This window comes from Macrotis lagotis, chromosome 1, assembly GCF_037893015.1.
Source record: "Macrotis lagotis isolate mMagLag1 chromosome 1, bilby.v1.9.chrom.fasta, whole genome shotgun sequence".
NCBI classification, from domain to species: Eukaryota; Metazoa; Chordata; class Mammalia; order Peramelemorphia; family Peramelidae; genus Macrotis; species Macrotis lagotis.
The window spans coordinates 319,914,592-320,181,052 of NC_133658.1; the positions used below are offsets into that span (position 1 = coordinate 319,914,592).

The 266,461-nt window shown below is 40.5% G+C and overlaps 1 protein-coding gene and 1 pseudogene across 1 annotated transcript; both read left to right on the forward strand.

Annotated features, from left to right (window-relative positions):
• The first annotated feature begins 18,449 nt into the window (after positions 1 to 18,449).
• Positions 18,450 to 236,192, forward strand: CHST8 (carbohydrate sulfotransferase 8). Its single transcript, XM_074211494.1, has 4 exons — positions 18,450 to 18,521; positions 83,119 to 83,344; positions 223,073 to 223,104; positions 225,474 to 236,192. The coding sequence occupies exons 2-4, from the start codon at positions 83,236 to 83,238 to the stop codon at positions 226,611 to 226,613; spliced, it is 1,281 nt and encodes a 426-aa protein (XP_074067595.1). The 5' UTR covers positions 18,450 to 18,521; positions 83,119 to 83,235; the 3' UTR covers positions 226,614 to 236,192.
• On the forward strand, positions 122,905 to 124,331 carry LOC141505570 (galactose-1-phosphate uridylyltransferase pseudogene; annotated as a pseudogene).
• Positions 236,193 to 266,461: the final 30,269 nt, after the last annotated feature.

Consider the following 266,461-nt stretch of genomic DNA (forward strand, 5'->3'; position numbering starts at 1 on the left):
CACTTAACATCAGTAGACCTTGATTTCTTTATCTATAAAATGAATGGAATGAATTAGATGGGCACTAGAGTCCCTTTCTAGACTTAGCTCCAAGGAAAGTCAAAAGTTTACTTGGCATAAATCAAAGGGTAGTGGGAATTTTTTTGGGATTCATAGCCCAACCCCACTTATTCTCTGTGACACTCTAATCAAGTCACTTCACCACAATGAGCCTCAGTTTCCTCACTATAAAATGAAATCAATGCAATTCAACAAACATTTATTAAGCACCTGCAAACTAATCTAGCTAGGGAGACAAAGACCAAAAAGAAATAGTCCTTTCTCTCAATTGATTTATATTGTACTGTTTTTTTTTTTTGGGGGGGGGAGATATATATTCAAAAAGATAAATATAAAGTATGTGCAAAGTAATGTAAATCAATTTTTGGAAGTTAAAAATGCTAACAATTGGAGGAATGAATAAAGGTCTCATGTGGACATCTGAACTTTGCCCTAAAGGAAGCTGCCAGGCAGAGTTGATGAGAAAATAAATCCCAGACTTGGGGCTACCTCTCATGTAAATAGAGGATGTGAAATGGAATATCATGGGAACACAGGCTATTCAAATGGACCGCCACCTGGCAGGAGTTGGCTTGCCACCCTGAGAGATAAGGTACACTGAAGTCCTTGGGAGCTGGATATTCAGCCCCACAGACCAAGGGCACTAGACATAGCTGTGTTTTACCACCTCCTCCCTAACATACCCCCTTATCCTGTAACGAAAGACGCTGCATGTATACCCCACTTGTTCACCCCCCCCAATTCTCTCAATTATTCTTTGTTCTACCCCAGATGACCTAACAGTATATATGTAATATCTAAGCAGTAATAAAATTGAGCTGGAGGCATAAGGCAGTGGTGCCTTGACTCCTTATTCTCAGCTCCCCTCCAGGAGGGAGGTTGTTGCTGTGGGCCCCAAGGTGAAGCAAGCCACAACAGAATATCTGGTAAGAGAAAAAGCTAACAGGACAGGTAGATGGGAGCAGAGGGAAATGTAAGTAGGAGTCAGTCTTCAGAGGACCTTAAATATTGAATCAAAGATTTTATCTTTTATTCTTAATGCATTAGGGGCTATGGAAAGATTTTTTTGTGGGGGAAGAAAAATTGTAGGAACACAGATCTAGAGTTTAAAGGGACCTTATACATCTAATCTAATCCAATCCAATCTAATCTTATCTAATCTAATCTAATCTAATCTTATTGTTTGACAGATGAGAAAAGGAAGGTTTGCAGGGACTGAGTTACTTGCCCAAAGTCACAGAGATAGCAAGTAAGGCTAAGTTATAAATACCAGAATCTTTCCACTATCATGAGATTTCTTTTTCTTTTTTTTTTAGGTTTTTGCAAGGGAATGGGGTTAAGTGACTTGCCCAAGACCACACAGCTAGGTAATTATTAAGTGTCTGAGACCGGATTTGAAACCAAGTACTCCTGACTCCAGGGCCGGTGCTTTATCCACTGCGCCACCTAGCCACCCATACCATGAGATTTCTTACACTAGTTCCGTGCTGTTTTTCACATGAAACACTTCACATTCAGACCCTGAGAGTTTTGATTGGTTGTTCTTTATGCCTGGGACTCCCTCCCTCATCATCTCCACTTCCTAGCTTCCCTGGCTTTTTTTCAAGTCTCAGCTTCTGTTCCACTTCTTTTTTTTTGGTGATTTAGAATTTAATACTTTATTTTTCCCCAATTACATCTAAAAATAATTTGACATTTTTTCAAATTTTGAGTTCCCAAGTTCACTCCCGCACTCCCCTCTCCCTCTATTGAGAAGACAAGCAATTTGATATAGATTATACATGTGTACTCATGCAAAACACATTTCCAAGTAGGTCATGATGTGAAAGAAAACAGTGTGTCTCACCTGTTCTAGTCTTCTTCCTTAATCATAATGCCTTCCCCTCTGAGATCACCCCAAGTTATCCTGTGTGCATCTTATCTGTACATAGCTGTTTGAACGTTGTGTTCCCCATGAGACAGAGATCCTTGAGAACAGGGACTTTCTTTTTCTTTTCTTAGGATCCCTGAGGTTCTTTATCTTACAAAAATAGCTAAAGTGAAGTTTCTAAGACACTTGCCTGATAAGAATAGGTGCCTAATAAATGCCTCTTGTCCATCTCTGAATAACTTCTTTTGAGCATTCTTTGGAGCTAATGCTAGAGAAGGATCTTAGAGTCCATCTAGATCAATTCTCTTCATTTAACAAGACCTAAAAAGGCTAAATGAGTTGCAAATATCATGCAAATAATAGGTGAGTGGGATAAGGCCTGAAATTTCTTCAGTAGAATATTATAGATTAGAAATAGTTGAACTGTGTGTTATATCTCTTCTGCCTCTCCTCCCCTCACAAGCAACTTCTGGGGTATCATGACTGAAATGTAAAAGTCTGGATATCCACACATTCCTGGGGTAATCCTGTCTCTGTTTGAATAATATGCTTTTTTTTTAGGTTTTTTTACAAGGCAAATGGGGTTAAGTGGCTTGCCCAAGGCCACATGGCTAGGTAATTATTAAGTGTCTGAGGTCGGATTTGAACCCAGGTACTCCTGACTTCAGGGCCAGTGCTTTATCCACTGTGCCACCTAGCCGCCCTATATGCTTTTTTCTTTAGATTAATTTATGCATTTAGATTGTGAAGACCACACTCCTCACTAATGAGGTTGGGTCAGTGGGGGTGGGTGGGCATTAGTATATATGACTCTTAGGGTCTTTTGTCTCTTTGCCTCATTCTCCATCTTTAAGGCTGAGTGGGGTCCACTTCTGGAGAATCGAATAAAGCTTTTCCTCTTCATACCTTGAGAAATCTTTGAAATTTATTTAAAGGGGTTACATTCATCCCACTCAAATCTATGTGCAGGGCTCTTTGCATGGCATCACAATAAGGGGTGGAGTAAGAATTTCATGACCCAAAGATCATCACTTGTTCTACTCCATCAGTACCTTCTTTACTTAGGGTTTAACAAGGGTGCAGTTAGGTGGTTCAGTGGTTAGAATGTTAAGCTTGGAGTCCTAAAGACTCTTCTTCCTGAATTCAAATGTGGCCTCAGACACTTACTAGCTCAGGTTCCTCATCTGTAAAATAAGCTGGAAAAAGAAATGGAAAACCACTCCAATATTTCTGTCAAAAAACCCCCACCTAGCTGTCCCATCCACATCCAGAGAAAGAATTATGGATTCTGAATACAGACCAGAGCATACTATTTTCATTTTTAAAATTTGATTTATGCTTTATATTTTTTCCTCTTTCTTGGATTTTTCCCTTTTGTTCTGATTCTTCTTTCATAACATGACTAATATGGAAATCTATTTGACATAGTTATAATGTGTAACCTAAATCAGATTACTTGCTGTTAAGAAGGGGGGGAGGGGCAGCTAGGTGGCACAGTGGATAGAGCACCAGCCCTGGAGTCAGGAGTACCTGAGTTCAAATCCAGCCTCAGATACTTCATAATTACCTAGCCGTGTGGCCTTGGGCAAGCCACTCAACTCCATTTGCCTTGCAAAAAAAAAACCTAAAGAAAAGAAGAGAGGGGAGGGAAGGAAGAGAGGAAGAAAAATGTGGAATTCAAAATCTTACAAAAAATGAATGTTGAAAATTATCCTTGCATGTAGTTGGAAAAATAAATATATAAATTTATATTTAAAAAAAACAAATGGAGTCATGAAGAGCTGGAAATGACTTAACAACAGCAAAAAGCATTGTCCCATCTACTTCAAGAATATCAATTTGGTGACTGGAGGATGGATTAGAGTAGGAAAAACATGAAAGCAAGGGACCCCAATTAAGAAATTATTGCAATAACTTAGACAGGAGTGATAAGGAAACAACTTAGGTTAGAGAATTTATGAAAGAAGAGAAGGGGATAGTACTAAAGTCAATGTATAGGAAGTATCTATGACACTTGGAAACTGATTGAATGAAGAAGATGAGTGTCAGGATAAGATGAGAAGATAAGGGTCAAGAATGTCTCCAAGTTTTCAAACCTGGGTGCCTTGATGGATAATTGTATACTTCACAGAAATAAGAAAATTAGAACTGGAGTATACCTGCAGGAAAATTTTTGTTTTGGACATGTTAAATTTAAGATGTTGGCAGGATTTTGGGTGTCCAGTAAGTGGGCAGTTTGGTGATATGGAAATGAAGTTCAGGAGAAAGATTTGGGCTAGAAATATAGATCTAGAAGTCTGTATGGGAAGAATAATTAAACCTGTAGAGGTTTCTAAGGTTAACAGGAGATAAAGGATAGATAAAGATAAGAAAGGGATCCCAAAAAGAGCCTTAGGACTCTCAAACATAATGGGAGGGAGAATTATCATGATCCAACTAAGGAGACTGAGAAAGAATAGCTGGACAATTAGGTGGAGAATGAGAGCAGGATTCTGGAAGCCTAGAGATTAGCCAAGTGTTTTGTGTTACCTATCCCATAAGATTACAGTGAATATCAAATGAGATGTATGATTACAAAGGTCTTTGTAGGTAAGTATTTTATAAAATCTGTACACATGTAAGGTATTTTTTTTTATATGATAAACTGATCATTTCCCTATAATCCCCTTCACTCCATCAATTTCCTTGGCAATGCTCTTTCTCATCACCAGGCCAAAGGTCAACTAGCCAAATCTTCTGGGAATGGCAATTCAATTCGGTTCATCATACTTTTTATTTAATAAATTTATCAATTGCCTACTATGTGCCAGTCATTGCACTAGTGCTAGATGATGACTTATGAATGAATTGACTATAAATAAGACTTTTTATACAGAAAAAATTCCCAGAAGTGTGCTTTCATCTTTTTCTTTCTCCCCCCAGCTATATGAAAGACACAGTCCCCCCCCCCAACCAAGGAAAGGATAACTAGGAAGGGTCTGATTGTTAGCCTTGGTTTGTCACACTCCACAGCCATTTGATTTCATGGTCCCTCCTCATCATTTCCTAAAAGTCAGTCAGTCAGGACGCATTCAATTCTGTTGAATCCAAGAAGCATTATTAAGTGTCTTGCTAGCCAAGTTCAATTCTAAAGCTGGGGGATGATACTCCCACTGGAGCTCACAGTCTACATGAGTGTTTACCATGTGACTAGAACCGTCCTGCTTTTGTTTAGGATTTTATTATTATTCTTTTTACCAAAAATGAATTCAGTTTCATTTTTTCCTGAGAATTCTTAGAATTCTGTTCCCACATTGTGATATTTAGAAACACTCTCTGAGGAATTGAGGTGGCCTAGTGGATAAAAATTTAAAGAGTCAGAAAATCCTCAGTTCAAATCCATTTTCAGACATTATTTGTGTGACCCTGGGCAAGTCACAACCTCTGTCTGCCTCAGTTTCTTCATCTCTAAGGTTGGTTTTGTTTGGATTTGATGTTCTCCAAAATTTCTTCTGATTCTAAACTTATGATCCTACAGCTTTGCAAGGATAAAGGCTCAGAATACTGAATCTGTTATTGACTAGTGAGTGAGCTTTAGAGGTGCAATAAATTGGAAAACAGCTTTTTGCTGACCCTCCACTGTATAAATGGCCTTTGCCAAAGGTGTCAACATAGGTCAGATCTCCACTTGCTTTAAAATCATAATTCTCTATTGCTGGTATTAGATCCTAGGGAAAAGCAGAATAGGACTCATGAAATGTGACAACAAGAGAGGGGAAACCCTGAATCCTGGACACAAAGATGGAAGGGGAAGGGCAACAGTAACAATACTTTGACTCTTGAGTATATGCTTTGGCATTCTAGAAAGAACCATGGCTGTCTTTTAGAAAGTTTCTCTGCTTAGTGTGGATCCAGATATAGGGTCATATTTGAAAGTTTGGGTCAAGGGTGAGGGTAAAAGTGACCCACTAGGCTGAGAGACCTGGATTCTAGTCCTCAGTTGTCAACTTGTTCTGGAACTGTGGGTAAGTTTCAGCTTCATTGTTCTTCAGTTTACTTCTCTGATGGACTAAATGATCTCTAAGGCCCTCTATAGCCATGATAATCCATGATCCATGATATTTCACAGATTCTAATATATATGATCCATTTTGTCAAACAATCAACCATTCAGCAAACATTTGAAAACCCCATAATATGAGCCACTACTCTGTACGCTAGGGATGCAGAGATAGAAATGAAAAAGTCTTTCTTTCAAGGAACAGGGGAGACCATATGGGCTTATATACAATCATAACTATTGAGCATGTATAGAGCACTAAGGGTTGGCAGATTATTTCATACATATTATTATCTCATTTGATCTTCAAAACATCCCTCTAAGGTAGGTGCTATTTCTTATATTTATTTTTCCAGATGGGAAAAACAAGTATGAGAGAGGTTAGACAATGCTCCCAGGATCACATAATTAGTAAATGTTTGAGGCAGGATTTCAACTTCTGAGTCTTAGCATTTTGTTCACCATCCATATGAGGCAATTTTAGGGAACATACTGGCAACTGGAGGGATCAGAAGAGGAGATCAAAGAGGTGGTAGAGATGATCTTTGATGAAATAGGGATTCTAAGAGGTTGATGTGATGAGTGAATGCCTTCTAGGAAAAGGAAGCAATTTGTACAAAAACATAGAGATGGGAATTGGAGTATGGGATGTGAGAAACAGTAAGAAGGCCAATTTGGCTACACCAGGAAGGAGAAAAGACATAATGTCTGATAAGGCTGTTAAGGCAAGTTGGTGACAGGTTATAAAGACCAATGTCCAATAGAAGAAGTCTTTGAATCCAGAGGTAATAAAGAGCTGTTACCTTCCTTGAGCACACAAGTTATATAGTCACAACTGTGTTTTAGGAAAATTCATTTGTTAGCAGTGCAAAGGAGGGATTGGAATAGGGAAAAATCTGAAGTAGAGACTAATTAGAAGGCTATTTCAATAGTCTGAGCTAGAAATGGTAAGGATGTCAACCCTGTGAGTAGATTAGGGAAAGTAACAGGAATGAGAAAAATTAAAGTGTAGAATAGATAAGAGCTAGCAACTGATAGGAAATGTTGGAGTGAGGGAGAACAAAGATTCAAGGATGACTCCAAGTCAATGTAGACTTTTGTCTTTTATTTTCTCTTGTCCCTTTTCAGGACTGCTCCCTCCTGGTCTCTCTCCTCTGTCTTGATTCTTTGATTCCTTGTCCAAACAAATTTGTAATACAGCATTAGTGAATGATGTTGGTTTCCCTCTGTTTACCCCTCCCTGGGGTAGGATTTCAGGCACTACACCAAGACGAAGCACACCCCAGCAAAGAGACTTGGCCTTGCTGCTATGAATTGAAATCAGAGTGAATTCCCAAAGGGAGATGCTGCAGCATTTGTTAGCAAATAGAGATTCTATTTGCTAACACTGACTTGCTCCCCAGTGGAATGGGTGACTGACTGCAAGAAGTACTCAAAGGTATCCTGGAGGAAGTAAACAAGATACCGGTTGCCCACAGGGACAAGAGAAACTCCTCTTCAGCCTCTATGAAGTTAAGGTTTGCTTACCTCCAGCTTCCTCTCAGAGCAAGAGTCCCAACAGAGAACTCCAGATTGGAACTAAAGGACACAGTGATTTATGCCCAGTCTTGGAAATATGCACAAGCTTGCTCGCCCATGCCAGGAACCATTTATCCTTAACAGATGAGGAAAGAAACTTCATCTTTTAGTCACTTAATCTCTGCAAAGGAGGGCACCCATTTAAAAATGCCTTTGGGATCTAGTCAGTGGACTTTTAGGAACCTGGGAACCACTTTCCCAAACCTTCAGAGAGATTTCTACTGCAAAGAGTTTTATCAACTGATCTTTCACCTTGAAAATAGAAGGACCTCAGTGTGAGTTAGAACCAGCACTACCTCCAGAGAGACCAGAGAGGCTCAGGAAGACTCATAGACCTTCTGACATCAGTTTCCCCCTTCTCCAGGCCACAGTGCCATTTTTTCATTACTAAGGGCAGATCTTCTATAAGACTTACTGAGGAAACTTCACCAGTCTGGAGAAAAGCAATTGGCTTTATTTGTACTTTGCTTCCTGGTTACAGAAAGGCAATGTTTCCTAGTAGAAGTCCTACATTTAGGTTTCACCTCTGGCAGGCAGGAGCTATGTGTTCCTTTTAATGCTCCAGACCACTCTCTAGAGACAAAGCAAGTTACAAAGCAAGGTGCTCATCTAAATCGGTAGGTGTTTCCTCATTAAGATTTTCTCTGTGCCAGTGAAATCATAAATCTCACTCCTATCTCTTCCTAGTTAAATAACACTTTTCCTATCTATTGTCTCCTTTGATTATCACTATTTCTCTCTGTGAGACAGGAAGGCAGATATTATTGCCCCCCATTTTGCACATGAAGAGTAAGGAGCCCAGAGAAGGCAAGTAACTTGCTTAATGTCACAAAGTTGATAAATGGCAGATTCAAGACTCCTGGTCTAGCACTCTTTCCATTGTAACACTGACCTCCACAGAAAATATGGAGAGAAGAAGGGGAGTCCTGCCCAATTACTGGAAATTGAAAGTAGGGTACTTTGAAAATAAATACAGTTTTATTGCTTTCATATATTGAAATTAATATAAGCTTAGATACAAAGGACTATCATCATGAAATTGCTTAAAGGGAAAGGCCCCCTTTCTACTAGACCAATTACATATGGATGTAAGGTAGCTTATTCTAACATGTTTCCCTTTTCTTCTTTTAAAAAGAATATATCTTGTTACCTGTTGTTATTGCTTCACAGAGGCTGATGGGAGGACAATCTTTCCTGTCCCCCCCCCCCCCATACTCCAGATTGATCTTTACATTGTTCTCCCTTCTTCTTCTAACTCTACCCTTCTGAAAGTTTTCACCTGTTCTGCACTATCCTAGGGATTCTGATGACAGTAATTTCAAAAAGGTTCCCCAGTACTTAAGTCTTCCCCAATCACATCTTCATCCATTTGATGCTACCCTTACTTCAATGACTCAAGAGCTAGGGATGAACCCAAGTGTGGTGGATTTATTCCATAGGCTTCAACTAGTGGAGAATAACCCAGATCTTTAAGCAGCCCACCCTGCACCCCCTTTCCTCCCCCAAGATCACTGCAGTTAGTACTGTAATCTCCCCTACTCTCCCTTCTGACTATCAAAAAATGCTGCCTGTACAAGGAGCAATTTTGACCTTTCCAGATAGATCTCTGTCCCAATAGGTCTCATGTACTTTGGCCACAATGAGAGAAGGTGATTGGCTTCTAGTTCTGGGACTGTGACTGGAGCACAGGTGGAACTGTTCCATTTCAGGGAAATTCAATTTACAAATTTACAGAGCAGAAAAAATTCGATGAGTGAGATATATATCATTTTACCAAGGAAAGAAAAAAGAAAAGACATCTCCCTATGGTTCCTTTAAAATAGCTATCTTCTCCCTTAATGCTCTTAAAACAAAGCTCAATTTTCAAAATTTTGATCTTTGTGTAACTTTCTGGGCTAAGAGAATGAAATGTTATGTAGCCTTACAGAAAATCAGAGCCATCTCTTAAGATGAAAAGTTCATGAGGTCAGGGTCTGCATCTTCTCCTTATTCCCATAACATCTTCAAGGAATTTCCATGATCCAGATATCCAAGAACCAAAGTTACACTCTGGTGAAGAGAAAGGCAGGCATCTTTACAATGGTATTAACTCCTTTGTACCACTGTTTTTTTGACCTACTAAAAGAAGTTCTACCTCAGTGTGTTAAATGACACAGAATTTACCAGCCAAAGAGAATTGGTCAATTGGTCAGTAAGTACTGAGCTAGGTGCAGGGAAGAAAAGACAATAATGAAACAGTCCCTGCCATCAAGGAAATTTCTGTAAAATTTCCTCACATTTATAGAACATTTTAAGGCTTCCAAAGTACTTGCTTGCATCACATCATTCACTTTTCATAACAGCTCTTGGAGGCAGGCATTATTATTATTGTCATCCCCATTTTGCAGAAGAGGGCAAGTTCAGTCCTCTATTTGCCACCCTAGGAGTTTCTAAAATACAACAAAGAAGGAACAGAACTCTAAGAGAATGCTCAGAGGAAAATGATTTTTTTCCCAAAACAATACTCTCCCTGCATCCTACTTTGCTAAGGCTAAATGGTTACTTGCATGGGTAAGCAACACTGAGCTTATTTCCAAGGTTGGCTATTTCTTTTAATTGGGCAATTGGAGAGACACAGATACTGTATATGAGTTTCAGTTGCAATAGAAGGGAATGGGGCCAGTTATTAGAAAGTATATCTCATCCATAAAGAGTACCAAGCTCACAATTATCTGTGGAGGTAGTAGAATCACCTAAATTGGAGACCTTAAAAAAACAGGCCAATATAGTGGATATAGAAAGTGAAGAGACCTGATATATTGCCACATTCTCATTTCTGCTCCCATATCAGATGCTAATTGGCCTAGTAACTTAAAATTTTTAACATTAATTTTTAAAAATTTTAAGTACCAAATTCTCTCCCTCTAGTCCCTTCTTTAGTCCTTAAGGAGGCAAACAATATAATGTAAATTATACATGCGAAGTCATATAAAACATATTTCCATATTAACTGTTTGCCAAAAAAGTAAGAAAAATTTAAAAATGAAAAGTTTGTTTCACAATCACAGTTCATCAGTTCTCTCTAGAGGTGCATAGCATTTTCCATTGCAAGTCCTTTATAATTGCTTGCATCATTGTATTGATTAAAGTGGCTAAGTTTAATAATTTTTATAATATTGCTGTTATTTTATAGGATGGTCTTCTGGTTCTCCTCACTTCACTTTGCATCATATAAGTCTTCCCAATTTTTCTGAAACCATTCATATAAGTCATTTATTATAGCACAATGATTTATCATCATAATCATGTACTGGATGTATGATTTTAAACAGTCATTTAACTATTTTTTCTGGCTCAGTTTCACAATCTTTCAAATGGAGATCATTGGTCCCTACCCAGCCTTTTTCATGATGATCGAGACAAATTTAATAATGATTTGCCAAATACTTAAATAAATAATATCTACTAGATAGATACAAAGATATTATGTTGATTGCAAATCATGCCATCATTCATTATACATCCTAGTCTTTTTTTGATTACAAAGAATAATCACAACAAGCAACAGATACAAGCCACTGTGCTAAACTCTAGAGATACAAAGACATCTGCCCTCAAGTTGCTTACTTTCTACCAGGAAGATACTGAAATGAACCTTGGTTAAAGATTCTCAAAGGTGATGATAAGAAGGGAGCAAGTTCTAGGGATGGAAAGTGTACAAATTCAGAGACTAGAGATAGAATGTTGAGTTTAGACCTTCAAGACTTAGATTACTGCAGTGGCCTTCTAATTGGTCTACTTGCATCTAGACCCTCCCATCTTCAATCTTTTTTTTAACAGATAAACTGGTTTTCCTAAAGCACCAGTCTGACAATGTGGTGATGTTTGTTTTCAAAGACCACAGTGCCAAGATAAGCAAATGAATTGGGTTTGAGTGAAGGAGTGCTACATAAAGTCACCAGCCTCACTTTCTCTCTAGAGCCATATGGGTCCAGTGACCACATATGAATTAGATTGTTTGGAGATGGCCCTGGATTTAAGGCAATCAAGATTAAGTGACTTGCCCAAGGTCACATAGCTGGTGAGTATCAGTTCTCCTGATTCTAGGGTTGATGCTCTATTCACTTCACTACCTGCTCTGACAATATCACTTCCTAAATGAAGAAGCTTCAATGGCTCCCAATTGCCTCTAAGATAAAATAGAGACTCCTCTATTTGACCTTTAGAGTCCATTATGGTCTGAGTTCAACTTGTCTTTCTGGTTCATATTGATAGTATCCTCCTTCAATTAGTCTAGACAAACTAGTCTACTTGCTGTTCCCTGAATATACTACTCAGTCTTCCAACTCTATGGCTTTTCATTGCCCAGAACTCACACCTTCTTCACTTAAGCCACTTACAATCCCTAGTTTCCTTCAATCCTCAGTTCAAACAGTGCTTTCTACATCAATCCTTTCCCTTCATTTTGCCCTGAGTCTGATTTTATCTTTCTTGACTAGAATGTAAACTCCTTAAGGGTGAAAACTATTTCACTTGTGTTTGTTTCCTTTATGCTTGGCACATAGAAGGTACTTAATAGGTGTCTATTGATTAATGATATTACATTCTCCTCTTCCATATCTTTGCACAGATTGTCTGCCATGACTAGAATGCATTCTGTCCTTACTCCTGTTCTTGAAATATTAACCTCTTGCATCTTAACTTTAGTGTTTTTTTCTTTTCTTTTTTAGATTTATTTATTTTGAGTTTTACAATTCCCCCCCCATTTTTGCTTCCCTCCCCTACCCCACAGAAGGCATTCTGTTAGTCTTTACATTGGTTCCATGTTATACATTGATTTCAGTTGAATGTGATGAGAGAGAAATCATATCCTTAAGGAAGAAAAATAAAATATGAGGTAGTAAAATTACATAATAATATAACAGGATTATTTTTTTTTAATTTGGAGGTAATAGTCTTTGGTCTTTGTTCCAAGTCCATAATTCTTTCTCTGGATACAGATGGCATTCTCCATTGTAGATAGCCCAAAATTGTCCCTGGTTGTTGCACTGATGGGATGAGCAAGTCCATCAAGGCTGATCATCACCCCCATGTTTCTGTTAGGGGGTACAATATTTTTCTGGTTCTGCTCATCTTGCTCAGCATCAGGCTCAATTTAAGTGTTTTTTTCTATACAAGGTAAAGGAGACATTCTCCAAATTGCTAATGTACTCCTTTACCCTTAGAAATTAGTCTCTATTTACTTTGAATATATTATGGAAGTTTGAAGGATTGGATGGATTTAGGGGAAAGATAATGAGTTCCATATTAGATTTGTTAAGCTTGAGGTTCGAATAGGGTATTCAAGAGGGGTCAAGCAATCAATGGACAATACAGGACTGGAATTCTGTAAGACATCTGCTTGGTAATTATAATTGAACAAATTGTTGTCATTAGAAATCATCAAGTGGAGAGAGAAGATTAATAGAAGACCCAAGACAGAGCCTTGGAGGACACCATGCTTAGGTGGTAAAGGATTCTTGATAGTCCAGCAAAGCAGACCAAGGAGAAGCAGACAGGAAAGAGGAAAATATGGAGGAAAAATGTGGAGGGAAAGGGCATGGAAGCCAAGGGAGGGAGTGCCCAATGGAAGGGGTGGTGGTGGTGAACAATGTCCTAAAATGTTCAATAGTCAAAGAGGGGAATTAAGAAAAGGCCATTCAATTTTGCAGTTAAGAGATAATCAGTGAGTAGTTTCAAGAGTAATAGGATCAGAAGCCAGATTACAAGAGGTTGAGGAGTGAGTGAGAAAGACTATGAGGAGATAGACTCTAGGAATCTAGCAATGGACTGGAAGTGGACCCCAGGGATAAATGCTTTACCTGGATATTATCTTAGATAGGTTTTTTTTTATTAAGATGAGGAAGACAAGAATGTTTGTGAGCATCAGGAAAAGATTCAATAGTTTGGGAGAGATTGAAGATGAGATAAAGAGAGAATGATCTATGGGAAGGTTGGAGTAAACAGGAGAGGGTAATAACATGGGTACAAGTAGAGAAGTTAGTCTTAGGAAGGGAAAGGGTCCCCTCTTCCTCAGATACCAAGGTAAAGGAGAGGATGAATTGATAATGCAGAGAGGTTCTGAAGTAGAGAATCAAGAAGACAAAGAAGTTCTGGATATATAGCTTCAATTTTCTCAGGGTAATAGGGGGCTAGGTCATGTGCTGAAAGATTTGGGGTAGTGATGGGGCTTGAGGAGATGGTTTAGAAAAGCTGCTTCAGGGAGTTTTCTTAAGTAAGGAAAGAATAAAAAGGATAATTCTGTAGCACTAAGGACCCAGTTGAGATTAAATGTCATAAATTTATAATGTACCAAGTCAGCATAGTTGCATGATTTCCTCAGTGGCATTCGGCATTTCAGAGTAGAAATGGAGAAAGCAGATGGCTGGGGTGGCTCAGGGTTGAGGAATGACAGGGCAGAGAAGGTAGAAGGACAAAGAAGCAAGAAAGTTAAAAACTAGAAGATAATGCATAGTTGAACTAATTAACTATAGGGTCAATATTGTGAAAAGAGTAAACTGAATTTGTTATATGGGTTGTGAACCCCTGAGAGAACTGGGAGTAAGAGAGGTACTGAAGGTCATGGCAAGAATGAAGAATAGAAATAGGAATGAGGCAAAGGGAAAGCTTGAAGGACAGATTACAAATCCACAGAGATATTGCCAGTTCAGTTTCAGAACACCACAATAAAGTGTACATTGCATGAAATTTTTGGTTTCCCAATGCATGTATGTTACTTTTATACAATACTATTGTCTATTAAATGTGCAATAGAATTATGTCTAAAAATGTTCAAGCCTTAATTAAAAATATTTGATTGCTAAAAAATGCTAACCATCATCTAAGCCTTCAGCTTTTTGCCCATAGAGGGTCTTGCCTTGATGCTGATGAAATGGAGAGAGACTGGTAGCAAAGAGACCAATCAACAGGTTACCAATATAATCTAGATAAAAGGTAATGAAGACTTGGACAAAGATGGTGGCAAGTGTCAGAGGAAAGAAGGAGACATATATAAGAGATGTCATCAAGGTGGAAATGACAGGACTTGATTAATGATTCGATATAGGGGTGGGGAGGAAAGAGAAGTCAAGGATGATACCTAATTTATGAGTCTGGGTGATGGTATCCTTAAAAGTGATAAGGAAGTTGGGCAGCTAGGTGGCACAGTGGATAGAGCACTGGCCTTGGAATCAGGAGTTCCTGGGTTCAAATCCAGCCTCAGACACCTAATAATTACCTAGCTGTGTGGCCTTGGGCAAGCCACTTAACTCCATTGCCTGGTAAAAAAAAAAAAGTGATAAGGAAGTTATGAAGAGAAGGATGGAAGAATAGAGAACAAGTTCAGTTTTGGACACAATGAATTTAAAACATCCATAGGACATCCAATTTGAGATGTCTACTAGGAAGTTGGAGGTTTAAACCTGAGATTATGACTATACAAATAGATTTGAGTCATTTTCAGAGATAATTGAAACTATAGCAGCTGATGAGATCACCAAATGAAATAGCATAGAAGCTAAAGAGAAGAGGACCCAGGAAAGAGCCTTGAGGGATCTCCACTTTTATTAGGTTAAGATGGATAAAGATACAGCAAAGGAAACACAGGAGGAGTGACCATATGAGAAGAGTCAAAAGAGTATTGTCACAAAAAGGTGATGAATAGTGTCAAAGCCTTTAGAAGACTGAATTTTAGAAAAGATAATTAATTAGAATTAGTTTTGTAAATTAAGAGATCATTAATACTTTTTGAAAAGTAGTTTCTGTTGAATGACAAGATTGTAAGCCAATCTGCAAAGAGTTAAGAGAGTAGGAAGAGAAATTGATCCAGGTTCAGAAGAAAGTTCAGGAAAAGGTAGCAAGAGAAAGGCTGCAATTGGCAATTCAGACATTTGGGGAGTAAGAATAGGAGAAGTACTAGTTGATTGGAGAGTACTGGAAGTCCAAGGCAATGGTAGTTGGAGAGTGAAGGATGTCATATATTCTGGTAACTCTGGAAGGGGGTGATGGCCACTTGGCTTTTTTCCTCTCCATTGCAATCATCCTGAAGGTAAAGAGGGTAGATACTACTACTACTACTACTACTACTACTACTACTACTACTACTACTACTACTAGCTAGCTAGCATTTATATAGGTTTTAAGATTTGCAAAATATTTTATATCTATTAACTCATCTGATCCTCACAACAATTCTGGGAAGGAAGTGTTATTATCTCCATTTTCTACATGAGGAAACTGAGGTTAAGAGATCAAGCAATTTGCCCAGGGTCATACAGGGAGTAGAAGATTTGGAACTTGGTTCTTCCCAACTTTAAGTTCAGTACTCTATCCTCTATGCCCCTAGCTGCAAAGAGAGTACTGTGAGGTTACTAGAGAGTGTAGTGAAGTGTGGTCCCAGGCTGCAACTAGATCAGCTTCTCTTCTTCTCTCAAACCCAAAATGTCATCACTCTGAAAAGTACAATGCAACAAACAGGATTATTATTACTGAGCTGTAGCTTATAAGGCAGGCAAATTCTGGGCTGGTGAGGGACTGTTTCCCCAAAGGGAAAATTTTAAACATTTCCTAATTAACCTCTTCTACTCCTCACAGTCACAGGGACTTTCTCATCCTATGGTCCTGGGTATGGATGTACATGTGTATGTATATGTATGTGCGTATATTTACACACATATATTCAACTACATGCAAAAATAGTTTTCAATTCTCTTTTTTTGGATAAGATATTGAGTTTGATGCTTTTCTTCCTCCCTCTTCCCTTGGCAACAAATAATCTGATATGGGTTATATATGTTATTGTTACAAACACATTTCCATATTAGTCATGTTGTTAAAAAAGAATCAGAACAAAAGGGGAAAAAAACCATGAGAACACAAAGCATATAACAAATTTTAAAAATAGAAAATAGTATGCTTTGATCTGCATTCATACTCCATCGTTCTTTCACTAGATTGTGATATTTTCCATCATAAATTCCCCTTTAGAATTGTCTTTGATTATTATACTGCTGAGGAGAGCAAAGTCTATCATAGCTGGTCATCACACAATATTGCTGTTAGTGAGAACAATGTTCATTTCACTCAGCATCAGTTCATGAAGTTTTTTCCAGGCTTTTCTGAAGTCTGTACATGATTTTTTTTAAGGATTTTTGCAAGGCAAATGGGGTTAAGTGGCTTGCCCAAGGCCACACAGCTAGGTAATTATTAAGTGTCTGAGGTCGGATTTGAACTCAGGTATTCCTGACTCCAGGGCCGGTGCTCTATCCACTGCGCCACCTAGCCGCCCCTGTATATGATTTTTTTTACAGAACAATAGTCCTCCCTTTATATAACACAATTTTTTCACCCATCCCCCTCAATTTCCAGTTCTTTGCATCACAAACAGAGCTGCTATAAATACCTTTGTACTTAAGGATCTCTTCCCCTTTTTTATGATCTCTTGGGATACAGACCTATTAGTGGTATTGCTAGGTTATGTCCTTGGTCCATACAGTCTCCAATGTCTCAGACAGGCCTTGAGCCCTGGGGATTGACACTGAGAGGCAGGACTGTTTTGATTCACTTGGAACCCTTCCCATCCTTTGGTGCTGGGAGCAGGCAGTTTAGGGGACTGTTGACAGATGCTCTCTATCTCCAATTAAGACCTGAGCTGAGCGTGCTCCTTGACTGGCAATGAACCTAAGTCCCCAGGCTATCCTGAAGCACAGTGACTAAAATTAGAGCTTCCCAGTATGGATAAGGGTAGTTTAGGAGAAGACACTTTTCCGGACCAGGAGGGCACAGATCAGGACCCTGGGTAACCTCTTTCAGCCTGTGCCTTCAGGAGCCTGTAGTCTGAGCCAGGTCTATAGGGGCTGCTCTCCTCGAACAAGAGCCTGAAAGTTGAAACCTCAGGGGAGAGTTGGGTCAAGGAGAGAATGTTTTGCTTTCAGGATCGGGAGACTTCGGCAACAGACCTTGATGCCGGATAGTACCACTCCCTTACTTCCTCCCTTTCTGCTTTGCCTCACCCCCCAAACCCACCTAACTCCATTCCTCCGCCCTTCGCTCTGCCTCAGACCCTAACCCAGCTCTGTGGTCCACTTGGGATCCGTCCCTAGTAGGAACGCAGGCGCTGACCCCCGCGCTGCGCGGGGCCTGGAAGCCCGCACCTTTGCGCCCCGCGCAGCGCACCTAGGCACACCCTGGAGCTGCGGCCAGAAGCGAGGCCCCGGCCTCCCCAGAGGCAGAGGCAGAGGCAGAGGCAGAGGCTGGGGGACCCAGGCCGCCCCGCAGCCCTTCCCTCCTCTCCTTAGCCCGGTTTTTCGGAGGGAGGGGGGGAGGGAGAGAGGGAGGGAGCCAGCAGCAGACCGGAGCTGGGCGGAGTGTCCCTGGGCCCCCTCCTCCCAGGGATGGGCGGGGGCGCTATTCCCAGCCGCTCCTCGAGGCAACAGCATCACTTTGCTGGGAGTCTTCCCTGCTAGGGAGCCGGGCCGGCGGCTGTGGGGAAGGAGAGAGAGAACACAGGAGTGGAGGAAAAAAAGGTGGGTGGGAAGAAGAGGGAGAAAAAAAAAGGAGAGAGAGGAAGGACGAGAGAGGAATAGCGGGGAGCAGCAGCCTCTTCCCCGGATTGCTGTCCCACTTTGCTCCTCCCCGGCCGAGTTTGTCCCCGTTGGTCAGAAGCCGGGAGCCGGGAGCCGGGCGCAGGGCTGAGCCGCCGGAGCCCGAAGCGGAATCCTCGCAGAGCCGGGCCCGGGGAGCTGGGCTTGGCTGCGCTCGCTCGGATCGGCTGCACCAGCTGGGCTGGGCAGGGCCGGGCTGGGCCGGGCTGGGCTCCCCGGCTGCCCCGAGAGGAGCGTGCCGGGCGGGGGCAGGAGCGGAGGACAGCTCCTTGAGTCCCCGGGGCTGGAGGCTCCGGCTGCCCTGGGACCTCGCCGCCGCCTCCCCTGCTGCCGCTCGCTAGCACGGCTCGGTCAGGTGAGTGAGTGGCTGCGCGCCCCAGCCCCGCGCGGCTCTCCCTGCGCCCCCTGCCCTCCCCTCACGCCTGGGCGAGGGCCGCGGCGCCCTGGGCAGCCGGGGGAGGAGGCAGGCGGCGGGCCGGGATGCGCGAGCTGCTCTCCTATCCGCCCGCCCAGCCGCTTTACCGCCCTCTCCCCGCTCCTGAGGGGCCCGCTGAGGCTGGCGCTGACGTGAGCCCGGCACTTTGGGGAAAGAAGGGGCGCCCGGACTGCGGGAACTTTAAATAAAATGGAAACTCATTAAAGTGCAGATAGGTGGAGGAGCGCTGCCTTCCTCAGGGCTGATCCAGCGACCCCAGAACACGCTCGCCTCTCTCAGCCGGAGCTGGGGTCGGGGTGGGAGAGAGGAAGAAAGGGGGAAGAAGAAGGTGTAGAGCGAGCAGGGCTGGGGGAGAGGGGGATGTGCCGTGCCGAGACCCAAACCGGGTGGGTTTTCCTCTCCTCTAAGGTACCAGAGTTAGAAGGGAAGAGGGGAGACTGGGTCTCTCATGTCCTAGGATTTATCATCCTAGAGGAAACCGCTTCTGGCACCGAAAGCTCCGGACGTATTCGCAAGTCAGGTGTTTGGCGAGGTTTTGATTTGTTTTATGGTGGGCTTTTTCTTTCAGGGAATGTGTGGTGTGGTTGGCGATATCTTTTTAATACCAGAATTTTATTTAGAGGTGGTTGGAGAGAATCTCAATAAGAAGAAAACTACTGGGATTATTTTCACTCCATATTTTTTTCTGTACTTAGCATTTTGAGCTCTACTTAAAAAAATATAGATGCCTTCCTCACCCCTAAAGATTTGCTTCCCCCCCCCCCCCGGGGTCTTCAGGCTAGTTTGATGCACATTTATATCTAACTGAATTTGGTTTGAATTCAGGAGGGAGTTCCCCTTGCTCCCCCTCTTGGTTGGGTGGGGAAAGCTTAGTGAAGTTGGACCTCGGTGGTCTAGAAAGAGGCACAACCTCCTAGGCATGTCCCTCCCCCCTCCCCCCCGGAGAGACTCTAGTGCTCTCTGGGAATTCCTAGCTCTTAATCTCGGGACCTAAAGAATAGGGAAATGAGCTGTTCAGTTTATATATATACCTCTGGTCCCTGGCGGTGGCGAGCCTCAGACTCAGGCGGGGTCTGGAGTCTTCTGCTCTACCAAGCAGAGCTACGGGGTCGATCGTTATTATGTAGCAAGGGGGAAGTTCAAGATTAGAGGGCTTGAAGCAGTACTTTTTTTTAATCACTCATTTTGGGGCATACTTTTACTTTCCCCAGAAATACTCGCTTTCTTATTGAAGCATTTTTTCCCCCTCTGGGTGCTTTTCCTCACCAGACCCCCTCCTTTAACTAGGTGCCCCTGAAGTATCTGTTGTTTCCAAAATTCAAACAAGAGCCTTCGATGAGAGAGGCTCCCTCTCTCGTCTTCCAGCTCACTTATTCCTACCAGAGAAGCAAGACTTCTCTCACTCAGATCCTTGTCATTTGAAATCTGAGCTGGGGTGAAACTTTCAGGCTGCAAAGGGGATGGGGGGGGAAGGTCAAAACTTGCTCTATGAAGTACAATAAAGTGCCTTGCTGGAAGTCTACGGATTCATCTCCACCATAAACAGTGTGATATATTGAAAGGAATACAGGTTTGGCAGTTAGGGAACCCCAATTGTTTTTATTAATATTAACTCACTATGTAATGATGCCCTGAAGAGAAAAGAATTTACAAATCCTTTCTTCCTGGGGGCCTCATTTGATAGTTCCTTAGGTCTCTTTCCAGGTCTGATAGTCAGCGATAGAGAATTGGTGCCCTAGCTTCGAAGTTGTTGCAGTGGAGGGACTAATAGCTGATGTTGTCTGACCCCTCCTCCCAATTGTACGTTTTCTTGGCTGCTCCAACTTGAATGGAAGGCCTATTTAAATTTTCCCAGATGTTATGGTTTCTTCAAATAGCAATGGTTAGTGCAGCTAGAGAACAAAGAGAGAGAGCTGCTCTTTGATGTTTGGACTGTCTGGTCCCTCTGGGGGTTGTGCTTTTACAGAGAGCCTCCTAGACCTTACTGCCTCTTCCAGATTCCACTCTAAGTAGCAGCAACACGGTGCAATAGGGGAGAGGAGAACAAGGTAGTTAGAAGGAAGTTCTGGATTTGAGTCAGAGAACCTAGATTTAAAAGCCTATCTATGCCAGTTACCATCTTGGTGACCTTGATCAAGTCACTAAACCTCAGTTAAATGAGGGAGTAAGACTACATGATCTCTAAGCTCTATCTCCTCTATCTCTGAATCTAAGATTCAGATGATCATTGAGGTCCCTTAGCGGGCCCAAGGTTCTATGATTTCTGGTTCCCAGGGTGGAAGGCTTGGAGGCACCTAGAAACAGAATAACTACTTTCCCTGCTCTGGGTGATACTCTAGAAGCAAAGTGTCCTTTGCTTCACCTTGGACTAATACTAGTGGGGAAGGGGGAGGGTGGGAAGAAGATACCTTTTCATAATTCTCTGTTCTGCCTTCCTGGTAGCAGCTTTGTGAGGGAGGGAGGATAAACACCCAGCTCCTCTTTTGAATTCATGAGCTTCTAAATTAAACTTTTGCCAACACCTGCTCCCTCCACCCAGCCAAAGAGAATGGAAGAGATTCTGGTTGCCTGGAGTTCTCAAAATGAGAAAAGTATATTTGTAGAATGACTGAGGAATGAAAGGTGAATGAAAGTCGAAGCTTTAGCTAGGAGCCTACTCTGTCATTCAAAGTGATATCTGGAGCTCCCATTTAAATCTGATGCCAGAAAATAACCAAAATCCAGCCCCTGAGAAATGGATAATCAATAATTGATTAACATGAATCACTTACTGGGTGAAGAATGTTCCTCCTTTCCTATCACCCAGATCATACCCCCTTGGGTGTGCCATGTTGTATAATGACTTACACTCCAAACCCAAACCCCTCTGCCTTGATGCTTCGACAAGATATTTATTTACCCAGGACCCAGACTGTGTGAGAGTGAATTATGTTTCCTCAGCATTGATTTTTTTAAAAGACCCCAAATTAAAAAGTCAAGGCTTTCTTAGAGTAAGGTCAAGGATTAATTATTTACATGGAGACATCAATCAGCAAGTGTGGATGACTTATTTATAAATCACCCAGGCTGCAGAAGGCAAGGCTCCTTCTGATTTCCTGTCATTGCCAAAACATAGAAGATCCAAGCTGGGCCTGTGTGACCTTTGGGTTTGGGAAAGTTTCCTGTCTACTGGCATCTGGAGGAAGATGCTTTGTAACTTGAGTTGCTTTCTGATGTGCCTTTTTAATCTTGTAAGCAGAATGTCACTTGGGAAATTTCATGCATATTTGCTGTGTTTCAGTAATGAACATTTACTGATTACAGGGCATCCAGGGAATTTAGCTTTTTAAACATTTATTCAAATCTCTGTTTATGTAAGCTAATAAGTCTGGTAAAGTTCAGGAACTCACTTTTTTGGGCCACATTGTTATTTAAAAAGCATTTTGGGGGCTCACCTCAGTCTTTGTCTCCAATTCATTTTTTTGAGAATGGTTTCCTTGAGATGGTCCTGCATGAAAACTTTGAGAAGATGCATCATATTGCTCTCACTCACAATTAATGCCAGAAATCAATTGCCTTCCATGCTTTTTATGACTTAGCTGATCACAGACAGGATGGCACTGTAAAAGCTTTTATTGCTATGTGTTGATTACTTCTGTGGTAGAAAGGAGACAGCTGAGGAAGTTTGCTGGGAGATGTTGGTGCTTGAGAATCAAATCACAAAAAGAGCACTTGTAGGGGCAGGAATTTTCTCAGAGCTTCTTTGTGGTCTCACCATAGTGCCTGTTCTAATGCAGACTCTGTCTGGTCTATTGGCTGGACACCAGAGGTACTATCTATCTCTACATGCTGCATGCATCTGTTTCTAGTTTGGAAAAACATAGAGCCCAACCTCTATCTCCTCAGCTCCTTCTCTGGTTTCTCTGTTGCAGAAATCTTAAAATTTCCCATCAAGAGGACATGGTAACATAACTTGGACACAAATGTGGGTAAAAGAATTCACTTTCTGAATGAATAATGAATGCTATTAGAATCAGTAAATATTGTTGAGGAGAATTAGCCCAACCATTAGTACATAACAAGTTACAAACTCAAGGTTAATGGAGTGGTTTAAGAAGGCAACGGCTTTGTCTTTGGGGTCTCTGCCCTATAATGATCATTTAAAAACTATGGGCCAGAACACACCATGACTTCTTTGCTTATAAATGGAAATTCTTTCTGCTCGAGTGTCAGAATGCCTAAGTGCTGGGGAAGTCTGTGTTGAGAGAGCAAACTATACTCTGAGTCCCATTACATGAGATGGAGCAGGCTGTTGTTATTGTTCAGTTATTCAGTCATGTCTGACTATTTGTGATTCTGTGGTCTTTCTTCCAATGTCATATCTTATAACATTTTGATATTGTCCATAGGGTTTTCTTGGCAAAGATCCTGGAGCAGTTTGCCATTTCCTTCTCCAGTGGATCACTTTCTGTCAGAATCCTCCACAATGATCTGTTAGTCTTGAATAACCCTACAAGGCATAGCTCATAGTTTAATTGCCCCCTTCATGACAAGGCAATGATCCAGGAAGAACAGGCTATAGAAAGACTATTTTGTATCAAATCTCACAGAGCAGGACAAATGAAACACATGGGTACCAACAAATGTAAAATTAAAAGGGCTAAAAGTAATATTCTCTTCAGCTTCCATACTTTTCAAATTTCTTGTCATAGACTTGTCACAGACACAACATTGGCCTTGAGATTGATCTTGAGCTGGAAGGAACCTTCAAGGTCATCTAGTCTACTCAAAATAAATGAGACATAAGGCTCCTATAGGTCACATATTGACTTAGTTTTAAAAAGTAATGTTGGGGTGGCTAGGTGGCACAATGGATAGAGCACTGGCGCAGTGGATAGAGCACCGGCCCTGGAGTTGTCAGGATTACCTGAGTTCAAATCCAGCCTCAGACATTTAATAATTACCTAGCTGTGTAGCCTTGGGCAAGCCGCTTCACCCCATTGCCTTGCAAAAACCTAAAAAAAAAGTAAGGTTATTTATATTTTATTAGATTTTAAAATTTATATTGTTAAATATTTCATAATTACATTTTTGAGACAGGGCTCTTTGATACCTGATAGTCCACTTCCTTCATTCTATACAGGAGAAATCTGAGGCACAAAAAGGTAGCTAGAAGGCTTCTTGGATACAGTACTGGACTTGAAGTCAGAAAGACTTGAATTCAAATCATTCATCAGACACTTAATAGCTATGTGACCCTAGATTAGTCACTCAACTTCTTTGTTTCTTCATTTGTAAAATGATGGATAATAATATCTACCTCACAGAATTGTTTGAATCAAATGAGACAATATGATATGACTCAACTTAGTGAGGTTTTATGCTATTAATAATGGTTTAAAATTGCAGTAAGACTTGGAACCAGATTTGTAAAGCACTTTTCAGACCTTAAATTAAAACCTTTGCAAATCTGTCATTTGTCACTATAAAAACTCTGCTATTATTATTATTATCATGATCATTACCATTATTAAAGGTCACACAGATGGAGAGTGGCAGAGCCCAGATTTGAGCCTGAATTGTTTGACCCTGAGCACTATTAGTAGAAAAAATATGAATTGTTTGTATCAGGAAACAGGGAAAGAGCCTGTGGGAGGCCTTGCTGGTTAACAATGTTCTTAGGTTAGTTAAAAATTCAACTTTAGTCCCAGGCTTGGGCAGGAGAGGGGAATGCCTATGTTCACATCAGTTGACAAGAAGAAACAATATTGATTCTCTCTCAAAAGCAACCTTTTGGAAAGTCACGGTTTGTACAAACACATTCCTGGGGGTCTGGGCTCTGCACGTGTGAGATCATACCAAGGCAGTTTCCTGGTTTTCATTCTCTCCTTATCTCTGTCACCTGATTTCCCTGGTTTTCTTCAGCTAAAATTCCACCTTCTGCAAGAAATCTTTCCCAATCCCCCTTAATACTAATGAGGAGTTAGTGTCTTCCCTCTGAGATTAACTCTAATTTATCTTGAGTGTAGTTTATTATTATGTGGATGTTTGCATGTTGTTTCCCCCTTTAGACTGTGAGCTCCCTGAAAACAGCAACTATTTTTCTGTCTTTTCCAACACTAAGCATATTGTCTAAGTGCATAGTAGGAGCTTAAAAAATGTGTCTTGACTTGGGTGTAAGTCTAATCTTACAAATATTTATTAAATGCCTACTGTGTTGAAAACACTGTCCCTAGGATATAATGGGAGGTGGAGCAAGGGTGGGAAATGAACATGAAAGTTGATGAAAGTCATGCTGGAGTAGAGTGGATTACAAGATTGCCAATAAGAGTCATAACTAAATCCTCAGATGATTCTCTAACTGTCCAGTGCTGAGCAGAGGACTGGAATGTCTTTTCTCTCTGGATCTGGGAAGGTCGGTGATGTGATAGAATAGGTGTATGAAAAGTAGTACACTGTCTGACAACATCTTTCTCCATCCCACTCCTGTTCTTTTAGGTAATTATCACCTTTTATATTTCTCAATTGTGTTGCTCCTAGGAGAAAGGGAAGGTGCCAGGCATTGTATTAAGGTATTTACAAATATTATCTCATTTGATCATCATAACAACCCTTTATTATTAGTGTTATAATTGTAGATGTTATTATTATCTGCATTTCACAAATGAAGAAACAAAGCACTCAGAAGTTAAATGACTTGCCTGGGATTACATAGGTAGTAAGTATCTAAAGCTAGATTTGAACTTGGGTCTTTCCTGATTCTAACCCTAACTCCCAGACCTTGGCACCATTCAGCTGGCACTCTTTGAGTGGTGTCTCAAGTGTCTTTATATTGAATTAGACTAGACTGAGATCGGGCACATTCTTCTGTGGAGATGAGATAAATATTTATAATGATGAATGAGATATTTATAAAATGTTTTGCAAACCTTAAAGTATTATATACGTTAGCTCTGTGGTGATAGGGGTGGTGGTGGTAGTGATGATGATGGTGATGATGATGGTGCAACCTGATGTCCTACCCCCCTTCTCAAAACTCCCACACTCAAAAGAATAGTGTCTTATCCTGGCCTCCTCACTCATTCCTAGTTAAGTCTTTGTATTTAAAGGCACAGAGATCTGTGCCTTGCTAGAAGACTGGATATGGAGTCAGGAAGGCCTGAGTTTCAGTCTTGGTTCAGATACTTTCTAGCTTTGTGATCCTGTGCTAATAGGTCTCAACCTCAACTTCATCTGTAACATGAGGATTGCAATTGTACCTAACTCACTAGGTGGATGTAAGGCTTAAATTATATAGGATGTGTAAAGCACTTAACTGAACTTAGACTGCTGTACGAATATTTCTCAGAATTATTATTTGTTGTGATCTGCAACCTGTGCTGGTTGGGAACTTGCTTTCATGAGGGAAATTGGCAGAATGTAATGGTAAATGTTTAACCATCAGCTCTCCTTTGTTTGAGTCACATCTAGCACATATCACCAGTAATAGGGGATCAAATGCAATCAATGCTGGAAAGGCAATATCCTATTCCTGATAGAAGTTATTGTTTCCCTAGAGATCCCTCAAATCCAGCAGCTCTCCAAGGTGCTGATTCTGATCTCTAACATCTCATCCCACCCAATATAAAGCTCCTTCTGTTTGTGCATGTAGATATTCTTGGTGTTGACTGGTTACATGGACTTCATCCTTGTCAAAAGTAGCAGAGTGGTGTTATTGAAAGGACACTGGATATGGAGTCAGAAAACCTGGATTTGATTAAGCTAACTAGCTGTATGACCTCAGGCAGATCAGTTTCTCTTTCTCTGGGCCTCAGTTATGCCACCTATAAAATGAGGAAGTTAGATTAGATAAAATGAAAGTACCTTTTAACTCTGAAGCCTATAATCCTGTGAACAGTTCCTGCCCTTGGTATCCTCATTCTCTTGATATTCTGTTAGATTTTCTGGCTTTTGTGACTCCCCATGTTTCATGCATTTCATATTTTTACTCCTTCATCCTGACTCTCTGATTTGTAGTACAAGATTCTGACACGAACTGGTGGTCTTTCTTTGCTTTTCCCTTGATATACTCCTTCTCATTTTTTCCTCCTCTCCCCTCCATTTCCTTTCCCCCATGTATTCGTACAGATTGAGAAAGGTGATAGTGCTACCCTTCTCTGCCCTCTTCAGATCACGTCTGGAGGATTGTTTAGTTATAGATGTCATATCTTAGGATAGAGATACCTTTTCTTTTTCTTTTCTTTCTTTCTCCCTTCCTTTTGCCCTTTCTTCTTCCTTCCTTTTTTCTTCCTCCTTCTTTTCTCCTTCTCCTTTTCTCTTTCTCACTCTTTTTGAGTCAGGGTCTCTGGTTATTGCTTTGGCTATATCACTCACAGGATGATCCCACTACTGATCCACATTGGAGTTTTTGCTCTGCTGTATTTTGGACCTGAATTGATTCCTACTTCCTAAAAACAAATAGCACAATGGATAGAAGACTGGATATGGAGTCAGGAAGGCCTGAGTTTTAATCTTGCCTCAGACACTTTCTAGCTTTGTGATCCTATGCTAGTAAGTCTCAACTTAGTTGGGCATAGTGGCCCACACCTGATATTCAGGGAAGTTGAGAGCTGGTGCATTGATAAAATGAGATATTTATAAAATGTTTTGCAAACCTTAAAGCACTATACACATATTAGTTATGTGGTGGTAGTGGTGGTGGTGGTGGTGGTCATGATGGTGGTCATGATGATGATGCTGCTGCTGTTGCTACGGCTGCAGTTGATGCAACCTGATGTTCTGTCCCCCTTCTCAAAACTCCCACAGTCAGCAATGCACCAGCTCTCAACCTCCCGGAATATCAGGTGTGGGCCACCACGCCCAACTAGGTGAGTTCTTCTTAAATTGGAGTGTGTCTAAAGAAGGGTAAACAAGATGATAAGAAGACTGGAAATCCAACCTACAAGAATCAGTTAAAGGAACTAGGATTGATTAGCCTGGAGAAGAAAGATTAGTAGAAGAGCAAGGAACCTGATTGTTATCTTCTTGTCTTTGAAAGATTTGAAGGGCTATTGTGTAGAGAAGGGAATAAATAGACTATTCCACTTGGTCCTAGAAAGGAGATCTAGAAATAAGGGATAGACAACAAAGAAAACTAACATTTTTAGCTACCTAACATTTTAGAACTGTTCTGAAATAGAATGAATTGGTTAAAAGGTAGTCATTTTAAATCAACAGAGGTCTTCAAGCAAAGGCTAGGGAACCACTTATCAGGGATTCTATAGAGGGGATTTTTGAGTTTGCTTCCAAAATATAATCTGTGATTTCTTTTCTTCCTTTCCTTTTCCTCTTTTCCCTTGCTTGGATCCTAATCCCACCTATTACCCTATGAACCATTCTATGCCTTCTTCTACCTTCCTCCCATTCTCCCTCTCACATTCTGATATCTCTTATGGCTAAAGAGTTTACTTGTGAATTCATTAAATTTCCTTTCACTTCTGTTCCTTTTTTCAGAAACATTTACTTCTTCCTAACCCAGCTCACGTTTTGGTTCACCTTCTGCTCTGGTCCCTGGGTTCTTGGGCAGACAGAGTGATGAGTCACACTGCCCTATTCCCACCACAGCCCTATTCCTGATTTTGTGTTCTGAGAAGAGGAGGCTCAGAGAGACAGTGAGAGTATCTGTCACATGGTCCAGGTCACAATGACCTTGTCCTATCACTCACCACAGTTCTGGGCAGGTTCCATGGTCATGATGAATGCAGGCCTAGCCATTCCTCCTCCTCAAATCAGGGCTGGAAGACATGTGGGGCTACTTTGTAACTGAAAGGGAGAAGTGAACCAGGATGGGCTGAGTTGATGGACTGAGAATTGTTCAGCATCTTTCAGCTTTTTGGGTAACCCTGGTCCTCATAGGCTCATAAACCTAGAAATGGAAGGGATTTAAGAGGTCATCTTGATCCAGTTGCCTCATTTTACAGGTGAGAAAACTGAGATTCAGAGAAGTGAAGTGAGTGATTTGCTCAATTCATTTAGAGAGTATTAGAGGTGAGATTTAAGGTCCTTTGATGCCAGTCATTGCCTTTTTTTTCACTATAGTGTTTCTGTGTCCTGGGAGTTTGGTCTAAACTAGGCTTTCCTTTAGTTTGAATAGACCCTTGCTCCTTTGACAATCCTGGTGTGACTATGTGTTGTATGTGGGGATGGGGCCAGGGTTTAATAACTTAGTCTGGACTAGAAGTTACTCTGTTTTGGGGTAGCTGTAGTCTATTGTTTTCTTCTTATCCCTAAGATGTAAGGATATTTTCAATATCTCCAACAATACATTGTTTAAAACAAAAACTTCCTGTCAGATTATCTTTTAAGCTGAAAAGCACCATATTAGGCACCCCAGAGAGCTTTCTTCAATTTAGTAGGAGTATTATCAAGGAAATAAAGCAAACAGAATAGCTCAAACCACCACAAATAATTTATCAGAAGGGTTGAAACCCCAAATACAAACTGACACTCTAAATCAGGGTCATATTTGAGGCATGACCTCAAATAGAAAACATTCGTATGGAAAAAACCTCCATTATTTTGGTAGAGTTAATATTATATGGACAGCTTACTCTAATTGAATTCTCTGACCATTCTCATTGTAGCTTTTTCAGTCTCTTTCATGCCTTTGTGTTTTTATACATACTTCATTCCCTTTCCCTTGGGGTACTTGTATGGGGTTCTCCCATACTTGTGCCCATTCAAATTCAATTTATTCTCCAAGTCCCAGAATAAGTCCTGCCCTACCTCCTCATCTTCTGGCAACCTCCTATTATTGCTGAAGCTATCACTGAGCTTTCCCTTTCCTGACAAGTCTAACCCTTTGCATTTATGATTTATTCCATATTTTTTAGCAGATACCAAAAAAAATCTCATTTTTTTCATCTATAGAACCAAACTCAGGACACAAGTGGATCTTAGTAAGGTCAAATACAAACTCCTTTAATTAAGCTCCTTCACAACCTGATTCCAACCTTTCCAGCTTCATCACACCCCCCCCCCCCCTTTCTTAATTTTGACTAAACTGGCTTTCTGGCTATTTCTCATGTCATTTCTTGTTCTCCCTCCATTTATCCCCCTTGTCTGGAATATATCTTCTCTTCAATTTTGTCTTAAAGAATCCCTAGGTTTCTTCAAAGTTTAGCTTCTATTTCCTTCTGCATGAATCCTTTTTTGATTCCATCTTCCACATACATACTCATGTCTCCCCCCCCCAATAATTTTTCTTCTATTTAATTTTTATATGTTTATAAAATACATTTAATTGCTTTTGTTTTGCCTCACCTCCATTTCCTGTTATATTTTTCTTTCAACCTGCTTCCAAAGAATCTTCACTTATAACAAATAAATTTTTTAAGATGGAAGAGTACAGTAAAACCAACTACATAGTAGAAAAGCCTGATGTTATATATAGTGTTCTACATCCATAGGTCCCTAGTCCTGTATTGCAAAGAAGTGATTAAGGGGATACTTTTTCATATCTCTTCTTTGAGAGAAGCTTGGTCAATATAATTTTGTGGCATTTAGTTTCAACTATTTTACTTTGTGATTCTTTTCATTTATATCATCATATTCATTGTATATATTATATCTGGCTGTGTTTATTTTTTATTATTATAAAACTTTATTATTATTATAAGGTTTCCTATGTTTTTATGAATCCTTCATATTTGTCATTTCTTATGGCACAGTAATATTCCTTTAATTTCATGTGCCATATGTGGTTAGCTATTCACCAATCAGTGCCATCTACTTTTTTCAGTTTTTTTTGCTACCACAAAAAATGCTGCTATATATGTAGTCCATAATATACACAAATTTAGTTTCACTGTTAGAATAGGAGGGAAATGTTTCTTTTTTTCCTCTTTATATCTCTAACCTCTAGCCCCAAGTAATAGATGCAGTATAGTAGCCCATGGCATGCAGTAGGTACTCAATAAATATCTGATTGATTGACTTGAATACAGTAATCCATTTCACTTGTACATGTAGATATTCCATTCAGCTGATATTCAGTGACTGGACAACTGTCTGTACCCCCAAATGCATCTCTGAACATTACTATTCTCTTGTGCTCTACAAAAATCCTTTGAGCTCAGATTATTTCCAAAGTAGGTGTGAATTTGTATTTCTCTGGGGCAAGTCTCATTTTGCTATTTCCTGCCTGCAGTTCTGGCCTCTTTGCTTGTATTGACATTAATCTTCCTTCTGCCATTATCAACACTGTCACTATTCCCACATTTTGGGTCCTATCTATTCTAGCAATAGCAGACTCTACAAAGGTGATTCAACTTCTTATGACTTCTTCAGACTCTAAATGAGAACCTTAAACTCATCCTTAATTCCAGGCTCTCTGCCTCACCACAGCCACCATAGTTCTTCTACCTCTGATTTCCCCATCAACCCTCACCAGGCATGATGGTGCCCTTCAAGCTTGACCCAAACTTACTATCACCTTTCATAAGAGTGAAAAGTGGACCCAGAAGAACAATATGTACAATATCTGCAACTGTTCACATAAAGACAGGTTTTGATGATAATCAAATCCAGATAAAAATGATAGACAACTTTCGTGCTAACTAAAGTTAAGGTACACATATTTTCTATTAACAAATGGTAAAGTTGCATATTCTTTTATGCTGAAGTTGCTGTCTATTTAGAGGATATAATTGTATTTTTCAGGGTTTTTAATGATGTGTTAAAATAAAATTGATCAATTCAAAAATAACAAGTCTCATTGTACCTACACAGAGTTTTAGCAGTTACAAAACATATTTATATCCATAAGACCATAGATATAGATTTCTAAGTAGGGCTGTGTTGGGGCCAACTCTTAACAAGTCCAATTTAAAATTTTTAGCATCTGTATCTCAGAAACTGGCAAATGCTACAAATCAGGGCCATGATTTAATTGTTTTTTTGGATTATCTAGACTTATGAAGCAATGGAGAAAATAGGAATAATGCAGATAAAATGTTAAAGTGGGTAATGCTTACATTCCCACCCCACCTCCCCTTCCCTAGTAGAGCTAGTTGTCAACTATTTAGTAGCAGAGTACTGACCAAAATGACCAGAGGTCATCTAGTTCAAATTTTCATTTTACAGAAAAAGAAATAGAGACCCAGGAAAGTTAAGTGACTTGTGCAAGGTCACAAGAAAAGATCTATCCTTTGACTTCAGGGCCAGTGTTCTTGTCATTATATTTATCTCATTTAGTCTTTACAACATTCCTATTAGTACAACAAGGATTATTATCTCAGTTTTACAATTAAGGAAAGGGAGTCAGAGAGGGGAGGAGATATGAATCTATATCCCATTGTTCTCAGGACCCATTAGATCTTGAGCTAACTCAGGAACTACCCTGAAACAAGGACTTTTATCCTGGATTTCTGGAAATATTTCTCTTTTCACTTTTCTACTGTAAGACATTTTAAGCCTATGTTTGGAGGCAAAATGTACCACTCAGAAAACAAAATGCCCACTTTAGTTACTACCACACTGACACTTGGACTTTTAGTATTTAAAATATGAATTGGAAATCTCACTGTAATACTGATGTTTTTTGTTTTTGTTTTTCCTTGAAAACTGAAGGCTATAAAATTCAAGGAGCCTTGTTAGTCAGAATCCCAATCATTGACATTTTACTGAATCTGACTGCATCTTTTTTGTCTCTTCCTAGACTTGATATTCCCCTTTTCTCATGTACTCTCTCTCCACTGCTCCAGAAAGGAGGGAGCCAAGAAAATACACAGTACTGTTCCTCATGCAGTGACCTTCCTGCTGATTATAATTCCCTGGACCGTCTGGGGCTGGTTAACTCCAGCTGGTAAAGTGAAGGAATGCCGAGGTCATGGGCATATTTCTGTGTGGGTCAGGTAGATTTGTTAAGCTTTAGTAAGAATGGGAATAAATGAGGGCAACTTCTCTCCACTAGGGAAAAAATAATTCACATTACATGTCCTAGGAATTGTGGGTCATCTGTGTTTATATATAAAAAGTGAGATTTTTGTGTAGCAGGAGGGAGGGATAGCTGCTGACTGATCCACAAGTGTTGCAATGGAATGGATATATGACAAATTAAAGGGTCTAAGGCCTACAGAACAGTATGTATGTATGTATGTATTGTAGGAAGGGAGGGAGGGAAGAAAGGAAGGAGGGAGGGGAAAAGATGACATGCCAAATTCTAGGAATAGTAAGTAAGCAAAAAATGTGAAATAAATCTGAAAAGGTACTCTAGAATTAGTATGAAAGGTTTTAAATGCTAGGTTTTGAAATTTGTGTTTTATTCTAGGGACAATAGGGAAATATTGATATTTCTTGCACAGGTGAACAAAATAATCAGATCATGCATGTATTAAGAACATTATTTGGGCAGCTGTGTGAAGGATGAATTACAGTGACTGGCAAATAGTACAGGCAAGAGAGAATTGCCTAGAATAGGGTAGTGACCTTGAGGATAGTGAATCTGGATCACTCATGAGAGATGTTCCAGGAGTGAAAAGTGACAAGATTTGACAACTGCTTTGTGTATGGGAGTGAGAAAGAATGAAGAGTCCAAAATGATTCTTCCTGAGTTTGCTCACTGGAGTGAGTGATTGATGCCTTGACTCAAGTAGGGATGTTTGGAAGAGGATGTTTAGGGGAAAAGATAAGGAGTGCTGTTGGACCATGTTGAATTTGAAATGTCTGTGGGACATCCAAGAGGTGTCTAACAGGTAGTTGGTAATATGAGACCAATTCAGGAGAGAGAGAGAGAGATTAGGATTGACTATATTGATTTGGGAATCATTTATATAAAGGTGATAACTGAATCCAAAGGTGCTGATGAGTTCACCAATGGAGAGAGAGTAGTAAAAAAAATGACAGAGATCAGAGCCTTGGGAGATAACCAGGTTGAGGAAGTAGGGAATGAATTATGATTCAACAGATGAGGTTCATTAGTTTTACTGTCTTAGCTTCTGTTTATCTTGTCCCTCTCTAGTTGAGAAACTCATCTCACCTCATGTACTCTCCCCTCATAATTAGAGGAGGAGTACTTTCTCTATTACTCCTAAGAAGCAATAGTCAGACTGGGTAGGGAGAGAATCAAAGGAGAGCAATGTCATGGCAGTCAAGGGAGAAGAGAGTATCTATAAGGAAGGGGTGTCAGTATCCAAAGCTTACAGAGAGATGAAAAAAAAAGAATTTTACTTACTCAAAATACTTGAAATAAAGGTCTGTTCAAAGTCATGTGTTAGCAATCCAAGAAGACTTTATGGAAAAGGTGAATTGTGAGCTAGTATTCCAAATCAAACATGAAAAGGAATTTGAACTGATTTGAAAAACCCTTGAAAGGTGGGTGTGGATGGGGAGGGGTACTGGATGTGCCTAGAATACCAATACTTTCAAATAAGGCCCCCAAGTAAGAACCATGATGTGTATGAGAAGATGGAGAAGCTAAAGAGAGTTTGGAAAAAAAGCAGTACTGTCTTTTTATTTTGTTTTGAAGACAGATTAGGAAGATATGAATTCTTTTTGAGATAACTAATATGAAAGGCTTATCAAAGTTTTTTTTTAAGCTCTCAATGCTTTCTGAAGAATTGATTTGAAGACTTGGCAGATTTAAGGAATCATTCAGCAATGTTTTTATGGATCGATGCTAATTTGATGCAACAGACCTGAGCACAGTGCCAATTGACTGTCAAACCAATATTAACTGCATGCTTCTCTCCCAGTCTTTGCGGATGGACAGCTCATAAAGATGCAAACTTGACAATTATTAGGCTTCTCCTTGGCGACTTCATATGAAATGTTTATCAAAAACTACATAAATATCCCTATGCTTTGAATCATCAAGAATCTCTGGGAACACTTGAGTGAGGCCTGGCTTCTGGCATTTAATGTCTCTTTGAGCAGCACTTTAATGTCTCTCTCTCTCTCTCTCTCTCTCACACACACACACACACACACACACACACACACACACACACACACACACACACGGTGTTGCAGGGAACATCTAACTTTGGTGATTAGAATCCAAAGTCATCAATAAAAGGTAGGCATGTATAGTCCTGAAGGATTGGGAGCCACCTAGGAGGGTAGTTCTCCACCCTGGAGAGGAGCCTTCTCCTAGGCGGCTCCCAATCCTTCAGGACTATACATGCCTACCTTTTATTGATGACTTTGGATTCTAATCATCAAAGTTACATGTTTCCTGCACAGCACTGTGTGTGTGTGTGTGTGTGTGTGTGTGTGTGTGTGTGTGTATGAGAGAGAGAGAGAGAGAGAGAGAGAGAGAGAGAGAGAGAGAGAGAATGAGAGTGTTTATTCGAGAAGAGAAGCCATGCTGTGGAACTCTGGGGCTCGAATTTCTCTGGAGTCACGGGATGCACTTAAGGAAAGATAACAAGCTATGGCATAATAGACTAAATTGTCAATAGAGCCCTGGCCAGTTAGCTAGATGCTCCTCTCCTCCCACAAATTTGGTATGCTAGTAATCTGATTTTTTTTTTTTTGCCTTTCTAAACTCTAATGGTTACCTTTGTTTACTTTAAGAAAACAAAGAGTCTGGATAAAAGAAATTTTTATGATCTAAGGGAGGAAGGGAAATCATTAAAAAAAAGAAACCTCTTGACCCTTCCTCCCTTTTTTCTATCTAGTCTCTGGATTTGATTATTAAATTTTTGCTAGAGGACAGTAAAATGTTCTCTTTTTTGAAGGAGATGAAGTAGATTTAGATCACTTCTTGTACATTATCATCATCTGTCATCCCAGCTAGGGGGCTCATCTGGTTCATTCCAAGTTGGATGGAATAGGACAGAGTTCATCCTTGGGTTAGATTTAACACAGAGGCATCCAGGTCTTCTGGGTGATGAAAGGGGGGGTCAATTACCTTTTTCTGATCAAAGAGGTGTTCTGGTATCCCAAGTGATGTGTAGTAAAAAAATGTTCCCACAAGACCACCTTCAACTTGCACACAACAAGATTCCTGGAATATGGAAATCTCTGTTCTCCAGGGTCCCCAGAGTATATTGAATGATTATCCCTGACTGATAAATAATAATCTATCTCTGGTTGTAAGGGTCTGATATAAAGTCAATAGGGTTGAACTCTTTCACAATAAAATGCATATCTTCCCACCCAGTTTCTCCATGTGGCATCTCTGATGGTTTCTTCATTTCACATAAATACCCAGAGGGACCAAGTACCCTCCTGTGTGGCTCCAGATCCTGGAGAGGAGCCTTCTCCTAGTCACTTTTGGTATTCTTCCCTCATCACTGTTCTTTTGACCTGAGTACTCAGTAATGGTACTGGAACTTCCAAAGTGGGAGCAAGAGAAGAGGAGAGGAATGAATCAGAAGAATGTGTCTTTCTTATGAAGAACTTATGGTACACAATGACTCTTCACCTTGGAGAAAATCTTTTCTCCATCCAAATATGGTCAGTGTTCTTCAGTTGAGAAGTTAGAGGGATTTGTAGAAGGGTATTTAAAAATAAAAATGTCAAAGCCCATAATTTCTCCTGTCAGTGAAACCTGGTGATGCTTCTCAATAGGAAGAAGTAAGCTAGTGGAATATTATTTTATATACCACTTTAATTCCTTAGCTTTCATGATCGCAATATTAATTACTAGCATTTAAATGAAAAATATGGGAGAAGGAAGAAAAAAGTATACCACTCTCTTTAAACACAAAGCTTTGTGGAGCATTTTTCTTTCTTTTTTTTTCCAGAGAGAAATTTGATCTTGGGCATATGTCAGGGCATTTTTTGAAGTCTGTGTTACAATATCAGCTCGTTGCAAGCTCAGAGCTTCATCTGGATTTCATAAATATTGTATGGGCTCCATCACCATCACCTTCTTCATCACCATCTCCAGCTAACTCAAGAGCCATCCTTTCCTCTACTCCTCCTTCTAACCCCCACCAGCATGTGCATACACACACGTGTGCACACACACACACACACAATTGAAATCCACTGCAGAGTTGTCACGAAAAGCCAATTGGTGATATTTCAATCAGAATGTTCTTATAACAAATTCCATTCAAATTCTCTCTGAAAGGGAGTTAAGGTTTCATCCTGCTGCTTAGAGAGTGATATGCTAAATCCCGCTCCCTGGGACCTGGCAGCCATCCAGAGCTTTGTAATTTATAGTTCTCCTTCCTGATGCTGACGGTGACCTTGGAACCTTACTACCAGGGAGATTTCTTAAGTTCACAACACCATCTTCTGTTCTCCCTTGTGAAATCCTTGCCTATCCCTGAGTGCCCCTCCCCAAATCCAACTGGTTACAGTACACATTAAGAAAAAAGAGGATATAAACAGAGGCTGATTAATACATCGGGGGCTGTGTGAAGAGCTCAGTGGCAGGTAATTGGGAGATTGTTTGTTGCTGGTGACCTTTCCTCTAAAATTTATGTTAGCAAGTAAACAGTCAAAAATTGTGTTCAAAGGTGGTTTATATCTGACAGAAACTATTAGTTGGCTCTGGAGCACTCCATATCACAAGTATTCCCTAAAGGAAGGGAGGCAAGCCCTCCACTACAGTTCATAGCTATTTCTAGATGAGGAATAAACATAATAGCTAAAATTTCTAGTTTTGCAGATTCCCATCAATAGCTGCACTGTTGTACATGTAAAGGGGGTAAACTTGCACAATTATAATCTGTATGAGTCTTTTTGACAGGGTGATGGGGCTCTCCAGAGGAGGACACTGTAGATATGTAATTAAGAGAAGTTATAGTGTCTAGATGGGTGATGTAAACATGAGTCTGAGATGGGGAGCTGTCTTTGGAGTCAAAACATCAGAGATAAGCCAGTTAGAGGAGAGCAGAGCATCATGTCCTACTTCCTCATTGCCAGTTTGTCAGCCAAACCTGAGGGGTATTTGGAAACCACAGAAGAGAGCTTATTTGATAGGTTTCTGAGACCAGAGTTCATCTTTGTAGTTTTTATATTTCTTCATTCTGTGGGAAGAATTGATTGGTTATTGAGAGGCTTATCTTAGGAGGCAACAAGGTACACTGATTTGAAAAGTGGGACACGGTGGTCTCTTGAGGTCCCCTCCTGGTCTACATCTATGATTCTGGTTTTCTATGATTTCTAAGAATGGAGGATCTTTTTAGGGAAATAGAATGGGAAGAGAAAATACTGCCCTGAAATTTCTCCCTGCCCTGCTTTAGTTATGGGGATGAGACCCCCTGAGATGGGATGATAAATTCTGTACTTCCTTTGGATACAGTAAAAAGTCTGCCTGCTTTGTCAGCTTTCCTAAGAATATGGTATATTGCATGGAAATTGGATGCTAACAAGATCTGCATGGATAAATTAGACTCTTAACTTTTTATGTTATTACAAAATTGGAATGGACTCTAATGACAGTAAAAATTAATGTTCTGTTTCAGATAAATGGCACCGACATTGTTGAATTCTCCTGATTAGCCAAAAAAAATAAAGCTGTGGCACATCCTAGAGGCTCTCACACCTCCATCTCGATGTAAGCAGCTTTGTCTTAAATATGTGAACAGTTTAGAAAAAGAGTGTGTCTGTCTTGAAAGCCATATCATTAAAATGACAAGGGGTAGCGTGTCGCTTCTGAACAGTAGGGAGCCAGCATCCTTAGATGAATTCTCTGCCATGCCTTCCTGGCAATCAGGACCAGAACTAGACCTACCATCTTTAGAAAGACTTTCCTGACTGCTCTAGCTCAGAGTGAGTTCTCTCTTTTCTGAACACCTAAAACTGTTCTAGTTAACACAGTACAATGTAAAATATACTTGCAAAGATTTTTGCTCTTTGTCATCTAGCACAATGTCTGGCACATGAAAGATACTTAAATGCTCCATCTCACACCTGTCTTTCCATCTATGAGTTAAGTGCTGACTCCTAACCAGACTGTAAGCTCCTCAAGAAACTGAATTTTGTTTTTACTGCTTGACCATCTAAAGGATTGGGTTTTGGGTGGATAGAACAAAGAAAATGGTTGGTTAATTGATTGTTGTTGGTCTCTGATCCTTACCCAAAACATCTAATCTGAGACTCGGGTTGTTCCAGTGGGGATCTAGTCAGTAGCAATTCATTTCAAGAAACATTATTAAGCTTACTTACTACATGCTTGGCAATATACTTGGTTCTAGGGATACTTAGGCAAAGACAAAATTATTGTTCTTACCTTTAGGGAGATTGCATTCAGGGTAGTGTAACAAACCAATCCCCAGGGTCTTAATCTTCTTCCCAGAGACACACATCACATTGATCTCCCTTATAGAGCACAAATTTGGGTCCCCTCTCTTATTTGAATTGAGTGTCTAGCCCAAGCTCCCTTTAAAGAACCCATTTTTGTTCAATTATGTAATGTTTGGAGATCTGGTCAATGATATCTCTGACCTTGAATAAGTGAGCCAGTCTCTGAGAGACTTGCCTTTGAAGTAATCGTTTCATTCCTAAATATCCCTTAGACTATCTGGAGGATTGGGTAAGATGTGTAAGGGAATAGTGGTAGAGTCTATATACAGTGGTATCCCTTGGAGATGTTAGCCTCTCCCCTAGGGAGAAACCTTTAAAGGTCTCTGGGGGGAAAATTGGGAGCCAGAGGCATCCTACAGTGAACCCCAACAGTGGGATTTCCATCAGATTTCCAGGAATGGATCAGGCTGTTTTATCCCCAAGAGTAATTTGCATTCATTTCCTGAGGCTCCTCTTTAACTGATGTAGATCTAACAAACCACCAAAATGATTTCTTTTGACCCCTCCAGAGCCTGTTGATTTTTCAATTGAAAAGTTTCTTCCTAAATATTTCCCAAAGGAGCTCCAGTCACTTGTCCCATACCTTGACTGAGAAACTCAGGACTGTTTCTTCCTCTCCAACCTGTTCCAAGGTGTAGTAGCTTTAGGGTGTTAAATTCAAATCTTGCCTTTGGCATTTAGTTGTCTTTAGAGTCCTGGGCTAATGACTTTGTCTCTTTGACACTCTATTTCCTCATCTGTAAAATAAGGAAGTTGACTAAAATGATCTGTAAGTCCTCTTGCAGTTCTTTTATTTCTCCTTCCACTTGTTTCCCAGAAGGAACTGCTGATGCCAGGTACCATGAGATTTCTCCATTCAAATGAGTCATCTCTTTCAGACCATACCTGCTAAACTCATATAAGACCAGTTGAAGCAGATTTTTATGAGAGCCCTGGGAAGTACCTGGCCAAAGATAGGCTGCACATGAGGCTTAGACATGTGTAAATCTCAGGGGTGTGTAGGTGGAAATCTCAAGATTCTTTGAGAGATCTTAGAATGTTTTCTATCCTTACAAGAAGGCACACAAAATCCTCATTTTTCTGGACTGTGTTTTCTAAATGGCATATTTTGACATCTCCATAAGTGAGGCTCAGGTACAAAATGGTCCTTTTTAGACTGGGAGCTTTAAAAGCCTTTTGTGTTTGTGTCATGGACCCCTTTGGCAGTCTAATGAAGCCTATGGACCCCCCCCCTACACAGAATAATGAATTTAAATGTATAAAATAAAATATATTCAGTAAGATGACAAAGGAAAACAATTGTGTTGAAAGTTATCCAGGTATTTAAACAATAACAACAGCAACAAAAACAAGTTCTCAAATCCAAGCTAAGAGCCCCATTTTAGACTAACAGATTTCATTTTGATCCTCTCTCTCTCTCCTAGTTGTTAAGAAAGACTTGGAAAGCCCTTTGCACAAGGCACTGGCTAAATCTTGAGGAAGAGGAGTGGACACCTATGCCCTAAAGGACTAACGCTCTTTTTCTGCATAGCTTTTTTACTCAGGAAGCTATGGGGAGAATAAACAGCTAGTGCAGACACTGCTCCTCTTTAGACCACACACAACACTTTCTCCCTCCCTCCCTTTCTTTCTCTCCCCCCACCCTGTCTGTCTGCTCTCTCTCTCTCTCTCTCTCTCTCTCTCTCTCTCTCTCTCTCTCTCTCTCTCTCTCTCTCTCCCTCCCCCCCTCTCCCTCTCCCCTCCCCTCCCCCTCTCCCCCTTCAATCACAGGGCTAGAGACTGAATTCCTGTTTCCAGGTCCATTGGTTGCCATTGCCTCCCCTCACCACAATCCAGCACATCAATTGTAGGCTGAGTCAGACTGAGAATCAATCAGTTTCCCTCCTTACAGTACAAGGGCTAAGCAGCTCTATCGAGGATTCACATGATGCCTCTCCCCAGAAAAGATTCATTAGGACTCCTTCCAGTCCTTTCCAAGAAATCAAACAAGGGGTTTATTTTAAAAGCAAATTTGTTGTCAATTCTCTCCTCCTGCCCCCCTTCCCCTACCCAGTTCTAAGGCAAGATATTTTTGGATTTTCTCCCGGGCTTTCCACAGACTCCACAGCTCTCTATCCTGGGCTACATTTTTGTTTTTCATTGCTTTCAATCCTTATGAATTTGTCAAGGAGGCAGCCTGGACTAGTAAAATAGAATGCTGGGCTTGAACTTAGAAAACTTTGGGTTCAATTGTTGTCTCTCACACTTATTAGGTGGCTGACCCTGGGAAAGTCACATTACTTCCATGTGTTTCAGGCAACTCCCTAAGGATAGGATATATCTATTCAGTCATTAAACAGATAAGGACTTGGTATCCCCATGCCAGGAACTCCCCCTTTCCATCCAAAGGATGAAATCCCAGCTCCAGTGCAGACTCATGCTTCTATTTCTCAATATCTTTGTAGCATATTATCCCTACTGGTGTTAGTGAGATGCCCTTATGGATCAGGGATAGGAGTAAAGACCTCTTCCTATCCCAAGATGCTAAGTCATCCCTTGAATGACAGGTATTCCTATGGTCTAGTCTTGTACAGGTCAGTGGCATAGCTGGGCATGAGCTCACTTTGTGTGTGTCTCTCTCTCTTGATACCTCCTAGAAGGTCAACATCATTTCTAGAATGACCGCGCAGATTCTTCTACTTAATAGCTACAGGATTTTCAGCAAGTCCATTACCATTTCTGGGTCTCAATTCCCCCATGAGAGGGGGTGGTGGACAAAATGATCTCTAAGATCTCTTCTAGCTCTAATTCTATGATCCTAGAATTCATACATCAATTTTAGACAGGCCAGTATCACAGCTAGGTGTACCCTGCCTTCCCCTCAGTTTGATATTTTTCACCCTAAACACTAATACCAGACCTGTCCCTACTGCCCCTGGAGATCCATTTATGTGTGATGTTCTTGGTCAGCCTTGGGCAGCTTCTGAAATGAAGGATGTGGAAGGAAGGGAATCAGGTGACTCCACAGAGACCAGACTCATTCAAGGAAGGAGAACCATGAGTGGCTGGTCTGGGCCAGGGGAATAATATTCACCGAATGAATAGGGAGGGGAAGCAAAAAGACATAAATTCAGTTGAGAGGGATTGGTCTGATGAGAGACACAAGGGACCACATAGCCTGCCCTGAGTGGAGGAAGTTTGAGTATCTGGGACATAGAGGAGACATGATGATCAGGATTGAAAGGCCTGGGGGTTTGGGGAAAAGAATGGAGCATGGAATTTGATTATGGAAAAACAAAGTGGGGGTGAAGATAGAGACTTGCAAAGAGGCAGGAGACAGTCATGGGCCTTGAAGAATATCCATCATCTTGGACTGACTAGGGTTGGGGCTATTACTGTGGCAGGGGCAGAATCTACTATAGATTCTGTTAAACTGGTATTTGGTCACTACAGTTTTTATTCCTAAAAAAAGGAGGTTGAAAGAGACTACTTTCAGAAATAGGGAGAGTAAAGTATAGGCATAATGGAGATTAAAAAGTATATCTGGGGAAAAAAAGAAGTCAGGGTAGGAAGGGGAGAGAGGAGAGATGTCATGGAGGGATTAGAAGAAAGTCTTAGGGGGAGGTTGGGGAGTGGAGGAAGAGGGAAGCTATTGGTTGAGAAGATGCAAGATGGGGGATGAGGGAGAAGGGAATTTATGAAGGGGAAACATTGCAGTGATGAGAAGTGGGTTTAAGGTAAAGGGAGAGGGAAGGGGAGTGCTTGGGAGAATTTGAACAGGGAGAAAGAAGTAGTGTCAGGGAGGTATTAGGAAGAGAGCTTCAGTGAGGGTGGGGTTTGGAAGGGATGGAGCCCAGAGATTCTGGTGAAATAAAACATGATTGAAGGAGGCAGATCAGAGGTGTCTGGGCTGAAAAGAGTGAGGTGACTCAGGCTCTGAATGATATAGAGGGGAGAAGGCCCACCTTCCTTCCTTTTTCCCCTTCCTCTTTTCCTCTCTCTCTCTCTCTCTCTCTCTCTCTCCCTCTACCCCTCCCTTTGTTTTTTTTTAATTTGGTGGGGAGGGGACCTGTTAGAGAATTCATTTTCTGACTTTTGAATTAGAAGCTGGAAGAAAGCAAAGGGAAGACTTGCTCTGAGATGCAGGAGAATGGGGTCTATGTTCTACGGGATGCCTCTGCAGTGAATTCAGGGCCTGCAGAGAGGGAGTCACATAGAAAATCTCTGAGGATGCCACAAATCAGAGATGAGGGAGATGGAAGAGGACTTGGATCTGAAAGAGACATTAACATAGCTTCCAGGAAGAAAGTCACAAACTCCATCATCACATGTCAAAGCTTCCTATCTGGCTCTTTCTTTCCCTCCTTAAAAATCATCATCGAGCTAGATACAGAACAATATTCTGGGTAGTGGGAGTCATACAAAGAAAAATCTTATAGTTCTTGCCCTCAAAGATTTCCCAGTCCTAGGGGGTAGATAAAGAAGTAGCTACAATATACATTAGAATATTTGTATGGTACACTCAAGATGTCACAAAGTTCATATGAGAGCTTCTAGGTGCTCTTCTAGGTGCAGCTAGCAATTTATCCATCCTAAACAGAAAAGGGTCTTTGCATGTGTATATTCACATGTGTGTGTATATGTGTGTATGTGTGTGTGGTAGAGGAAAGTAGGGTGTGTAGATTCTTTATAACTGGGATTTTTTTCCTCAAATTATTAGTAGGGGCCTGGGAGAGGAGGAATTGTAGCCTGCAAAATTTATTCTCTTAAATTGAGCCTTGCTTTGCAATGGGAATTGCCTGGGTACACCCTTAGTCCTGACTAGTGTGTATGTAAACTTCAAGCCTGGTTAACCATGTCCAGAATTTGACTCATTAATTCAAACGACCTTGAAGGCTGGTCCTGGAAAGTCATATTGACATCTCCCAAAAGCTTAGTTCACTGTTCCCTTTTGGTTTCTGCCTCAGTTACATTTTAAAGAAATGTTCTTTCTTCTTAGAAAGGAATTGTGCTAAGTTCTTAGAATCCTTGCTCATTTCTGTAAATTAAGGCACACATGGGGCTGAATTGCCCTCCATCTCTCTTCTTCTGTGAGGATGTTTGTGATAGAGCTTATTTGCTCTTTCTCTATCCATTGCGTGCTTTAAAGCAAAATTAAACCATTACACACAACACAAATGACTAGGCCCCTCTCATAATCACAAACTCTTAATTGGCATCAAAGGGCCAGATCTCTCTAATATATGCTGGAAAATGTCCCTGATTTTTTTTTATATTTAAAGGTCAATGAGAATATTTTACTTTAATTTGACAGGCACACAAGGAATAATGCAAGACTCCTTTATATCCAGATAATGTACCAAAAAAATCTATAAATCAAACTAAGGGGAATATTAGATCATGCTCATATCTGAACCCATGGGACTTAGTTCACAAAGGGATCAATAGGAGTGAGAGGGCTCAGAAGCAGTGGTGATTTATGCCTCAGCATCCAAGGAGAGAAACATTTGTACTTTTTAAAATCACTTCATCTTATCCTAAAACAATAGGGTCTAAAGGCAGTTGGTCCTCACCTCATATACTTTAAACCAGAAATCTGAAGATTGGTTTTTGATTTTTAGTGCTGGAGAAAGGATGATTGATTCCCAAGTCCCGTTCGTCTCCATGACTCTGCATTTCCAGATATTGTGTCTGGGGTTTTTTAGGCTGCCAGGAGTGCAGAGGTGTTGTGCAATAGAATTAACCTAAATTGCAGCTGAGTGATTGTTGCCAAGGGATGGAAACTCAGAGATCTTGGGCATTGGTTCTCCATGCCCTTCACAGCCATTAAAATCCTGTCTTCCTCACAAAAGCCTCATCTTGTTGAAATCTCCAGGGTAGAAGAATGTACCATCCATCTTTTAATCCCACTTGAAGTCAGATCCACGCTTTGGGCTTTGGGTGGCTCTCTGAACATCTGGGATTGGCTGGAGGGTTTTTATGACCAGAGAGTCACCTAAACTCCTGGATAGAAAGCAGAAAATTGCATTTGATGAGTTCTGAATGTATCAGAGATAGAGCAAAGGGAGAAGCCTCACAGATAGAGCTTGATGGGACAGTGAGACAAATGCAACTTATACAGAAATCTATGACTCTCCTGGCATCTTGATTTTAGAAGAATACAAACTCTATGAACTATGATCAGTACAGGAAGTTAGGACTTCATTTGGTTTCCTGGGATTTGACTTTGAGAACACACTTAGAGCTCAAGTTGCCTCCTCCAGACAGCTGCTACAGAGTCATGCATATGAGATCAATACCCTCCTTGTTGCATGTGGCTTAAATGCTTTCTTCAGAGGGCCATTGATCCAGCTGATGAAAAAGGGGGCCAGAATATAAACAAATGGGCTCTGATTGGGAATAAATGTGAATATTCACTTGGAAAGGATCAATAAGTAAATTAAAATTATCCACTTGTTTACTTGCCTCGGTTTCATCAATAATCTAGACTATGCTGTACCCAATGTTATTCTTTCCTCTACCCCAGTCTTAAAAAGAACTTGGTTGCTAATTTAGCAGAACCATGCCTGGGCACCTGGCTATCCTGGTTCTGTTCTGTCTCAACCTGAAGGCTAGAGAGCTTTCTTCTGACTCAAATTCATTCTAGTGTTAAGACATTCATTTTGAAGGCCCTCATAATGTTTTCTTTGGTGTTACACTTGACATGCATGGTCTAAATTCTTTTTAACAGACCTATCAATTCTGCTTTCTGTTCACACGTGCCATAGCTCTCTCTGCTATGGTGCAGCTCTGTATGACACATGAAATGGTTCAGAGCTGCTAATAAGGACCACAGCCATGAGGGAAGTTCCTGAGGAGGAAGTTGTTGGAGTGAACGTGAGAGACAAGGCTGGCGTGACTTGTAGAAGGAGAATATAGCAGAGTGGAAAGGGACCTCAGGTACCACCCCTATCACACTGGTCCCAATTAAGAATCCTTTCTATTATATTGCTGACAACTGTTCAACTGGTGGCTGCTCTCTGGCCTTTTAAGAGAAATGCTCAACTTCTTGAAGCAGCCCCTTCCGCTTTGGGAACATCAGGAAGTAATCTCTTCACATCCCTCTTAGGCAGCATCCCTTCAACCTCTTCCTATTTTTTTTTTTTGGTTCTGCCTACTGAGATTTTACAGAAGAGGTCTTTCACATGACAACCTTTCATATACTTGAAGACAGATCTCATGTACCCCTCTAAATATTCTCTTCCCCAGGGTAAGCAGACTCAGTTCCTTCAGTCAGTACTCATATGGTATGATTTCAGTCACCTACCATCCATATCACTCTTTCTGGATACATTTTGACTTGTGAGGCTCAGAACTAAGCAGGATGCTCTAGATTTGGCCTGATGAGGATAATCTGGAATGCACTTTATCTGGGTCTAATTATTTGAACTCACTGAGGGAAGCTAAGAGCTCTCATCATTTTCTCACTTATCTTGACAATTTGAGAGTCATGATGTGCAGGGCCAGCTATGTCACAGCATCAAAACATTACCAGAAGTAAATCTGGCAAAGACATGCTCTAGTAATGTTGAGTAATTATTAGAGATTCATCCCCCCAGCTTCCTCTATGACTCATGTCTCAGACTACAGCTCAAGTTCAAAGATTCAGGGATCTGAGTTCATCTAATCCAACCTTTCATTTTTATATGAATAAGAAACTGAGATCAAAGATATTTGCTGACTTGTCTAAGGTCATACAGAGATGGGTCCTCTGGCTCAGAGCCGGTACTGTCTCCAGTCCACCAGGCTATGTCTCCCTGGACCAAGTTTCTTTTCATTAACTAGTTATATTTCTTGCACTTCTTCATCTTTGTCAGCCCTGCCTTGGCTATCCAATTTTTCCTTAGGTTGATCTCCTAGTTCAATTGATACAGAATTAATAGAGAGGAATTAGATGTGGAAAGAGAGCTGATATCTACATTCATCAGGAATAGGTTATAGAAGTAACAATATGGATATATATATATATATATATATATATATACACACACACACACACACACACACACAAATATATATGGCTATAAAAGTCTTCTAAACTCAGAAAGAAATGAAAGAAGGGGGATAGGGAAGGTAATGAGTTAGAGGGTAAGGGAATAGAATAAGAAGGTGTATAGATTAATGGGAAAATTAATAGAAGAGAGGGATTCTTTGATGGGTAGTTGATTAAGGAATAGGAGAGCAAGGGAATAAGTAGAAGACAAAAGTGAGAGATATAAATCAAATGTTTGTGGGTATATATGTAAATATATATATATAAATATTTACATATATCTGGGTATATATGTGTATGTGAGTATGTATATAAGTATTGTATTATATGTATATATGTCTGCATATACACATCTAAACATACACACATAAATATATATCCATGCTTGAGTTTAGCCATCCTGGGGGGAGGTGAAAAGAAAAAAATGAACAGGGCACAGCAAAAGACACAAGAAAACATATAAGGAAGCAAAAAAATGGAAAATTTTGAACACAGGATTTAATACTTATTATATAGGCTTTCTTGAAATGAAAATTTTTTTATATTATGAAACCTCTCATATTTTGCTGTGCGTATGACAGTGTGGCAAACAATAACACCCCCCCCCCCCCAAATACTGACCTCCTGGGTAACATCTTAGTTCCATCCCAGAGCATTCAACAAAAGCCTACCTGATGCTCCCCAATCATGGCCACCACAAAATCACAGGCCCTCAACAGTTATATGAATTGTCATTCCTTCTATATTATCCATCACAAGTAGTCATCTGACCTTCACTTGAAGCAACTAAATGACTATCTCTGGATGTATTGCATTCCCCTTTTGGACAGTCTAATTCTTGAGAAGTTTTTTTCATTCATTGAATCAAAATCTGCCTCTAACTATCACTAGTTACTACTAATTCTCTTTGGGTTCTCTCAAGAAGGATAGCTCTAATGTCTTTCACATGGAAGTCCTTAAGATACTTGAAGATAATTATTGTATTGTTCCTAAAATATCTCTTCTGTGGGCTAAACATCTCTGCTCATCTTAGAGGTCCATAGGATCATAGATTAGTAGAGCTGGAACAGTTCTCTTTCCATTTGCTTTAGTAGATCCTTCTATGGGATTCTCTCCATGTCTTTGCCATGATATGTGCTCTAGTTTGTCTTTTCTAAGGTATGGTTTCCGAGACTGAATGTAGTACCTCAGCTAACTCACCCTGTTCTTGGATGGTTCAGACAATGCAAGGAAATAGCAACTTCTTTTTTATTCCATCTAAATTATTGATGTGTTCTGTTTTGTTACAAAGGACACTTGCCAACAAACACACAAACAAACCCACCTACAAAGTACATTCTGCTAAAATAATGAGTTTATTGCTTGCTAATGGAAAGGAGGAAATGTGTCCTTTAGCTTTGGCAGTGTGTTGACTCTCCACGTTGATTTTATTTACATTACTGCCGTAACTATATACAATGTCTTTTGGCTCTGCCTTCTTCATTCTGTACCACTTCATAAAAGTATTTCTGTGTCTCTTTGGATTTTTTTCTATAGATCATTCTGTGTGACATAGTAGTATTCCATTTTATTCATACATCACAGTTGATTCAGTCTTTCCCCAGTAGTTGTATACATATTTTGTGTCTAATTTTTTGTTATCTCAAATAATCCTGCTATGAACATTTTCATACATCTGGATCTTTTTTCTGGCTGTCAGTAATTTTGTTGGTTGTGCGGAGGGATGGTATTATTGAAGGGATCTCTGGTTCTAGAGGTTTGAGAAGTCTGGTAACTTTTCATGTATAATTCCCGTATTGATTTCCAAATAGTTGGACCAATTCACAGCTCTGTCAAAAGTGAATTAGCCAGCCTGTGGAAGTCTGAGCTGCTTACCCATTCTTCCAGCCTCCCATGGGCAACCATAGGCAGGCAGGCGGAAAGGCTTTCCAGAAAGCTGTTCACAATCTCTGGGTTGTTCGTAGTGCAATGAACACCAACTCATAGTAGAACTGATGAGCAGAACTCATCCAGAGTCATGTGGGACAGCACTAGACAGAGGATGAAAAACAAAAAGAGGCATGTTTGTTTTTCTTCCTTTCTGGGAACAGATGGGGAATCCCCAAAGTGAATTCTGCATATACTGTCAATCACCTGTCATTCTTGCCCAGCTCTGAGAAACAATCTGTCTCTCGAGTCTGCTGGTAACAATAATAGTGGTCAGGTGCTTGATGCTTTTCCAGTATAGTTGTGTCTGCCCTATCCCTGGGTAAGTCCCAGACTGGGTTTGGGGGGGGGCAAGCAAATCCCATGGGTTCTGATTGACTTTCCCCCCTACTTGGAAGACAAAACTAGAACATATGGGGGGGGGGTCAGAAATGAAGTACACTGAGCCAATATCAGTAATTAGGCAGACAGATCATAGATTTAGCATAAATCAGTAAACTGAGGCTTAGAGAGGTTAAGTGATTTGAACAAAATCCCACTAACAGTCAGTTAGTGACAGAGTTGGGATTTGTAACCAAATCTTCTGGCTACAAATCCAGGGCTCCGTCCACTGTACATGTCAACCTGGCAAAGAAGTGTTTAATTCATATGTCAGATTATAATGCTAAGTATTGAAGATATGAATCCAAAAGCAAAAAAAAAGTGCCTGCCCTCAAAGAGTTTACATTTTAATGAAGAAGATAACATGATCATAATATATAGGTTTATACAAAACACATGTGTAACACTAGATTCAATAGCATCTCTCACAGAGACTGTAAATATTTCTCCTGTATTTTTGGAAGGGAATGTCATCTTGGAATGACAATTAAAATGTCATTTCATGAAGAGTATATAAAGAAACTGAAAGTTTAACTGTAGTTCTGGAGGGACTGTTAAATATGCTAGCTAGAGATAGGAGAGAGAAAATTTATCAAAAGAACTCTGTTTAACCCTTATTTTGCAAAGAAACAAGAATAAGATTTTTGAGAAATTAGTATCCTGAGAAGAATGAATGACAGGACTGTTTCCAGAAATGAGGAGAAGTCAGTGGTTTTAGTGATTGTTAAAGGAGACTTTGGATGTCATCTTTCCCACAGGTTTTATATTATATTTTATTTATATTATATTTTATGGTTTTTCTAGAGATGGAATCAGAGATACAGGCCAAAGTAGTAAATCAGTAAATGGGAGGGAAAATAGGATGCAGACAAAAAGAAAGTTGAGCAGGAAAAAATCTCAAAACAATTTGCTGCACTCAGTTAGGGATGCCTGTGGACTTTTAAATCAGGTATCTAGGGCTAGCTCCATCCACTTGAACTCCCTGTTGGAATGACTTGTCTCCTGAGATACCACAAAGGAGTTTACTATGTCCAGACTGGTAGTAGATGCAGAATTTATGGGGCATATTCTATGCATCCAATTCTAAATCCAGGCCAGAAAATATGCTCTCCCAGTTCCTCTAGCCTAGAGGAAGCATCACTTATTGCCTCCATAGTGTAGACCCCAAAGGGAAACATTGGTCCCCCAAAGGGCTCTAGAAAGATGTGCTAGGGAAGTATAAAGGGCAAGCAATAGAGAAAACATTTGTAGCCTAGTGGTGAGGACAGCTCCACCTGCTCAGCAACACCAGTGGTTCGCTCCTTCAGAATCAAGCCTAATGTTCTTTGGCCTTGAAAGCTTTTTTCAACTTCACTCCTTCCTACCTTTCCAGGTTATTGACATTCTACTGCTCTCACCCACTCCACAGGTCTACTTACTCTTCCACTTATGGACATCATCATGCCTTTACCTGACTGTCCTTTGGCCAAGGGAGCAGACCTCCTTACCTCTACCAGTTTCCTTCAAGACACAGTTCAAGCACTTCCTTATGTCTCTCTTGGTATCCTCAGAATTTAGCTCAGGATCTAGCATATGGGAGTACATTCTTGATGATGAAAGGATTGTTTTAACTGAGCTTAGAGCAGAGATGGACTAGCATAATGCTTGCAATGAATCTTCATTCCTATCCCTTTTGTCTACATTGCTTCCCTTTGAGGCAGTGTCCACTGTCCCACATCACCACTCTGCCTACCATGGCTGGGCAACTTGCCTCCTTCATGACCCGAAGTCAGCAATGTATCAGGTTTCACTTTTTGAAATCTTCTGTTATAAAGTCCTCATTGAGACCATGGGAGTAGAAATTTACAATTGCAATGACTTTTAGCATTCATCCAACCCAAATCCATCATTTTACAAATAATGAAACTGAGATCTAGGGACTGATGAAATGACTTGCTCAAGGTAGTACCTTGTGACTCTGTATGAATCATGTGACTTTGTATGAATACGTGACTCTGTTTGAATAATGATAAAAAGCATCACTGATGAAGCATTGAAGTAATTTGTAAACCATAATCTCATTTGATTCTAGACCTGGGGACATACGTGGTGTAAATATCACCATAGGGATTTTATCATTCAGGAAACTGAGTCAGAGAAAAACCAACAAACTCACACTGTCAGTAAAGGATGAGAGTTGAGATGTGAAGAAGGTACTTTTGAATCTCTGGTTCAATGGCTTCAGACTTGTCAGTTCTGATCTTGCAATGGCCATACAATTACACAAATAAAACCAAGGGTACTTCCAATTGTTACTCAGCTCAAGGGAGGCAAGGCAAGATCAGTTTTGTGTAGCTGGTAACAAGATAAAATGAGAAAGATGTGCTTTCTCCCACCAATCTGGCCTTTGCAAAGGCATAGGGAGAAGGTGAGCAGATGAGCTGCATTTAACTTGCTCAGACACTGTATGTTGTAGGACCCCACCCCATCCCATCCCATTTGCACTGTCCCTACATGTTAGAATGTCTTCAGTGAGTGGGTTCAGGACATGGAAGCTGAAATGACCCCAGGCAAGTCAGCTCCTCCTGTCACTAGGGATTGACTGAGGATCCCTGTCCGGGAAAAGAGTCTTATCCTCAGTTTGCAGCAATGGAACACAGGGGCCCTTTCCTCCTGGGCCACAATTAACCATCTGTGCAGTATGGGGGAGGGGCCCTTGCCAACTTCTCCCTTGGCTCAGACACAGCTTCCCTTAATGAGGAGGTTTTGTGGAAGTTTTAATTATTGCTCCATGCCTCAGTTAATTATTTGCATATGGCTTTTACCAGTGAGAGGAGGATGTGAGCGTGTTCCCCTTCTCCTCATTCCCATGTTTGACTCTAATGAAAGGCAGCACAAAGATATTTCCATCACTAATGATGGTGGAAAATTAGTTTCAAATTCCCAAAGGACTCTAGAAAGATGTGCCAGGGAGGTATAAAGGGCAGACAATAGAGAAAACATTTGTAGCCTAGGCAGGCCCACCTCTTCACTTCAGAAGCCTCCTAGGATCTTAGATCCAAAACTACAAGTGGTCACAGGAGCCAATTCGTTTTTTCATATGAGGAAACTGAGGCCAAGAAAGATTAAAGGACTTGTCCAATGTCAAACAAGTAGCTATGGTCAGAGGCAAAATTTGAACCCATTTCTTCTATGCCTAGAACTGGTCATCTTTCCACTTCCAGACTAAATATCTCTTTGTTTTCACCTGCATTCCTCTTATGCTGAGGTGGCAAATAATGTTCCCTACATAAATGGTTAAAAAAAGCCTCTAGGAAGTAGACAATTATCTCTGTCCTCAGCTTGATCTGTCACCATTTTTTAGGAATGACTTGTATGAATATATATGGATTTATCCAATTTGCAGATAACACAAAGCTGGGAAGATGAGCAAACAGAATAAGGAACCTGAAAAGTTCTTGCAGGTGTAAACAAGATGAAACTAAATAGGTATAACTGTAAATTATCATATTTGAGTTTTTAAAAATCAACTGTACAGGTTAAGAGGTGAGAAAGACAAGAGACATACCAATTCATGTCAAAAAACCCTGGAAGTTTTCATGAATTGCAATGTCCCTATGAGTCAACAACAACAACAAAAGCTAATGATTTAAAACTTTTTTTTTTTTTTTTGCAAGGCAAATGGGGTTAAGTGGCTTGGCAGAAGGCCACATGGCTAGGTAATTATTAAGTGTCTGAGGCCAGATTTGAACCCAGGTACCCCTGACTTCAGGGCTGGTGCTCTATCCACTGCACCACCTAGCCTCCCCGATTTAAAACTTTTAATAGAGATATCTGCATCTAGAACCAGAGAGGAGGTAGTTCTGTACTCTGACCTGGTCAGATTGATTTTGGAGGCCAGGTCATCTTGCCACCTTAGTGAAACAGTTCAATTCTTTTTTTCCAGGTCTTTAAACTCTTTATCCTATCTCCCAACTTATCCTGATAAACCAAAGCACTGGTTGACCTTAACTCAAAGTTACACAATGTTGAATAAAGTTAGAATAAATCACAAAATTATGCTTATTATGTCTACTCCAAATTTATGTTATGCAGCCTCAACTGGGTCCTCTCTGTGGCAAGGCAATCCATTTTAAACCTCCATAAATTGACTCACTATCACACTTGAAAAACCAACTTTTACAAAACACTTTATTCCCTTTCAGACCTTCCACTGACCCCCCCCCACTCTGCCCCCCTCGTCAGTTAAGATCTTTGTCTCATAATTATTTTTAATTTTTTGTCTCATAATTATTATTATTATTTTAGATTTTTCAAGGCAATGGGGTTAAGTTACCCAAGGCTACACGGCTAGGTAATTATTAAGCATTTGAGGTCAGATTTGAACCCAGGTATTCCTGACTCCAAGGCCAGTACTCTGTCCACTGCGCCACCTAGCTGCCCCTTCTCATAATTATTTTGCTGAAAAACTTGAAGCTATATACCAAAATCCTTCTCTTCTCCCTTTCTCATCTCACATCACTCAGATGGGGAGCCTTTTCTCTCTATCTCCTTCTTGACCCATCTTATATAAAGAAGTGGCCCTTTTCCTTGTGGAGGCAAACCCCTCTTCATGCACAAGTGATAACATCTCATCTCATCTTCTCCAGTAGATTACCCCTCTATTATCTCCACTTGTTCACTTATCTTTAGTCTCTCCCTTTAACTCCTTCCCTACTACTTACAAGTATGCCCATGTCTTCCCAATTCTTAAAAAATTCTCATTTGAGCTATTTTTCCCTGCTAGCTACTGTCCCAGAGAGCCTTCCTTTTGTGGCCAAACTCCTTGAGAAGGCATCTATAATTGATAGCTCCTTCCTTTCCTCTCACTCTCTTCTTAACTCTCTATAATCTGGCTTCTGAACTCATCATTCAAATGACTCTTCTCTCTAAGATTAACAATAATTTCCTAATTGCCAAATCTAATGGCTTTTTCTCAAATCACATCATACTTGGACCTCTCAGTAGCCTCTGACAACATCAATCACCTTCTTTTCCTTGATACTTTCATCTCTTTAGGTTTTAATGACATTATAGTATTCTTATCTGGTTCTTCTCCAACTTGAATGAATGCTCCTTCTCAGTCTCTTTTTCTGGATTATCACCCAGGGCACACCAATTAATATTGGTAGTTCTCAGGGTTCTGTCAAAGTCTTTTACTCTTTTTCCTCTATACTGTTTCACTTGGTCATCTCTTTAACTCCCATAGATTCAACTACCATCTTATTTAAATAGTTCTTAGATCCCAATTCCTCTCTTCTTTTCCAGATTCACATCTTCAACTATTTATAAGAACATCCCGAAATGGATGTCTCATAGGTATCTTAAACTTGACAGGTCCAAAATTGAATTCATTACCTTTCCTCCTTCTGAGATTTCCTATAATTGTAAAAAGTTCAGTCACCCAGGCTCACAAGTTAGGGATGACCTTTGATTACTCACTCTCTGTCTCTCCTCATATCTAATTTGTAGCCAACATCCTTCATAATGCACAGCCAAACTATTTCAACAGATGGGCTAAACCAGATTGAGAGTAACTGACAATCTTCAAACCTATTGGTGAGTTAGGAGGCTGTCCACTTCAAACAGGTGAAAACTTTCCCTGGCCGCATGAGAATAATTTGTTCCAAAAGCCACAATGGTAACTGAAGCAGGTGCTATGGAACACTCAGAGCTTGGTCAGACATTGAAGATGTCAAGGTCATCCATTGAATCCTGGGGCCACTGCCAATCACCAGGACTTCTGTCCTGCTAAAGGACTTTGATGACACTAGAAAAGAATGAGCTGATGACTGCCTCATTTAAATCCAATTCACTACCAAGTCATCACCCTCTGATGTCAAGACATTATCCCTTGATGTCATTGGTCCTCTTTGAAAATGAAAGACAAACAACAATAGTACATATGCCCTCTTTACTCCTCTGACACCACTACCACCCTACCATTATCACCTCAGGTCTGGACTAGTACAATGGCTGTCTGATTGATCTCTCTGCCTCATGTTCCTACCTACTCTGATCCATCCATTCAGCTGTCAAAGTGATCTTCCCAAAGTGCAAGTCTGACTATATTATCCCAACTCCCTACTCAATAAGCTCCACTGGCTCCCTGTCACTTTCAGGATCAAATATAAAACCCTCTGTTTGGTGTTCAGAACCTTTAGCAATTTGGTAGACTTTCTCCTACTTTTCTAATCTTAGACCTTACTTCTTGAGACATATTCTGTGATCCAATGACACTGACCTCATTGCTGTTCCTCAAAAATGACCTTTCATTTCCTGACTTTGGGCAGCTTCACTGTCTCCTATGTCTAGAATTCTCTCTCCCCTCATCTCTGCTCCTTAACTTTCCTGGTTTCCTTCAAGTTCCAACTTAAATTGCATCTTTTAACAAGAAGCTTTTCCTGACCCGTTCCCTCCCCCCCAACCCAAACACACTGGATCTTCTGTAAAGTCCTTTCCATCTCAAGATCAATAAACCTATGGTCCTAGGCCAGGTCTAGCAATATGTAAAAAAAAATCTATGAACTTGAGTTCTCCCAACAGTAAAAATTCTTTCACCTCAGTGGGAATTAGCATGCAGTAGACTAGTGGTGGTAAAACAGGGACATTGTCTTAGAAGGCAAAGGAGAGATCAACTCTAAGTCCAGTTGTGTGGGAAAGGAAGTGGTTCATCTCTGAGAGATAAAATTTGTATTTAAAACTTGAATTGAGGATGGCTGATGGATGCTTCCTTAAGGAACCCTAGAATGATGAGACCTTGGAGGTAAGGCCCAGGTAATTAGAGGAGAGGTATCACTGAATTTCTTGCTAGACAATTTTGGGATGAGACTGAAGCTTAGAAAGTGAACAGGCAGCAATAGAGGACCAGGAAGTATCAGGGGAATGGTTTCTAAAAGATATTTTGGTTATGATTTTAGGACTATCCAGCAGAAAAAATACAGAAGGTGGAAAGGAAAGAACACTGGATTTGGAGTCAGGACACTAAGGTTCAAATGTCTTCTCTTTCTACCTGTGTGATCTTGGGCAAATTACCTAAGTTTCTAGACCTCAATTTCCTGAACTATAAAAATGAGAAGACTAACCTAGAAGTCTTCAAGACTCTATGATCCTATTTTCCTATAATTTCTCCTGGAGAGGATATTGGTACCCTGTTAAGCTTATCTTAGTTATGACTGTACCCCAGGGGTGTCAAACATAATATAGACCCCAACACTCCTCAGTGCTGCCTAAACCAGATTAAATTATAATTGGTAAATGTTTAACAAAATAAATCAAAATATAATAGGTCACAGATAATATTAATATGCAAGCTGTAGACATTTGTATGTAGGGTTTATTGGTCACATTTCAATTTGAGTTTGATACCACTGCTATGGACCACCTTCTTGGTGTAGGGAGCTTACTGGGAATGTTCAAACAGAGGATGGGTAACCACTTCAAAGATATAAAAAGGAGATTATTGCCTAGGAGAGGGCTTGAACTAGGTGACTGTCCATCTCTGAAAGGTTATGATTTTAACACTAATTCATAAATATGATGAATTCAAGATAAGTTCAACCAATGAAACTTTGGAGAAAATGTTGGGTCAGGATGGCAAAAGATTCTTATAATCAAGAGTCTTTCAGGACTGGAGCAGGTAGCATTGCACATAGGAAACTAGTTCTCACTCTAATCAAATTCCCCCAAGTTCCAGATAGCTCAAAACTTAACTTCAATATGAGAATGCTGATTTCCTTAGCTTTCTTTCCTGAGCTTATTCACCATGAATTTCAAGTAGTGTGAATGGGATCCAGGGACTTAGATCTTTAATTTTTCTTCTTCATACTGGTTATTACTAATTACTCCACTACCACATTCTACATATGCTTGTAATCTAAATCCTCAGAGCCACTGAGAATTGCTGTGGTATAGTGGATTTGGTTTTAGCGGACCTGGGTTTGAGTCCTAACTGCAACTTAAACCCTGTGTGACCTTAAACAAGTGGCTTTTTCCTCCCTCAGTCTGTTTCCTCTTCTGTAAAATGAGAAGCATTAGATCTCTCCACTCACATAGACATCATACTAGTTCATTTTCTCACCATCTTCTGCCTGGACCATTTGCAATAACCTTTTGGGGGCAGGGGGGCATTAACCTCTAAATTGGTTTCTTTGCCTCAAGTCTCTCCCTATTCTAGTCCATCCTTCAAATAGCTGCCCTCTTCCTTAAAGCATGGATATGGTCATGCCATTCCCATACTCAACAAATTCCAGTAGTTCCCTATTACCTATAAAGATCAAATATAAATTTTGAATCTAAAACCATTTACAATTTGATGCCAAATTCCCTTTCCAATAATATTATTTATTTCCCTGCTCTCATGTTTTGGTTCAGCCAAACTGACCTTAATATCCTCTGTATAACACTCTACGCCCTTTTCATTGCTTATCCCCCATAGCTATAAAGCATTCCCTCCTCTTAGAATTCCTATTCTCTTTCTAGCCCCAACATTAATACCACCTGCTTGAAGCCTTTCTTGATGCTCACAGCCTCTGTCTATTCTAGGGTAAACCCCTACTTTGCTCCCCACCTCAGATTAGCCACTATTTATTTTGTAGATATCTAATTTGTTTTTGTTATCTCCCCAATTGAATGTAAGTTCTTTGAGGACAGGAACTATTTCTACTTCCAATACTATTGCTAGAATATAATATTATTAGTGCTTATTGATTGATTGAATGAGTAAGTGGATTATTTAATTCTTGATCTAAGCCTAAGGATATGGTTGCTTTAGGAAGACTTGAAAAACATTCACCTCAGTCACCCCTTTGTTTCAGTATTGAAGTGCTCATAATTTTCACATGCTTGGGGTGATCTTGGGAACACCTTCCTTACTCAACTTGGTAGCCTGTCAGTTACCCTCAACCTGGTTTAGTCCAGTTGTTGAAACAGTTTTACTAGGTGTGACCACTGCCAACACTACAGATGAAAGTTGGGTTGATTGGTAGGTATCCAGAGTGGACAGGGGTGGTTAGGTGGTACAGTGGATAGAGCACTGGCCCTGGAGTCAGGAGTACATGAGTTCAAATCAGCCTCAGCACTTCAACAAAATGTGAAGATGAGAATAATTTATTCCAATAGTCATGAAGACTGCTCAAGCAGGTGCTGTGGAGCACTTAGAGCTTGGTTACCCATTGAAGTTGCCAGGCTTATCCACTGCATCCTGGGCCATTACCGATTGTCTTGACTTTTATCTTGCCACTGGACTTTGATTCAGGAAGAATGAAGCTAATGACTTTGTACAACCTTTGCCTCATTTAAATCCAATTCATGTTCAAGTCAAGACATTGATCTCCCCATCATCTACTATTTTACCCCAACATCAAAATGTCATTGGTCCTTTTCAAAAATGGAGAATGAACAACAAACAGTGCTGATTTGTACTATGATTTTGACTTATGTGAAAAAATCAAGGTGTACTGTGGTGTGAACCATAAACATATTCACATAATTTAGTACCATAAGAACCTGTGCCATCCATACCCCAGCAGGGACATGTACTACCTATGATGTTTCTGCATCTTGTTACTGGTTTGTGTAAAAACATATTCTCTAGCCATTTTTGAACAAAGCAAAGACTTGATCTCATGCATATCTCTATAAAGCCAGGAGACCTAAAATCAAGCTACTAGTGCCCAGTTAGATGGGAGACATTCTTTGTGTGTGTGTGTGTGTGTGTGTGTTAGAATGCATATGTTTATATTTCCTTATAGTATGTTTGGTTATATATTTATGGGCATGGTGTATGTCTGAGGAAATATAGAGATGACAGAGGTATAGTTATATATCTATTTTTATCTGTATTGATCATACATATATACATATTTCTTAAGAATACTGATCATCCTCCAGTCTAATTCTCCTCTCCATTTATACATACTTAACACACTAGACTGTAATCTCCTTGAGGAAAGGGACTGTGTTATCTAGAATTTGGTTCTTCCCTAGCACCTAACACAAAATACTGCCTACTGTGGGAGAGCCATGTTTTTGGATGGTATTATATTTAGAAAATAAGCCCTAGTAGAACCTTAATTCCCCTTGTCAAAGTGCTCATGGGGTACTTATCAAATTTGTTAAAAATAGAAACATTCCCCTGAGGACAATTGTCAGCTATGGGATCTGTGGGGTGAGATTCATCATTATCCTACATGACTTTGACCTTTTCCTACTCATGACTTACAAGTTATTTCTCAATCTACAACCACCTTTACAACTTGATTTTGGAATAGAATGCTATGTTTCTGTCAGGTTAATCATACCAGCCATGGTTTTTTTTTAATAGAAGGTTAATCAGAAGTCATAGATCATTTTGTCTGGTCAGTCTGACCTTTCCTAAACTCAGACAGCCCTTTTGATTAACAGCCAGAATGGGAGGCATCTGCTCCTCCTGCAGACTCCTTCAGTCCAGTGACTTGTCTTTGCAGGTCCTCTTGGGCTACAGAATCCACACTCTAGTTGACCCTGTGTTATTAGAACCATGCAGAGGTATCTTGAGTAATTGAAGTGATTTTCTGATGTAAGCATTCACCTAAGGACTTTCTGGCAGATCTTTATTGTCCAACACAGAAATGTATGTGACTGAGTCTCTCTGTGCTGGTAACCTTAAAAACTGAAGTTAAAATTATTTTAGAAACCACAGTCAATTCAATCCCAGATTGATATGTGTCATAGAAAGTCTGATTCCAACATTTCTCTTTCTTTTGCTCACCCTATCTTTGGCCTCAGACTGTACCTTCTATAGAAGAAAAGCTCAATGTAAGGAGCTGCCCCAGGGAGAATGGCCCATGGCCATTTCAGAAGGACTTCATAAGGACTTATAATAGTTCCCTGTTGCCTCTGGATAAAATATAAATCCTAGTGTTTACCTACATTCATTATCTTTTTCTCTTTCCAATATTACTTCCTTCTGTGACTTACCCAATCAGGACTTCTAACTGCTCCTCAGAATCAACCACTGTTCCTTCCTCCATTCATTCAGGCTTTTCCCCATCTCTGGGGTGCACTCTCTCTTCATCTCTGCCTGTCAAAATCCTTCTCATCTTTCAAGGCTCAAGTTCATGCCATATGAGGATTAGAGAAGACTTAGGGGGAAAATGATAGCTGTCTTCCAGTATCTGAAAGAATGTCACCTGCACAAGGGATTTGATTTATTCTTCATAGTCCCAGAGAAAAGAACTAGGGGCAATGGGTAGAAATTACCAAGAATCAGTTTTTAGACAAACTTCAATTGATCAATCAACAAGGATTTATTAAGTGCATATTATGAACTAGGCACAATACTAGGGACTGAACATACAAATAAAATGAAACTTGTTTGCTGAGTTTACATTATTTTTTTGAGTTTATATTCTAATGGAAGAGACAAGTCTATACACAGAATAAATATATGCATATACTCTTATGTTAAATATTGTTAGATTAAATAAAAATAATACTGTTATTAAATACAAGGGAGGGAGGAAGAACGGACAGATACAGTTGGGGGGCTCAGGAAAGACTTCACATGGAAAGTTGTGCTTGAGCTGTGTTTTGAAGGAAGAAAAGGACTGTATGAGATAGAAGTAAGGAGGGGGTATATCCAGGTCTGGGGGACAGCCAGTGCTGTCATAGAGATAGGAGATGGAAGGTTATATATGAATAACAGAGAGAAGACCCATTTGACAGGATCCCAATTTATGGGATAAAAATTAGTGTTTTAGTATGCCTGGAAAGATAGCTTGGGATCAGATTGGGAAGGGCTTTAAAGACTAAACAGCAACCTTCATTTTATCTTAAAGGCAATAGGGAGCCATTAGAGTTCTTTAGAGTGAAATGTGAAAACCTAGGGAGTGCCTAAGGAAAATCCCATTGGCAGCTGTATAGGGGAGTGAACTAAGTGGGAAGGGATGAGAAGCTGGCAGATCTATTAGGAGGCTGCTGCAGTCCACAAGAGAGGTCAAGGGCCTGAACCAAGGTATTAGATAGCATTTTGAGTGGAGCTAGAGTTATTTATGGGGAAGATCATCTGCCTTACAGTGATCCTGTAAGTCTTCAAGCAAAAGCTGAATGACCACTTGTCAAGTGGCATGTAGGGAAGATTCTTGGGCAGGTAACAATTGGACAGGATGACCTTGGAGATCGCATTATCTATTCTATGGAGATTCTATGATCCAGTAACCTTCTCCTTTCCTCCCTCCCCCAACTAAAAAGGGGCTCTCCCTCCTCAAACTTCCTAGGGCAAGTTGTCTAGATCATTCCTTTGCCCTGGTTTTATCTTAGTTTACATTAGACTTATCTGTGTACATGTTTTTACCACATTACTATGGCCAATGGAATTGCAAACTCTTTGAGGGAAAGAACTGGTTTAGCCCCGTGATTTTTATTTTATTTTTAATTTATAGAATAAAACAAACATTTCCATTATATAGTACAATAAAAATGATTGCACATGAAACTGCAAATCTACTATGTACCACTTGCTATTCCTTTCCAAATATACAACATGCCCCATGATTTTTTTTTAACTAACTATAGGGAAATCACAGTGTGAAAACTCACTTCACCAATGTAGATTGTAAAATTTCTTCTCAATAACTTGGACTTAAAGGATTTCCTGGGGGGCACTGAGAGGGCACTAGCTCAAAATATATGTCTAAGGCCCATTTATTTAAAACAGGAAGGGATCTTAAAGTCCCATCTCTTTATTTTACAGATGAGGAAATTATGACCTAGGAACCAAGGTCTCTCAGCTGGTAAATGTCCAAAGCAGAATTTGAACCCCAGGATTTCTTGACTCCACACTCAACCCTCTTAAACTTCTTTCTTTCAATTATACTATTTGAAATTAGGTCTTCTTAATTCTAAAATTGACCCTCTATCCAGAAAGTTAGATTGCATCTCATCTTGTACATAAGAGAAAAGAAAGAGGTCTGATATGTGATTTCACTGGTATAGGGAACTTCCTGGTGAAGAAATTCCATCTATCAAAACATACCAACATCATCTCTGAAATTTAGAGACTTAGAGCATCGAGAGGATCTGTGACTTCCCCAGAGTCCCACAGATAGTTCAGAGGTGAGAATTAATCTCAAGTTTTCCTGGCTGAGTCCAGTTCTCCACCCACTATTTGTATATGGGGGTTCAGAGAGGATTAGCACCTCTAGTCTGAGAGTACTTTTCAGGGATGCTCATCCACCTTTCACCCAACTTTCACCTGTGGCTCCAAGAAACTGGAACACTTGTAGTAACCAAATTGAGGTAAAACTGTCTTGGTAGTGGGTAACTGACAGGCCTCAACCCCACCCCCCTCCCCCATTAGGAAGATGTCTACCCCTAGCATATTAAGACTTCCCCCAGTAAAATGAGCAGATGAAAATCTACCATCCATGAAGGCAGATGAAAGCTGATGTTGTGAAACACTTAGAGCTTGGTCTAAGGCATCAGAAAAACCAAGGTCATCCATTGCATCTAGGCCATTGTCTTGACTTTTGTCTTGCCACTGGACTTTAATGACTTAGGAAGAGAGAGTGAGACTGTGCATCTCTGCCTCACTTAAATTAAACTCACACACGATTCAAGACACCGCCCTCATGATATCATTGGTCCTCTTTGAAAACAAAGAATGAACAAGAATTCTCTCATTTCACTTCTTCCCCACCATCAGCCTTGCCAGGCTGTGCAAGTATTAAGATACCTCTTTGACAGATAAGGAAATGTTGGTTCCAAGAATTAAAGGACTTACTTAAGAATTGCTGCTGATCAGTTGACTATATCAAGGATACTTGATCAATACTGACTGAATGATGAATCTTGGCAGAACTAGAATCCAGGCCTTCTAACTCCTAGTCTGTCTCTCTGTTCTTGTCCTCATCTGCCTCTTCTGTCATTCTTTGGTAACTAAAAACCCCTTCAGAGGCTAGCTACAGAGTGAAGAGATGATGCCAGTCTCAATAATCAGAAAAGTTTGTTTGGCTCCAAATGATGTTTAAAGACCTCAGAACTAAATGCTGAATGAAATCAGAGGAGTTCATTCTTGAACCTGGCCTCTGGCCATTGGGATGGGCTCATTAATGATTTATCCAACAAAAATCTATTATCTCTCCTTTCCATTGGGAAAAAAAAACCAAAAACCAGAACCCCCTTCTAACAAATATGCATAGTCAAGCAAAACAATTTCCTACATTGGCCAGGTAGGATGGTCACATTGATTGATGCCCATGAAAGAGAAGCATAGGATATATTCACACAGGTAGGATCACTTACCACCCCATTTTGTATGTGCAAACAGACAGCCAAAATCCATGAGTGTTTCTAAAGCATCTCTTCCTGAGAGATACTGGTGGGCTAAATGTTTCTGAGGAGAAGATTTCATCAAAATACAATGGTTCCTATCTTCTCTTTTCCTGGATACTTGGAGTTTCCAAATTTTCTTATTTCAAAAGTAAAAGGGTGGAAATGATGCAACTTTTTCTTCTCTGCCCCAGAAAGCATAAGGAGGGAGGGAGCGATAAATAGGTAAAAGTTTTAGAGAAATAGTTTGGCTTAATATAGGGAATGAGCTATTGTGGGACTTAGGGAGTTTTCTGTTGATGAAGGTCTCCAAGAAGAAGTTGCCTTATCACTAGTCAGAGATGATGTAGATTGCTTTTTTAGGCACAGATTGAACTTGAAAAGTCCCTGAAATTCTGGGGCTATTTTGATTCTAGACCTCAGTGCATTACACACATCAGACCATTCCATACCTCTCTAATTAAAGGCATGCTTGCTGTTTTGTGGACCACATCTGGTAGAGATGCTTACTACAGCAACCTCTAGAATTAGTCTGGACATATGCACAGCAGAGGAAACACAAGTGGGAGACCCAAGTGTTATACATATTGAATGCAAAGCTGATTCATTATGTCTGGGAAATTTTGAGATAGTCTTCTTGTCCCTCCACCACTCATTATCTGTTGTGAACACATCTAACCCTCTTCAAGGTTTCTCACTGCAAAGAAATTGAGCGTACAAATACTCTTTTATCATAATCACCCTGGCTCCACAGGGTAATTCATAAAAGAGCTAAAAAATATATTGAAATTCAATATTGTTTTAGTCCAAATCAATATTAATAATTGTTTGCATTTTTAAAGTGCAATTTGCAATTGAAAAATGTACAAAGATCAACCAGTAGTTGCTAGCGCATCAAATTTCCCTATTAAAGGCGCAATTCTTTAACTTAAAAATGTTTCTGTACAAACATGAGATGGCATTGATCCACACAATGGCCATCTATTATTTACGTGGACAACTTTAGAACTTACCTTAATTATGCATGAGCTGAAAGGTCAGTAACTTTCATTTTTAAGTTCTTGATTGTTCCAAGGAAAAGGTGTCTATAAATACACCAGAGTCCTGTAGGAAGGCCCCATGTCGACCAGTTCTCCTCAAGTTGTTTTTCCCAGCTGTGTATTGACATGGAGAGGGATCAAAGAGGGCATTTCTAAAACCACTGACTGCCCAAAGGTCCAAAGCCTGTCTCTCTGAGGTAGGCTGAACTTCTTTGTGTGAGAAGGCTAAGACCAGATGTGCCCGATGGTAATTGCAGCTAGGGAAGACTAGCTCACCTGGCAGATCTCTCTTTGCATCCAGGCACTCCAGTTGGGTGTGATTTCTCCTTGGTCAGAGATTATCAGACAAAATAATTTCCTGCCTGGCACTCCAACTGAGTGAATTCTGAACAGAGAAAGAGATAGACAGAGCTGTTTCAAGAAAGTATTTAGAAAGCTGAACTTGACCTCAGTGTCCAAATGGTCCCAGTGAGCAGCAGACTCAGAAACAGATCAATCCAAGGACCATTCAATAAAAATAAATTACAACCATTATTTGTTTTGTTTTCTTTGAAATTTTTTTTTTACTTTAAACTTAAATACAAAGTAAGAAAAAAAAATAGCCATGTACACAGAACATGAGAGGACTCAATAGAAAGCAATAAATTTCCATTTCATGAAAACTATAGATTGTGTTTAGAACTGTCCATCTTTTCTTTGTTTCCTTGTAGACTTTCTTTTTTTTTCTCTGTTGTGCACATTTTACTTTATTTTTCTCCCTTTCTCTTCCTTCTCCCCCAAAGGACTGCAATTAAGCATATATATATATATGTGTATATATATATATATATATATATATATATATACACATGCACACACACATATGTATATATAACCATACATATATGTATAATTTGTGATAAATTAGGGAGCAGAGTAGCTTGCATGGCGTGGTCCTCTTATTTCTGGAACTCCTGTCTCCATAAATTCAAGTAACTTGCACTTACTAAGGACTTAATTTAAAAAAATTTTTTTTAGTTTTTTTAGTAATTATTGTCTGAGGCCAAATTTGAATTCAGGTCCTCCTGACTCCAGGGCTGGTGATCTATCCACTGTGCCACCTAGCTGCCCCCAACTTAATAAGCTTCTGTTAAATTGAATATGTTATGTTAAATATGAACCACATATTAAAATTGTTTGATTCATTAGGAGGCTAAATGCTTAACCACTGAGCATGCCTTTAAAATTACCAGAGAAAAAAAGATGAATAAAGTCCATTAGACTCTTCCAGACTGCACAAGAAATTTGACATTCCCAGTGTCGTGGTCAGACAAGTAACTCAGAACTGAGTATTGTGACTAGGATTGGAAAGGTAGTATGGTATAGTGGATAGAACTCTAAATTAGAGTCAGGAGAATTCTGTGGGAGACTCTCAATAGTTATGTCACTCTGAATAAGTTACTTAAGCACTGTGTACATCAGATTCCTCATCTATAAAATGAGAGGGTTGGAGTACATGGCTTCAAAGGCTTCTTCCAGCTCAAACTATGATCCTATGAATTCTTGCTCACAAGGCAAATTTTCTTTGCAGGGAAGGGGAACAGGGAAGTAGAAAGCAGTGTAATCTTGGGTATAACTGGAGTGAGGGCAGACTCTCACCCATATAAGTCCAGTCTTAGATGAGAAGAGGACTATATCAATGGGAGGGTGAGAATTGGCACCATGGATCAGCAGAGAATCACAGGGACAATGGTCCATAAAGGGGCAGACTCATCACCGCACAAGGAATGGAGCTGAATTACACTTTCAGCACTCTCCTTAACAGAGCACCCAGTCCCTAAAATAGCTCTTCAGTTATTGTTTGTTCAGTCAAATGATCACCTTCTGCAACTCCTCATTCCTGGGCCACACAGATAGCATCAGGAAGCAACATGTAACCAGGAGTCTAGGGATTTGGGATTCATTCCATCAAGGTTTGGCTTTAATTAGCTCTGAGACCTTGGAGAAGTTATTTTGCCTTGATAGAATTGTGGATCTAAGAATTGGAAAGGACCCTCTAGTCCACCTTGTCTCATCCCCACTGAGAAGCCTTTTTACAACCCTCCCAACAAGTATTCATCCAGCCTCTGCATGAAAACTTCAAAGGAGAGGAGTTCACTTCCTCCTGAGGCAACCAGGTCCACTTTCAGACCCATCTAATTGGTAGGAAGTTTTTCCTTCCTCCAAGTTGAATTCCCTATAGCTTTCACCTAAGTACTGCCTTCTGGATCCTAATGGAACAAATCAAAACTTCTCTTCCACATAAAGGTCTTCAAATTTTTGACGATTTTTCATGTTGCCCCTGCTCCAAGTTTCATCTCCCAAGCTAAATAGCCCAAGGTCCTCCAACCATCAACTAATCAACAGCATTTATTATGCCAGGAACTATTTAAGTTGTTGAGGATACAAATAGGAAAAAAAAATGGTCCCTTCTCTTAAAAAGCTTATATTTTATTAATTCCCAGAGACTTCAACTAATCCTCTTTAAACTTCCATTTCTATTGCTATAAAATAATGCCAGTTCTTGTCCCTCCTACCTAGTTTGAGATTGTGAGGATCCAAATAAAAGGGTTGAGAGGATTATGCAAAAGTGTGGGACTGGTAAAACTTTAGCAATTCTCTGAGGATTTCTTTAACCTGCCAAACATTCTCACCTCCACCCCCTCTTTCCCTGGAGGCCTTGAGATGTTTATCATCCTCCCGGTCTTAATGTTCACTGTAGCTCTGAGATTCAGAACCTGGGGACTCACCAGGTTTCTGAATTCTCCCATGGAGGAGCAGGAACTAAATGTGGCTCAGGAGCTAAGCAGACTAGGTGGGTGATTCACAGAATGTAAATTCTAGATCCTTCAGGAGTGCAACCATTCTGTCCCAAGATCTCAGTGAGTGTAAGACCACTCTGGCAGATGGCAGCAATGATTATGATTGGTCTCTGGTCCGTGAGGTAGAGAGAGGCTGCTGAAATAAAAATCCCCAACTGTAGTTAAAAGAGACTGGTGTAATCCCATATTGCAGTGAAGAGGAACCAAATTTGATGTTAGAAAAACCTGGGTTCGAATGCTACCTCAGACACCTGTGGCTGGTTGACTCTGGGTGACTTAAGTCGTTCTCTGGGCCTGAGTTTCTTTATCTGTAAATGAGGGGGTTAGAGTAATGTTGTCCAAAGTCCTTTCCAACACTAAATCTATGATCCCTATGGTAACGTAAAATCTGGGAAGTAAATTCTCGCTTCTAGAAAAGGAGCAGATTGTTTGCAAAGGCAAATTTAAAAATTAAAACATAGATCATCATAGCTGAAGCGATTTATGAATTCATTGAGTCCCCACCACCCCACCCTCTTTACACGGAGGAAACGAAGCCCAGGAGAAGTGATTTGCTCAGGATCATCTGAACCCAGGTCTCTTGGCTCCCAGCTCCTCCTCCTCCCAACTCCATTGATTTTCTATCATTTGCAGCATACCTAGGTAACCAAGTAACTATTTTTATGCAGGTCTAAAATCTGTAGGAATCTTTGCAGATTTAATGTTACCTTTAGTGCTTTGTGTTAATTGGCTGCAGAATTTTAATGAGCTAAAATTGAGAACAACAAGGAGAGAGCCCCGACACAGGAATAAGTGGGAGCTGCGAGTCAGAATCTCCCTAAGCAAACAGATGGAGGTGGAGCTCTCTGGGGGAGGATGTTTGTACTGTTTCTGGGAGAAACAAATTAGCTGAGATGGCTGTGGCAGGGAAGCCGAGGAGGGCCGGGGTGAGGTGAAGCAGCCAGATGTGCGCAGCTGTAGGGAACCAGGCCGACGAGAGTAGCCTCCCAGCCCACTTGTGGGCACCTTGTGCCCATGTCGAGCTTAGGGCAGCTACGGCTTTCTTTCTCTTGTAGAAGTTGCCATAGCAGCCTCACACTCACTCTTTGTGTGGGGGGAGGGAAGGAGCACCAAGTCCCAGGTGACAGACAGGATTGTCTACAGAACTTTGCCAGGGCAGAAGTGGTCTGCAGAGGGGGTGGCAGGGTGCTTCACCCTAACTGGGGCGGGCGGGTGGGAAGCCGGTTGCCTCTGACCCGGAGCCTGGAAGTGGTGGGTGGAGGTGGCGCTGGAGGGAGCCGGGGAGGGATGCTGTCTTGGTAACCAGAGCTGCCCCGCCTCCCTCAGGTATCCCTGCCCTCGGAGTCTGCCCGTCTGCTCCTGCAGGGGCTGATCTCTCAGCTGCAGGTTTCATTTATGGGTTGCTTTGGACCCTGATGGGACTTTTCCACAAAGGGTTGAATTGAAATGTCCAACGAAGGAGGAAATAAAATGAAGACACATCTCATACCTATGGCACCAGGCATAAGGTTAAAAAGTTAATTGGATTTCTGTTTGCTAGGTCATGTTTTTTATTTGTGCTTCTGTGGGAGGAGGAGGTATTTTGTTTTTACAAAAATCAGTGATGTCAACAGGGCTCCTGGGAATGATTAGAGAAGGCAATCTGGATTTTTGACAACTGAGCTTTGTTGTCCAGGTCCCTCCCCCCCTTTCCAATAATCCAGTTGTTTTCAAATAGGTCTCCTGTCTCTTTGCCCCGTCTAACACAATACCTACTATATAGCAGGCTCCTCATTTAATTAAATTAAATTGAATGAAGGTTTGGGGAAACATTTCTCTGCCTTTAGGAAACTGCCCCCTTCTCTATGATAGTACCCATTAAGCCAGAGCTGGCTTCCTTCCCACTATATTAGACATCCCCACTTTTGAAATCAGAAAGCAATTCTACTGTTCTTTGTCATATGCTGGCTGTTCAGAAGGGGTTTTAAATGGGGTGCATGTGTCTTCAGACTTAAAGTATGCAATGCTTACTTGCACAGTGTCGTAGGTTGTGCATACATATTTGTTCACATATGAGCTATGTTCTGCAGATGCATATCTGTATCATGCATATGTATACGTGTGTGTGCCATTTGTGTGAATATTTGTGTCTATTGTTTGGGTGACTAGATTATTTGTGTGTCTGCACATTCATAATCATGTCTGAATTATGCATATTTGGGTGCCTGTTTAGAAGACATGTGGCTACTCTGTCCTCTTGCCCTCACCTCCCTGAGTTTTCTTTTTGGGAACTAAGTGATGCTTTTCCAGTAACACAAATCAAACCACCATCCATGTTTTCTCACCAAGGCTACTACTTTTGCATGGAAAGAATGATGGGTGGGAAGCCAAGCAAGGTGGGTTCTCTCCCTTGCTGTGGGGAAGATACGTACCTGTTGCAGCTTTTGTTTGTTCAGCTTTCCTCCTCAGCCCCTGTAGGGAGGGAACCTCCTTAGAGACTGAAATCCAAGGCAACTGCGGCACGCCGAGGATGGGTCTGACCCTTGGTGGCTCAGGAACAATGGGACACAATGTGGACTGCATTTAAGAGCAGGGAGCCATCTGGCACCATTGCCTCACTGGGCTGAGGCTGACTGCGATGTATACAGACAAGTGGCATGGATTTCTGTGTTTAACAGAGGCAGGGAGTGCTGCCTCCCCACCCTGGGCTCCTGGAGGAAGCAGGAAGCTCACAGTTTATTCCCATTAGTACCAGAAAAATGGGCTATTTGGAAGATGGGAGGAGAGGAGTGTTCAAGCTTTGCTTTCCAGCTACACTTGTTCAGGAGTCAGGCACCCTTCTCTGTAGGAGCTGCTCTGAGGGGAAGGGGATTCCTTGGCTTCTCAGTCTAGGGAAGCAGCCAGGGGAGAAGGCCAGAGCAATCTTTCTAGGAAAAATTCCCTGGGGAAGATTCCAGGCCAACTGTGCTAATACCCAAACTCAATTTCAGTCTATCCAGGAAGAGAATCCCTTCCTGCTTTTTTAAAAGCTCATGCCTCCTGGACCTTAAAAGCTCCAGGGTAGAGGGAAATACAGGCTGGGCATGCGTAGGGGGGGAAAAAAAAACCTTTCACATTTGCTGAGCTCACAGGCCTAGGGCAGGTTAATTAAAGTCAACTGAGTGAAAAAAACAATTACATGGAAGTGAAGACAGGAGAAGCCTGAACCTGTAATTTAGAACTACTTAAGGTCTGTGCCAGTCTTGCCAGTCTTGAACCTTCAGCATATTCCCTTTTGTAGTATTTGAGGGGGGTGCAGGATGGAGAGGGTAGGGTGAAAAGGGGGAAAATGTCTCTACCTTCTTGAACCATGTGGCCCCTGGCAACCTGGATTTTAATTGCCTTCTGTTGAACTAGAAGGAGTTTGTGGGCTTTCATCTTTCCCTCCCCCCCATACCAGAACCTTGGGAGGTCCCCTTATATTCCTGATGCACTCTCTTCTCAGTGACTCCAACCAGGCCACCACAGCCAGTGATACATTGTCTGTCAGACAGTTGCACTTGCAGTTATCTTGCCAAGAATGTTATGAATTGTAAAGCCTCATTACTATGTTTGTGTGAATGCACAGACTTGGGGGGAGGCAGGAAAGCTTCCTGTTATAGAGTAACACCTGGGGCAGCTAGGTGGCTCAGTGGATAGAGCACCGGCCCTGGAGTCAGGAGTACCTGGGTTCAAATCCGACCTGAGACACTTAATTACCTAGCTGTGTGGCCTTGGGCAAGCCACTTAACCCCATTGCCTTGCAAAAATCTAAAAATCAATCAATCAATAAATAAATAAAGTAATACCTGCCCTTAGCCCCTTCCCAAAAGCTAACTAAAAAATAGTTTATACCATTAAAACAGAAGTCCGTGTTTCCATCATGGTCTTTCTCCATATTTCCACAGTCAGTAAGTATCCCACTGTTCTACATAAGCCATGGGATGATCCAAAATGGAGAAGAATACAAGAAAAGGTAGACAATGAAGAAACCGGAACTGATTTAGCAGTGTATGCTGACTGAGGGCTAGAAACAAAGAAGACCTAGCCGGTATAGTGCTGGGAATTAACTGTACTTAGAAACAGTGGTCTTGTAGAGGAGGGCTACAGGTCTATCCATTCATTGCTAAACAACAGGACTCAAGGCAGGTTCAGCCTTTCTCCATGTCCCTGGGCCTGGCTAGAGCCACTGCCCACCAGTGTGAGTCATCCCTCCATCATTCTAATTTGTGCCATTCTGATGGTGTGGAATGTATTATCAGCTACCTCCTGTCTGATTTCTTCTAGTTCCCTATGACATGCTGGGATGGATAGTGCTCCAAAACAGTTCTCTGCCCTTCCTCCATCTCGGGGTATTCTGGAAGCAGTGAGGGGAGCAGAGGGGAATGGTGGCATTGACAGAGGGGTATTTCATGTTAACTGTCCACTGTATCAGCATCAACTTTCCATCAATAAAAACTTCCAAGGTTTATTAACATGCTACCTTGGTGCTTGCGAGTGGCAGCTTGGCTACATGATGGACAGTCTCCACTCAGAGGGAGCCCATTAGAGATTCCATCCTGCCAGGCCCTGTCAGCTCTGATGCCTGCAACTCCCAGGAGGGAAGAAAGGACAAACTATGTTCCTGGCAAAATCTTCAACTCCCACACACAGCCTCATTTGATTGAACATGTGACCAAATTCTGTTCTAAGCCAGATATGTGATGACCAATAACATTTAGCAAATTTGTAACAGTGTCCACCTGGCATCTTCTACCCCAATCTCACTTTTCTATCTGTGAAATGGGTATACTCAGCACCAAGACACAAAGAAGTTGAGATTTCTGCTTCCTGAGGGAAATTGCTGAAGAACATTCCAAAGTTCTCATTATTTTTCTGATAACTTGGAATTTCTTCATATATACACACACTGCAGTTGGTGCCAAGGTTTCAACCAACTTCAGAGCCAATTTAGGCATCATTAAGATGCCAAGGAGTCAGTGCACAACAGTGGGGGAAAAAGTCCAGGACTGAGATTCAACAACTAATTTTCCTCCTTTAGGTCTCAGTTTCCTTATCTGGAAAATAAGGGATCTGAGCTTCCTAATCTGGCACTCAAAAGAGTTCCAGACTGGGAGTGTGAGACAGGAGTTCATGAGACCCTCTCTTGAACCATAAAGTCACAGATCAGAAGGAAATAGGATAAAGAGTTGCATGTTCCCTCACAGTGGATTTTCTTCTTGTCCTGGAGAGTCAAAGAATTAGACCTGGTAGACGTGGAGGCTGAGAGAGACCCACTGATTTTCTCATGGTGTAATGTAATACTAGATTCTTAACTCTAACTCTTTTGAAGTTATTGGGAACATTGTAACAGGAGTCCTAAATTCTGCTATTTAGACCACTTCAAGGACTAGAGGTACTCTCAGCATCTGTCTTTACCTGACCTTGATGATTGTTTTCAAGAATGAAGGGAAAATACAGATGCTGTCAGAGCTGTAGTTATCATGTGACAAACAGTGCTTTGCCCTCAAATGTCAACACACAAAGGGCACCATTCCTTTATCAAAGGTATTCTTCCATTATTTCTATCAAAAGCAATCACTCTCTTCTGTTCTCATTCCTCACTGTTCATGTATCTATGCAAAGACTTAGGGTGCAACTTATCTGTGGAATGGGTTTTTCCTGCATGCATGGTGGGACTGCATCCTTGGTGGAATTGTCCTTGGGACTGCCATCCTCCTCACACTATTGAACTATCTCTCATCTTTTATGCAGCCACATAACACTTTTTCATCCCTACAGTCTATAAGACTGTACTCTGCGCTACCTCTACCCCCTACCTTTTACTCTTGAATTCTCAGTCTAAAGGTCCACTGTTTTGGACACCATGTGCTCCCACCCATCTTGAACTATTCTCCCCAGATGCAATTTTAGCCAGCTTATGATTGGAGGTATTGCTTTGAAGAAACAATAAAGTCATTTACTAGTGCAAGTAAGAAATGATCTACCTTACTATCATACCGTAAGGATAACATATTAGTTATCATATTGTAACAATGATTAACATATAATAATGATAATGCCTACCATTGGACCATAATCAGTTCACTCACTCTCAGAACTTGGGCAGCTTGTTGTTGTTCAGTCATTTCAATTGTGTCTGATTCTTCATGACCTCCTTTGGCAGATACTGGAGGGATTTACCATTTTCTTCTCCGGCTCATTTTACATATGAGGAAACTAAGGCAAACAGTTAAGTTACTTGCTCAGGGTCACACAGCTAGTAAATGTCTGAGATCAGACTTAACATAGGATGAGGAGCTTCCTAACCCCAGACCTGGTTTTTTATTTACCATACTGCCCAGTTACCCCCCAGTAGCACCCTCTCCACAATACCAAAAGCAGCAGGACCTCTATAATACCATATATAGTGTGCCTGAGATTGTACTATATGCAAGTCACTCCTTGTCCTACTGCAGTGGTACCCCTGAAGTCATTCTGTAAATAGCATGTCTGCTATCACACTAATAATAGTATACCCACTCTGGTGGCATAAACAGTGTACCCACCATTTTCCTGTAAACAGCGTATCCATCTGTGAGCAATAAGCAGTGTACCCACTGTTACACAGTCAACAGCATACCCATCATCATTATGTAAGCAGTGTGTCCACTGGCATGCTGGCAATGGTGTATTCATCTTTGTACCATTAACAGAACACCTAGTGTCCTCTATATATCCTCATAATGACAGGAGACCATCCAGTCTACTGACCCTCCTTGTTTTTTGGATTCTGCCTTGAGCACTATTGATCTGCTCCCATTTCTCTCAGTTTCTTCATCTGTAGAATATGACCATTCCAGGTATTACTGCTCAAAGAAATGACTTGGGAAAATATACCTAATTAGTGGATAGATCATTGGATAGAGTTAGGAAGAGTTTAGCTCAAGTCCAGTCTCATTTACTGGCTGTGTAGGCAAGTCTCTTCACCTCAGTCTTCTCATCTGTGAAATGGGATAATTACAATATTATCTCCTAGGGTTCTTTTGAGAATTAAAATGATAATATTTGTAAAGTGCTTCATTAACTTTGAAGTATTACATAAATGCTAGGTATTATTATTTTTTAGAGAAGTGGTAAACTGTTGGGGGCAGATGGTTCATATACAGTCAGTTTTAGTCATTTTGTTGGTTGGGTTTACTTAGGTATTTTTTTGAGCTAAGAAAATATTTGGAGAGACCAGTATTGTTAAGTGGCAATTGTACAAAAACAAATACCTTAGAAGTTTGTTTGTTTAAAGAATATAGACCTTTCAAAAATCTGAGGGAAGAGTTGATGTTTTTGCATATGGGTCAGAAATATATTTTCTGAATGTCTACAAATGTTCTGTTCTGATATATCATGGAGGTCTGGAAGTCACCTCAGGTTTTTGAAGGCTGTTCTGACAGCACACAAACTGTAACAGGTTCCACAAAGCTAGAAAAGCTTTGCAAATGGCCCTGATAAAAAGATGAGACTTTCTGTTGTAGGATCAGAGTAACCAAGTGCAGAGAAGTACATCACTGGCTGTCTGACCTCAAGGTGATCGATTCTTTGGCTATGGGAATCCATGCAGCAAGGAAAAAGACAAGCTTGCTTGTAGTTCTACACGAACCATTCTTGCTTCCCCAGAGATTACTGAGGAGTAGCACAAAAGGTTCAAAGAGTGCAAAAAATCACTTCGGTCTTAGACCCTCTACAAATGTCAGTTTAACGGATGGTTCTCCAAATATAAGGTCTCTTTCCAGATCCAGACTTTCATATACTACTGGAGGAACTGAGCCATATCCATAGTGTCTTTGAATGACATCAGAATACTTCTTTTTAAATTGTTAGTAAATGGAAAGATAGCCTAAAGATTTTCTCTGGGGAAGAAAATAGTTTGGCAGAGTTGGCTAAATTGGTATCCAAAGGGAATGAGAAACATCATTTCATGGGATGCATTTTGCAGGGTACATGATGAATAGGCAAAAGATAATTATTAAGATACTTCCACTTATTTTCCAACACCTGCAAAGTATAAAGTAAAGAAATGCTATGAAGAACTTTATAAGATTCTCTGAAACTAATATATATATATACATATATATATATATTAATTCTTGGTGATTTTAATGCCAAGATGAGCAGAGTAGTATAGAGGAAAAATATAGTTCAATAGCAAAAATGCAAGAGTATCAGTACTTGACAGTTTACTCAGAAGTTTCACCCATATTCAGGAATATTTATTCTTTTTTCAAGAAAAGAGTCAGAAAATACTGAACCTGGTGAACAACGAGCAACATCATAATAGGAAATTACTTTTTACTGATATGGAATTCAGAAATTGCTAATTATGGAAATGGGGCAGTAAGTGGCACAGACTCATCTACCTGAATTCAAATCTGGCTTCAGACACTTACAAGCTTTCTGACCCTGGGCAAGTCACTTAACCCTGTTTGCCTCAGTTTCCTCATCTGTAAAATGGAGAAGGAAATAGCAAATCCCCTCAGTACCATTGCCAAGAAAACCCCAAGGGGGTCATGAAGAGTCAGACAAGACTGAAGGGGATGAACAACAACAACAATTAATGGAAATAATTTCCAAATAAAATTATTTTTGCAGACTATCAATGTCAAATTAGAAGAAAGAATAAAGATGAAAGGACATTGTATGCAATTATTACAACTCTAACCTAATCTATTTAAACTAACTATTGATGATAAAAAATAAGAATTGGATAATATTAACTATGATTATCACATCTTAGAAAAAATTTAACCAATTTAAAATAATTACTACAACACAGAGGTTCAAAAAAAAAAGCCAAGAAACAGCTTCAGTTTGAAAATATTTAGTCTCCTTGCCAAGTTAGAAGGAATGGCAGTTAAGAACCACACTGATTTCAAGTATAAGCTCATTTACAGAACACCATGTAATGGAAGATAAAGATCACCTCACAAAATGAAAAGATGTGAAGGGGAAAACAAGCCTAAGAAAACCTTGGCATGAGACCTATCCCAAGAACATAGAGATGAAACTAGAAGGCCAACAAATAGATGCAAAATGGAGCAGATTTGCTAGCATTACTAAAAAGATCTATTTTTATCATTCCAAAATGGAACTCAGTCCTTATCTGTCATCAGATTTTTTTATATTGGAATCATACTCTATGTATGTAATGAGTGTAGAAAAAATTTTGGGTGGAGCTCAGAGCTTCTTAAGCATCAGAGAGAATGGAGAGAGAAATGTTATAAATGTAGTGAATACGGGAAAGCCTTATATCAAAGCTCAGACCTTATTCAGCTTCAGAGAATTTACCATGGAAAGGAACCCTATAAATGTAGTGAATGTGGAAAAGAAATCAAGAGGAACTCAGATCTTAATCTCCATCAAAGAATTCATAGTGGAGAGAAAGGCTATGAATTCTGAAAACCTTTCAGGTGGTACTCAGACTTTCTTAAGCACAAGGGAATTCATAATCAAGAGAAAACCTATAAGAATAATGAATGCGACATAGCTTCTGGCATAGCCCAGAAGCCGTTTAGACTCAGAGAAATCATATCAAAGATTAACATTGCAAGTAATATAAATATGGAAAATACTTCAGTCAGACTTAGCCATAGGCTCTTAGAATGGGAAGGGACCTTTAGGGATCATCTAGTCTAGTCAAATTTCCTGATTCTCTGACCTGTATTCTTTCCTTTTTTTTTTTTAGGTTGGTTTTTTTTTTTTTTTTTTTTTACAATATAATGGGGTTAAGCAGCTTGCCCAAGGCCACACAGCTACGGAATTATTAAGTGTCTGAGGCTAGATTTGAACTCAGGTCCTCCTGACTCCAAGGCCGGTGCTCTGGGGTGCTCTATCCACTGTGCCACCTAGCCGTCCCACCTGTATTCTTTCCATTACACTTTGGTAAGATTGCAGAGGAGAAGCATGGGATCTGGGTTCAAAATTCACCCCTGGTGCTTAGTGTCTGTGAGACTTTGAGCAAAGACCCTTAATCTTTCTGGGTCTCAGTTCCCGTTTCTATAAAATGAGAGGATTGGGCTGCATGATCTCTAAGGTCCCTTCTAACTTTAAGCTCTGTGACAAGCCATGAATCGTCCATATTTTAGTGGTTCTAAAGCCTCACCTGTATAAGCAATTGAAAATGACTCAGGAAAAGATAGAAGGGGAAAGGGCAGCTAGATCTGGACCAAGTATACACAGAAAAAAGAAAAAAAATGCCAGAGGTGACATAGTTTTGAAATCACTTAGGAATGGTATCTCAGAGTGAAATATACCAAAATAATTTGGATTAATAATGAAAATAATTTTAAAAAAGTAAAAAAGGATTGTGGATGATATTCCTCCCTCTCACCTCACTGAGTGTGACCTCAGAGCCCATATAGACCAAGCCTTTCATTTTACAGATAAGGAAACTGAGGCCCTAGATGATTAAATGAGTTTTAAGCAGCTAAATGGTACAGTGGATAGAGTGCTAGGCCTGCATTTAGGAAAACCCAAGTTCAAATCTAGCCTCAGACACTTAATAATTGTGTGGGCAAGTCACTTTGAGTCTCATTCTCAGTTTCTACATCTATAAAACGGCAATAATAATCACACTGTATATGTTGCTGTGAAGATGAAGTAAGATATTTGTAAAGCTCTTTGCAAACCTTAAAGTATTATGTAAATACTAGCTATTGTTATTGTCTAAGATTACAAGTTAGGGTGGGTAGTAGGCAAGGAAGGTGAGTTTTGATTTGGGTCCTCTGACTTCAGGGACAGACTCTTTCCACCACCTCTACCCCCAAACTAAGAAAACATAAGCAAATACCAATTCACCTAACTACTTTCCTCATCTTTATAAGATTTTGATAAGAATGATATTGTGGAAGATTGGAGTCAGGGATTATTCCTTGATGAGGAAATAAGAGAATGACCAGGCTTTCACAGTTAATTTCCAAAGCATACTATATCTTCATTGTCATATATGGGAGATTTTCAAAGCAGCAAGATCAGATTATGATTATTGTTTCTTGAGGAAAATAAAGTTTTTGACTCCATAGACAACCTTTAAGTCTCCCTTAAAACAATTAGTTTTTAATAATTTAATGATCGTGATGTTCCTCATATATAAAGTATACTGTTCTAGGCACTGGTGAAACAAACCAAAAAAGAAGTAACCCTTGTTTTCAAAGAACACTTATGTTATATGTCCGTGTTAAGATTATACAAGACACCTTGATAGATACCACTTCAGAAATACTCATATTAGTCACCCTCCTCCAGGTAGGTTCCATTTTGTCCATAGCCTTCCTATAGATGGTTCACACAGTTGAACATAATACTCAAGATATAGTTTAACCAGGGCAGAATTATCACCTACCATGTTCTGGACATGATTTCCTTTAAGGCAGTCTATGATCCCATTAAACTTTTTTTGAACACTATCTCATTTTTGACTTTTATTATATATTTAGTCAACTAAACTTATATTTCTTTCACATAATTGGATACACACTCACCCTGTCATTCTACTGAAACCTAATGATGATTTTTTTAATCCAAATAATGCTTTTATATTTATCCTGATTTAATTTTGTCTTATTGATTTGGCTTATCTTCTAGATCAGAAATTCTTAACTGCTTAAAAAAGCATTTTGATAACTGTATTTCTTGTATTCCTTTGTGATCCCCTATGTATTTTGTTTTATGCACTTAAAAAAAATCTAAGAAGGGTTTGTGAGCTTCACCAGATTTCCTAAGGGACCATATCACAAAAGGATCCCTGCTCTAGACTATCAAGATATTGACAGATCTGAATGCACTCAAATATACCATCTCCTAGCCTACTTTATCATGTCCACAAGGCTGGCACCTTAAAATCTGGGTATATGAGATCTATAGCTTTTCCTTCATCTACTGGCCCAGGAAAACGGATGTCTGATGTGATCTATTCTAGATGAAACCATTCTAAGTCTTACTGATTCATATTTCCCCTTTTAAATGTTCATATACCATTCTATATATACCCAGACACTCATAGCTACACTTTCTGCAGTAGCAAAGAATTGGAAACAAAGCAGATTCCCCTCTTTTGGGGAATAGCGAAACAAATTATGAATAATGAAATATTGAGCTGTGAGAAATGACAGATATGAAGAATTCTGATAAGTTGTAGGAAGATGTATGTGAATGGATACAGTAAAGTACACAGAACCAAGAAAACAATATATACAATGACCACAAAATTTTAGCAGAATGTAAAATACAAATCACAGTAAATGCTGGGTGATTATAATGACAAAATCTGACCCCTAGAAGAATTGAAAAAAAAACCCCATATTTCCTTCTCTTCAGTGCAGTGGTGTGAGGATGGGTATGGAATATTGAAAGTTGTCAAATATAGTTGTTATGGTTGGTTAACTTAGGAGAACTTTTTTCTCTTTTAAAAATATTTGTCCCCTCTCTATAGCCTCTCTCACCTTATCTTTGAAGTCCTTATTAATCATTTTGGATCTATAATTCTTCATCTGAACTTCATAGGGGCAAAATAAGATTTGGCTAGTTGGATTTTCTCTCCATCTTCTCTGATCATTTCCAACTACCCAGAAAGCAGTCGTAGCCCAACTTTGGTCTTCTTCCCTTTGACATGAATTTAAAAAGACATTTTTGTTCCCAGAATTCATCATCCACCTCATCTCTCTCTGAAGGTTAGAACCCCTAATACTATTTTTATAGGACCATGTCACTCTTCTGGGACTCCCAAAATATACCTAATATCCCATATATGTTATGACCAGGGCAGAATACAGTGCGATGATAACCTCTTGCATTCTGGATGTGACTCTTAGGAGGCTTCTTGGTGGCACCATGAATAGAACATTGGATCTGGAATCAGGAAGACTTGAGTTGAATCCAGCCTTAGATACCTATTAGCTCTGTACCCTAGGCAGGTCACTTAATCCCAGTTTACTTCAGTTTCCTCATCATGATAATAGCTCCAACCTCCCCAGGATGGTTGCTAAGATAAAGCTTTGCAAACTGAAAGCACAGAAGAATGATAGCTATTATTATTATTAATTCAGCCTAAGACCTCATTAGCTTTTGGATGGTCATCTCACACTAATGATTCCTATAAAGCTAGCAGTTGGTGCGTACTAAGTTTGTCTTCTTTTGGGTTCATGATTTTTGCATGCCATTCTAGAATCGAAGTGGGCGATTGAGTCTCTGGGTAAAAACATCTGTCATATGAGCCAGATCCCTTTGTTCTCATAAGAATGCTTTCAACTTGAGACTTTACAGTCTCACTCTTGTGAGCTTCCTCTCCCTCCTTTTCAGGAGGACTTTACCCAGGTGGTCAAGTTCAGAGGATCAGGACTCAAGTCTTGGTTCTGTCAGTAAATTACCCTCCTTGAGCCTCAGTTTTCCCATTTGTAGAATGGGCATTTTTCTCAAGTGGCTATATTGTGGAGATTAATTAAAGGAGATAATGTACATAAAGAATTTTGTAGTTATAAATTTCCCTCCATGTCTATGATTACTGCTATTTTTAAGGCAACTCTCAGTAAAGCAATCTTCAGTGACTGCAGGCTGGCTGGGAAGCTAGAGAGAGCAATGGGACTGGAGTCAGGAAGTCCTGAGTTCAAATCTAGATTCAAATACTAACTAGCCTTGTGATTATGAACATTTAAACTCAGATTTCTACTGTAACATGGATAATACCAGCATCTAGTTCCCACATGTTGTGAGGATTAAATGTGGGGATAGCTGTAAAGTGTTTGATACATGGTAATCACTATTGCAATGTTAGCTATTATTATTAGTGTTCTCAAAAGCAATCAATCAATCAACATCAGTCTACAATCATTTATTTACAGGGGTATGCTGGAGCCAGCTCCTTCAGGTTCAAGGACTGGTTGCTAAATTTTTTGGTAGGAAATCAGAGTTTGATTTGTTGCTTTGTTGATTGTGTAGACTGAAGAAAATGATGGAGAAAATATTAATAGTGCAGATTTAACTTAAAAGAATATTACATACACACACACACACTCATATACTCATACACACATGAAATCTGGTTGATAAAAATTTCAGGTTCATTCTGAAAAACATCTACCAAATACTAGATATTAGATATATAAAAACAAAAAAAGATTTATCCTGGACCTCAGGGAGGTTACATTTTATGAGGTAGACAACATATACATACACATATGTCCATATGTACAGTAAAATATATACAAAATAAATACAAGGTATATTTTTGTAAAATATATACAAAATAAATACAAGGTATATTTTTGTAAAATATATACAAAATAAATACAAGGTAAGAAGGAGAAATTTATCCTTGCTCTCCCCTGGGGAGAGACAAAGAGGCATCATTATATAGGAAAGAAGTATTTATTAGACACCTTCTATTTTCCATGCCTTACAATTATGATCTCATTTGCTCTGCACAATAGCCCTGTGATGTAGTTGCTGTTATCTTTATTTTACAGATGAGGAAACTAAGGCCCACAATGATTGAATGTCTTAAGATCATACAGATAATGTCTGAGACTAGACTAAGATCTTCCTGACTTCAGGAACAATATTCTAGCCACTGTATTGCCTCTATAATGAGGAAAGTACTAGATTTGGAGTAAAAAAGCTTAGTTTCAAATTCCTCCTCTGTCACTGACTGTGTGATCCTGGGCAAGACTACTCTGGGTCTCAGTTCTCCCATTTATAAAATGAAGGGTGTAGAGGGTCTCTAACATTACTTTGACTCTAAATCTCTAATCTTTGACATGGAGGAATATAGCTCTGGGTTCTTTATTTTAAAGTATAGATTTTTCCTGAAGGATGTTTATGAGGGTGTGTGTGTATGTGTGTGTTTCATTGTTGTTGAGTCATTTAATCATGTCTGACTCTTCATGACCCCATTTGGAGTTTTCTTGGCAAAAGACACTTGAGTGGTTTGCCATTTCCTTCTCCTGCTCATGTCACAAATAAGGAAACTAAAGTAAATATTGTTAAATGATTTGCCCAGAGTCACACAGTTAGTAAATGTCTGAGATAGATTTGAACTCAGGTCTTCTTGACTCCAGGTCACTGTACCATCTGTTTGCCCAGATAGATAAATGTATTTACTCTGTGCCTGTCTATCTCTACCTGCCTATTAATCTATCTATTTATCTATCTTTGCAAGTATAATAGGGAAACCAGAATCTGTCAAAAGAGAAAAACCAGAGACAGTCTCTTGAGGGTTCCTCTTTCATATCCTGGACCATCCTGGTAGCCATGAAGTATGCAATTAATTCCCACATATTCCTCTGAACATATTGATTTTTCCCTAGGGAATGTATGTCAGTTTTGGAGTTTTTAGACTGAGTGGACTTGATGACACAAAGCATTGAGTTTAACCAGTTGCTTAGGTTTTGAAAAACTCTGTCAGAGGGTTTAGGTCATAGGGCATCTCATCTCTTGTTAAGGGTGGGAAACAAAAGCAGGATATAGAAGCTATCTTCCCATATTCCTCTCTATGGGACACATAGAGAGGGTCGATGCCCTCTCTATGGTGCCCCCTTATTGAACACCAATTAGAAGTGACATGTGTGTGTGTGTCTCTCCCCAGCTCCCTTAGACCTGAAATGACCCAGGATTGGCCATTAGCTCAGTTTGGGTTACACAGTAAAGTAAGCAGGGTCCTTCCATCTCCTGCAGAATATTGGCTCAGGTCTTCTAGAACTTTAGAGAGTGACTTGGTGTTGATGGTCTGTATCCATTTAACCTTACAGGTGATGCCAGGATGAATTTGCAGCCAGGACGATGAGGGAAGAGTGGACGACGTGCTCAGGAGAGACTTTCTCCAAGTGAGACTGGACACCTTCCAGACTGACTCTAGGGTGGGAATTATGAGGCTGGTATTAATGTTCGCCTGTGTTGTGCTGTTTGGGACAGCCGGTCTTGTGGTCTTCATGCACCTGCAAGATCCTGTGGAAATCATCCCTCAGCAGACACCAGGTTAGTGATCTTTGCTTCCCTAATTAGTCTCTTCCTGATCAGGGAAAGGCGTTTTCCTTCACAAGGTTGATACACCTGAGAATCATCAAAAAAAACCCCTTGATGCTTTCCCTGGGAGTACAGCATCTTAGCTCAGTGGAGAGCTGTGGGCTGGGGCAAGATGGACTGTGGCCAATAAGGGATAATAACTACATTTTATTTGAAGAGAAGTTCTTCCTTCCCCCCATTGCTCCCCCCACCCACCCGCCATTGCCCCATTGCAAACAGCCCAAAATTGTCCCTGATTGTTGCACTGATGGAATGAGCAAGTCCATCCAGGTTGAACATCACCCCCATGTTGCTGTTAGGGTATACAGTGTTTTTCTGGTTCTGCTCATCTCGCTCAGCATCAGTTCATGCAAATCCCTCCAGGCTTCCCTGAATTCCAATCCCTCCTGGTTTCTAATAGAACAATAGTGTTCCATGACATACATATACCACAGTTTGCTAAGCCATTCCCCAACTGAAGGACATCTACTTGATTTCCAATTCTTTGCCACCACAAACAGAGCTGCTATGAATATTTTTGTACAAGTGATGTTTTTACCCTTTTTCATCATTTCTTCAGGGTACAGACCCAGTAGTGGTATTGCTTGATCAAAGGGTATGTACATTTTTGTTACCCTTTGGGCAGAGTTCCAAATTTCTCTCCAGAAAAGTTGGATGAGTTCACAGCTCCACCAGATTCCCAGATTTTCCACAACCCTTCCAACAATGATCATTATCCTTTCTGGTCATATTGGCCAGTCTGAGAGGTGTGAGGTGGTACCTCAGAGAAGCTTTAATTTGTGTTTCTCTAATAATTAATGATTTAGAGCAATTTTTCATATGACTATGGATTGCTTTGATCTCCTCATCTATAAATTGCCTTTGCATAGCCTTTGACCTTTTGTCAACTGGGGAATGGCTTTTTTTTAAAATATGACTCAGTTCTCTGTATATTTTAGAAATGAGTCCTTTGTCAGAATCATTAGTTGTAAAGATTGTTTCCCAGTTTACTACATTTCTATTGATCTTGGTTACAGTGGTTTTATCTGTGCAAAAGCTTTTTAATTTAATTGAAATCAAAATCATCTGGTTTGTTTTTGGTGATGTTCTCCATCTCTTCCTTAGTCATAAACTGCTCCCCTTTCCATAGATCTGATAGGTAAACTAGTCCTTGATTTTCTAATTTGTTTATAGTATTGTTTTTTATGTCTAAATCCTATATCCATTTGGATTTTATCTTGGTAAATGGTGTGAGGTATGAGGTCTAATCTAAGTTTCTTCCATACTAACTTCCAATTTTCCCAGCAGATTTTATCAAAGAGAGAGTTTTTTTCCCAATAGCTGGACTCTTTGGGTAAAACCAGCTCATTTCAATCTTTTGATATCCTGAGAAAAGCCAGCCCAAGAGACATTATTTGTCAAACAAAGGTACCTCCTAAACTAGGAGCCCATTAGTTTAGGCTGCATGGAGACAGATCTATCAGTATTATTTATAGTTCCCGGGCCTCTTTTAGTTTAGAAAGATACTGTGTGATAAATGGGGGCACCCCATTCTCCCCCCCCTCTGAAATTGTATTTTGGGGGACTACCCGTTTTCTCAGATATTGGAAGGGAAGAAATAGAATTATGGACTGGATCTGACTCAGATCCTGGAAAGAAAATTCTGCCTTTGATCCAGAGGCAGCTAGGAAGCATGTTTGTATAGTAGAAAGAAGTCAGGAGATTTACCTACATTCAAATCATCTTACTACCTGAGTGACCTTGGGCAAGTTAGCACCTCCCTAACTGTATTTCCTAATCTGTAAAATGAAGAGATTGGTCGAAATGACCTCTTAACTACCTTCAGCTCTAAAAGGATGACTATATGAACCAAAAATAAGAGATTCCACATCCTGGTTAATGATCCAGATGTGCTGTTGAGGTGTAGGACCATTGGACAGAGGGTAATACATACTTTTATTTTTTTTCCTTTTTTTTAGTTGCTTTTTTATTTAATATTTATTCTCATTTTGTACAATTAATGTTATTTTTACATTAGTAAAATATTCTTGTTTAAGAGTAAACGAGATACCCCCTCCCCCCCATATAGACTTACTTCAGCGATAAAGTAAAGGGGAGAGAAAAAAATTAAAATTAAAAAAAAATAATAGTAATAATTGTAGGTATGGCCAGGTGGCGCAATGGACGGAGCACCAGCCCTGGAGCCATGAGCACCCGAGCCCACATCCGGCCCCGTACACCCAACAATCACCCAGCCGTGTAATATGCAAGCCACCCAAACCCCACTGCCCTGCAGAAACCAAAAAAAAAAAAAGAAAAAAAAAGACCCAAAATAAAATAAAATAGTAATAATAGTAGGGGTGGCTGGGTGGTAGACAGAGCATTGGCCCTTGAGCCAGGAGCACCCAGATCCCAATCCAGCCTCAGACACCCAAGGATCACCCTGGTATGCGGCCCCAGGCAGGCCACCCAGCCCCATTTGCCCTGCACCCCCCCCCCAAAAAATAATAATAATATTAAAAAAAGTGCTTCAGTCTTTGTTCTAACACCAACAACTCTGTCATGCATGGATCACATTCTTTATGATTAGTCCATGGCAAAAGTTACTTCCATATTTTTTCCAACATTGCCATTGCTGATTGCAACTCTCTCCTTTGGTATTTCTCCACTACCATGTACTATATTTTCTCTCTCCTTTCACTCTGACTCTGCTGTAGGGTAGCTGAGTGGCACAGCAGACAGATCCCTGGCCCTGGGGCCAAGAAGCCCAGAGTCCCCATACCACCCCTTAGGCCCAGGATCCACCTGGCCCCGTGGTCCTGGACAGGCCATCCAATCCCAGCCCCTTGCAATAAGTAAAGAAAGAAAATGTGTTATATCTGACCACTCTCCCCCCATGGTCCATCTTCTCCTCCATCACTCCCATCCACCCCCTTCCCCCTGTCGCCCCCTCTCCTTACTCCAAATGCCTATACCCCATAGAGTATATATGCTGTTTTCTCTTCTAGCCACCTTTGATGAGAGTGAAGTTTCCCTCATTCCCCCTTGCCTTCCCCCCTTCCGTATCATTACAATAGCTCATTATAATAAAGAAAAGTCTTATTATATGAAATATCTTGGCCTATTCCCCCTCTCCTTTTTCTTTCTCCCATTACATTTCCTTTTTTTTCTATTAACTCCATTTTTACACCATATTTTATCTTCAAATTCAGCTTTCTCCTGTGCTTCAACTATAAAAGCTCCCTCTACCTGCTCTATCAACTGAGAAGGTTCATATGAGTATTATCAGTGTCATTTTTCTATACAGGAATACATGCAGTTCATCATCATTAAGTCCCTCATATTTTCCCCTTCTCCTCCAATCTCTATGCTTCACCTGAGTCCTGTATCTGAAGATCAAACCTTCTGTTCAGCTCTGGCCATTCCAACAGGAACATTTGAAATTTCCCTGGTTCATTGAAAGTCCATCTTTTTCCCTGGAAGAGGACATTCAGCCTTGCTGGGTAGTTGATTCTCAGCTGCATTCCAAGCTCTTTTGCCTTCTGGTATATTATATTCCAAGCCCTACGAGCTTCCAAAGTAGTTGCTGCTAAGTCCTGTGTGATCCTGACTGCAGCTCCACAGTATTTGAATTGTGTCCTTCTGGCTGCTTGTAATATTTTCTCCTTGACTTGGGAGTTCTGGAACTTGGCTATAATATTCCTAGGGGTTGGTTTTTTGGGAGCTCTTTCTCGGGAGGATCGGTGGATTCTCTCCATTTCTATTTTGCCCTCTGCTTCTAAGATATCAGGGCATTTTTCCTGTAGTAATTCTTAGAAAATGATGTCAAGGCTTTTTTCCTGATCATGACTTTCAGGTATTCCAATAATTTTTAAATTATCTTTCCTAAGTCTGTTCTCCATATCAGTTGTTTTTTCAATGAGATATTTCACATTTTCTTCTAATTTTTCATTTTTTTGGTTTTTGAAGTATTGATTCCTGATTTCTGGTAAATTCATCAATCTCCCTGAATTCTATTCTTTGTCTGAAGGATTTGTTCTCCTCAGAGAGTTTTCTTATCTCTTTTTCCATCTGGCCCATTCTGCTTTTTAAAGCATTCTTCTCCTCCATAACTTTTTTGAACTGTTTTATCCATTTGACCTAAGCTGGTTTTTAGCATGCTATTTTCTTCAGAATTTTTTTTTTTTTATTTCCTTGACTAGGCTGCTGACTTCATTTTCATGTTTTTCCTGCATCTCTCTCATTTCTTTTACCAGTTTTTCTTCTAACTCCCTCATTTGAATTTCAAAGTCTTTTTTAATCTCTGTCATAGCCTGAGCCCAATTTCTGTTTTTCTTGGAGTCTTTAGATGCAGGAGCTTGTGCTTCCTCATCTTCAGACTGAGTGTTTTGATCCTTCTTGGGCTCACAGGCAAAATATTTCTCAATGGTGTTCCTCTTTTTTCTCTGCTTGCTCATTTTCCTAGCCTGAGCCTGGTTTTGGGGTGCTTCCTGATCTTTTGGGACACTCCCACAAGGGTCTCAGTGTGTGAGGCTCTGTCCTCCTCCCTGGTCTGTGAATGACCATATGTGCCCCCCTCTGCCACGGGGCTGAGGTGGGGGGGGGGCCTAGACTGCAATCAGGATCTGAATGTGGTCAGAGCCCCAGAGTCCTGTTCCTGGGGCTGAGGACAGAGCTCTGCAATCTCTCTCTTTTCACTCCTCTCCCTCAGCTCAATGGGCTCATGCCCTGGGAGCTCTTGCTTACAGGCTCCACCTGCTTCTGTTCCTGGATCAGGGCTGCAGAAAGACCAAGGTGCTTGCTGTGTGCCCTGAAGGCTGGGCTCCACATGCTCACTCTGGCAGAGGTCCCCCTCTGTTCCCCCACTTTATGCCTGGTGCTCCCCAGGGTGTAGATCAGGAGACTCCCCCGCTGCTGTGAGCCGGGGCTCTCAGCGCCCTGGGGCTGCCTCTGGGAGACTGAGGTTCTTTCACTCCGTTGGGCCACCCCTCTGGCGGGCCACCCCTTCAACCCTGGGAAGCAGAGCCTTTCTGCTCTTTTCCAGGTTACCTTGAGTAGGAGAACTGCCTCATTGAGTCCCTCTGTGGCTTCTGTCTCTGGAAAGTTTAGTTAGAGTCCTTAGCTTATGAGCTTTATCAGAGAGCGCCTAAGACTCGATCCTTTATTGTCGCCATCTTGGCTCCATCCCCCAATATATACTTTTATTACAGAAGAAACATCATTTCTCTGGTCAGCTAGATGACTCAGTGAATAGAGTTCAATGGTTTAGAGACTGAAAGATTTATCTTCCTGTGTTAAAATCTGGCCGCAGCACTTAGTAGCTGTGTGACTGAGCAAGTTACTTAACCCTGTTTGCCTCAGTTTTCTCATTTATAAAATGAGTTGGAACAGGAAATGGCAAACCACCCTAGTATCTCTGCTAAGAAAGTCTCAAATAGGGTACAAAGAGTGCACCTGAAAAAATACCTGAACACCAATCTTCTCTCTGAAGATTCATGTGGTAGATTACTGCTGCCAAAATATATGTTTACCACAACATAGAAATTATGGAGGTAAAGATCTAGGTTTATTATTACCCTCAAGCATAGGTTTAGACCTCAGAGACAACCTGAACAATCATCAGAATTCTAACAAGGTTTCCTTCAGGAAAAGATATGTCAGAGTGACACTGAAATAATTCGTTTACATATTGCAATCTTGTAGATTCCTTCTAGGCCATATAAGTATAAGAAAAGATAGGTCTACAATATCACTTTATTCAATGTCATAAAAGGTGAATAATTTTAGTTAAACTGAGTCATAATCTCATACATTCCCTAAGGAAACAAACTTTGTAGTGAAACATTAGGTAAATTAAATTGGATTATAATTAAACTACATTTAGAGAATTCACTATTGGCTAATTACTAGGACACTGGGATGGTTGAGATTTTTTCCTCTGCCTTTTTATCTAAGGAAATTTTCACATTCCATAGAACAGATATTGGTTAGGTAAGGTTAATGTTAGCCAAAATTTGCAGGAGGAGTGGCTCTGATTCTCAAATAATTTAAAAAATCAAGAATTCCAATGGCATCTTCCTTTAAGGTATGGGTTTCACCAGAATGATTAGTTTTCTCCCCTGGGATTAGTTTCTTTAAGGTCTCTATTTTAGCCTTCTCTAGCTGTTCCCCATCACCTCCTCCACTCCCATTTGTACTGGGTGAGTTGGGGAGAGCTCAGCAGGCCCATTTTTTTTCCCAGACTAGAACTTTCTGTGTTTCTTTCAAGGCCATAGCACCTAAGGGGAAGCAAGAAGAAAAGATAGATGCTTTAGAAGAAAAAGACTTTTTTTTAATCCAATTCTCCCCCTTCCATTCCCCATTTAACTAAGTAAATAGGATTGCCCCAAACTTGAAAACTTATAAAGGAGGAGGGAGAAGAAAGAAGGATTAGGCAGATTTAGGATGACAGTATAAATTTTGAGTTACAGAGAAACTAAATCGATATCACTTTATTATTTTCAAGCATATACAATATTCTCAATAAGGTAAACCCAAGAGATATCCAAAGTAGAGGCCTATTGAGATCTACTTTAATATGTAAACAAAAATCGATCTGATTAGCATATCGATTGTATGCAAATAGCACTTCTAAAATACTTGGAGACTGCTAATTTAAAAAAAAAATCCCTCAACATCAGTCTTTATATTGATATTGCAAAAAGTAAACTTCAGCCCAGATTCTGTCTAAATTATCACAAATTTCAAATTAGTAGAGCCCAAATTGAAGTTCTATGTAAATATTAATAACTAAATTAAATAATATTGCTAGGAGACATCACATACCAGCAAATTAGCCCAGAAGGTGAAAGAAATTAGGCTGGAGACACATTGGCATTTGGGTCCCCAGTAGAGAGAATGGTGCAACTGAGGAATTTTAGAGTACTGGAGATTTCCCTGGGAGAGGAGAGTCTGCATGCCCCACATGCTGATGGGCAGTAGGGGCAACAGTGCCAGATTGGTCAGGGCTTCCTCCCCTCCCTTGCCAGGCAGGACTTGGGCTCCTAGGAAATCATCCTTCGAGGAGTTGTGCTCATCACTAGGATCAGCAATGCGCTGGCCAGTCAAGTTCGCCAGGGAAAACCACGGCCATAACGCTTTAAGTAATGCTTACATTCCTTTCCCTGAGCAAAGCACTCCTGACAGTGGCTGTTTGTGTTGATTTGTTACTATTCATTTATTTTTGCCTGTGCTTCACACTGCACCCTAATTGTGATGCTGCTCCGAGAAAGCAATATCAAAGTAATTTTCCACAACATTAGTTACAATTTTCTTCTGATCTTTCAAGTGAAACAATCCCATCCTGTTGGCTTCTGTGAGCATATAAGCCTTGATTACATTTATCTGTTGGGAACCAATGCTTACAAAGTCTAGGTGTCCTATATCGGGTCTGTGTGGCCAGATCTTCCTTCCACCCGCTCACTGATAAACGGTAGCTCCCTAGGTTTATATCGATGTGGAGCAAGATACCTCGTCAGGGATACCGGTCTGTTGGCCAGACATCCGGAGTGGACCACAAAGAGATCATGCCCAACTGGTAGATTAAAGGTAGTAAGGATTTCCCTGATGCTTTGGAAACTCTTTTATGTGGTTGCTGGGTGAAAGAATAAGGCCTTGGTTGTTGGGGCCAGCCAGGAATGGTACACAAGAATTAGGGAGAAAGTACCCATTAACTTTTTTGTTGATTAAAAAGATAGTGAGGACAATATTATTAATATGGAAATATGTTTAACATAGTTATACATATATAACCTATATTAGATTGCTCTCTGTCAGGGGGGAGGGAGAAAAATGGGAAACTCAAAACTTTACAAAAATACAGTATTGAAAACCATCTTTACCTGTAGTTGGAAAAACAAATAAATAAATTTATTTTTAAAAAAAGAATAAAAAGATTGGGATGGATGAGGAAGCTTAGTATTTTATACAAAGAATCTCAGAGACAAAATCAAGTGTCCAGTTTGATAGAAAGCCCCATGCCATGGTTTTCCATTAACCCAAACTGCATTAGCCCACAGTGCATTGATGGGAAAAATAGTCTGAGTAATTCGCATGCAAGTTTATTTCACTTGACTCATTTGAGGTGTGTTCGATACAATTTTGCTAATCAGATTAAATTATGATGGAAAACTCACTAATAACATTTTTTTGGTAAAGACTTCTTTTGGAAAGAAAAATAAACAAATTCTCTGCCAAAAAATCAGTAATTCCTAACTTATCTGCATTCTAAATTCAGCTATTTCTGAATCAATCCATTTATGAAGTTGTCTACTAAGGCAGGGAAGGGTTGCAATCTTAGATGAGAGGGAGTTCCTTGTACTAATGAAATCACATATCCTTGGAAATATTAAATCATCTAATCAGCAGCTTTTTTTTTTTTTGAGTATCTTACATTTCTGTGTTTTAGCTATGCTCTGGAGGAGACACAGGCCTTGCTCTTGAGGTGTCCGTAATCTAGATGAGGAGACATGTACCACTCACTAAGGAAATAGCCTCAGATAGTGTATAATTAATGAAATGTTCATGGTCTGAGAAGAAAGGCTGTAGGAGTTCAGGGAAGGGAGAGAGTGAATTGCGTTGTCTAAATTAAATTTTTGTAAATTGAATCCTATTTTAAATGCATTAGAGAGGCAACTATCCAAAGGAACTCTGTGGAAGCTTTGTATGATGTGAATACGTTCAAACTAATATAGCTTTCATATAGGATCCTAGATTGAGAGCTCAAAGGGACCCGAGCAGGCATCTAGTACAACTGCTTCATTTTACAGATGAGGAAATCAAGACCCTGAAAAGTTAATTGACTTGTCCATGATCACACAAGTGGTAAATGCAAGACACCTAAGGTGTCTGATGCCAACTCCAATGCCCTTCACCTCCTGTGTGGTGGATTTTCCTGAAGCTGGGCTCATCCTTTTTTTCAGTTTACAAAAATGGCTTGCCTTTCTGATTCCCAGAGCTTTTCTCCTCTTCTATGACAGAAGGAAGCTAGGAAAGGTCAAAAGTTGTGTCTGGAGGCTGAGGCGCTTAAATAAAGGCTCTCAGCAGTAGGAACTTGATACAATTGGTGGACAATGAAGAAGGGAGCTAGAAAAATTTTAAAGCTTGCCAAGACCTAGGATCTTTTGGCATAGCACTATATCCTTGGGGTTCTGTCTGTTCATTCCTCTCCCCACCCCCAGCTCTCAATGCCATCATTGATAGCGGGCCTGACATGGCCTAATACAAAACCATCCAATTCCCCCTCCTCCTCCTTGCATCTTCCGTAGGAGCAGGTGCCATGTGCCATAAGTCAGAGGGGCCTGATTACTCAGGAATGTGGGGCTCATAGGGTGCTCTTTGATTGAAGGCAGCTGCCCTGGGTGGGGGGGCATGTTATAGTGATGAACCATTCTCCCTTTGACTTTCCCTTTTCTTAATTACTCATTTAACATATACACAGGTAGACACACTTGTCACCCTAGTGACCAGGAACAGGCTTGACTTTGGTTGCGCAATTAGAAGAAAGGGCAACTGCCCCCTAGTCCTCTGTGACTGTGGTCCCTTTTATAGCTCTTATGAGCAGACATGGTATCACAAGCCTTGGTGTGGAAACTGATCCTTAGAACTGGAAAGAAAGTCATTTGGCCAATTTGTCCACCTGCCTCTTAGCCCACTGAGGTTTGTTCAGGGCTATGTAAAAAGATAGTAGTGTGTTCTATTTCCAGCTTGGCACCCTGATAAAACCTTCCACCCCAGCCAGGAGAGACTCCTTTGGTGACACCTCAAGAAATGTCATTAATCTTTCCAGGGCCAAACATTGGCCCTTCCTCAGCTCCTTGAAGAGTTAGCATAACTTTTAAGAGCATTTACTTTGCTTCCAGGCAATTGTTTTTGGACTAAAAAGAACCATCTTTCATTCATTTAACAAGCATTTACTGAATTTTCCTGAACCCCAACTTTGGATTCTTCATGGGTCACTGTAAGCACCTCTTACAATATTAACCAACAAAATGATACCTCACTTTTTCTATGTAGCTTCATGGCTTACAGATTGCTGTAAGGTAAGAATAAATATGAATCCTAGATCTAGAATTGATCCCTATTCCAGGGGGTCATTTAATCCCATCCCCTCACTTTACAGATGAGGAAACTGAGACCCAGAGACTTAGCCAAGGTCTCATAGACAGCGTCAGAGAGTGTCTGTCCTGAGGGAATGTAGTATAGTTCAAAGCAGCCTTGGCTTCTTCAAAGGCACCATGGTCACATCTTTTTTTTTTTTTTAGGTTTTTACAAGGCAATGGGGTTAAGTGGCTTGCCCAAAGCCACATAGCTAGGTAAATATTAAGTGTCTGAGGTCAGATTTGAACTCAGGTACTCCTGACTCCAGGGCCGGTGCTCTATCCACTGAGCCACCTAGCTGCCCCTTATGGTCACATCTTAAATCTACCATTTGCCACTTGGTTAACCTCAGTCAAATCCTGTTCTCTTGGCTCTAGATCCTTATCTGTAAAATGAGGGGATTAGACTAGATGACCCCTAAGACTCCTTCTAGCCCTAGCTTTGTGATAACCTCTCATTTTTAGTCTAGTAAAGGAGAGGTGATAAGGACCGAAATAGCCATGTTACAAAATGGGGCAGCTAGGTAGAGAAGTGAATAGAACTCTTGAGAGTCAGGAAGACCTGAGTTCAAATGTGGCTTCAGATATTTCCTAGCTGTATGACCTGGGGCAAGTCACTCAACCCTGTTTGTTTCAATTTCTTAGCTATAAAATGATCTAGAGAAGGAAATTACAAACTACTCTAGTGTCTCTGCCAAGAAAATTGGGGCTACAAAAAACTGAAATGATTGAAGAACAACAATTCAAAGTGATGAGCAACAAGTGAATGAAAAATATTTAAGGTACTTTGGGGTTCAAAGAAGGGAATGTTACCTGTAGCACACTAATACGTATCGAAGTCCTACTGTTTCTTAAGAGTTAGGAATTGTGATGAATTGAGAATGGTCAGTCCCTTTTCTGACAGTTTCTTCAGGAAAACTTTACTTGGGGAGACCTTGAACTCTCACCAATCACAAAGAACTCAAAACTTGAAATATGTCAACGACCCAAGACACATTCTGTCATGTCCCCTCAAACTGCGAGAAATTGACGACTTCTGTGGGCATACCTAGTAACTATCTAATCTATAGATCTCTACAGCCATCACAACTTCAGGACTGCAACCCTATTTTCCATGGGGAAGCTGGGGATATTAGTAGGAGGAAATGCCCAGTGAAGGGAGTCGAGGGAATAGCTACTATGTCCTTGATTATAATTATCCTTCAAGGAGCTCACTATCTGCCTACAAATGACCCATGAGAGACAATTAGAGAGCCTTACCATATACTTTATAATTGAAAAACAAGAGTACATGGTACACTCTCAGACTGAAGAGAAGAGTCCAAGGAAGATTTCATGGAGGAAATGGGTTGAGCATGACCTTCAAGCATATACATAGTGAGGGTGCAGCAAGGTGGTTGAGGAATATCCACCAATAAGTTGACCTGAGATGAATACTTCTAGTACAAACTTAGTGTGTGTTGAATAACAAGAGATCTGCCTATCTACCAGTCTCCTTTTGTGTTATTTTTGAGTTGATTCAGTCACATCTGATTCTTTGTGATCCTTTTTGGATTTTCTTGGCAAAGATATAGAGTAGTTTGTTATTTCCTTCTGTAGCTCTTTTTGTAGATGAGGAACTAAATGGCTTAAAATGGCTTGCCGAGGGTCACACAACTAGTAAGTGTCTGGGGCTTGGAACTCAGGAAGAGTCCTCCTGATTCCAGGTCTAGTACTCTATCCTCTGTACTACCTAGCTGCCCAGGTAACTTCTCTACTTCTTTTCTCAGAGGTGGCCCCATTGTTACTGATTTGTGAAATCCATGAGTTATAAGGAGGGTTTTGTGACTTTTGCTGAATCTCTAGGTCTCAGTCTCCTTATCTGTAAAATAAGAGGTTGGGCTAAGTGACCTCTTAGGTAACTATACAAGGAAGGGGAGGACTCTGGCCCCCAAAGAAAATTCTAGTACTTTGGGTGATGTTCTCTCCTTCGGTATGTAGTTTTGCTGCAGCCAAAACAGCAGATTCAGAAACAGAGATTCAAAACAGAGCAAAACAGAATGGATTCAAAAGAGGCCTTAGTTGATTTATCTCTTATATCTTGGATTTCACTATAGCCATTCTGGCTCTCCATAGTTCTTCTGTTTTCTTAGCTACTGGTTCTCTTTCTTAGTCACTTAGTCTTTTTTCTAACTGGATCTTATCCCCTTCTATCTGTCTGCCTGATTCTCAGGTCTTTCTGTTTTCTAGCTCTCTGCTCCTTCTTTTTGAATTGAGAATGATTCATCAGTACCTTGTCTGAAGGAGTTCCTTCTGCTGCTGCACCCTCACTATGCCTGGGGAGACCCTGAACTCTCAGCAGTCACAGAAAACTCAGTACTTGAAATCTAACAAAGATCTAAGACATGTTCTGTCTTGTCCCCCAAAACAGTGAGAAATTGTCTTGACCCATGTAGGACATTAACCATCTCAGTCTTAGACCTCTGCAGCCAGCACAACTTCAAGGCTACAATCCAGAAATGTCCAGGGAAAGGGGGGTCAAGGGAATAGATAGCTGCCATCAGACCCCTCTGTCTGGCTGCTGGCTCTCACCTACTTCTGACTGACTCCCTCTTTTGTCTACCTGGTTAGCTCTGAGACCCTCTTTGTCATTTGTCCTTTAGTGGTCTTGCTACCTGACTCTGTCCAATTCTGTCTATACCACCTTTGGTCTTCATCTTGCCCTCCTTTTTCTGCCTCCCATCATTACTGTCACCATCTCACAACCCATCCTCTCCCTGAATTCTGAAATCTTGGTACTTTCTGGGGGGAGGGGGGAGCTGAGATTATCATTTATATCCTCCCTCATGCCATCTCAGTGCAAGCTAGATTGGGAACACATGGGGTCTCTGACTTCTGATAGGTCTGAAGTTGTCTCCCAAGTCTAGTACTGAAATTCTGGGGATGGGTATTACTGTGTGTTCTTCCAATTCATCCTTCTGTTGTTTGCTGGGGATCAGGTGCTCTCTATGTTCTTGTAGCTTTGGGGGCATCTGTTGGGGCACACAGCCCCATTTCCCCCGGCTAACTTGCCCTGCCTTGCCCAGATTCAACAAGGACTTGTTTACCTGATGGATTTGTTTAGTGCATATCCTTGACTTTTTCTGTATGCACCAGTCTTAGTTTACACACTCCAGGAAGGCACAAATCATGTCCCTTTAATTCCATACAGGCTTCATTTTCCTGTGATTTTCTTGGTGAAGAAGCTGATAATGTCATGATGCTGATGATGACAATGAATCTAAAAGGATTCTAAGATCCTTGGCTCAGTGGGGAATGCAGAAATCTCTTCCCCTGGAAGAAGCAACTTTGTTAGACCAGGATAAGAACAGGCAGCAGTGATTGGTAGTTCTCCTAGGAAGGCCACTTGCTGGGGCTTCTTGTCCTGGCCCATCCTTCTTGGACTGCCTGCCTGCCTACCTGCCTGTGGGACTCCTGTTTGAATCTGGAAGCAAAATGTGTCAAACCATAAATCCACACTCCTTCCTGAAGACCAGGGGATGTGTCCCCTCCAGTTATCAAAGACTGATTTGCTCTCCCAGAGTTCAATGGGTTTTATTAAAATCCTCTTGAGCTTTTGTTTCCAGAAACCATTTTTAACTCAGGTTTGCAGAACATCATCTATATTTCTTTTAAAAACTTCTGCAGCTGCCACACATTTGTTGTGACTGTGGTGATCAGAAGTGACGTGTGATTGCAGTGATGTGTTCTGTTAAGTAGCTGGCAGTGTATCAGGGGCGAGATCAACATTACACATGCATGTCAGAATCCAGAGGCTGCTGTTTCTGAAATCATGTTCTTAAACAATGGGCTCAGTTCTTCTTATAACCCTTCTACATACCACATAGATCTCACTCTTTACTTCTTTGAATGACATCTCTTCCCATCCACGTATCCCCGTGGACTGGGCAAAAGGTTTGCATTTTTCCTCAGATGTCACCTTCATATCCTATCTCCTTTGCTAATCATTTCTTTCCACCTCTAGTTCAAAGAGCTGGCTCATCCTGGGTGCCTTCTTGGAGGTTATGGAGGAGAGCTTAGAGGGAGAAATATCCTATGGGTCAGTTCAACAACTGGCTCTAGGCTAGTGGGATTGCCCCGCTCAAGAAATATCAATGGCTCCCTCCTAACCCTAAGGTCAAATATAACTTTCCTAGTTTGGTATTTAAAGCTCTACACAATCTGGCTCCAGCCTACCTTTTTGAAATTATTCCTCATTACTCTGTTTTTGGAAGCAATATATATATACATATATATGTTTGTATATATTCTGTCCACCCTAACCTACTTACTTTTTCTCCTGCATACCTTTCCATCTGCCTGTCTGTCCCCCATGCCTGAAAGGCACTACCTCCTCATCCTGATTCTTAGAATTCCCAGATTCCTTCAAGATTCAGCTCACGTACTATTTCCAATGGGAAGCCTTTGCTGATTCCTTTTATTATGAGTGTTCCTCCTCAGATGACTTATTTTGAGCCCTAGTAGAATGTAATCTCCTAGAGGGAAGAGACAATTTTCTTTCCCTCTTCCTAGAGCCTAGCACAGTACCTTGCTTATTAAATTGAATGGGATTGGATGAGGGGAGGCTGTCAAGGTCAATGGATACCTCTGAACAGGCATAAGGAGACAGCAATAAGTGGCTGTTTCTGAGTTGTATACTTAATTTCTTAGAAATGGAATGAGCAGAGCAGGGTTGACTGGAGCCAGCTAGGACTGGCTCTAAGCCTTTTGTTAAATTTTCCATGCCAGCATTTATACCTCTGAAATTGGCAAGCTGCTACAAATGAGGGTTTGATTTATTGTTTTGTTGATTGTGTGGACTTAAGAAAATGATAGAGAAAAATCTTAATAATGCAGATTAAACTTAAAGTATATTGTGAGCACCATTTCCCCCCCCAGAGATCAGATTGTTAAAACATTTACCAGCATACCATTAAGCAAATCCCAAGAAAGACCAAAGGTGGAAACTTGGAAAGGGTCAGATGTCAGAGGCCATTGACAGCAGGACAAATGGACAGAAATGGGCTTCCAACCTAAGGGGTTCTCCTGAAGGCAGGTTTTGAATGAGTCTTGGTAGTCCTGAGGTCTTCCATTTCAGATAAGACCACTTTGAGGTGGACATTTTGTGACAATCACACCAAGCTCCCAGGGCAGGTCACTTTTACTCTGGGTCTCATTTTCTTCATCTGTAAAGTTAACAGATTGGTCTAAATAACCTCTGAGCCCCTTATCATCATCATCCCTAAATGTAAAATCTTATGATCTGGAACTCTGTACCATTTTTCTGTACTATTTTTGCCAGAGTTTCCTTGAGTGATTGATTTACTCTTAAGAAAAGATTGCCCAGCCTATCAAGGGAGAACCCCAAGTGTTTCTCCTCTTAGAATGGTATTATAATACCCAAGTGATATTGTCCTGTGGTACCCAAGACAAGACTTGTGCAAAAGATGACCCTTTTACCTGACACTATACATCACTTTATCTAGATTGGGGAGTCAGCAATTTGGGTTCTTTTTGCCTTTAGAAAAGCATCCTTAGAGACTATTTGTAGGAGCCCAGCTTTGCTTCAGCACATTATAATCCACTAAATGAAAAATAATGAGCATGTAGGAACTAATAACGGGAAACGCCTAATTAAATTAGGAAACAGGCATCACATTTCTGTAATCTGAAAATGGATATTAATAGAATTTGGTCCCAGAATTGTTATGCTAAAAGTTCCTAGGGGTGGCAAAATTAAAAAGAAAGAATAGAAAGAAAATGTAATTATCATATCTAGTAAACTGGTATTGTATTTAAAGGAACTAGTCTAGAATAAGGAAAAAATAGGGAAAGTATTTCTAAATAGGTGAAAAAGTCATTAAATGTCTATTAGCATGAAACTGGAGGGGGGAAAAAGTTATTTCAGATTTGGCCCTGCCACCTCCTTCTAAGGTGTTATTAGTTAAATTATGTATCTTGTGACTTCTGATTTAATTCTATTGTTTCCTCTAAAGGCAGTAGATTCATTTCTTAATTGATGCTCAATGGAGATAAGATTGCTATAGCCCAGTTTAATGAACCAAGAAACTGAAAGCTACCTTTGGCTGTTTCAGGTACCCTGCCAAATCCCTGTCTACTCTGTCAAGTTTCAGCTGACAAAAACCCCTAACAAAAGGCTTCTTCTGAAATTTCACCCCCTCCTGGAAAATTGGGGCCCCATTGTTTTCTCTGAATCAAGGCCCCCAGGGTAACAGAAGGATGACTGAGGTTGGAGGGTTCCAGCACACACCCTGTCCTTTCTCAAACCTCTGGTTTCAAATCTCAACAGCAATGAATTGTTCCTTAAACCTCTTTCCTCCTCCGAGGTGAATTGTACTCTATTCTCCCTGCTGTTCTGGTTGTTCCAGGACTAGATTCTGTTTCCGATGTGAAGGGATCAGGTCCTTGCTTGCCTCACTTTGCTGAATGACCGAGTGAATGAATGAATCCTTTGGGCTCTGTGGAGGAAGATGTTGAATTTCTGAGATGCTTCCCTACATGTGTTGCCCTCTTCCTTTTCCCAATATCCACTTCCACTCAGGTCTCCACAATTGTAGTCCTGCTTCCTCTGGTGAGGGGCAATGAGCAAGTGTCAAGAGAAGAGACCAATTAAAATAACGAGAACTAATTTATATGAGGTTTAATTAGCATGACTCCTTAAACTGTAATTTGAAATGAGACTTTATTTTTTTAACTAAGATGACACCTCACCTCTGTCTGTGTCCATCAATGGGGAATGAGTCACAGCCCTTGTGTGGGCCCAGGAAGGGCATGGTGCCTTCAAGGTTAGTCATGCTACTCCAATTAGCAGCAGTTCCTTCAATGGCCCTCCTTCTATCCAGGATTCCAAGGTGACTTTCTTAGTGGAGTGAGGTCACTCCTTTTCTTTCAGTTCGATAAACATTTCAATTTAACTCCCTCAGTTATCGTAGTGATCTTAGCAAGTTTTCTATATCAATCATACTAAGTTCCCTATCTCTCATCGAAGAATAGATTTCTGAATGGTGTTGCAAATACACTTTTGCTACCCTCTTAATGCTATTCTTCCCTCAACTCCTGACTTCACAGCCACATTTGTCCCCTTATCTTTTCCCCTCTAAAACTCTGCTTCCCCAAATTCTGTCCCTCCAAGGCTCTGTATTCCCTTTACAAAGTCAGTATTAGGAGATAAATGGAGCAAAAGGTAGAAATTACAAGAGGCAAAAATCTAGGCTTAGGGAGTGGAAAACTTCCTAACAATTAAGAGCTATCCAAAAGTGGAATGGGCTTTCTTAAAAGAATAGTGGATTCATATGATCATAGGTTTGGAACCTTTGAGGCTATTGAGTCCCACTCCCTTATTTTGCCAGTGAGGAAACTGAGGCAAGCTGAGGTTAAACGATTGTCCAGGTTTGTTTAGCTAGTAAGTTTATGAAGTATGATTTGAACCTAACTCTTCCCATTGTTCATTTCTCAGTCTTCCAGCAGAAAATGATCATATACTACATCTTTTGTAAAGTAGATTCTTTGACATGTACAAATAAGATTAGGTGTTGACCAACACTGCCTTCTGGCTCTGAAATTCTGTGATTTTATGCTTGGGAATAAGAAGGATAAGTGGAACTAGAAACCTCAGTGCTGATCCTAGATATGTCCAAATACACTGTGAATGTGGGCAAGGTCCTGGAATGAACCAACGGATCAGCCTACTTGTTAGTATTATCCACAGCAGACTATCCAAATTTCTCTTTGTACTTTACTTGGGAGGCTGGGTATTCATGAGAAAGGTCAATGATTTGTGAGTCAGAGGAGTGCATTTCAAATTCTTAATAATTGTTTGACCTTCAAAAAAAATCACTTCATCTCTGAGCCTCAGTTGAATTGGATAGCTTCTAAGGTGTCTTCCAACTCTAAATCCATGGCCTTATGACCTCTGTACCTAGGAATGTGGATCTCTGTTCAAAGTTCAGGTCATTCATTAACAACATGAGGCCTTTGTTTGACTTTGAAATATACATTTACATACATACACACATACACAAATGTATACATATATGTATAAATATCTAAATATATGTATGTATATAAATATATATATGTACGTATATATGTCTCATATCCACCCCCAAAAAGAATGGAAGCCCCCTCAGAGCAGGAACTGTTCATTTGGGGCAATTCTGTGTTTAAGCAAATGGACCTGGAGTCAGAAAGTCCCAAGTTTAATTCTTGTCTCTAATACCTAACTATTTGTACAACCCTGGTTCAGTTCCAACCTCTCTATCTCAGTTTCCTCATCTGTATGTAAAATAATAAAATTATCTACCTCCCATGGATGTTGTGAAGATCAAATCAAATAACATATATACAACCTATTAGCATTTTTTAGTTTTGTATTATCAGTGCCTAGTTTATTGTAGTTGCTTAATAATTGTTTGCTGAATTGAATGAATGAATGAATTAATGAATGTCTTCTCTTTGAGACCAATAGCGTGTTTTCCTTTGCCTTGCCCTGTCTTATTCCATCTAGTCCTGTTCATGTCTGCAGGCTACTATGAAGATCACAAAAGATAATGGATATGCAACCAGTTTGAACACTATAAAGGGCTTTGCAGATCCGAGAGATTGTCATTATCATTAAGCAGGCCTCCTGGTAGCCAGAACCCTTGGGAACGCTCCAGCTCCTTCCTGAATCTGGGGTTTCTCTCCCCTCCCTTCTACCATCTCCCCGCCACCCCCGCCACACACCTCCATCTCTCTTGGGGAAGGTCCATCCTCCAGCTCTTTTCTGAAAACCATTAAAACAAATCTGGGAAGGAAAGAAAAATCCCCTGGGGAAAGAACAGGCATTTCGCTGATGAAAGTGCAGGTTTAAAAAATGCCCAAACTGCAGGGAGGGAGAGCTGGGCTCCCTGGTTCCAAAGTGGTTTTGCATGCCTGATAGACCCAATCATCATTTCTTTTTTCTCCCTGAGTCCTTCGTAAACAAGGTACAAATGAGGTCGCAAGAAAAATAACCAGCTATGTGTTAGACCCTTTCACTATGCCATGGGTTGTTTTCATGGGGGGAAAAAAGGCATGCACACATTTCCAATTCTCCCCAAGAATGGGTCAGAGTGACATCTATTACAGCAAAAAGACCTGGAGAGGTTGGTCTGAAGCACCCAACACCTCAGAACCTGTTATTTTAAAATCAAGTCTATTAAATAGAAATTACTCCAATTATGGAAAAGGAGGAAGAACTAAAGGCTCTTCCCAGGGATTAAGCAGGCAGGTGTCAAGGATTTATTCTTGTAGTTGAAGATCCTTCTTAACACATTAAAAGGGGTTGATGATTTTTTTAAAAAGCCACTCTACCCAGTTGGACTTGGGAACATAAGAGTAAGTAAACACAAGCAAAGTATATACGTGTTATAGGTTCAGCTGATGCCATTTTACAACTGGCACTTCACAATGGGTAGAATCAAGAAGGGTCCAGAATCAGGAAGACCTGAGTTTAAATTATGACTTCATACACTTCAAGGCTATGTAACCCTGGGCAAGTCACAACAAACAAATAAACAAAGCTTTGCTTGCCTCAGCTCCCTCAACTGTAAGTTAAGAATAATAATAGCACTTACTCTCAGGGTTCTTGTGAAGATCAAATGAGGCAATGTTTGCAAAAAGGACTTAGCTTGCTTATAAATATATTTACATATGTGTGTATATGTACCTATAAGAATTATATAAATGTGTTTTCTCTTCCTTTCCTCACTACACTAAGTGATTTTAATGAGAACAATCAATCACAATTCAATAAACAAGTCATTTATTTGAAAATAGGAAGGAGAGGTGGTTAGGTGGTGCAGTGGATAGAGCACTGGCCCTGGAGTCAGGAGTACCTGAGTTCAAATCCGGCCTCAGACACTTAATAATTACCTAGCATGTGGCCTTGGGCAAGCCACTTAACCCTATTTGCCTTGCAAAAAACCTTAAAAAAAAAAAAAAGAAAAAGAAAATAGGAATGGTACCAGAGGCACAACTTACTCATTTGAGAACTGTTGCTAAATTTTAGGCCAGAGATGAACCTCCACCCTTCATGAATGAGGGCTTACTTGTGTCATTCTTATTTTCCAGATAAAGTCAAAACTGAGAAAGGTAAAGAAATTTCACCAGATTCACCTACATTTTTAGTTGAGCTGGGATAGGAACTCCCAGCTCTGCTGAAGTTGAGAAGTCACAGTTGAGCCACACAGTTTCCCCAAAGCGAACAAAGAAATTAGCAGTGCCTCCTAATTCCATGTCCCAGGGCCTGAGGGCCAGTATTCATTCATGAGACACCTAATACTGTGACACTTTAGAAAAGTCACTTAATCCTGTTTGTCTCTCATCCAGAGCCATCTCCAGTGATTCTGATTCATATCTGGCCATCCTCCAGATGACTTCAGAGGAGAAAGTAAGGCTGGTGACTTAGCATAGCACCCTCTTACTCAAATCCAATTTGTGTGCATGTTATGGCATCACCTTTCTGTTATCATGGTCTTCTTTGAAAACAAAGGACAAACACCGTCAGTACTCTGAAAGTGCTAATGTACTGGGCCCCGGAGAAGTGAAGACAAAACAAAAATTGTTTCTACCCTAATTTTTCCTCCTTTGAGTATTATGCAACATGTTGAATATTAAAGCATTAACTCACTGCAGACCTGAGAGGCTAGTACCACTGAGATTATTAATTCCATTTCACAGATGAGGAAATTGAGGTTTAGAGAAATTAGGTAATTTATTGTTTTGTGATTTTGTTCTGCTGAGAGTGACTGACAGGTTCTTTGAACTTGACTAGTACTTTGGGAAATGTTATGGCAAAGGGTCTCTACCTTATAAAAATATTGTGAGACCTAGCCTGTGCTCCTCTCTTCTAATAGGGGCTCCTGTTAATAAGAACCCTAGTGTGTTTTTCAGTATTCTACAAGGCGATTATAGGTTTGTTCCAGTGTCTGTTGCTGATTAGAGCTTATCACGTCAGTTATTTTGCCTTTGGCAGCCTAGACTTTGAGTTCCCAGAATTCATCTGATGTTGTGCTCTTTCTTCTGAAGTAATAAATCTCACACCAAGAATGTGAGATTGTGGGGGAATGGGGACTGTGGTCACAGCCTCCTTGACCCCATTGTGAGGTTGTCTGGACAGAATATGATCATTTAGGAGTTCCAAGATGTGAACTTCATTCAGATAGTCATGGAGTACCCAACTATCTGGAAAGCCTTACATTTAATAATGAAATAATAGAGGATAAAGTTAAGCATTGGACTAGGAATTCCACTGGTACAAGGAACAAGCTCCTTTTACCAGTTCAGGTTGGCATCTTCTCTGCAATTTATGGTCTCATAAAGAGAGCTTCTTAGTGTGCTGAGATGTTAAGTGATTTGCTCAGAAGTACATAGCCAGTATTGTGTTAGAGAGAGATGGTACTTGTACACAGGTCTTCTTGGTACTGAGGTCACTATACTATTCTCTCTCTCTCTCTCTCTCTATACAAGAAAAACACTTTTGAGGCAGCCAAGTGGTTCACTGGAGAGAGTGCCAGACTTGGCATCAAGAAGACTCATCTTCCTGAGTTCAAATCCAATCTCAGATGCTTATTAACTGTAGGACCCTGGGCAAGTCACTTATCTCTGGTTCCATCAGTTTCCTCATCTGTAAAATGAACTGAAGAAGGAAATGGCAAACCACTCCAGTATCTTTGTCAAAAAAATTCCAAATGGAGTGATGAAGGCATGATTGAAAATGACTGAACTGAGCACTTTTAAGGTTGCTACATGTTTTATCACAAATATTCTTAAAACAACCCTGTGAGCTAATACAAATTTTTAATGCCCATTATCTGGATAAGGAAATCAAGGCTCAGAAAAGTCAAGTAGCTTATATACCTATTTATTTTCACAAGTTGGATGTGAACCCAGAACTTCTCTAACTATAAGTCCAGTGCTCTGACCACTAAACCATGTTTCAAGGAAATGATTACTAAGGGACTATATCATACAACTAGGTCCCAAATAATGAATCTTCTGAAGTAAAATTACTCAAATTCAAACTGCATATTTCCATTAGGAACCAATGACCATATTTTACATAAGTATCATTTCAAACACATGAGACCACTTCAGATAATTTGTTATTTGCACTATTCGGGACCTAGCTATAAAGGTCATCTCAGGATATACATAACTTCTCCAGGTGTTGAAAGGCTAATGCCTTTAGGAATTAATGCCTTCCATCTGAATTGCATGACCTATCCCCCTCCTCCAAGGTCTGGGTCTCTGCCTCCAGTGACCAGGATGTCCCTCATGGCAGCCCTGTATTAAAAGTCTATTGATGTTTCAATTATAAAGCTTATTTTCAAGGATTTATAACTCTGCCATTTTAATTTGCACCATACTAGAGCTTGGTGGACAAGTTCTCTGTAGGGATGCACATTTTAATTTTATTTACTGGAAAAATCCCTCTGCCTAAATCAATTCAGTTGCCTTTAGCAATGTGGAGAGACCTGGTTCCTGCTACTGATGTCTCGGTAACACCTGAACCAGAATGAGCCACACTGTCAGAAAGAAACAATGGCATCCCCCTTTCTAAGCATCATGTTCAGAACAGGAAACTAAAGGTCTCATCCAACCATGCATGCTACCCTCTGACAAGGATTAGAATCATAGAACAAATTGCAGAATCTCCAAGAAGGAATGGCCCTCAGAGACCTTGTCCCTTTGATACCTCAACAACAAAAACACTCCTCTACAACATCTCCAGAGAAGTGGTTATCCATCCATACTCTACACCCACTTTGGCACCTACTACTTCCCCAAAGCATATTAAAAAGCACATTGCACATTAAAATAATAATAACCACCAATATTTATATAGAACTTGAAATTTTGCAAATAGTTTACAGATATACATATATGTATGTATACATATATATATATATGTATATATATATATATATATATATATATATATATATATATATATATATACATATATATATATATGGATATATTCAAAGGATCCCTGTGATGTGAATCCTCTGTGCCCATTTTACAGATGAGAAACTGAGGATCATATAACTAGGAAGTGATAGAGGTAGGATGTGAAAATCATTTCTTCCTGATTGAAAGTCCAGAGTCATCTAGCTGCCTTTTGGACAGTGGTCTGGCATGGAAGAAAGAAAGTATATCACTTCTGAAGTCAAGAGAACCTGGGTTCAGATTCTGCTTCTGCTTCTACTTGTGTGACCTTGGGTAGGTTATTTCACCTACCTGGGCCTTAGTTTTCTCATCTGCAAAGAGAAAGGATTTGATTAGATGGGTTTGAAGTCCCTTTCAACACTATATTCAAAATCCTATAATCTTAGTTGTTCAGGAGTACAGACTCTTAAGGGTATGCTTATAAATCTTTAACAGTCAGCTCCCCCCCCCCAAACCCCTCAAACATATGACACAACCATCTTTAGATTTAAGATGCATTTTTTTGTTTTTGCAAGGCAGTGGGGTTAAGTGACTTGCTCACAAGTCACACAGCTAGGTAATTTTTTTTTTAAGTGTCTGAAGCCGCATTTGAACGCAGGTTCTCCTGACTTCAGGACTGGTGCTCTATCCACTGCACCATCTAGCTGCCCCCTTAAGACGCATTTTATCATTTTCTTAATCTAGACAATCAGGAAAAGAATAAATCAAGCACCCATTTATTGTATTTGCCAATTTCAGAGGTGTAAATGCTCACGCTGAACAACTCTATGTCTCCAGGTCACTCTGGCAGACTTCTATCATGGTGCCTGGCCCTCTGATAAAAAGAAGCAAAGATCCAGTCCAGTGTCTTAAAAACACTTTCCTGATGCCTATAGCCAGCCCTAGGCCCATGTCCTAAGGGTCCTGGAGATCAGTCAAACTTCTGAGACTGGATTCTAGAAATAGGACTAGCTCCTCATCTCTTTCACAAACAGAAGACAGTCACACACAGACACATACACACACATGCTTGCGCGCACACACACACACACACACACACACACACACATGTATCTCACCCTATCCCAGGCATTGTGTGAAGTCTTATAATCAGCACTGAAAGGATGCTTCAGGGTCTTGGAGATGCTCTTGGAGCTCAGAAAGGGACTTTCTATAAATAGTAACAAAAACCTTTTTCTAATAATAACTCAGTGAATTTCTGAACAGTGGCAGGTCCTATCCCCATTTTCAGAAGAAACTGAGGTTCACCGAAGCTTGAATAATTTGCCTGTAGTCACACAGCTAGAGCAAGGGTGGAAACTGTAACTTGAACTTAGGACTTAGAATTGTAGGTAGAGAGTTGTAGCTAACTGTACACAGGCTCCATGACATATTATGAATATGAGGGATGTATGCTGTCTCCTCAGCTGTAGCAGCAGATAGCTCCACGGGCTGTCAGGGACTGGAGTCAGGAGGGGTCGCCAGCGGCTGTGCTTTATTGGCCCTGAAGAAATATCTCCCCTCGCTTTCCTCTGAACAAATAATTTACTTGTATTTTCAGGCCCATTATTCATATGGGAATATTTGCATCTAAATGCAAGAATGAGTTTGCTGTAAATATCTGCAGAATCATTTTCTGGAGAAACAGACAATAAACTTTCTTGTAAATCTTAGAATTTCATCACTTTGGGGGCTTCCTGTGAGCACAGTGTGGGCTCAGGGATTTGATTTTAATTGAAATTGATTTTTGGTATATTATTGCCCCATCCCCCATGGGGATGGACTGTGTGAGTGACAGGACAGCCCCATATCCATAGGTCTTTCCTGCCTAGGCTGAATGTGTCTGGCAGTCTCCTCTAATCAATGAAGCTGCCCCAGGAGAGGAGGGCAGATGCCTAGGCCATAGAACAGAGGACTTACACACATGTGTCATTTTCTCTGCAAGGTGATCCCGAGCTTGGCAGATGAGTGATGTATAGCCAGGATGTCCCTAGACCCAGTGCTAAAGGTTTTCTTTATGATTGTTACCCTATCTTGTCACCCAGAATATTGCTTCTTGAGGGCAGTGGCCCTATCGGCTCCTCCTCCTCCTGTCATCCCCCTGAGATTAGCCCTGACCAGTATGGACACATTGTATACCTGCTGAATTGAACTGACTTGAATTGTCCTTAGACAGATGCCACAATTCCAAAATGATTGCAGCCAAACCATACCCTCATCAGTCTTAGGGCTGGCTCATAAGTTCGCACCCACCCTGCCAATCACTTTTTCTCACTAGGTCAGTAAAATTGGCTGTGCATAGGGTAGCTTTGGCTGGAAGGAGAACGTTAGAGATGGGTTGAGTCCTCACCTGTTTTCATGAGGCTCTGAGCCCCAGAGAACCTAAACTCAGACTATCCTGCTGGGCAAGGAAGCAACAGAGACCCTTTCCTTCTCTTATCTCTTCTAGGTAAGTAACTAGAGTGTGTGGACATCACCGTATGCAGTGGCAACCTAACTTCATAAGACTTCTAGAAACTCAAACCACTGGCAGTGTCTTAATCACTATGGTGTGACTCACTGATTCCCTTGGGATTATTTTTCCATTCCCCCACCAAGGAGAAAATAATGACCTGTTCTTAAAAATGAGCTCCATCCCCCCCACTCTCACCAATGGTCTCTTCAGAGATCCATTAATGTTTCTATGTGGTAGATGGACCTCTGACTGTCCATAGATGGATTCGCATGTATGTATTCACACATCTGTATATACATGCACACACCCATTCCAGTGCATATATATGTTTCTGTATGTACCTGTGTGCTTGCAAGTATAATTGGGAAACAGTATCAAAAATATAAATTCAATAATTTGATTGCTCTGGGTTTTTCTCCAGTGTTCATCTCTCCTGTGAAAAGGTTTTGGATAAATAGAGTCACTGTCCAAGCCTGGGCTTGCTCTGGGTGCCCAGAAGTACAGAGTGGTTTGTTAATGGAGCTGACTCCAGAAAAGCGTGAGGAATTGCCTTTCCCTACAGGAGCCTTGTGAAACCGGTTATTATGATTCCCCTGTTCTGAGCCGCAAATAGACCGAATAATGAAATTACATTCCCAGCATTTCAGGTCAAGTGATCACTGCTTACATTAGTTCCTATCCAGAATCTAACCAGGAGTAGCAACCAGTAATTAAAAGATTTTCTGGTCTGGAACCAAGCCCTCTCTGCAGGTTGGTAGAACATGGAGGGGTTACGCATTCAGTATGTGAAATGAGTCAGAGCCTTTGCTGGAGATGGGAGGGGTCTGCTTGAGAAGGAAGCCACAGAAAATCCTTTCTCTGTTGCTGGGGACACTTTTCACTTGAAGGAAATACCAGCCTTGGTTCTTTTTACTCCTCATTGGTTATTTTCCTAGGCATAACTTATAGTGGGTTTTCCTGGGACAGTGTTATTAAACTAACCCCAGCTCTCCCTGAATGAACTGCTGCTGTTCCAATATGTTTAGTTTAAATGGGACAGAGGCTTTTACTGAGGCTATGAAAGCCCAGCAAAGCAAGAGGCCTTTCTATCCACTGAGGTCTTCAGGGAAAAGGGCAGGATCATTGCCAAGCTTAAATAGGCAAGTTCACATAGGTCGGCTCTTACTGTACATTTTTCCCACTTTTCAGAGTAAAGAAAACTCTGATATGGAACATGGCTTTCTCTTTTTCAAGAGAAGATAGGCAACCATTTGCTTCCCATCCAAAAGGGAAGAAGATTGTTTGAATTTGGGTTTCTGCAATATCATGGATATAGACATCAATCAATCAACTTTTTTAATTGTTGTTTACTGACTTATTCCTTGTGGGAGTCAAGGAGCAGGCATACTCCCTGTCATTAGAAAATTTATAGATCTAGTGGACAGAGATCACTGCTCCTCAAACCCCACCCCTGAAGGAACCAAAAGAGGACAGTGACATTAAGTAGTCAGGTTAAGATTTCAACACTATTCCTATTAGAAAATCCCAAGATGAGTTGTACAAGAAACTCCACCTGGTAAAGAGAACTTTGCGAACATCCAACTTGGGGACCTTTATCCCAAAGCAGAAATACTCTTCCTTTGTCCATCTGCTCATCCATTCATCCTGCCTTCCTATCTATAGACCCTTATAGCTGTCATTCTTTTTCTCTGTACATCTATCCATATATTTTCTGTTTGTCTGTCCATCTGTCCTTCTATTCTCTGCCCATCCATTCTTAGTCTGATTGTCTATTATCTATCCATCCACATTCACTTGGACTAAGGATTCACAGAGAGTTCTCATAGCTTTAGTGTAGACTACATAGCTCCTATTGGAAGAACAGAGGTCTTAACCATATTGATAGGTACATGAGACCCCCAGCTGCTATTAGACCTTTAGCAATTCATTTCTGCCTGGACTTGGAGTTAGGAAAACCTGACTCCAAATCTTCTCTCAGACACTTATGATCTAAGTGATCCTGGGCAAGTCATTTAATCCTGCTTAGACTCAGTTTACTTGCCTGTAAAATTATTATAATAAGAGTATATGCCTCACAAAATTGTTGTGAGGATCAAATGAGATTGTTGTTGTTTAGTCAGTTAGTTGCAGCTGACTCTATGTCATCCCATTTGGGTTTTCTTGGCAAAGATAATGGAGTGGTTTGTCATTTCCTTCTCCAGCTCATTTTACAGATGAGGAAACTGAGGGGAAAGGGTTAAATGACTTACCACTGATCATATGGCTAGTAAATGTCTGAGGTCAGATTTGAATTCGGGTTCTTTTGACTGTAGGGTATCCATTGGGCCACCTAACTACCCATCAAATAAAATAATAAATGTGGTGTGCTTTGTAGGCCAAAAATCTTTGTATACCTTTTAGCTATTATTATGATTCACTTAAGATAATAGGAATATAGATTTAGATCTGTAAGGGATTTTAGAGACCATTGAATCCATTTTAGAGGTGATGAAATTGAGGTCCAGAGAGATAAAACAATTTGTCCATCCAACTACTATCTTGGGGCAGGCTTTGAACCCAAGTCTTCCTGACTACAGTCCAGAATACTATTTATTTGCTATTTATCCAGAAGAAGACATACAATGACTTACTAAGACCTAAGTCAAAAGCTTTGACTCTCCCATACTTTAGGACTCCCTTGCACTTCCTTTGCCCTTGACCACCATAACTTACCTGGCCAACCTCCGTGCCTCCCCCCCCCCCCCATGTGAACTGATGTGTGATCTGATTTGCTATCAGCACCTTCGGCAGCTGCTTTCACTTTCCACGGTGCTGGATTCCTTCCCCTCTCTCCAGGACCCCACAGACAATGGAAAGGATGGATTTCTGAAGCCTAGTACAATATTAACATTTTAGCATCTGCTGATTCACAGCTCTGGTTGAGATATGGAGCTGCCTCCAAGCGGCTGGAACGTGCTTCATGAACGGCTAAGGGTGTAGTATCCCACGCCTACTCAGCAGGCTGTGGCCTCGTCTATTATTAAAGTAATCTTAGAACTGCTACTGTAGCCAGGCAATCATCTCCTTGAAGCAGTCATTCCTACCTCCCTCTGGTTACTCCCTGTGGTCTTGCGTGTTCTCCTGTTAGCCTGGATTTCAACAGACACAAACCAAGAGTCATTGCAAGTTCAGAGTCATGGATGGGTTTTTTTTTTGGCCACTCCAGTTTTTAAACACTGAGCACTTGCTTGTTCTCTGTTGTGGTATGATAGTCACAGTTCCTCATGAAATGCTCTTATGTCTCCCATATCCGGGAGGTGTAGCCCATCCTGGGCAAGTGTCCTCAGTCTTAGGATAGGATCATTTATTTGGTCTTAATGCTAATAGACTGTTAGTACTAAAGTTGATCCTTAGAGATCATCTTGTCCATCCCTCTTTCTCTAAGATATTCTGTTCTTTTTTTTTTTTTTTTAGGTTTTTGCAAGGCAAACGGGGTTAAGTGGCTTGCCCAAGGCCACACAGCAAGATATTCTGTTCTTAATCCACCTCAATCTTTATCCTTTTTCTATTATTACTGATCTTCTCCTTTGTTAAAATATCTCTGAAGACCATACAACTTTCTTTGAAAATGATTTCCTGAGAAATATGGTGTAGTCTAGTGGAAAGTGCTAGGGCCAGGAATTAGGAGACCGATTTCCCTATAATAGCTGTACCATGTCTTGCCTATGTACCCAGAGGGAAGACCTTGATCTCTCTGTACTTCAATCTCCTCCCTCATAAAATGTAACAATGCTTAAATTTAATTATGGTCAAATAAATGTCAATATGGTAGAGATTTTCAGTGGAGTACCCCAGGGATCTCTGCTTGGCCCTATACTATTTAACATTTTTATTAAAGTGTAGATGGTATCCTCATCAGATTTTTCAGATGTCATAGTGCTAGAAGAGATAACTAACACACTGGATGATAGAGTCAGCATCCAAAATATTCTGGACTGGTTGGAGAATTGGGCTAAAGCCAATATAATGAATTTCAATAGGGATAATTGTAAAAGTCTTTCACTTGTATACCAAAAAGTCAACTTTGCAAGTATAAGGTAGGGAAGGCATGGTTAATCAGCAGCTATTTCTGAAAAAGATCTGGGAATTTCATTGGACTACAAGCTCAATATGAATCAGCATTGTGATGTGGCAACCAAAAAAGCTATCCCAATCTCGAGTTGCATTAAGAAAAGCATAACCATCAGACTGAGATCTTGGGAGCAGGGACTGTCTTTTGGCTTTCTTTGTATCACTAAGCAGTTATCACAGTGCCTGGCTCATAGGAGATGACAAATGTTTATTAACTGACTTCTAAGAATAAGGAGGTCATGGGATCAGATCTCTAGAGCTGGGAGGAACTTTGCAGCATTTATGGTTGAAAAAGGACTTGAGAGGCAGCCAGGTGGCACAGTGGATAGAGCACTGACCCTGGAGTCAGGAGTACCTGAGTTAAAATCTGGCCTCAGACACTTAATTACCCAGCTGTGTGACCTTGGCCAAGTCACTTAGCCCCATTGCCTTGCAGAAACAAACAAACAAAAGGACTTGAAGGATCATTAGACAAATGAAGGAAACCGAGACCCAGGGGTTTAAATGACTTGCCTAAGTTCACATGAGTGATAAATTGCAGAGGTGAAATCCAAACTCAGGTCTCAGTGTTCTCCCACAGTTACAGTCTGTCTCCCAGCACAAGCCATACCTGGGAAGAGCCCCTGGCAAGGTGGAGATGACAATAGCCTATAAGGAATCCCCAGAGCTGCCTCTCTAGAGCTCAAGACTATATAGTCACATCTTTGAGAGAATAAGCAGCCCCAAGTCTTATCTTTTGTCCTAAATTTCACTGTTTAAGACATTGGACATGGGGACATATGATTAATAATCTGAGCACGTTGTGGCCTTCAGCTGTTTTGTTTGTTCACAGATTCTTTAAGGGCCCATTGGTCTTCTTCCCATCTCTCCCCACCCCCATGCATATGTCTTGCCTCCCAATCTAGATTGTGAGCCCTTGAACCAGGGGTGTGATGGTAAATGTTTAAAAATTGGCTTTGGTGGCAGGATTGGGAAGAGAGCTACACAAGACACATATCTAAATTTGATCTGCATTTTTAAAACATTTTTTTCCCCTCACTTTAAATCCAGACAATCAACAATAAACCAAGTTCTGACTTGGGGTGTTTACTCATATTAAAACTGGAAATGTTCACACTAAAAATTTAACAATCAGCTATGAGCTTGTTCCAGCATACCATTGCCAGGAACTGATTGTAACCAAAACCCAAGAAACTTCAAACTGTGTCTGGATTAATAGATAATAACTAACCCATAGGTCCATGGTATTTAGAGCTGGAAGGGACCTTTGAGATCATCTAGTCAATCAACAGGCATTTATTGAGCACCAGTTATTTACTAGACCCTGCTAAGTGCCAGAGATTTAAAGACCAAAATGAAACAGTCTCAGCTTTCAAGGGATTATATTCAATCAAGGAAATGATATGCATTCATTAAATTAATTAAATACAAAATATATACAGGGTAAACACACAGTGAAAAGGGTGAGGTTGTAGCTGGAGGAATCAGGGTAGGGTTTTTTTTTTTTTGCAAGACAAATGAGGTTAAGTGGCTTGCCCAAGGCCACACAGCTAGGTAATTATTAAGTGTCTGAGACCAGATTTGAACCCAGGTACTCCTGACTCCAGGACCGATGCTTTATCCACTATGCCACCTAGCCGCCCCAAATCAGGGTAGGTTTTAAGAAGGAATTGGCACATAAGTTGATATGTAAAGAGAGCTAGGGAACCTAAGAGGCAAAACTCAGGTGGGTGGGCTTATCAACCGTGGAGGAGAGCCTATGTAAGAAGACAGAGATGGAAACTCTTCTGTGTACTGGCAATTACAAGTACCACTGTTTGACTAAGCTAGAAGATTTGTGAAAGACAATAATGTGGAATCATCTTGGAAAGGTAGAGTGGTCAAAGAGTGAATATCTTAAAATGTCAAGCAATGTAGTTTCTATTTTAGTCTGGAGAAAAAAGCTGGCTACTATTCATTTTGCAGGGGAGAAAACTGAGACCTACACAGATGAAATGATTTGTATAAGGTCACATAGATTTTACATGATAGAGTCAGGATTCAAATCCAGCATCTCTGCTTTTCCTTTCTCCCAGCACTTAGAACATAAGGAGTACATTCTTCTTTAGGCACATCTCCTATTCTGTTTTTATAGTTCCGTGACCAATTTTCCATATCAGAGGTGAAACCTGGGGGGAGGAAAAAACTGGTGTAGGAGTAGCATGGAACCAGCTTCCCCACCCTTGTAATAAAGTATCTGGGGAAGCCTTGGAAGTTAGCCAGAGTTCAATGAACTGAGGACAATTCCCTTGCAGCCCCAAAGGGGAGAGTCATTAAACTCGAAATCTCTGGCTCAACATGGAATGATAAATTTCTTCAGGATCTCCTATGCAGCACTTACAGTAGTTCAATGACCCAGTTTCACTTGATGGCTGCTAACTTCCTTTCCTCCCTGCTCAGGTTCCTAGAGATATTCTCATTCTCTCTCTCTCTCTCTCTCTCTCTCTCTCTCCCTCCCTCCCTCCCTCCCTCCCTCCCTCCGTCCCTCCCTCCCTCCCTCCATTTTTTGCAAGGCAAAAGTTTTAGTCACTTGGCCAAGGTCCCACAGCTAAGTTAGTGTCTGAAGCTGAATTTGAACTCAGGTCCTCCTAACTCCAGGGCCATGCTCTGCCCACTGTGCCACCTAGCTGCCCCTCTGGAGATCCTCTAGCAAGAGTTTCTGTACCAGAAGTCTTTGGGCAGCTAGGTGGTATATTGGATAGAGTGCTAGAACTGGAGTCAGGGAAACTCATCTTCCTGAATTCAAATCTGACCTCAGACATTTAATAGCTGTGTGACCCTGGGAAAATTACTGTTTACCTCAATTTGCTCATCTGTAAAATGAACTGGAGAAGGAAATGGCAAACCACTCCAGTATCTCTGCCAAGAAAACCCCAAATGGGGTCACAAAGATCACGCTCTTCTGAAATAACTGAGAAACAATCCTCCCTGAGTTCATGTACTGGGTAGTTACTGAACAATTTAGAGTTAGAAATCATTTTTTCCAACGTCCTCAATTTGCAGAGAAGAAAACTGAAGTTGACCCACAGAGATTAAAATGATTTTTCCAGGATCACAAAGCTAGTAAGTGGTAGAGATGGAATTCACACCCAGATCTTTTGACTCCAATTCCAGTATTTTCTCTGCTTCACTGTGATGCTGATCCCTAAATCATCCTGGTCAAATTTGGGAAGGAGGGATGGTATTAAAACATTTTTACATGCATTAACTCACACAGTCCTTTTAACAATTATGTAAAGTGGGTGCTATTATTGTACCCATTTTTACAGATAAGGAAACTGAGTCAGGGAGCATTTAAAATTATTTGCCTAAGGCCACCTAGCTAGTAAGTTTCTGAGGTGAGATTTGAACTCTGCTATTGATTTCAAGATCAGCACCTGTTCTACTAACATGCCTCCACTGGCCTCATTTGTGACCTTGGACTCCTCAGGCTTGAAATTCCTATCCTTGAGTCTCCTCTGAATCCAAGGTGACAGAAACACAGAGAACCCTACAGAGCCCAGGGTCTATTTTAAAGCATAGCCAGTCTGGGGCACCAAGCTAAAGTCTGCCTTGCAGGGGCTGTCATGTCTCCATTGTGGGAATCCCATCATTCATCTGGCCCCCATCTCTCCTACTACCCAAGGATCACAGACTCTTTTTCACCTTGACCTGAGCAGCATTGTGCAAAAAGAGTGTTTCCAAAACCCAACAGAAGCAACTTTTGGATGATCTCCTGACTTCAATCATGTGTGGTGCCCCTGTTTCCCATCACCATGAGTAAAAGACAGCTTAGATGTGGCAGCAGAACCTGGCTCATCCCTAGAAACACACCCCCCCAACACACACACACACACATCCAGCCCCAACTATCTCTGGAGAAGGGAAGCAGATTCCCTTGTCATACACACAATTCAAAGATAACTCTAACTCTCAAGCAAAATGAGGCCAACTTTCAAGGTTTGGGCTGTGAGTGACGTATTTGGGCTTTCAGATTCTCCTTAACAAAGGTCTAAAAATAGATGTCTGCTGCCGCCTGCATGTCTGTTGTTTGTAGAAACAGAATGCGGGTCCTTGAGAGTCAAGGCCTAGAGCCCAGCAGGAGACTCTGCTCTCTGCAAATCTAGAAGGTAGTGATGGAGGTGAGGGAAAGAGAAGGGGAGACAGCCATGTAAGCCAAAAAAAGAAGTGGCATTGAACAGGACAGGATTCATAGGCCCCAGAGTGGGAAGAGACCTTCTATCTAACCCTTGTTTACAGTTGGGGAGACCTGAGACTTGAACTCAGATCCTCTGACCCCCAAATTCCCAAAATATTAAGGGGATCAAAAAGGCAAGGGTAAGAAGAAGAGGGAAAACCTGAACACGGCCTGTCTTTAGTTAGCAGGTGTTAAGGAGGAGAGAAGCTTGTACCTCTAGGTTCTGGAGGTTCTAGATTTTTCTCCCTTTTTAACTACTTTCAGAACTAGATTTTGGTGTGATTGCAGTAGAAAAAGTGATGGTCATGGAGTCAGGAACACCTGTATTTAAATCTGATACTAACAAGATGACCATGGATCAGTCCCTGAGCCTCACTTTCCCTTATCTGTAAAAAGCGAATGTTAATACTTGCACAATGAATTTCACAGGGTTATTTTGAGGAAAGCCCTTTGTATTACATAAAGCTCTATGACCATTATGATTTGATTCCCCCCAGGGTGATCTTTGCAAGAGGGTCTGGTTCCTGAAATCCTTCCAGCATCCCCCCATGCAGAATAGGTCCTGTCCTGCCTGTGGCCTTCCTCCCTTCATCAAACCCTGCCATCTGTCTGGAAAATGAGGGACACCAGTCATCATATCTTGTATGATAACCTAACACCCAGAGTGAGGAAAATGTGATTGATATGACCAAATATGACATGCCAAAGACATGCCGCATCCCAAGCTGCCTCTACTGAAAATGTGTTTTTCAAGCTGTTGTTAAGCTGCTAAAATATATTTTTTAAAGCACTTACACTTCCCTCGATGTTAAGCAAATACCTTCTGTCGGGCCCAAAGCTGGGTCGTGAGCAATGCCAGACACAGGGAAATCAGGGATCCGAGAGGCTTCATTGCCTCTTCTCACAGAGGAAACTAGTGATGGAGGAGAGGTCTATCTGTTCATTCTTGCCAGAGTTCTAGCCATGAGGCATTATGGTCTCCTTGCAGAGGGGCAGGAACCCTGTCCCTTTGGGTGTTCTGAGTCAAAGACTATAGAATCTGGGTTTCCCCCCAGACAGTGGGGGGATGTATCCAGAGTGTCCAGGAAGGGGTTAAGCCCAAAGCTGGCCTTTCTCTTTCCCTGAGCTTGTGACCATGAATCTCTTTCATGGAACAGCTGTCAAGGCAGCCCACGGAGCAGGTTTGCTCAGGTCTCCTGACAATACCAGCTGCTCCTGTTCCCATGTCCTCCATGACAGCAGCAAGATGGAAATCGAAGGAAGCCACTCTACAAATGAGACACTTTTCTGCTTTGACTTTCCAAATGTTGACAAGAGTTCTTGTTTGTTTTCTCCACCAGCAACATTTCAGGAATTATCTCTGGGGTAGAAACAGTGCAGGAGTTTCCAAGTGCGATCAACAGTTTCATGGAGCTGGGGTGGCCAGGGGACTAGGGGATAGAGAGGGTGGGGGCATAGAAAGGAGGCTTCATGGTGGAGCAGGTAGAACAGTAGCCCAAGATTCAAGAAGATCTTACTTTGAATTCTATTTCATGCACTTATTAGTTGTGTGGCCCTAAGCAAGTCATTTAACCTCTCTCAGCATCAGGTTATTATGAGAATAATAAAGCTTACTTCATAAGGTTGATAGGATGTTCAAATGAGAAATACTATGTAAAGTGCTATGGAAATGTTAGCCACTGTTAATCTGGATTTGTTAAGGTAACTAGATGACTCAGTGCATAAAGTCCTGGGCCTGGAGTCAGAAAGACCTGAGTTCAAATATGGCCTCAGACATTTACTAACCCTGTGACCCTAAGCAAGTCCTTTAATCTGAAGTGGCAAACTATTCTGGTATCTTTGTCAAGAAAATTCCATAGACAATGTTGGTGTGATAGGGTCCATGGGGTCACAAAGAGTTGGACACAACTGAACAATAGATATTTCCCCTATTATTAGCTTTGACTCAAATTGCCTCTTTTCTCTAGGACCACCTGCCTTCATCCCCTCCCCCGCCCCCTACTGTCATTCACTTGAGGGAGGGAACTGCCATTATCCATCAAAGGCTGTGATATGACAGGCATCCTCTGAGTGGGTATTATAGAAACACTTCATCTAGATCAGAGTGCCAGCTGCACTTTCCCCCCTTTCCTTGTCCCCTAGAGGCTGGTGGTGCTTCTACTGACTCTGGAGAAAACTAATAATGTGTGACTAGTCTGGTGAGACATAAAGTCCAGGAGCACAGGAACTTGCCTGTGATCTATTCTTTTTTTTTAGGTTTTTGCAAGGCAAATGGGATTAAGTGGCTAGGTAATTATTAAGTGTCTGAGGTCAGACTTGAACTCAAGTACTCATGACTCCAGGGCCCCCGTGCGCCACCTAGCTGTGATCTATTCATGCAGCTCTGCCTTCCTCTCTCCAACCTGGAATACTAGAAAAGGGACTCCCATAAAAGTTGGCAGAATGAATAAATAATAATAATACTAATTATACCTGGCACATCTAGTATGGTACTTTAAGATTTGCCAGTGGCTTTGTACATTTTTAATCTTCTGATTTTTATTATTTTATAATTGTGAAAAATGAATTTCAGAGAAGTTCAGTGACTTGCCCAGGATCACCCAGTTAATAAATATCTATAGTTGGGTTGGAGCTCAGGTCTTCCCAGTCTCAGAATCCAGGACTCCATCCACTACATTATGTCCTAGCTGTCACTTATCCTATCAGGCTATCTTTTGCCCCCAGACCCAAGAAGGAAACAGGGTCGGAAAACCAGATTGCATCCAGTTTAAGAAGGATTGGAAACAGCCTTTCTGGTTCATCAGTTCAGGAACAGCTGAGGAAGAAAAAAATTCCACTTCCCTATATGATGAAATGAGTTCTGGACTAACTTTAGGTTTTTGCAAGGCAAATGGGGTTAAGTGGGGTTAAGTCCACCTCTGCTGGACTAACCAGCAGAATTTAGGTTCAATCTAGGCTCTGCCATGTACAGACTAAATGACCTAAGTAAGCCAAATGCTCTTTGCCTCCATTTTCTTATTTGTAAAATAGGGATAATGATAAGATAAAAGAGAGATGTTTGTACATCATTTTTGAAGTAGACTATGACAGCAGAGAGGTGATGCCATGATGAGCACATGAATTAGATTTGAGTCAGGGGGGTGCTGTGCTGAGTCACCAGCCCCACTTTTTCCTCCAGAGTCATCTGGGTCCAGTGGCCAGATAATGAATCAGGATGACTGGAGATGGTCCTTGATGCAAGGCAATCAGGGTTAAGTTACTGGTCCAAGGTCACGAAACTAGTATGAGTTTAGTGTCTGAGGCCAAATTTGAACTCCCATCCTCTTGATTCTAAGGCCAGTGCTCTATCCACTGTGCCACTTAACTATCCTAACTTCAAACAGACACAATCTTAAAATAGGATCATGATGCTAAGGGGCTTGAAAATATTTTGGAAGAATATCAGGTACATATTTACTGACTAATGCCAAAATTAGGAATAATGATTATATTTGCTTGGTCTACCTTTGTTGTGAGGAAAGTGCTTTATACATTTTGAATCATACTCACAACTGAAAAGATCTTTGAGATCAGTGTTTAGAAGTATTATTGGTAAAGAAAAAAATAAGTAGAACCTGTAGTTAGAGAGGAAGGAAAGGAGAGCTGACTCTTTTGCCCTTGGAAAATGGCAAAGTTATTTTAATAAGCCCATTCTTCTCCCTAAAACTATGGTCCACATTTTCAATACCCATATTCTTGTAGCATTGCTGTACTTCTGTGAGAGGTAGAATCCGACAGTCTCTGAAGAACAGAAATTTAGTGTCACCCAGAGGACCATGGAGGGGCCCATGGTTGGTGTGAATAGGCTATATACTCTTATAAACAGGGAATTATAAAGGAGAAGCAGAGTGAAGGATGTTATTAAAAAAAATGTCTCTGGGGGCAGCTAGGTGGCGCAGTGGATAAAGCACCGGCCCTGGAGTCAGGAGTACCTGGGTTCAAATCCAGTCTCAGACACTTAATAATTACCTAGCTGTGTGGCCTTGGGCAAGCCACTTAACCCCATTTGCCTTGCAAAAACCTAAAAAAAAAAATGTCCCTGCATGAAAGATGCCCAAGGAATTAATTGAAAGCCAGGGGAAAAACAAGGGACAGTCATGAGCTTTGCTTGTCCAAAAGAAATGTATAATGTTGTGAAAGTGAAAGATTTGTTTTTTTTGACTGGGTTAAAGAGGCCATTCTTTGCCTCATTTCTCACCTATCCTTAATCACTGAATGGGCATTGCTTCAGTCAAACTGAAACCTTAGCTTAAAAAGACCAAAGTCTCCCCACTGCATCTGGGCGCCATCCCTAGTCATCCTAATCTATATCTTGCAACTTCATCTAGATGGCTCTGAAGAAGTGAGTGGTGACTTTGCACAGGCCTCCTTCACTTAAATTCAATTCATTTACATGTCTTGACATCACCTCCCTGATGTCTTGGTCCTCGTTGAGAACAAAGGACAAACAACATTCAAACACATTTTGGGAAAAAAAGGGGAAAGACACCCCCAGATAAGAGTCACACATGGATGTGACTCAGGTTTGAATGGATTGTCATCTGCACCTTTGGAGAGAATATCCTCATGGATGAGAGCACACAATGATGATAACTAGCATTCATTACTATCCTATTATTATCCCATTTTATCCTTGCAAACTCAGGAAACTAGTACTATTATTCCTACTTTGTAGATGAGGAAATTGAAAGAAATAGAAAAATATCTATTAAGTACATACTATCTACCAGACACTGTACTATATACTTCACAGATGTAATGTTATTTGATCCTCACAACAGTTTTATGAGGTAGATGCTAGTATGATCACCATTTAACAGTTGAGGAACTTAAATTTGAGTGCAGTTTGGTGACTTTCCCAGAGTCACACAGCTAGTGAATGACTAAGGCAAGATTTGAACTCAAGTCTTCCTGACTCTAATTATAGCACTATATCCATTGAACAATTTGGCTGCCTTGATCCATTTGAATATTTGAGCTAGAGAAATGTAAGCTTACTTGACTGGGCAGTGGTTAAGGGAGTGAGACTTTGTGGTCCCATAAATCTGCATAGTGGTCCCCAAGCCAGGCCAGGCTTAGCTCTCAGTTTGACCCCAGGGACTTAACTCAGAACCAAAACTTATTCCAAACCTTGTCCATAGCATTTACACATATAAGCATCAGAGAATATGTTTTGTGTGAATACGAGTTGGGTGTGGGATCACCCAACTCTGGTTCTTTAAATGTGCTATGACCCAAATTGCCCCCCCCACTCTATCTCTATATCAAGACCACAAATTAGAAATAGTAGCACAGAACAACTAGAGTCTCTTGCTGCCTAGCTTTCTGGGCGGTGTTTGCAATGGGAGATTATATATGTTGCCAAAAATCTGGATAGCAAAAATCGTTTTAGCTTAGGAATTGTCTATATTTGCTATGGTCCCCTGTCTTTCACATTCATTTGAGCTCTACATTCTGGATTATCTCTACCTTCCCTCTCTAGCTAAGCCTAATAATGATAATCTAGTAATTATTATGTCCTCTTTTTTCTTTGAAATTTTTTTTAAAAAATCTATACTTTTAAATAGCCCCCAAAAGAAGAGCTAGGTGACTCAGTGAGAGCGCTGGCCTTAGAGTCAGGAGGACCTGAGTTCAAATATGGCCTCAGACACTCACTAGCTGTATGATCCTGGGCAAGTCACTTAATCTAATTGCCTTTCTTCCTCCTCCCCCTCTCCACCCCCTCAAAAAAGAAGAAATAAATAGGCCCCAAAAGAAAATTTCTATGTACACAGCAGAATACAAAAGTGAATTCTATATGAAACTATTAATGTCTATTTCACACCTCTTGTGTTTTAAAAAACTAATAAATTCTACACGATAACTTTGGAAAACTATGCCACTTATCTGTTCTTCCATCTGAATTTCCTTCTGTTTTCTTCTGTACATTAAAAAAAGTGTTTCATCTCTCCAGTCTGGGTGGGTGGCAGTATTGTAGACTACTCTGTTGTGGCATGGTAGTGAAGGCAGGACCAGGTGGAGACCTTGAGGAGCAGTGGTTGCGGCGGTAGGCAGCCACCTTTCAAGCGAGCAAGCATCAGCATATCCATTACAACCTGCTGCAGGATGAGTGGGGGCTGGTGTCTTCTCACCTAATGAAGTGCCCCTGGAATGGACAGGTGGACCCCATCCACACTGACAACATACCTTGGCATGATCCCCAAACCCCCTCTGCCCTGGGGCAGTACAGTCCAATGGCAAGGTGAATCCTCACTACAAGGGCACCTTCTTATTCAACAATGACTTTGCTGCTCTGTAGCCTGATGGCCCTAGTCCTGGACCCAACGATCACTCACTGTTCCAAGCTGAAGTTGCCCGAGGCATTTGTAAGGTCATGTGTTTCCTTCCCTGATCTAACATCACACTGCCACTCATGTCCATGCCTGAGTTCTGAGTTGTCATTGATGCACGGGCCTCAGTCATGGAGAAGCTGGGTTCATAGTACCCTTGGGTCCAGATTTTTGAGAACAAAGGAGCTATGATGGGTTGTTCCAACCCACATCCCCATTGTCAGGTGTGGGCTAGTTGCTTCTTGCCAGAAATCATGGCCCAGTGGGAAGACTGAAACCAGCAGGCCTATCAAAAGCAGCATGGATGCCCCACGCTTTTGGAGTATGGGTGTCAGGAAGCTGAGAGAAATGTGCCTCTACTGGGGCTTAGAATGAGGCTGATTGTGATCACTGGCAGCTCCATGCCCACTACTGTCCACCACTGCTTCGATCAGGCACCATCTGAAAGTCATGGTTGTTTATGAGATGCTGGCCCAGTCTCAGAAGGATCTGACCCCAGAGCAGATGGCAGAGCAATTGAGGAAACTACCAGAAGATCATTATAGGCTTTGACAGAAGGACTCATCCTGACTATGACCCTCAGGAGGAGGCCATGGTTAGGACTGATTCTAAACTGCCCTTTACCTTCCCTACCCCCAATTTGCTTCAATTCCTTTATCTCACTGGGTGAGGGGAGGGGTCTTGAATTGGCAAATAAATCCTTTATCCCTGTCAAAAAAAGTGTTACAATGACCTTTTTTGTCATTGTTATTATCATTATTGTTAATATTCCCTCTCCCCATTCTCTGACTTCTCAAGTGATGGGGTAGGTTGGGATGAGGAAGAATTTTGTAACAAATAAATATAGGAAAATAAAATGTATCCAAAGTGTCCAAATAGAAAAATATTTTTTTTTGCACTTTGTGTCTATCATCTCTCCTCAGAAAGTCGGTAACATACTTTATTCTAAGTCCTCTGGAGGTAGAATGGTCATTATATTTATCAGAGTTCTTAAGTTTTTCTTTTCAGGGACACTGTCCTTGAATGAACTTTTCCCTTGATTCTACTCATTTTCACTCTGCATCAGTTCAAATTATTCAGGATTCTCTGAAATCATCTCTTTCACTATTTCCTATGGCATAATAATATTCCATTATATTCATATAGCCTATTTGTTCAACCATTCCCCAGTAATCCAAGAAGCAACTTCCTCCTTCTCCAACACTTGTTTTTATTTTCCCACATTTGGATCAATTAAAAAGTGTTTTTTGTTTGTACTGTTATCTCCCTGATATTATCCTCCATCTTAACCAAGCTATGCCTTCATCACCTGTTTCCCTCTTAAATTTGTTGTATTTCAAACTCTGTGAATGTGTTATAATACTCCTTTATCCATTTCACTTGATGCTGCTCCCCCTTTTCCATTTTTGTATACTCTTATCAGATACCCCAATTATGAGAAATAGCAAGTTTCACCTCCTTTTTCTTCCTTTCTTTACTAGTCCCTTTACTTTCATTTGTCTTTTCCCTTTTCAAACCTTCAGAAGAAAAACAATTCACCCCTAGAATTTCTTTTTTTCTTAATTCAAGCTTCCCACACCCACCCAGTACCCTTTGAAGACTTTAGGGTTCTGTAGGAATATTTGTTTCTTCTCCCCCATAAGAATATTAGCATTACATCATCATTTGGCCCTTTCCAAATGATAAAGGAAATTTGCCTTTCTATCTTTCTTTGTATTTTTATGTTTATATTTCAAAATTCCTAAGATCTTTGCTTTTCATCAGAAATATTTGAAAGTTCTCTATTCTATTAAAAATCAACATTTATATTCAACTTTGCAGCATTAAGTCTTTTTTGATTATAAGCCTATCTCTTTTGGTTTCTAGAATATTATATTTCAATATCTCCACTGATTTTAGAAGAAGCTGCCAGGTCTAGTGTGATTTTTTTTTTTTGAGGCAGGAAGGTGACACAATGATTGGAGTCAGAAAGATGTCAGTTCAAATCCAGACTTAGACTTTATTAGTTGTGTAATACTGGGCAAGATATTGAATCTTTGAATGCCTCAGTTTCCTCATCTGTAAAATGGCATAATACTTCCTATGGTGGTTGTAAGGATTAAATAAGGTAATATTAATAAAGTGCTTTGCAAACCTTAAAGCTCTTCCCAAATGCAAGATTTGATTAGCTTAACTCTACTTCCTTGATGCTTGGAATTGTGCTGGATACTTAGAATATTTTGAGAACTCTGGATTTTGACTGATATTCCTCTTTTGGGTTTCTTTTCAGGAAGTGATCAGTGAATTCTTTTTTATCTTTGCCCTTTGTTCTAATAGATATATGTAGTTTTCATTTATTATTTTTTGAAATGCAATGTACTTCTTTGGATTAATCTCTGTGTTTGTAATGTTTTATATTTGTTGGTGTTTTTCACCATTTGCTCATCTTTTTAGCTTCAATTCCTTGGGGTTCTGAATCATGGATAAGTCTGCCTTTGGCTGTGCTATTGGGTGGAGTTGCTTGGTCCTTGTCTGACCTTGGGTTCCTTGGGGTCCTGTGCAGACCTCCAGCTCTTGGGTTATGATCCCCTGGTCCTCTGAGGTTCAGAGTGCATCCAGAGTCCATCTCAGGACTGAGTGTTAGGGACCTCTGAGGTCCTGGACATGTGGTGTCCCTGTCTGTGGTGTTACAATAAGACTTCCTGATCACCCTGAAACTTAGGGAATCCTCCCTTCTTGTCACCTTTAGATACAGAGCTAAGTTGCCTTCACAAGTCCTAGCTCTTCTTTGGTTGTGTGGAGAAGCTGTCCAGTACTGGTGTTGCTTTTGCTGGTGGGCCACTTTCCTATTGTCTATGAGCTTTTGGATGACTTTTGTATAGTTCTGGGGGTCACTTGTAATTTCTCTTTGGATTTCTTGATCTTTATTTGGTTCTGGTGCAAACTTCATTGGTCTATGGAGTATGTAGAAGCTTGGCAGTTTGTCTCCCATTCAGGCAATCATCTTGGTGGGTTCACCTTGGAAAGGGAATTCTGGGACAGTTGATAGGATGGGCATCTTACCCATGAGGGTGTCAGAACCCTTAGCAGACTCCTTATCTCACTGTGTTTTTAAGTTTTAGAAGCATTCTGAGATCCTTTAGGAGACCCTTAAGACCTACTGGGTGATTAGTTGCAGCAAAACAAATCCAACTAATAAAGGTAAACTTAGGGAGCACTTTATGTTGGCAAGGAGCTATCTGGGAAGAAGTCAGTCAGGAACAGTTCCTGGTGATCTCAGTATAAGCTAGAGTCAAGTCAAATCAATAATTTATTCATTTTAGCCCTGCTATATTAAGCATTGTGCTAAACTTGGTGTATATATATATATATATGTATGTATGTATGTATATATACATATATATATATATATATATATATATATATATATATATATATATAAACTTGGTATATGATATAGGAAAAAACTGGAGATAAACTCAGAGGAAAGATACTAAGTTTAAGGAGGATTTTGAAAGACTTTTTGTAGAAGGTAGAACTTTAGCTGAGATTTAAAGAAAGCTAGGGAAGCCAGGAGGAAGAGAAAAGGAAGGAGAAATTTTCAAGAGTGGGGACAGCCAGTGAAAAATGCTCAATCAGGAAGTGTATTTCCTCCTTGAGATATACCAAGGAGATCAGAGTAGATGAAGGGAAGTGAGGTGTAAAAAGACTACTAGAAAGGTAGAAAGGAAGGTTATAAAGCACCTCAAAAACAAGAGAATTTTACATTTGATCCTGGAGGCAATATGGAGCCACTGTTGTTTATTGAATAAGATGGAAGCTGTTGACATTGTCAAACCTGTGCTTATGAAAACTTAATTTAATAGCTGATTAGAGGATAGACTGGAGTAGGGAGAGGCTTGAGACGAGATTGAATGGCTGGCTATTATTATAAAGGGCCAGGTGTCAGGTGATGAGGATCTGAATCATAATGATGGTGATGTCAAAGAAAGAGACATATGTGAGAAGGTAGAATTGATAGAACTTGGCAGCTATTTGGATTTGGGAGGTGTGAAGGAGTTTAGTATCACATTAAGATGAGAGTCTGGATGATGGGGATGAGGTGATGCCTTTGACAGTAATAGGAAAAGTTCAGTTTAGGACTTGTTGATTTTAAGATGTCTATGAAATATCCAATACGAGAAATCCAATAGATATTTGAAGATACAAGACTGGCTGTCAGAAGAGGGGTTATTTGCTGTAGTCATGGGGGGGGCTAATTTTTTCAGTTCAGTCATTTTTTAATTGTGTACAATTCTTTGTTACCCTATTTGGAGTTTTCTTGGCAAAGATACTAGAGTGATTTGCCATTTTCTTCTCTGACTTATCTTCCAGATAATGATCTGAGTCAAACAAGGTTGAGTGACTTGCCTAGGGACTCACAGTAAATGTCTGTGACTGAATTTGAACTCGAGAAGATGAGTCTTTCTGACTTCTGACCCAACACTCTATCCATTGCCCACCTAGCTGTCCTTTGAGAGAGGTTAGGGTTAAACATATAGATCTGAAAATCTTTGTATAAGTGGATGCATTGTCTGCATATGCAGATCATCAAATACATTAGAATTAATAAACTTATCAAATAAATTAGTATTTTAGAAGGAGGAAAAAAATGAGGGCTAAGGACAGAGTCTTGGGGGATACCTAGGATTAACAAGCTTGATCTAGAAGAAGTTTCAGAAAAGCAGGCTAGGAAAGAGCATTCAGGCAGATAGGATGACCTTTTCAAGATGTATAGACACAAGAATGATAGTAGGAATGGACAGATCAAATTAGGGTTTCAGAGTGTGTTTTCTAACTTTCTTCCTGTTTCTTTGTTGCTTAGCTTCCTGTCTCAATGTCCAGCTGTCCATTTCACTGTCCAACTGCCCATCTTGCTGTCTAGCTCCCTGTCTCTCCTTCACAGAAACTCAGATTTTCTGTATATCCAATATGTGCTTCTTGGAGAGTTGCCTCTCCCTCCCTCTCCCACCTTCCCCACCTCCCATGTATTTACTGAGATATGCTAAACAGATCAATAACGTGTCAGCCCTTTGCCAAATGGAACGTAAAGAGGGTTTTCTGGCATTAATCAAGGCTGTGATTGACAGGTAATCATTTTTCCACCGGGTGCTCATTCTTCCAGAATAAGCACATCACTGCTTTCTATGGATGTTACAACGGTTCAGAGACAACATCTAGACATCTTTACTTACCGCATCCTTTGGTGTTGGGTTTGATCCTGCTTCCAAGACAGGTCTTGCTCAGTCCCCTGGTTTTAGCCAGACATTAAGAAAAATAGTATAATGTGTAATCTTTGGGATCAAATTTGAACTCCTTCCCAATCCCAGGCTTATTGCCACCCTAATTGCTTCCTTATAGGGAGGAAGGGGGAAAGACAGACTGAACAGGTCAGTTGCAATTCTGTCCAGGTAACAGGATCCTGGTTCTCAAGTCATAAAGAACATGCATAACAATCTTCTATGGCTTCATTGTGTCACTGTATCAGAGGTTAGTTCCCAGGACCACATAGAATCTAGGAACTCTAAGGTCTGATTTTGTGGACTGGGGTAGGGATGGAGGGCTGTTGGGCATAAGAAGTACATATATAGAATAGACACTGGTCATTGCAGTCCTTCAAATTTGAGGCTAATGAAGCTATAGGGACAGGGTGATATCATGGAAAGAGCAATGAAATCAGAGTTAGGAACCCTGGGTTCACTTGTCAGCTCCATAACCCTGAGTGAGCTACTTCTCCTCAGGACCCATTTCTTCCTCTGCAGGTAAGGGTTTGACTCTGCAATCTCTAAGATTCCACCTAGCTCAATATCCTCTTCCCCTTTACATACATCAGCTGTTACCTCCTGGACCTAGCAAATTTTCAAAAATCCATCTCTGAGCAACCCATGAGCAACCCACTTGAAGATTCCTAAAATATAGGCTAGGGACTTCAGCAAAGCAGTCTTTCCCTTGTGCTATCTGCATGATCAGGTACCAGCTCACTAGGTGCTGCTTTAAAAGGGAAATTAAAATATTCTTGGGAGAGGCTTCCAGAAGGGAACACTGTGGGTACCTACACACTTCCTTGAACCTATTGTCCTGAAACCCACTGGTGCTAGGGGGTAAATGAGACCACAGAGTGTTCAAATTCCTCTGGCCTAGGGTCCTTCCTTTTCTCTTTATCCAGAACTGATCCCCAGTGAGGAAGGGATCGGGCAGTGGGATGCCAGTCAGATGACATATGTTATGAATTCAAGAGTTACTAAAGAGCCTGGCATTGGTTGGTGGCCTCAAACCCAAGATGTACCAGAAGAAAAGTTAAGGGGAAGAAATGGACCTTCTGTGTAGGAGACATTGAACTTGGGTTCCATCAGGGTTCTCCCTATCACTGTGCTCTCCCCAAAATATATGAATCTGATCATAGTCAACCCCACCCATCCCCAGCAGAGAGAGACTGTTCTACTGTCTCTCCTGAGCCCTCTGCCCTGCAAAGTGAAAGGGAATATACTATGGAGACTCCTGTTCTTCATATATTGAAAATATCTGCCCAGCTTGAATATGTGTTTAATATATATGTGTGTGTATTATATAAATGTATTGTGTGTGTGCATATATATATATGGTAATTTTTTGAAGGGAAGCACTGGTAGGTGGGGACATTAGGAAATATCTCAAGTACTTGGTCCCTTGAACTGAACATAAGAGGAACCCAGAAATTCTAAGAGGTTGTGGTAAAAGGATGCCTTCCAGGTACCAGGATCAACCTATAATGGAGGTGTTGGGGCACAGGTTACAGCATCATGTAGGTCAGGACCATATAGGTCAGATTGGTTGGTCCATGGAATGAGTGGAGGAGATCAATATACAGAGAGGCAGACAAGTGTTAGATTGGGAAGAGCCTCCAATTCCCAACAGAAGCACTTGTATTTAAGCCTAGAAATAATAGGGAGATCCTAGAGTTTACTGCATTGGATAATGACATAGTCAGATCTGTGTTTTAGGTAGCAGGTGAATTGGAGAGGGAAGACATAAGGCTGGGAGACAAATTAGGAGATTTTTGCTCTCCTGGCAGACAAGTGATGAGTATCTAAGCTAGAGTGGTGGCTATGTAAGAGGAGAGATGGGAATAGATCAATCAATCAGTGTATGTTTATTAAGCAACCGCTATTTGTGTGCACCTTGCCTAGTATCCACTAGGGATACACAGATTGGAAAAAGACAGTTCCTTCCCTAAAGGAGCTTACAATCTGTTGGGGGAAACAACATACAAAGAAATAGATACAAAGTGAACCATAAACAGGATAAATATGAAATAATTAAAAGGAGGAAGGCACCAGAATTAAGATGGGATGGGAAAAGCTTCCTGTAGAAGGTTGGATTTTAGTTGTGACTTAGAGAAAGCCAGAGAGTAGTAAGGGTTGAGGAAGGGGAACATTCCAGGCATGGGGGGACAGTCAGAGATGTGGGAGATGTGGGAGATGTGGAAGATAGAATCGACTTGACTACTGCACGGGGATCTCAAGAAAATGAGTGTAGGGAAAGTCCCAAGATAGATGAATAGAAAGAAGAGTGGCTTAGGTTGAGAGGAGGCTGACGATGATGTTTTAGACTGGAGCTAGAATGGAGCCTGGTCAAGTGAGAAAAGCTAGAGGAGTTCTTCCCCTGGGGTCCATGGCCTTGTGGGATTTTAAAAAATAGTTTGATAACTGTATTTCAATATAATTAGATACCTTTGTAATCCTATCTGTTTTATGCCCTTAAAAAACATTATTCTGAGAATAGACTACACCAGTCTGCCCAAGAGTTAAGAACTGAATTTAGGAAGATTACTAATTTATTCCTTAGCCATGACTCCAAAGCAAAAGAGGTTTAAGAACCTGTTTGACCAAAATGCTAGATAAGTGGTAGCTTTGAGTGTCCAGAGTAACTTTTGTCAACAGTGAAGTTTTTGCTAGAGATGCCAAGTCAGGATGGCATCTTCTCTCTCTCTCTCTCTCTCTCTCTCTCTCTCTCTCTCTCTCTCTCTCTCTCTCCCCTCCCCCATCACAGCAAAGGAATATTAGAATCTCAAAAAGCTACAACTAGGACATTTCTCCTGAAGAAAATTCAGTGGAAGCTGGGAGAGATGACTTGGACCAGTGGAAAACTTGGAGTTAGTCTGAGTGACTGTGATTGGCAGGGGGGGACTGACATGAAGTGAGGGGGCAGTAGATGAGGCAAAACTGAGCCTCACCTCTGATTGCAAAGGATTGAGTACATTTACCTGGTGCACATTGAGTGTATGCAGTTGCTTAATGCATGTTTACTGATTGATTATCTATTCTCCTCTCTCCACTTACATGAAACCACCCTAGCTCAGGCACATCACTTGTATGCCAGGCAAGAACACTCACCTCCTAATTGGCCTCCCAGTCTTGTCTCTCCCCTTTCCAATCCACCTGCCACATATTCCTATTGTCCCTAAACCACAGTTTGACCATGTCATTCTCCTACTTGGTAAAATCTAGGATCTCCCTATTATTTCTAGGATTGAATTCAAGCTCCTCTTTTGGAATTTTGAAGCATTTCCCAGCCTAGCACCAGCCTCCCTCTCTATACTCCTCCCTAAGGAAAAAGGACACCATGGATAACAGTCCGATAAAATAAAGTCAATTGATTCCATGCTAGTTACAGCACCTGAAATGGAGAAAAAGTAGCACAAAAACTCAGTTTGAAGTGACAATACTTTTTTTGCAGATTTTCTAGCTCTGGGTTTCTAAAGAACTTGCTGAATTCTCTGGCTGATTTGTTCGATCTTTTAAATGACTTGTCATCACCAGGGGAGATGGGGGCAGACCTTGGAGCAATCTGATCGTGATGGGAAACTCTAGGCTCCTCTGAGCTGTCAATGAGCTGGTCATTTTTCCTGGAAGACAAGACATTCAGCCACATACTTTCTTTCCTCTTGGCAATGAATTTCAAAAGTCAATGCAATGCCAACTACAGGAACATTTGGCTTTGACACCGGCTGGCAAAGGAAAATAAATCAGGGTTTGCATTAAAAAATGAGTTCCCTATCTGGAAGGCTCCATGGAAATCTGAAACTGGACTTGGCCAGAAATCTGGGGTTTGAGATAACATTTTATTTCAAGCCTCAATTTCTCAGCTTGGCATTCAAGGCTTTTCATGATCTTTCTGGACCCTATCAGCTATATTTGGTACTATTGACTACCCACCCTTCCTCCTGGGTCCTCTCTCCTCTCTGGTTCTTTTATCTCTTTTTCTGCTTCATTATCTACATCACATTACAAATCAATGGGTATTCCCCAAGATCTGTCCCAGCTCCTCCCCTCTACCACCTCCTGTGTCTCTATCTCTTTTCCTCCTCTCTATCTGTTCTCTCTCTCTCTCTCTCTGACTCTTTTTCTTTTTCCTTCCTGTCCTTTTAACCATCAGCAACTCCCATTTGTTTATTATTTCTTTGCTGCTGATTCCTAAATCTATCCATCCAGCCTTAGTTCCTCCCCCAACTTCAATTCCACATAGCCAATGTCCTATTAAACCTTTCAAACTGAATATTACAAAGATATCTCAAGCTTAACATATCCAAAACTGGTCATCCCAAACATCCTTCCCTTCTTCCAGGTTTGTAATCTTGGTATGTTCCTTAACTCCGAGGTCTTCATCTCCATCCTATCCAAAACTATTGCCAAAGTATGCCATCTCCATTTCTACACTATCTTTGCATCTAACCCCTTTTATTTATTCACATAGCCTCATAGTTCACATAGTTCATCCTAATCATGTCTTACCTATATTATTGCTATCCTCCTAATTGGTCTTCCTGCCTCAATTCTTTTTCCAACTCTAATCCATCTTAAAACAGTTGGTTTTTCATATTTAAATATTTCCTTTGAATTCTGACTACCCAGGGCTGTCAAAGAGATTTCACTTAAGTATAAATGGGATCATGTCACTCTCCTACTCAATCAACTCCAGTAGCTCCCTAATGAAAGACTCCCCTGTTTAGATTTTAAAGCTTCACAACCTGGTCCAAATGAGAATTTCAGCCTGATTGGATTTTATTTCCCACCTTGCAATCTGTGATCTAATCAAAGTGACTTTTTCTCTGTTATTCTCATGATAGGCACACCATCTTTCTTCTCTGGGCTTTTGCATTGGACCATTCCCTATAGCTGGACTGCATCTCCTCCACAACTGTACCCCATGGAAACCTCTCCCTTCAGATTATGGCTCTCATACCACAGTCTGTGTGTATGGAAAGTCTTTCCCCTTCCCAACTCAACTGCTAGTGTCTTCCCTCTCAAAAAACCTCATATTTACTCATTTTGCATATATTTGTGTTCACTTTATATTTATGCTGGATGTATTTTATAGATGTACTTGTCTTCTCCATTAGATTATTAACTCCTCACATATAAGAATTGTTTCATTCTTTCTTTGTCTCCCTAGACCCTGACATAGTGCCTGGCAAATAGTAGGTGCTCAATAAGTGTTTGTTGATTGATTGATGAGCTCTACCCTACATCTCTAACCTCATCCCATTTAAATCTCTACATACTCCACTTGTTCTAGCCAGGCACATTTCTTCTTCTTCTTCCTCCTCCTCCTCTCTTCCTCTTTCTCCTCTTTCTCTTCTCCTCTTCTTTCTCCTTCTCCTGCTTTTTCTCCTCCTCCCCACACTAGCCTTGCACATTCCTCTCCCCAAATTTCTGCTTGTCACACTTTGCACCTCTTCCTCATCTCACTTCTCCAAATGCTCCCTTTCCTCTTTTCAGTACAGTTCAGATCCCCATTGCCTCAGACTTTAGAGACATCTCCTCTCTGTCTCTTGAATGGTTTGTCTCCATTTCACATATAGACCTTAGTCACAACACTGCAATTTGTTTTGTTCTCCATGTCCTCTGTCAGGCTGTGAGCTATCTGAATCATTCCTTTCTCTTGAAATGTGGATAACTTCAATAGGTAAAGGCTCTCAATATAAATTCCAGGTCAGAACTAAAAAAGCCCTTTGGAAACATCATCGAATCATCTAACCTCCTTACTTTTTTCCTTTTTAAAAAATCTTTTTAAATATTTTATTTTTCCCAATTACATGTAAAAAAGCAATTTTAACATTTTTTCAAATTTTGAGTTCCAAATTCCTCTCCCTCCCTCCCCATTGAAAAGGCAAGCAATATTCACACTTTTCTTCTGTTTTTAAAAAAAATTTCTTTGGAATACAGCTGCCTCCACATCAGTGGATTCCTGTATTCTCCTCCTCTTAGGAATGTCTGGAACCCCAAAGGTCCTTATTTTTGACAACTATGTGCACCTAGTTCATAGTAGTAAAGACCACTCCAATGTCTTGGGGCCACCACTCGTCTCTGTACTGAGGCAGGTGCTCTTCTAACACCAAGTACCCCCCCCCCCCACCCTGACTCCATTGACAACAGGAGATGGATTACTCCCTTCAGGTCTGAGGACTCCCAGCTGATCTCTTCTTTTGCCTTGGACTTCAGACCCACCTAAATCATTTCTCTATCAGGCGCTGAACTTTGGCAAACAGGACTCCTATCTCCTGGACTCCTGGCCATGACAGGAATGAACCCCACCTTAGAAGATTTAATCAGCCTTTTATATGAAGACCTTATGTTACATGTGAAGCTGCCAAACAACTGCTTAAATATCTTTAGTTTGCACACTGCATATTCCAATTACTAGAAAATACCATTGATAGGAGAGTATCACAGTGTAGGGAGGAGGTGCCCAGTTCTTACTGGGCTATCCATATTTTCCTCCCGGTATCAATGACTCTTGCACTATCCTACTGTCTACCTCTCCAAGCACTGCTATGTGTATGAGTATATGGGATTGTAAATAAGATCCCATTGTAATGTAAGATCAAGAAATTAAGGATTTTACAGTTCAAAGGACCTCAAATATCATTTAATCCAACCCTAATCCAACCTGTTGGTTGTTTAGATGAGGAAACTGAGACACAGAGAGGTTAAGTGATTTATCCAGGTCCCAAGGTAATTAAGGACCAGAGGTGGGATTCCAACCAGGACCTCTGGATCTAGAAACAATGCTTTCCATAGTTCCTTGTATAGAATCTGATGTTATACAAGAAAAAGCCCTAGTTCAGGTCAGAGGACCTGAGTGTGAATTGAAAAATCACTTTACTGACTTCAGTTTCTTCATTTATAAATTAAAGGGGTTGGACTGGGTGGGCACTGTGGTTCCTTCTAGATTTAGATCCAGGATCCTATGAATGTGTGTGGGTGAGTGTCACCATGAGGCTTCTCTTTCAAAAAATGACTTTTCCTTTACATCCATTTAAGCAGCATGCAAAATGAGTCCGAGTCAAAAACCTGACCCTTGCCTTGCTGCACCTCCCAGCTGGGTTTGTGGAGATGACGGCTAGGAGGCTCCTTTTCTCTGTCTATTAAATGTGTTTTATCCATGTGGTGAGTAGTTGGAGCCTGGGTGCCCCAGGATTTGCTCTTTATCCTCTTTCCCCCCTCCAGAAAGAGCAGCACATGTTAAATATTTGAGGTTTTGCTTCATTAAGGTTCTAAAGTTCAACAGTAATTAGTGCGATCAGGTGCCAAGTGAGTCAGCTCCCTGGGGATGCTGAATGTGGCATGTTCAGTGGCAGCTTTCCAGGCCTGGGTCTAGAATATCATCAGCAGAAGCCCACGTTTTCACCGTACTAGAGTAGTTATGTAATTGACTCCACTGGTAAATAAGAATGGAGAAGCCTGGCAGCCCAGGCTCTGGATGTTGGGACTCATTCTTGTCTACATCTTCCTTGCAGCCAGATATATAATAATGCTGGTATAAGAGGAGGAGGCCTGGCTGTGGCTCAGTGGTCCTGTTTAGTTTGATTGTTGGTGTCTGAGCAAGAGGCTTTTGGGACAAGCTAAGAGCCACCTCATTGGCTAGTGCTCATTAAGTGTCTAAGGTTCATTGAAGACTGTGGAGGTGCTGTCTGTGTTGGAAGAAAGAGATGAGGCTGTGGGGCGAAAGAATGGACCATGGGAGAAGGGGGGCTGACTCAGTGGGTCTTAGATTCTGCTAGAGACAGTGTAGCCAAATGGATAGAATTCTGGACCAGGAGTCAAGAAGACCCAGGTTCGAATCTCACTTGAGACACTCACCAGGTGGACTACAAACTTAGGCAAATAGCTAGCTTTTCATGAAGGAGATAATATTGAAGCAGCAGGAGGTGTTGGAAGTTGATTTTTCTACCTACCATCTAGGTTCTACTGGATTGGCATGCTTAGAACATCTATATGACCTTAAGTGGGTAATTTCACTTTTTTCTCTGCCTCAGTTTCCTCATCTATCAAATGGAGGGATTCCCATCTACCTCAGATGGCAAAGGGTTTTTAAAGACTGTTCACATTGACTGAAGGCATTTAACAAAGTCCTAGTCCCAGGATTGAAGGAACTCATAGACAACCACAAAAGAAAATCTAAGGGGGAGGCTAGGTGGCGCAGTGGATAAAGCACCAGCCCTGGAGTCAGGAGTACCTGGGTTCAAATGTGGTCTCAGCCACTTAATAATTACCTAGCTGTGTGGCCTTGGGCAAGCCACTTAACCCCATTTGCCCTGCCAAAAAAAAAAACCCTAAAAAAAATCTAAGTGGGATTTCAGCAGGTTTCTGAAGGATGGCTGCAATTTGGAGAGGGAGAGAGAGATGGTCATCCCGAGAAAAGAGCACATCATGGTCTGGCTCCATGCACAATGGGAGTACTACACCCCAAGTCAGACAACCTTAATTAAAACCCTAGATCTACAGATTGAGACCATTTGCTCCTGTGTGACCTTGGACATCATTCCACCTCTCTGGACCCTAATCTCCAAAGTGAAAGGGTTAGATTAGCTGATCTCCAAGATCTCTTCTAGCTCTAGAACAAGTTGTGTATCTCAGATCAAGAGCTAGTTATGACGCCTTAGAGGGGGTTTTAAAGTTACTACCAGAACAGCCTTTACTAGCGATTTCCCATCATCTGACCAGGCCTCCTCTGGGCTGGTGTAGGCAGTTCCCTGGTCTCTCAGAAGAAGCTGCTTTTCAGTGTTTAATTTCCTAGTTGACCTGCTCATAAAGGCCACAGATCTCCCTTTATTAATTGTTCTTCTCACTGTAAAAGGAGTTTTGTACTTTGGGGTGGAAGGTACCTTTTCTGAGATGGACCACAGAGGACATCAGCAAAACTGAGCTACTATACCTTTTCTGAGCACCTGTGTGGGGGCCTCAGGGCCATGATGTGTCCAGTAGGTCCACCAGAACCCTGGAACCAGAGAGAAGGGAAGCTCCAAATACCTTCCTCTTGCCTCTACATTGTCATCTCTAGACAGAATACTAGTTTTAAGCCTGGACTTATCCTTCCTTCTTCAGACAAAACCTGATCATTACAAAAGGGGCTGCCCTAAGCTAAAAATAAACAAAACAGAACATTAGGGGTGAAATCTTTCAGCCAAACAAAAAAAATTTCCCATCTCCCTTCAGCCTTCCTTTCAGGATTATGATTGGTTGGGCTGCAGGCAAATCCCCAAATCACTGCTACTGGATTGGTTGGTTTTTGTTTTGTTGTTGTTTTTTTAATGGAGAATTTAGTAAACTATAATCTAGCCTTCCTGACTCTTTGAGTCTGGTTGGGCAACAGCAGGCAAAACTAGAATGTTTTAAGATGCTAATTGAATAATAAATGTGATGGGTCTGTAGCTTTTTTAACTGTGTAAAATGAACCCCTGTTCATTGTCCTCCATCATTGTCACAAAAATAGTCATAATTATCTCCTTATTTCTGGATAAGTAAACTGAGGCAAAGAGTATTAGATTATCAACAAAGCTTAAAATGTTTTAGAGATCCTAGCATCATTGATTTATGGCTGGAGGGAACCTCAAAGGTCATTTATCTACTCCTATCCCATTTATAGGCAATAGTCAACAGTCAATAAACATTTATTAATGCCTGCTCTGTTCTGGGCCTTGGAAATAAAAGAAAAAAAACAGTCCCCACCCTCAAGGAGGTTATTCCGTGATTGGGAAAGACAATACCCAAAAGGAAACTGAAAAGGGTGCAGCACTGCCAGAGATCAATACCCAGTTTGGAGACAAGCAAAGATCCTGAAGGAAAATGAAAAGTTTCAAACTTCTGAGCCCTCTAGAAAAGAAGGCTTTGGGAGGAATTGATTGCCCCCTCTCCAGTCCTCCTATCAGAGGAGATAGACAGCTGAGAGTGCTGAAAAGGTGTGGAGTATCAAAGCTGGATCTAGTGATGGACTTATCCTGGAACCCAAGCTAAGTTTTCTGGTGAGAAAACAACAGGCCGGAAAAATCACATTTGTTTTCAGAAAACAGAGACCTCTTCTACTGAACTTTGTATGATTATCTGCTCCAACTCCCTAACTGTATAGAGGTAGAAGCAGATCCAGTTCATTTCAATAAACATTAATTAATTAAATACATAATGTACTAAATGCTGGAGATACAAAAGAAACAAAACAACAGTCCCTGTTTACAAGGAGCTTATAAACATACAAAGCCAGCTACATACAGGATAGATAGGAAAATAATTAGTCAAAGCACTGGGGAGGCAAAGGGGATGGGGGCATAAGGTTTAAGAAGACTGGAAAAATAGCAGGGAGCTAGGTTATGAAGGATTTTGAAATCCAAACAGAGCATTTTGTATTTGCTCCTGGGGGCAAAAGGGAGACAATTGAGTATGTTGAGTAGGGGGAGTGACGTGATCAGATCTGTCTTTTAGGATCCTCACAGAAATGATGTGACTAGCCCAAAGTCACACAAAAAATAAATAGCAAAGCTCGGAGATGTGACTCACTCATGGTCACATAACTAGCTGGTGGCATAGCCAGTACTAGGACCTAGACTGGTCAATTCCTAGGTCTAGGCTTCTTTCCTTTGCATTGTCTTTAGGTAAAAACTACTGTTTAGTCTACTGTATTTCAGGGATCTGTGATTTCATTAATGTGGCTAAACCCTTGACCAAAAGAGGTCACTGGTCTTCTCTGACTTGGTGTATTATCTTTGAGAATTTCCAAAAACAGTCATCACACTGCAGATAATGTGGTGAAGAGGTTGTCAGAACTTGACTGAGTTGGTCCTTGGACCATTGATGTACAATTCATCACTGAGCTTGTACTCAAAACCTTTGCATCTTGGTAGGAACCTCCAGAATTTCTCCCTTGCTAATATATCCTCTCCAGGCCAAGGGATATTATTGTGCAGTAAGAAATAAGGAAAGTGAAGAATCTTGAGAAACATAGGGGAAAGACCTATATGTACTGCTGCAGAACAGAATAAGAGAACCAAAGGAACAATACAAATAGTGTTACAGGATTACTGATGAGTATTGATAATTAATATGAATCTTAATGTTGAGTCAAGGAAATGGCTAAAGAAGGTCCCAGAGAAGAGATAAAGAACTACACCTTTTTCATCACAGCAGAGAAGCAGGGGCCTATGATATTATCAAAAGTGGTCTTGGTTGGCTTGTTTAATTGCTTTTCTATGTCTTGAGGGAGGGTTCCTTCTCCAGACGGGAATGAGAAATGAATGTAATATAAAGTCAAAAAAATCAATAAAACATACATATGCATGTATGCTTATGTGTAAACAATGCATAAATATACTCATAAATAATATATTATTCCATCATTTAATATATACTATGTATATAACATATATAGAAGATAGAATATAATATGTTCTGTTTAATATATAATTATTCTATTTAAATATATTTAAATCAGATAGGAAAAATTAAAAACAAGCAAACAAAAATAAGGATATGGATCCATTTTCATGCCAGAATAACCCATAGAAGGAATACTAAATTTAATAAGGGAAAACTCAATTACTCTAAATAGTATGTGAGACCAATAATGAACTGGAGACTCTGTTCTCTTGGGGTCACAAGGAGAAGGGTGTTTATTCTTGCTGTATCTTCCGCAGCAGTAACTTTGTACTTGACTTCATGTCTGCCAATTCCTCTGGGTTCTCACATATGGTGACAAAGTAGGAAGGCAGGGGCTGGAGTTGGGAAGCAGATGTGTCTGTGAATATCCTAATAGGGTCCTTGCTGTGAATTATTTTGAGCCACTCAGAGGTGTGTTTGCTGCATTGTACACACATACAATGTGAGTGTTTGTGTGTGCGTGTGTGTGTGTGTGTGTGTGTGTGTGTGTGTGTGTGTCCATCTGGTGTTGGTGCTGTAGTGTCTGCAGGAGGGTAGGCGGTAGGTGAAGGATGGAGCCAGTTAGGAGCCCATGGATGGATCAGTTGCTAAGACAACCACAGTGGAATCACTGGGGGTGGTCTGTGCGTAGGCGCTATGTGTTGGGATTTAACCATGAGGTCCCCATGGTCAGAACAACAGGTAAAGGTGTCAGCTTTGGACCATCCAGCTCAAGATTTCAAGAATAGTCAGTCAGCAGGCTCCCAGAGCTGGGGAGGAATTCTTCAGGTGTCATAGAAAAATCCCCTTCAGTGTAGGGACTACCTGTCTGCTCCAACTCAGCACCTTAACAAAGATGCTAGGGTTCTGTTCGCTATACCATCTAGGCATGAGTCTCTAGTTACCACTGCTGACTGACAAGTTTTGTAAAGAATTAAGAATATAAGATCTATTGCATCAGGTTTCTGGTGGTTGACCTGAACTTGGGGAGGGACAAGGGCAACCCCAACTAAGTGGGTCAAGCTTCCTAGTCTACCCGGTTGGATGTTTGAAGGTGATTCATTGAAGGAAAGTCTATTTCTGTGAAAAGCCTAAGCTGTCTCCCACCAGCCTCTGTCTCTTGAGAGAATCTGTTTGCTTCACATTTGAAGGAAGATCAAAAAATCCTTAGTCTGAATGATTGAGATCCACAGAATCACCTCCTGTCTGTTTTCCATGCTTTGCCGTTTTCTGCACACACAGTGTCATTTATTCTTTATTACTACTCTGACTCCCACGTCTTGCTTTGCCTTTAATATTCTAGTCAGTGACTTGAGCTTTAATTCATGCTACTTTGGTGTCTCCCCCCCCCCCCCCCCCCCCGCCCCAAGGCCTGGGGGTGTGTGATAAAAGGGGGGGGGGAGGTTGACTGGTTTGGTTTGTCTGGGCATTCCAGAACCTTTCCCTGGGGGCCCTTCAGCCTCTTCCCAGGAAAGGAAAGGTTGGCAGTAATGTCATCACTCCCTTTTTGCATCCACGTTGCCTGGCTTTCAGCTGTCTTTGTGTTGGTGACTGCGGAATTAATTCCTGGCTCTTCTGTATGAGTATGACTCCTCCTGAAGTTTATAAATATGAGAGGTGTCATGAAATTCATATCTGACCTAGCCCCAAGGAAGGCGGAATTCATCAGCACATTAGCAACTCAGGAAGGATTTCATGTAAAAATGGCTGTATTTTTTCCTTTTTCTCCTTTTCCTCCTTCCTCTTTTTTTTGGGGGGGGGCAGGGAGCACTGTGAGAAATTAAGCCCCTTAAAAAGAATAAGGTAGTGCCACATGATGGAGGCATGGAATTCTAAATGCCTCTCTAAGGGAGAGATTCTTGAGCCATTCCTGATGGTAGCTATCCACACATAACAAACAGCAGAGGCCACAGGAGGTAGCAGAAGTGAGAAGGTAGAGGACCATGGCCAGATGCTTTGTGTCCTCTGAGGGTGGGAAAACCCCCCAAAAATAGTCATCTCAAGTTATAGCCGTGAAGGAGTTTCCTTGGCAGGGACACTAGATGTGGAGAGTCAGGAGAGGCTGATAAGATATGTCCTGTGCTATAGTCAGCACAGGACAAAGAATAGCTATGAAAGACTAATGGGAATTCTAAAAGGAATACTAACAGGTAAGATGTAGGGCTGGGCAGGTCTGAGCCATTGCATTTGCTGGCCAGAAGGCTAAAAACTTTACTCCAGTCATCTGGGGCAACAGAAAGACTGGAAAGAGGAAAACCAGAATCTTAGAAGCATAGAGGGAGTACCCCTCTTCTCTGTTCAATCAGAAATCTCCTAGGGGAATTCAGTAGATCTGGACAGGGTCCAGGAGAGGGAAGTGACTTAGAGTCTCTCTCCCTCACAGAATTTGCTTCAGCAAGATGTAGAGGGGGTGGTCTTGATGTCAGAATGTCTGGGTTCAAGTCTCAGCTCCAACATTTGCAAGTTATGTGAATGAAGACAAGTCCCTGAACCCCAAACCCTAGTTTTCTTATCTGTAAAATGAGGATGTTGTAGTATAGTGAATAAAGAGCTACTCTTAGCATTAGGGAAGCTTGGGTATAAGCCCTTCTTCTGACTGTGTGATTCTGGGCAAGTCACTTATATCGTTATTGCCCCAGGCAACATTTTGATACTAAATTACAGAAAATATGCCAACCTGTTTTGGAAGAGGAATTATTTCCTGACTGATCCTTCCCTGAAAGTGCAAGTCCAAGCCTAAATCCAAATTTGAAATGGGATTGGAATAGCTTACTGGAACCATAGTTCAGAAAGCACTGGACCAGAAGTCAAGAAAACCTGAGTTCAAATCTGAACTCAAACATGTATTAACTGAGTAACCCTGAGCAAGTTACTTAACCCTGTTTTGTCTCAGTTTCCTCATCTGTAAAATGAACTGGAGAAAGGAATGGAAAACCACTCTAGTGTCCCTGCCAAGGAAACCCCAAATGGGTCATGGAGACTCAGAAACAGCTGAACAACAAAATGGGAATAATCCTTGTGCTGCCTACCTCAACAATGGTGAGGAAAATACTCTAAAAATGTGAGTTAATAGTACTAGTATTATGAACATCATCACTAGTTCATCTTTAACTTGAGTCAAAAATTTTAAATGATCCAGGATGCTTGGGATGACAGATGTAAAATTTACACATTTCCTGTGCCCCTTAGCATAATGTACCTGAAGCAAGTTCTTCCCTTTCCTTACACTTGTTGTAGTTCTAAATACTATTGTCTGGGAGACACATGGATTGTGATGCAGCAAAATGTTTGCTCACAACATTTCAGTTTTTCTAAATGGGCAAACCCTCTAGGTTAAATTGAACTCCAAGCTCAATTCTTGCAAGACCCTGTGAGATGTCAAACAGATGCTGGTTTGCCCAGAGAGCAGAGGATTTAGACATAAAATGAAAACTACCCCTCGATTTAGTAGGGTTTGGACAAGGCTACTTGGGCATCTCCGTTCTCTGGTCTGCCCTCTTCCAGAAGGATCATGAGTCATTCTCTATGAAAATTTCTCATTATCATTAAGTGGAACTGGCTTTCTAGGGACTCATCAATGGTTTATTGGAACAGGAGACATGGCTTATGGATTGCTGAATTGAGGAAATGTGGCAGCAGGAGGATAGTGACTCCTGCTGATGGAAATAGGTTGGCCCAGTGATCCTGCCCTGGCCATGCTTCTGCAGCTCAGCTCCTCCCAAACTGGGCAGATGTCTCGACCTAGAACTGAGCCCTTGTCAGGGCAGGAATGGAAGTGGAGTCTGGACCAGTTGGCCTTCCTGCTTCAGAGAATTTCTGAACCTAGGGAGTGTGGGGGTGTGTGTCATAGAATCCCATTTCTGAAATGAACTTAAAGATTACTGAAAGTTATCTAGATCTCTACATTGCTGTAAATTATGGCTAGAAAAAAAATTAAATGACTTGCCTTAAGTCTCAAAGGAAATTGGAAATAGAGTTGGTCTAGAACCCAAGTCTCTGAATTCTCAGCCCAGAGCTATTTCCTCTTTACCAACACATCGCCTCCCATCTGGCTCTGAGAGTCTTAAGAATATTCTCTTTTTGGAAGCAGCCCAAGAAATAGTTATGTGGCTTGTGTATGTCTTCTTCAAAGTCTTGGTAATTAATTAATAGCACTTGGTTACCATGAGTCCAAAGATACAGTGATGCAATATTCCTAGGAACTCTGTGTCTTAGAAGATAGACTAATTTAGGCCTGAAGAGGATAGACTTTAAACTTTGTGCATCATTTATTTTAACTCATTTCACTCAGATTTTGGTGTCTTAACTATGCTGTCCTGCCAGTGACTGACTTACCCACAAACTGGTCAACTTTCCTTGGGTGATGCTTTTGCTTCCAGTCAGCTTTTGGTCCTGGAGAACATTTGTCTGGAGAACACAAACCCACATGAATTATTCTCTTTACCTACACCCAAATTAGGGGGCAACTTGAGCCAGTCAGTCCTGTCTGCTAGCCATCTCTTTGAGAGATGAGTCGTCCCATGAAATCCTGGCTCTTTGGAAAAAAATCCATAAAGGTCAGAGAAAAGGGAGAGAGGGAGACACAGACTGACAGACAGAAAAAGAGACAGAAACAGACACAGAGATATACACAGAGAAAGAGACAGAAAGATGGAAAGAGAGAGAGATTCAGAGAAAATGCAATCTATTGTGAGCCTTTTGGTGGGAAAGAAGGGCGGCAGTTTCAGGCACAAGGATAGGGACACTAACAATCTTGAAGTGTCTGTCATTGTAGATTAGAGATAACCATTTAATAAAATCTGATCAGACCCCAAAGAGCCCTTGCTGACAGAGACAAATCAGTTCTACTTTTTGAAACCAAAGCAAGAACTTAAAAAAAAAAACCCAACAGTCTGTTCCTTATAACTTCTCAGCTTCTACTGGATTAAGGAAAGGAAAGAATAGGAACTGAGGAACCTTCCTCTCCAGGGCAGGAGCCTGTGTATTCCTTCACCCCTCTTTTTTTTTTACTTTGCCTAAACCCTGGAGGAGAGGGAGAAAGGGGTTGGCACATTCAGCCTGTGCTTAAGTGGTCTCTGATGTACTGAATAAGCCTGAAAATTGTGTAGGAGAATTCACAGATTGATTGGAGAAGGTGTCAAATGTACCACTGGCAGTGTGAGAAAAACGAAAATGTGAGAAAGAACAGAGCTTCTGCCTCCAGCCAAGTGCCTCCCCACTACCTCATCCTCTCCTTGCCCATCTTTCCCCCCTTCTATTCTTCATTGTTTCCTGTCTCCTCCTCCCTGCTCAACTTTACCCCCAGTTGCCATTTACCTGAATGGCTTCTTCTTAACCCTGGCCCCCCTACACCCAGGATAGATGCTCTGAAAAATCACCTTCTTGCATTCAATAAAGAAGTTCTCTTCCCTCCCTTTTCTCTGGCCAGCCCACCAAAATGACAGTGCTTACCTGTCATCAGAAACATCTGACCATCTCCAAACCTCCCACCCAGCTAGGCATTTGTTGCTAGAATAAGGAGACATGATTCTATTTAAAGAGGGACCTCACAGGCTGTTAGCAGAACGATGAAATCCTTACAAGCCGACAACTCCCTGTGGAAAGGGGACATGTTTGGCAACAGCCCGTCAAACCCCATGCTTCATTAGTGCCTGAGACAGACTCACACAGAGAGAGCCCAGAGACAAAACTCCCAGACACACATTCTTCCCAGAGCTTGGACAAAAAATGGAAGTAGGAGGGACTTCTCAATTCCTGTCACTAAGGCCTACTGACCCCTGAAGTTTGAGCATGTGACCCTTCCGAGGGGAATCTATTCTTAAGAAATGAAATTTTAATGGTGGGATTTCAAGTATTAACAGACTTGCCCTGTTATTAGTATCCCAGTCATCCAAGTTTGATTGGCCTGGGGTTTCCATTGGTGCTATGTTTTATAATAATTATTAATATACTATTATTATTATTATTTATAGCTTGCATTTATATACCACTTTAAGGTTTACAAAGCACAGATAAAAAGATAGGAGATATTAATACTCTCAAAATACCTGCCATTGTAGACTAGAGTGACAGCCATTTAATAAAATCCAATCAGATCCCAGGATACTTCAGGATGGATTCCCATTTGACAGAGACAAATCAGTTTGGTTTTTAGAAACCAAAGCAATGATTTCAAATATATTGAGAGCCAAGTTTGGATCAGATCTGTCATCTGTTCAGAGGGATTTAGAAGTTAAAGGGGTGGTGGGGGTGGTGTGTGCTGTACAAGTAGCTCTCCAAAAGGTTGAAGACATTGTAAAGTTTAATCTTCATTATTGACATTTTTTCTCTATTATTTTCCTAAATCTAGAAATCAACAATTCAATTTAAAAATCCTGATTTTTCGTATTTGCCCATTTTTGAGGTGTAAATGTTCATGTTGAAAATTTAACAATCGGGGGGCAGCTAGGTGGTGCATTGGATAGAGCACCTACCCTGGAGTCAGGAGTACCTGAGTTCAAATCTGGCTTCAAACACTTAATAATTACCTAGCTGTGTGGCCTTGGGTAAGCCACTTAACCCCATTGCCTTGCAAAAAACCCTAAAAATAAAAAAGTAAGAGAAAATTTAACAATCGATTATAAACCTTCTCATGCTGCAGTGCACCCCTGGCTTTCATACTAACCTTTCCAGAAATGGGTTTCAGCCTGTAAGTGCTCCAGTCAACCAGATCAGAGGATGCTGGGAAAGAATGGGGCCCAAACCAGAGACTCAAGATAATCCAGGTCATGGATACACTAAATCTGCTTTCCACTATACCATACTGTCCTTTGAAATCATTTAGCTTTAGGTCCTCATGTTACGGTTAGAAAATTGAGTCTCAGAGAGGATAAGTGGCTTACCCAAAAATACACAGCCAGTATCAGTGAGAGGATTCAAACCCAAGTCTTTCTAACTCCAAATCCATCCTACTCAAAAATGTCATGGGGAGGATTAGCTCAGAAAATGAAGCTTTATCTGAGCAGGTACAGCCCTTAGGAGCTAAGGTCATATCAAGTTGTGGGTCCAGTAGGGACATTACAGGCAATGTCAGTGACCAGGGATCATGACTGAGAATGGAAAGGAAGGAAGGAAGGAATAGATGAAGTGGTAGAGCACCTTTTTACCCCCCTCATCAGCAAGTCTTTCTGAGCTTCCCAGCCATGCTCAAGATAGGTCTATGTAAACATAAGGAGAGTGAGTTGAATTTTGCTGAAGGTAAAAAGACAAAGTACCTAGGGCTATAATTTGGCCTTGAAAGCTTCTGAAATTATCTTCCAGGGTTAGAGGAGCTGGTAAATCATTTTCCTTCAGTTATTTCACATGTCCCTCTCAATAACCTGTGAGTTGGATAAAGCAGATACTGACATCTCCATTTTAGAGAGGAGGAGCTTTCTTAACTGTAAAAATGAGGGAAGAGGGTCTTGCTACCTTGCTGCCAGTCCAGGGCTCAAGTAGGGTGGTCACTAACAGTTCTGGCATCTAGGAAGAACCCCCACAAACCATACCTGGGGCAAATAGCATGAAAAACCAAGCTGTAGGACATTGTCCTATGTGGGGGAGTCAGAGACGCAGTAAGGCTGCTGCTAGGAAGGTCACTGATGGTGGAGAAGAGTGGGGGGGGGAGAGCAAGTTGTCAGGGAAGAGCTGGTGGTCTCAATGGGAAGAAAGTAGAGTCATCTGGTAGCTTCCTATTATCGTGAATTAACCTTGCTATGGAGTATGTAAGTTCAGGAAGGAGTACAGATGCTGTCAACATCATCTAAACCTCACCACCCTGATGCAAAGGCCTTGTTTCTCCCACCTTAATTAAAACTTTGGGCAGCTAGTGGATAGAGTACTGGCCAAGGAGTCAGAAGGATCTGAGTTCAAATCTGGATTCAGCCATGACTGTATGAGCCTAGGCAAGTCACTTTACCCTATTTACCTCAGTTTCCTCTTCTGTAAAAAGAACTAGAGAAGGAAATGGAGAACTACTCCAGTATCTTTGCCAAGAAAATCCCACATGAGATCACAGAGAATTAGACAGCAGAGTTACAACTCTAGCCCAAGACTTCAAGCCAAGTAAATGTTGGTTTAGGGGTGGCTAGGTGGTGCAATGGATAAAGCACTGGCCCTGGAGTCAGGAGTACCTGGGTTCAAATCTGGTCTCAGACACTTAATAATTACCTAGCTGTGTGGCCTTGGGCAAGCCACTTAACCCTATTTGCCTTGCAAAAAAACTAAAAAAAAAATGTTGGTTTATAGCCACATTGAATATTGAGTGGTATCATCCCATTTGGTGACAGTCCCATACAGTGACTGGTATAGGAGGTAGATCATTGGACTCAGTCTGGAAGACCTGAGTTCAGCTCCTCCCTTAGACACTTAATAGATATGTGACTTAGAGCAAATCAGTTAGGCTCTGTTTCCCTCAGTGTCTGCAACTACAAAATGGGAATAAAAGCACCTCTCTTGCAGGTTTATTTTGAAGATCAAATGAGATAATATGTAAAACTTTTGCAGCCTTAAAGTCCTATAGAAATGCTATTTATTGCTGATATTTATTATTATTATACTACGATCCAGGTGGAGCACCCCAAACATCTGCTACTATCTTTTGAGCCAGTTCTTAGATTTGTAAAGTCTTACAAGAAACTGGTTCCTATAACTAATTAAGAGGCCCCATTAGTACAGATCTCCTGTTCTGGGACCCTGAGCCCAAGGCTGGTCACCATGATAAACCCCAACATCCAATTGAAGTTTCTGGTTCTATTCCCCCTGCTGGGATTGGGTGCCCTCTGTAAGAGCTTCTGAGGGGAATCAGACTCTGGGATGGTCCATGAGACTCAGTACTTTGTCATTCCTGCACCAACTCCTAGTGCTCCCTGCATGTACTCATAGCGACTCTGATCAGAGTTTAAAATAAATGAACATTTTGCAGCTGGGGAATTGTTGTCAAAAAAGATGGAATGGGTTTTTATCTAAGACTGAATTCCATGCTGCCTTGGGCTTCTGGCTCAGGGCCTAGAAATTCAGTGGCAAATTAACACAAAGTAGGCTCCCAACAGAGTCTGAAAGTGTTTTATGTCCTTACCTCCCAGTCGTTCCTTCCCCAACCAGGAAAACTAGCACCTGGATCCCATGAACCCAGCTATAGGATTCCTGATCACCCTCTTGTGGGTTTCTCCAAGACACTTAGATGTCTTGTTTGAGCCATATCACATCCCTTAAATAAAAACCAGTCAGGAATTCTTTTCTCCATTTTACAGATGAGGAAGCTGAGGACTGAAGAGTCAAATGGCTTTGTCCAATAACCACAAAAAAGTAGTAATTATCTAATATTTATGAACTGGTAAATCACTTTACTTCAATTCTTTCACATGTCCCTCTCAATAGCCTATGAGTTGGATAAAGTAGATACTGATATCTCCATTTTACAAAGGAGGAAACTGAAACAGAGAAAGGTTAAGACCATTCCCCTGAGTCATGCCCCTAATGAGAACCAGATTCAGAGTTTGGATGGCCTTCTATCTACTTTGCCACACTGTCCCTACACAAGACTACAGAGCAAAGCCAGGATTAGAACCCCTGGCTCCTGATTCCTCCTCTTGCCTCTCCTTACTAACTCCTCAGTAATTGTACTTTCTAGCTCTTATCCTCAGGAGTGCCAAGCTTATGCCAGTGGCTGCTAAGATAGATGGAATCTCCTCCTGCAAAATCTCAGACTCCTGACTAGCAATGTAAGACCTTCCCAATAGGATCTCAGTTTACAAAACTGTCAGCATGTGGAAAGCAATGCTCATATTCACTAGTGAAACTCTGGGTTCCCCTTAAGGTTTTTCCTTCCGTCCTTAAGATCTCCATCAAGTAGTAATGGAGCAGTAGCATGGAATTGTGGAAACAGCAATGACTTTAGAATCAGAAGACTGGGGTTCAGATCCTACCCCTGCCATGTTCCATCTATGTGATATGCTTGAGATAACACAACCAAATTATCAGGGGTTCCTACCCCAGAGTCTGTAACCCTTTTTTTAAAAAAAAATTTAGGTAATTGCATTTTAACATGCTATTTCCTTTGTAATCCTGTGTGTTTTATTTTATGCATTTTAAAACATTCTGAGAAAGATGGGGTTCACAAGACAACTTCAAGTTCTAATAAGGGCTGAACTGACCAGTACTAGGACCAAATTGCAGATTAGGAAGGGAGTCATTTTCTAGCAGTGGCCTCTTATTTCCATGAAACCATCCTTGATTACCCCCACTGTTCTCTCTAATCTTAGAGAGGCAGTTTGGTATTGTGAAAATAACACTGAATTAGATAATGGAAAACCTAGAGGTTTGAATTTTAGCTTTGTTTACTTCCTCCCTTTGGTGAATAAGGTGTTTTGCCATCTTAGCCTCAGTTTCCTTAACTGTAAAAATGAGGCAGAGGATCTCCAAGGTCCTTTCCAGGATAATTCTGCTTCCTAGACATCCATAATCTGTACCATATGCCTCTTAATTTAATGACATTTAATTGTATTTGCTACTGCTTAATGTTTATAATGGGGCGGCTAGATGACACAGTAGATAGAGTACTTGGCCTGGAGTAGGAAGACATTTATTATCTGAGCAACTCAACTATAACCCTGTTTGCTTCAGTTTCCTCATCTGTAAAAGAAGGCAATGGCAAATCACTCCAGTACCTTTGCCAAGAAAATCCCAAATAAGAGTAATGAAGAGTTAGACATTACTGAAAAATGACTCAACAGCAACTATTGTAAATCATATACCACTACCCTTAGTTCAAGGGTTACTTGCAAACAAGGACCCCATCTTCCCCCCTAAGAGGGCATCCTGATCCCTTCTCAGACTGTAGACACAAAGTTTCTATCAGCCAACAAGCATTTAGTAAATAATATCTTTTTGTTAAGACACTTGGGATACAAATATAAAAGTGAGATAGTCCCTGCCTTCAAGGAGCTCACATTCTAAAGGAATTCAAAATACTGGGAAATGATGGCCAGGGAAGGACTGTGGAGACAGAGCGAATCCATACAGTAATAGGTTGTTAGGTTCTTTCCAAGAGCTATGGTAATATAGATTTGATTGTGGCTCCCTAAAGAAGAAGTGGGAGTAGAAGGGGGAGAAGAGAAACATGTGCAAGATAAAAGAAATGGCAAGATGTTTGTACCATTCTGGTGGTCTTTGTGACCCATAGGTGGCTGGGTGGAATGGAGCATGATCTATAGAGAGTAGATGCAAGGATTGATTCTTTCACCTTCCAACCTAAGAAACATCCCCTCTCCTCAGAGAAATGTAATAGAAACAGTTTGGGAATAAGAAGACCAGAGTTTGAGTTAATAGTCCAAAACTAAATGGATTGATTCCTTCTGGGTAGGGAAGAGAAGTGGCAGAATCTATGGAAATACAGGTCTGAAAAGTCACTAAACTTAGTAGGAAGAAGAGGTTAAAGAAACAGGACAGATGGAAAGATATACATTGGCAAGTTATACTGACTGACCTTCCCCACCCCCCACCCCCATATGGATGTGGACTAGTGCAAAACTGGATGGGATGAAGCATAGTCTGGAAATCTTAGAATAGAATTAGGGGGCTAAAAAAAAGTAACTCCATTCCAGTTTGAGAAGAGAGCTTTCCTTCAGAAAGGAGATACCTGAAATCAAAACTATTTCAACTCCCTCAAACTCAATTCCCATGACTAGAGATCATGTCTTTCACTACAGTCTGTACAAGCTGTGTTAATCACAGAATCTAAGAGATAGAGGGGCCCTCCAAAGTCATCCAGTACAACCCCTACATGACTAAAAGATCACAGATTTAGAGCTAGAATGAATGAATGACCTCAGAAGTCATCTAGTCCAAGAAACTTCTCTATTATAACCATCAAAAGTGGCCTCTCCTGCAAGATATTCTACCCACCATTATCTAAACCAGCCTTTTCCACTTTCAGGCAGTTTTATTGATAGTGTTCCTTTACAACAAAAGAGCATAGATCTCCATTTCCAACCAATATTCCTACTTCTATTCCCTGGGGCTAAGCAGAGTGAATCTACTCCCTCTTTCTGTGGAAATTTTTCAAATACTTGAAAATTGCTATCATGCCCCTCTCCCAAATCTTACCTTTTTCAAGATAAGTATCCCCACTTCATTTGGCCAATTCTAGTATTGTTACTTGACCTGTGCAGGAGACCTGATCTGGGCAGCACTAGAATGTGCTGATCCTAGATCTTTACCTGAGATCCAAGGAAAAGGAATATGAGGAATCTGATGAACATAGAAGGCATAGAAAAAAAATTCTAAGATTGGAGAGAAGATGGAGGAACAGCTGGTGTGGAGGTAGAATTAACAAGACTTGTCAACTACACTTGGTTCATAAAGGAGAGTGAAGAGAGGAAGATACCAGCTTTTTGGGTTTTCGTTTTTTACCCAGCACTTTATAATCCTTAAGCATTATATTTTAAGTTCCTCAGTGAAATGATTTGTCCCCACATGGGAGATGGGAAATTGTGGTCTTAGGATTTGACAGGGCTTGGGAACAGGAGTATGGGTCATATGGTATATTTTCAGTGTGAGCATTTATACTTCAGAAATCAGCAAATATTAAAAATCAGGATTTTATTTATGGTTTTGTTGATTTTTTTAGACTTAAAAAGTGAGAAAATGTTAATATTGCAGATTAAACAAAATTATTTTATGCATACATTTTGGGGAAAGGAAAGCTAGACTTTAAATATATGCCAGCAAACTCCTGTTGTGGGAGTTCTCTATGACATCCTAGATACATATCTCAAAAAGACATCAGATTTCATTATTGTTTATGGCATATTAACAAAAATTTTGCCTTAGAGCTCTTCAAAGAATGGAATCACTATCAGTACTTGATTTTTCTTCCTTAGATCATCACTTAGTGATCTCTCACCTGGATAGTTCATAATGATAATGATGATAACAATAATAACAATAACAATAATAATAATAATAATAATTGCATTTACCTAACATTTTAAGGCTTACAAAGCACTGAATAGATCTTATCTCGTCTCAAAAACTACCCAGTGAATTAGGTGCTATTACTATCTCCATTTTACAAATAAGGAAACTGAGGCAAGATTTCAGTTAAGTGACTTGCCTAGGATCACAGAGCTAAGAAGTATCTTAGATCACATTTGAACTCAGGTCTTTCAGACTTTTAATCCCACATTCTATCCACTGTACCACCAGTTGCCTCTGAATCCATATCATTCTTCTTTAGAGCACAAGAAACCACTCCCTTCTTGTTGAATTTAATTGAGATGATCCAACTTTCTCCTCTCTAGGAAGAAAAATCTATCTGTTTGCATAGAATGCCAGTCCTGAAGTCAGGAGGACAGACCTGAGTTCAAATGTGACCTTAGACACTTATTAGCTGGATGACCTTGGGCAAGTCTCTTAACCCTTTGCCTTGCATCTAGGTCATCTCCAGACATTCTGATTCAAGCCTGGTCACTTGACTCAGATGATTTCGGAGGAGAAAGTAAGGCAGGTGATTTAGCATAGGACCCCCCCAACCATTCAAATCCAATTCATATGCTTATCATGTTATCATCTCCCCGATGTCATGGTCTTCTTCAAGAAAAAGGACAAACATCAAATACAAATATTCAGTGATTCTCTTTCCTTAACTTCCTTGTGTCACATTCTTCCATGTTCCGACCTCCTGGTACAGGCTAGAATTCTCCTCCTCTGTTCATAGCCTTTTTCTTGTTTCCTCCTTAAAATACTTGTGCCATTCTATCAAGAACACTTCATTTCCTCTGATAACTCAAAAGAGTAGAGATGCTACATTCCCTCAGTTCTTTCACCATCTCCTTGAGGAAGGGAAATAGCATACATTTTCTGCATGGATCATTGTAACTTGGTATTTTTAAACTATATAATACATTCAGCAATAAGATCCAAACTTATCCTACTTGTCTGTGTTTCCCTCTGAACCTCCTTCTGTTCTGTTATGTGCATTTTTAAAAATGCTTCATTGATGTTCTTAGCATTTTTTTCTGCCTGTCATAATTCCATTCTTGCCTCTCAAATTCTCCCTCCTCCTAAATAATTTCCATTTTTTTCTTGTAATCAATAAATATAGTCAAAGCAAGCCCACACATTGGACACATCACCTCTCTGTCAAGAGATGGGAAGAATGTTTCATCTTTGATCCCTGGACTGAACAGACTTTTCACAGTCTTGTTTTCTTCTTTGCAATAATCGTCGTTTAAATAGTTCTCCAGGTTCTACTCACTTCATTTTGCACTAATTCATTCAAGAATTTCCAGGATTGTCTGAATCTATCCCTTAATTTCATTGCATTCATGTACTATAATTGTTTGGTAATTTCTCAATTAACTGGCATTCCCTTTGTTTCAAGTTCTTTGCTATAATACAAAGAACAGCTGTTAATATTTTTGGACATATTCTCACACACACACACACACACACACACACACACACACACACCTGGTCTCTGTGGAGTAGACCTATCATTAGGTCAAAATACATATGTAAATTTGGTGATTTGGAAGGGTAGAGATCATAATTCTAAATTTCTTTACAGAATAGATGTACCAGTTCATAGCTCCATTTCCAACGTATTCACATGTCAATTCATGTATAGCCTTAACAATTGTGAATTTCCTTTTTTAAAAAAATCTTCTTTGCCAATTTGATGCATGTGAACCTGGGAGTTGTTTTAATTTGCATTTCTCTAATTATTAGTGTTTTGGAGCATTTTTATATGTTATTCATTACTTGCTTTCTCAAGACCTTCCTTTTCATATTATTTGATTGTTTATTGGAAAATGATTCTTATTCTCTTGTAATGCAATCAATTTCTTGTACATCTCAGATGTCAGATTTATCAAAGAAGCTCACTTAAAAGCTCTTTTCTAAATTAACAATTACCCTTCTTACTTAATTGCATTTGTTTGTGCAGAAGCTTTTTAATTTGACAATCTAAATTATCCTCTTTATCTTCTGTGATTTTTTTTTTAGACTTAGTTTGGTCAAGAACTCTCTGTACCCCTAATTTTAAAAGATATCTCCTTCTCTGCTCCTTTAACTTGCTTATAATATGACTTTTTATATCTAGAGCATGAGTCCATTTGGAGCTCATCATAGAATCTCTTCCCATTTTTACCTTGAAAAAGGAATGGAGAATCTGCTCAGTGCCTCTAATTAGCAGTTAGAACATTCCTGCCACATAGTAACTCAGATAAAAGAAATAAATAGAAATCCAATTGTTGGATTATATTTTAGGATTATAGTGTTATGTACAATGTATGTGCAAAACTGATTTCCTGTGACAGGCTAACTAGCACAACAGAAATAATAATTAGACTCATACTTCTCAAGGCTAGCAATTAAACTTTATTAATCAAGTGTGTGCAAACATTACTTTATATTATTTATTAGAAAATGCAAACATTAACCCCTCTAGAAATTAACCACCAAACTGATTTCCTAGGGCTTTCCATTAAGTATGTCTCATGCCAGTACTTTAACTACAAGATTTCCTCTCTGTCCAGTCATGTGTCTCCCTTTCTGAGGTGGTTGCCTAGCAAGCTGGAAAATCTTTGTGAGTCAGTCAATAGTACCCTCAAATGAATATGCTTGACTCTCAAGTGTGCAGAATGGAAGAGCCAGTCCAGAACTAAAATTAGGTTAAAGATTGGGCAGTCTTCAGGTGGATTTCTAATAGTTCTAGCTATGAGTATTAGTTGGTTTCATCTAAATTCTGACTTAAGATTGATTACCTAAGCTTATGAGGAAAGTAAATTATCAATCAAAAACAACATCATTAGCAAATGTTTATCATTTTTGTTTTGTTTTTGCCAGATTTGGGAAACATACATCATTAGTAGTTGTTTACTGTATCTGGGACACACATGTGCATCACTGCCAAACTATACCACTCAAATCATTATCTTACCACAGAAAAGTGATTTACATAGCACTACTCAGTCACAAAATGGAATTCTAAAGCAAAATAGATTCAGTTATATGTAGGCATGTGACTTGCCCATGGTGACATAATAACTGGCAGAGTACGGATTTTACCTCCATTTTCTCTTTCCAGATCTGGTGATTTTTCACTCTTGGAACACTGCTACCTACCTTGTTTCTCCTTGACTCTTAGCTCTAGAGATATCCTTCTTCCCTTGCCATTTGCTGCCATTTTTCTACTTCTGACTGGGAATTTTTGAGGGGAAGACTTTGACTCTCCCTAACAGACCAGGAACTTTACAAGGACAGGATCTAGGAAATTTCCTCAAATTCAAAGCAACTTAAGAACAGGAACTATGTCTACTCCCTCAGATTTGGACCTCTCTAAAGACAAAAACATATCCCTATATGATACATAGAAATAGTTGACTAACTCACTCATTAAGTTTTGAAGGTATTTACAATAAAACCTAAGATTGCCTGGCATGTCCATTGATCTAAACCTGAATTGTGATTACACGTAAGAATAGATCTTTCCAGAAACCTCCTCTTTCCTGAAGATGCACAGCTACCTTGTACCAATAAGAGTTCAGGGCATGGGGCAGCAAGGTGGTGCACTGAATAGAACACCAGCCCTAGAATCTGGAGGACTTGAATTCAAATCCAGCCTCAGACATTTAATAATTATCTAGCTGTGTGACCTTGGGCAAATCATTTAACCCCATTGCCTTGCAAAAAAGCCAAAATAAAAATGAGTCCAGGGGAGGGAAGATTTTCAAGATCCATGTCTTCACTCTACTTCAGTGATCCAGAACAATGATCATTCTTTAAGTTTTACCATCCAATTATGCTACCACCATGTTATTGTATTCTGAAATTATTTCTGGTCATTATTTCTTGTCTTCTAACCTCTCTCTCTGTGTCACTACTTTTAAACATTATCTCACAGCATCACCATATCACTACAACCTTTACCCTCTTCTGACCCCACTTTTCTTCCTTAACTGTCTTGAATTAATCAATTAACCTACAATTTACTCTTTTATTCTCTTGTCCCCTTTTCTCTCTTATCTTTCATGCATTGTTAATCTTCAGGATTATCCCCTCCATTTTCTACCTTCTCTGATTTCTTAGATGCTTCTGAAGAAAGTAACACCATTATACCAACCTAATTCACAGTATATTTTTGTTATTTAAGCTCACCTGGATCCTCACCACTGCAAAGTAATTTTTTTGGCCTTGTTTGAATCTCGAGTCCATTCTTTCCATTCTGAACCCCCTCTTCTCCTAGAAAGCCTCTTAATACTATCCCTCCATCCTCTCTCCCTCTCTCAGTAGATATCTTCTTCTAATTTACTGAAAAAATTGAAGTCATTCATTATAACCCTTACTATGAGAATCCCTCTCCCTCATATTTTTTCTCATTCTTTCCATCTTTACTCCTATTTCTATGGAAGAGGTAGCCCTTCTTAACAAGACCAATTCCTCTATTTACATCATGAATCTTATACCCTCTTTTTTAGTAACCTGACCTATCAATTACTCCTTTTCTCTCTCACCTTCAGCCTCTTTCTACTGACTTCTTCCTATATGTCTATAAAAATGCTCATGTCAACCCCATTTTTAATGTGTCCCATTAGGGGACATATACTACAAAGAGATCAAAGACAGAAGAAAAGAAAAGTCTAATAAATAACAAAATATTCATAGTACACATTGTGTGGTATCAAAGAACTTGAAACAAAGTGTGTACCTAATGATTGGGGAATGTGCAAGACAAATTGTGGAATTCAGGATCAGATAAGTTTCATACAAAGTGATAGAACCAGAATCAGAAGAACAATATACACAATATCAGCAATAAGTGCCATTCTCAGTAACCAAAAAAGCACTGATGGATTCATAGATCAAATGATGCCTAGACAGAAAATCTTGGGTCTGCAAAGGCAGGAAGTTGCATGCCTGGCCAGACATGGTAAATCTGTTCATTATTTTTGATGGCGGTTTTTACTCATTGCAAGGGAGGATTCAATTCCATTGTCAGCAGTAAGAGATATATTTGGAAATGACAATGAAACCATGTTTGTATGCATGAAGGTATGTATTAAACTTATTTTCTTAAAACAAAACAAAATAAAACCTTCCTTAACTTGCCATCTCAGAATCATAGTATCTCAAAGTTAGATAGGACCTCAGCAGCTCTTTAGCCCAACCCATTCAGGAAATGGTCCTTCAGCAGCCTCTGCTGGAAGTTCTCTAGTGAAGGTGAACTTCCTCAAGAAGAGACTTTTCTGCTTTTGGAAGGCTCAAAATGTTAGAAAGTCTGTTCCTGGCATCAAGCCTAAATCTTTTTTTCAGAAATTTCTATTTCCAGTGAAATCAGTTCTTCCCTTAGGGGCCAAACAGAACAGTCAACAAGTGTTCAATCAACAAGCATTAAAAATTTTTTTTAATTGCAAAGATAGTTTTCAACAGTCATGCTTTTTTAAGCTTTTGAATTCCACATTTTTTACTTTACTCCCTCCCCCCCTCCTCATGTCAACCAGTAATATAATGTGGGGTATACATGTACAATTATGTTAACATATTTTCATTTCAGTCAGCAATAAGTATTTATTGATTAGATTTGGAATAAATCTAATATCTTCCAGAAAGCAGCAATTAGAATACTTGAAGATAACTCTTATATATTGTCCTAAACCCTTTCTTCTCTTTTCAGTCAGTCAACCAAGTCAATATGAATTTATTATTTATGTGCTAAGCTCTGAGGATACAAAGAAAAGCAAAAGACAGTCGGGGACCTCTAGGAGTTCACAATCTAATTCCACACTGACTAGCTCCTGTTCCCATATGAAATAGACTCAATACCTTTTATCAAACTAGTAACCCTCCTCTGGATACCCTCTAGCTCATCAATGTTTTTATGTTCTGCTCCAAAATATAGACCTTATTCCAGGACTATGTACAAAGTAATATCAGCCTCATTATTCCTATAAACTGTACCTTTTTTAGCGTAGCCAAGAAATTCCATTTGCTTTTTTTGTTGTTAATATTGCACTATTGACTCATGTTGAGTTTATAGTCCAGTCAAACCTTCATATAATTTTCAGACAAACCTCTGTCTAAATCTTTGTCTTCCATATACTCTAATATTCATTTTTCTTAAAGCAAACTGAAGACTTTTTACATTTATCAGTATTAAAATTCATCACATGAGATTTTAGTCTGTCAAGATATTTTTGCATTCAGACTCCATCATCCAACATGTTAGTTGTTCCCCCTAGCATTGTGTTATGCAAAAATTTGATAAGCACATTCCACCTATACCTTTATTACAAATTATCAACAAAAATGTTGAAGCAACACATGGTTGAGCACAGATCCTTAGAGCATATCGTCGAATACTTCCTTCCAAGTTCACATAGTACTATTCATGTCGTCTTTTAGGGTCCAGTCATCCAACAAGCACAAAATTCATCTAACTATACTATCTTCCAATCCATATCTCTCCATCTTTCCCATGAACATGAGATACTTTGTCCAATGCTTTGCTAAAACCTAGGTAAACTATACACAGGATTCTCATGACCCTTGAGAGTAGTGAGTAGCCTTTGCAAAAAAAAAAAAAGGAAATACAATCAATTTGCTGTAATCCTCTTTTAAGCAAGGCATATAGGCTATTTGATTTGCATTTCCTTTTCTAGTTGTTCACTGGGCATCTCTTCAATAATACATCCTAGAATACTGCCAGTAATTGAAATAAATCTAACTGGTCTATAGCTTGCAATTTCCATTATTACTATCTTTCCCTCTTCATAACCTTGTTCCTGTCCCTGTCTTTTATCCCTCTCTTTCTCTGGAAATAAGGACATTTGCCTTTATCTCACTCATCCTGCAGAGTCTCTCCCATTCTCTAAGATATCTTAAATATCACTGACAATGGTTCAGCAGTCACACCCACCAGTACTTGAGAATGTAGATCGCCTGGGTCAGGTAACTTGAACTCATCAAGTGAAGCTATGTGCTCTTTTATATCTACTTATTTATTCTGGATATCAACTCCCTCTAAGACATTTTATTTTGCTTTGTTCTGTCCAGTTCTGTCCAGTAAAGGTCATCTCTATGGTAGAGAAAATGGCAGCAAAAGAAAAAATTTCTCTAGGTTACCAATTATTAGCATCCTATCCACTTCAAAAAGTCATTCCTTCCCTTTCTAAGAACACATTAAAATTATCAATGATTTCTTAATTTCCAAATCCTATGGCTTTTTCTTACTTTCCATCCTTTTTGACCTCTTTTCAACATTTGATGCTGTGGACCATCTTCTCATCTTGGCTCTTTTCTCCTTTCTGGGTTTTCATGACACTCTCTTTATTCCTCCACCCCCAACTTCAAATGATACATAGCCCTTCCTCAAAATGACTCCAGTAATGGAAGAATTGTGAAGTCCCAGATCAACTAGGATAGAGTCATCCATGTGGAAAACATCAACGTTCTGCATCTGGAAGAAGACATTCTCTATTCCCCTACTACATAGGTAGAAGCAGTTTTTTCCCCATTAGTGGTATAATAAAAATGGTTTGCATATTTCAGACAACCAGATTAGAACAGTCTTTGTCTTTCTATCCACTTCTAGGAATGAAGGTTCTGCTCACCCATAGCATGGACCACCATTTTGCAAGCAACAAGCCCCTTTACACCTTTTATTTCTCTAAACTTGAGTATGCCTTTTCTATACATTTATATAAGTACATGTCTCCTTCATTAGGAGACATTACCATTGTGTGTGGTTGGAAAAATAAATAAATAAATATTTTTTAGAAGAGAATAGAAGCTTATTGAGGTCAGGGGCTACTTTTGCTTTTGTTTATTTTGTTCTTAGGTTTTTCTACCAACCTTGTTTCACTCCCTTCACTAGTCTGATGGACCCATAACTTCATATTACTTTCCCTTTTATTTGCATTTATTTTTAAATTTTTATTTCAATCCTTTCTTTTTACATTGCTAATATTTCTCAATAAATCCCCCTTCCTCTTCATCTATAGAGCTGACTTTTATGACAAAGAGTGAATGCAAAAAAATATATATTATATATCATTTAGTTGTTTTCCCATTCTTTCCTTCCATTCCAAACCCCTTTGGGGGGCTTTCTTGGTAAAGATACTAGAGTGGTTTGCCATTTCCTTCTCTAGCTCATTTTACAGATAAGGAAACTGAGGTAAATTGGATTAAGTGACTTGCCTAAGTTCATGAAGACATTTTTAAGTGTCTGAAGCTGGATTTGAAGATTTGAACTTGAATCTTCTTGAATCCAGACTCAGTGCTCTATCCACTGTGCCTCCTAGAATCCATAAAAAGTTCATGATATCAGCCATTAGTCCCTTTAAATCATATAAAGAAGAAAAGGAGGTCCTAACCGTCTTTTAGAGTTAAACTTTGTCATCATAATTACATTGTGTCCAATCTTGTTTCTTTCCCTGTTGTTGATCTTTTTATTCACATTAGTGTAGCCATTGTGTATTCTTTTCTTGGTTCTTCAAACTTTACCATGCATCAGATCATATAAGTCTTTCCATGCTTCGCTGTACTCATCATGTTGATCACTCTGTCACTAAAATTCCATTACATTTATGTGCCACAACTTGTTCAGTCACCCCCTGATTGACAAATATTTACTTTGTGTTCATTCCTTTACTATTAGCAAATGTAAGGGCTTTTATTTTTATTATTCATTTCACCTGTAGTAGTGTAACATCTGATGGAAAGGGTTTAAAATGGTATGGCTGTGTTAGTTCTTTATTAGCAAAATTCCAAATTCCCTTCCAGAATGGTTGGACCAATAGACAGCTTCACTAGAAGTGCATCAGGATATGTCAGTCTTTTTTACTACTTCTCTAACATTGACTATTTGTGTCTCCTGAGGCAATTAATGGCTAGATTACTGGGCCCAGAGTCAGGAAGATTGAATTCAGATCCATTCCTGGCTGTATGACCTTAAGCAAGTCATATAACCTTTGTCTGCCTCCCTTTATATTTAAACTATAAAACAAAGAAAACAATAGCATCCATATCACAGGATTATTAGGAGGACAGAATGAGATGATTTTACAAAGTGCTTAGCACAATGCTTGATGCATGCATTTAATGGAAAGGCATTTAATGAAAATTTATTCCTTTTCCTCTCTTTTCATCTTTGCCAACTAATTGAGTGTGAGAAGAAACTTCAGGGTTTCATTGCTTTGATTTAGATTTCTCTTATTTCATATGGTTATTGATGGGGGCAGCTAGGTGGTGCAGTGGATAGAACAACGACCTTATAGTCAGGAAAATGGGAGTTCAAATCCAACTTCAGACACTTGCCACTTAGTAGCTATGTGACCCTGGATAAGTCACTTAATCTTGATCACCTTGCATCCAGAGCCACTTCCAGTCATCCTGATCCACATCTGGCCACTGGACCTAGATGGCTGTGGAGGAGAAAATGAGAATTGTGACTTAGCACAGCACCCCTTCACCCAAATCCAATTCATGTGTTTGTCATGGCATCACCTCCCTGATGTTGTGGTCTTCTTTGAAAATGAAGGGCAAAGCATTATTATGGTTGTTGATGATTTGCAATTCTTTTGAAAACTGTTTCATCTCCTTTGACCTCCTCTCTAATGGAGAATGGTTTCCTATCAAATTTTGCTATTAGTTGCCTCTAAATGTGTTGGTTATTGAACCCTGTCTCAGTTTCTTTATCTGTAAAATAGGTATAATAATGGCCTCTAACACCAAGAGTTTTGAGAATAAAGTGAGATAATATTTGTAAAATGCTTTCTAACCTTAAGTCTAATATAAATGCTAGTTATTATTTATTATTATTATTGTTTGGTTGATATAAAGTTTTTCTCCCAAAGTAATTTTTTCTCTTCTAATCCTAAATGCATTAATTTTGTTGATACAAAAATTTTCAATTTTTTTGTCATCAGAATCACCTACTTCATCTTTTTTTTTAGTTGTTTTTTTTTTTTTGTGAGGCAAATGGGGTTAAGTGGCTTGCCCAAGGCCACACAGTTAGGTAATTATTAAGTGTCTGAGACCGGATTTGAACCCAGGTACTCCTGACTCCAGAGCCAGTGCTTTATCCACTGTGCCATCTAGCAGCCCTACCTACTTCATCTTTTCTGGTCATCTCTATCCTTTGTCTAAGTAAGAATTCACTCCCTAGTCATAGCTATAAAATATATCTGACCTGATTCTCTTCTAACCTCTAATCTCATGATCTTTACCATTCAAGTCATATGTTCATTTTCAGTTTATTGTAGTACATGGTGTAAGATATTGATCTACCTAATTTCTGCCAGGTTGCTTTCTAGTTTTCCCAAATTTTCATCAAATAAGGAGTTACTATGCTTGGTAATTTATGTTTTGGGGTTTATTGAACATTGGGTTATTGAGTTCAATTATTTCTTATACTTCTTTTTGTAGTCTGTTCTATTAATCTACTTTTTTATTTTTTTATTCAGTACAGAACAGTTTTGATGATTACTATTTTATAATATAATTTGAAGTATGGAAATGCTATTCTTTCATTATTACTTTTCTCCAATGTTTTCCTTTTTATGTTCAATATTTTCTTCCTCCAAATGAATTTTATTATATTTATGTCATCTTTTAAAATCTAATTTTGTAGGGGGAGTTATCTTTGTAGCCGTATCTTTATGAGTCTTTAACTACTCCTTCTCCCAAACTGATTCTCTCCTTCCTCTGAAAGTTCCCTTCAAGAAGTCACTTTCTAATAGTAGGGGTGGCTGGGTGATGGACATAGCATTGGCCCTTGAGCCAGGAGCACCTGGGTCCAAATCCGGCCTCAGACACCCAAAGATCACCCTGCTATGCGGCTCCAGGTAGACTATTTTATTTTATTTTGGGTCTTTTTTTTTTTTTTCAGTTTTTGCAGGGCTGTGGGATTGGGGTGGCTTGCATGTCACATGGCTGGGTGATTGTTGGGTGTATGGGGCCGGATATGAGCTCGGGTGCTCCTGGCTCCAGGTCTGGGGCTCCGTCCATTGTGCCACCTGGCCATACCTACAATTATTACTATTTTTTAATTTTATTTTTTTTCTCTCCCCTTTACTTTATCGCTCAAGCGAGTCTATATTTTGTGGGTGGAGGGATATTCTATTTACTCTTAAACAAGAATATTTTATTAATGTATAAAAAAATTATTTGTACAAAAGAAGTCACTTTATAATCTCTTCTCCCTTTTATTGCCAAACTGAAAGAATCATATATACTTGCTTCCTCTACTTTCTTGCCACTTTCTCACTTCTAACACTATGCAATCTGGATTTGATCCCATCTCTCTACAGAAATTGCTCAGTTTAAGATTGTAAATGCTCTTTTAACTGCTAAGTCTAATTTGTTTTGATCTGAATCTTCTTTGATCTGTCTGTAGCTTTTAACATTGTTGACCAATCATTCTTCCTGGACATTTCTTTCTCATTGGCATTTATGACTTTCTCCTATGTTTCCTCCTCCATATCTGATTGCTCTTTCCCTATTTTCCTTTCTTGGATCATCACTATCTTTCACCAAATGAACATGAGAGTTCCTAGACCCTCTTCTCTTTTCTCTTGATACTTTCTTCTTTGATGATTCCATCAGCTTCCTTGCATTCAAGTATCATCTCATTGAAAAAAGGCTCTAAAATCTACTTAAACACAGTCCTTTTTCCTTTCCTGAACTCTGAATTTGTTCCCACAATTATCTGAATCTCAAATTCTTGTTCAAAATGAAATTTATTATCTTTCCCTACCACCTTTTCTGTCACCCAGCTTCATGATCTCCTTCTCATCCTTGATTCTTCATTCTTTCATCCACCAAATCCAAATCAACTCCTAAGTCTTGTTGACTCTACCTCTTCACAGTTTCTTTCCTCTATCACTTCTTTACACATAAAGTATTCAGTCCTTCATCACCACCTTCCATCTTGATCACTATAATAGGCTACAATTTTTTCTCATCTTTCTAATCTATCTTCCCTACAGGCAACAAAATAATTTCCTAAGGTATAAGCTCAGCCACATTACTCCTCTGCTCAGAAATTTTCAGTGTTTCCCTGTTGCTTCCAGGATGAAATACAGGATCTTTGACCTAACTTTTAAAGTCTTGTTTTAACCCACTTTTCCAGCCTTTTTTCAAACTACTCCCCTTTTTGAATCCTACATTTCTGACTACTAGCTATTCCTGAAACTTGATGCTCTATCTCCTATGTCTATGTATTCACACAAGCTATCCTCCATGCTTGGAACGCACTCACTCCTTTTCTCAGAATTTTTGTCTTCCTTCAAGATTCACCTCAACTGTTGCTTCCTTCTTGACCCCTTCCTTAAGCCTTTCCCAAGATTCATAGGTCTGGAGCTGAAAGGAACCTTAAAAGATTATCTAGGATCTTCATTTTACCGATGAGAAAACTGAGAATCAAAGAGTTTAAGCAACTCATTGTTAAAGTTCTTTCTCACCTCAATTTAACCTATATTCTGTATTATGATTAGGAATTGTTCCTTTCTTTTGCGCTTATATTTCCAGTGCTTGGTAGATTAATAATTGTTGATTTATTAGTACTGTTTTATTGCTTAAAAGTCTTAGTATCCTCATTGCCCAGCATAGGGCCTTGCACTTAGCAATTATTTAAGTTTGTTGAATTGGTCATTGTCTTCTGGTGTCACCATATTCCCCTGGTCAGAGGATCATAGATCTCAAGCTGGAAGGGAACTTAAAGATCATCTGACTTCACCTCTCCATTTTACAGGACAGGACACTGAGATCTAGAGGGATTATGACTTACCCAAATTTGCACAGGTTATTAAGTGACAGATTTGAGATTTTGACCCCCCCAAATCTATGAATGCAGTATTTTTTAGAAGACAAAACATAGTTCCTGGCTTTGGAATACCAGATGCAGAACACTTGATATTCAGAACAATACTGTCTTGACTGTAACCACCAGGTTAATTGATTGGGGAGAAGATTTAGAGAAGCAGAGTGAGGTCAACTTCCCCACATTGCTGTGTCCTAAAGGTTGACTTTTTAAAACCTGGAGACAGGCAGCCAGTCAGCATACAGAGAAGGAATTGTCCTCTAATTAAGAAACCTGCTTCCAGTTGAGAGACCAGTTGGAGTTTGGCACAACCTGTAATGTAGTCTGAACCTTCCCCCCAAACCTGAAGGAACAGAGCCAGACCTGCCTCTCACCCTCCTCCACCACAGGGAGGACAAGAGCAGTTGCCTGAAGATTGTGAAAAACATTTCTCAGGGTAATTGTATCCCTCCTTTATCTGACTTTTTCTTCTTGAGAGTTCATACTTCACCTGCTTTGACCCCTCCACCCCCCACCCCAACTTGTCCCGCCCTCAACTCACCCTCTTTCTCTATTGCTGCTTCATCTGATGCCTGTGGGAGCAGCTTGAGGTTGCAACTCAGCATTTATCCCCAAATCCTAGAGATCCGGTTCCCTGGCATCTCCATCGCCAAAGGATCACAGTTTTCATAATCACAGGGAGGAAAAAAGCATAGCTGAGAAAATAGATATGTGACTTCAGACCCACACAGGGAACATCTTGACATTTAAATCCAATTACCCTTTTTCTCATTCCTGATGAGAATATGATATCAAGCAGGAAATATTCTGCTAGATAAATAGACCCTATTCCCTGCTCACCAGAACTTTTTGCAGGGCTGAGTTTGGTTTCATTTTCTTCACATGAGTCTTTACATGGTAAGGAGGATCATGAGGGAATCCTTGTCCAGTTTGACCAATGATCAAACATTCATTTTAGGAAATCTGAGCAACCTAAAGGTCCTGTCTAGAGGTAGCTAGTAACACAATAGAGTCCTGGGCCTAGAGTCAAAAAGACCCGAGTTTAAAATCTGACCTCAGACACTTACAAGTTTCTACTCTCAAGTCGCAATACCTCAACATACAGTGCCAGATGGAAGTCCATCAGGACTGTTTCATAAACCTATATATAGTTGAGAATGCTGCTCATGGATATGGACAGGGGGGATCCAGATACTTAACCCCATTTGCCTCAGGTCCTTAAATGTAAAAAGGGGGTAAGAATAATACTTGCTATTGCAGGATAGTTGTGATGATATTTGTAAACATGCTTAGCACAGGGTCTAGTGCATAGCCACTGTATCAGTCCATAGTCCCTTCCCTTCCCTTGTCCCTCCCTATTTCATGAGCTGAGAAACTTAATCCCTTCCCAATCTAAAAACCCTTAGCTAGGAAAATGGATTATTTCCCTGACTGGCCAATGAACACCAATCTCTGGGGCAGCAACTACAGGAACTGAATGGGACTAAGTCCTCTGTATATCCTGTCTCCCTACAGTTCAACTTCATCTTTTTCTTAGGGTTAAAAAAATAATTGACTCCCACAGAATGAAAAAATGGGTAAGGCATGGCTTTTGTTGTTGTTGTTTTCTGTTTTGTTTTTTGCAAGGCAGTGGGGTTAAGTGAATTGACCAATGTCTCACAACTAGGTAATTACTAAGTATCTGAGATCAACCTTGAACTCAAGTCCTCCTGACTCCAGGGCCAGTGCTCTATCCACTGCGCCACCTAGCCACCTCTGTCATTCTATTCTAAAGCCCAGTTCTTGCCAGATATGGAGAACATTTGAATAAGACCTCTTTAGCTAGAGGAGATTGGGAAGAAAGGTGGAGACAAAAGAAATGATAATTTGTGCCCTAAAACATACCTGTCTTTTGTTCTTGCTGTGTACCTTCCTCAAAATAACTTTCCCTTAATAGGGATTTAGCTTAACTGCTGTGTTTGGACTCAGTTGGCAATTGGACAGATATGCAACAATGGCTGGGGTTGCTTCTCTGGGGTAGTCAAGACTGTTTTGTTGCAGGACCTGGGTTGTGTTCCCTGCACTGACTGGGCTGTTGCTATAGTGACTGGGAAGTTTGGCTACACTCATCAGGTTGCATGATTGTTACAACTAATCTGTTTTCTTGCAATGTCTAGGTTTTATTGTCACGGGGACCCTCTGAGAGGGTTTTTTGGGGGTTGGGGGGATAATTTCAGTATTTAGATTGTTGTTGCATCATGGACAGTTTTGTGGCAGTGACTGGACTGCGTGGCTGTAGTAATTGAATGGGACTGTACTCTGCCTGTGATGGCAAGTCCTAATGACTGCTGCATTCTCTGCAGGGACCACCATAGTGATTTGGTGTTTGGCTGCAGCCATGGTGCCACATGGCTGCAGGGCCTGGGCTGTGTGACCATAGGGACGGAGCTATGTTGCTGTAGCTACTGGATTGTGAAAGGCCAGGTCAAAGTCCCTCTTTTTCTTTCTCATCAAGTCTTTTTTTTTTTGGCATTTAAAAAACAAATTGGTAATATTTCTTTTTGCTGTATTTAATCCTCCAATTAGTAACATCTGCTGCCACATACAGCATTATGAGGTACAATATCTCTGTATCTGTCACACACTTTGTGACACACACACACACACACACACACACACACACACACACCCATAAAGGTTGATTTTATTTCCCAATCTTAGGAGTCAGGAAATGTGTAGATAATCGATTTGCCTCCTGGTATGGTTTAAAAATCTGAGCAGTAGACTTTGTGGACCTGCTCTCAAGTTCTGACTTTGCCTTTCATGAGCTATGTGACCCTGGCCAAGTCACAAACCACAAAGCTCTCTGGGCCCCTATCTCCTCACCTGTAACATGAGGAGGTGGAACTAAATGAATTTGAGACTTCCCGCCAATCCTTCACAACCACCGACCTGTGAAAAAGAGACAATTCTAAATCAGTTCCTCTAAGACCCATAAAGAGACCCAGAAACCATGATGTAGTCCAATGGGGGTGATTGCAGAGAGGAAAGAGAGCAAGGGCATGGTTCCTCTACATCCTGAATGATAATGGGGAAATCCTTTTTACTCAGCCACAAGAGGAAATGTTTGCTGGGACAAGTCTTTTTTCTATCAGACAAAGATGTGGCAATAATGAATGGTTAAAAATATCAGGGCTTATCGACACAGTTATCTCAATGGGCATCCCAAGACTTGGATATACTTACATTTGTGGTACCCCCCCCATTTATTTATTTATTTGTTTGTTTATTCATTCATTCATTCTTTCATTTATTTATACATTACTACAATAGCCTTATTGAAAAGTTAACAAAATCTCCCCTCCTCCTGCAAAGAAAAAGAAATCACAAAAAATAGTGAGAGAAAAAGAAAAAAAAAATTGTACTTCAGATACCATCAGCTCTGTCTCTGTAATAGATTGGTTTGCATACATTTTTATATTTTTCTTGCATATACTTACCTTTGTCTCTTCTTATGCATGGTTTCTTATGTCTGTATATGTAAACCTATGGGAGTCTGTACCTTTTTTATATAAACAACTTCATTGTGTGAGTGTGCATATGTGCATTTATCTCTGTGTGTTTTAAATTGAATACAGGATTCATGTCATCAATTGAAAAATTACATTCTCAAGAGTTCCCAAGCCCCATCTCATCTTTAGGAAAGCAGACTTTATCATTTTCCAATGTTTTCTGGCCAAGACAGGCCTGGATTCTAAATCGTTTCTCCCCTATTGCCCAGACTCTAGAAACAAAGGTCAATAGCTGGCAAAGGGGGAATGATGGGCCCAGAACAAGATTCCAGGTACAACACAAATCTTGGGCAGGCAAACTTTGCAAGGGAGTGAGGATCTCTTCTGTGGTAGTCAATGGGAGTCACACAGGAAAGAGAGGCTGTGGGTGTGTGGTTCATTTAAAGTCCATTTTCCCAAAATGAGAAGGAAATGCTGAGCTGTTATCTAGGAAAGCAAAACTGGTGTCCATGGAGGCAAGGATAAAATGTAGGAGTCTCTTCTTCAATTCATTTTAACAAGCACTTATTAAAGCCTCTAATATACACCAAAATAACATGTGCCAGACACTGTGCTGGCAATGGTTATGCAAAAACAGAAGTAAAAATGTGTCTGTTCTAAAGGAGCTTACATTGGGGAGGGGGGGAAATGACACAATCTATACACAGACAACTAAATGCAAAATATATGCAGAGAAGATGCAAAATGATTTCAGGGATGGAGGGTGGCATGAGAGAACTAAAAATTGAGGGAAATCAGGAAAGGGTTCCTTTAGGAGGCAGAACTTGACCTTGAAAGGGGGGTGATGTCTAGAAGGCATAGATGAGGAAGAAGAGCATTCCAGGTATGGGGTGAGGGGTAGTTTTTGCAATGTCATGGGGGTGGGAGATGGACTATTTGTTGAGGGGATCAGCAAATAGGCCCATTTGATTGGACCATGGATTGCATGAGGAAGAGAAGTATGTAATCTGGGTTATGACGGAAAGAATTCTTACTTTATCCTAGAAGCATTAGGGAGCCACAGAAGCTTCTAGAGCAGGATAATAACTTGATTACTACCCTTGACTACAAGACTGTCTCCTTTTCTGAAAACAAACAAACAAAAAGTAAACAATTCATTGGAAAAATCAAAATTGGGCCCCAGACTAGAGCTAAATGTGGCATTGGGATGACTCCACTTTGCATTTTGAGTAGGGAGCCTTCCCTTCCTCACCTGATAGAGCCACATATCCTGACTAATGGCAAAGTGTATTATTGGGGAAGGAAGAAGGAAAGAGTTCTATGGTTAGAAATTTCTAAGAATGACTGTCTACCTGGAGGTGGGGAACTGAAATTATTAAACTGGAGTTTGAGAGAAAAAGAGGGAGAGAGAGAGAGAGAGAGAGAGAGAGAGAGAGAGAGAGAGAGAGAGCGAGCGAGCTTAAGGAAAGAGAGAAAAAGAAGGCGAGGGAGGAGGGGAGTATATTACAATATAATTGGTACATTTTTTAATCCTATGTATTTTATTTCATATAAAAAGGTTAAGAAGTCCTGAATTATAATTTAGATGTTCTGTCCAACAATTTTGGGTTGTTTCTTCTTTTATTTGCTAATCTCAAAGCATGGTCATAATCTAGAAACCAAGAGTTTCCAGAGCAGAGCCTGCCTTTAATTCTAACTATGGAAGCTGTTCAGTGCAATCAGTGGCTGAGATTTGAAGTCACTAGTGCCTAGGGAAATGTGGGAAGCCTACTGAGCAAACCCTGAAGTCAGAGGACCTGAGTTCAAATTCTGAATCTGCCATTTCTGTCTACCTGATCGTGAACAAGTCACTTAATCTCTGTAGATCTGAGCTGGTTCATCTTTACACTAAGGGGTTGGGTCAGATGAGCTTTACAGGATCCTTGATCCCATGATCTTGTAGGGGGTTGAAGGAAGAAAGAACCAGAGACAATAGTTACCAGGCCCTGAGCACTGAGCTCTGAATCCAGTGCCCAGTCAGCAAGCATCCTACTAGAGCCAATGCATCAGATCAGAGCAAAAGCATGAGCAAAAAATAGTAGAAGAAGCAGGTAGTCACCTCATAACCAGGAGCTCCTGGAACAGGTCCTACCATCCATCCTCGGAGCCATAAATGTCAATTTTTTCACTCAATTCAATTTGGCAAACGTTTATTAAACTTCAGGCATTCCATCAGCTCTCCCTGTGGCCTTTCATTTCAGACTTTAAGAAGGGATATGAGAGCATCTTAAATGTATCTCCATTTAGAAGGGACTATGCCATCATGCCCAGCTCTAGACCTTATTTAGTTATATGAAAGGGGAGGAGTAGAGGTAGATGGTACTGCAAAGGTAATAACCCACCCCTCAATATAAAGAAAAACAAGTTGTCTATTCATTCCTTCACTCTTCCCTCCCTCCTTCCTTTCTTCCCTCCACAATTAGGAAATGTAATATATAATTTGGAGAGCAACGGGTGGTACCCTTTAAGCCCTGTCCAGGGGGTTTCTTCAGAAAGTGCCCACTTTCCCAAAGGCCATAGCATCCTTACTGCTTACCTGGAGATGCTCATAGACTATCTGCTCCCCTGAGGTCTTCCAGGTTCAGAAGTCTCTCAGCTCCTGACCACTTAGAAAAAAATGGATTGGAACAGCTGGCCCAAAGTTTCTTTATGAGAAGTCCACAAAAAGAGTAAATGGGACAGGCCTGGGCTGCGTACCCACATACAGAAACTTTTTTGTCTTCTAACTTCTCAAACTCCCTCTTGAATTCATGTTCAGCTGAGTCCCACTTTTAGCTTCAGTTTCTCTTATGGAGGTCCTCAAGCCCTACCCATTCCCTCTACATACAAATCAATCATCTGTGTAATGTTATATATATTCTAGGAAGAATGTAAACTACTTGAGACAACTAGGAGGTGGAGTGTGTAGAGTGATGGGTTTGGAATCAAGAAAACCTCAGTTCAAAATCAGTTTCAGATGTTTTCTAGCTATGTGACCCTTGGGCAAGTCATTTAACCTCTCGCTGCCTCAGTTTACCTCAACTATAAAGTGGGGCTTATAATAACAGCTACTTCACAGAGTTGCTGTGTGGATTGAATGGGGTAATATTTGCAAACCTGAAAGCTCTCTATAAATCCTAACTATTACTGAGGACTATTTGAGTTTTGTCCTATAGTTTAATAAGGTGCAGTCACTTAATAACTGAATTTTTTTGGAGTTATTATTTTAATTAAGTATTTACATAGGCATTTTTACATGCACAGTCATGTTAAACATATTTCCAAATTAAGTCATGCTAAGAAAGAAGAATCAAAACAAAAGGGAAACACTATGAGAAAGAAAAAAATCAAAAAAAAATTTTAGAAAGGGAAAATAGTATGCTTTGATTTGCATTCAGACTCCCTAGTTCTTTCTCTGCATGCGAATAGCATTTTCTATCATAAGTCTTAGAATTGCATTGCTGAGAAAGAGCTAAGTCAATCATAGTTGATCATCACACAATGTTGCTATTACTGTGTATAATGTTCCCCTGGTCTACTTACTTTATTCATTGTAGTTCATGTAAGTCTTTCCATGTTTTTCTGAAATCTGCCTACTTATAATTTCTTTCTTTTTTGAGGGGAGGAGGGCAAGGCAATAGGTTTAAGTGATTTGCTCAAGGTCACATAGCTAGTAAGCATTAAGTGAGATCAGATTTGAACTCACTTCTTACTCTAGGACCAAGGCTCTATTCACTGATACCACATAGTTGCTTGCTCATGATTTCTTACAGAACAATAGAATTCCATCACATTCATATACCACAGCTTGTTAAGTCATCATTCCCCATTTGATGGACATGTCCATAATTTACTATTCTTTGTCATCACAAAAAGCTATAAATATTTTTGTGCCTATAGGTATCTTCCCCTATTTTATTATCTCTTTGGGATTCAGATCTAGTACAGATATTGCTGGATCAAAGAGTATGCACATTTTGGTTGCCCTTTGGGCATAACTCCAGAATGGTTGGATCAGTTTATAATTCCACCAGCAGCACATTGGTGACCCAGTCTTGGTGGGCCATTGGTGACCCTCCAACATTTATCAGTTTCCTTTTCTGTCATATTAGTCAATCTGATAGGTGTTTTATTAGTTGTTTTAATTAGCTTTTCTCTTATCAATGATGATTTAGAACATTTTAAATGATTATTGATAGCTTTAATGTCTTTATCTAAAAACTGCCTGTTCATATCTTTTGGCCATTTATCCAATAGGGAAATGACTTGTATTTTTATAAATTTGACTACATTTTCAAAATAATTTAGAAATGAAAAGTTTATCAGAAACACTGACTGTAAAAAAATTTGTTTCCCAACTTCCTGCTTTCCCTCTAATCTTGGTTACATGGGTTTTGTTTGTGCAAAACCTTTTCAATTTAACGTAATCAAGATTATCCATTTTACATTGTATAATGTTTTCTATCTTACTTGGTCATAAATTCTACCCCTCTCCATAAACTATTCCTTCCTCTCCTAATTGGTTTCTGGTATCATCCTTTATGTCTAAATATTGTACCCATCTCAACTTTATCTTGGTATAGGGTATGAGATGTTGATCTTTTTCTAGTGTCTGCCATACTATTTTCCAGTTTTCTCAGCAGTTTTTTAAATAGTGAGTTCTTATTGTCAGAATCTAGAGTCTTTAATAACTGAATTTTTAAAAATTGAAATGAATCCCAGAATCTCCAGAAAAATGGCAGGGACCAGGTTCCACATTGCTAAGAGGTAGCCAGGTGCAAGTGAATGTGGTACTAAATGATGTGGCCAGTGCATTGGCTTGTTTTCCTTTAGTATACTTATTTGTCCCAAGGGAAGGCTTGTGAAGAGGGATTGGGGAGAAGTTGGTGGGAAATGATAAGTGAAAAATCAAAAAGACCATCAAGGATGCATTTAAACAAATAAGGAAGCAGTTCAGAAGGGCAGTTTTGTTGCTATCTTATTCAATTGAATATGCACTTTTAAAAACAGATCATATATAACAAAAAAGTTTCAGGTACAATCCTCTTTTTGATGTTTATATATTGAAAGGTTTGTGTTTCTGTTAGATTTATAAGAGGGAAAGTTTATAAAAGAAAAGCATTGAACCTGGAGTTCAAATCTGAATCCTGGCCCCCAGCATTTATGATCCATGTAACCCTGGCCAAGTCAATTTTCTCTGGTGTCTCTATTCCCTTATTCAAGAAAGTCAGTAATGATACTTGAACTGTCTTCCTCCCAAAGAAATTATGAATCACAGGATCAGAGCTTCAAGACTGGAAGGGACCTTAGAGATCATCTAATCCAACCTCCTCATTTTGTCTATTATTTTTCTTTTTTTTTAATTACATGCAGAAGTAATTTTCTACATTCATGAATTTCCATATTTTTCATATAGAGTTGTGACTTGTCCAGCATCACATACTTGCGTTGTAAATAGTAGAGCTAGAACTGGAACCCAAACCTCTTGATTTTTACATTTCTTTCTTTCTACTGTATAATTCTACCATCTAAGAAAAGTGTTTTATAAAGTGCTATAGGTCATGGAAATGTAAGTTTACATTTTAGCCTGTCAGAGCAAGAATGCTACCTCTGGCTTAGCTTCAACAAGACTTGAGTCAGAGGAGAACTGGAGCCAGCTCATGCCAAGGGGAGATATGTACACCTCACAAATTGACAGACATACAAATCAGTGCTTCATTTATTGTTTGCTGATTGTATAGAGACTTGAGGAAATGTTAATAATACAGATTAACCTTAATTTTTTCATGCCTACATTTTTTGGTAGGGGAGGAGTCAGTTATTAAACTATTATTTATCCCACCACTGACCCCTCAATAGCCTGACCTATCATCCCTAAGGTGAGGCACTAGCTGACCAGTCAGGGGCCACACCCTCCCTCCTTTATTATGGAATCATTTCTGAGTCCCTCTATAACTCCAGCCCTCACATCTAGGCCTGTTAGAGCCCTGAATATGGACCAGGTGTCTCCTCTAAGAACAGTCATTCTCTCCCATCTCCCTGAGACCCCAAGTCCTCCTTTCCTATACTAAGGCACCAGGGCCCCCAGCGGGACATCTCTTATAATCTTTAAAACAAAACACATTCACACACTTTCCCAGCCACCACACCCTTCTTGAAGTCAAACTTGCTTATGGATCTCCTCTTAATTTTTCTTTTTGATCAGCCTCTGCAGCAAAAAAGAAAATTGTATTTTTCAGTTCTCTTTATTTTCCAATAAAGTACAAGTAATAAAGCACATTGCAAGCATCCATTTATGAAGCCTTCGCAGTACCACACTGCATAAAGCAATTCACTTACAAGAAATGGCCCTGCCAGGGTCCCCAGCATGGCCAGGTCGGAGATTGGGAGAGATGGGGATGTGGTCAGCTTGCAAAGTATGTTGGCTCCCGAAGGCCTAGAGTGATCCATTGCTGCGCAATCCAGTCATACCCAGACACTCTTTGGGTTTTCTCATATTAATAGCATTGTTCTCTCCATTAGTATGCAAATGGATACCATCCGGAAAGGCCCAGTTCCTTCCAGGAGCAGCTCTGTGGTAAGGGCCTTATGAATTTCATTATAAGACGAGATTATTATCAAGTACAGGAGGGGGAGAGCAATGGGGAAGTTATAATCTCTCCTTTTAATAATGAATCCCATTTCCTTTTGCAGTTTGTTTTCTTGCAACAGATGCTGTTGCCAGAAAACTGAACACAATGAAAAAGATAAAAAGGCGAGTAATTAACTCGGCAGTGTAACCTTCCCAGCAGATGTCAGGAGCTTGGAGACAGGGTCCCGAACCTCTCCCGCCTCATTCACGCTTTTCACCACAGCCAGGCTGCTCATGCAGCCACCCATATGTTTGGATGATTCATAGCAAGGCAATGTGTCAGGAAATCGGAAAGCTGAATTCCCTGCTGTTCAATAACTGATGACCATTTTTTCTCCAATTAAACTGAAATTGAAGGATCCTCAGACTCAGAAGCACAAGTAAAATAATTAGTGCTTAAAATTGTAATTGCATTCAGATGTGTTGATGCCAGTGGAAGTTAGCTACAAGTGAACACATATTTAATCCATTAGGGAGGAGCAGTTGCAAATGAAAACATTCTCCCTATCCAGTCCATTCTGAGGAGAGTAGATAGTTTATCAGGACCCCACTCCTAGCTGAGAATCAGGTCACCCATGCAAGAGTCTACCCATTGTTGGAAGGGATTTTGGACATTTGTAATGCCAAGTGGTCTTCAGGAGTCTCTGCCCCACCAGGGGATAATGAGTCCTAGGGTATCCCAAGCTTCACTTAGAAGGCAACACATGACCAATCACCAGCTTTCCTTTGTCTTATGATACCACTCAGATCATCTAACACCAATGGTTGTTATTGGCACCCAAGGTGATACTTTAGTCCCCAGATTAGGAGCGGGGTTGGGGGTGCATGGTCCATAATTTTGATTATGGGCAGCTAGAGATTCCCATTACTTCCACATTCCTGCAAGGAATGGTTCCAGTTCCACCCTGACTTCAGCCCTGGAGTGGGATCTTTTGGCCCATCTGCTAGAACCATAATTCAGAAAGCTTCAGCATCTTGCTGTTTATCACTTTGACAAATACAGGTGAAAGTTTGTTATTCTCTATAAAAATGACACACTTAAACTTAGATTATTCTGCATGCCCTATCGAGATGACCTTGGAATCATTTGTATTCCATGGTCCTCTGTGCCTCCCCGTGTGATATATCCTCTGACTTTAGCTGCCCCTAAAATGACGTTACCTGATTTTAAAATCAGGGAGTGGATAGAGGGCTGTGTGTGTGTGTGTGTGTGTGTGTGTAGTTGAGACATCCTTTGTTCCAATTCTGCTTTAGATAGTTACTAGGAGCTCTCTTGGTATGGCTAAGACAAGACATGGTCCTAAAGACTTGTCATTAAGAATATCCAATGAGATTCTATGCTCATATGATAAGCACGATACCAAAAGTGTCCCTAAATCCCTTTGTTCTATTCCTGTTTAAGGAAATGCTAACTCTAGGAGGCTCAGTTTAAAACTGGATGTTTGGCCTGGGAGGGTTGCAATTAAAAGCTCATTGTCTTAAGGGCAGAATATTTCATTACTTAAGGAACACTTTCCATTCTCCAAATATATTTCACTAGTTTGGGTGTTAAATTAGGTGATAAAAGGTTACTTTTGTCTCTGGGGCTGAAATATGCTGCCATTATTTCTTATCTGCCTCGAGTTAGGAAGGCTTCAATATCATATATTTTAAAGGATTCGTTATCAAAATCCTCCAGACTGCATCAAACAAGAGAATGCTTGGCTCTTTCACCCAAGTTTGATCCAAGATGGGCGATTTATTTTGTTTTCTGACAAGGAAGATTTCTTTCGGTCTCTGACAGAAGAGATATGATATCTTTTTGTTTTCAAAGTGCACAGAGTTGGTCTTAGAGACCTAACCATTCCCTTCTGGGGTGGGTGAAAACTAGATACATCTGTCATGGTGTCATATTATGGGAACAGTGTAGGATGGGTCCAATGGTGAAAGGCATTGAGGATAGAAGAGTTCCCAAAATAATGGAACTTCCTTGAGAGCAGGACTTACTGACATTTAATAAATGTTTTTTTTAATTGAATTTTTTTATTTAAAACCATGATTCAGAGAGAGAAACTACTTTCACTTGGAAAATCAGAAATGTAAGAAGCAGCCTTGGTCTTTTTCTCCTGTTGCTCCAGTATTTCTGTAGAAAATAGAAGTCACACTCTCCTTCCTCCCTTGCCTTTCTTTCTTTCTCCAGTCCCCAGCCCCACCACTACCACCAGCAGCAGCATACAGCTCATGGACACTGGGGCTCCCAGATATAGCAATGAGGATAGGGAGCTGCATCCTTTCCCTGAGCAGGGGCCTTTCCAGTCCATGAATCATGAGTAGACTCTTTGTATCTTGATGCTCTCTGTGTCTGGACTGTCCCTGAGGGTGCCCCAACAGAGTGAGATTGATGAAACCCTGCCATCAAGGTGGTTGATTCATGAGGCACTCACAGGGCAGTGTCTTGAGGATTGGAGGGAAATGAGACCTCAGTGCCCATCCCTAATCCCACCTGCTCACCTTCTCTTTCATCCTTTACTCATCAGCTCATCCAGTGTTAGTAATGAAGAAGAGAAAACCCAGCCAAAGTCTCTTTGGAGGCTAGTCATTCATATTCTTAGAAACCTGGAATCTCTGCCCTGTTTATCACATACAAAGCGCAGGAGAGAGATCGTTAAGAGTCCAGAGAGACAGTTTGCTTAGAAGAGATTATTAGTCTGTTTGGAATCACCTGTCTGAAGGAAGTTCATCTCTGTATTTTGTGAGCTGCCGGTAATAAGATGTCACAAGATCCATGGAACACTTAGTCTTCTATTAACTCCTACCCATTTGCCATTCTGCCTCAGCAGGGGTGGAGCCGTCTCTGTGGTGCTCTGTGTCTGCTTAGCACATAGGTGAGTGGGAAGAAAATATTGGTAAACCCTTTTTTGCTTTGTGGGAAAGATCATTTTTACAGACCATACTGACTTGATCCAGTTTTTGTTATGGACTTCCCTGGCTCTGTATTCCTCCCTCAATTTGCCAAACAACAGAATTTGGAATATCTAGTTACTTCTCATTTATTTAGTAGAAGATATGATAAATTGGTTTGAGCCTAGGTTCTCTATGTAAACTATAGGGGTGATGGCGAGTGTAAATGGAATATTGAGTCAGATCTATATTAGGGTGATAGCAGTTTAACTCACTAATTCATATCCTCCATCATGTACTTTTGGGAGGCTTTGGGTTTGGTGCTATTAGTTATCATTTGTAAAATGAGGAAGTTAATTTAGATGACCTCTTGAGAGATTCTAATGATCTGATTAGATGTGGATGAAGCATCTAGATTCAGACAGATAGCTCCAGCCACTCCTGAATGGGATTTGCCATTCTAGTGATACCTTAGAAGGATGGGAGAACTCCTAACAGCCAAGATAATGCTCTACTTCTAGGTACTCCCAGACTGGCCGGGTATGGAAGGAAACAAGTTAGGTGAGACTAGTAAGTTAAAGAAAGTACCAAGACTATCCTGAGTTTCTCTTATCCATTTTAACTCCTAGTATTCTTTAATGTTATTTCTGAGTTGACCGTTTCCTCAAATAAATTTACTCTGAGACACCACTGGATCTGTTTCCTTTGGCAAAGCCATGTACACTCTTCAGTGGTACAGACCATGACCCTTCTATGCCTTCTCCTTCTGTAATTTTTGTCTATATACTTCCATAAAAACAGCCACAGAGGATCTACCCAAGGTCCTGAAGGTCTTGAGTCCCTTATAAATAATGCCTGAAAATCATTTCACTTGAATTCACAGATGTGCTGGGGAGAAGAAAAAAAGGGGAATGACTGCTTGGCCTTCTATTCCCCGATTGGTTCTGGAGAGTGACCCAGATCCTCTAGTATTGTAGACTTTTGACCTCATTTTTTCAGAGTATGATGGAAAAGAAACCCCAGTCTTAACTCCCTGATTCAATATGAGAAGCTGGTTTATAACTGTACTGGTTGGGTTACTTTAGAATGGCAATTTAGAGACATCCACTGAAATCAGGTTGGCAATTCCCTTGGGAGACTGAGATTATAATTCCATGAGACTTCATGTTGTCAAGGTCAGAGACTGATGTCTGGAACAGATCTTTAGAGATCATGTAATCCATATAATCCATTTTAACAGAAATATCTGAGACCCTATTTAAACTCAGATCTTCCTGACTCCATCCATAGCCAGTGCTCCATCCACTACTTTCACCTCGCTGATGAGTTGCAAAGAGATCAAGCAATTTGCCTAAATCATTGAAGGTAGGTTGGTATGGTGACTAGTGATGGCCTTGGAGTCAGGAAGCGTTACATGCTGGATTTGAACCAAAGAAAAGAATTTCCATTCTATCAGGGAGACAAAGGTCCAACTTCCCTTTCTCAAGATCTCTCCTTGTCAGAAATCAGATCACAATCCCTGCAGCCTTTTGGAACCCAGGAGTGGTTCATCCTGACCTCATCTTTGGCATTTGTTCAATTCAACAAATATTCAAGTTCTACTATGGGCAAGCAGTAGATGTTATTGATCACCAAGGACTGGTGCTAATAATAATAGCTAATATGTATATTCCACTTTTCCTCTTTTACCTTATTTGATTTTGGGAGGTAGGTGCTATTGCCTCCCACTTTATACATGAGGTTTCTGAAGCTGAAAGGAGTTGTGACTTGTCCAAAGTGACACTCATCTAGGAATCTGAGTTTTTTCTGACTCTCATTCCTGTACTCACTTGTGGGAGGGGCAGCCTGCTTCTCAGTGATGGAATACTAATTCCATTCCACTTGTACCTAAGACCTTCAGCTGAACAAAGATTATTGTAGCACATTATTTGCCAGGCCTTGCTCATGGGGCATACTACAAATTCATCAGAAGCATAACTGGTGTAGCTAGGTCTTGAGGAGGAGGAGTTGCCCTTGGACAGAAGTTTTAAAAGGTACAAAAGTTTAACATTTGTCCTCCTTAGCAGAGGAGGGGATGAGGCTCCCATATTGACTCAGCAGCAGTGATTTGACTTATGCACAGATGGGGAAACAGTGAACCGCTACAGCCTGGTCACTCTTTGCTTCTGTCCTAGAAGGAAATGCCCAACCTGTCCTGCTCCTTCCCTTCCCCAGGACTTTCCCATCTCTCTTTCCTTTTCAGCAGACTAATAACTTTGTCACTTCCTCTATGTATATACAACAACATTTCTCACTTCTAGGACCAGAAAAAAATCTCTTTGCTACCTTCCCTCCCACTACTGAGCCAGAGGAAGCCTCAAGGAGTGCTCTCCCATTGAGAAGAAAGAACATGGGGACCTCATGTCCTATGTGTTAGACTAGATGACCTCCCTGGTCCCTTCCAACTCTCAGAATCCTTTCTTCACCCCAAATCCAATATTGTAATTAATGGTCCCTTTCATTCAACTGAGTTTGTTTTAATTATTTCATTATTATCCTCACATCTTATATTACAAGATATATTGTTTGAAGGACACATTTCCTAGTATATGGACTATTATGGTTGTTTGGTCATTTTCAGTCATATCTGACTGTTCATGCCCATTTGGGGTTTCCTTGACACAGTTATTTGAGTGGTTTGCCATTTCCTTCTCCAGCTCATTTTACAGATGAGGAAACTGAGGCATACAGGGTGAAGTGACTTGCCCAGGAAGTATCTCATTAGGCAGTATTTGACTAGGATAACTAGGAAGGATCTGACCCCAGATTTGAAATTGGGGAAATGAATCATCTTAGGTCTAGGTCCAGCACTCAATCCAATGAACGACCTAGCTGCCTGTATTTACCCTGCTTTTTACTATTTGCCTCTATGGTAGTCTCTCCAGATCCTGAAACTGCCAGTTACAGGTCCAAGATGACTATCTCCCCTTCCAACAGGACAAGGGAAGTTATTCAGATTCTAGTGAAGTGTTCAAAAGGATAGTTTCTAGTAACACAAGGAAATATTCTCCCAGTCAGAGCCAGAAGGGATTTGGGGTGGGGGGGAGTCAGAAGAAATAAACCTGTGATTTCACTAGTTTAGGAAACTCCTAATAAAGCAATTCCCTCTACCAATTCATAAACACACTTACTCTATAACTTAAATAATCTTAGAGGATTTCCTTATGGTTACTGAGAAGTGACTTGTCCAAGAGTCACACAGCCTATATATGTCAGAGGCAGGATTTGAATTCAAGTCTTTCAGACTCTAAGGCCAGCTCTCTATACATTAAGCCACATGACCTCTTGGTGCCCTATAAATCAACCTAACTTCACATTTTGCATATGAAGAAACTGAAGAGATAGGAAACTTCCCCAAGGTTGACATAGGCCCCTTGGCCCCCTGACTCCCAGGCCAAGTTTTGGTGCTCACTGGCCCCCAGTCTCTCTCTCTCTCTCTCTCTCTCTCTCTCTCTCTCTGTCTCCCACAAACCAACAGATCAGACATCAGGAATCTCCTATGAGCACCTCACAATGCCACTGATGCTTCATGATAGGGCAGCCCCTTATCCTTTAACCAGCTCTAGAGCAAAAAATATGCTAATTTCTGTTGTAAACATCTTCAGCATGATTTATAACCACTGTGCAATGTTGTATTTTGGAGTCACACAGCCAAGGAAGTAAATCAGATCATTAAAAGGAATGACATTATATCCTGTGGAGGATATATTTGAGCTGTGGGGCTCTCCCTGATCCCCTGCCCAAGAGAGCCACTCCCGCCCACCCCAAGCCCTGGCATCTTCCCCATCCCTGCCCCAAATCTCCATCTCCAGGACTCAAGACTATTTATGTTCAGAACCAGTGGTAAACAGAGCTGGATGTGTTAGAACTTCCCTTTAAGTCTAGATGGAGAAATCAATCATTCAAACAAGAATTTATGGATTTATTACATTGCTTTGCATATGGTTGCTACTTAATATAATTTTAATTAATTCAATTAAGTATCCAACAATGTGCCAGGCACTTGTTTAATTCTAGATATACAAAGAAAAAAAACACAAACAGTTCTTACCCTCATGAAACTTCTATTCTAATGGGGGAAGACAACATGTATGTAAATAGGTATATATAAGACATACACAGAATAGATATAGGGAATTTTAAAGGGAAAGGCACAGGGAGTTGAGAGGTCTGGAAAAGAATTCCTTAAGGAAGGGGCATCTGAGTTGAGACTTCATGATGGACAATTATGAGGGACAGCCATAGTATGTGAAGAGCACCGGATAAATGAGTACAACTGGAGGCATTAGCTGGGTTATGAATAAGAAGATTGGAAAGAGAGAAAGGGGCTGGCTAGGTTGTGAAGCACTTTTAATCTCCAAAGAGGATTTTATGTCATCTTGAAGGTAATAGGGAACCAATAGAAATGAGGAGGGGATGGTACTGTCAAGACATAGACAGTCACTCTGGTGATGGTGTGGACGATGGATTGTAGTGAGGAAAAACCCAATGCAACAAGACCAACCAGAAAGCCATTGTGGTTTTCCAGATGGAGATGATGAGGGCCAAGACTAAGATGGCAACAGTATGAATGGAAACATGATTATTATACATGATATGGAGTAATAATAATGAAAAGCTGCAACTGATTAGCTATGTGGGGTGAATAAAGATGAGTCCAGGATAACATGGAGCTGTGAGCCAAGGTGCTTGGGAAGTTGGGAGTCCTCAATAAAACCAAGGAAGTTCAGAAGATGGGTTGGGTTTGGGAGAAGAAGATCATGAGTTCTGTTTTTGAACATGTTAAAATTGAGATGCCTGTTGGACATCTAATTTGAAACATTTAGACTGGAGTTCAGGAGAGATGCTAGGGTTAGGTTTATAAATCTGGGTATCATCTTATGAAGTTAAAAATTGAATGATTGAGAGATGACATGATCACTAAGAGAGTAGAAGGAAAAAAGAGAAGAAGGCCAAAAAGAGCACTGGGGGACACTAAGAATGGATATGGCATATAATAAAAAGGAGACAATGAAGCAACAAAAGGGTAAGTAGGAGAATTCAGTATCTCAAAAAAATCAGAGAAGAGGGAATATAGAGATGAAGACAATCAACACTGTCAAATTTTGCAAGGAAGTCAAGAAGGTAGAGGATCGAGAAAAGGTCATTATATTTGCAACCTTGGAGAAGATAGTTTCAGTTGAATAATGAGACTGAAAGCTAGACTGAAAGAGATGTAGAAGAGATGGGGAGAGAAAGCTGGAGGAATGGCTATAGACAGCTTTTTCAAAGAGTTCAGCTGGACAGATAAGCTGATAGCTAGTAGGATTTTTTTAAAGTAGGGAATGTATGTATATGGAGAGATTGAAGATTGGGGAACAGATGGCATCAAGGATGATCTACTGAAGACAAAGGGAAGGGCAGGGATCAAGGACACATGTGGAAGGTTTGTCCTAGTGATAGAAGAGCCATTTAAGACAGAAGTGAAGGAGGAGATGGAACAAATGTAGTTTTGGGAGAGGGGTGTTTTTCCTTCAGAAGAACATGCTCAGAATGGCCACTCAGAATGCGTAGGGAGTGATCTGGTTTGTGTCCTTGGTGTCCTTCTTCCAAAGATCCAAAGTCTGAACTGCCCTCCCCCCACTTTTATGCTGGCATTATATTCATGTCAAACTTCAGAAGCAGCAACAGGACCTTTGTGTAGTTGGTGCCTTCTGCCACAATATAGTGACCTCTAGAGGCAGTTTTGTAGAATGAGAAGAGAATTGAATTAGAAGTCAGAATATGGGTTCAAATCTTAACTCTGCTTCTTATTACTACCCATATGATCTTAGGCAACTTATTTAATCTCACTGTTCCTCAGTTTTCTCATTTGTTAAAAAATAAAATTGAAACAAGAATGAAGAACTAGATATATGGACTATATATCCTATGACCATAATTCTTGAACTATGCCCTCTTCACTGTGGCTCCTAGATTGTATCTCTTACATCACAACCCCTGGACCATGATTCCTAAGCTGTGGCCCCCATACTAGGGCTCCTCCATTAGGTTTGATTCTGCCATCAAGGGTAGGGATTGTCTGTGATCTTTCTTTGTGTTCCTAGTTTTTAGTAGACTGCCTGGCTCATAGGGAGTACTTAATTAATAAATGCTTATTGACTGACTAGCTGATGGGTACCTCCTATTTTTGTCTCAAGAGTCAATTCTTCTGTAACTCTGAGACCCTGGCCTTTTCTTTGTGGCTCTTGGACTATGCCCTCTGAATTATGGCTCTTGGATCATGGCCAGGTCACTGCATCTCCTGAATTATGTTATTTTCTTTGCTACTTCTGGCCTGTGATCCTTCCCCAGTGGCTCATAAACTTTGGCCTCTTCTTTGTGGATTTTAGACTCTGCCCTTTGTGTTGGGGCTTCTTGACTGAGGCCACTTCACTCAGTCCATAGGACTGGCAGATTGTGGGACTATGGGACTGGCAGACTGTGGGACCATAGGACCATGTCCTCTGAATTGTTTAACTGCTATTCTGTGCAATAGGAGACTGCATAATCTTTGCAAAGAGAGCAAAATAAGGGTTTGTCCCAAGCTCTTTCCCTGAGCATAGGGTAACAACCAAGCAAGGAAAGGAATCTGCTGTATTCCCACTAGGTATACAATTTCCCCCACTAAAGAAAAAAGACATATGTATATTAGAAGCTGCATCTTGAATGTACATTTAGATCCAGATCACACAGTATCAAGAGGTGCAAGGGACCTCAGAGATCATCTGACCCCATCCACTCCTGGACCCAACTCCACTGTGCAAAATTCCCTCTGCCACATCCAACCACTGTAGGCTGAGCTCAGCTATTCCACTTGGGGGGTGGTTCTGATTTCCCCAAAATCTTAAAACTACCTCTCTTACAAATTTCATAGAATGTCCTAGTTGTGTCTTCTGGGACCAACCTAAACAAGTCAAAATCCCTTTTCCCATCAGACAGTCTTTCATATACCAGAAGATGACTATTCAAAGATAATAGTGCTTCCCCTTTCCTTTTCCCCAGACACTCTCCTTCTGAGCTAGGAATCAGGATTTCATGTGATTCTGACACCAACCCCATGAGAATTCCAGGGCAGGAATTATTTCCCTTTAAAGATGCATACATTGAGGTTTATATGAGAAAAGTGATCTGTTTAGTTAATGACAGAGCTGGCACTGGAATTCCAGTCCACAGTCTCAACCTCTTTTCACTGGACCATGATACTTTTCATAGGTACAAGAAATAACCTAAAGGGGTGTTGAGGAGAGTTGAGACCTGTATTTATTGTAATCCAGAAAGACAGCATTATGATGCCTCTGACCCAATCTAAATACTCTGGACAGCTGAAAACAAGCTAAGTGACATTTCTGGTTAGCATTTCCCTGCTTAACACTAATAAGAGAATTGTGGTGCATCAATATGAAATTACTGGTTTCTTGGGATATTTGGAGGTGAGTCAAGCAGCTAGAAAAGTTTTGTCTTGAGTCCATTCCAGGAAGATTGTCATAGGGCCAGGAAGGTCTCATCTTGTGTTGACAGGTGACTTCTAGATTAATTTTGAGCTGCCATGTCACATCAGCTCATTTTCCCCTCTAGACCTCAACTTCTTCCTATGGAAAATAGAAAAAAATTACTCCTTTCCCCTTCCTTCTAGAAGCATAGAAGACTCAAAACATGGCCAGTAGATGGGAAGGTGTAAAATGGGTGCAACTGGGGCAAAGGACTCAGCTTTAGACTTTTAGAGAAGCTGACAACAGCAGAAGAAGGGTTCATCATTCACCCCAGTGTGGAAGCACACTATGCCAGGCCTATCTAAAGGAAGGAAGGAGTGGAGGGAGGAAGGGAGGGAGGAAGGGAGGGAAGGAGGGAGGAATATTGAATAGGGTATTGCAAAGAATACTGAATGGGGGCTCAAGAAGCTCTGTCACTGATTAGCCATGTGATTATGGAGATTTTAATTGTCCAACCTACAAAAATAGAGACTGAGGCAGAGCTCTGAGCCAATGAATTTTTATTAAAAAGTCCAAAGGGACCTCAGGCCTTCTGGGATATCCTTTTTTTCCAGGACCTTGTTTTCATAAGATTTGATATCCAAATATGCAAAAAGAGACATGAGAAAATACAGAATCTCATTGGTTGATAGACCTTTTTCTTATGGGTCAAAAAAATAGCATATCAGCAGGAGAGGTATGAGAGGTGATAAGGTTGGGTGAAGCATGGGGCATCTCCACTGACTAAGTGGTCCTAAGATGATCATCTGTTCATGTTGGACAAGAGGGGAAGAATCTGTATATGCAAAAATAAATTTTGGGATTTTCTAAAGCATTATGGCATCCCACCCATGCTGGACATGGAATCTGAGCAAAACAGGATGGAGCATTTTTGTCAGAATTCTTGTGGTTGCACAAATAAGCCTCATAACTTGATAAACAAATAGTGAACTTTACATTAAAATTTGAGTCCTGATATAAGAACCTATCTCTAAATGATTTATGTAAAATATCAAACTGATTAATACTTAATGGAATAAAATAGAGATCCAAATGAATTATTTCTCACATGACCTTGGACAAATCACTTCCCTTCTCTGAACCTCAATTTCCTCATCTTTACTTGATAACCACTAAAGAGAATTCAAGGAGTCCATGAAGAGGTTCAATTCCTTGGGGAACTGAGAAGCTAGTGGAACAGACAGCACTTGTACATATCCACAAATGAAGTATTTGGCAGCTCCAGCCAGATTGAGGTTTGAGGAGAGAAGGGAAGACTAAAGGAAAGACAATAGGAAACATTGGTACTGAACTGGCCTTCCACCTGGGTCCTTGGCCCCAAGTTGGTCCTTGAGCTTGACCTAGTCCTTAACCATAAACTATACCCCTGGTTGATCCTTAGGAGGTTCCATCTCCCACTATTTCCTAGGATAGGTACCCCAGATGAGTACTGTATGAACTTGCAAGATATTATTTCCTTAAAAGCATAACTTCTCTGAGTCAAAAAAAAAGACTCAGGGTCAAATTCACCTTTGGCAGCCAAGTTTGACAAAGAAAGTGAAACACCCCCCCCACTCCCTAAAAGTTAAATGGAGGAAGGGTCCCCTAACACTATGAGGCCCTCATGCTGTCTCCTTAGGCAGACCCCATGTGCAGGCTAACCCTGAGAACCATCTCAGCTCCATGGATTCCATTTTTGATGTCATACATCCCTCCTATTCCCCTGGCCCATCTGGATAGTCCATTCAGCCAAGCCAGATATGATGTGGCAAAGTGAACTTGGAAACAGCATACCTGAGATGAAAGTGCTGTTCTGCCATTTATTAATCATGTGACACAGACCAGATACTTTACATCTAGAGTCTCAGTTTCCTCAGCTGAAAAATTGTGTAAGAGGGGTATTCTGTAATCTGGGAATTTTCAACTGAATTTTCAAAAACCCAAATGTAAGAACTAGATGTTTCTATTGAGTCAATCAATCAAAGCCACAAACCAGAAACAATCAATCAATCAAAGGAGAAGTGAAATACTTCTGAGTCATTGGATAAAAGGAAATTGTGTCACACGGGAATTGTGGTTTGAGGAGATACATTTGGAATAAAAACAGCAAGTCAGTTTGGAATCTAGAATATTTCAGTAGGAGACCGGTCTGTGGTGGAGCAGCTTTAGCCAAGACTCTTGAGTAGGAACCACCTAGGTGATGTAGGAGATTCTCTGTCTGTACCACACCTTTCTATTTCCCAGACTTGACCAGTGGAGGATCTTGTAAATCCTGGAATGTCAAGAGATTGGGTGACCTCAAAATAGTTATGACTAATAGCAGTGTCTTCATTTGTAGCTGAGAACAAACTAGATACTTTGGAAAGTTGGATTTGGGATTCTACTAGGAGCCCAATAGATTTTTTCAGCCTTGTCTGACTCTTCATGATCCTATTTGGGGTTTTCTTGGTAAAGATCTGGAGTGGCTTGTTGTTCCTTCTCCAACTCATTACAGATAGGTACTGAAGCAAACAGGGTGAGGTGGCACACTGAAGACCACATAGCTGTTAAGTGTCCAAGACCAAATTTAAACTCAGGAAGAAGAGTCTTGTAGACTCTAGATCTGGCACTCTACTCACTCTGCTACCTGGCTATCCTACCAACTATTTATATATGCCACCTTAGTATCTATATATTTTTAAACATTGACTCCAGCTAATTAATATCAATAGATAATATAAGAGAGAGTTGTACTGGTGGGGGCTCATAAGCAATACACTTAAACAGAACCAGCATCTGAAGATTGCTTCTCAAAACCTGAGGGAAGAAATAATAGTCATCCTTAGGGACCCAACTTATTATTGCAGTATTAACTGTGAAAGTGAGCCCAGAACCCTTGCTACAGTAACAATAACTCATAAGGTTATGACAAGACAAAAAAAATCTGTTTCCTCTTATAGAACTAAAAGTCTTGGAGGGCAAAGATTATTTCATTTTTTTGTCTTTGAATCTCCATAACCTATCACCATATATGACCCCATAGTAAGAATTTAATAAATGTCTATTGATTACTTGATTGATTGAGCCTTTAAGCATTATATAAATGTGAGTTGACATTCTTATAATTAAGCCTGCCTAGCCAGATTGTCTTTGGGTCCCTTCCTTGGGGAAAGGGGGTAGAGAAGTTTGCCTGTAATCCTTCCCCTGTGACTAAAGTACTAGCTAGTGTAAGAGAACATGCAGAGGCCCCAGGGCACTGCACCAGAACCCCAATGTCGTTCCCAAGCAACATTTCTTGCCTTTTGTTTTTGTTTGTGCATAACAAGTAGCTTGTTGCTAAAAAATAAAACTGATCATGTAGCAAACCCAAGGAGATATGGACTACTGTGAAATGCAGCTCCTTTAGCAATCCTAAGTCTAGGCAGAAGATGGTCATTGGGCACCAGGCTGGGGGCATCAATCACTTTCCTCATTGCATTGGCTCTAGCTCTGTGCGTGTGTGTGTGTATATGTGTATGTGTATGTGTGCAGTTATGTTTCTGCATGTATAGAGTGGTCTGTACATGGGTGCTAATCGATGTGTGTGAATGCTTTGTGTCTATGATATTGGTGTGGATGTGTATATAGAGATCTACTGGGGGGCTGTATGCACACAGATGCCTATGAGTTACTGTGTGTGGGTTTGTATATATTTGTAGATGTATTTATGTGGGTACAATTATTTATATATACATGTCTGTGTGTGTATTTTGGTGCTGATGTTATGTGTTTGTGTCTTCATATATCTTGTATCAATTCATATATATGCATATCTCTGTGCATGCATATTATACTCCATGTGGGTATTATACTCTATGCGGATATTATATTCTACATTATTTTCTACATGGATAGTTTTTTCTCTATCATACTCTATAAGAATATTATACTTATACTCTATTTGGATAATATACTTGAGATAGTAAATTATACTTCATATATTACACTCTACATGAATAGTGTGCTCTATATGATTATTATATTATACTCTTTCTGGATACTATATTCTATATGGATACTGAGATAGTTACAATACATGCCCTAAGAGAAAACTTAAAAGTGCAAAATTAGCCTGAAGCAACTATGTAGATGCATACACTCACACACAGGCCCCCCCCCAAGTAGAGACATGCTTATTCATATAGGCATATAAGCATAGACATGCACATGCTCTCAAACATACATATGTGCACAGATTTTTTTGTCTTGCCATAACCTTATGAGTTATTGCTACTACAGCAAGGGTCCTGAGCTCACTCTCACAATTAGTACTGCAATAATAAATTGGGTTCCTACATATAAACATATATACTGACACATGCAGTATACTCTATATGGATAATATATGTTATGAATAGTATACTCTAGAAGATAACATACTTTATATTATAATCCATAAGGGTCTTATATTCTATTATGCTCCATATAAATAGTATGACCTATAAAAAAGTATGATTATAAAGAAATCATACTCTATATTATTATCTATATGCTATTATACTCTGTTATACTCCATGTGGTTAGTATACTCTAAAATAATATCATACTCTACATTGTTTTCTGTATGGATATTATGCTCTATATTATTCCCTATATGGACATTGTTCTCTATATGGATCTTGATGTGGGGACATTGTCTTTGCATGCATATCCATGTAAATTGTGATATAGATGATATGTCTACCTGCTATCTGTGCTCATAAATGTATATTTATGTGTCAGTGTATATGCTTATGTGTAGGATGTCTCTGCACATATGTATGTTTGAGAGCATGTATGTGCCTGTGCTTAAGTGCCTATATGAATAAACATGTCTCTACTTTGGGGTTTGTGTGTGAGTGAGTGTAGTATCTATGTAGTTCCTTCAGTCTAATTTTGCACTTTAAAGTTTTTCTCTTAGGGCATGTCTTGTAATTTTTACCTCTATTAGTAAGTCTCTGAACAGGGATTTGTCCTTGAGTATGAGGACACCCCTTCCCCTGCCTTTCTACCATTTTCCCCCCAAAACCATCTCAGCTTCAGAACTTATCTCCATAGCTTCACATGTCAATATTTGCATGAGATAAATCCAAATGAAGAGTCTACATAATCTATGTAGACCTGTATCTCCCTAACTCAGCTCTGAACCACTCCTACTGACTTGACCTTGAGCAAATCCCTTGCCCTCACTGAATCTCAATTTCTCCAAATGGAAAATGGGGAGGGGGTGGGGTTGAGGTGAAAAGCCCTGTCCTGCCTCCCTTCCAGCCAGGGCTGTTGGAAGGATCAGATAGGAAGGTCTACATAAACATATCTTGTGAGAAAAATGGGATAGAAATGGGAATAGCTATTATTACCATTACAGAGAAATGTCTTTGGATGCCTAGGATGGAAGCTGCCCCCTTCCCTCTCACTCTTCTTATGCTCCATAAGATACTCTAAAACCTTGTCTACTACCTTCTCTCACAGCTGCAGACACGAACTGTGGGAGAAATAGGTATGGTTGCTATAGAAAGTTAGACACCCAGGCTCTAGGAGAGATGGGCACTGGGACTAAGAGACACATGGATGTTGAAAGAGGGTAGACATTTAGTAGAAGGCATGGTAGGAGCTGAGCCTATAGGAGAAGTGGGACCTCGAGTTACAGAAGACATGAGTTCCGTTACCATGGAAGAAATGACCTCTAGACATTAAGAGTTCTTACGTTATATAATGAAATAGAGTGAACCCCCTTCTCAGAATGTTTTTAAACACATAAAATAAAATGTATAGAATTATGAAGGAAATCACTTGCATTGTAATATAAGATATATCCAAATATTTTTTAAAAACCACACATTTGCAGACCTCAGGTTAACAAAAACACTACTCTAGGAGTTTTCATAGGGATGTGCACCAGGGATATAGCAAGGGAATGCCAGACTAAAGAACAAATAGACTCCAATGCTGTAGCAAAGTCTCTCTGAGACATATTGACTATCCAAGATTATCTTCCCTCCCCTCCCTGCCTTCACTGGCCTCATCTAACAGGTTTTAGGTTCTCTAGGACCAGCTAGGTTAGAATGTTCCTACAAATACAGAGTCCCATACAGTGAGGTGAAGTCAGGAAGACCTATCTCCCTGAGTTCAAATTTGGCCTCAAGACATTTACCAGTTGTGTGATCCTAGACAAGTTCCTTAACCCCTTATGCCTCAATTTCCACATCTATAAAATGAGCTGGAGAAGAAAATAGCAAATTCTTCTATTATCTTTGCCAAGAAAACCTCCAAAAGGGATCAAGAAGAGTTGGACATGGTTGAAATAACTGAACAGAAATAACAATCCAGAGGTCCCCCAAAAGATGGCTTAAACCATCTCATATTTCTATTATAAATGTTGTTGAACCCTGGCACTCCCTGGCCATGTCACTGACTACCTCATCCTCTTCACTGGAAAGAGGGAAATGGGTTTTTAATAACATTCTTTGTCCTCCCTTCTACTTCACGCAAAGCCAGGCAGGAAAGAATGATTCTGGTCAGGCCCAACTCTCCAAACTTCCCTTCATAGTCTAGAAGAGTCTGAAATTAAGGCAGCTCTGGCTATTTTTCTATCTATATAATTCACAGACTTAGACTTTTCTTTCACATGCCACAAAGTGATTTGGGCTGTAGAAAAGTCTGAGTGGATGTGAAAGCTGGTTTTCTCTCTCTCCTTAGAATGAGGTTTTGTTATCCCAATACTGTGTATGCATTTAGTGGCAAAATCCAACCCCATAACCATTGCCTTTTCATTCTCATTTCCCATTTTCAGGGCTCTTGGTCCCCTTCTCTAAGGAGCACCACAGTTCATTATGAAGTCTTTGGGAAGCTCTCCTTTGGCAATCAGTCCATGTGATTGTGTGTGGCCTCCTTTGCCCATAGGCCTTAGAGAAGGAAATCAGTATGTGAATATCACCCCCCCCAAAAAAAAAATCCCCTCAATGGCTCAGGTGGTGTTTGGAGAGAACAATTATGGATGGCACTGCACTGTTGTGATTTAATGGCATTTCGATCGGGAGAGATGAACAAGTATTGTCAAAACTGGACAGGGCTGTACTAACCCAGCTCCCACGCACAGACAATAAGAATATGACAAACTCTCTGGGAAGTTGGAAGAATAGTTAAGGGCAATGATGCACGGAATGGTCGACTGATATATCAAAGTTGGGATGCTGCCTTAGGATCCTGCTTGTGTTTATCAAATGGTACAGATGGGATTTCTGACAAAATGAGTGAGAAATAAAGCTTTACCACAGCTGTAAGTGGAGGGTGCCATCAGGAGGTCTCTCACTGGCTTTCTGCTCCCAGTCTCCTCCTCCTGGCTGACGCTACCAGTCCCTGATTGCAAATGATTGGGGATGGCAACAGCTCGAGGTCTGACTACAAGGAGGCAGACTGGTGTTTCCACCTGTAGCAGAGCAGAATTATGGAGACTTGAGCCTGAGAGGGTTGCAGGGAAATGGTCCAAGAAGAATATGAAGCCTGAGTCCATCTGGACCCCTAGGTTCAAAATGGAAATCATCTCCTTGAAGAAAGTTGCTGCTGGAGAGTCATCCATGGAGAGAGGGAAGAGAGAGGTCCCCAGAAATCCAGAATAACTTATCTGAGACACTGAGGGGCCCCCCTCTGTGGAGAACTCAAATCAGTTAGTCACTAAGTGTTTGAAAGACAATTTAGTAGAGAAGAAAGAACTCTGAATTTTTAATCATGAGAGATTTAGTCTCTAGTACTTGACTAGCTATGTAACCCTGGGCTCAGTTTTCTCACCTATACAGTGGGGATAATTGTTAGCATCTCTACCTTTTCATGCTCAACCCCACACTCACCTGAGTTGTGGAAAGAAAGAGGAGATACATCTTTGTCCTTGGGGATTTCACTGACTAGGGAGATACAGCACATGAAAACTGGACCCCCTCCATAGGATAACCTGCTGTATAATCAAAGGCTGACAAGTGCTCAGGCACACCACTGTTGGAAGACAGGGCCCTTCTATGACTGAATATTACTGAATTCTCCAGAGCTAACTGAACGTTTTGGTTGAGTGGTAGGAGAAAAAGAAATTAAACCCCCCCAAAAATGATTAACTCTTTTGAGGATAAATGGAGCCAAAGAGGAAAACCACTGAGCAACAACCTGAGGGCAGAATATACATGAAGCCCATGCTCTTGGGTGATGATATCAGCCCTTATTGGGGTCCACAAATAGATGTTCAGCACATTATGGTCTATATCTGTGGGATGCTTGACACATATTCGAACCCATCTCCTTTAGCGGAGAGGTTGGGTCCGTATCAATGATCAGAGAGATAGTTTAAGGTCTGTGCCCTTGGAGAGGGACATCCTTGAAGTCCATCCACAACTTTTTAGGGAATGGTTCATCACACATTGAAGCCAGGAATAATTGACACCATAACGGGAACTGGTAAATGGAGAGGGAGTCATCTGGGCTAGACTCTGAATGCTGTAACGTGGAGCAACGTGGAGAGATCATTCTCCTGCTGCAATGCCAGAATCCTGTAATGAGGACTCATGCTGGTTGGCTCCTAACCCTCGATTGCTGGAACATTTCTGTCCCATTAAAAGATGACAGATTGCCTGAAGTTAGTTTGATAAACAGCCATCAGAGCTGTGCTTAGCGGTGTGTAGAGTTATACTTCATTGGCTATATTCCTGCCAAGAAGTAGCTTGTCCATAATGAGCATGTGGGAAAGATGGCCAGGGCAAAGCTGCACTGATTCTGATACCCCAGCACCAACCTCCCATGCAGGGCTCATTTGTATTTCCTCATCACTTGTCACTAAATTGTGGGACTGGGCAATTATTTCCTACAGAGATGCGGCAGGTGAAGGGAGCCTGGGAGGGAAGGATGGGGAAATAGGTATTCTGAAGGAGGGTAAATGTATCAGTTAATAGCATTACTTATTCAACATTCACTGTCACTTAGCTCAATGAGGATGACTTCTGTGACACTGTTAAGCCTCCTGTCAGAGTGACCAGATATGGTCTGGGCATGGTACACATGACCCAATGAGTCAAAGGCTGAGATTCTAGTCCATGCTCAGTTATTAGCTCACTTAAGATTCCTGTAAGTCATAGTCCTTCTCTGAGCCCCTTCCTCTCCCTCCCACAATAAATGGAGGCTCTTTCTCCCCCCCTCTCATCTCCCTAGGAGATTAGGAAGGATAAATGGGAATATGACCTTCTTCCTTTCCTTAGAGAGGTGGGGGGGGCATCTATGGAAGCAGAAGAGTGAATGTGGCATCATTCAGAGTCCCTAAGTCATCTGACTGTGCTTAAATTTTTGTCAAAAGGAAAAGCTCAATGGGGAAAGGGGACATGGTAGGAAGGAGGTATTCTGAAAATGAAGATGAAGAATAGGGACTGGGACTCGTGATTTTATTGGCACAGGGAACTCCTGGGTGAGGAAACTCTCTCCGTCAGTACAAATCAATATCTTCTTTGCAACTTAGAAGTCTTACAGATTTCATAGTACATTGAAAGGAGCAATGACTTGTCCAGGATCACCTAGACAGCATACATAAAAGGCAGGAACTTGAACTCAGGTCTTCCTGACTTTGAGGCTGACATCCTACCTCACACTACCTGCCTATGGGAAATACTTAAATATAAAAAACCAAAAGTCATCTTTCTGAAAATGAGTATTATCATAATGGAAGGGGGAATAGAGGAAGGAAGAAAAAGAAAAGGAGGGAAGGAAGAAAGGGAGAATGGAAAGAAGGGAGAAAGGAAGAGAGAGAGGGAAGGAAGCAGTCAACTATTTGCAGAATCTTCATGACCTTTTCGCTTCCTCATTCTACCTTCTCCTCCCCAAAACTGACCACCCTCTGGCCAGTGGTATTATGGAGCTTGTCCTGATTGGTCAAGAAGCCACAATGGAAAAAGAACTGTAGTTTTCTGGCCAGGCTTGTTATCCTTTAGAAATCAACCTGTGGACAATTTTCTGGGTCCCTCTAGATTGCTGCCTCCATCCAGGATCCCACCAACTGCCTCCATCCCAACCCACCAACAGTATCCCACTCAGGAAATAAAATCTGAAGGGTCCTGTCCTCTTCCTCCTCTGTCTTTGACATTATGAACTTCAGCAACAATAGAAGGAAGGAAGTCCCCCCCCTCCCCCAACCTGGCCTGACCATGTTATATAGCAGAATGTTCATTTTACATCAATAGTTCCCTCCCCAGGTCTGGGCTTTGTTATGAAATCCCAAGAAGATTGAAAAATGTTTATCTCTTCTCTCTCATAAGCTCACACACTCATGCTTACTCGACTTACATACATGTTACAGTTACACAGTATCTATGACATATATTATTTTTCACCTCAGGAATCATTCCCTGGGAATAGATATGTGTAAAAATTACTATGCCACAACTAGCCTAGATAGCATGTAATACACAACAATAACAATATACACATGTATATCATAAAGGACCCCATTAAAACATACATGTACCATTTGAAAACCAATGAACAATAGCTCATATTTCTGTAATAGTTACTATGTACCAATCCATGATAAGTATTTTATAAATATTATTTCATTTAAACCTCACAGTCACCCTGGGACTAATTCCCATTTATTATGATCCCTACTTTATAGTTGAAATTGGGGAAAACAGTGGTTAAGTGACTTGACAAGGCTATACAGTTATCTGAGTCTGCATTCAAACTCAGGTCTTTCTGACTCTCCACTGTTGTTGTTTGTCCTTTGTTCTCAAAGAAGACCATGACATCAGGGAGGTGATGCCATGACAAACATAAATTAGATTTGAGTGAGGAGGTACTATGCTAAGTCACTAGTCCCACTTTCTCCTCCAGAGCCATCTGGATTCAGTGGCTAGAAATGAATCAGGACAATTGTAAATGACTGTGAATGACATCATGGAGGTGATCCTATGACAAGCACATGAATTGGATTTGAGTGAGAGGGTGTTAGTGGGTGAGCCTCATTTTCTCCTCGGAAGCCATCTGAGTCCATTGGCCAGATACAATCAGGATAACTGGAGAGGGTCCTGATTGTGAAGCAGGTAATGTGGTTAAGTGACTTGCCCAAGGTCACATAGCTAGCATGTGTCAAGTATCTGGATCAGATTTGAACTCAGGTCCTTCAGACTTCAGGGCTGGTGCTCTATCCACTGCATCACCTAGCTGCCTCAACTATAAGCTAGCTGACAGACAATATACCATATAATCTAGGTAGAAGTAAATGGATTGCCTATAAGAGCTCTTCCCCATAGAGGATCCTATAGCAAAGAATTTATAAGTCCTAACCTAGTGCAAGATGGGATACAAATGAGAGGAAGAACATGCCTGCCCTGTTTACCTGCCAAGATCCTGGATTCAGTAAGACCCCTACCCTGAGGGCAGCTAGGACCAACGGAGCAGCTGCCACATTCAGTGGGATATGTCACTCTGAGGCTGGCAGTATTTGTATCCAGACTGTTTGGCCAAGCTGCTTATGGCAGCAGGACCTCATGACAGCAACCCCATGGTCCAGAATAGGAAGGACCTCAGAGAGGAGTGAGTTGATGGCACAAATGTGTGATGAATGAATGATTTATTGACTAACAGATTGATAGTAGGCTGGACCACCAACCAACTGCCTAGACCAATAGCCAAATGGTAGAGCAGGGTAGCTGATCACACACAGAAGTCAAGATGACATATTTAGCAAGGCCAATCTCAATGGCCATACCACTAAGAAACAAAATATATCATAATCATTATTGCTACTTACTGAGGCAAGAGACTTGCTAAATAAAACATGTGAGTGATTCCTTATAGTCAGAAGGGATTTGACCCTAAAATGGGAAAAGTACAAGTTGCTCTCTCTTCAAATGAGACTAGGTTCAAGAACAAGATCCCAATGAAATATCCAGAACTGATCCCAAAGAGAATATTCTAAAGATTTTAAATTATTGTAAAAAGAAACAAAACCAATGGAAATTCCTCAAAAATGAACTAAACCTCTTCTGGCATTGGTTTAGAACTTCTCTGTTGGGGGCGGAGCCAAGATGGTGACAAGAACGGATCCTGTCTTAAGTGCTCTCTCATAAAACTCATAAACTAAGGACTCTAACTAAATTTTCAAGAGACAGAACCCGCAGAGGGACCCAGTGAGACAGTTCTCCTACTCAAGGTAACCTGGAAAAGAGCAGAAAGGCTCTGCTCCCCAGGGTTGGAGGGGCGGCCTGCCAGAGGGGTGGCCTGCCAGAGCGAAAGAACTTCAGCCTTCATGGCTCACAGCAGCGGGGGAGTTTCCTGACCTACACCCCTGGGAGCCAGGCACAAATTGGGGGAACAGCGGGGGGCCTCTGACAGAGCAAGCACTTGAAGTCCAGCCCTCAGGGCACACAGCGTGCAGCATAGCCACTGCATTCCAGATCCAAGAAACAGAAGCAGGCTGAGCCGGTAAGCAGGAGCCCCCAGGGCATGAGCCCATTGAACCTAGGGAGAGGAGTGAAGAGAGAGAGACTGCAGAGCTCCGCCCCTGGAACAGGACTCTGGGGTTCTGACCACATTCAGATCCTTATTGCAGTTTAGGCCCCCCCCATAGAACAGCAGGGCCCCCCCCCCACCTCAGCCCTGTGGCAGAGGGGGGCGCATATGGTCACTCACAGATCAGGAGGGAAGACAAGAGCCTCTCACACTGAGACCCCTGTGGGAGTGTCCCAAAAGCTCAGGAAGCACCCCCAAAACAGGCTTAGGCTGAGAAAATGAGCAAGCAGAGGAAAAAGAGTAACACAATTGAGAAATATTTTGCATATGAGCCCAAGAAGGATCAAAATACTCGGTCTGAAGATGAGGAAGCACCAGTTCCTACATCTAAAGACTCCAAGACAAACAGAAATTGGGTTCAGGCTATGACAGAGCTCAAAAAAGACTTTGAAAATCAAATGAGGGAGTTAGAAGAAAAACTGGGAAAAGAAATGAGAGAGATGCAGGAAAAACATGAAAATGAAGTCAGCAGCTTAGTCAAGGAAATCCAAAAAAATGCTGAAGAAAATAGCATGCTAAAAACCAGCTTAGGTCAAATGGATAAAGCAGTTCAAAAAGTTATTGAGGAGAAGAATGCTTTAAAAAGCATTGGCCAGATGGAAAAAAAGAGATAAGAAAACTCTCTGAGGAGAACAAATCCTTCAGACAAAGAATAGATTTCAGGGAGATTGATGAATTTACCAGAAATCAGGAATCAATACTTCAAAACCAAAAAAAATGAAAAATTAGAAGAAAATGTGAAATATCTCATTCAAAAAAACAACTGATATGGAAAACAGGCTTAGGAAAGATAATTTAAAAATTATTGGAATACCTGAAAGTCATGATCAGGAAAAGAGCCTTGACATCATTTTCAAAGAATTACTACAGGAAAATTGCCCTGATATTCTAGAAGCAGAGGGCAAAATAGAAATGGAGAGAATCCACCGATCCCCCCGAGAAAGAGATCCCAAAAAACCAACCCCTAGGAATATTATAGCCAAGTTCCAGAACTCCCAAGTCAAAGAGAAAATATTGTGAGCAGCCAGAAGGACACAGTTCAAATATCATGGAGCTGCAGTCAGGATCACACAGGACTTAGCAGCAACTACATTGGAAGCTCATAGGGCTTGGAATATAATATACTGGAAGTCAAAAGAACTTAGAATGCAACTGAGAATCAACTACCCAGCAAGGCTGAATGTCCTCTTCCAGGGAAAAAGATGGACTTTCAATGAACCAGGGGAATTTCAAATGTTCCTGTTGGAATGGCCAGAGCTGAACAGAAGGTTTAATCTTCAGATACAGGATTCAGATGAAGCACAGAGATTGGAGGAGAAGGGGAAAATATGAGGGACTTGATAATGAACTGCATGTATTCCTGCATAGAAAAATGACTGATAATACTCATATGAACCTTCTCAGTTAATAGAGAAGGTAGAAGGAGCTTTTATAGTTGAAGCACAGGAGAAAGCTGAATTTGAAGATAAAATATGGTGTAAAAATGGAGTCAATAGAAAAAAAGGGAAATGTAATGGGAGAAAGAAAAGGAGAGGGGGAATAAGCCAAGATATTTCATATAATAAGATTTTTCTTTATTACAATGAGCTATTGCAATGATATGGAAGGGGGGGAAGGCAAGGGGGAATAAGGGAACCTTTGATCTCATCAGAGGTAGCTAGGAGAGGAAACAGCATATATACTCAATGGGGTATAGGCATCTGGAATAAGGAGGAGGGGGAAAGGGGGATGTGAGTGATGGAGTAGAGGCTGGACCATGGGGGGAGGGTAGTCAGATATAACACATTTTCTTTTTTACATCTTGCAAGAGGCTGGGATTGGATGGCCTGTCCAGGACCATAGGGCCAGGTGGATGCTGGGCCTAAAGGGTGGTATGGGGGCTCGGGGCCTCTTGGCTCCAGAGCTGGGGATCTGTCTGCTGCACCACTCAACTATCCTACAGCAGAGTCAGAGTGAAAGGAGAGAGAAAATATAGTACATGGTAGTGGAGAAATAAGAAAGGAGGGAGTTGCGATCAGCAATGGCAATGGTGGAAAAATATGGAAGTAACTTTTGCCATGGACTTATCATAAAGAATGTGATCCACACGTGATAGAGTTGTTGGTGTTGGAACAAAGACTGAAGCACATTATTATTATTATTATTATTATTATTATTATTGTTTGGGGGTGCAGGGTAAATGCGGTGGGGTGGCCTGCCTGGGGCCACATAGCAGGGTGATTGTTGGGTGTCTGAGGCCAGACTTGGACCCGGGTGCCCCTGGCTCAAGGGCCAATGCTCTGTCCACCACCCAGCCACCCCTACTATTATTACAATTTTATTTTATTTTGAGTCTTTTTTTTTTTTTTGGTTTTTGCAGGGCAGTGGGGTTCGGGTGGCTTGCATGTCACACGGCTGGGTGATTGTTGGGTATATGGGGCCAGATGTGGGCTTGGGTGCTCCTGGCTCCAGGGCTGGCGCTCCGTCCATTGCTCCACCTGGCCATACCTACAATTATTACTATTATTTTTTTTTATTTAAATTTTTTCTCTCCCCTTTACTTTATCGCTCAAGCAAGTCTATATTTATGGGGGGAGGGGTATTTCATTTACTCTTTAAAAATATGTAAAAACACATTATTTGTATAAAATGAGAATAAACATTAAAGAAAAAAAAGAAAAAAAAAGAACTCTGTCATTGAGGGTAAGCTTATGTGATCATCACTTGGGCATCTACTTCTGGACTAAATAACTTTCTCTCTCAGAGCTGTGGCTTCCCATAATAGGAATGATTTGCACTGGACCATCTGTATTCATGCCCCCATCTGATATATCAGATTAGAGTTGGGGCTGGGATTAAGTCTCGAAATTAGCCTGGGATTAAGACTCAGTCTGAGTTGAGAATTAAGGATGAATCTGTTCCTAGAGGTTCTTTGTTAGCTGGACTTGTTCAAATCTCACCCCACCACCTCACCTTATGTTTTAAACCATTAGTCTAATCTAGAGACTCCCATAAGAACACAACTATTTCAAAAGAGTCTCCTCTGGCCATAAATGATACATTAGAAATTCTTTTATGGCATTCCAACTGTGTCACAAATGAACATGCTCAAGCCATCATCGAATAGAAATTACTCTTTAAGACAGTGTCACTGGGAGGTAACCTTTGATCCCCTCCACTAACCTGTCAACCCTGTGCAACATACCTGATATATTTTAGGGTCTGCCACTATCCAATCTGTAAATAGTTCCCATGGGTGCAAAGTCACCTCCCAAGTACCTATTGTCAGCTCACAGTAGTATAGAACAAATCAAGTCATTGGGAGAAATTCAACCTCTTGATCAGGGACCCTCCCTCTTTCTCTATGCCCCCAAGCTTCAGCAAGATAGAGAGAATTAGGGGCGGCTAGGTGGCATAGTGGATAAAGCACCAACCCTGGAGTCAGGAGTACCTGGATTCAAATCCATCCTAAGACACTTAATAATTACATAGCTGTGTGGCCTTGGGCAAGCCACTTAACCCTGTTTGCCTTGCAAAAAACCTAAGAGAGAGAAAATTAAGCATTTGCCAGAATCATAAACATAGAGGTTTGAGTGACCTGGATGTTGAGATCCTGGAATCTTTAAGTAGTATAGCAAGGTCAGTCTCTGTCTGTGAGAGTCCCAAGACTGGCCTAGATCTGCATATATAATTTCTGTTTTCTAAAGCTTTGATGACAAAAGCCAGGTTCTAAAAGACCAGTAGAACCAATGGATAGAGCCAGTCTTACTCAAGACTTACTCATAAACTACAGAGAGTGGACTGCCCTGCTACTAGAAGAAGCTGCCTGGAAAAATGAGTGGTCCATCATGGCTGGTGTCAGGAGTTCATGGGAAGGGCTTTGGATTAAGAGTCGGGAGACCTCAATTTGAATCTCATCTCTATCACTGATAAATGCTGTGATCATGGGCAAGTGGCCTTCACCCGTTGGAACTCTGAGGTCTCTGGGGTCCCTCTCCAGCGTAGACATTCCATTGTTCTATGATTCCACGTTTCTATGACAGTAGATGTTTTGGAAAGCTCATTGTTTCTCTGACTTCCTGCAGAATCCATCGAAGCCTTGGGAGTTTCTCAGCTGTCCTCCCCTTCAAAACATCTAACACAGCAAAGGATTATCGGGATTCATTAAAAGATAAAGTGTGGATGGTCAGGCCATAAATCTTCTAAGGACACAACTGGAAAATGTCACATTTGAATTAAGATGAAGGCTAACATTACAGGTCTGTCCAGATTAAGCATGTGAGACCATGAAGACAGCAGTGAGACCACCTACAGCAAATCAGACACCAACATGAACATGTGGGCAACCCGCTGTTCCCGGAAGCGAAATGTCAGGGCTGGGAGGAGTAGTGAAAACACCCTCAGTATGTCAGACACTACTGCTCTTCTGCAGAGGGGGAGATACAGCCCTCGGAAAAGAAGTGGTGGGACTGGGATCCGAAATGAGAACACACGTAGTCGGTCAGACAGCTTTTTGAAGGAAAGAGGGAGATGCCCCCCCCGGAAGAAGAATGGCAAGTTTCCAGCTAACACTGAGAATGCCCCCCACAGACTAGATACTGTGATACAAGAACGGGGAAGGCGAAGTCCCCGGAAGCAGAGTCGCAGGACAGGGGTCAGCAGGGAGAACCTCCACACCAGTCAGTTGGACCCTGCTTTGCTAGAACGGGGAAGGCGCTGTACCCGCAAACGCAGTGGCAGGGCTGGGGCCAGTCGTGAGAATCTGCACATCCGTCCAGATGCCCCTGCTCTGCCAGAACGAGGGAGACACAATCTGCGGAAGAGAAGCAATTGGGCAGGGGCCAGCAGTGAAAATAACCAGAGGCCAGAGACTGCTAGGCAGGAGCGGGGAAGGGGGGGTGGTCCCCGTAAACGCAGTGGCAGAACTGGGAGCAGCAAGGAGAATACTCTCAGTCCACCCTATACCCCTGTGAAGGAACGAGGGAGACGCACTTCTCAGAAACAGAGCAGCCGGTCACGGATCAGCAGGGAGAACACCCACAGTCAGTCTTACTCCTCTTTGAGAGAGTTAGGGAGATGTCCCCGAAAGCAGAGAGCGAGGGCTGGGACCAGCGGGGAGAACATCTGTCCAGAACCCCCCATAAAGGAAAGGGGGAGACGCCCACAGAAACAGAGCAGCCGACCTGCCGCCAGCCGTGAGACACGGTTCGGGTCAGATACTCCCATTAAGGAACGTGGCAAACACTGTTCCCGCAGTTCTCGCAGTTCCCCAAAATTAAACTGCAGATCTGGAACCAGTGGTGAGAACCTACAGACCCAGCTAATCATCCCCCCAAAAGAATGGGGGAGAAGCCATCCCCGGAAATGGAGCGACACAACCAGCACCGCCCACAGTGAGAACAGGCCACTCCAGACAGAGGCCCCCATGAAGGAATGGGATCTCTCCCACAAGTGGAAGCATGGCCGCCGTGCCAAGCGAACAAGCAGTGCCAACACCCAGAGCTGGTCGAGTACCACCAGGCAGGAGCAGGGGAGACACTATTCCCACAAACAGAGAAGCCGCGGTAGGGCGAGTCAGGAGAGCACCCAGAGCTGGTCATTCACACCCCCACAGGAGTGGGCAAGGGGCTATTCTCATAAGCGGAGTGCTAGGACTAGGGCCAGCAGTGAGAATACCCACAGCTGGTCAGATAGTGTTGTTCAGGAACCTAGGAAGCTCCATTCCCAAAAGCAGAGCAGCAGGACTAAGGCCCAAAGTGAGAATATGCACAGTTGGTCAGATGGAGTCCTCGTGCAGGGCCAAGAGAAACGTCCTCGGAAACCGAGAAGCAGGGCTAGAGCAAGTGGTGGGAACACCCACATCCAACCAGATGTCACTAGGCAGGAGATGAGGAATTCCCCTCCTCAGAAATGGAATGGCAAACTGAGGGCCAACAGGGAGTACAGGCGGAGCCAGTCGGATCCCGTCATGCGCAAGATGGGGAGATGCTGTTCCCAGAGGCCAAGTACCCAAGACGTGATGAGCCATGAAAAAATACACAGTCAGTCAACAACCACCCTCCTGAACGAACAGCAAGGGAGACGTAGGTCCTGGAAGCAGAACAGGAGGCTTGCCCTGAGGGATGAGAACCCACACAGCCAGTCAGAGATCTCCCTGCCCAAACGAGGGAGACACTCCTCCCGAAAACTCAGAGGCAGGCCAAGAACAGGCAGCGACAATACACAGAGCTGGTCAGATGGTTCTTTACATGAGAGGAGGAAAGGTTTATCTCAGAAGTTGAACCTGAGAGCAGTGAGCGTTGGGAATACCTTTCACCAGCCAGATGCCTCCATCTACGATCAGTGGAAGCTCTGTCCCCAGAAGCAAAGCAACCGAACTAGCAGTGAGCACAGACACGGCCACCCAGACGGCACCATCTATGATCAGTGGAGACTCTGTCCCAAGAAACAAAGCCTCAGGCCCACCTCAGGGGGTGAGACCACCCAGAGCCAGTCAGACAGCCTGGGGTCTGAGCAGAGGAAGTTGAGCCCCCAGAAGTCAAGCCTCAAATCTCGGGCTAACATGGAGATCCCAAGTCTGTCAGACACCCCCAGAGAACAAGAGAAATCCACTCATGAGCAGCTCAATTCCAAGACTGGGGGAAGTGGTGAAAATGGACCTCTCCAGCTAGATTCCTCCATTCAGGACATGGGGAAATTCTATCCAGCCAAGCCCAGTAGCAGGTCTGTAGCAAGTGGTGAGAACACATACAGCCTCTCAGACACCACACTGCAGGAGCAGTGTCTTCACTCTTTCCAGAAGTCAAATTTTCGGGGTGGGATAAACAGTGAGAACACACAGAGTTGGTCAGATTCAGCTGTGCATGAGTGGGGTCGGGCTGCTCCCTGGAAGTTCAATAGCAGATCCGGAGGGAATGGTGAGAACTCACAGAGCTGGTCAGAAGCCTTCATGCATGAGTGGAGGAGACACTGCCCCTTGGGGAGAAGACTCAGGGTCCGCCTCTCCCCTCTCCAGCCAAAGGAGTCTTCCCCATCTCCTCAGTTCCCTCCAGTCTCCACGAGGCCCTGATGGCTCTGGTAGGAGAAACTCTGGGTCCTTCCTGCCCTTGGCCTCTTGGGTTTGGCATATCCACACCTATAAAGAGGTGGGAATGTGTTGGTTGACTCTTCCAATGTGCTCAGACAGCTCAAGTGGGTAAGGACAGGGGAAACAAAGGTAGGTTTTTGAGGGATTGTTATGAGGCCTGACCAGAGAATTTAATAAGATGAATTTTCCTATAAACACAATTGAGAATTTAATGAGATTCTTCCGTTTGAATTATAAATCCCTAATATGAGCCAGTCTCTAATTGCCTGAGTGTGTCTGAGGATGACAGTGTGTTTAAGCTTCAGTTTCGCATCTAATCTAAATAAATTAGCAAACAGCCCCAAATCTGGGCCGTGACTCATTGATGTAATAGCGCAGTGCGGTCTGTGAGCAGCCACAGTGGGGTTGTCAGCTATGACCAACAAGAGGTCAACCTGGGTTTCTTCCTCCTCTTTAGTGTCCAGGTCTACACCAACTCATTTCCCCTACTTCAGGTCAAGGGGACAGCACAGGGGGGAAGTTACTCTTGGGAAGGGGGAACCTCCTGGAGGGGTTTGAGTTCCTTCCAATTCATAATATCCTGATGGGGGTTGAATGAGGAAACTGAGGTGCATAAAGTGAATTTCCCAAGGAAGCCTAGATAGGTAGTAAGAGATGGGATTTGTACGTAGGTGCTCTGGCTCAAAAGCCAGCCCTCTCAACACTAGACTGATCTGGGATCTGGGAGTGTCTATTCAAACCCCTTTCCTTTCAGGGTAGAGTTGCAGTTTGGGAACACACTCCCAAAGCATCTTTTTTTGCTGCCTCCTCTTTGAGGCATTTGAGACTTTGAGAGCACTAGGTCAGTATTTAGTTATGGCTAGGAGTCAGCAATTTAGCATGGAAGAAAAGAGTATGAGGAACTGAATGACCCTAGGCTGAGAATCTGAAAAATCTGCATTTTCATTTTGACTTTCCCATTGCCTTGCTTGTGACTTTGGAAATTCCTCTTGCTGAGCCTCAGTTTCCTCTTCTGGCAAATGAAAATGATGGTATTTGCCTTGCCTGCCTCACCAAGTCAGTTGAGGTAATGGGTCTAAAATATTATCAAGGTCAGAAGGAGAGGGCATCAAAAGAAAAGGTAACATGGGTCAGTGCAGACAATGGTCCCTGATTTGGAGGTGAAGGGCCTGTGTTTGAATCCCATTTCTGTCCTTTACTATGTGACTTTAGGCAAGTCACTAAATCTCTCTGAGCCTCCATTTCTTTAACTGTAAAATCAAGTTGGACTAGATGAGGCCTCTAAGGTCCCTGTCAGCTGGAATTCTTGATTGATCCTATTATCATCTATGAATCAGTGTCTCAGCTACTTGTGGAGCAAATGTTTTCCATCATGTGTCCCTCAGTAGAAACCCCTCCATAGTCTCTACATTTGAAGTTGGTCACAATCCTCAACCCATCTATCAAAGGCATATGAGGTGAAAGAAATATTCTTCCCATTTATTCATTCAACAAGTACTTCAGGTCCACCTAGCAGCAAGGTAATGTGGGAAACTAAGGGAAGAACAAACTAGCCTCTGAGCTAAAGCAATTCTCTTGGGTACAGCTCTGAATACTTCTCTGCACCAACTCACCTTCAACAAAAAAGATTCCTGGTTGTCTATGCACATAGCACCTGGTCTCCAAAATCTCAAACTGCTCCTAGATAGTCTCAGAGAGATACCAAGGCATAGCTGAGGAAGGTCAAAGAAGAGAGCAATGGGGAGAGTCCCCAGAAGATGCCTGGGGAGATTGAAGGAAGCATCCAGGGAGTCCCATCAGGTAGGAAGGCAGACAAGCAGGACCAGGAAGATCACCCCAGAAACCAAGGATGCAAAGGATCTGCAGGATCCAATAGAACTTTGTTTTGACATTCTTATTATTCTCCAGATCTCCAAGCTATTTTGTATATGCAAATCTAGTTTCCCCAAATAGACTGTGAGCTCCAAGGGAGCAAGGACCCAGGTCACAGAATCACATGAAAGGAATTTTCAAGACCATTTAATTCAAGCTACATCTTGTAAAATTCCCTCTACAAAATTGTGGATTCAGTCAGGCTCAACTTGAAAATCTTTGAATGGTAAACTCACCACCTTCTGATAGAGCCCATTCCATTTCTGGAGAACCCTAATTAGAAGAATGATTTTTTCCCCTTATGTAACAGCTGGGATACTCTCCTTCACATGTGGGGTACCTAAGATTCTGAGCACCTAACTCCACATAATTGTTTTCCTTTTCTGTTTAATCAGAGGACCAAGTTCAAAGCAAAGACAATTAAATATCATAAAAGTAGTAATAGAATGCTCTCCCCCATGACCCTGGAGCATACATTCCCACAAACACATTTATCCTTGTTGGATAGTGGGTACACAAAGGTATCATATATGAGGGGCACAATGGTAGACAATGCATGTATTCCTGGAACATATCTAGAGGGAAATATGTCTCCAGGGATACAGGACTACTGTTTTCTTCCAGTGATAAAGCTATTATTTTAATACTCACAAAGCACTTCACTAATATCTCACTTTCTCTCCAAAACAACCCTGGGAGATAGATATCATTGTCCTTATTTCCCCATCCCTAGGATGAGAAAACTGAGGCAGACAGACATATGTCCTGGGTCATCAAGCTAGTCTGAGAATGGATTCAGATTCAATTCTTACTGACTACATGTTTATCACACTACTATTCTGTGTAGAGCTACTCTCACTAGAGTATTGGGGGGCTTTTATCCCCCAGTGGTTTCTGTTGGTCTCATGGTATCTGGCTACTGACACATGGTCTCAGCTGGGTATTGCTCCCTAGTCTTCAATGGTTTCATGGTGATTTAGCTTTTAACTAATGTTACTCCCCACTAGCTAGAAACTAGGAATTCATCTCTTAAGGCCCATCTCAACTAAAGTCTACTAGAGTATTGTGGCCAGAAATTTTTCTCCCTCAGGGCAGATGACAGCTGTGTAGCTCTATTAGTGATCAAGGAGGACTCTCCCCCTGGTTTAAGGGCTAGCCAAGCCCTTTTCAGGGCTGTGCAGCCACATTCATTGTCGTCTTGCAATCCTCAAGCATGTGCAGTGACATATCCTAGTAAAATCAGCTCAGCAGCCACTAAGGGTCTAACAGACCTGAGTTAGGGGAATGGCTACCCCAACCATGTGAAGACTTCCCCTGGCAGAATGGGGAAATGAGAACAGTTTGTTATAATAGCCACAAAGGTGGCTGAAGCAATCACCGTAGAGTGCTTAAAACTTGATTGGACATTAAAGACGCCAAGGTCATCCACTGCATCCTGGGCCATAGCTTGTTATCTTGAATTTTGTCTTGCCACTGGACTTCAAAGACTCTGGGAGAGAGAAGCTGATGATGCTTCACAGCCCTGCTGCACTGAAGTCCAATCCACAAGTCAAGACATCACCCTGTGAATGTCACTGTTCCTCTTTGAAAACTAAGAAGAAAAGAACACTACATCAAGCTAACAAAAACTAGGGCAGAGTCCTCCTAAACTATAATTAAATCTTTTACTTGTGTCTTGGACTGTCCTTTGTCTTAGATGACTGTACATACTCAGGGTTAAAAATTCCTGAGATCCTTCAAAAATTTTGAGTCAGAACAAAAAACGTGAACAAAAGAGGGAAAAGAGCATCGTTTTCCACCCAGCCAATCACCCATTGTGCCTAGTTATGTTTCTGAAACCAAGGCAAAGTCTAACCCTTCTTCCTGGTGACAGCCCTTTTAAATACTTATCTCCCCCACAGCATAGCCAAGCACAGAGCTGGGATGAGGAGCATCCCAGGTTTGTAACCATTTGAGTTGAAATCTAAACTGCTTGTGTGAACCAAGCGGATCCAGGCAAATTGCCCTGGAATGTCTACACACGTACACACACACACACACACACACACACACACACACACACCTCAACACAAATGTAACCCATTTCTCAAGATTCGGCTTAACCTCCTCTAGGCACCTCCCTTGGCTACCTCAGCCCACTTGGGTCTCTCCCTTCTCTTACCATCTATAACAAACAATCCATTACTTAACATAGTACATTGCCTGATGTTGAGTTCATTTTTTTCCTGTATGTGAATCCTATCTCCCCTAATAGATTCCAAGTTCCCAAAGGTAAGAGCTATGTCTTATTCATCTCTATACACACCTTGATTTAGTGAAATATTGTATCTCTAGCATGCTTTTTGTATTTGGTTAGGGATGCCCAGGGTTTTTATGAAAATTTACCAATCAAGCATTTAAAATTCCTACTACATACAAAGGACTATACTAAATGCTGAAGAAATAGTTTCAGTCTGTAAGGAACTTACATTCTAAAGGAGGAGAAAATATGTTTAAGTGTATCACATATAGACATACACATTTATTTGCATTTGAACATATAAAGTATATATGTTTATTCAATGTATATATGTGAGTATATATTTAGAGCTAGAAGTGACTTTGGAAGTTCAACCTTGTTTTGCAGAATAAACTACAAAGATTAAGAAACATACTCAGGGTCACAGAGCTAGTGAGAATCTGAATTCAGGTTTTATCTGAGTCCAGTTCTCAATTTTTAAAAAGATACTGAGTGATTTGGACAGAAAAGACATGAACAACTAGGGAAAATCAAAATATAGAGATGAAAGTGCTTAAGAAAACTACTTTCCCTTCTTACTAAATTCTCTCTCGTTGAACTCATGTGCTTTTCCACAGGCTCAGATGTTTCTAGCCTCCTTAGTTCTTCCATCATTTTAAGGTGGAGGAGACTCCTTAGTCAAAAGCAGTGAAGAATCTGAACACAAACCCAGAATTGGAAGAGACCTTAAAAGATCCAAACTCCTTTTACAAATTAGGAACCTGAGACAGAGCTTAAGTGCCCAGCGTCCTGGAGCTAGTTATTGTTTGAGATGGGTTTTAAACTCAGACCTTCCTGAGTCCAGGTCCAGTTTTCTATTATCCATTACACTTAACCCCACTGATACTGGAATCACAGAGGTTGGATTTTGCATTTTTGAACTCCAATGTCATTTACCTGAATTCCCAGGACATATTAGCAGAAAGGCAAAAAGCAGAACTCGGGTCTCTGAGCTCCTTGCTCTTGGCCTTTTCCACCACCCATGTGGGCTTCCCTTGAAATCTTCCTCTTGATCTGACGTTACATGTCCCTATGTAATCTTCCCAGTGAAAATGAAAATAAAAACAGTTTACATCCTCAAGAAGCTTACAATCTAGAGGATAAATGGGATCTTTCCAGGTAAAGTTAATAAAATTTCCAATACTTAGAGGAGAGGATTAAGGAAGTCCCTATGGTCAAAATGGTCTTGAGCTGAACTTTGAAGACCACTGGAGATCCCAGAAGACAGAGGTGTGAAGGGGAAGCATTCCCATTTGGGAGTCTATAAAAGGCCATGGAGGATAAAATGTCATGCTGAAGGAGTGAATACAATCTGTGCACAGATTGCAAAATGTTTTACGTAAAGGACAGTAAGACCAGATTGACTGGAAGGGGATATGCATGCAGGGGAGCAGCATGACCTGGGAAAGACCCTGGCTTAAAAAAGCCAAAGTTTGCCACTGATTCAGATTCATCTCCAGTCATCTTGAGTCATATCTGACCCTGGACCTGGATAATTCCAGAGGAGAAAGTGAGATTGGTGACTTAGCACAGCACCTCTCACTCAAATCTAATTCACTAGATGTCATGGTCTTTTCCAAGATCAAAGGACTAACATCATTAATCAACAATTAAGCCACTAAGGAAACCTTGGACAGTTAGTTGGTTCAGTGAATAGGATGCTAGGCCTGGAGTCAAAGGGAATCATCTTTCAGAGTTCAAATCTGGCCCCAGACACTTCTAGTTTTGTGACCTTGGGCAAAGTCATTTTATCCTCTTTGCCTCAGGTTCCTCATCTGTCAAATGAGTTGGAGAAGGAAATGGCAACTCCAGTATCTATGCCAAGAAAATCACACACAACTAAATAATTAAAAGGAAACCTTAAGGTTTAGCTGGATCCTGGAGGTTTGCTTGTGGAATTGGATTTGTCTCTGCACTCTCGCCAGGCTGTCGAGGTGTGATCTTGTGCCCCCCAGTCCTCCAGTCCCCAGTCTTTTGTCTCAAGCTCTCATGTACGCAAGTTGAGCCGGACCTTCCTTTCCCCTCCGGCCGACTATGAGCCAGTGTAGCGTCCTTGTCAAAGTCAGCTGGCTAAGGCTGCTTTATGCAAATGCTAAATGTGACAATGGAGAATAATTGAAAGGTGTTAAGTAGAAATTGCAAGTAACTGCTGACAGTGCCTGAAAGCTAATGATGCTAATTAAGGTATTCCCAAGGATGGGGCCAGGAAGAAGCAGGATCTGCAGCTTGGAGCTGGCTCCTGCTTGGGGTGCAGTTCTTAGGGAATGTAAATGAGGTGCAGGAGAAATGTCATTCTCTAATGAGGATGCCCAAACAGCTCAGAGGAGACACCAGGGAGGAGAGGAAACTCAGCTGACAGACCCATCACTGCATTCTGCCTGGGACTTACCCAGAGCCCTCTGAGCTACCCCCTTCCCAAACAAGCATCCTGGACTTCCCAGCTCCATCCCAATGCTTCTTCCCCAGATGGGTGGACCTACTGGTGCCTCAGAGGATCCAGGGTTGGGCGCTCTTCCAATCTCTGCAAGAGGGTCGACACAGAACCCTTGAGCTGGGAAAGAGAGATGCCTTTGTCCCAGATAATGAAGAGGCAATTCTCTAGTGAAAACCTGAGTGGATAAAACCAAATTTTCCAGACTTGGAAATACTTAAACATGCTCAGCCATCATACCCATAAGTCTACCTGCATCATTGCTGAACTCCCTGAGAGTGGGTGTCACACACACACACACACACACACACACACACACACACACAGCAGTCCTGGTCACTTGGGTCAGCTCTAAGTGTGAAGAATGGGTAAGATGGAAAGGACTGCAGGATGGAGTTAATAGAGCAGGAAGAAGATGTGAAAGGAAAACTAACATGTCCTGGGGTGATCTCTGAAGGCTTAAAAGGAGGTAGCATCCCTTCCAAAAGCATTGTGGGAAGACCCTGACTTTACATACAAAGCCCAAGAGCCTGGAAAGTCACTTGTGGTTCAAAGGCTATTTACAGCCTAAACTGTGTCCTGAAAAATATTGAGACCTGAAGGATAATGATGTACTGATGCTCCTTTCCTGTTTGTTCTTCAGCATCCTGTACCCTCCTTCCCATGGAATCATCCTGAGACACTTCTTCCTTTACTTTTGTATTTCTTTCTCTCTCCCTTCCCTTTTCTTCTCTTCCTATTCCTTTCCTTCTATTATGTCCAGACAGTTTTCTGCTCTCTCACCTACCCAATCCCAGATCATCTCAGAGGTGCTTTCACCTCCAGTCCTCATCCACCACTTCCCTTAGCCCCTAGTCTGACCTGAGAACAGAGCAGCCTGGAGCCCCCACACTGCTCCTGCACCTGACCACAGCTGGGTCACCTAAGACAGCCTTTTGGAACATGCCTGTCAGTGTTCCTTCCTGGTAAGAAAGCAGTGTCTCAGAGAGGTACACTCGCCCTTTCTAAATGGGATGGTAAGTTTTCCCAAGTGACACTTGGGATGCTGCAGACCAGGTTCAGGAAACAGGGTACCACACTAATAAATTAACCAGTGATAGCAAGCAGGAAAGAAGCCCTCACTGGCACAGAGTCTGATTTCTAGACATATATAAATGCAATATTGCTCAGAACTTTTAGAAAACCAAAAAATAATCTTTGTGACTAGAACACCCACCATCTACTTCTGTGGGATAGCTCTTTCTTAGTCACAACCTGACATGATTACATCATTAAACAATCTATTGTAAAACCACATGGTTTATTAAGCATAGCAAATCCATAAGAACTTCAACTGTATGCCCAGTCACATAGATATTCCAACTCTCTTCCAAGCTTTTACTCATCCCACATCCTCAAAGGTCTTGGACTGGGCCGGGGGTGGGGGGTGGGGGGGTGGAGCTCTTTTGTTTGGGACCAGCCTCAAGTTCATTCTTCAAGTCAGGAAGAAAAATTACAGGGCAGTGAAGCTCTGGAGGTATATGATCTCCTAACCTCACCAACTGCTGAGGTTTCATGGCAGCTGCCAATCCGGTCCTACTCTGCCTTTATTCTTTTTTTTTTTTTTTTTTTTTTTTTTTTTTTAGATTTTGCAAAGCAATGGGGTTAAGTGGCTTGCCCAAGGCCACACGGCTAGGTAATTATTAAGTGTCTGAGGCTGGATTTGAACTCAGGTACTCCTGACTCCAAGGCCAGTGCTCTATCCACTGTGCCACCTAGCCACCCCCCCTCTCTGCCTTTATTCTTACCATGTCATTCTAGTCTCTGGCACCCTAATACAACATGGAAGATCAGGAATCCCAGTCACTTGTCTTGGCCAAAACATGTATAGAGTTTCGGGATTGTAGAACTGGAATTAGAAGTTTTCTGAGGTCATCTTGTACAGAAAAGGAAACTGAGGTCCAGAAGAATGAAGCAACTTACTTGAGGTAACTCAGATATGTGTCAGATCATCTGGGGACCACAGTGACACCAACAACTAGCAACATTATCTGAATGGTGGGCTAAAAAAGGAAGAGTTTGACTCTCTGGGGCAGAGAGTAAGGAGAAAAATGAAGAATGGAGTCCACCTGTGTACTAGATTCTTCATGTTTTCATAACTTTCATGAAGTCTCTGGACCATCTTGATTCCACATTCAAATCCTCCTGACTCTCAACCCCCTCCAGCCACAGTTTGTGACACATCTGATTGGTGGAAAGATGGAAAAACAGCAACAGATACAGTAAACCCAAAGGGAGGGGTAGTCCTCAAGAACTCACTCTAAAGCATCCTTATTTACCTCTGTACCCAGGGAAGAAATGATGATAATTTAAATAGACAGAAGGGCAATGAATGAGCACTGGTTACACAAATTTCCAGGCCAATTTAATCTAGAATTAGCTATATAATACATGACATGGTCAAAAGTTCAGTTCAAGATAATGCAGAAATTCAGATTGCTTCCCCCTCCTTGCCTCCAGCTAGTAATTTACTCTTAGGATAAGTGGAACTCAGATGTAGAAAGTGAGTGAGGAGAGGATGTATTGTTTTATTAAGATGGAGTCCCCATGTCTCCTCACAGACCCAGGTATTCCCAAGGCTTCATGCTTTTCTTTTTGAGTTTCCAAGTCATTCCTAATCAGCTACCTCCTCTATTACCTATACATAAAACAGCAGTAGTACACAGGATGATTTCCCTACTCCAGGTAAAACTAATCTCTGTTGCCTTCCTATAGGCCTTTTCCCCATGACCTCTACCCTAGCAAGGAGAAAGAAGGGTCTTTTTGCATCCATAAAATCCAAAAGGCATCACAGACCCCTCAGCAGTCCTCCCTGTTGATAAATAGGAAACGTTTAAATAACACACGGTGAAGAAAAACAGCAATAGATGAAAACTACAGAACATGAAATACACTTTGGCAGCCCTGATAACTCATGTCGTATTTATTATCGTTGGCACACACTCATCTCCTCCTGCTTGTGAGTCTGTTTTGCTATTAATGTAGTCTGTCCAAAAAGAGAAAATGGCTGTTTATTTCTTAATGTGTGTGTGTGGGGGGGGTAAAGAATTCCCTTGTGGATTTTTAGCAAGTTATGTTGAGAAGACCCAGCAAACTGTGGGGAAAGAAAATGAAGATGATCCAGGGAGTGCCTGTAAGAGCACATTGCCTCCATTAGATCATGGTTGCTTCTTGCATGCTTTGATATTTCACCTCTCCTCAGCCATTCCTCTCTTTCCCACAAAAGTTCTACCTGCTATGACTTAGTCCAGAACTTCTTGGTGAAAAAGATCTAAGTCCACACAGGCCCTAACATCCAGCCTCCTGGGAACTTTCCGTGGAACTTTTCCACTCCAAGAGAAATAGTCACCCTCTTCTAAGTTTTTAAGTGTGTTAATTTTCTTCATGAAATGTGACAACTAAAACTTAATGCAATACCCTAGATGTATTCTAACTTGAGATGAGAGTATCATCTCCATGCACAATTTACATATCCAGCCTTCATCTCTTCCAGTCACATCATCAAATGCTTGCCTGTACCATAGGCATCTCAATATATCCAAACTGAAGTTCACAAAATCCATTTGTTCTTCTGACTTCCCTAATTCCAATATCAGCACCACTATCCTTAAATCACCAAGGTTTGAAACTTCATGGTCATCTTCGATTTTGCTTTATCATTTTCCCTTTTTCCATTAACTTGCCAGGTCCTGTCAATCTAACTCCACAAAGTTGCTCACATATGTTCCTTTCTCTCCATTCAAAAAGAAACCACCCTAATTTAGTACCTCATCACCTCTTTCTTGGGTTATTTGAAGAGCCTACATGCTATTCACCTGTACAAGAAGTTTCAGTGGCTCCCTTTTGCCTTTAGATTAAAATAAAAACTCCTCTTTAGGGCATTTAAAGTCCTTCACAATCTGCATTTTTTTTCTGAACTAATTTCCCTCTACTCCCCTTCACAGATTTGACATTCCATCCAAACCAACCTATTTATTGTTTCCCCATACCAAGATGTTCCATCTCCCATCTTCATGCCTTTGCATGGGCTATCTCCATGCCAGGAATCTCCTTCCTCCTCACTTCCACTTTATGGAATCCTTACCTGTTTCTAAGACTTAGCTCAAATGCCATCTCTTTCAAGGAGCCTTTCCTGTTTTCCCAACTTACTCATATTCTTCCCCTACAAATTATTTTGTGTTTATTTTTAAGATCTTATGTATTAACTTATCTGTAAACATGTTGTTTCTCCTCAGTTGAATATAAATTCATTTTTGTCTTTTTATCTTCAGTACCTAGCACAGTTCCTAGAATTCAGTAGATACTTAATAAATAATTCTTAATATGATTTGGATTGAAAATAACTCCGCCTTTTATAATTCAGCCTATGCATTTTTGGCTGCCATATCACTATTAGCTTTTGATGAGTTTGCAGTCTCATAAACCTCCCATATATTTTATACATAAATTTTTTTGGCAGATCTGACCATACCTCTATCCATATGCAGCTGATTTTTTAAATCCTAGATTTATCTCTTTGTTCTCAATAATGTTCTTACATAGTAGAAACTTGAATGACTGAAACACTGATTTTTAAATAATACCCTGTTTATTTCTTGACCAAATGAATAGGATTCCCAATACCACCAATCAGTACATGTTTAGTGTACCCCAAACTAAGTGCATGAGGCTTACAGGAATAATTGCAAGTTGTTCCTTAGAGTTTTCCCCTTGAAAACTTAAGGAGTAGTTAGAGAAACAAGAAAGAGAGGACATGAAACTATCAATGATGATTCTCTGCAGGTGATAGGACCTGAGTTCAACCCAAAAGGAAGCATAGCATTTGAGAAGGCAGAGAGTGACCCCTCTCCTTGGAATCAGAAGGATCTGAGTTCAAATACGGCCTCAGATATTTGCTGTGTGACTTTGGCCAAATCACCTAGGCAACCTCAGTGCCTCAAAAGAAGAAGGAGGAGGAGGAGGAGAAGGAGAAGAAAAAAGAAAGAAAAAGACAGACAGAAAGAAAGAAAGAAAGAAAAAGAAAGAAAGAAAGAAAGAAAGAAAGAAAGAAAGAAAGAAAGAAAGAGGAAAGATTCTTACACAACAGATGCCTGTGGACATGTTAGCCTTTCTGCTTTCTTCCACTCTTCACCCACGTTTTAATCATGTATGTTTTCATTCCCTGGGTAGCTAAGGATCCTAACCCTCAGGTCAATAGGGGAAAAGCATTCTGTATCCTTCGTTTAGACCTGCCAGGCTAAAGAAAGGTGGTAGATTACTCAATATGTACCTGGGGCAGAGAGATATAGATGCTCTTAAACTATGTGTAGCACTGGGCCCACTGTGGGAGGATGGATATTAGTAATCTTCTGACCTGTGTCATATTGAGGAGACTGAGGACATTCTACTTTGGCTCACCATGCAAAACATTTATGAAGCTCACTAGGATGAGAAAAATGATGGTAATAAATGGTGGTATTGATAACCAGTGGAGGCATCTAGATAGTGCAATAAATAAAGCATCAAACCTGGAGTCAGGAGAAGCTGAATTCAAAACTGGCCTCAGACGCTTACTAGCTATTTGACCCTCAGCAAGTCACTTAATCTTGTCTCAGTTTCCTCATCTATAAAATGAACTGGAGAAGATATATCTTTGCCAAGAAAATTATAATTAGGATCATGAAAAGTCGAATACAACTAGAATGACTAAACAGCAACAACAAAAGGGATAAATAGTAACTAATTTATAGTGAAAGTGATGGTGGTATTTTGATGATGGTGATAGTGATAACAGTAGTGATAATGGTGGTAGTGAGAATAGTGACGGCAGCGGTAGCAATGAGAATGTTAGCGAAGTGTCATAATGGTGATAATTATAATGGTAATTGTGGTAGTGGTAGGGATGATATGTGTAATAGCAGCAGTGATAATGGTGACGATTCTATAGTAGTAGTAGTAGTAGTAGTAGTAGTAGTAGTAGTAGTAGTAGTAGTACATGGTAATAGTTATTATGATGATATAGTTAGGGATAATGGTGTTGGTTACTTTGTTTTTGGAGACTGGGCCTCCCTATCTGGATAAGGCTAGACAAGCCACTCATGAGCCCAATCCAAGCTGACTGGCATTGCTGCTCTACTTTGTTAGTGTAAACCATTTTTACTTCCTTACAGAGCCTGATGACTATCCACAACAGGGGCTTAGTGGTGGTGGTGATAATGATGGTAGTGAGACTTTTGTCTAGAGATCATCTCTATTTTTCTTCCATGTTTCTCTCCAAAGTCAACTAATGACTTGCATTCTTCCATCTACCTTATAACCAACCTATCTTGACCCCTTATCTATAGGGCAATCTGCACTGTGGGTCTTGAGATCAATCTATTCCCCAAAGTCAGGGAATCTATAGTCAGACCTAGCACAATTGACTTGACTTTAGAATAAGCATAGAAACTTTATCCCTCAAGTGATCTGGGTACTATAACATTTATCCAAATTACTCACAGGAAAGCAGCTTCCTCTGGGGGGAAAGATCTTGGAATATGCTGTTAAGAGTTGTCTCTAATCAAAGACAGACAGAGTGCCCTCTGACCTGCTTTAATCCAGCCCTATTTAGATTCATTTGGTTTCTTTATATGAGAAGGCTTACAATTCCTAAGTTGACTTGCCTTTTGTCCAATGAAATCTCATTTTCCAGCAAACTATATCACTAAGGCTTAAGGAATTGAACTTCAAAAAGCTGGTAAGTCTCCAGATGAATTCCTCACTGGGTTTTTCCCAAGGAAAGGGTTTTCTTTCTCAAAGGAGCAAGTGCAACAATGGCCCTTCTGCAAACCATTATGACCTAGCTGGGCTACTGTTATTTCCTAGAAATAACAAGGAATGTGATCCTGATATATTAAGGGGTGGTGCTTTTATCTCCTCTCTACTCTTAATTTTTAAAATATTGCTTTTTCTACCTGCTCTTCCCCAAAACAATATCACCAGAAGAACAGAGATGGTGGCTCTGTAAATAAGATAGAGAGAGGTAGGGTGTCTCACTCAAGATTGCATAGCAAGTCACAAATGAAGCCCAGGTGAAAAGTTTAGGTATCTTGACTCTCAACTAATGACTTGCATTCTTCCATAACCTATCCTTCGATTCCTCCAATTCTTTCTAATCCTGCCAAAGCAGCCACCTTGGAAGTTTCCTTTAATTGGATCTCCAAGGCTTTGGACTTCTCAGAAGGGAGATTTCTAAGTCAGAACACCCATACAATTCACTGCATTTTAGCAGCACAGACTGTCACAGGGACATCACAGAGAGAGTATGCATTTATTTTATCTTATTTCCCTTTGTGCACTCCCCATTTCAGCCAAATTGACCTGCCAGAGGTTCCTAATATCTAACTTTCCCTGTGCAAATGAATCCCCCCCATCTGTAATGAAGTATCTTTGCCTTCTAGAATCCCTGATTCCCTTCAGATTGTATGTATCAGGTTCCATCTCCTAATCTCTTCAGTTGTAAATGTTTTCTCCCTTTTGAAATAATTTTGCATTTATTTTGCATTTCCTCAAATGTATACATTTCATCTGTCTCATATAATGTAAACTCTTTGTGGATTATTTCTTTTTTTTTCTTTTACATCCCGTTTCTTGCTTGGTATCTTGTATATAATAAGTGCTTAATAGATGTTTGGTTGAATTGGGATGATGTTTGTCTGATTAATGAGAAACTGGGGAGTGAGGTTACTCAAAAGAGATAAAGTTGGGTCATTTGGAAGTTAAATTTCAGTTTTCCATTAAAAAAAAGTAGGTTTCTCAGCCCCTCTCCTGGCTCAATTCAGTATAACTAGTTTGCTCTGGGATGAATATGTAAATATGCAAATTGTCATCTCTACATGTTGACAAAATTGACAGCCAAAGCAAATCTCTGGATCTGTGACACTGCTGAGGAGAAATGATTTAACAACTGCAGTCTCCAGAAGGAAATATGATAGAGTGAGCCCATGACTATAGTAGCAATCAGAGCTGTAAAAACAAGGGCTTTAGCTGAAGGAATCTGTAATTATGCTGTTACCAGAAGAAACACCACAGGCTTGGGTGTTTTTCAGAATGAGAAGCATGGTTGCTATAGATGGTAACAATGGTGAAGGGGGTGATGATATAGAGATAGAGATATTGATGATGATAATGAAATTGGTACTATGACGGTGTTGACTATGCTGCCAATACTGACAGTAATGATAATGATGATGCCCAAAATAGTGATGGTGATATTCATGATGCTAATAATGATAGTGGGTATTTTTGCCATATTCTAGATTGAGAAATTATCCCACTAAAGAGCCAAGTCAGGAGATCTGATTTACACATATGATTGCCCACCTCCCAGATTACAGCATGGTATCATGGGAAAGCAACAACAACAACAATGAAGTTGGAGTTGGAAGAACTGAGACTGAATCCTAGTTCTATTGCTTACTACCTGTGTTATCTTAAGAAAGTCAGTCTACCTCTTCTGAGCCATAATTTTCACATTTGTAATGTCAGGAAATTGGACCAGATGATTGCAAAGGCTTTTTCAGGTCTATATTCTATGTTCCTATAATCCTAAAGGTTTTTCCTCCTCTCTCTAATGTAGTAGCATCCCTTTGTTCTTGTCTTCTTGAGTCCCCCCACCAAAAGCCGATCAGGTATGACATATATATAATATGTATATATAGGGGATGCCCCTGTCCTTCAGTTGTACTTCTAAGTGGTCTCTATCATGGAGTCTGGGTATATAAAGCCAACTCTGTGTCTAGAGAACTAAAGAGGAACTGTACCAGTGGAATAAAGAGAGTGGTTCCGAAACCCAGGAATTATTAAGTCCTTCCCTCCCTCAATCAATAAGCTTTTATTGGGGGTGGGGGGGTTATTGTACTAAAGGCAGTTGTAGGGATACAGACAGGAGAAGATAGTCCCTGCTCTCATGGAACTCCTGGCTTAGTTGGAAAAGCAAGTCATCCATGCCTACATGAAAAGGTAAACATAATAAAGATAGAAAAGATCATGTGATTTTGGAAAAAGGAAAAATGACTGCACTGAAATAATCAGAGTGGGTCATATTTGAGCTGGACCTTAAAGATGCCTAGAGTTTGGAGAGGCAGGAAGAGGAAGTGGAAAGGGTGTGTCCTGTAAAGTAAAGATAAGCCAGCCTGGAAATTCTAATAAACTCAATGGGAGTGAAGGGGGTGTGCATAGGAGGTGGAGATGGAGGCAAGTGAGCAAAGAGGTTGATCCAGATGGGCATGACAAAAGAACTGGGGAGGAAAGTTTGGACTGAAGGGAAAGGGAACTGCTTTCTGAGGATCTGTTATATTTAGTCATAGGTGTGGAACTTTGAGGCCCCTTCTTATCCTACAGTGGGGTTAAGATAGAAGAGTAGTTAGTATTGTAGGATTGGGAGAGTTTGAAAAGCATTTAAGCCTTTATGGCCCATTGAGTCAATGCCAATAATCACATAGTATCCAATTGGCTTGAGTCACATGGGTATTAAAATTGATTATTGCTGATATTGATAGATATCAAAATTGCTTACATGTGGCATCAAGAGATTTGATCAAAGATCTGATCCCATCCCTTAATAAATAATACTAATAACCTAAATAGATTTTTACAAAGCACTTACTCTCACAACAACCCTGGAAAGGAAGAAGAATACAGATTATTAATCCATTTTCAGATAAGTAAACTGAGACTCAGAGAACTCACTTTGAGGAGTTTTTAAACTAGTAATTCTCAGAACTGTGGCTCAAACTCAGGAGGCTGGCATTCTTTCATTGCCATTGAAGACAGGAAAAAAGCTGTTGCTCAAAAGTATTTTTGGTCAAATAGTCTCTGAGATCCCTCTTGCTTATGAGTCTAGTTTCTCTTCTCTATGGAAGTAGTAGCCTATGGGAGCATACCTGCAGCATTACTCGAATATGGGGGAGACCTGTGGTTGTCTCTTGCTAAGTGATTGATTTGAAACCAGGACCCTGATCACTATAGTCATTTATATGGCAGACTTTCCTGGGGCCTGTCTTGGACATGGTCAGAGATGACCAAAGACCAAAGACTGGTGCACTCTCCTGTAGACACAAGGCCTATGGGTAAGGATGGCTTGATAACCATGCTCTTTTCTTTGTTCTTTTTTCAGGAGTGAAGTATAATGCTCAGCGCCACCGAAATGTAAGTTTTGCCACCGTCTAGTGTCTTTCTAAATCAAGAATTCCTCCTTTCCCTCATCCACAGCTGCTCTGGATCTGACTAACAGAGGTTTTCAATCTTGGGTGGGTGGGTGCCCCAAGAAACTGCAGTAGGGAAGAACTAGTGGGATCCTAGGGAGACTGCTCCACCCAGTGGTTCCCTAGATAATTGCAGCCACCAAACAAGCACCCACAGGGTCCTAGGCAGGATAAGGTATCAGGACCCTAGGGACCTCAAGTAAAAAGGGTCTCCTCAACCAATCCATTCCCCTTATGTATAATTTGTAAAGCTCACTGTCTTCTTCTGGTAACTTATAAGTTTATTAGTGTCAGAAAGTAGAAGCAAGATGTTAATCTATGTCTCAGCACCAATAATCAAGATAAATGTACAAAAATTGTCCTTTTCCTTTGGATGCTTCAGTTTCCTGGTATGTAAAATGAAAGTTGTCATTTCTTCCTCTCCCAAAAGAAGATACAGATCTGAGGGAATAGGGCAGTTTGACTTAATAGAAAGACTATCAATTTCATCAGAAGACCTAGATTCAAATCCCAACTCTGCTTCTGATTTCAGATGCAGACCTTGAACTTGGTTGAGTAAATCATTATAACAAATCAACCAATCAGCTTACTAGGGGAGAGGATTTATGCTAAGTGTTAGAGATATGGAAAAAGGCAAAAACACAATTGCTACCCCTCAAGAGACTTACATTTAAATGAGGAAAATAATGCAAAAAATACAAGAGCAAAAGATTTAACATTCAAAGTAAATGGAAAGTATTCTCAGATGAAAGGCAATAAGGAATGAGTGGAGTCAGAGGGACCAGAGTTACCAAGAAAGTTATCCTGCTGGACATGAGATTTGAGCTGTTTTGAAGGTAGGCTGGGAAGCCGGGAGGTAAGTATTCCAGGTGTGTGGGTCAGCCCCTGGGAAGACATGGAGTGGAGTGATATGTTTGGCAGACAGCTGTCTTCATAGAGCACTGGACAGGAAATTCTGAATTCAAATTCATTTTCAGACACTTTCTAGATGTATGAACCTGAGCAAGTCACTCTGTCTATCTCATTTTCCTTCTCAGTAAAATGTGGTAATAAAAGCACCTACTTCACAGGGTGGTTGTTGGGATAAAATGAGATAATACTTATAAAGCACTTTCACAAACTATATAAATGCTAGCTATTGTTTTTAATTCTTATGAACAACAAAACCAGTACAGTAAGAGTATGTGAAGGGGACTAAAGTTTATATAAGAAAACTGGAAAACTAGGAAGGAGGCAGGTTCTCTTGTAAGATGAGCAGGTTATAGTAGATAATCTCTAAGTACCATCAATTTAATATCCATGATCCTATAATTAATAATTCCCATTCTACTTTAAGCTTTCTAAAACTTCCCTCACAGCCACTTCATGAAATACATGGCACATGTATTATTAACCTCTTTGGCAGAGGAAACTGGAGCTTGTCCAGAATCACACAGTAAGGATCGAGTTCTTGAACCCAAACCCCCTGCCCCTCATCTAGCACTCTTTACCCTAAAAACACATATAAATCAATGAAGGTCAGCTAGGTGGTGCAGTGAACAGAGCACCGGCCTTGGAGTTGGGAGAACAAGAGTTCAAATTCAGCCTCAGATACTTACCACTTGCTAGCTGTGTGACTTTGGGCAAGTCCCTTCACCCTGACTGCCTCACATCCAGAGCAGTCTCCAGTCATCCTGATTCATATCTGGTCACTGGACCCAGATGACTTTGGAGGAGAAAATGAGGCTGGAGACTTAGCACAGCACCCTGCTGACTCAAATCCAATTCATATGCTTCCAATTCATATGCTTGTCATGGCATCCCCGTCCTGATGTCATGGTCTTATTCAAGAATAAAGGATACATATTCAATTTTGAGCTAGGTTTATCATGGATGCAAATGTTAAAGCCTATATCCCCTTCTATTGGGGGAGGGGAGGGAGGGAGAAAAATTGTAAAATTGTAAAACTTGCAAGAATTGCAAAAAACAGAAGTAGGAGGCCTCTCAAAAACAGGTAGAGACTACCATTGTATGTAACTGGAAAACAAATTAAATATTTATATAATGAAATTAAAAAAGAGAGCCTGAAGGACAAACTCAGTGGCTGCCATGATGTTCTGTGACTTCTTCAAAGTCTTCCTTACTCTATATCGAGCTGCTACATCTACTCTAATCTACTTCTCTGAAAGTCCATGAGGTCTTTTGGGGTTTCTCATGAATGTGAGACTTTGGGAGCTTCTCATCTTAGCAGGCAGGATGGTACCTATGGGGTGCTTTGTTATTGGTCACTAAGGCCCTTTTAATTCCTTTTTTTCTCTCCCCCCCCCACCCTAGGACTGTCCACCAGGCAGCAGCCAGGATGGGAGAGTGATGGGACGTAAAGCAGGAACCTCAGCAAAGGTCACTTCGCAGAGTTCCCCAGGCCCAGGGGCACGGGAGCAGGAGCAGCAGCTGAATGGCCTGGTCGTTCTAGTGAGAGACCAAGCAAAGCCTGGGCCTGAGGGGGGCCGTGTCCAGCTCCGGCAACGTCGCAGGAGGCTTCTCATCAAGAAGACACCGATTGTCATTGCTCTGAACAGCTCCTCCATCACCCTGGCTCATTTGGGCCCCCAGGATGCAGGAGCTCCAGAGGGTCACTGGCATCGTCTCTATCAGGTACAGCGTGAGAGGAAGAAGATTATGCGGGATACATGTGCCAAATACAAGAGCAACAGTCGCAGAGTCATCACACCCTACCACGTGTCCCGCATCTTTGTGGAGGACAAGTACCGAGTTCTATACTGCGAAGTGCCAAAGGCCGGCTGCTCCAACTGGAAGCGGGTCCTCATGGTCCTCAGTGGGCTAGCCTCTTCCACCCGGGACATCCAACACAATACTGTGCATTATGGCAACACGCTGAAGAGATTGGATGGCTTCGACCGCCAGGGCATCTCTCACCGTCTCAATACCTACACCAAGATGCTGTTCATCCGGGAACCTTTTGAGAGATTAGTCTCTGCCTTCCGGGATAAATTTGAGCACCCCAATAGCTACTATCACCCTGTTTTTGGCAAGGCCATTCTTGCCCGGTATCGTGTGAATGCTACCCGGGAGGCTTTGAGGACGGGCTCTGGCGTGAGGTTCTCTGAATTCATCCAGTATCTGCTGGATGTGCACCGACCCGTGGGCATGGACATCCACTGGGACCATGTAAACAGACTGTGCAGCCCTTGTCTCATTGACTATGATTTTGTGGGCAAGTTTGAGAGCATGGAAGAAGATGCCAACTTCTTCCTGCGCCTCATTGGTGCTCCCCGGAATCTGACCTTCCCCAGGTTCAAAGATAGGCACTCCAATGAGGAGCGGACCACCACAAGGATTGCCCACCACTACTTTGCCCAGTTGTCCCCCCTGCAGAGACAGCGCACCTATGACTTTTACTACATGGATTACTTGATGTTCAATTATTCTAAACCCTTTGATGACCTGTATTGATATCTGGAATGGGAGGGCAAAGGGTCTGGGTGGGACCAGCTTCATAGGCAATGTCTGGGTCTTTTCAGGGCCTACTCTGGAAGGACAGTGTTTCCTCACTCTGGGAGCTGGCATTCCCAGAAATATCCTTGTATTTCCTCTGTCTGGGAGCTGGCATTCCCAGAAAACTTGCCCTTTCCCAGAAAAACATGTCTATCAAGATAATGCCCAAGACAGCAAGATTGTGGGGACTCTGACTCCCCTTTAGAAATCAATGCCATGGCTATACTCAGTGGTGAGCTGAGTGATGGCAATAAGAGGGGTTTGTGAGTAGGCAGTTCAGGGAGCCATGCAGGGCAGGGAGTTTGGCCTTCATATTTGTGGAATGCCTCCTCCATTCTAAAACTAAAAAGGAAGCCCCAAGAATGCATTTGGGGTTCAGAGTAGTAATTATAAAGACTCGGCCCTTTGGTGTCTCAACCAGGTAGGTACATGGAAAACCAAGGGCCAGAGAGGTCTGAGACCAGAGAAATTGGAGACTGTGGAGGGGAAGAAATTCTCAGACCCCATATTCCTCTTTCCTTTGGCTCTGCGGGCAGAGATTACTGTGGAATTTGGTTCCCAATAAAGCACATGTTTTCTAAGTAATAGTTTTTGTCCAACTTTCCCCTCCACCCTAGATAGTCTTTCTATTTCAGGCTTCTCAGATCTCCCTTCCCTAATAGGGCCAATCCCAAACTCAAACTCACACCCCAATCATTAGCATTTGTATGACACTCAGGTACTGTGTCAAATGGAGGTAACTTGTATTTGGTATTGGGTCCCCTACCTCCTAATTTGCCCTGTGGCACATGCATATAGGGGAGTTTAATTCCCAATCCATGAAGCTCCTTTTCATTCTTTGCAAACATCCAAATCCCTGGATCCCTAAAAGATTCATCGTTTCCTCAGACAATGATGGTGGGTCCAGCTGAATGGATGGAGCTTTCCAAGTGTGAGCTGGAGTTCTGGGTTGTGGCTGTTGGGAGGCTAATAACTGTGTCCCTGTGTGATGGTGTGACTGTGAGAGTGCCGCTGTAAAAGTATCATAGTGATGCTGCATGTCTCTAGGTGTATTGCTTAAGGTTGTGAGTGTTGCCCTGGAGACTGAGCACCATGTGCCTGTCATTGAGCCACTGACATAGACATGGTCTTAGTTTATTTACTTTACTGATAGTTGTTGAGCTTTTTAAGCTGGTTTTTATAAGTTCATCCCAAAACCACTTGAGCTGGGAAAAAGTAGCCTTTAAAGCATTGACCCCTCCATCCTTCCCTTGTTATCAGTTCTTATCAACATGAGCTCATCCCAAAACCACCTAAACTGGGAAAAAGTAGTCCTTAAGGCATTGACTCTTCCATCTTCCCCTTGTCTCTATGTCTTATCAGCATGCATAAGCACCATCAATCACACAAAATACTCATTGCACAGTACCAGTAATAACAGACACATCCCACTAAACATAAGCATACACAAAAATGCCATCTATTTTAGAAAATCCTCATTAACCATTCAGACACAAGAACACTGTTAGTCTTACAGAAAACAGTTCATAACCATCTAGACATAGAAATAGGATTGTGAAGACAGCCTGTGCAATGGGGAGCTTTCAATCAAACATCACCACTCAGTTTCAGAGATAACCTTCTTTCCTGGTTAATTACAATGAATAGTCCTGAAATTTGAAGGTTCAGACAAAAGAATAGAAACAAGGGAGTTTTGAGAAAGTAGATTCAAGAACCAAGGTGAGAGGCTTCACCTGCCCCCCCCCCAAACAATCATACATCCTAGAAATCACTCACTTATCACTCACATTGAAACCACTTAATAAATGCTTATTGACTGAATGATCAGCTTTGATAGAGTATCATCCAATTATGGGTCACCCACCTGTAGTGGCTTTTGGGGAAGGAGAAGTGCTGATAATGGGAGAAGGGAGAGAAGGAGAGAAGAGAAAGGGAAAAGACAGACTATGTGGGGTGGAGACAAAGTTACAATGGAGTTTAACTGAAGTGCTAATTATGTAGGAGTTGAGGTGGAGATGAAAGGTCCAGCTCTGATCAGCTCCCTTTTTATTAATAATATTCATGACCAGTAACTTTTTCATATATAGACTAGGGAAAATGGTGGAGGGATGAGGAAGTGAGGAGGGAAGAGGGAGACCCTTCATGAGCAGAAGGTATAGTCTAGTCTCAGTTTGTTCTCAGATGACAACTACAGGGAATCCTAGTTCATAAGACCAATCTCCAAACCATCTGCTGAGGGCAAATATCTAGAACTCAGTCCTCTACAAGCAACTCTGGTTAGAAACTTGGTTTCAAATTTAACCCTGTCCTGAACCCTAGAATAACCCGAACCTTAAACCTGACTTTAACTCCAACCTGAATATCAACTTCAACCCTAGCTACCAGGCAAATAGAGTGACGTAACTGGAGATCAGCAAGGTGAAATAAAAGTAGATAAATAATTAGATAATTGAACTTCTTCCTTAAGGAAGAAGTCTGACTTCTGTTTGCTTCTCAAAATTTGTGCATGGCAGTAGTGTGGTAATTGCCAGTGAATGACAGCTGAATAGATAGAATCTCCCTATCTAGAAAGAAGGAAGTCAACCCTAAAAAAAATTAAACTCTCAGGAGTCCCACATGACTGAATGGCCAGGGCAACTATTAAGCATGAGGGATTAGTTAAAAGAACTGCCAAAAAAAAAAAGAGGTTAAAGGACTGAAGGACTATTTTTAAGAAGGAATATAAAGTAAGAATTTGGGGAAAACCTGAAAAAATGGGCTGTATGTTTTCACCAAGTGACAGTTAAATAAGCACATCATACAAACTTTCTAGAGAAGATGGTGAAAGGACTGGAAGCACATATCTTTCCTCTCCAAAGAGAAAACAAAGAAGAAAAAAAGTATATGAACAAGCTGAGAGGAATTCCAAACTAGTATCAGGAGGTCAGAGATTGGAATAACAAGACACAGAGAAAGAGAACCTTTGGAAGCTTATTAATAGATGTTAAAGCTCTTTCTAGGGTGGATAGAAATATGTCATCTCAGGAAAAATTGATACTGTGGCTCCAAGGAATGATGGCATAGATTCACTTGCACCATCAGGTGAGAAGGCATCTAACAGTAATTAAAGAAAAAATGAGTTACCTTACTAAAGGCCACTGAAGAAGCTATTTGTTGATCTGATATGAGCAATAGAGGGATTTTGTTGTCTCCCAGGGTCATGTAGTCAGCATGTAATGGGGAGCCAAACTTGTAACTACAACATGGGGTTAAATGATATCACCAGAAGTAACCTAGAGAATATGACAAAAGATTTTTGAAGTCTTGGATAAGAAACTGAAGATTTTAACCATTTTTGTGTCATGTCCCGCTCTGACCATCTGGTGAAGTCTATGGACTTTTCAGAATAATCTTTTTTAAATGCTTAAAATAAAATATATAGTATTACAAAAGGAACCAATTTTTTATTTAAACACATCTTTTTAAAAAAAATCAAGTTTAGGGACTCCAGGTTGAGAATCCTTATTTTTAGGGGGTACAGAAGGGGTTTTCAACAAAATAATACTGCCAGTTGAAGATCAGGGATTCAGAAAAGAAAGGAATACTTAGAAAGTGAATAGCTGGCTGAAAAGATGATGTGAGAATGAGGTAGATTTCTTGGATCACATATTAAAGTATGGGAATAATAAATTTCTGGCCAAGGCTGGAATACTCCGAAAATGGACTGGTAAAAAGCATATTTTCTTAGCATTTTAGAAATCTGATCAGGATAGCTTTAAGAAAAAAGGAGATTAGTAGGGAGGAAAATGCCTACAAAGAACTGCCAAACCTAGGATTAAAGTATCAAGTACACCATGAGAAATAAAATAGAAGAAAGGACCCAAATAATTCCAAAAAAGTCAATATCCAAAAAAAAGAGAATCATTAATAAAACCTATTGCCTCAATTGTCTATATTTAAATGCAGTGGACCTGGAAGCATATACCTCATTTAAAGTATATTATTGAGCAGCTAGGTGGCACAGTGGATAGAGCACCAGCCCTAGAGTCAGGAGTACCTGAGTTCAAATCTGGCCTCAGACACTTAATAATTACCTAGCTGTGTGGCCTTGGGCAAGTCACTTAACCCCATTGCCTTCAAAAAATCTAAAATAATAAAATAAAAAAATAAAGTATAATATCTCATAATGTCATTTAAAGGAACAATATATGAATTAAATGTCTAACTGGTTAAGGTCCCATCGTAAATTAAAAAACAATCTCCTAAAGAAATCCAAGAGCTCAGGGTAGGGAGGGGAGAACATGGTGAAGAGTATGTTTGGATGAAAAGAAAGATGATATGATCTGGCCATTTGTACAGAAGAAATTAGACAAGAAATTAGATCAGAAAATTTGCATGGATTCAGGATCACAGTGATCAAAACATCTACTATGCTCAAAAAAATCTCATTCTTCAATGGGAAGAGGAAGCAACAAAAAGGAGCTATTACTATGGATTTGGATCTGTCTGACCAACACATCTGAATTGTTAAATATCAGGCAAGCAGTGAAGCAGGTAGGAGACATAAGGTCACCAAAAACTTTTGCAGTTGTCATAGAATTTATGAGAGAAGCATTGCGGCATTTAAGAATGAGTATTAACCTCAGAATCACAGGGCCTGAATTTGAATACTGACTTGCTATTTATTACCTGCATAACCTGTGTTACCTTGAGTAAGACTTCTCTGAGTCTTAATTATCTCATGTATAAAATAAGGCAGTGGGACTCAAAGGTTTCTAAGGTCTTTCCCAAATCTAAATTTGGACATCTTGGGCAAATTAAGTAGAAAAGGGGCAAATGATTCTATTTACAGAAGTTATTGTGCCAATCCCATTAATCTCCCATATTAATACAGAGTCTCCTAAATGATATCCATAATCACTAAAAGGAAAGCATTTAGTTAAATTACTCACATAGGAAAAAAATAAGAGAATGAAGAGTGCTTCTTGAATATGATATCCTCTTAGATGGACCCCATCCACTTGGTCATTATCCTCTGAAATGGTTACTAAGCCAAAAATGACAGGAATTTTGAGGTTAGTTCATAATAGAAGAGAGGAAAAGCTAGGAATAGTCTGACATAAACCCAATATTGTAGGAAAATGAATTTTGAAGAGTTCAAAGAAAAGCTAAGTGGGACCCAGTGGACTAATATTCTGCAGAAGTTGAGCCAGGGGGATTGGAAAGCTCTTAAAAATGAAATTCTGAAGACACAAGCATGACTGATTCTGATAAGGAGGAGAATAGAAAGTTGTCTAAAGAGATTAATGTGATTGCACAAAGAATTCATTGAACAACTCAGATTTTTAAAAATACATGTTCAATAGATTGAAACAAGGGCAAATAACTAAGGATGAATACAGAAGAGTAGCACAGTCCTCTTAGAACCACAGTAGAAGTGTTAAAACCTAGAATGAACTGAGATTGTTGATAAATGTTAAGTACAGCAAACAAAGTAATTCTTAGTTATGCTAGAGGCAAGTGGAGAATGATGCAAGGGGGAGGAAAATAGGTATTAACTAAGAGCTCATTTCATTTTCACAACATTATAAGTTCTATTATTCACATTTTCAGATAAACTGAGGCAGAGGTTAAACATGACTTGTTTGGGGGTCACACAACTAGTAAGTGGCTGAGGTCAGATGAGAACTCAGGTTTTTCTGGTCTCACACCTAACACTATCCATTGAACCACCCAGATGAAGAGAGGGGACTCCTATTTGAGGCAGATGGGAGAATGATAAATGGCAAGAGTAATAATGTGAAACTATTCAACTGTTATTTTCCTTCTCTGTTCTTTTTTTGGAGAATGATCTTTGGACTAAGAATGGTTATATTCATGGAAAAGCATTTATTAGGCACTGATGATGTTCTGGGGACTGTGCTAAGCCATGGGAGATAACTACAAAAAGAGAGTCCCTGACCTCAAAGAGTTCAGATTCTACTGGGGAAGATAATACATCTAGGCTAGGTGACCAAAAAGAAGAGTTTTGACCCAGGGAGTCAGAGATGGTGAGTTCATGGATAAGGCAGCCAATGTACATGCCCTTTCCAGAAGCAGTGTTATTATTGCAATGCTTTGCTTACTGTGACCAGAGCAAAAAAGAGGGATGAAGGTTTTATTTGTCAGAAGACAGATGACCTGCTAAGAGCTCATTTGATTCTCACAACATTATGAGGTAAGTGCTATTACCGCATAGCACTTGGATGAACTACTGGATTGGGTATGAGAGTGAAGCATAATCAAGGGTCTAAGGTCAGCTATGTATGGACTCCACAGTGGAAATGCTAAAGATTTACTTTCCCCAGGCAAAGGGTATCAATTCTAGAGTGCCAAAGTCCAGGTTCAATGTGGATGATGTTGGTCTAAGTGGAGTATTGCAGCAGATGGTCTGGGTAGATGACTGAAGGGATGGAGGGAAAAGGGGGAAAAAGTTATTAGGGAGTTAAATCTAAAAATATGCAAGGGATTGGTAGAAGATCATCTATCTGCCTACAGTGACTCCAAGTCACCAGACCCAGAATAAGTTTGACCTACATTACTAAAAGATCTGACAGATGTGATTGCTGAGTTATTGTTTGTCTGAATAACCTATGAAAGATCTTGGAGAATAGGAGACTAGAGAAAGACAATTGTCCCAAAATACAAAAAAGAAAAGGTAAAGAAGAAGCCAACTATATTGACCAATAGAATTGTCATATCTTCATGGCAAATTAGAAAAAGGAATTAGTTAAGGGATAGTTTATGAGCTTGTTTAAAGGAAAGCCATGATCAAAGGGAGCATGACTAAATCATGGGAGTTCAGCTAAAAGGCACAATGGTAAAAATGGATCAGGGCAAAGTGTAGTTGGAAGATTCAAATTCAATATATTTAAATCACAGCTCTGCCACATTCTTCTATGTGACCTTGGATGAGTCATATAACTTCTCTAGGCATCAGTTTGGAGACAATTAGGTACATCAGATCAAGTGCTAGATCTGAAATCAGAAAACTGAGGTTCAAATTCTGGCTCTAAGGGGCAGTTAGGTGGTACAATGGATAGAGCACTGGCCCTGAGTCAGGAAGACCTGGGTTCAAACCCAGCCTCTGACACTTAATAATTGTCTAGCTGTGACACTGGGTAAGTCACTTAACCCCATTGCCTTGCAAAAAAAAAATAGAATTGTCTCAAATTCTGGCTCTACTGCTTATTAACTCTGTGCCATTGGACAAGTCATTTAATTTCTCTGAGATTGGGAAAACCAGTGACTAGAACACTGGACTTGAGTCAGGAAGACCTAAGTTCTAATCTGGCCTCAGATACTTATTTGCTATGTGGCTCTTGGCAAGTCATTTATTTTTTTCTCAACCTCAGTTTCTCCATTTGTAAAAATGAGAGGTTTGGACTCAACAGTATCTAAGATTTTTTTGAGCTCTAAATATATTACCCTATGATGAGGAACAGGTTACTACATCGGGAAATATGTATCATGAATTTCCCTTTTCGATGAGGCAACTAATCCTGATCAGGATACTGGTATTTGTATTAAACCTAGATTTCAACAAAACATTTGACTCAGATTCTCACACTATCCTTGTGGATAACATTTTTAAAATGTGGACTAATGATAATGTAGTTAGAAGGATTCTGGAGTAGTTGAATCATCGATCTAAAAAAAGTAATCATTAAAGGGTCTAATCCAACTTGTAAGGGAATTTCTAGGGGTCTGTTCTAGTCCTTGTGTAGTCCAACATTTTTATCATTGATTTCAATTTAGGCACAGATAAGCATCTTTGTCAGATTTGAAGGTCTCATTTTATTCTCACAACACCCTGGGAGATAGGTGCATTTAAAAGAAAAGGAAATTGAACTCATCTTCTTGACTCAGGCATAGTGGTCTATTTACCATGTCACCTAACTATCTCAAATTTGAGAGATTTAACGTTGGGTGACATAGTCAGTACCTAAAAAGACTGAACTAGAACAAGAGGGAAATCCTCTCTGATGAAATTCAATAGGGATAAATGTAAAGTCGTCATTCAAAAAATCACCTTCACAAAAACAGAAAATGAAATGTGATTATTTCTGTGAAAAGATTTGGAAGTGTTAATAAACTTGATATTGAGTCAGAAATGTATAACCCTGTCAATCACTGGCTCTTTAATGCTATTCAAGGTTCAAGATATACTTTGGGTGAGTATGCAACTCAAAGTCACAGCTCACAAATCTCCACTAATATTTCTTTTGCTAGATGAACCAGAAAACACTTTAGTAGAAAGCAAAAGACTTTTAGTCAAACAATGTAACAAAATAAATGACAAAATTAAGAATTATACTGCTCTCACAGGTGAGACCAGAAAGACAAACAAGGAACATCTTTAGATAGGGAACATGCCTGTAGCAATGCATGCATAGAGAACACATGTTTTCATAGATAGCCAAGGCAACTCATGCTCTTAAGGTGGCACTCCTGATGGAAAATTCATTTGTTTCTGATGCTATTATTTGCTTTCCTACAGATCCATCGACATCCTATGATGTAATATAAGCCAATGATTGACTTTCTGCTATTCTTTGCTGCCACCTGCTGATCTTGAACTGCTAGGCAACCTATTCTTCCTTGGGAGAAGAAAGGTCTACCATCTCTTTTAGCTCATAACCTCAGAGGTTATTTCAGCTCTTTGGGATTCAGACCTCGGACATTTAGGCACTAAGTCTGTTTTTTTAACTAAACTTTTCTATTGCCATTATTAGACTTTTAGTATAAACATATTTCAGTTGTAGTAAAAAAAAATCCTTTTAAATCACCCTAACTTGGATACTTACAAATCATTTCAGGCATAATATTGGTCATCATCCTGAATCACTGTAAATCATCTCTGCCATTTATGACCTTTGTCCCACAACATCCCTATACCACCATCCTAAGAAACCAAATCTTTTCACAAATGAGATGACGACCTTTATCTTACTATGAGGGTTGCTAGGACTCAAATAAGCTTAATACATACCTACATGATTCACATGTTTGTATGTATAGCAATTTACAAACCTAAGCTCACTATATAAATGTCAACTATTACTGTTCACTTTCCCCAGTGAAATAACTTTGATCCTTTACATGGTAGCCAACAAAATTAAATGATTGGCTAGGTTACATTAAAAGAGGCAGACTGTTTGCAATGACAGTTCTCAAAGCTTGGTCTAGAGACCCCTGGGAATCCCTGAGACCTATTCAAGGGGATCTGTAAAGTAAAACCTATTTTCATAATAATACTAAGATGTTATTTGCTTGTCAAAATACTCATTTTTCCAACTAAGTATCTGTGTCAGGCCAAATTTTCTTCATACACTTCAACCAAAACAACATATTGCAACAGATTGAATGCAGAAGTAGTTTTGAGAATCCAGCTGTCTTCTATTAAGTCAGACATCAAAGGGGTTTGTGAAAATATGTGAAACAATGCTGCTCTTCTCACTAAACTTTTTTGTTTGGGAAAATATAGTTATTTTTCATAAAAATATGTTATTTATGTTAATGTGGTTTATTGTTGTTTTAAATGAATTAATAAATATTTTTAAATGTATCTGTTTTAATTTCTAACATGTAAATAGTGATAGATATCACTAGGAATGTATTGGTTAAGTGTTTAACAAACTCATCTCCAAAAAGCAAACAAAAACCATACACAAAAGCCACTTTTATGGTCACACTATCCTTTTAAGTTTCTTCTGAATTATTAACATTTCCCCCCTCACTTTTAAAAGTCTAGACAATCACCAAAAACAGTAAATCAATCCCTGGTTTGTGTCATTTACTAATTTCTGAGATTTAAGTGCTCACACTGTAAACTTAATAATTGACTCTTATGAGCCTGGACAAATTGGCTCCAACACACCTCTGAATATAACCTAAATAAATAAAAGGTCTTTGAGATCCTCAGTAATTTTTAAGAGTATAAAGGGTTTTTAAGACTAAAAAGCTTGAGAACCACTGATATAGCATGAGGAATAAGATAGTGATATCATACTCTGTCCTAGCCAGAATACATTGGGAGTTTTATATTCAATTCAAGACCTCTCATTTAGAAAGGACATAGATGAGCTGCCTTCAAAAAGATAATAAGCAGAAGACTGTTAGTGTGTCCAGAAGCCTGAAGAGCATGGTATTTGAGGATCAGTTCAGGAAAGAAGATGTTTAGCTTGGAAAAGAAAAAACTTAAGGAGGATAGAATTGATGTTATAAAGTTTCGAAGAACTGTCAAGTAAAAGGTGTGTGAGATTTGTTCTGATTGGTTCCAAAGGGTACAAAGGGGAGCAACTGGAGAAAATTACAGAAACAGACTGTCTAAAAAAGAAATGGGCTGTCTAAGGAAGAAAGGATTTCTAGTAGCTAATGACCATTCGGTTGCTGTCCCTGCACACATAGATTATTCTTCTAAAGATTTTATAAAGATGGGAACACAGGCATAGGAACCTTTAGTTATTCATTTTTTCACTACTTTTTTGTTAACAAAGCTCATTATATTTCCCAGTTGTCTGATATCCTTTCAGATTCCTTGAGAATCAATGGTCTTAAATTTGTGTTGCCACCAACACACACCTCCTCTCTATGTAATTTCTTCTAGCTATTGCCTTTGGGAACATTTTCACCTCCTCTCACAGCACAGGGAGGACTCTTAAAGAGTCTTGTTGTAGAGGCTCCGTTATCACTACTGGAGGCAGTGTAGCTTGGAAGTACCTAGTTAGCCCATTACTGGATAAAAAGCTCCCCCAAAAAAAAAGAATAGGGAATAAGCCTTTCAACCACAAGTAAACACAGTGTTACAGAGGTAAGCACTATGCTTGCCTCACTTTACAAATATTATCCTATTTTCTCCTCAACAGCAATCCCATGAAGTCAGTACTGTTATTATCCACATTTTACAGTTGAGGAAACTGAGGCAAACAGCGGTTAAGTGACTTTCCACAGCTATTAAGTGTCTGAGACTGAATTTGAACTGGATCTTCCTGACAATTCTCCACTCACTGTACCTAGCTTTCCTTTGCCATTTATTAAATGTAAATATTTATTAAATGCATACTATATGTCAGAATACAAATACAAGCAAAAAAAAAGATAATCCCTGTCCTCAATTAGCTTATATTTTAATGGGGAAAGATAATACCAAAAAGGGGGGAAGCTAAAAATCTATTCCTCAAAATAGAGTTCCAAGAGAAATTAGCGATTGAGGGTGGGGGCTTCAGGGGTAGAGGAAGTGTCAGGGTGAGGAGGCTACTTGGACATGGTGAAGTTTAGATTCAGGAAAAGATCTGGGAGAGGAGCAAAGGAGAAAAACTTGGTATTTGAGAAGAATCCCTCCTACCCTCCACTTAGCAGCAAGTAACCAAAGTCCAAGTGCAAGCTTTTGCACCCTCCTGAGCACACTCTGGCTGTACTTGCTTGATACTTCATGAGTCTGAGCTTCATTCTAAGTTGGTATTGAATGAGGCAAGATAGTATGATGAAAAAAGAACTCAATTTAAAGTCAATTTAATTCAACAAACATTTTTACACACTTATTTGCAAGGCAGAGAGGCAGCAGTGGAGTGATGAACTGAGAACTTGCTTTAGTCAGAGAGACCTGGATTCAAGTCCCAACTCTACTACTTGTTGATTGGCACCAGGCCTAAAACCCAGACCTAAATTCAAATCCAACCTCAGACACTTGACACCTACTAGCTGTGTGACCCTGGACAAGTCATTTAACCTTGATTGTCTTGAATCCTGGGCCATCTCCAGTCATCCTGATTCATATCCAGATGATTCCAGAGGGAAAGTGAATTGGTGACTCAGCACCCCCCCCCCACTCAAATCCACTTCACTTGCTTATCATGGCATCACCTCCCTGATGCCTTGGTCTTGGAGAGCAAAGGACAGACATCATCACCACACATCTTGTATGTGTAACCCTGAATAAATCATTTAACTATTCAACTCTCTAGGCAACTCTTAAAGTCTTGTAAATTAAATCCTTGCTGATAGAGAGAATTTCCTCAATGTTAGTTCCTCATATTAATGGGATTCCATTTTTGGATCCTTGCACCAACTTCTCCACCACTACCAAATGTACTAAGTGCTAGAATATAAAGGCAAGCAAGAAAATTAGTCCCCCTTCACAGGAGGTTATATTCTATAGGTGGACACTATCTCAACAGAAAAGTAATTATAGGATAATTGATGAGAGCAAGAGCACCAAAAACTAGGGGGATCAGAATCAACCTCCTGTGAAATGTGGTACCTGATCTGAATCTAGAAGGAAGTTACAGATTCTAAAAGGAAAAAGGAGGGACTGCATTCCAAGGATGGGGGACAAGCTATTCAAAGGCTTGAGGGTGGGGGATGGAATGCTGAGTTCAAGGAACAGATAATAAAAGTTTGGCTGGAATGTAGAACTTGTGAAAAGGAATAATGTCTGGAGTTTTAAGTGGTAGACCAAGGATCATTTTTAAAAAAAATTTTATCCTAGGGATAACATGGAGCAACTGAAGATTTTTTTGATGGAAATGTGCTAAGACATGTGCCAAAGAAGATTACTTGTGCAAGTTGGGTTGGAGGGGAGAAACTAAAGGCAAGTAGGCCAATTAAAAAGTAGTTACAGTAGTCCAGGCAAGAAGTGATCAAGGTCTAAATTCAGTCTTTAGGGAAAGCACCAGATATAAGAAATATTATTGAGGGGAAAAAATTACAAGACTTGGCAAATAATTGAAAATGAAAATCAAAGGAAGAGTCAGGGAGAACTACAATGTTGTGATGCTGGGTTATTAGAAGAGAGACAGACAGACGACCCTGTGGGGGGTGGGGGGGTGAAGGAGAATGGGAAGACAGGACATCTATTGTTAATGGGTAAGAGATGGATGATGACTCAGGAAGTAAAAAAAAAGTGAAACCAGGCAAGCAAAAGAAATACCAGAAGAAAGCAATGACACGGACTTCTAGAAAAGAAAGGAGAGCTTTGTCAACAGTGTCAAGAGCTATTTGGATTAAAAAAAAAATTAAGGGGACTAAGAACCTAAAGTCCCTTGGGCCTTGCCATCCATACATTTGTTACCACCTTGAACTTCTGGACTTTCATTATACTTACTGCTGAACTTGTTTTAATGTGTTTAATTAGAATCTAAATTCCTTGAGGGGAAGTATTGACTTGATTTTTCTATTTGTATCCCCAATACTTAGCATAGTTCTTGATTAGATTAGATAGAGATAGAGATAGAGATAGAGAGATAGAGATAGAGATAGAGATAGAGATAGAGAGAGAGAGAGAGAGAGAGAGATAGAGAGAGAGAGATAGAGATAGAGATAGAGATAGATGTAGATGTAGATGTCGATTTCGATGTCGATGTAGATGTAGATATAGATATAGATATAGATATAGATAGATATATACTAAGCACTTTATAAATGTTTTTTCATTCATTCATCCAAAAGAGTATCATATATAGCAATAAAGAGCAATTGGAGTTGAGTGGTATAATAAAAAACCAGATTGTCAAGAGTGAATGAGAAGTGAAGAAATAGAAGCAGCCTGTATAGGAGACTTCATCTAGGTGACTTGTTCTAGGAGTTTTCCTATGACTCCAAAAAAGTCCTATACTAAGGTAACTAAGGGATCTGTTGGGGTTTTGTTTTTTTTTTGGCTTTTGCAAGACCCAAGGTCACCCAGCTAGGTAATAATTAGGCTGGATTTGAACTCAGGTCTTCCTGATTCCAGAACTGGTACTCTATCCATTGCACTACCTAGGTGCCCTATAAATAAGGGATCTTGAAGACTACACCAACAAAGCCTGATAGTTTCTACTATCAATAGCTAAATGGCAAAACATGCAAGAATACTAGACCTAGAGTTAGGAAGATATGTGTTCAAATCCAGATACTTAGTAGTTATGTGATCTTGAGCAAGTCATTTAACTATCTGCTTTCCTTAATTTCCTTAGCTATAAAATGGGGATAATAACAACACCTCTCCCATGAGGTTCTTCTGAAGATTCATTAGGATAAGATTTATAAAATGTTTGAAAACCTTGAAGTGTTTTATTGATACTGGCTGTTATTATTATAACTACTCTGGAAAGACTTCAAGTAGTTTTTTCAATGGATTATTTCTACTTTCTGAGGACTAATTAAGTATGAAGAAATGATCACAAGTAGAGTGATCATTTAGTGATAAATTCTTTGGTCATGGCACCAATGAAACAAAAATACTAAATACCTCTCTATCCTGTACAACCTCCTTCAGCAGTGATAGAGGCAAAGTAGTAAAATGACAACAGTAACAAAACTCAGGGAATCACACATAAGTGCATGCACACACACATACACATACACATACACATACACACACACACACATACACACATTCTCTCTCTCTCTCTCTCTCTCTCTCAGAGACACAGAAGCTGTCTCTATATACTAATTTAATTATTTGTACTCTGTGACTCATCCAATGGGCATGAAGTGGAAACACTATTGCACAAACTGAATCCCTCTTGACATTCTCAGCATAAATAAAATCAGCATTGAGAAGAAAGTTTCAGTGAAATGGAAAGGTGGCTCATAGAGTCCTCTTGGAAAGGTAAATAAAGGAATTGCCAAGATTGGTTTTATTGTGCATGCTAAAGCAACAAGAAATAACATTTCATGGAATATCAGATTGCAGTGCTTGTAAAAAAAAACACTAAGAATATAATTACAGCTTAAGTGCTGACACCTGTTACAGATATAGAAAAATCTTATGAAGACCTCGATAAAACCTTTCCCCAATTAAGTCAATGCATATTTGGATGATTGGTGAGTTCAATGCAAATAGAGGAATAGATGAGATGGATGAAATTTGTTGGGAAAAAATGAGTCAGGAATAATGAATGGAAGAGGACTTCTCAACTATACAAAAGACTAATATCTATACATCATGGATATTTTCCTTTAAAAAAAGTATCAGAAAGTCCTGGACATGGTTATCTCCCAATAGCATCTCAGGAAACAAAACATTCTATTTTTTTAATTTATTTTTATTGAAGATGTTATTTGAGTTTTACAATTTTAAAACATTCTATTTTAACCAATAGAAAAGGATTTCATATTGATAAAGGAGCATTTCTAAATCAGTTGTCTTTACACAGACAACTATGGAATAGAGACCTAATGGAATAGAGACAAAATAAAACTACTATACATCTGGAAGAATGAAGGGGAGAGCACCAGCCCTGGAGTCAGGAGTACCTGGGTTCAAATCCAGTCTCAGACACTTAATAATTACCTAGCTGTGTGGCCTTGGGTAAGCCACTTAACCCCATTTGCCTTGCAAAAAAAAAACAATCCTAAAAAAAAAGAAATATCTCAACACAAAAGAAAATAAACATACCTTTTAAATATTTTGATGGAAAGAAAAGGATGGTGGAAGATTAATGAGAAAATATTATAAACAAAGAAAAACAAGGGGGTGTAAAAAAGTTTACAGAAAATTTGGCAAGATATTCAACTATGTGAAGTCATTCTGAGAACATTTAAGGATAAAACCTAAAACACAGTACCCCCTTCACTCAAATTCAATTCAAATGCATTTCACAGCATCTTCTCCCTATTGTCATGCTTTTCTATGAGAACAAAGGACAAATACTATTACCTAGTATAAAACTAAAAGGAAGACAATAGAAGAAAGATGGAAAAGATCAGCAAAGTTTAAAAAAAAAGACCCAAAAACTTTTTTTTACCATGTAGAAAACTCACAGTCCTTGGTGAACTTAAAGAAAAGATTCACTCCAGTCAGTCAATTAACCTTTATTAATACCCACTCTATGCAGGGATTTAAGTACAAGGGATACAAATAAAGGCCAACAAACAAAACCAAAATCAAAACCACTACATGACAACAACCTGTTCTGCTCTTAAAAAGTTCACAGTCGATGGGGGCGGAGCCAAGATGGAGACATGAAGGGATCCAGTCTTAGGAGCTCTCTGATAAAAACTCATAAACTAAGGACTCTAACTAAACTTTTGAGAGACAGAACCCACAAAGAGACCCAGTGAGGCAGTTCTCCTACTCAAGGTAACCTGGAAAAGAGCAGAAAGGCTCTGCTCCCGGGATCGGAGGGGCGGCCCGCCAGAGGGGTGGCCCGCCAGAGCAAAAGAACTTCAACCTCCCGGAGGCAGCCCCAGGGCTCTGGGAGCCTCAGCTCACAGCAGCGGGGGAGTCTCCTGAGCTACACTCTGGGGAGTACCAGCACAAAGTGGGGGAACAGCAGGGGACCTCTGCCAGAGCAAGCACGTGGAGCCCAGCCCTCAGGGCACACAGCCAGTAGCCTGGTCTTTCAGCAGCCCAGATCCAGGAAACAGAAGCAGGTGGAGCCAGGTAAGCAGGAGCCCCCAAGGCATGAGCCCATTGAGCTGAGGGAGGGGAGTGAAGAGAGACTGCCTAGCTCTGTCCTCTGCCCCTGAAACAGGACTCTGGAGCTCTGGCCACATTCAGATCCTGATCAGAGTCTAGGCCCCCCCAAAGAACAGCAGCCCCCCCCCACCTCAGCCCTGTGGCAGAGGGAGGTGCTTATTGTCATTAACAGACCAGGAGGGAGGACAGAGCCTCACACACTGAGACCCTTGTGGGAGTGTCCCAAAAGCTCAGGAAGCACCCCCAAAAAACAGGCTTAGGCTGGGAAAATGAACAAAGAAACAAGAGGAAGACCATTGAGAAATATTTTGCAAATGAGCCCAAGAAGGATCAAAATACTCAGTCTGAAGATGAGAAAGCACAAGCTCCTGCATCTAAAGAATCCAAGAAAAACAGAAATTGGGCTCAGGCTATGACAGAGCTCAAAAAAAGACTTTGAAAATCAAATGAGGGAGTTAGAAGAAAAACTGGGAAAAGAAAGGAGAGAGATGCAGGAAAAACATGAAAATGAAGTCAGCAGCTTAGTCAAGGAAATCCAAAAAAATGCTGAAGAAAATAGCATGCTAAAAACCAGCTTAGGTCAAATGGATAAAACAGTTCAAAAAGTTATTGAGGAGAAGAATGCTTTAAAAAGCAAAATTGGCCAGATGGAAAAAGAGATAAGAAAACTCTCTGAGGAGAATAAATCCTTCAGACAAAGAATAGAATTCAGGGAGGTTGATGAATTTACCAGAAATCAGGAATCAATACTTCAAAACCAAAAAAATGAAAAATTAGAAGAAAATGTGAAATATCTCATTGAAAAAACAACTGATATGGAAAACAGACTTAGGAAAGATAATTTGAATATTATTGGAATACCTGAAAGTCATGATCAGGAAAAGAGCCTTGACATCATTTTCAAAGAATTACTACAGGAAAATTGCCCTGACATTCTAGAAGCAGAGGGCAAAATAGAAATGGAGAGAATCCACCGATCCCCCCGAGAAAGAGATCCCAAAAAACCAACCCCCAGGAATATTATAGCCAAGTTCCAGAACTCCCAAGTCAAAGAGAAAATATTACAAACAGCCAGAAGGACACAGTTCAAATATCGTGGAGCTGCAGTCAGGATCACACAGGACTTAGCAGCAGCTACATTGGAAGCTCATAGGGCTTGGAATACAATATACCAGAAGGCAAAAGAGCTTAGAATGCAGCCAAGAATGCACTACCCAGCAAGGCTGAATGTCCTCTTCCAGGGAAAAAGATGGACTTTCAATGAACCAGGGGAATTTCAAAGGTTCCTTTTGGAATGGCCAGAGCTGAACAGAAGGTTTGATCTTCAGATGCAGGACTCAGGTGAAGCATGGAGATTGGAGGAGAGGGGGGAAATATGAGGGACTTAAGGAGGATGAACTGCATGTATAGAAAAATGATACTGATAATATTCATATGAACCATGTCAGTTAATAGAGCAGGTAGAGGGAGCTTTTATAGTTGAAGCACAGGAGAAAGCTGAAGTCAAAGATAAAATATGGTGTAAAAATGGAGTAAATAAGAAAAAAAGGGAAATGGAATGGGAGAAAGAAAAAGGAGAGGGGGAATAGTCCAAGCTATTTCACATAATAAGATTTTTTTTATTACAATGAGCTATTGCAATGATATGGAAGGGGGAGGCAAGAGGCAATGAGGGAACCTTTGCTCTCATCAGAGATGGTTAGGAGAGGAAACAGCAAATATACTCAATGGGGTATAGACAACTGGAGTAAGAAGGAGGGGGGAGCAGGGGGAAGGGGTGGGGATGTGAATAAAGGAGGAGAGGATGGACCGTGGGGGGACAGTGGTCAGATATAACACATTTTCTTTTTTTTACTTCTTGCAAGGGGCTGGGATTGGATGGCCTGCACAGGACCATAGGGCCAAGTGGATGCTGGGCCTCAGGGGTGGTATGGGGGCTCGGGGCTTCTTGGCCCCAGGACCAGGGATCTGTCTGCTGGGCCACTCAGCGACCCTACAGCAGAGTCAGAGTGAAAGGAGAGAGAAAATATAGTACATGGTAGTGGAGAAATAAGAAAGGAGGGAGTTGCAATCAGCAATGGCAACGTTGGAAAAATATGGAAGTAACTTTTGTGATGGACTTATAAAGAATGTGATCCACTCACGACAGAGTTGATGGTGTTGGAACAAAGACTGAAACACATTTTTTGTTATTATTATTTGGGGGAGGGTGCAGGGCAAGTGGGGCTGGGTAGCCTGCCTGGGGCCACATAGCAGGGTGATCATTGGGTGTCTGGGGCCGGATTCGGACCCAGATGCTCCTGGCTCAAGGGCCAATGCTCTGTCTGCCACCCAGCCACCCCTACTATTATTACTATTTTATTTTATTTTGGGTCTTTTTTTTTCTTCTTTTTGGTTTTTGCAGGGCAGTGGGGATCGGGTGGCTTGCATGTCACATGGCTGGGTGATTGTTGGGTTTACGAGGCTGGATATGGACTCGGGTGCTCGTGGCTCCAGGGCTGGTGCTTCGTCCATTGCACCACCTGACCATACCTACAATTATTACTATTATTTTTTTATTTTAATTTTTTTTCTCCCCCCTTTACTTTTTTGCCCAAGCAAGTCTATCTATATTCATGGGGGGAGGGGTATTTTGTTTACTTGTAAGCAAGTATATTTTATTAATGTAAAGAAAAACATTTGTACAAAATGAGAATAAAAAATAAATTAAAAAAAACCCAAATTGTAAAAAAAAAAAAAGGTCACAGTCTAATGGTGGAGATAACATGCCAACATCTACATACAGGATAAACTGGAGATAGGGAAGTATTTCAGAGGGAAGGTGCTGAGATAAGTAAAAGGGACAGGGGAAGCTAGGTGGTACAGTGGATAGAGCACCGGCCCTAGAGTCAGGAGTACCTGAGTTCAAATCTGACCTCAGACACTTAATAATTACTTAGCTGTGTGGCCTTGGGCAAGCCACTTAACCTCATTGCCTAGCAAAAAATTAAAAAAAAAAAAAAAAAAAGGACAAAGTCTTCTCTTAAAAAGTAGAACTTTAGCTAAAACTTGTAGGAAGCCAGGAGGTAGAAGTAAAGAGGGAAAGGGTTTCAGACATGGCAGATGGATTCAGAAAAACACTCCAAGTCAAAAGATGGAATGTCTTGTTTGAGGACTGGCAAGATGATCATTGTCTCTAAGGCATCAGAAAACTGGAAAAATAGATATATTATCTTATTCTATTATCCCCCAGGTCATTCAAATTCCATTCTCAAACTGCTGAGCATCCAATTCAATCTTTTCCACCATCCCAAAGGCTGCCCTTAATTCTGGGCATGTTAAGGCTCTTCAAATGCCCTTATTCCCTAGGTTATCAAATACCTCAGTTCCTTTAATTTGCACATTCACTCCACCACAATTTTACACAAGGACAGTCACATTCTTCATTTTGTCATTGTCCACTTCCATAATCTATAAATCTGAAGTTCCTGTATCAGACTATAATATTTTGTCTTTTGAGATCTTTCTGTCTTGGGGCAGCTAGGTAGTGCAGTAGATAGAGCACAGGTCTTGGAGTCAGGAGTACCTGAGTTCAAATCCAGCTTCAGACACTTCACACACTTAGCTGTGTGGACTTGGGCAAGCCACTTAACGCCATTTGCCTTGCAAAAAAAACTAAAAAAAATAGAAATGAGATCTTTCTGTCTTACTTTGCCCCTTTTAAACCCATTGTCTATCCTCAACACAACTACTTCAGTAACTCCATCCCTCCCTGAATTTCCATAATCCCTGCCCTAGGTTCACTTTTCCCTTCAAAATATTGATCTTTTAGTTAAGGGATCAACTTTACACAGTCCTCAACCCATTGCTCCATTGTCCTATCACTGCTCAATACTTTCCAGACTCCAACTCTTGATTACTCCTATTATCCCCCTATCCTCACCCCATGCCCACTCTTCCATACTAATTAATTTCCCCAACTCATGAGATTAGCTGGAGATCAAGAGAGAAAACAGAGAAAGAAGAGAAGAGTCCAGAGCAGAGATCTGAGGTACCCGCAGTTCTCCAAAACTATATAACATACTTTTAAGTTTAGTTCACAATACTAACACCCCCCCCCATTTGAAGTCTAGACAATCAACAAAACAATAGCTCAATCCCTAATTGGTGTCATTTTCCAATTTCTGGGGTGTAAATATTCACACTGAAAATTTAACAATTTGCTTTCAAGAGTTAATTCAAATTAGCTCCAGGAAATTTCTGCACCCACGCCTCAGAGCTGGAACAAGGATGGTGAACCTGCAAAATATACCCAAAAGAATTGGTTTGACAAGTAGGAAAAGTTACACCACGTTGAAATAGTGTAAAACTCAGAGAGAAAAGTAAAGTTACATAAAAGTACATAAATTTACAGGAAGTTGCATAATTCAGCAGACTACATCAAATACAAATGTATGTTTCCAAGCTCTTGAGTCCCCACTGCTAATATCATCCTCACTCTTCTCTGACCAACCTTCTATCCAAAGCAGTTATTCCAAACCTCTGCTCAAATTCCCTATACCACAACCACTTTCTTGCCTTTCATCACTGAAAACATTGGGGCTAGGTATGGCAACTTCATTCTCCTACCCAACTTCATACTTCTCAAATCATCTCAGCTTCATATCCTATTCTCTTCTCATTTCTCTCAATCTAAGAGACGGGTGATTTTTCTCCTTGCCAATTCTAGCCCATTTACTTGTGCCTTTTATCCCATCCCTTCCCATCTTCTTCAGAAGAATTTCCTTTCAATTATCTCTTTTTCCCCTAATTTCCAACCTCTCCTTAACCATTAGCTCTTTCCCCACTACCTACAAAAGCATCCAGTTCTCCCCATCCTTTCAATTGACCCTATCAACTATTCAGACTATTTCCTCATATCTTTCCTTTTCACAGAAAAAGTCCTGGGGGGAAAAAAAATCTGTCTATAGTCCTCCACTTTCTCACCACACTCTCACTTCTCAGTCCTTTGCAGACTGACTTCCATTACTACCACTTGACTGAAATGGATCTCCCCAAGGTCACCAATGGTCTCTATGGTTAAATACAGTAGTTTTTTCTTGGTCCTTTTCCCTTCTTGATCTCTCTTTAACATTTGACACCACTGACTTGCTATATTCTTCCTCCTTTCTGGATTTTCAATACCCAGCTTTGATGTGATTCTTTTTCTCTCATACAGTCAGTCCTTCTGTGTCTTCTTTGCTTGTTCACCACCCATGCCCTGCCTCCTTTTATGTGGATGTACCCTAGTATTCTGTCCTGGATTCTCTCATCTTCTCTCTCTACACTCTCTTGATTTATTTCATCAGTTGCCAGATGATAATTTCTAAGAAGATGATTCCAAATTTATTTGTCCATCTTAAATCTTTCCCCTGACCTAACATTTCCCTCTCCTCCTCCTTGCTTACCTATATTATGTCCCTCTTTTTATACAAGTAGAAAACTTCTAACAAGATGTTTTCTTTGACTATGCTAGCCCTAACTGGATTCTCCTTTCTGAAGCTCTGTTATGTTCGGGTCTATCCTACACAGCTTAACACTGTTATTCTCTAATTGTTTCTTATGTTTGTGTTGGGTCCACCAGTCAATCTAAGTCCTTAGAACAGAGACTATTTACATTCTCTTTCACCATCCCTTTCCATCCCATCTTAAGTGTTGGTCTTGAGTGCCCCTAAAGGCATACTGGATTAAATTGGCTTGTAAGGTTTGGGAACCTACTCACATGTATGCAATGGAAAAGATAGAGCAGTTCTGTCTTAGATGCATCTCAGGAAGAACCAGCTCAATCAGAAGGACTGTACTGTGCCTTAGGAAGAACAGAACCTAAGTCTAATTGCTTTTGTTCTAAAGTGGACTCATTTACTATTTGCCAACTTACCATGTCCCACAGGCATAGATGGTTTATTTGGAGGGGATCAATAGGAGTTCAGAGCATAAGAGTTGATTGAAGTGGGGGCTTGGAAATCCTGGCAGGAAAGAAGCATCTATGGTCATCTCAGGACAAGAGTTGGACTAGGACCCATAATGACTCAATCACAGTAGCTCCAGGCCTTGGAAGAAAGCATGAACTGACTAGAAGGGAACTCCAGAGCTCAATCTACCACTTTTCCTCTTTCTGAGTCATTCAGAAATGACTCACCATTATATAAACTAGAGTTGGAGTTGGGACTCAGCTTTTAGGCTTAGTCTGTGACCAGGGCTAGGGTCACTCTCTGACTAAGATGGAGTCACTAGGCTTCTCCCCAAAGTAGGAAGTTTGGAGAGCACTTAAAATACTGTCTGGGGGCTTCTTCCTTCCCCAACAACTTCACCCTTATTGATAAAGGAAGCAGTTGTCTGACCCTGGATTGTACTTCTTCCCTTGTCCAGACCTATAGCTGTGGCAATGGGTTTCATCCTGGGGACTGCTTCCTCTTTCCAAGGGTCTTAACCTAGATGAAAACATTACCCTCCTGCTGCCACTTTCCTGAGTCCCAAAAGCTGATCATTACAGTTCAGGTGGCCTGAGTCTGCAAGTGAGGGTAGGATTTTGATGTCCTGGTCCCAGTTTAACCTGGCATCAGAATAGTCTAGAGCCAGAGTTAAGGAGCCAGAGTCAGGAATCTAGATCTTGGCCCAAGGTGGCAGTCACCACACATAATAGTGTGGTTGCCACTTATCATCACTGCGAATTCCACTGGACTTGTAAAGCTCCAGAGCCAAGTCAGGAAATAGAATGGGGCACTTACCTTTGTTCCATCAGAGTTGCAGCCTTTGGGACTCAGCCTAGGGATGGAGACTTAAGTGTAGAAGTTCAAGCTAAATGGAAAATATTATTGCATCCACTGGAACAAAAGTACCAAAACTAGGTAATTTCCTCCTAATGAGCCTCAGGAGTTCCCAGGGGGGATTCAAAGGGAATTGAATTTATTATCTTTATTTTTCACAGTGAGATCTTGGAAGCAAGTGCCCTTGGGATCTGGACAACATTTTAGACAGTAGACCTGAGAGTCTGGAGATTCAGCACACTCCCTTGTACAGTCTCAGAGCAGTTGGACCTCGCATCCTGGCCAGGTCCAATGGGCATCCATTTTCATTCACGTAGTGATGATGCTTCCTTAAAATTACCATGAGATGGCAGCAAATACACAATTTCAGGAACAAGCAACTTCTTTGTGATTTAAGAGAGGTTCACAGATTGTCAGCTAGGTTCAGGGAGTAGGGGAAGCATAAGCTCTGTTCCCACCCTAATATGTAACCTTCAGTCAACCATCATTTTTTTTCAGGCCCTATTTTCCCTTCCTATTGCTTCTTCCTTCTCCTCTCCATCACTTCCTTCCCATAGCCTTTCTCTTTCTAATCCCCATCTCATCCCTCTCTTCCTCTTTTACCCAGATACACAGACCTGAGATCTTGTGAAAGTCTAAGCTACCCATAAGACCTAGAAAACTGCTCCTAACAGATTGGAGAGGATATGATCCCTACCTGCTTCCCTTGTAGTCAAGAATTTGAGGAACCCATGAGGGAAGGAACAAAATGCTATATACATTGTTGAGCAAGGTCTCTGTAGCAGATGTTTTTGCTTATTTTTTTTGTCACAGTAGAGGGTTTAATGCATAGCTGTGAGAGAAATAACAATGGCATGAAGACAAAAGGAATTAATAAATAAAACATTTTGCTTGTATTTTTATTAAGAATCCACCATTCCTATAATTCTGATCTTTAAACATAGGTCAGATGATCACTTGAAGGGAGTGCTGTCCATGAAATTCCTGCTCAAGCACAAGGTGAATTAAAATAATACAAAAGGATTACACTAGAAACAAACCATATTAAATAGTTATCAAAAATTTTTAAATAAGTTCTAAGATCCCAGGTTAAGAACCCCTGGGCCTACAGTCCCTTTTGTGTATAACAATGATATCATCTCCCTCTATCTTCCTCCAAGGCCTTTTACCTTTTATTGCCAGTGTCTCAGTTTCTTCTTCTGCAAAAACAGAGGAATTGAATTAGATGACCTCTAAGGTTCCTTGCAATTTCTAGATCAATGAGATCAAATGACCTTAGAAAATTATCACAACACAGTGAAGCTCTAATGGTGGGATTTCAGACAACACTACCCCTCAGGTAGGTAAATGTGAAGTCCTATACTTATGTAAAAGAAATCAATGTTGTGTTAAAGAAAAAAATACAAACTGACTAACCAAAAGCTTCCTTCTCCAACTGCTAAACTTTTGTTATTCGCATTGCTGTTTGGTCTTGTAAATTCTTGCGACTCAGACAGTGCTAGATGAGTGAGTGAAGAAGGAGGTTGTAAAAGACCCCTTCGAAATCAGATGTTAGCATAATAAAGTTAAGCAATTGCACATGAAAGTGAATGTTCGGTTATGTTCTCTAGTGTTGATTCATTGGAAACGTGAAACTGTACTCCATGAATGTTTATTGGTTTTGATTTCTTTCTGTGCTGTCCTCACTGCAGAGTTAGTTTGGGGGGGAAGGAGGGTATGTTTTTAGATGCTTTCATTGAAATTAATGTGTGTAAAAGGGAATGTATGTCTCCAAGATGTTTCCCATTGAAATGGGAAGTCAGGATAGAGTGTGGGTATAAGTGGACTAAGCACTCTCCCCCTTCCAAAAAGAGATCTTTTCTCACTCTGTAATTTTTTGTGCCACTTAATGTAAGAATAGTGTTAATAAATTTTTTAAAATCAGTGACAGACATAATATGAGAGAGGCATGGCTAAAAACCAGTCTATGTGAAAAATATATGGGAGTTTTCTTGTGTGACAGAGTCAACATTAGTCAAAAAGGCTAATGTGCTTACAGGCAGTATAGTTTAGTGGAATCAGGAAAGTCCAGTTTTCAAAACCTACATCACTTACTTCCTAAATGTGTAAGTTATTTAAATTCTCTGAACTTCAGTTTCTTCATCTCCAAAATGGGAATAACACTCCCTATTTCATAGGGTTGTTAGGGTGAAATGAGATATTTACATAAAATTTACATAAAATATAAATTCAAGAGCAAAGTATATGTTTATATATTTTATGTGTGTATCTGTATAAACATATACAAACACACACACACACACATGCACACACACACATATTTCACCTATTGTTATTTTAGGCTCCATTATTAAAGGCAAACTGTGGGGCCATTAGATAGAGCACCAGCACTGGAGTCAGGAGGATCTGAGTTCAAATGTGGCCTCAGACATTTAATAATTACATAGCTTTGTGACTTTGGGCAAGTTACTTATTCCCATTGCCTTGCAAAAAAAAAGGCAAACTATCTGGAACAAGAGATATGATAATTTGATTCAATAGAAAAAAAATCTTCCTAACAAGTAGAGTTTGTTGGTCAAAGAAACAGGCTACTACTCTTTGAAGAAATGGGTTGCTCAATGCCTGCAAGTCAAGCAGAGGTGATCACTTATCAGGGTTCACAGAATTTGCTGAGCCCTTACAGATCGATTTATTCCAGTCTAATCATTTCACAGATGAGAAGACAGAGTAGAAAAGTGTATGGTTGCTCCCATAGGTAGTAGGTGACAAAGTTCAGCAGGTCCTTCACTCCAAGTAAAAGGTTTCTTTCCCTATGCTGCCTACACTGGCTCTCCTATCAAGAAGGTCCCCTGAAAGTCACCAAGATACTATGATTCTTGAAGGGGAAAGAGAGGAGAAAGAAAGAGAAAGAAGACAGGACAGTTTAATAAACAGCAGCCAGGGAAGCAGAGTCCCCATTTGGGAGATGGCATGACAGGCCTGAGTCAGGTAAGTATGGGTAGGGGTAAGGTCAGTATGACCTTACAGACTAACAGTGAAAAATTCACGGAAAAGGGTCCTGGTCCAGGACTGTCCCCATTATAGGCAGTTGTTGGTGGAAGAACAAAAGAAGGAAGTCTCTCCTTGAAAAAGCTCCCTAAAGCCCCTGAGAAGAAGCCAAGGAATCTGGTATGATCTGATACTTACTGGGAAAAGTAGAACAAGGAAAAAAAACTTCCCTGGGAGATGCTGTGTCCTGGTTTGATGGGTATGGATACATGCTCTGAAAAGGATCTGACCTGCCCTGTCCAAAGACTGTTCTAAAACTAACCAAATGCCTCTCCCTTTAATCTTTTATCACCCCCTTTCTGCCTCCATCACACTAGGTAGAGCATCAACCCCCCCAAATCCAGCCACCATCACCACCCCCAACAGGTCTGGTCCTGTCCTAGAAGCCTTCAAGGCTTGGAAATCATGGGACCCCTGAAGCACAGACCAGGGGCTCAGAGATACACTATTAAATCCTTCGGGAAGTGAAATAAGCAGAGTTCACATCCCACAAGCCTCTGCTCGCTGCAAATTCCCACAGCAATGAGGGCCACACAGAGAGAGCCTGCCGAGAGAAGCCAAGTGGGAGGTTGTCTGCTGGCTTTTCTATTTCCCTGTCTGCACGTCTGCCCAGGCTGTCTGGCCTATCTTCCTGCCTGCTTTATGAAGCTCTTCCTAGAACATCTGAGAAGCTTCAAGAATTCACCCTCCCTAGCTCTCCCCTCACAGTAGAGAGTTGCCAGATAACTAAACAAAATACTGTATAAACTGTAAGACAAGGTCTCTAAATCAAATGCTTTTCCTTAATTGCTTTTGTCACAAGGGAAGGTTTGCTCACCCGTCTGTCTGTTTGTCAGCCAATCAATCACCAAGGATTTATTAGGCACCTACTAAACATTTATCACTTAAGTTCTAGGAATACAGACAAGAAAAAGACAATCTCAACCCTCAAGGAGGTTATGGTCTAGCCCAGAGGGACACTAGTAGGTAGATACCATGGAAAATAAGTGCAAAAGAGAAATAAAGGGATTTCGAGGAAGGCATTAACTACTGGGTTAGGAGTGGGGGGACAGGAAGGGCCCCTTATAGAATGTGATTCTTGAACTGCAGGATGTTTTTTCTGAACACATTATGAAAGTTGAAGGAGAGGAAGGAGGGCATGAGAGACCATGAACACAAAAGCATGGCAGATGGAGTGTTACTTTGAAGAAGATCAAAAAGTTCATTTTGGCTGCACCATGGATCAGTACAATGGAGGTGAATGATGAGTGTTGAGGCTGGGAGGTGGCTGGGGTCAGATCCTGAAGGTCTTTAAGTATCTGTTCTTTAAGACTGCCTGCGCTGAGTGGAGAGCTCATGATTCCAGAGGAGGAGGAGTATGTTGGGGCAACTGAGTGGTACAGTGGATAGAGCATTAGCCTTAAAGTCAGGAGGACCCGAGTTCAAATCCAACATCAGTTACTTGACATTTACTACTTGTGTGACCTTGGGCAAATCACTTAGCCCTGACTGCCTCATGTCCAGGACCATCTTCAGTGGTCCTGATTCATAACTGGCCACTGGACCCAGATGATTCTGGAGGAGAAAATGAGGCTAGGGACTTAGCACAACACCCCCTCACTTTTTTGTCATGCATCACCTCCCATTCTTTGAGAATGAATGTGAGCATCATCTTCATATTGGAATGAATTTTCCTTTGCTGTACGGGACTAAATCTGTTGAGTCTCTTCTAGTTCTAAAATTCTGTAATTCAATGAGTGCCGCCCAGGAAGATCAGGGACCTGCAGCTAGGAACATAGTTCCAATAATGCTAACAGGGCTGGGTCTTCCCCCAGAAATGATGTTGTCATGCCACAGAACCACCACCCCCAGAGGACCAAGAGTATCATAAAGGAAAGGAAAGGTGTATCCTGGAGGGGAGGCTATAAGGAGAGGCAGGACAGGGTGAAACCAAGGAGTCTGGGCAGAAGTAGAATTGAGCTCCCTAACAATCTCCAAACTTTTATGCTGAATTTCAGTTTTCCTTTTATTTATTTCTTCTTTTTAAATCCTGTTTCTCTCCCTGGGGCATCTAATCTATTATTTAACATGGGATTGTGATATTGAAACTCCTGGACAAATTGAAAATTATTTTGCTTGAGTTTTCAGGCGTGGAGCTGAGGCAGCTGGTTTTCAGGGAAGTCTTAGGGAAAAAGATCCTGTCACCAAGGAAATGGCAATCTGCCCTGGGTAGGAGGCCCTGGTCCAGCTCCCAGACAGTGGGGTCAGGGGACAAGCTGCAGAGCCGGGGGTGGAGAGGAGGGGGTCTGAGTACACTTGGACCTGGGAGGCTTCTGGGGTTTAAGCCCCAGCCACATGTGAACTCCGCATTTCTTTGTCCCAGCGCACAGTTCTGTCTGATGTCCTGAGAGCACACGGGTTGGGTCGTTAATTTCCAGATGGCATTTCATTCTGAAAACACAGTAAACATCTCACAGGCCAGAGCCCTCTCACGAGGGCTTTGCAGGTATAATCAGTCACTCTGGCCCCGGCGTCCATCCCTCCAGAAAGGCCTCGATCGCAGGAGAATTAATGACATGGGAGAGGCTTCTCACTAACATTTTTCAGGGGCTGGGCTCTTGAACCAGTGGCAGCCAACTTCACCTACTGTAATGGACTTCACCTAATGTAATGCTGACAAATGATCAGATGGCTAAGGAAGAGGACCAAAGGGACAAGGGATCATAGAGAGGCAATCTCCCATTCTGAGTGGACATGACTGGAAGAAGACAAACCAGAGCCCAGAGCAAAAATGTCAGCAAAGGAGCATCTTTATCCTGTGGGACCAGGGAACCATTTTTGATGGCAAATGAGAGGGGTGATCCCATAGACATGACTCCAAGGCACTGCTAACCCAAAATGTGGATACAGACAGACATGGAAAGCCAAATGTAGGTGTGCATTGACATCAGTTCATACCACTTCCAGATATACACAATGTAGAGGCACTCAGATGTGTATCTACATGAATGTTCAGTGTTCTCTAAAGAGTTACAGTCTGGTGACATGGACTTTATCCACCTGCCCCATTCAAAGACTCCCTACCAGCAATCTGAGAGGACCAAGAAAGAGGGCCAAGGTTAGGCAGAAGTCTTTGGATGAAGGGAAGGGGAAGAGTGACAAATGAGATAAAGATGAGCCTGTCGTGAATTGGATACTGGTTGCTGCTCCTGGCCACTCTCTGTCACAGAGACATCTCCTAAGTAGTCCTTGCTCCCACTCCTGAAAACAGGTGTCACCACTCTGGGCCAGGCCACCAGGTCCCCAAAAACCTACCCCCCAGGCTTGAAGAACTGTGCAACAGAAACTGAGTTGAATGAGACTTGAGGTTTAAGACAAAGTCAGAAAGACAAAGTTTCTAGTGTTTGCTCAGGAGCATCCCATGTGAGTGAGGGCCATAGGGTCAATACTATCCAAAAAACTAAATGACTTGGAACAGTGGGTTCAACAAACACCTACTATATGCATTGCAGAGACAGTGTAACTTAATGAATAGAGAGCTAGCCTGCATTCACATCCTACCTCTGATAAAGATCGTCTGTGTGACTCCAAGCAAATCACTGTATCATTCTCTAAGATTACAAGTTGCAAAGCAGTTATAGATCTACATTAGTGGAAATAGTTTCCTTTCCGGGTGTTCACTAAACTGCTGATGAAATCACAGGTTTTATCAATGGAAGGCACTGAGCTTACAGAAAGGGAAGGAGTTCCACGAGAAACATATTCTACTGAATGAACAAGTGGCCATAGGTCATGCCTTGTTGCAGAGCAGGAGTTGAAAAGGACTGAACACATGTTCTCCATTGTGCTTCCTGTTTGTTTATTGCTGAATTGATTTTTACACTTTCTTTTTTTTTTTTTATTCTTTGTTACAAGGGAGAAGGAAAGAGAAGGGACAAGTTTGGAAGTGTTGCTCAGTCATGTCCAACTCTTTGTGATCCCATTTGGGTTTTTCTTGACAAAGACTGGTTTGTCATTTTCTTCTTCAGTTCACTTTACAGATGTGAAAACTTGAAGCAAACAGAGTTTGCTGTAACATGTCTAGGATCACATAACTAGGAACTGTCTGAAGCTGGATTTGAACCCGTGAAGATGGGATATAACTATCCACTGCCCCACTTAGCTGCCCCATTTGGGAATGAGTGTAACATAAAAATTAAAGATGTTAATAAACATTAAAAAGGGGCAAAATAATGTAAATTTCTCAAGGACAGAGGATGTTATTCTTGTCTTATTTGCCTAACTTCTAATATGATCATGTGGGACTAAGCAGTCTTTTGGGGGCCAGAATTCCTACAGAATTCCTACAGCTACAGTTCAACTAAGATACTCTCTTACAGAATAATATGATTTAGAACCAGAAGAAACCTCAGAAACCCCCTCATTTTACAGATCAAGAAACTGAATCCCAAAGAAGTAAAATGACTTTCCTAAGATCATATCAATAGAAAATAAACATAATTTCAGTAGAAAACCTACTATGCCTGTTGAGTCTTCCCTGACGTTCTCAGGCTTTCTTCTATTACAGCAACTTTGTCTTAAGTGGCATCTGTATCCAGCCTTAGTGGGTGTTTTTGGGGCCTGTGGACATTACTCAGGGCCATGAGACTTCCTTCAGGAGCATTTTTTCCTGAAACTTGATATGAATTGTCAAAAGGCCACATGATTCTAGAGAGTCACTGAATCTGTAACATTTGGGTGGGAATCTCTAACATTTGGCTTTTCTTTTGGTCTTTCAAGTTTTGAAAGGAAATTTTTTCAATCACTAAGATGCTCCAATATTAAAAGTTACCAGAAAGAGGAAGGAAAGGAGGTGAATTAGGGGAAGGAGAAAAGGAGAAGGGCAAAATGTTATAATTCCCTAACTCCCGGGGAGGTTAAAAGAAAATGAGTATCTTTACTTGGTCACACAGGCAAATTCTCAACTTCAGTCATTGAGACCCACTAACTCCATTCAGTCCTAGAAGACTTGGTTCCTGGGGGGTTCACTCCCAGGGATACTTCAATCTGAAAGAGAACATGATTCTGACCAATTCAACAAACGTTAAATATTAACTATGTACTATATTCAAAACTGGAGATTCAAAGTCAAAAATGAAATAGTCCCTTCCCTCAAAGTGTATGCATTCTTTTTTCTTCAAGTTTTATTGTTTTCTTTTGTTTTTACATTAATTTCATTTGCAAATATGACTCTTTTCCTTATTCTCTTGTAATAAAGAATAAAAAGAGAAAAATTATTTTGGTAAAACTCATTTATGTATCTAATAATTTATACAATGTTCCACACCTATGGTCCTCCACATCAAAAAAAAAAATATAGGAAGGGGAAGAACACTGGTGTATATATTTCCTTTTTTTGTTAATTTTTTTCAATTAACAAGTATGTAATTTTTCTCCCTTCTCTTGAAAAGAAAAACAAAACCCTCATACCAAATAGGCATATAAAGCAAAACAAATTCCTATATTGGTCACATCTAAAAATGTGTGTATTCATTCTGCATCACCTCTCTGTCAAAAGGTAGACAACTTTCCATCAGTCCTTTGGAATCATGAGTAATCAGTGCATTGATCAGCATTCTCAAGTCTTTCAAAATTATCTGTTTACAATATTATGCTGTACATTGTTCTTCTGGTTCAGCTCACTTTTCTCAGAATCAGTTTACATAAGTTTTCCCAGGTTTCTCTGCAACTGTTCCTCTTTTCATTTTTATTTTCACAATAGTATTCCACTATATCCATACCATTCCCTAACTAAATAGCATCCCCATAGTATACAGTTCATTGCAACTATAAAAAAATTGCTATACATATTTTTGTACATATGGATCCTTTTCTTCTTTCTTTGATCTTCTTGGGGTGGTATGTAGTGATATGATTGAGTTGAAATGTGTAGTTTTAAGTAACTTTTGAGCATAGTTCCAAATTGTTTTCCAGAAAGACTGGCCCAGTTAAGATTCCACAAAGTATATCAATAAATAAAGGTGAGTAAATAAAATTCATATATAAATTAAAGTCAATATCAATTTAATAAGTACTTACCATGTGCCAGGTATTGTGCTAAGCACTAGAGGTACAAAATAGGGCAAACAGTCCCTGCCCTCCAGGAACTTGTATCCTTTTTTCTTATTATTTAATGTTTTATTTATTTTTTCCAATTACATGTAAAAATAATTTTAATATTTTTTTCAAGTTTTGAGTTCCAAATGCTCTCCCATATTTCCCCCATTGAAAAAGTAAGCAATTTTACATTGATTACACAATCCTGCAAAATATATTTCCATGTAAGTCATTCTGTGAAAGAAAACACAGACAAAAGAAAGGAAAAAGAAAAAAAGTAAAGAAAAAATCTCTGATCTGCATTCAAGCTAGAGATTATGTTCTGTAAATGGATAGTACCTTTTTAATCTTAAATCCTATAGAATTGTATTAGATCATTATATTGCTCAAAATAACTAAGATATTAATAGTAGATCATCATACAATATTGTTGTTAATGTGTACAATGTTCTCCTGATTCTGCTCATTTCACTTTGCATCAATTCAGGTAAGTTTTTTTTCATGTTTTTCTGAGAATATCCTGCTCATCAATCTTATTTTTTAATTTAATCTTATTTTTCCAATTACATGCAAAGATAGTTTTCAATAGTCATTCTTTCGGAAGCTTTTGGGTTCCTTTCTTCCCCACTCCCCATGGCAATGAACAATCTGATAGAGGCTATAAATGAATGATCATTTTTAATGTATTTCTGTATTATTCCTGTCATGAAAGAGAAAATAGAACTGGCAGGGGGGACTATGAGAAAGAAAGGAAAAACATAAAATTTTAAAAGTGAACTTTATTCCATAATTTTTTCCTCTGAATGTAGATGATATTTTCAATAATAGTCCATCAGGATTGTCCTTGATCCCTAAAATGCTAAGAGGAATGGCATCCTTCATAGTTAGTCATCTCACAATGTAGCTGTTAATGTGTATAATGTTGTCTTACTTTACTTAGCATCATGCAAGTCTTTCCAGGCTTTTCTAAAGTCTGGCTTCTCATATCTTACAGAACAATAGTGCTCCATAAAATTCATATACTTGTTCAACTATTCTCCAATTGATCCCTTTAGTTTCCAATTCTTTACTTACAAAAAGTTGTTCATCATTCTTAAAGCACAATTTCTATAACAATCATATACAAAAACTTATTCAGTCCTTCCCCGATTGATGGACATCCCCTCAATTTCCAATTTTTTACCATCACTAAAAGAGCTGCTCTAAATATTTTTGTAGCACTTAGGTACTTTTCCTTCATATTTTTTTAATCTCTTTGGGATATAGACCTAGTAGTGGTATTGCTTGATCAAAGGGTATGCATAGTTTTATAGTCTTATGGGCACAGTTTCAAATTGCTCTTCAGAATAGTACATTAGTTTTTTAATTTTCACATATCCCTTCCAACATTTGTCATTTTCCTTTTCTGTCATATTAACCAATCTGACAGATGTGAGCTAGTAACTCTTCTCTCATCAATAGTGATTTAGAGGAGTGGCTAGGTGGTGCAGTGGATAAAGCACCGGCCCTGGAGTCAGGAGTACCTGCATTCAAATCTGGTCTCAGACACTTAACAATTACCTAGTTGTGTGGCCTTGGGCAAGCCATTTAACCCCATTTGCCTTGCAAAAACCTAAATAAACAAAAAAGTGATTTAGAGCATTTTTTTATTTGACTATAGATAACTTTGATTACTTTGTTTGAAAACTCCCAGTTCATATCCTTTGACTATCAATTGAGGGATGGCTCTTATTTCCATAAAGTTGACTCAGCTTGCTGTGTTTGAGAAATTAAGTCTTTGTCAGAGAAATTCACTGTAAAAACTGATTTTACACAGTAATGATTACCAAGTTTGTATTTCCTTCCATTCTATTTTCCCCTGTTTATCCTACCCTCTCTCTTTCTCCACTTTTACCCTGTTCATTCTCAAAAGTATTATACTTCTTTTGCCTTCCTCAGACTGACTTCCCTTTTATCAGCTCCATCCCTTTCCCCACCTCTTTATTCCCTTCCCTATCTACTTTTTTTATATGACAGAATGCTGCAGTCAACTGAATATGTATCTTATTCCCTCTTTGATGAGAATAATTTCAGTGTGCTCCCCTCCCTCTGTTTCCCATTTCCCCCTCCATTATAAAATTTCTTCCAGGCCTCTTTTATGTCAGATAATTTATCCTAGTCTACCTCTCCCTTTGCCTTATTCCCAATGCATTCTTCATTCTTTTTTCTCAACTTTTAATTTTATTTTTTAGAAAATCAGATCATTAAATTCAACTCTATGTGCATTCCTTCTAATTGCCCTAATAATGAGAAGGTTTTTAGGAGTTATAAAATATTATAGTTATAAATATTATTTTCCCATGAAGGAATGTAAATAGTTTAATCTTATCAAATCTATTACAATTTTTTTCCTGTTTACATTTTTCTGCTTCTTATGCACCTTATATATGAAATTTTCTATTCAACTCTAGTCTTTTCATCAGGAATGCTTGAAAGCCCTCTGTTTCATTGAATGTCCTTCCCCTCCTCCTCCAGAAGGATTATACTCAGTTTTGTTAGATAGGTGAATTTTGGTTGTAATCCTAGCTCTTTTGCCCTCTGATTTTTTTTTAATGTAGAAGAGACTAGATATTGTATTATCCTGACTGTGTCTCCACAAATATTTGAATTATTTCTTTCTGACTGCTTGAAGTATTTACTCCTTGATCTGGGAGGTCTGGAGTTTGTCTATAATATTCCTGGGAGTTTTCATTTTGCAATCTCTTTCAGGAGGTGATGGGTGAATTACTTCAATTTCTGTTACCCTCTAGTTCTAAAATATCAGGGCAGTTTTCCTTGATGATTTCTGGAATGGTGATGTCTAGGTTCTTTTCATCATAACTTTCAAGGTAGTCCAATAATTCTTATAATTCCATATTACTCATGTGGTGTGAAAGAAGAACCACATGACTAATATGGAACAAAAGGAACAAACCAAGAGAAAGCAAAAAGCAAAAGACAAATTTTTAAAATGTGAAAATAGTATGCTTTGATCTGTAATCAGATTCCATAGTTCTTTCTCTAGATGTGGCCAGCATTGTCCATCACAAGTCTTTTAGAATTGTCTTTGATCCTTATATTGTATAACTAATTTCTTGGCTTTTAACTCTGTGCTATAAAGTAGGGCACAGCTTCCCAAGTGGAGGAGGTGCTGTCTCAAGTTTCAGGTTTTCTGTGCAGTTGTTTTCAAAGGTAATTCTGGGGACCTGTAAATTATTATCTCTTCTAGGGTGGCATGATTTCTCCTGAATTGGTCACTGCTTTGTGAATGAACACAAGAACACTTTTCAACCCTGGAACTGGGAACTGAAGCAGTCCCTGCTTCAGTGTTCCTCCTCTCACTGAGACTAAAACCCAGAACTGTGATCCAGATCTAAATAAAAACAGAGGCCTGCCACTGGTGCCAGCAAATGGATCCCTTTAAGTCTCCTTCTGATCTACTATCCAATTCCCCTTACTATCTCTGAGCTGAGAAGTCTGGAAACCACCATTGCTGCCACTGATTCAGTCAGCCCGGAGGTCTGATCCTGGTTTGCTGAGTCCAGTCTACACTGGCATGGCCTGCACTGGACTGCACTTCTTTCTGACCCTGGTGCAACAGATCTTACTAAATGGTCTTGGTTGGAAAATTGTTTCACTCCATCTTTTTTTGTGGGTTCTGCCATTCTAGAATTTGCTTAGAGTCATCATTTAAAGATATTTGGAGGGATTTGGGGGAGAGCTCAGGGCAAATCCCTGGCTTTACTCTGCCATCTTGACTCTACCTCAGGAGTTTATATTCTAATGTAGGAAGACATCAACATAAAATAATCTCAAGAAAGAAAAAGTATTAACAATGAAGCCTCTTGTAGGAAATGGTACTTAAGCTGAATTGAGGGAAGTTTGGCAAAGGTGAGAAGGGAGAGCATTCTACACATGAGGCAATTACTTGTGTGAAAGTACAAAGACAGGAGATGAGATGTCATTTATAGGAGATATACAATAAATCAATTTAACTAAAAGAGAGAATGTATAAAGAAAATGTTGGTAGGATTCAGATTTTGAGGTCCTTACATGCTATATAAGAATTTTCTATTTTTACCCCATAGGCAATTGGGAGTCATTAAAAATTACGGAACAGACAGAGTGGCATAGTCAGAGTTGTGTTTTAATAATATCTACTTGGCAGCTGTGTGAAAAAATAGTTTGGAAAAGGAGAGAATGGAAGTGGTAGACCAATTAAGGGATTATTGCAATAGTGTAGATGACAGGTCTTGAGGGCCTAAACCAAGAAAATGGCTGGATAAGTGATGAGAAGGGGCAGATAGAGAACATTATAGAGTTAAAAGGGACAAGATTTGGCAGTCAATTTGATATAAAGAACTAAGTCAAGGTTGTAAATGTAGATTATTGAAAGTACGGTGGTACTTTCAACAGAAATGGGAATACTTGATAGAGAGGAAGACTTGGGGGGATATACTGAGTTTCATTATGAAACATGTTATGTTTGAAGTGCTTAAGGGATACCTAGGAAGACATGTAAAGTAGGTGGTTGGTTATAAGGACCTAGTGATCAGGAGAAATACTGAGACTGGATGTATAGTTTTGAGAGTCTGAATAAGGATACTAATTGAACCCATGGGAGCTGATGACATCATCAAAGAACTGAATATAGAGATAGGTGGGAAAAAAGGACTCACGATAAAGCTTTGGTGCTCCCCACACTTGGTGGGAGAGAGAAGGAGGATGACCAAGAAATAAGGATAGAGAAAGAATAATAAGGAAAGGGGGTGGCTAGGTGGCACAGTGGATAAAGCACCGGCCCTGGAGTCAGGAGTACCTGGGTTCAAATCCAGGCTCAGACACTTAATAATTACCTAGCTGTGTGGCCTTGGGCAAGCTACTTAACCCCATTTGCCTTGCAAAATTACAAAAAAAAAAAAAGAAGAAGAAGGAAAGAATAGAAACAAGACCAAGTAGTAACATACAAGCCCATGGATAAAGAAGCTTCTAGGAGGAGAGAGTGGTTCATAAGAGTAAAAGTTTGATGATTTAAAATATAGACCTCACAAGTATAAGATGTGCTTATATGTGTTTGGGGGGCTGCAAACTCAATGTGAGTTAACAGCATGACATGGAAATCAAAAAGGTAATCTAATCTTGGAATTTATTGAGAGAATTGCTCTCAGGAATAAGAAGGGAATCATTCCACCCTATGCTTCTTTGGTTAGATCATACCTGGAATATTTTGTTCAGTTCTAGTCACATCATTTCTGGGAAAGTCATTAATAAGCTGCAGAGTATTCTCTTTAGTTAGAGGTGAGATGGTGTAAGACCTGGAGTCCATGGTTGATGAAGATTGGTTGAAGGAACTGGGATTATTTTAATTGTAGAAGAAAAGACTCAGATAGTACAAGATAAATGTGTTCAATTATTGGAAGGTCTACCATATGGAAGAGAGATTTCATTTTATCTCCTTGGCCCCAGAAGGCAAAGCCAGAAATAATGGGAAGAACTCACCAAGAGACAAATTTAAATCTGATCAAAGAAAAACACTTGTAAATATTAGAGCTAACCAAAAGTGGAATGGGCTGTCTCATGACAGTGGATTACCCTCATCAGGCTCTTCAAGTAAAGGTTAGATTGTCTCAGTGTATTGCAAAAAATTTGGGGGAGTTTGAGTTGGAGTATATAGTTGATAAGGCCCATGTCACTTCTGAGATTAGTTGATTCTCTATTTCTGTGAAAAGTACTAAGGTGATTTCCATTATGGCAAGGAAAAGAAAAGACCCAAGGACAGTCAGTGATTCATGACAACTTTGTAGAGAATACTTTTCGTAAGATCAGAAGATTGTAAGTGATTGATAAGTGTGTAGGTGGTGAGAAAATGGAGGCAACATCTGAAAAAATGGAGACAAGATATAGAACAATAGTTAAGAATGGATGATAATGTCAAAGGAAGATTATTTTATGGGAAGGGAGAGATATCTGGTATATTTGGGTGGTAGGGGAAGAGGCAATGAATATGGAGAGGGAAAGAGAGAGGAAATGAAGGAGAGGAATAATCTCCTGGAAAAACTAGGAGAGGATGGCCAAGACTGGCAAGGAGAAGGACCCTTTCTTCATTGAATGATGATAGGTATTTAAAAGGGTTTTGAGTATGGATCATGAAGGAATGAAGAACAGTGAACTGTTGATGGGTGGCCTCTCTGATTTCTCTAATTAAAAGGTGAGGCCTCCCTGCTAAGACTAAAAGGTAGGAATAATTTAGGAGTATAGAGAAAAGGGTTTGGAAAAGTAGCCTCGGAGAACATGCTAGAGAGTCAGTCAGTGAAGTATAAAATGCTTGCCCTGCAGCAATGAGAGCACAGTTGATGGTAAATAACAAATCTGTAAGATTACTTAGTCTGGTTGGGAAAACTTCAATCCTGAGAATCACTCCAAGGGAAATCTTGCTATTAGGGAAACCACTCCTAGTAAGACTTAAGTTCTAGGAAGATACTACTCCTAGATAGACATCTTCAAGCTGAATAGTTCTAGAACTTAGTCTTCCTTAGCCTCTCATTCTCCCTCAAATATATATTCATTCAGTTCCCAAGTCTTATTAATTCCACCTTTGCATCTGTCACATATACCCCTGTTATACATGATAGAAAGAAATATATGAAATGACAAGTTAGGGAAATATAGATGGGGAAAACACTAAAAAGAAAAGTTGTAATAATTACCTAGCTGTGTGGCCTTGGGCAAGTCACTTAACCCCATGGCCTTGCAAAAAACTAAAAAAAAAAAAAGTTGGAGGGCCAAAGGATTATGGAACAAGTGGGAAAGAGTAGCTGTACTGAATGAAGGAAATAGAGGATGGAGAGGATAGAGCCAAAGAAACTTATTGAAGTGATATACACCAACAAAAGTGTTTTCCTCATACAAATTGGAAAGACCATTGTATTTAGAGTCAAAAGACCTGAGTTTATAGTCTTATTTTGACCCAAAACCACTTGAGTTACCTCAGGTAAGTCCACTTCTCTAGTGAAGCATGAAATGAGGGCCTGGGTCAGATGATCTACAAGGCCCCTTCCAGTTCTAAATCTATGATTCCAGTGCTTCATACAAGTTTTAAACACCCTTATTACAACTTGCACTCTCACAATGTCTTAATTATATATCACCCTCTTAGGATTCTAAGAAGTCAAGGTGATTCTTTCATGACAATGGCTCAAGCTCCTAACAAATAGTTATGATTTTCCCTCTGAGATTGTCAGTTGAGGACAATGAGCCATCCTTAAAATAACTTTTAGAAAATAGTATTTACTAAGGTGATACAGTGAGAGCAGTTGGCATAAAATATTCCTCTCCCTCTCCAAAATTCTGACATTATCCCACAAGTACAAACAGAGTCCTAGGGAAAGTGGGTTCAAGAGAACAGAGCACACTACTTATCTAGGGACATTCACAGCTCCTGTAATGCTAGAAGATCT

Bases quoted from the DNA above. Each gene is read 5' to 3' on its own strand.
- CHST8 (XM_074211494.1), top strand. From the start codon at position 83,236: ATGAGGCTGGTATTAATGTTCGCCTGTGTTGTGCTGTTTGGGACAGCC. The intron at 83,345-223,072 runs GTTAGTGATCTT...TTCTTTTTTCAG, and splicing joins CATCCCTCAGCAGACACCAG to GAGTGAAGTATAATGCTCAG. The intron at 223,105-225,473 runs GTAAGTTTTGCC...CCCCCACCCTAG, and splicing joins ATGCTCAGCGCCACCGAAAT to GACTGTCCACCAGGCAGCAG.